Source organism: Brienomyrus brachyistius, unplaced genomic scaffold, assembly GCF_023856365.1.
Source record: "Brienomyrus brachyistius isolate T26 unplaced genomic scaffold, BBRACH_0.4 scaffold52, whole genome shotgun sequence".
In the NCBI taxonomy this organism is placed as follows: domain Eukaryota; kingdom Metazoa; phylum Chordata; class Actinopteri; order Osteoglossiformes; family Mormyridae; genus Brienomyrus; species Brienomyrus brachyistius.
In genome coordinates, this window is record NW_026042327.1 from 1738178 (window position 1) to 1958216 (window position 220039).

The window sequence follows — 220039 nt, forward strand, 5'->3', positions numbered from 1 at the left end:
ACCCCGTTCAACAGCAGGGCCATATTTAATCACCTCCTTAGCTTCTGCTTCTAAATGGTCAAAAAGAAAAAATGCTTGATCAGCAGACGACAGAAGCCAGGCCCGCATACAAACTCGCACCTCTTCCTCCCACTCCTCAAAGCTCACACCAGACCTGCCCCCAAACATTGGACACTTCCGGTCTCTAGAAATAAAAGTAAAACGTTCATTATAGACACGAGGCTCGACCGAAACAGGTGGAGGTGCGGGGGAGGATTGGGTGGCAGTAGAGGGACCTGGAACTTCTGCTCGTTCCTGGTGCAAACGATCATTATCAGGCTGGAGCTGCCCCAACAAATTCCTGAGCTGCTGCACTTCGTCGTCCATAATGACAATAGGACAATAAAACTAGACGGCACAAACGAAGCCCGGCAAACAAAATTTACTCAAAATAGTAGCGGCTCCTGGGAAACTAATGCTGCTGTTTTGCTTTGCCTTTCCACTATGACAAATTAAACACCAAAAAAATAAAAAACCAAAAAAAAATCTCACCTAACCTCCTCAGGGAGCGATCAGGGAGTCACATCTGCACCATGTACTGGTGAAATCCTGCCGACTACGCCCACTCCGATATAAAAGCACACAAATTCATAATCACCGCCTGGGGGACATGAAGACCATGAACACTGCCTTTATTATTCTGCGTTCAGTTAACACTCCAAAGGAAAAACCAAACAGCAAAGCAATTACTTTAAAAATTACCCACAAATGGTACAAATCAGATCATGTTAGAATAACACTCCAATCACACAAAGAAACCCAAACCCGGCAGCTATTACCTTGGGGTGGGGGGACACACTGTCAGAAGGTACTCCACAGGGTCACCACATCACATGGCGTAGATACACACACCAGGGGGGTGGGCTAAGAAGGCAGAGCGACCACACAGCGCTATATCGCCAGGACCTACCCCCCCCCCAAACCAGATCCTCACCACCCAACACCAAGCCTCCCCAACGGCGCCCCACGGTTTACGTACAACAAACTAAACAAAACACATAAATACTTAATACTAATTAAACAGGAAACCCGAAAACAAAATAAACGAAACAAAAGCAGAAAACAGCAGCAATTGTAGTGGCTCAGTATCCCGCCGGCTGCCTGGCTCACGCCGGTCCGGGAACACTCCACCAAATCGCCATCCACTGACTGATTACAAGCGGTATTAAAAGGGAACCTTAAAACGGGAACAACTGCAAGTGGCTAGGTTACCAAGCCCTCGCAAACTGCAGTGATGGAGATGCCCACAACTAGGCTAATTTAGTGAGGAACCTCCCTCAAAGGTACAACGGCGAACACCCGCCTGCTTCAGATCACAAGCCCATGTTCTGAATCACTATTCTACCAACACACAGGTAGAAGATGAAGAACTCTCCTCAAAGTAGTGCTGTCAGTTGGACCTTGTAACATGAATAATCGTAGTGGAGAGTTACAATTATTATTTTAATTTGAAGACGTGAGATTTTTATTGGGGGAGGGTCCCACCTTCAGAAACAGCCAGTGAGACTCGTTTACCTCAATCCTTCTGACCATGTGAGTCTCATTAATGAAACCGTATCTTAAGCCCAGCCGGAGCCCACCTCCCCAAGGGTACACTCTACTTTCCCAGAAAATGCCAAGATGGATTCAAATTCAACTCCCAAACCTACTGTCAGTTTTTAGAAGACACTTTCTTCAAGCAGCGGTACAGGATAAAGTCAGCATCTTTCAGGAGGACCATGATTTTTATGCAGGACAATGCTCCATCGCATGCATTGAAGTACTCCACTGCATGGCTAGCCAGTAAAGGCCTTAAGGATGACAGAATAATGACATAATCACCTGACATAATCCCTATTGAGAACTTGTGGGCCCTGCTTATATGGGAGATTTACAGTGAAAGAAAGCAGTACAGCTCTCTGAACAGTGTCTGGGAGGCTGTGGTTGCTGCTGCACAAAAAGTTAATCGTCAACAGAACAAGAAAATACCAGATTCCATGAATGGAAGACTTATTGCTGTTCAGCAGCCGGACTGCTTGGGGGAAGAAGCTATTGCACAGTCGTGCAGACCTGCTCCTGATGCTGCAGAATCTTCTTCCGGATGGAAGAGGGGTAGTAGACAGTTCGTGGGTTGGATGGTACCGGTCAGTCACAATGCTGGTGCCCTTACGGATGCAGTGGGAAGTGTAAGTGTCCTGCAGGCTGGGGAGGGAGCTGCCGATGATGTACTCAGCGGTCTGCACAGTCTTCTGAAGGGTCCGGACCGCTGAGCGCGTCATCAGAAGCTCTCCAGCCTGCAGGACACTCGCACTTCCCACTACATCCGTAAGGAGGTGGCTATATTGCTCACTAATTGATATTTCATGTCAGAATTGTTTATTTGGAAATTATGTGATGTTTGTTTATTAATCGCACTTTGAAAGATGATAATGAACAAGGGAGATGGGAAAATGTAGGTGTTCCATTTAGTTGCATAATAATTGTGCACACTAATAGTTGTGTAATAATTCTGCACACTAATAGTTGTGTAATAATTGTGCACACTAATAGTTGTGTAATAATTCTGCACACTAATAGTTGTGTAATAATTCTGCACACTAATAGTTGTGTAATAATTGTGCACAGACATGTATTCCCCTGATAATGTTCACACTCACATTTCTGGGAACATTGGGAGCAGCGTGTGGCTCTGTGGGCTAAGCCTATGTGCTTGTAATCAGAAGGTCGCAGGTTCAAACCCAGCCTCAGCCTGTGGGTCCTTGAACAAGGCCCTTAACCCCCAGCTCCCTGGGTGCCGCTACAGGTGGCAGCCCTTCGCAGACAACTTCCGACTTCAGACAAAAAAAGCAAGTTGTGGGAGGCGTAAAGACAATTTCCCTACAGGGACAATAAAAGTGTCGATTATTATTATTATTTCCCTTGCATAACATTCAGGCTTCAGGTTCATTAACATTTTGGACTGACTGATGACACTATATTTGTTTATTATTAAAATTAATCCCAAAAACACAACTCGCCTAATAATTGTGAACACAGTGTATTACATTGTGGGAACCAAACGTCCCCCACGATGAGATAAAAACCTTTTGCCATGTAAGGATATTTTTCACTCCCCACACCCCACAAACATAACCTCAATTTCATAAAAAAATCCGTGAATAGAATCACAAAACTGGAAATACCTAAAATCTTGTATTTTGTTTGCTTACTTATGGTTAAGGTTGGGGCTGGATAGACTGTCATTGTTGGGATTAGAGTTTTCACCATAGAAACAAATGGAGAGTCCCCACAAAGACATAATTACAAACCTCTGTGTGTGTGCGCGTGTGCGTGCGTGTTTGTGTGCGCATGTGCGTCTGTGTGTGTGTGCGCATTAGCGTGCATGTGTGCGCCTCTGTGTGTGTGCGTCTGTGTGTGTGCGTCTGTGTATACCTGGCTACAGAAGATGGATGGATGGACAGATGAATTTGCAACCTTACTAAAGAGTAGCAGAAGCACTTCTGACACTTGAACCCTGATGATAAGTACAATTATTTATGTAAAAGTGCATCAGTTTTGTACTTAGTGGCATTTGCCAAACATGCTTGTAAAGGTGAATTCTGCCAGAGGTCAGTGCTGTGGGTTGGCGTTTGGCTCAGTGGCTTATATCACTATGCTCCTGTGACTAAGGCCCTTAACCCCAAACGCACCGGTGACTGCCTGCGTCTGCCTTCTCAAAGAAACAATTTTAAATTGTTTGACTGTGGAATTTGAGCTTCATGGGTCCAAACCTGCTTAGTCACACCGCCTTAAGTTTGCTGCTCAACTCGCCGCTTTCTCAATTGTAAGTCGCTTTGCAAAAAAATATCTCCAAAATAAAAGTAAATGCTCTTTTTTGCAGGAGAAAAAATGATCAACATGTGTTTTAAACGGTACAAAAGTGGGTCTGACCTTCATGCAGTTTCAACAAAACGTGGGTGGGGACAAGGGACGTCGCGATATAATGTGATCATACGATTACGTTTGCAGCAAAATAAAAGGACAGCGATAATGGTTCCCAGCAGCACAAACCAAAGACAATTGGATGAAAGCAGAGTGGAATATGGGAGTATGGTAGACGATCCTTTCATAGCATCCAGATTTCTTAATGTTTGCTAGGCTGAGTTTGTTTATATGGCGAGGAGCCCAGCACCAAGTTACACAAGAAAATAAGCTGGAGGAAAGCAGCAGGCAAAAGCCTGACCCAGACGCAGCCCCGGTGCACGCCGGTTGGCGGCTGGGGAAACTTGCCGCGTATCGCCCCTACGGCGGCTGTTTCAGCTCACGGTAGGAAGCCGCCATCTAGTGGTCCGCTTTGGGAATTGCATGCAGCGATAAAGTTCCTCGAAATTGTTACAGTATCATGGACCTAAAGACTCATTGAGGTTTCACTCAAAACACAATATTGTGCAGTTTGGGGATTTGCGTTGGTGTTTTTGTGCTCATCATCACAGGTCCTGAGGGCCCATACATGCTGGTGCTGAGCTCTGTTACTGATATTCTTAAGTATTATTTTTAATAATTGTTGCACTTGGACTCGATCTTTTATACAATGTTTTGTCGCTTTTAATCTTTCCAAGCACTTTGCATACCGGGGCGACGCCCAGCACCGTACAGTGTCAATCTGCTTCCTCATTTGTATGTCGTTTTGATAAAAGCTTCTGATAAATAAGTAAAATGTAAGTCAGTATAAATGTATATACAACAGTAACTATGGTAGATTTCTCTCTGGTAGGTCTCTCTGACCTTACTGCACTGGGAGAAAAGCCCAGTGTAACATGGGCTAAAATGTAAATGTGTAGTTTTTTAGATCTTAATCTGAAAATCCGTTCTTCGTTTTCCCAGAAGGTGGCAGCACATGAACACTGCAAAACTGCAAGCTTGGCTTGTCGCTTTGTATACAATAGTGCGCTATCCGTATATTAAAAATACTACATAATTACATACATCAATCAATATCAAGAACAGAAAGATGCCCACACAATATACCAAAATCTTAAAATCCCCCTTGGCAGCATGTTACGCTGTAGTTTGGTTTGTCTAAGCTCCACACTTTCCCAGAATTACCCTGGACTGCTTCCAGTACGGAAGCCCAAAGAATCAGACACGAAGCTCACATAACTTGGCAAGAGGCCCCTGAATTACCTAAAGTGGATGGAGTTTTCACCTCGGCGCATGGGGATTCAGAGCAGACACAAATGAGCGTGAACCCATGTGTGATTTACAGTAAAAGGTGACTGAACACAATACACAGCCTCTGTAGTGTCTCCACTGTCCAGCAGGGGGTGCCACATGAAAGCTGCCCAGCAGGAGTAAACAGGTTTCCGGAGATGCTGCATTGCAGTCCCACAGTCCTCTAGTCTTAAGTGCTCAAATTTTGTGGTCCCTCTATACCTTAGTCTCATAGTCCATAGTGCCCAATTCCCCTTTGCCCCACTTCCATGATCCACAAGTCCCTAGTCTCCTTGTTTCTTAGCCCCATGGTCCCTAACACTGTAGCCCCTTTTCCCCTGGTCCCCTATTCCCTTAGTCCCATAGTCTCCTAGTCCTGTGGCCCCTAATCCCATAGTCCTTAGTCCCCTAGTTCCTACTCCCTATTCACCTTGTATTAAGCAGGGAGCAGGATTCTGAGGCCATCTGATATGCTTTACAATGAAGCTGTGCTAAAACCAGTATATGCATGAGGGTGTTTGCGCTGCCCTGCACTAGACTGGCTGTTCCTGTAAATCACTTATATGAAAGTGCCTGTGGAACACAGATAAAATCCACATGTCTGAGGTGGCTGGCATCTGGTCTTTCTCACGTGTCAGGCCTGCGATGCAGCATTCAAACACATGGTCTCCTTTTACAGCCAGCAGGTTACGCAAACGTACCGCTCAATCGGGGCCATGTGGACAGCTGTCTGCCATCTCTGATTGGCCGTCGAGTCCACGGACCCCAAAGGTTAAACTGGACACTGGCAAGCGTGTCTGATTCATCAGATTCCCGTCTGCTGGGTTGGGCAGCATCACATTGAGGAAGAACCTCATTGTGTTTTCAGCTACCTGGCATTAGGAGCTGATTACTTCAAGTCATTAGGACTTTTTTCATAGAGATTCTCTAGCTGAACAAGTAGAGTGTTGCATTTATGATGCATTGGTCATGGGTTCAAATCCCCCAAGAATATGCATAAAACATAACCCTTCCCACTGCTGTAAGTCACTTTGGATAAACAAGTCTGGTAAATGCAAAAGTGTTTCTACAAGTGGTACAACAGCATGCCCTACTGGTCAGATTAAAATGCTGTTTGGATATATTCCATTTCATAATGTGGCTTCTGATTATAACGTCAATGTGTAATAGGAATTGATTGGAAACGTATTCACTACTTCTTTTACAAATGTATTTATCTGGACGAATTGGTCCAATTGGGCTCTCTGACCTTAGACCCCTGGGAGAAAAGCTTAGTGTCCATGGGGTTAAATGTAAATGGATATTCTATGTGATGAGTAATATAATCTGGGTTAAGGACGACTCAGATGCAGTAGCTCTGGGAAAGACACAGGCTTTATTAAGGGAATACAGCAAACAACACTTGGAAGAATGATGACGGAGCTGAGGAACCATGAGAGCAGGAACATTTATACACAGTAATCAGCGACGGGAGAGAGGTGTAGGAGGATAACAGACCAGGGTGGAGAACGTCAACGATGGGATACAGCTGGGGAGGGTTAGGAGAGTTACGGAGTGTCAGCAGTGACCTCTGCTGGCTCAATTGGGAGGAGACGGGATAGATCACGTAAGTACTAAGATTAGACGCATCCATCTTCCAAACACTTATCACAAGGGTATCCCAGAGCCAATTACAGGAAACGCAGGGCAAAAAGCTGGGGTCCACCATGGATACAATGCCATTTAATCACAAGGCACACTCACAGTTATGGAGTCCGGACAATTTACAGATGCCTGTCAGAGTCGCTGCAGGAAGAAACCCATGTGGGATAAAGAGAGCAAACAAACGCCACACAGACAGCGTAGGAGAAGGATGGAAACATTCGACACTGCAGCTGCAAGGCAGCCCTGTTACCCACTGAGCCGCCCTTCACTGGATTCTCATGGTTAAAACAGGACATGATGCCCAATACATTCAAAATGCACATGTGGAGGATTTCAGCCATATGGTTTTGAGTAACTTTTACACCCACGTACCATGTGTGAGATGGAGCCGGCCAGTTCCTCTTATGGTCCAATTCTGCTCATGCGTTACTAAGATTATGGTACGTAGGTCCTCCATCCATCAGATCCTCTTCTCACTGTGGTCATGCTCATCCACTCTGGACACTGTATGCTTGGTAAAAGACTCTCATCTCTGTATCCTTGGTAGCAAAACAAAAAGGGGGTTTGCTGAACTAGATGGGCTGAGACTGGAAACAAAGAGGATCGTGAGGGATCACAAATGGGAGGACTGGCAACCGGGAAGGTCACAGGCAGCAGGAAGGTCTAACATCAATGGCCGAGACAAATAGATACTTAAATGCAAAGACTAACGAGGGGCAACAAGCAACACTCATGAGTTTTTTTTTTTATTAATTCTGTTGAAGCATGGTTAAAAATCAATGTCTGACTTTTATTAGTTAAATTTCATAGAATTTTTATTTATTATTACTTTTGTCAGATTAAAGTTATTTCTGTGACCATTGTGAGTTTTTCTTTCATTGACTGAAGGGTACCAACAATTTTGTCCACGTGTGTAGCTAATCAATACCTCAGTGACTTTTCAAAACTAGTTTCATGAATTAATTGAGCTGGTGGTGAAATTTAACAAATACATGAAATGGCCGAGGTGAACCTGAGGAGAGGTTTAGGAACCATATTGGTGTTCATCTAGCCATCCAACAAGATATCAGTAACTTTTTGGAGAACATAAGAAATTCCTTTTAGTTTTTTTTGTTTTACTCATAATTTGCACATGTTCTAATATTAAATTTTGTTTTTAATACTGAGAAAATATAAATTTACTACCCAGATAAATAGCTTTAAACATTTCCTATGACTCCCTAAGACTTTTGCACAGTACTGTATATATCTCAGGATTCCTAATGAAACAGGATTTATGTGATTTTTTTCTGGTAATTGGTAATCACCTACACTACTTCATTGATGATCAGGTGCCTTTCTGTTGTTGTTGTACTAACGTGACTTATTAAGATTTTATGTTATTTATGTTTACTTAGTTAATATATGATTAATTTGATTATGTTATTATCTTTACTAAGTTACCTCAGGACCGCTGTAGGTTTTGAGTTAATAAACTGTCTGCCGTCTGCCGCCCCCTGCTGGCCAAAGCGTCGCCGCTGCGATATCAGGCTGCTGCGCTCAGTGAGCAGAGAGCGCGGATTAAGTCTGTTACTCAGTTACGTTCTGGGCAGCGCGGAACCGGGACATTAATGGGATAGAATAGGAAGCCTTTATTGTCAGTGTACAGGTAGCAAATACAATATATAGACAGAAATATAAAATATACATATAGAGGGGAGGGGAAAAGCTCCCCCCACTCATCAGGCTTAGATTTCATTACATTTTATTTTTTTCAGAATCAGAATTCACTCCATTGGTACAACTGCATGTACTATGAATTTGTTTAGGCAGTTTTGGTGCATTTACAGACAACATAGAACATAAGTCAGAGAAAAACAGTCATTCTACATGTTTGTTCAGCTTACAGAACCCAATTATTAACATACGTCACACTTCAGACAGAGTAAAAAGGGTTATACTGCTTATAAAGCAGAGATTTTACCTTTTTGCCACGGAGAAGCAGCGACATGTGACACTCTGATACGGTAAAAATGATTCCTCCAGCACACAGTGAGCTATCCCAGCATGCACAGCGACACGGGGGAGTTTGGATAAACCCCAAACCCTGGATTGAGGGGTTCAGTGAATGAGGAGGTGAAGCTGTACAGGGGGGTCAGTCCATCAGAGGAGACTCTGTAGAAGGACAGAGCACCAGCCCCCCAGTCCAGATACACTCCTACTCTGCGGGGACCTGAGGGCTGTATGGGTATGAGAGTCTGTTTATTATTGTGCCGGACAGAGTAACTGTCAGTATTACAGCACAGACTCCATGACTTGTTATTGGCTCCAAGCCAACAGTCACTCCCTCCTTTCCTCCCGATCCCTTTATAAGTCACTCCTATTAAGGCTGCATCTCCATCCCACTCAGCCTCCCAGTAACAGCGACCAGTCAGACTCTCTCTGCACAGAACTTGGCTCCAGCTGTCAAATCTCTCTGGATGATCAGGATATGGCTGCTCTGCCCCCCCTGTCACCTTCCTGTCCCCCCCCCTGACAGAGACAGGCGGCTGTTTGCTGTGTTGGGGTCCAGCGTCAGCTGGCAGGAGTCTGTAGGCAGGAGGAAGAGCCATTAATCCCATGACGAAGCCCAGCATCTCCATCATTATCACTGTCACACCTCACACACTCACTCACACAGAACTCGCTCCAATACACACATTTTATTCCCAATATACTCATGTAGCCGCCCGAGTCTGCGGCGCTCCGGCTGCCCCCTGCGCTGTGAGACACGCCGCGCTGAGAGACTCGCTGGGGCCGAACTGCACTTTAGCCTGCGCTCTATTATTCTGTACGATACATAAAATATAAAAAGTCAAATATGTGAATTACCTCAGGAAATGTTGGTCGCCCGCGCGACGCCGGTGGGAAGACGCGCCGAAATGACGCGCATGTTAAACTAATAGGCTTAATTACAGGTAAATAAAATTACAAACAGCATTCATCAAACATATTAACCATAAAATTACACAACAAAGATTACCACTAAAAGTGAGTTTGTCTTTAGGTCACAATATGAACGTCTTTTAATCCACTTTGGACACACACCTCTCTCCAGCAGCGCGCCGACGCGACGCTCCCAACGCGGACGCATCTAGGCTGGTTCTCCGCAAACCGCAGCACTCGCGTATTACACCGCGTATGCGTACATGGAAACGTTCATATTTCTCTGGTCAAGCTGTGTACTTTGCACATGCGCACGTGTCCTATTTAAGTATTAGTATTAATTCTGATATTCCCTGCACACGTACCACAGCCGCGAGGTCTGTGTATGTTTCCCTACGTTTTACAAATTCAGAGCGGCAGTTCACGGGGCTGCCAGCTTTGATCAACTGGCTGGCGTGAGATTTTCAATTTGGGACAAGTCTGCACACATATGCATACGCATTTATATGTATGTAACAGTTTTATTACCTTGCAAATTGGCTGTAGGGTTTGCAAACTACCCCAATCCTCATCAAAATCATCTATGTTGGCGTTTAAAGACAAATTTGGAGTGCGGCAGGCGGTCGTCCGCGGAGGAGTAAAATGCATCATAAAAGTCTATACAAACACGTCCGCTTATACGTGCGCGGAGAGGTACCAGTTTGGCCGCCACGTGTTTTCTGTGTTGATTCCGGCTTCGTCTGCGCACTTACATGAGGATAACTTGACGCATGAGCGAGGTGCTGTACCACTAGAAATTGGGGTGGCAGTATGGTCACGTTTTGTCACGGAACATTGTTTTTACTAACGGTACAGATAGTATTAAAGTAGCATCTGATTTTTTTAAGAATGAGTGTCCAGAAGAGCTGTATATTTTCACAGACAAGAAAAAAATATTCCGAACACTATTGTGTCCTTCTTTGTACAGCGTCTTCAAAATTTAATGGCAGTATAAGTTTCTAAGAAAGCAGTGTCATGCGTACAAGGTACAATGAAATTCTAACCTGAAATTCTTACTTACCTACTTTCATAAGCAGCATTATTTTTCATACAGTTCCATCCATCCATCGATTTTTCTGCCACTTATCTAATATATAACATATAATCTATTTGTGTGTGTGCGGTTATATATATATATATATATATATATATATATAAATATATGTATATGTATATATAAATATATGTATATATATATGTATGTATATATATGTATGTATATATATATATATATATATATGTATATATATGTATGTATATATATGTAACTGGACAGCACCAGGTCCCGACATGATCCACGCCTACTGGCTAAAGAAGTTAACTGCACTCCATGAGCGCCTGGCAGCACAGATGAACCAGCTGCTAATGGATGGGACCCACCCGGAATGGCTGACCAAAGGTAGGACAGTCCTGATACCGAAGGACCCCCAGAAGGGACCGGTCCCATCCAACTACCGACCAATAACCTGCCTCTGCACAACATGGAAGCTCCTATCAGGCATCATAGCGGCTAAGATGAATAGGCACATGGATCAATACATGAGCGGGACCCAGAAAGGAATTGGTAGAGATACCAGAGGAGCAAAACACCAGCTACTGGTAGATAGAGCAGTCACTCAAGACTGTAAGACCAGACATACCAACCTGAGCACCGCCTGGATTGATTACAAGAAAGCCTATGACTCAATGCCTCACACATGGATCCTAGAATGCTTGGAACTGTACAAGATCAACAGGACTCTAAGAGCCTTCATCAGGAATTCAATGGGGCTGTGGAAAACAACTCTAGAGGCCAACTTCAAGCCAATAGCACAGGTTACCATTAAGTGCGGGATTTACCAAGGAGATGCCCTGTCCCCGCTGCTGTTCTGCATAGGCCTTAACCCTCTCAGCCAGATCATCAACAAGACTGGCTACGGATACCGACTACGGAATGGGGCGAACATCAGCCACCTCCTCTACATGGATGACATCAAGCTGTATGCCAAGAATGAACGAGACATCGATTCACTGATCCACACCACCAGGATCTACAGCAATGACATCGGAATGTCATTCGGGCTGGATAAGTGTAGTCGAATGGTAACAAAGAGGGGGAAAGTAGTCAGAACCGAGGGGATCGTACTGCCAGAGGGCAACATAGCAGACATTGAGGATAGCTACAAGTACCTTGGAATCCCGCAGGCAAACGGGAACCATGAAGAGGCCACAAGGAAAGCAGCAACAACCAAATACCTGCAACGAGTAAGGCAAGTCCTGAGAAGTCAGCTGAATGGGAGGAACAAGATCCGGGCAATCAATACCTACGCCCTACCAGTCATCAGATACCCCGCTGGCGTTATAAGCTGGCCAAAGGAGGAGATGGAAGCCACTGACATCAAGACAAGGAAGCTCCTCACAATGCATGGTGGGTTTCACCCCAAATCCAGCACACTGAGACTATACACTAAGCGGAAAGAAGGAGGCAGAGGACTAGTGAGCGTCAAAGCCACTATCCAGGATGAAACATCGAAGATCCATGATTACATCAGGAAGATGGCCCCGACTGATGACGTGCTCAGTGAATACCTCAGGCAACAGAAACCCAAGAAGGAAGAGGAGCAAGAACAGGAACCATCATGGAAAGATAAACCCCTGCACGGCATGTACCACCGGCAGATAGAGGAAGTGGCTGACATTGAAAAATCCTACCAGTGGCTGGACAAAGCTGGACTGAAAGACAGCACAGAGGCATTAATCATGGCAGCACAGGAACAAGCTCTAAGTACAAGATCAATAGAGGCTGGGGTCTACCACACCAGGCAGGACCCCAGGTGCAGGCTGTGCAAAGATGCCCCCGAGACGATCCAGCACATAACAGCAGGGTGCAAGATGCTAGCAGGCAAGGCGTACATGGAACGCCATAACCAAGTGGCTGGCATAGTGTACAGGAACATCTGCGGGGAGTATGGGCTGGAAGTCCCAGGGTCAAGATGGGAGACACCTCCAAAGGTGGCTGAGAATGATAAGGCTAAGATCCTGTGGGACTTCCAGATACAGACTGACAAACTGGTAATGGCTAACCAACCGGACATAGTAGTGGTGGACAAGCAGAGGAAGAAGGCCGTAGTGATAGACGTAGCAATCCCAAGCGATGGTAACATCAGGAAGAAGGAACATGAGAAGCTCGAGAAATACCAAGGGCTGAGAGAAGAGCTAGAAAAGATGTGGAAGGTGAAGGTAACAGTGGTCCCAGTGGTAATTGGAACACTCGGGGCAGTAACGCCCAAACTGGGAGAGTGGCTCCAACAGATTCCAGGAATGACATCTGAGATCTCTGTCCAGAAGAGCGCAATCCTAGGAACAGCTAAGATACTGCGCAGGACCCTCAAGCTCCCAGGCCTCTGGTAGAGGACCCGAGCTTGAAGGACAAAGACCGCCCACAGGAGGGCGAGTGGGGAATTTTTATATATTTTTTTTATATATATATACAGGGGGCGGCATGGTGGTGCAGTGGTTAGCACTGTTGCCTCACACCTCTGGGACCCGAATTTGAATCTCCACCTGGGTCACATGTGTGTGGAGTTTGCATGTTCTCCCCATGTCGTCGTACTCCGGTTTCCCCCCACAGCCCAAAAACATGCTGAGGCTAATTGGACTTGCTAAATTGCCCGGAGGAATGCATGTGTGAGTGAATGGTGTGTGAGTGTGCCCTGCGATGGGCTGGCCCCCCATCCTGGGTTGTTCCCAGTTTCGTGCCCATTGCTTCCGGGATAGGCTCCGGACCCCCCGCGACCCAGTAGGATAAGCGGTTTGGAAAATGGATGGATGGATATATATACAGTACAGGCCAAAAGTTTGGACACACCTTCTCATTCAATGTGTTTTCTTTATTTTCATGACCATTTACATTGGTAGATTCTCACTGAAGGCATCAAAACTATGAACAATGAACACATGTGGAGTTATGTACTTAACAAAAAAAGGTGACATAACTGAAAACATGTTTTATATTATAGTTTCTTCAGAATTGCCACCCTTTGTTCTGATTACTGCTTTGCACACTCTTGGCATGTAAACCAAATGTAGTAAACAACTGCTCATTTGATATCTGCTACCAGCAGACCGATCACACCACCACCAGGCCCTTGAGTAGGAACTTTAAACATGACTACCGGGGTGCCGAACACTGCCTGACCCTGTGATCTGATCCCAAATTTCACTTTCACCTGCGTCTCTCCAAAGAGGTGGTGTAACATATTTTCTGACATGGGAATTGATCAAGTACAATAATAATAATTATTATAGGATGTCTGCTAGCTGATTGGATAGCTATCGTTAGATTACTAAGTCAAACAAATTATGGCTGGATCCTTGGCCAGTCATTGCCCCTCGACAAACTGAATTTACTTGCATTTATGTGTTTGTCTTCATGTTTCCTTTATAGATCTTGGTAGAAATTGTGCCAGTTCAGATATTGACTCTTTGCTTTCCACACTTGCTTATTTTTGCAGTCTTACACAGAAACTCCTTGTTATTTATGTACGCAAACCACATAATTGCTGACTTGGCAAATCTGTTGAGGACGAGAGATTGTTCACATGTGGATTCAAGACTGAACCTGAGTACCACAATTCTGCCTTTTTTTGCACACTTCCTCTTTGCACAGTCCAAAAGCAGATGTAAAAGCATTTCACTGCATAGCAGTGCAGGGTATGTTTGTCTACACCCCATTATTCAAATCACGGTCCTCGAGGTCTGAGCACTGCTGGTTTTCCAGCCTTCCTTTACCTGTGAGCCAGGTGTGAAGCCTCCAGCCAACCAGAATCAGTAAGTATTAAACTAGCTACCTGGGAGAACTGAAAACAAGGCCTGGATTTTTTAAGAACTCTGGTCTATTCAATAAACAAAACTTGAAACCAACAAATGAGACCTCAGCTCTGGGCCGAAGAAGGAGGAACTGAAAGCCACGTAATGGGAGCAGTGAGCAGAGCAGGCAGAATTTCAGTGGCTGGAATGTAGAATAAGGTCCGCACTGCTAAGCCTAGTAGTTGCCTGACTGTAACGCATGCACTGCACGTATCCATGCCTTTCCAATCCGGTGTTACGCTTCCCACATTCCACACTTTCTCAAGCATTGCTTATCCCTAAAAGCCTCACTGTTGATTTAATTCAAAGACAGGCCACATTTTTTTTAAAGCATTATACATTTTTAATGGTAATGCTTTGCAGCAGGGCCATTGCTAGGATCTAAAATCATATGGGTCTTTGACCCACCTGACCCGATTCAAAGCACTGTTGTTAAAACATCTGAGCTACACTAATCATTTGAGCTCCTTCCCATTCATTTTGGGCTTCAGCGAAACCTCTTTTTTACAAAATCAATATGGCGTATCGAGGTGCCAGAGCTGGTAACACCAAGCCAAAATTTTGGTATCGATCCATTTGAAGAAGGAAAAAGCATTAGAGATCTTTAGGAAACAGTCCATTAATGTGCAACTCAACTGTGACACTGAGTTGTGGTTGCTGTTGACGTTGGTGGGGCAGGGACGTGTTTACTAAAGGTAATCGGTTCTGGGTACCACTTACAATTTAAGCAGGCACAAATACACGTTCAAGCGAACGCTTCACTCACCAGCTCACCTGCTGGGTTATCAAATGGCATATAATTGTTAAAAATCAAGATGGATTTCACAAGAGTTCAGAACATAAGCTTAAATCTTAGAGTTCTATAGTTCAGTAACATATTCAAGTTCAAGCAACTTGAAAAACTGAGCTTTTAAATTTAAATAATTTGAACGAATTTCCTTAAACTCAATCTAGGTGGGTTTTCACTGTAGGTGAGCTTTAACTTAATTTGTTTGAAATATTATATTTCCTAAAATTGCATATACTTGTCTAGAAAAAAAATTGTTTAAATATGCCCACAAAATAAACGAGTGCAAGAATACTGCTGTAATTGAGTAAATCCTACAATATCTTTTTCCGTGCGGCATTATAACAATCGCAGCCAAGTCCTCAGATCTCGTCACTGGATAGGACACAAGAGCAAGTCCTACAAGATCCAATTCTGTGGTTTTTGTTCTCTTGCCCTAGTCATCACAATCGCTGAGGATTATAAATAAAAGAAGTCAAAGACAGTATTGTGTCTTGTTATGCAGATATACATTCAGCACCATTGGTCTACAGGGGAGTGGGCGGTACCAGGAGCTGCACGGGACAGGGTGTCACAGCTCATCTAACACCTTTCGGCATAATTATAATATCAATCATCCAAGGGTCCATCCAATTTAACACTGGAACATTGGCTGTGTGGCTATGTGACCCTCCTTTAAGTTGGAATTAACCTTTATAAATGCTTTTGTGAAAATATATCGGCCGTCAGGAATAGCGTACAGTATGTATACTCATGTGTCATGCAGCGATATGCAGAGCAACCTTTCACTATAAATGCTTATAACATCCCATTTAAGGTTATTGTGCATCCAATCGTTTCTGAAATACAATTTAAATAATCCCTGTAATTTTGGCTACACTAAGAAAAAAAACTTAAGATTGCGTGTTAATGCACAAAATAATTCAGAATGTGCATTATGACAGCTTAAAGTTTTAAGAGCGTGTTCCGTTTCTCTTATTTTTACTTATTAAGTTGCATGGATAATATCCCCAAAAATCCTGCGTCATGCCATCGAGTCCGTGTCCATTTCTGCTTCGACTACGTCCACAGATAATTTACCGTCTGCAAACGAAAGTGAAAGATTTAAAACGGAAGATGCCACTTTTCATAAAACACGAAAAAGTTTTCGGAATAATATAAAGATATTTTATTATCAGGTAAGATTGCTGTTTACGAATTAATCTAATTATCGAACAAGGATGATTTGCACACTACGATACTAGAATTTAATAGTTTTCAGAATAATTAAATGTTAAGTATAATAGTATATAGTGCAACTAATTACAACGCAGGTACCGTTAGAGAAAATTTTGAATTTTAAAGCGAAATGACACATTTATATAGATAACAATCACAAGAACAATTACGGTTTCGCGTTATCTACAGTGTTGTCTAAACAAGGAGCGTGGGAAAGTAGATTATAGACATAATGTTTTATGGTACGTTAAGGTACGTTAAGCGGAAGAATGAAATATCTGCTGGCGTGATGAAGGATCCAGGATCACGGACTTTTTGATCAGAAGGTCGTTGGTTCCAATCCCAAACTAAACGCCTTATTAAATCAGTGATTTAGGCAGTAGTTAGTACAACAATAAATACATGTGGCACGAATTCCTCGCACTTAATCTCTTTATGAATGTGATACTGCATGTGAATCATGTTGCGGTAACGGGGTGCGTGAATTCAATGAAAAAGTGCCGAGTACTACAGTACATACTGTGTATGTATTTTCTAGTTACGCTTCGTGTTCAGCCCCATCCGGGGTTGTTCCCCGCCTGGTGCCCGTAGCCTCCGTGATGGGCTCCAGACGCCCCGCAATCCTGAACAGGACAAGTGGTTTCAGTAAATGGCTGAATTCGTTTTCACAGAAACCCCGTCAGGAGTTTTTTTTTTGATTGCTCTTCTTTAACTTAATACATTTCCTTGAGCCGTCAGCTTAAGAGGGAAAGATAGTTCATAACTACTATGTATTAAAATGCATTTGCTGCGTTCATTTAATTTTGGAAGTTGAATGCATTTCAAAACTACATTTTTTTGTATTATTTACCTTAACAAGACGCAAAAACATATATTTTATATGCATTTTAAAAGATTTCAAAATGCAGTATACAACATATGTCCATTATTTTCCTTACATAAAATGTTACTGTTAATAATGTAAAATAAACAGGAAATAGGCAACAACCTGTACTAGTCCGGCAATGAAGGCAGCAAGAGTTCTATTAAACCCTTTTTATTTATTTTCATATTATAAGGATTTCCTTTCCTCTCTCTGTCCACAGTGTCCTGATGGAGAGAGCAGACTCCCCTGTACCCAGCTGTGTTTCCCTGAAGAGTGACTGGTCAATGGGAGAACCACTCAACTTCAGAGAGGGACCTTTTCCCACAGATCAAAGGTAAATGTGCATTTAATCAGACACTGTTTAAAAGACTCAGACTCTCAGTCAACAGGCATACAGGTACATACAGGCCTTGAGGAAAACATTTTATAATGAATGCATCTTTTTAACTTTAGCAAATCCCTCATTTTTGAGAATTTAAACAGAAAGAGAGTCTGAATTCAAATTAAATTACATCTGCGGTAAAAAGATGAGGATTACAGTAAAGACTGATTTCCTTTGACCTGTAATTGAAAGTTAATTATTGAAAAGTGCATATTAAATTTCAGTCCTTAACATACAACTGTAAAAAAAGAGGTTTATCTGTACACTGCTGTATATGCATTAAGAACGACTGGACAATATATTTTATTCTTCTGCGGTGGACATTTCTGATTTAACAAATGAATGTCCTTTCAGTCACTCATTAGATCATGCTCAGACGAAGGCTTCATTTTGAACATGTTTAAAGAAAAAAAGGCCTGTTAATGATTGACTAGCGTATCCTGTCAAGACATCAGACAAACAACTCAACAAATAAGTAAATATAACTCATAGCTTTGCTTACATAGGCGATATTTAGAATGTTGCTAATACAGGTCAGAATGTGATTCTGCAGTGGTACTCATCCCATAAATATAAAATTAGACATATTTTTTTATCCCAAACAGCAAATGTGCCAATGTTAAATTAACACTGCATGGTGTTTGTATGTATCCACTCCAATCAGTGTCACCTTTAACACTTTACAGAGTGTCGTGAATGTTGTTTTTACTGTGTTAATCTTTATTAATATTTCTAGGGTTCAATCGACACCATGGACTGTTAAATCATTATGACTCCACCTCTTACCTGATTACAAACCAATATGGGTAACCCATATCAACCCCATTCTAATGTGCACACAAGAACTCATATGAGGATCAGAAGAGCCGTCCCAGATTTACCCACCCTCATGAGAAAGACTCTGACCAAAAAGGACCTTACAGCTTTTACATATTTTTGTTATTGAAGTCTTGTTCATTTAGTTCTGTTCTTGAAGATTGGAGAGCTGTGGTTTTGCAAGCTAAGCAAAACCCAGCTGTGGTTTTTTTTATAGCATATTGAATAAGACAAAAAGTCTCCATGAGGAAACAAGACAAGTTTCCAGACTTGTATTTAAAAGGTATCTGCTACACCTCATCCACTAAAAAGAACTTACTCTGGTTTGATTTGTTCTTCTATCCCAAGTTATGGTATGAAAACAATGAAACTACCACACATAATATCTCTTTTAGAAGGAAATGTACTCCTTTAGCCACTAAGATAACTCTCACCTTTTCTCCACCCTGCTAAATAATGATGCTATATCATCTAAGAAGCTTCATAATCTGTTTCAATGCCTTTACACTGACAGTCCTGCTGAGAGACTATAGTTTGTCTTGGCCTGGTCATTACGAGAATGTGTTAAATTGCATACAACTGTTTATCAGTAAATTCTTATTTACTCACTTTTATACCACAGGTCATAATTATGGGCTATATGTGTCCACACCATTCAGTGTTACCTTTAACACTTTACAGTGTGCAATGAGTGTTGTTTTTAGTGTTAATATTTATCAACTCTTATAAGTGTTCAATTTATAGCCTAGAGTGTTAAGTCAATGTGTCTCCACCTCCTCCCAGATTATAAGCCCATATGGTGGCACACAGGTACAACATGGGTGGCCCATATCTGCCCCATTTTAATGTCTCATTTAAACTCATTTTGGACATTCAGCTGCTGTGTTTTACTAACCCACCATAATAAGAGAGTCAGACCAACATGGGCTTTTCTCCTTTTATGCAAGTTTTACTTCAGCTCAGCTCTTAATAACCAAAGAACTGTGTTAGGGTTAGTTGAAGAACATTGGAACACTGTTCTTGAAATGAGATTTTGTTTAAGTAAGAATATGATGGTTTCTTCAATCAGTGTATAAAAAACCAGCCACGCTCCCCTGAGAACCGCCGGTGGTATAAAAGTGAGTGAAATGTATGGCACGAGTTAGAAAATACAGATTATGAAATTAGACTGCCTGACATATTTAGCAGTGCTGAAAAAAGGTGAGAACAATCTTAATGGTCGAAGGAGTGTATTTCTGCTAAAACAGATATAATGGGTGGTGGCCTCATTGCTTTTAGACCACTGCTAGGGATAGAAGAATTCAAATCAATTTTATTTATATAGTGCTTTTAACAACAGTCATTGTCACAAAGTACTTTACATTTAACTGGCCAGAACCCCACCAAGCAAGCCTGAGGCGACAGTGGCAAGGAAAAACTCCCTCTAGCAGGAAGAGGGTTTTCAGGGGATTTGGCGTCAAGCCAACCCGCCGTCCACAACTTAAGTGATCGGCGAGAGTGGCAGGGCGACAGCACCAATCCCCCCTTTCACCTTTAATCTCAAATGACTATGAATCTCCAGATTTCCCTTCACCTTAGAAAAGGGGATTTAACTAGCCAAAAGACTGGCTAAAGAGGTACGTCTTAACCCTTGACTTAAAAGCAGAAGTTGTGTCTGAGTTCCGAACACTGATAGGAAGTTTATTCCATAGCTGTGGTGCTTTATGAGCAAAAGCTCTTCCCCCAAAAGTAACGTTCTTTATTCTGGGTACGGATAGAAGACCTGCATTTTGTGATCTAAGCGTATGATTCAGAATGTAGTTGTATCACATATTGTGGTGCAAGACCATTTACAGCTTTATAGGTTAAGAGCAGCGTTTTGTAATCAACACAAAATCTAACTGGCAGCCAGTGCAGTGAAGATAAATTTGGGGTAATATGATCACATTGTTTAGTTTTGGTGAGGACTCTGGCTGCTGCATTCTGGACTAGCTGGAGTTTATTTAATGACCTCTTTGGACAGCCGGAGAATAAGACATTAAAGTAATCGAGCCTGGAGGTAATAAACGCATGAAGAGCGTGTTTCTTAACTTGGCAATATTACGCAGGTGAAAGTAGGCGGTACAGCTAATGTTAGAAGCATGTGCATCGAACAAAAGATCAGAGTCTAGAATAACACCAAGGTTTTTAACAACAGTACTTGGTGTAATAGGTAGTCCATCCAGATTAACTCTGATGTCAGATAGTTTACTTCTAGTGGCTTTAGTGCCAGTAAGAAGAACCTCAGTCTTGTCTAGGTTCAGCTGGAGGAAGTTGTCTGACATCCACTTTTTGATATGAATTAAACATTCTTCCATTCTCTGAAGTTGCTGTCTATCTTCTGGTTTGGCTGATATATATAATTGTATATCATCTGCAAAGCAATGAAAGCAGCACTAAGGTCAAGCAGCACTAGGAGCGAGGCACAGGCTTGGTCAGCAGACAGGAGAAGGTCATTTACTACCTTCAGTAGAACAGTCTCTGTGCTATGATGAGCACTAAGCCCAGACTGAAATCTCTCATAAATCTGATTATCCTTCAGAAATGATGTTAGTTGACTAGCTACAACTCTCTGTATTATTGTAGAGATAAATGGTAGATTGGAGATTGTTCTATAGTTTATCATTTCCAAGGGATCCAGGTTTGGCTTCTTCAATAGAGGTTTAATTACTGCTAGTTTAAGAGGTTTTGTTAGATGGCCGATGTTGATTGAGGAGTTACAGTAACTATTACTAGTAGCGGTTCAATCAATGCCGGGAGCATCTCTTTGAATAATTTTGTTGGAACAGGGTTCTAGCAAACAAGTAGATAAATTTGAAGATAAGATTAAGGACATCAGTTCTGACTGGTTAACCCTGGTAAATAGGGTGATTGCAGCATTAGCATATGTTGTGTCGAGGCCAGAGAATGAAGTTATCGGAGTATTCAAAGTGTTCTGTCTAATTGAGCATATTTTTTGGTCAAAAAATTTCATAAAGTCGTCACTGGAAAATAACACTTTGAGTAGTAGTCTGGTTATTAGTCAGCTTGGACACCATAGTAGATAGGAATCTAGGATTATTTTTGTTTATTTCAATTAGCTGTGATAGATACTCTGATTTAGCGTCACTAACAGCCTTTTTATAGCTACCCATAGCCTCTTTTCATGCTAGTTCGAACACCACTAGTTTAGTTTGACGCCACTTATGTTCTAATTTCCATGTCTCCTGTTTTAAAGTGCGCAAGTCGTCATTATACCAAGGAGCAGTTTTATTTACTATGGTCTTTTTTTTAATTTTACCTAGGGTGGAATCCAGCGTAGATGCTAAATCATTTGTAATGCTATGAAGTTCAGCAGGATTCGACATTAGTTTGGTTGAAAATAAAGTGCCTCGCTGTATTTGACATGATTGTACGTTTGGCATAGAAGCGAGTCGGGGGGCTAATATTTTGAGGAAGGTAAATATTGAACGTTATAAGGCGATGGTCAGAGATAATACTGGACAAAGGCAGAACAAATCAAATCACTTTGCTGATTTAATATTCAGATTTTCAGTAAACTTAATTTTTATAAACCCACCACGATTGAGGATGATATGGCACTGATATTAGTGTTTACCACATTTTGTGGGTCTTTCAGAATGCCTGTTAGTGTAGTACTAGTTATTTGTGGCTGGCTGTTTTCATTCAGAGCTTAACCTTAAAAGAGAAACAAGGCTTATAATTGATAATAATTTTCTTTCAGTCAATGTGTTTTTTTCTCGTTAAGCTGTGCTAACTAGACCATCTCATTTACTCACTGCCTAACATGCAGGAGCCATTTCTGTGGTTTTTGTTATCTTGCCCTGTTAATCATAATTGTGGTGGATTGAAAAACAAACTCTCTTACATCAAAAACAGTACTGTGTCATGTTATGCAAATATACATGCAGCACCATTGGTCTACAGGGGAGTGGGTGGTACCAGGAACTACACCGAAAAGGGTATCAACTGTCCCAACACCTTTCCGCTTATGTTAATCATCCAAAGGCAGGACTGGCAATCAAATACACCACCATACCATCAAAACATATACCACTCTGGAGACATGTCCTGTTCATCTCCAAGAGTTTTTCTCTGACTCAACATCAACATGCTATAAAATCATCTATCAGGAAAAGACCAACAGCACCACAGCTCTGCAATCTTCAAGACCACTAAGAAAGGAGCCCGCAAAGCTCATTTTCACTGTTCATAGATGTATTTTTTTAGAATAGTTTTATGTGCTTCGATGTTTCAGAAACTCATTACTTTTCTCTTTCACCCAAAGTCTGTAAATAATATCCCTGCATTATGCCGAGTTGTTTCAGTTGAGAGAACTTCATGCGTATTATAGCACTGCTCAAAACTAAAATGGAAAATACCAGGCATTTAATGATGATTTCTAAAACAAAGTATTGCTGGAAAGTGAAAAATAATCCAAAGATTAAGGCTGAAAGTGGTTTACATTGACTAGACTGAACACTGGTATGCTTGACTCTAGGCAAACTCTTTTGTTCTATTTAGGCTCAGTTGCCTACAGTGTCCAGTGGTTTCCAAGCTGTAGGTAGACCCATGAATGGACAAGCAGGCAGGCATGATACTCTCTTAAAAACAGAGAGTATTACAGTACAAAGCCTACAGTGACATGCAACCATAGCATTACAGCTTGTAATCTTAAATCCATCTCCACACTTGAACACTTGTAGTAGCTTCCTTAATGGTTTTACACATTACCACGAGTAATAATGCATTTCCACTCACAGAGCAGAACACAATGTCTTCTTGGTTATGAAACCCCTGGCCTCCGTTTTTGTGGTTGTTCCCATGACATGTGATCGCCTGTGTGTGCATGTGCCATGTGAAGGACTAGAATCCCCTCCAGAGTGACCCCATATCTCAGGCCTTTTCTGTTTGAAATAGACCCCCCACCCACCGCACCCCCAAACCTGGATAAGCAGTTGGAGGATGGCCTGATTAATTGATGGATATTTATGTTTTATTCACAGAGACACAGTGAAAAGATGTAATTCAGATCCCCATGAAGAAGAATTGTCATCCATTCTTAAGGTGCATTTATTACTGAAATGTGTTTTTTAAAATTTTATCTAAATTGCCATACATCTACAGATGTTCAATTAGTACTTCATCCTGTCAAAAGGAAAATATTACAGCTGTAATTCACAAGTAAAAATATTTCAAAGACATATAGTGCCAGGTGAGATAATATGTCAACTGTAATTTTATTTTAGTCACTAGAGGAAAATGCTGTAAAGTACCTAAAGAATGAGCTGAAGAAGGTGATGAGGTACCTACATCAGAATTACCCAGAATGCTCTGAGCCTCAGCTGGAGGAGGAAAATGACCTGGACAGTGATGGTCAGATGCAGAAGGCCTGTGGTAGAGAGGGAGCCCTATTGATCGCACTGCACATCTTGAAGACAATGGAGCAAAATGATATCGCAGACACTCTGCAGAAAAGTAAGAGCTGTATCTCAATCTCTATTTGTTTGTTTGGCCAGAGAAAAATAGTATGTGAAAAAACGTTTTAAATTTCAGTTTATCATTTAATTTCATTTAGGTTTGCTTCTATTAGTAATATCGTGTGATAACATTTACTTCTCTTTTAATCTCAGGGCATCTTCTGTCACAATGTCAGCACAGAATGAAACATACCCTGAGGAAGAAATGTCAGCCTGTATTTGAAGGGAAAGCTAAGGAAGGACAGCCAACACTTCTCAGTGAGATTTACACAGAACTCTACATAACTGAAGGTGGGACTGGAGCAGTCAATGATGAACATGAAGTGAGACAGATTGAAACAGCATCCAAGAAAAGGCGAACAGAAGATACTACAGTCAAGTGCAATGATATATTTAAACTCTTATGTGGGCATGAGACACCTATCAGAACTGTACTCACTAAAGGGGTGGCAGGTATCGGGAAAACAGTCTCTGTGCAGAAATTTATTCTCGACTGGGCAGAAGGAAAAGCAAACCAGGATGTTCACTTCATATTTGCTCTTCCTTTCCGGGACCTGAATTTGATTAAGGGTGAATACAGTCTGATTGAACTGCTTCACCACTTTATCCCAGAACTGAAATCATTTCAATCCACTGAGCTGTTTAGGTACAAAGTCTTGTTCATCTTTGATGGTCTCGATGAGTGTCGCCTTCCTCTGGATTTTCAGAACAATGAGAGCTGGTTTGATCTAACAAAGAAAACGTCACTGGATGTGCTGTTGACTAACCTCATTAAGGGGAATCTGCTCCCATCCGCTCTCCTCTGGATAACCTCTCGGCTAGCAGCAGCCAATCAGATACCTGCTAAGTGTGTCCACCAGGTGACAGAGATACGAGGGTTCAGTGATGCCCAGAAGGAGAAATATTTCAAAAAGAGATTTAATGATCAGACCTTGGCCAGCAGGATTATCACACATGTGAAATCATCAAGGAGCCTCTTCATCATGTGCCACATACCTGTTTTCTGCTGGGTTTCAGCCACTGTGCTTAAGAGGCTTTTTAGTGAGACTGACAGGGGAGAAATTCCAAGGACTCTGACTGAAATGTACACACACTTCCTGATCTTTCAGACAAGTTTAAAAAATGACAAGTATATGAAAAACCATGAAACTAAACTTAATGAATGCAGCAAGGAATTCCTTTTAAAACTTGGTAAACTGGCTTTTGACAACCTTGAGAAAGGCAATCTCATATTTTATGAACAAGATCTGTCAGAGAATGATATTGATGTCACTGAAGCTTCAGTTTACTCTGGAGTGTGCACAGAAGTCTTTAAAGAGGAGTATGGGTTGTACCAGGAGAAGGTGTACTGCTTTGTGCATCTGAGCATCCAGGAGTATCTCGCTGCTTTATATGTGTTTCTGTCAAACTCATCAACTGACCTGCTGAAGACTGCAGTGGATCAGGCATTAGAGAGCAAGAATGGACACTTGGACCTCTACCTCCGCTTCCTCCTGGGCCTCTCAACAGACTCCAGTAAGTCCTTGTTAAAAAAGCTACTGAGACAGACAAGAACCAGCTCACATAAAATTGAGGAAACAGCCCAATACATCAAGGAGAAAATACAGGAGAATTTATCTCCAGAAAGGACCATCAACCTGTTCCACTGTCTGAATGAACTGGGTGACAATTCTCTAGTAGAGGAGGTACAAAGATACCTGAATTCAGGAAACATTTCAGCAGATGACCTCTCACCTGCACAGTACTCAGCTCTGGCCTTTGTGATGCTGATGTCAGATGAGGAGCTGGATGTGTTTGACCTGAAGAAATACATCAGATCAGATGAAGGTCTTCAGAGGCTTCTGCCTGTGGTCAAGAAATCCAGGACAGCTCTGTAAGTGTTTTTGCATATGTCTGTTGCTAAAGAAGTACAGATGTTATTCATGGTTCTACTTTTATATCAATCGGGGTTTATTTGTATAGCGGGTCCATAAGTGGTTTGTAAGTGCTGTTGTCAGCAGTTGTGTTCATGAGGAGCCCAGAGTTTCCAGAAGACTACTATCGCTGGCTGCTCACTGGCGCCCTCTGCTGGCTTCAGCTGATCCTGGCTGAGGATGTGACATGTCTATCCTGGTAGTAGGAGCTTAACATTCTTTTTAAATATATGCTGATAATTACGGAAAGCTCACTGCACATCAACATTAACACAATACAAAAAAATTAACACAACGTAAAAACATAAAGATGACTGTTATGTTGCTCCCTTTTTGTATCCATCTGCACACTTGTATTACACACCGAGCTACACAGACAAAGGTCGGAGACAACTCTTTTTATGTTCTTCATTCGCGCGCTTCCTTTATTGAATAGCTACAACCAACACATGCAGACTTACTTGGCGCCATCTACTGGTAGAAACCTTTTAGAACATACGTTCAAAGTTCATATATAACAATGACACAATATAATCAAAACAAAAAATAAGCAAATTTCATTTTTAAATGTGTTGTCTTCTCTTAATCCGTTGTGTTTTTTCTAACAGAAGTGCTCTGTGCCAAAGGAGGCACTGTTTAACCCACTGACAAGGGTTGTACAGTATTCAGTTGGAGAATTAGCTACAAGAGAAATTGATCACAAAAAGGCCTACGATGTGATCTACTTAGATTTGCAGAAGGCCTTTGATGTTGTCCCCCACAAACGGCTCTCGCTTAAGCTCAAAGCTGCAGGGATTTTAGGAACTGTAGCAGCTTGGATCGAAAACTGGTTAACAGACAGGAAGCAGCGGGTAGTTATTAGAGGCACGAAGTGGGCCTGTGTTCATAGTGGGGTACCGCAGGTTTCAATTTTAGGACCACTATTGTTCCTAATTTACATGAACCCTCTGGAGTCGACAGCATACAGTAATCGGCTATGCCTCGTATCTTTCTCGTGTATTTCAATTCATAACTCGCTGAAATCTTATTGTAAGAACATGAAAAAATGCTGACTAAATCCGTAATCTGTCTTCTTTTCAAAACGTAAATTGTCGGAAGTATTAAAGTTTTTAAAATTAGGCTAAATCGGAAAAAAAGTAAACCATGTAACCTTTGTTTTACCTGCATCGGGGGCGTGCAGTGCTGCCCTCAGCTGAAGATTGCCATTCGCATTCTAAATAGCCGCATTTCTGTGTATTCAAATCGCATTCGCAGGGTAATTTGACGAACAACGCAGCAGTGAAACGCGATCCAGATACATCCCCATCAGCGCCATAAAGGGGGGGGTCTGGCCAGGTGTGAATGGCTCATTCATACACATGAAAGTCGCTACATGTTTCTTAGCCACCTTTGGACCAGATCTTAATTTAACTTTTGATTCTAGTGCAAACACGGGCCAGATTTGCTAATATTCAGACCAGTATTGGTCGTTTTGCAAAAAGACACCATGCAAGATCTGGTATTTTGCCCGGATTCGGTTCAGACTCATCTTGCTGTGTGAAGCATCACAAAAGTAAGAACAAAATAATATTAACAAGAAGAGGTGAAAAAGAAAGGAAAATGACTTTGACAGGCTTCAGTTTCTCAGCTTGCTGCTGGAGAGAAATCAGTGTGAGGTTCTCCACGGTACAGAGCGTAGAATGTCTGTGAAAATGTGGGATGGAGGGTCCTTAATGGGTTGTGTGGTGACTTAGTACTGTGTGGAATTATAATATAAGCTAAAATGACTTGACATACCTTTTATGAAAGTGTTGATTTTATATATTACTGTTCCTTCTAGTAACCACTTAAATCACACTGACTCACTCACTCTCTCACCCATTCTTCCATTATTTTTCTACCATCTGATACATTAACTTACATTACTTACAATACACAACTTACATTACATACACATCCCTGGTTTGTTATCCATGACTTACCTTGGTCTAAAAAAAGTTAAACTTCTGTAGCTGTATGTTTTCTCACTATTCTTCCGTCCTTTTAGGAGTGTGAAAAGCATGTTTATCTTGGTTCGTTATCCCTTACATGATATTTTTTCATTGCTCTATCGTCTCTTGTGTGTTAGCCTGAAACATTAGAATCCCTTTCATTTTACAGAGTACCGCTCTGTATAATAATGTACACGGTACTTTATCATTACTGTATTTAATGCCTGTAATGTTTTGCCGTGCTTAATTAACCAATTAAACTTTACCACATGAAAGTACAAGAAAATAACATTATATACCCACAGATGGGTCGCTATTATCCATGGTTTTAGCCAGTGGTTCTCAGTCCAGTCCTTGGTGCCCCCCCCCCCTGTTTTCATTCCATCCCTGCCATAATCAGGTTTATATTGTCCTCAGTAGGCTAATAATGAATGTGGCAGGTTGAAAGCAGTGTCAGCCGGAATGAAAACAGTCTGTAGTGCCAGGAACAGAATTGAGAACTACTAGTTCATCCTGTCAGCTGTACATCTTGGAACGTATCACCCGGGAATATGGACGGACTACTGTACTCATAACAGAGCAATCTTTTTGTATGCAATGCACATACAAAACGTGTCTTTCTTTTATACCATCTTATTCTATATAAATATTTTCTCTTTTAACATTGTCAACAAAACATTGCTTATTTCATCATACGTTTACGCAGATAGTGATAGACACAGAAAACAGTGTTGTGTTAATTATATTAATCATATCAAATATTTCGTATAACTGAATCTGTGGTAACCGAATCAGCAGATACGGGGCTTCCACTGTATTTCAAATTACTATATATCAATGTGTGTATTATACGGTTCCTTAGACTACATGGTACGAAACTCGTAAGAAGCAGACTTGAGTTGAAGACGTAACTTCTGGCTGGGGGTGACTATGATCATTTGAGTGTGATTCATTTGCAAAACAAAAGGTGTTAGTGGAGCTGAAGAGGGGGCGGGCAGCTTGCGTGGGGAGGAATGGAGGGGCTCCTTTTTTTCAGGGATTCTAATGCAAATTGTGTTTTAAGTATTTGTTGTGCCTCTTATTGTACTTAAAAACTAAAATGTTTATTTTGATATGTTATGTTACATGTGTGTGATATACCTGTATGTGTGGTCTATATATATATAGCTTGACACATTTCCTTTTCCAGGCTGGAAAGCTGTAAACTCACAGAGAAATGCTGTGAGTCACTATCTTCAGCTCTCAGATCAAACTCTTCCCCCCTGAGAGAGCTGGACCTGAGTGACAATGACCTGCAGGATTCAGGAGTGCAGCTGCTTTCTGCTGGGCTGGGAGATTCACACTTTAAACTGGAGATACTGAGGTCAGTATTACTGGGTATTCCACACTGTAAACTGGAGATACTGAGATATGGGTATATACAATTATTACTATTACTATATACAATACATTACATTTAAATACAATTACTCTCAATAGTTTTCAATTTCATGGACCATCCATCCATCCATCCATTTTCCAAACCGCTTATCCTATTGGGTCGCGGGGGGTCCGGAGCCTATCCCGGAATCAATGGGCACGAGGCAGGGAACAACCCAGGATGGGGGGCCAGCCCATCGCAGGGCACACTCACACACCATTCACTCACACATGCACACCTACGGGCAATTCAGCAACTCCAATTAGCCTCAGCATGTTTTTGGACTGCAGGGGGAAACCGGAGTACCCGGAGGAAACCCCACGACGACACGGGGAGAACATGCAAACTCCGCACACATGTGACCCAGGCGGAGACTCGAACCCGGGTCCCAGAGGTGTGAGGCAACAGTGCTAACCACTGCACCACCATGCCGCCCCCTTTCATGGACCAATGGATGTAAATTCATTTGAAGTGACTAAGTGCCCGATTGGTCCTAGGTATGATGCTAAACTGCATCTGACCCTACAAGCGGTCCTCCAACTTGTAGAGAAACAATTTCTTTGGGGGTTGGTGGAGGGATTGACATTCCAGTCGCCATAAAACAGCTCACAACTGCTCGATTTAAACAAGCACGATACTCTTCTGCTCTCCACGGGAGTAGCTCTGCTTCAGCCACCCGCAGGAAGGCTGCACACACCAGGGGTTAGGGGAAAGCCTTCGGGAGCCCCATCCCCGGACGAGTCGAAATCGTCTGAGAGCCAGTAGGTTCAGGCCTGCTGGGGATTGGGGCTGGTGTGGTGCTGAGATGTCACCTGCTGCATAGCGGCACTTTGGTCCCAGTTCAAGGCGACCCATTTTGGTAGGTGCGTGGAACACCTTGTCTCTCCGGCAAGATCTTCCATCTTCCTCTGCTATCAGGGGAACTTCGTAAACTCCACGTTTCGGTGGCAGCACCCTCTGAGGTACGCAGACAGGGGAGTGACAAGATCTCTATAGGTGGATATAGCTACTTTTGGTCTGATCAGTCTGATGGCTGCCATACTTGGGGAGTAGCTGTTGCTGTAGGGGATCTGCTCCTCCCAATGGTGTCTGATGTCACGGTTTGTGTGAGGAACTTTCAGACTTGGGTGTGACTGCTGACTGTAACGTGACGTGGGAGACCTTCCGTGATAAGACCCTGAAGGTTGCAGAGGGTTGTGTTGGTGTTGCCAGTGATCCCAGAAGGAGATGTTTCATCTCGCAGGGCACCCTGGATATTATCGAGAGGAGTCGCAGTGCCTGACTTGGTGGCAATTCCAGTCTGTACTGGGAACTGAGACATACAGCTCTGTGGGCAGATAAGGAGACGTTTGTTAGATGAATCTGTGAGCAGGTGACACCCCATCTGTGGTCTAGTGACCCACGTCCTGCTTACAGAGGAATCGAAGCATTACACACATCTGAATCTGTTCCTCAGAGACTTGCAGTCAGGGCGAGTGATGGAACGGTCCTTACGGGTGACACTGTAGCTGTGACCCACTAGGCTGGATACTTTGAGCTGTTGTTTAATGCTGACCCTCCAGCTAGGATGTTTAACATCTCTGGGTCCATAGTTCTCGCGGCTGATCCTCCGATTGGCTGTGAACCACCTAATCTCACTGTGATTGCACGGGTGGTGAATCAGCTGGGGGTAGGGAAGGCCGCAGGGATCTGGGGCGAACTTCTCCAGGCTGGTGGTATGGCTGTCCATAGGCAGTGATCTTGTGAATGGAGGCTCTGTTTGGGGCTCTCAAGACTGAACGAGAAGTCTGAGTGTCTGGGATTGCGGGTGTCCTGGATAAATACCAAGAACCAGGCATTCGATGACTTCTTAGGCACAGCTATCCGTGGTGCACCTGTCTGCAGGGGGAATGTCAACCTTGTCAAGAGCAACATTCAGCGGTTGCTAGAGAAGTCCCGAATGAGGCACATTACCTGCATTGTGAGGAAGTGTCAGTTATGGCACCATGGCCATGTGGCGCGTTTCCCGGAGGGTGATCCGGCTTGCAAGATCCTTACTGCTGAGGACCCAAGTGGCTGGACCAGGCCAAGGAAATGCTCATGTAACACCTAGCTGTGGCAGATGGATGGTTATTTCCGGAGTTTGGGACTGGACCTTGTATCTGCCAGGGAGGTCGCTGGCTGGTATCCCGAGGAGTGTCTCAGTGTGGGGGGTGCAGCAACGTGCTACATCAGCACATGCTCCCCAAACTAAACCTGAATCTGAAGTGCCTGGATTGAAGTTCATCCTGTTTGTTATCCCAGCTGCAGCGAACATAAAAGCTTATTAACCCAAATCCAAACTCCTGCTGAACTCCCGGGACAGAAATAAAGCAGAACATCCTATGATGTTATGCCCTTAGCATTCTGTTTCTGGGGCAGAAAATGCTGATGAATAACAGGGAACCTTTTATAATTAAAATGGCTTCAAAAATTATATCATGTCAATGATGTCCAGTACTCTGCACACTGTACTTCATCCTAAGCTACTCTGCTTTTTATATTTCAAATATAAGATTGTTTAATATTACTATCAGTGCCATGACTGGTGTATAATGTGTGTGTCTGAGTCTTGATGTGTTTTCTTTTCCAGGCTGGACAGCTGTAATCTCACAGAGAAATGCTGTGAGGCTCTGACTTCAGCTCTCAGATCAATCACCTCACACCTGATAGAGCTGGACCTGAGTAACAATGACCTGCAGGACTCAGGAGTGACACTCCTGTCTGCTGAACTGGGGAATTCCGACTGTAAAGTGCAAATACTGAGGTCAGTATTACTTGTCAGGTCAAATATTAAACTGGTACTTCACAATGATGCTGAAACTGGGACACAGATTTAACCACAGGCTGTGGATGTTTGACAATATAGGCAATGCCCAGGCTATGAACAAGAGCTGGTCATTAAGTTACAAATTTGTAGATTAGTAAGAAAAAAAATCATCCATTTATCCATCTATCCACCCATTTTCCATAGCTGCTTGTCGTTCTGGGTCATGGGGGGTCAGGAGCTTATCCCAGAGACTAAGGCAGCCCAGAGGAAAGGAAAATTCAGCTTAAGATCTCTTCTTTGTCCAGCATATTTCTGCTACATGTAACTGAGTTCAGTTTAATATCAATGTTAGATTTTGACCATTTTCCATACTTCTTAAATTTGGGCCCTGAGAAACAGCCATTTATCCTTTTAAAAAGTAGAATATACTCACGCATAATTGTCTGACGACCTCCAACGAGCTGCTTCACGTGCTGCTTCTCTTCACGGCCCAGTTTAAACCAGAAGTCCGCCAGATGAACTGTGCATGTGTGAGAACGTCCACCTCATGCCTGTATATTTAACTGAAGTTACTCTGAATTAAAGAGTGTGTGTCATCTACATTAAAGTATTATTCTTAATACAAATACGGTGAAATTGTAATTTGTATATTATTATAATTAATACACACTAAAAAGACAAATGCGTATATCAATATTGATTTCACCACTAAGCATAAATTGATTCAATGTTGCAGAACCCACCATGAATCAACGTTGATTGATCATCCCTGAGCATAAATTCATTCAATGTTGCAGAACCTGCCATGAATCAATGTCGATTGATCATCCCCGAGCATAAATTGATTCAATGTTGAGTATTTCCAGTAATATCGATGTGGATTCAACATCTTATTTTCAATGTTGAAAAAGTCACTTTATATCAACATTGAATCAAGGTTTTGCCACCATCAATTTTTCAATATTGAAAATCTGACCAAAAATCATTTCAGTTTCAATGTTGATAATATAACACTGACATCATCAAGACCAGAGTGTTTCGAGACCGAGACGAGACCAAGGCCAAGGCAGGGCGCGACTGAGACGAGACCAAGGCCAAGGCAGGGCGCGACTGAGACGAGACCAAGGCCAAGGCAGGGCGCGACTGAGACGAGGCCAAGGCAGGGAGAGACTGAGACGAGACCAAGGCCAAGGCAGGGCGCGACTGAGACGAGACCAAGGCAGGGCGCAACTGAGACGAGGCCAAGGCAGGGCGCGACTTAGACGAGGCCAAGGCCAAGGCAGGGCGCGACTGAGACGAGGCCAAGGCCAAGGCAGGGCGCGACTGAGACGAGGCCAAGGCAGGGCGCGACTGAGACGAGGCCAAGGCAGGGCGCGACTGAGACGAGGCCAAGGCCAAGGCAGGGCGCGACTGAGACGAGACCAAGGCCAAGGCAGGGTGAGACTGATATGAGACCAACGCTAAGGCAGGGCGAGACTGAGACGAGACCAAGGCCAAGGCAGGGCGAGACTGAGACGAGGCCAAGGCCAAGGCAGGGCGCGACTGAGACGAGGCCAAGGCCAAGGCAGGGCGCGACTGAGACGAGGCCAAGGCAGGGCGCGACTGAGACGAGGCCAAGGCCAAGGCAGGGCGCGACTGAGACGAGACCAAGGCCAAGGCAGGGTGCGACTTAGACGAGGCCAAGGCAGGGCGAGACTGAGACGAGGCCAAGGCCAAGGCAGGGCGAGACTGATACGAGACCAAGGCCAAGGCAGGGCGCGGCTGAGACGAGACCAAGGCCAAGGCAGGGCGCGGCTTAGACGAGGCCAAGGCCAAGGCAGGCCGCGACTGAGACGAGGCCAAGGCCAAGGCAGGGCGCGACTGAGACGAGGCCAAGGCCAAGGCAGGGCTCGACTGAGACAAGGCCAAGGCAGGGCGCGACTGAGACGAGGCCAAGGCAGGGCGAGACTGAGACGAGACCAAGGCCAAGGCAGGGCGCGACTGAGACGAGACCAAGGCCAAGGCAGGGCAAGACTGAGACGAGGCCAAGGCCAAGGCAGGGCGCGACTGAGACGAGGCCAAGGCCAAGGCAGGGCGCGACTGAGACGAGGCCAAGGCCAAGGCAGGGCGCGACTGAGACGAGGCCAAGGCCAAGGCAGGGCGCGACTTAGACGAGGCCAAGGCCAAGGCAGGGCGCGACTTAGACGAGGCCAAGGCCAAGGCAGGGCGAGACTGAGACAAGGCCAAGGCAGGGCGCGACTGAGACGAGGCCAAGGCAGGGCGCGACTGAGACGAGGCCAAGGCCAAGGCAGGGCGAGACTGAGACGAGGCCAAGGCCAAGGCAGGGCGAGACTGAGACGAGGCCAAGGCCAAGGTAGGGCGAGACTGAGACGAGGCCAAGGCCAAGGCAGGGTGAGACTGATATGAGACCAACGCTAAGGCAGGGCGAGACTGAGACGAGACCAAGGCCAAGGCAAGGCGAGACTGAGACGAGACCAAGGCCAAGGCAGGGCGCGACTTAGACGAGGCCAAGGCAGGGCGAGACTGAGACGAGGCCAAGGCCAAGGCAGGGCGCGACTGAGACGAGGCCAAGGCCAAGGCAGGGCGAGACTGAGACGAGGCCAAGGCCAAGGCAGGGCGAGACTGAGACGAGGCCAAGGCCAAGGCAGGGCGCGACTGAGACGAGGCCAAGGCCAAGGCAGGGCGAGACTGAGACGAGGCCAAGGCCAAGGCAGGGCGCGACTTAGACGAGGCCAAGGCAGGGCGCGACTGAGACGAGGCCAAGGCCAAGGCAGGGCGCGACTGAGACGAGGCCAAGGCCAAGGCAGGGCGAGACTGAGACGAGGCCAAGGCCAAGGCAGGGCGCGACTTAGACGAGGCCAAGGCCAAGGCAGGGCGAGACTGAGACAAGGCCAAGGCAGGGCGCGACTGAGACGAGGCCAAGGCCAAGGCAGGGCGCGACTGAGACGAGGCCAAGGCCAAGGCAGGGCGAGACTGAGACGAGGCCAAGGCCAAGGCAGGGCGAGACTGAGACGAGGCCAAGGCCAAGGCAGGGTGAGACTGATATGAGGCCAACGCTAAGGCAGGGCGAGACTGAGACGAGACCAAGGCCAAGGCAGGGTGCGACTTAGACGAGGCCAAGGCCAAGGCAGGGCGAGACTGAGACGAGGCCAAGGCCAAGGCAGGGCGCGACTGAGACGAGGCCAAGGCAGGGCGAGACTGAGACGAGGCCAAGGCCAAGGCAGGGCGCGACTGAGACGAGGCCAAGGCCAAGGCAGGGTGAGACTGATATGAGACCAACGCTAAGGCAGGGCGAGACTGAGACGAGACCAAGGCCAAGGCAAGGCGAGACTGAGACGAGACCAAGGCCAAGGCAGGGCGCGACTTAGACGAGGCCAAGGCAGGGCGAGACTGAGACGAGGCCAAGGCCAAGGCAGGGCGCGACTGAGACGAGGCCAAGGCCAAGGCAGGGCGAGACTGAGACGAGGCCAAGGCCACGGCAGGGCGAGACTGAGACGAGGCCAAGGCCAAGGCAGGGCGCGACTGAGACGAGGCCGAGGCCAAGGCCAAGGCAGGGCGAGACTGAGACGAGGCCAAGGCCAAGGCAGGGCGAGACTGAGACGAGGCCAAGTCCAAGGCAGGGCGCGACTTAGACGAGGCCAAGGCAGGGCGCGACTGAGACGAGGCCAAGGCCAAGGCAGGGCGCGACTGAGACGAGGCCAAGGCCAAGGCAGGGCGAGACTGAGACGAGGCCAAGGCCAAGGCAGGGCGCGACTTAGACGAGGCCAAGGCCAAGGCAGGGCGAGACTGAGACGAGGCCAAGGCAGGGCGCGACTGAGACGAGGCCAAGGCCAAGGCAGGGCGCGACTGAGACGAGGCCAAGGCCAAGGCAGGGCGCGACTGAGACGAGGCCAAGGCCAAGGCAGGGCGTGACTGAGACGAGGCCAAGGCCAAGGCAGGGCGCGACTGAGACGAGGCCAAGGCCAAGGCAGGGCGAGACTGAGACGAGGCCAAGGCCAAGGCAGGGCGAGACTGAGACGAGGCCAAGGCCAAGGCAGGGTGAGACTGATATGAGACCAACGCTAAGGCAGGGCGAGACTGAGACGAGACCAAGGCCAAGGCAGGGTGCGACTTAGACGAGGCCAAGGCCAAGGCAGGGCGAGACTGAGACGAGGCCAAGGCCAAGGCAGGGCGAGACTGAGACGAGGCCAAGGCCAAGGCAGGGCGCGACTGAGACGAGGCCAAGGCCAAGGCAGGGCGAGACTGATATGAGACCAACGCCAAGGCAGGGCGAGACTGAGACGAGACCAAGGCCAAGGCAGGGCGAGACTGAGACGAGACCAAGGCCAAGGCAGGGCGAGACTGAGACGAGACCAAGGCCAAGGCAGGGCGCGACTTAGACGAGGCCAAGGCAGGGCGAGACTGAGACGAGGCCAAGGCCAAGGCAGGGCGAGACTGAGACGAGGCCAAGGCCAAGGCAGGGCGAGACTGAGACGAGGCCAAGGCCAAGGCAGGGCGCGACTGAGACGAGGCCAAGGCCAAGGGAGGGCGCGACTGAGACGAGGCCAAGGCAGGGCGCGACTGAGACGAGGCCAAGGCCAAGGCAGGGCGCGACTGAGACGAGACCAAGGCCAAGGCAGGGCGAGACTGAGACGAGACCAAGGCCAAGGCAGGGCGAGACTGAGACGAGGCCAAGGCAGGGCGAGACTGAGACGAGGCCAAGGCCAAGGCAGGGCGCGACTTAGACGAGGCCAAGGCCAAGGCAGGGCGAGACTGAGACGAGGCCAAGGCCAAGGCAGGGCGAGACTGAGACGAGGCCAAGGCCAAGGCAGGGCGAGACTGAGACGAGACCAAGGCCAAGGCAGGGCGCGGCTGAGACGAGACCAAGGCCAAGGCAGGGCGCGGCTTAGACGAGGCCAAGGCCAAGGCAGGCCGCGACTGAGACGAGGCCAAGGCCAAGGCAGGGCGCGACTGAGACGAGGCCAAGGCCAAGGCAGGGCGCGACTGAGACGAGGCCAAGGCCAAGGCAGGGCGCGACTGAGACGAGGCCAAGGCCAAGGCAGGGCGCGACTGAGACGAGGCCAAGGCCAAGGCAGGGCGCGACTGAGACGAGGCCAAGGCCAAGGCAGGGCGAGACTGAGACGAGGCCAAGGCAGGGCGCAACTGAGACGAGGCCAAGGCCAAGGCAGGGCGCGACTGAGACGAGGCCAAGGCCAAGGCAGGGCGCGACTGAGACGAGGCCAAGGCCAAGCCAGGGCGCGACTTAGACGAGGCCAAGGCCAAGGCAGGGCGCGACTGAGACGAGGCCAAGGCCAAGGCAGGGCGCGACTGAGACGAGGCCAAGGCCAAGGCAGGGCGCGACTGAGACGAGGCCAAGGCAGGGCGCGACTGAGACGAGGCCAAGGCCAAGGCAGGGCGAGACTGAGACGAGGCCAAGGCAGGGCGAGACTGAGACGAGGCCAAGGCCAAGGTAGGGCGAGACTGAGACGAGGCCAAGGCCAAGGCAGGGTGAGACTGAGACGAGGCCAAGGCCAAGGCAGGGCGAGACTGAGACGAGACCAAGGCCAAGGCAGGGCGAGACTGAGACGAGACCAAGGCCAAGGCAGGGCGAGACTGAGACGAGACCAAGGCCAAGGCAGGGCGCGACTGAGACGAGGCCAAGGCCAAGGCAGGGCGCGACTGAGACGAGGCCAAGGCCAAGGCAGGGCGCGACTGAGACGAGACCAAGGCCAAGGCAGGGCGAGACTGAGACGAGGCCAAGGCCAAGGCAGGGCGAGACTGAGACGAGGCCAAGGCCAAGGCAGGGCGAGACTGAGACGAGGCCAAGGCCAAGGCAGGGCGAGACTGAGACGAGACCAAGGCCAAGGCAGGGCGCGGCTGAGACGAGGCCAAGGCCAAGGCAGGGCGCGGTTTAGACGAGGCCAAGGCCAAGGCAGGCCGCGACTGAGACGAGGCCAAGGCCAAGGCAGGGCGCGACTGAGACGAGGCCAAGGCAGGGCGCGACTGAGACGAGGCCAAGGCAGGGCGCGACTGAGACGAGGCCAAGGCCAAGGCAGGGCGCGACTGAGACGAGGCCAAGGCAGGGCGAGACTGAGACGAGACCAAGGCCAAGGCAGGGCGCGACTGAGACGAGACCAAGGCCAAGGCAGGGCGCGACTGAGACGAGACCAAGGCCAAGGCAGGGCGAGACTGAGACGAGGCCAAGGCCAAGGCAGGGCGCGACTGAGACGAGGCCAAGGCCAAGGCAGGGCGCGACTGAGACGAGGCCAAGGCCAAGGCAGGGCGAGACTGAGACGAGGCCAAGGCCAAGGCAGGGCGCGACTTAGACGAGGCCAAGGCAGGGCGCGACTGAGACGAGGCCAAGGCCAAGGCAGGGCGAGACTGAGACGAGGCCAAGGCCAAGGCAGGGCGAGACTGAGACGAGACCAAGGCCAAGGCAGGGCGCGACTGAGACGAGACCAAGGCCAAGGCAGGGCGCGACTTAGACGAGGCCAAGGCCAAGGCAGGCCGCGACTTAGACGAGGCCAAGGCCAAGGCAGGGCGCGACTGAGACGAGGCCAAGGCCAAGGCAGGGCGCGACTGAGACGAGGCCAAGGCCAAGGCAGGGCGCGACTGAGACGAGGCCAAGGCAGGGCGAGACTGAGACGAGGCCAAGGCAGGGCGCGACTGAGACGAGGCCAAGGCCAAGGCAGGGCGCGACTGAGACGAGGCCAAGGCCAAGGTAGGGCGCGACTGAGACGAGGCCAAGGCCAAGGCAGGGCTAGACTGAGACGAGACCAAGGCCAAGGCAGGGCGAGACTGAGACGAGACCAAGGCCAAGGCAGGGCGCGACTGAGACGAGGCCAAGGCCAAGGCAGGGCGAGACTGAGACGAGGCCAAGGCCAAGGCAGGGCGCGACTTAGACGAGGCCAAGGCCAAGGCAGGGCGAGACTGAGACAAGGCCAAGGCAGGGCGCGACTGAGACGAGGCCAAGGCCAAGGCAGGGCGCGACTGAGACGAGGCCAAGGCCAAGGCAGGGCTAGACTGAGACGAGACCAAGGCCAAGGCAGGGCGAGACTGAGACGAGACCAAGGCCAAGGCAGGGCGCGACTGAGACGAGGCCAAGGCCAAGGCAGGGCGCGACTGAGACGAGGCCAAGGCAGGGCGCGACTGAGACGAGGCCAAGGCCAAGGCAGGGCGAGACTGAGACGAGGCCAAGGCCAAGGCAGGGCGAGACTGAGATGAGGCCAAGGCCAAGGCAGAGCGAGACTGAGACGAGGCCAAGGCCAAGGCAGGGTGAGACTGATATGAGACCAACGCTAAGGCAGGGCGAGACTGAGACGAGACCAAGGCCAAGGCAAGGCGAGACTGAGACGAGACCAAGGCCAAGGCAGGGCGCGACTTAGACGAGGCCAAGGCAGGGCGAGACTGAGACGAGGCCAAGGCAGGGCGCGACTGAGACGAGGCCAAGGCAGGGCGAGACTGAGACGAGGCCAAGGCCAAGGCAGGGCGCGACTGAGACGAGGCCAAGGCCAAGGCAGGGCGAGACTGAGACGAGGCCAAGGCCAAGGCAGGGCGAGACTGAGACGAGGCCAAGGCCAAGGCAGGGCGCGACTGAGACGAGGCCAAGGCAGGGCGCGACTGAGACGAGGCCAAGGCCAAGGCAGGGCGCGACTGAGACGAGGCCAAGGCCAAGGCAGGGCGAGACTGAGACGAGGCCAAGGCAGGGCGCGACTTAGACGAGGCCAAGGCCAAGGCAGGGCGAGACTGAGACGAGGCCAAGGCAGGGCGCGACTGAGACGAGGCCAAGGCCAAGGCAGGGCGCGACTGAGACGAGGCCAAGGCCAAGGCAGGGCGCGACTGAGACGAGGCCAAGGCCAAGGCAGGGCGCGACTGAGACGAGGCCAAGGCCAAGGCAGGGCGAGACTGAGACGAGGCCAAGGCCAAGGCAGGGCGCGACTGAGACGAGACCAAGGCCAAGGCAGGGCGCGACTTAGACGAGGCCAAGGCCAAGGCAGGGCGCGACTGAGACGAGGCCAAGGCCAAGGCAGGGCGCGACTGAGACGAGGCCAAGGCCAAGTCAGGGCGCGACTGAGACGAGACCAAGGCCAAGGCAGGGCGAGACTGAGACGAGACCAAGGCCAAGGCAGGGCGAGACTGAGACGAGGCCAAGGCCAAGGCAGGGCGCGACTGAGACGAGGCCAAGGCCAAGTCAGGGCGCGACTGAGACGAGACCAAGGCCAAGGCAGGGCGAGACTGAGACGAGACCAAGGCCAAGGCAGGGCGAGACTGAGACGAGACCAAGGCCAAGGCAGGGCGAGACTGAGACGAGGCCAAGGCCAAGGCAGGGCGCGACTGAGACGAGGCCAAGGCCAAGGCAGGGCGCGACTGAGACGAGGCCAAGGCCAAGTCAGGGCGCGACTGAGACGAGACCAAGGCCAAGGCAGGGCGAGACTGAGACGAGACCAAGGCCAAGGCAGGGCGAGACTGAGACGAGGCCAAGGCAGGGCGCGACTTAGACGAGGCCAAGGCAGGGCGCGACTGAGACGAGGCCAAGGCCAAGGCAGGGCGAGACTGAGACGAGACCAAGGCCAAGGCAGGGCGCGACTGAGACGAGGCCAAGGCCAAGGCAGGGCGCGACTGAGACGAGGCCAATGCCAAGGCAGGGCGCGACTGAGACGAGGCCAAGGCCAAGGCAGGGCGCGACTGAGACGAGGCCAAGGCCAAGGCAGGGCGCGACTGAGACGAGGCCAAGGCCAAGGCAGGGCGCGACTGAGACGAGGCCAAGGCCAAGGCATGGCGCGACTGAGACGAGGCCAAGGCCAAGGTAGGGCGCGACTGAGACGAGACCAAGGCCAAGGCAGGGCGCGACTGAGACGAGACCAAGGCCAAGGCAGGGCGAGACTGAGACGAGGCCAAGGCCAAGGCAGGGCGAGACTGAGACGAGGCCAAGGCCAAGGCAGGGCGCGACTGAGACGAGGCCAAGGCAGGGCGCGACTGAGACGAGGCCAAGGCCAAGGCAGGGCGCGACTGAGACGAGGCCAAGGCCAAGGCAGGGCGCGACTGAGACGAGGCCGAGGCCAAGGCAGGGCGCGACTGAGACGAGACCTAGGCCAAGGCAGGGCGAGACTGAGACGAGGCCAAGGCAGGGCGCGACTTAGACGAGGCCAAGGCAGGGCGCGACTGAGACGAGGCCAAGGCCAAGGCAGGGCGAGACTGAGACGAGGCCAAGGCCAAGGCAGGGCGAGACTGAGACGAGGCCAAGGCCAAGGCAGGGCGCGACTGAGACGAGGCCAAGGCCAAGGCAGGGCGCGACTGAGACGAGGCCAAGGCCAAGGCAGGGCCCGACTGAGACGAGGCCAAGGCCAAGGTAGGGCGCGACTGAGACGAGGCCAAGGCCAAGGCAGGGCGCGACTGAGACGAGACCAAGGCCAAGGCAGGGCGAGACTGAGACGAGGCCAAGGCCAAGGCAGGGCGGGACTGAGACGAGGCCAAGGCCAAGGCAGGGCGCGACTGAGACGAGGCCAAGGCCAAGGCAGGGCGCGACTGAGACGAGGCCAAGGCCAAGGCAGGGCGCGACTGAGACGAGGCCAAGTCCAAGGCAGGGCGCGACTGAGACGAGGCCAAGGCCAAGGCAGGGCGCGACTGAGACGAGGCCAAGGCCAAGGCAGGGCGCGACTGAGAGGAGGCCAAGGCCAAGGCAGGGCGCGACTGAGACGAGGCCAAGGCCAAGGCAGGGCGAGACTGAGACGAGGCCAAGGCCAAGGCAGGGCGCGACTGAGACGAGGCCAAGGCCAAGGCAGGGCGCGACTGAGACGAGGCCAAGGCCAAGGCAGGGCGCGACTGAGACGAGGCCAAGGCAGGGCGCGACAGACGAGGCCAAGGCCAAGGCAGGGCGAGACTGAGACGAGGCCAAGGCCAAGGCAGGGCGAGACTGAGACGAGACCAAGGCCAAGGCAGGGCGCGACTGAGACGAGGCCAAGGCCAAGGCAGGGCGCGACTGAGACGAGGCCAAGGCCAAGGCAGGGCGAGACTGAGACGAGGCCAAGGCCAAGGCAGGGCGAGACTGAGACGAGACCAAGGCCAAGGCAGGGCGCGACTGAGACGAGACCAAGGCCAAGGCAGGGCGCGACTGAGACGAGGCCAAGGCCAAGGCAGGGCGCGACTGAGACGAGGCCAAGGCCAAGGCAGGGCGAGACTGAGACGAGACCAAGGCAGGGCGCGACTGAGACGAGGCCAAGGCCAAGGCAGGGGGCGACTGAGATGAGGCCAAGGCCAAGGCAGGGCGCGACTGAGACGAGGCCAAGGCCAAGGCAGGGCGCGACTGAGAGGAGGCCAAGGCCAAGGCAGGGCGCGACTGAGACGAGGCCAAGGCCAAGGCAGGGCGCGACTTAGACGAGGCCAAGGCCAAGGCAGGGCGCGACTTAGACGAGGCCAAGGCCAAGGCAGGGCGCGACTGAGACGAGACCAAGGCCAAGGCAGGGCGAGACTGAGACGAGGCCAAGGCCAAGGCAGGGCGAGACTGAGACGAGGCCAAGGCCAAGGCAGGGCGAGACTGAGACGAGACCAAGGCCAAGGCAGGGCGCGACTTAGACGAGTAAGGTACTCCATGTAGGGAGCAGAAATATAAAGTACAGGTATTTTATGGGTCCCACTGAAATAAAGGTAGCCGATCATGAAAAAGACCTTGGTGTGTATGTTGATGCTTCCATGTCCCATTATCGCCAGTGTGGGGAAGCAATAAAAAAGGCCAATAGGATGTTGGGGTATATCTCCAGGTGTGTAGTATAAGTCAAGGGAGGTAATGCTAAGATTATACAATTCCTTGGTGAGACCTCACCTAGAATATTGTGTGCAGGTTTGGTCACCATATCTTAAAAAGGACATTGTGGCCTTAGAAAAGGTGCAGCGTAGGGCGACAATAATGATTCCTGGTCTTAGAGGAATGTCATATGAGGAACGGTTACTTGAGCTAAATCTGTTCAGTCTCAAGCAAAGGAGACTGAGGGGGGACCTGATCCAGGTATATAAGATTCTAACAGGTTTGGATGCTGTTCAACCAAATAGTTACTTCAGCATTAGTTCAAATACACGAACTCGTGGCCATAGGTGGAAATTAGCAGGAGAACATTTCAAACTGGATTTAAGGAAGCACTTCTTTACGCAGCGCGTAGTTAGAGTATGGAATAGCCTTCCTGATAATGTAGTGCAAGCTGAATCCTTGGGTTCCTTTAAATCAGAGCTAGATAAGATTTTAACAACTCCGAGCTATTAGTTAAGTTCTCCCCAAGCGAGCTTGATGGGCCGAATGGCCTCCTCTCGTTTGTATAGTTCTTATGTTCTTATTTCGTGAGTTCTTTAGTCCATCTTGCACTAAGTGGTTACAATGTTCTATGCTTATAACGTACATGTTTTTGATATCCCGTCTTGTATGTAGTAACGCGGTTCGACTGTACTGCTAAAATATTAATGAGGCATTTTATGATGCCCGAAAGTTAGTAATCAGGGTAAACTTGCATATCTCTGTGTTTATTAAATTTGCTTAGCAGAGCACATCATATAATACTGTCTTGGTATGCTATGATTTGCTATACTTCAGTGTGACATGCACTGAAGTAGCGGTGAAGAAAGGAACAACTCAGCGGTCATATTAATGAGCACCTCAGCCCCCTTAATGTTTTAGCTGTACTACCTAATAAACTACTTACCAAACTGTGGGCGTAAATAACCATCCGCATAGTATCCAAAAGCTGGTGTCCGGCCAAATGTTTCACCCGTCATCTGAAGCCCCGCTTATTACTGCGTATCTGCGATATAATATCAATATGATATCGCCCAGCCCTACAAAAATATTAAATAACGGGGGGTTGTCCACCAGCTTGCCTCAAACCCACTACTAGAGGGTAGATGGTGCTGACTGAGGTTGGAAGCCAACTGGATTTTGTCCAAGATCTTGTTATTTTTTTATAGGCTGTCCAGCTGTAGAGTCACAGAAGAAGGCTGTTCTTCCCTGGCTTCAGCTTTGAGGTCAAACCCCTCACACCTGAGAGAGCTGGACCTGAGCTACAATCACCCAGGAGACTCAGGAGTGAACCTGCTCTCTGTTGTACTGAAGGATCCCAGCTGTAAACTGGAGAAGCTTCAGTGAGTACAGAATATGCATTTTACCTTCATCCATATGTCCACCTTCAAACTGCTTATCCTGGACAGGAGGCCTAGATCCTGTCCCATGCAGTATAGGGTAGAAGAGAGGATGACACCCAGGCTGGGATGCTGCTCTCTCACAGGACACACTGACACACAACTCAGGTAATTTAGTGACACCAATTAGCCAGACTGCATGTTTGTGTGAGGAAACTGCAGCATACAGAGAGAACACAAGGAACATAGAGAAAACTCGCCTCACGGCAGAGAAGCAGTAGGATTCAAACCCTGGAGGCAACTCACTCTGCTGTTTTGTGGGGCCCATATTATATTAAATACCTGTTAGTTTAGGCCTGTCAGTCTTAAACCCTGCCAGTTATGGGGTGTCAAAGTTTTTTTCCGGGTAAGTATTTGCTTGATTACATAATGAGGATGACTGTAACATAAAAGAAGCCGTACAATATCTGCACTGGAAAACTAACACAGCCTGACAGGCCTGCATTGGCTGCTGGGGATGTTCACATCTCCTCCATTCAGAGTAACTAGTCAGTTTGGGGACAGCTGGCGGAAAGATGGCTGACAACTGCAAAGGAAGCTGTTTCATTGGTCTGAATATGTTAATGGAGGATTCACATGTACATTGTATATGATTCTGTGGAATTATTTAGTTTTGTCTTTTAAATTAGTTTTATTTTTGTGCCGTTTGTGTATTTTGTGCCTAAAATTCTATACAGTGTGACCTGTGTTGCTGTACTTTGTCAGCTGAAACTGTACAGCAATGCTATAAAAAGTATAAGCATTTGAGGTAGGATCCACCAACAGTAAATAAACGTTCCCTCTCACCTCTCCTCTCATCTCACATTACCCAGAGACACAGATCTCTGCACACTTTGATTTATTTTGAAACGTAAGCTGTGCTGCTTGTTGTATTGAAAATAAAAGCTTGTTCTGCTGTTTCCTTTTGCAGGCTGAACAGTTGTAAATTGAGTTGGGAATCCTGTATAGTGCTGGCCTCTGCCCTCAGCTCAGATTCACACCTCAGAGAGCTGGACCTGAGAGAAAATGAGCTGCCAGATTTAATAGAGAAACAGCATCCAGGGTTTAAACAGCAGAGGCTACAACCAGCATTGCTGGGTTTTACACGCTGCAAACTGGACATACTGAGGTCAGTGTTACTGCGTATTCCACACTGTAAATACAATGCTAAGTACAGTCCTTTCAGACACTCCACATAATGGCTACATCACTGAATCAGCTGATTCTAAATGCAAGCTGGCCAAGCACGGCCTGTGTCAAAGCCTTAATACTATGGAGCATTTTCTGCTAAAGAAACCCAAATCAAGTGTTGGCTGTTTTAAAATAATTCAGCCAATAATACATCCTTTTATTTTGGGTACCTGCTGCATGGGCACCTTCCTGTGTCAAATCAACCGCCTGTCAGCTATGAGAGATGAATCTCTCCTGTAATCAGATCTCACTGTACTGTACTGATCTGTGTGGACCACAGGCTTTAAAATACCTGCCTGAATGGCCGAAAATTCATTTCCTGCCAGTTCTGTCCATGAATTTATTTCAGAATCCTCAGTGAATTAATAATTTGACATAATAATTTTTTGCACGAATGAGCCATGATCAGCTGTGTTGGAATGAGAATTAACACAGTCTGACAGGCTTGTATTAGCTTGTTCTCATCTCCTCCTTTCACAGTTACTAGTTAGATTGGGGACACCTGGCAGAAAAATGGCTGATGGCTTCTGATGATTTCATTGATCGTAATATGTTACGGGAGGATTCACATCCATATTGCATGTGTTTCTATGTTTATTGAACAGTTCTGTTCACCCACAATCGTACGGTCCAAATTAATTTGTGTTTCAGTTTCGAACCTGCCAGTTGGGTAACCTGATATAGTCAGTAGATTTCCCTTTATGAGAGTGACAGTGACACAGAACAGTTTCGGGGGATGGGGAGGGAGGAAGGTATATTATCAAAGGGGACAATTTTTCTCTTTTTTCCCTTGGGGGAGTATCTACATGCATCCCATAATGTTACATCTCAGGAAGGACAGAAACAAAGGCAGGCGTGGGGAAAACCAAAAGGGGCTTTATTTAAACAAAAACAACAAGCAAAGCACAAGGAAATGGACCACAAGGGGTCAAAAGAGGGTAGGGATAATCAAGAGAGACCAAGGACACAGGGAAAGTGGGGGGAGCACAAGCAGGCCACAACAAGCAGCTCAAGACAGGGAGGCACTACCGTATATACACCACTGATGAGGGAGCAGATGAGAGGCACCTGGGGTGATCCACACAAGGCTTTCAATGAGAGTCTGGATTAAACAGGTAACAGGCTTGGCTCATTAGAGCCACACAACGGAGAGAACGAGGGTAAAGGAATGCAGGGTGTGACATAATTCAAGCCATGCAGACAATGCAACTTTGGTAGCACTTTCTATGAATGCCATGTCTATAGGAATCTATGAACACACGGATAGCCCATCATAATGCATTCAAAAGGCATTATTATTATTATGCCTAAAAATATTTATAAAAAGGCATAACACATTATAGCCATGTTTATTATACATCATGAATGCATTATGAAGCTTCCCTCTGTACTTCACAGGAAATAATGCAGTACAAATCATCCTTAATTCTTATACCAACACTTACAATGCATTATGAAGGCATCTACAGTATAGTGCATTGTAGGCAACAGCTTCATTGGAGCTTATGAAGCATTATAATCATCGCTACATTGTGTGCATAATTATTAGGCAAGTACTATTTCCGGAAATATTTTTTAGCAAAAGTTGGGCAGACTTATAAAAAATAAATTCTTTAGTTTTCTTTTGCTCCAAGTAAATTTATATAGAGACAAAATGTTACATTAGACTTTAGCAAGCAAAAATAAAAGGAAAGCACTTGATTATCAGTCTGCAGAATTATTAGGCAATGAGGGACTAAGTGGATTTTGTCACTTCACCATCAACAGAAATAATAATGTTCATGTTGGAGAGACTTTTGTTGTACGAGATTCCCCTATGTTGTCATTTCGACATGGGGGCTTACATCCATCCATCCATTTTCCAAACCACTTATCCTATAGGGTTGTGGGGGATCTGGAGCCTATCCCGGAAGCAATGGGCACGAGGCAGGGAACAACCCAGGGTTGGGGAACAACCCATCGCAGGGCACACTCACACACCATTCACTCTCACACATGCACACCTATGGGCAATTTAGCAAGTCCAATTAGCCTCAGTATGTTTTTGGACTGTGGGGGGAAACCGGAGTACCCGGAAGAAACCCCACGACGACATGGGGAGAACATGCAAACTCCGCACACATGTAACCCAGGCGGAGACTTGAACCCGGGTCCCAGAGGTGTGAGGCAACAGTGCTAACCACTGCACCACCATGCCGCCCCTGGGGGCTTACAGTAAATAGTAATTCTATTTTATGAATATTTCAAAATGTTTATTTTGTTAAACATATTAATAGTTATAAATGTAATTGCACATGATCGATTTAGAGAATATTCTATCATGACCGTAAATAGTATACTGTACTAGCATGTAATATCAGATTTTTACCAGACTTTCCAGTGTTTTTTGTTTGTTGAGAATAGCACCATTGATTTATTAAAATATTATAAAGTTTTTAATGTGGTTGGATTTGTTTGTTTCTTGTTATTTTGTCTCTTGGGAAAAATAAATATCGCTCCTAATCTGCAAAAATATTATAAAACAACAACACAGAACAGCGTGTTCGTGGAGGAAGCTATGTATGTTTCAAGATGTGTAGATTGAACGGGAGATTGGTAGGATGTGATGTCACGCACCTAGAAATTTGCGACTTCGCCGAGATAATTGAATGCACCATAAACCTCTGTGCTTGTGATCAGAAGGTCAGTGGTTCAAGCCCAGCCTTGGTACATCTGTAGGTCCTTCAACAAGGCCCTCAGAGCCCCAGCTCCTTGGGTGCTGCAGCTGGCAGCTGACCTTCACAGCCAGCTTGTTCTTACCTACCAAGAGCAAGTTGTGGTGGAGCACAAAGAGTGTTTTCTCATGGGAATCAGTAACATATCTGTTATTACTATTTAGTTAATGTTTAATAGTAGTAAATAGTACTTAATCTCATATAAAATTCAAACAAAAACTTGAGTAATGTGAAATAAAACTACAAAAGTGTCATGAATATTGCTGAAGGTACGGCAGGGAGACAAGCGCAAGAGTCCAGGCGTGAGAGTAAGGATTTATTAAGGGTAACCACAGTCAGGACCATGGGAGGCACTAGCAAGGTTTAAGATGTCAATGACAGGACTGGGGAAAGATTAACTGGGAAGGACTTAAATACACAGACTCAATTAAACAAGACTAGGTACAGCTGGTAACCAAGAAGATTCTACATGAGGTTAATGAGGGGGCGTGGCACACAAGAGGAGCGGCACGATTGGGACGTGACAAAAAGTTTTTTTTAAAAAAAACAATATTTAGTATATTTAAAAATGTTAGGTAAATGTGTTTTTACGTACTACTTATATCTGTTTGTTGATTAACTTGAAAAAAATGTGGTAATGAGTTACCTCAAAAGTTTTGAGTTAACTTTATTCCAGCCTGAAATTAGTTGGGTTTACAGTGAAGTGGAGGAGGCACAGTGGCCGTTGCTGCTTGTTATACTGAAAACAGCAGCTTGGTTTAATGTTTTCTGTCAGTAGCATTAACAATGTGTAGGTTATGTATGTGTCTCTATTAAAATATTTTTTGTTTTCCAGGCTGAACAGCTGTAATCTCACAGAGAAATGCTATGAGGCATTGGGTTTAATTCTGAGATCAAACTCTTCACACCTGAGAGAGCTGGACCTGAGTTACAATGACCTGCAGGATTCAAGAGTGGAGCTGCTCTCTGCTGCACTGGGGGATTCACACTGTAAACTGGAGATACTGAGGTTAGTATTACTGGGTATTCCACACTGTAAACTGGAGATATTAAGGTCAGTCATGTTTGAGAGTTCAAATACTAAACTGGTACTTTAATATATAGTGTTTCTGTGATGGCTGCAAAGCAAGTTACACAAGTGAACTGCTTCACTCACATAATTTCATTTCGACTAACCAAGTATAGATTTCAAGTAAAAATTTTTTGATGTTTTTCAGAAATAAGGCCATTACAATCAGAAGCAGTTTATTCACAGCACGCACAGGATACACAGGAATTTGACCTGGTCATAAAGTGTAGTGCAGATTGAAAATGAGAATTAAAAAGTCATCAAAAAGATAAAAACAACAGATTTCCCTCAAATGGTATCTTTTTATCAGGAAGAAGGAAAACAGACATGGAGGAAAAGGGGGAGGTGCAGTTTGGTCTGTGGGGTCCAGGCCAGTCGCTGGTCCCAGTCAGGGTGTGACACAGCGCCACGTCACAGCGCCACGTCACAGCGCCACGTCACAGCGCCACGACACAGCGCCACGTCACAGCGCCACGACACAGCGCCACGTCACAGCGCCACGACACAGCGCCACGACACAGCGCCACGTCACAGCGCCACGACACAGCGCCACGACACAGCGCCACGTCACAGCGCCACGACACAGCGCCTCGACACAGCGCCACGTCACAGCGCCTCGTCACAGCGCCACGACACAGCGCCTCGACACAGCCCCACGTCACAGCCCCACGTCACAGCCCCACGTCACAGCCCCACGTCACAGCGACACGACACAGCGCCACGTCACACCGCCACGTCACAGCGCCTCGACACAGCGCCACGTCACAGCGCCTCGTCACAGCGCCACGACACAGCGCCTCGTCACAGCGCCTCGTCACAGCGCCACGACACAGGGCCTCGTCACAGCGCCACGACACAGGGCCTCGTCACAGGGCCTCGTCACAGCGCCACGACACAGGGCCTCGTCACAGGGCCTCGTCACAGCGCCACGACACAGCGCCTCGACACAGCCCCACGTCACAGCGCCACGTCACAGCGCCACGACACAGCGCCACGTCACACCGCCACGACACAGCGCCACGTCACACCGCCACGACACAGCGCCTCGTCACAGCGCCACGACACAGCGCCTCGTCACAGCCCCACGTCACAGCGCCTCGTCACAGCGCCACGACACAGGGCCTCGTCACAGCGCCACGACACAGGGCCTCGTCACAGCGCCACGTCACAGCGCCACGTCACAGCGCCACGACACAGCCCCACGTCACAGCGCCACGTCACAGCCCCACGACACAGCGCCACGTCACAGCCCCACGACACAGCCCCACGTCACAGCCCCACGACACAGCGCCACGTCACAGCCCCACGACACAGCCCCACGTCACAGCGCCACGACACAGCGCCACGACACAGCGCCACGTCACAGCCCCACGACACAGCCCCACGTCACAGCCCCACGACACAGCGCCACGTCACAGCCCCACGACACAGCCCCACGTCACAGCGCCACGACACAGCGCCACGTCACAGCCCCACGTCACAGCGCCACGTCACAGCCCCACGACACAGCCCCACGTCACAGCCCCACGTCACAGCCCCACGACACAGCCCCACGTCACAGCCCCACGACACAGCGCCACGGCACAGCGCCACGTCACAGCGCCACGTCACAGCACCACGGCCAGAATGGAGGCAGTGGCCACCTTCCTTTTAGCTCCTCAGGGAACCTTTCTGATGTGAACCACTGGGGCTCACTGGGTCCCGGGACTAAAATACAAGACTGCATTAGAGCAGCTGAGTAGCAGCTGGAAACAGTGTTTTTTGTCCTGTCTTCGTTAGTCAAACCTTCTTGTTTTGTCTGCCCTCTTGCCTTCCAGTGCTCCCAATTTGATCCCTCACAAGTTCATTTCCAGTCTTTGTTCTGCTGCATTCAATAAAACACCTTTTTGTTTCATCGCAGCACCTGCCCTTCAGTCATTTGTTCTCTGCATCATGACAATATTTATAGCACATGGAGAGACTTTTAGAATTTTGTGGGAGCTGGATGTGCAGGATAAGGGTGGAGGCAGCATTTGACAGCTGGTCTAAAACAAAAACCTTACAATTTAAACAGGTCACTGCTGTTCATGGTGCTGGCTGAGGTCAGCAGCCACCTGGATTTTGTCCAAGATCTTGTTATTTTTTTATAGGCTGTCCAACTGTAATATCAGAGAAGAAAGCTGTTCTTCCCTGGCTTCAGCTTTGAGGTCAAACCCATCACACCTGAGAGAGCTGGATCTGAGCTACAATCACCCAGGAGAGTCAGGAGTGCAGCTGCTCTCTGCTGTACTGGAGGATCCCAGCTGTAAACTGGAGAAGCTGCAGTGAGTACAGAATATGCATTTTACATTCATCCATATGTCCACCTTCAAACTGCTTATCCTGGACAGGAGGCCTAGATCCTGTCCCATGCAGTATAGGGTAGAAGAGAGGATGACACCCAGGCTGGGATGCTGCTCTCTCACAGGACACACTGACACACAACTCAGGTAATTTAGTGACACCAATTAGCCAGACTGCATGTTTGTGTGAGGAAACTGCAGCATACAGAGAGAACACAAGGAACATAGAGAAAACTCGCCTCACGGCAGAGAAGCAGTAGGATTCAAACCCTGGAGGCAACTCACTCTGCTGTTTTGTGGGGCCCATATTATATTAAATACCTGTTAGATTAGGCCTGTCAGACTTAAACCCTGCCAGTTATGGGAGAGTCAAAGTTTTTTTCCGGGTAAGTATTTGCTTGATTACATAATGAGGATGACTGTAACATAAAAGAAGCCGTACAATATCTGGGCTGGAAAACTAACACAGCCTGACAGGCCTGCATTGGCTGCTGGGGATGTTCACATCTCCTCCTTTCAGAGTAACTAGTCAGTTTGGGGACAGCTGGCAGAAAGGTGACTGACAACTGCAAAGGAAGTTATTTCATTGGTCTGAATATGTTATGGGAGGATTTACATGTACATTGTATATGATTCTGTGGAATTATTTTATTTTGTCTTTTAAATTAGTTTTATTTTTGTGCCGTTTGTGTATTTTGTGGCTAAAATTCTATACAGTGTGACCTGTGTTGCTGTACTTTGTCAGCTGAAACTGTACAGCAATGCAATAAAAAGTATAAGCATTTGAGGTAGGATCCACCAACAGTAAATAAACGTTCCCTCTCACCTCTCCTCTCATCTCAAATTACCCAAAGACACAGATCTCTGCACATTTTGATTTATTTTGAAACGTAAGCTGTGCTGCTTGTTGTATTGAAAATAAAAGCTTATTCTGCTGTTTCCTTTTGCAGGCTGAACAGCTGTAAATTGAGTTGGGAATCCTGTATAGTGCTGGCCTCTGCCCTCAGCTCAGATTCACACCTCAGAGAGCTGGACCTGAGAGACAATGAGCTGCCAGATTTAATAGAGAAACAGCATCCAGGGTTTAAACAGCAGAGGCTACAACCAGCATTGCTGGGTTTTACACGCTGCAAACTGGACATACTGAGGTCAGTGTTACTGCGTATTCCACACTGTAAATACAATGCTAAATACAGTCCTTTCAGACACTCCACATAATGGCTACATCTCTGAATCAGCTGATTCTAAATGCAAGCTGGCCAAGCAAGGCCTATGTCAAAGCCTTAATACTATGGAGCATTTTCTGCCAAAGAAACCCAAATCAAGTGTTGGCTGTTTTAAAATAATTCAGCCAATAATACATCCTTTTATTTTGGGTACCTGCTGCATGGGCACCTTCCTGTGTCAAATCAACCGCCTGTCAGCTATGAGAGATGAATCTCTCCTGTAATCAGATCTCACTGTACTGTACTGATCTGTGTGGACCACAGGCTTTAAAATCTCTACATGGTAAATGACTTAAAATATTTTCATTTCCAGGCTGATTAGCTGTAATCTCACAGCTGAATACTGTGAGGTGCTGGCTTTAATTCTCAGGTCAAACCCCTCACCCCTGAGTGAGCTGGACCTGAGTGACAATAACCTGCAGGATTCAGGAGTGATGCTGCTTTTTACTGGACTGGGGGATTCACACTGTAAACTGGAGATACTGAGGTTAGTATTACTGGCTATCCCACACTGTAAACTGGAGATATTAAGATCTGTCATGTTTGACGTTCAAATACTAAACTGCTACTTTAATATACTTTAATATTGATGTTCTTACACTGATGTCACAGCAGGTGGAAATCACTGCGTTCACACCCACTGAGTGGGAAATAAACTGAGTGGCATCATTACCGTTCAGCTTCAATGCTGCAAAAATGGTCACATATGGCTGATACCATATCCGTCTAATAAATATGAATCTGTGCTGATACCGATCCAAATATCGGACTTGTGCAAATTACTCCGACTTGGAGGACGCAGGAGCAGATATGAGGGCAACAAAAGGTTTACTGCCAGGGAACTGGCAAACAAAAGCATCACTGGGGATCAAAAGGGAAGGCCTGGAGAAACAGGAAATCACACAGCATGATGTCAATGACACAAATGACTAGCCCAGGACTGGGAGGCGCGAAAATTCAAGACTGACATAGGAGCAGCTGAGTTGCAGCTGGGAACAGTTTTGTTTGTCCCGTCTTCGTTAGTCAAACCTTCTTGTTTTGTCTGCCCTCTAGCCTTCCAGTGCTCCCAATTTGATCCCTCACAAGTTCATTTCCAGTCTTTGTTCTGTTGCATTCAATAAAACACCTTTTTGTTTCATCGCAGCACCTGCCCTTCAGTCATTTGTCCTCTGCATCATGACAATATTTATAGCACATGGGGAGAATTTTAGATTATTTTTGCAGGGGGGGGACACAATAAAAACTGCCTGGATTCAGCAGCATTAGCTGTGTAATTTTCATTGGAATCACGTTGTTGGCTACTGACACCTGGGTGCAAATAGCATCTGCCTTAATTTTGGACTGACCTGGTCCTTTATGTCTGTTACTAAACAGTCACTGAGGCTAAAAGATGACCTTCAGTGAACAGTGTGTGGCAGCTGCAGGAACAGAGGCACTCAGGCAAACCCAAGTGCAGAATATTACCCCCGAATGGCAGCTTTTTATCAGCAACAGGGAGACCTGGGATGGGGGAAAGGGGGGGGGGTGGGGGGGGGGGGTGCTGAAGGGCTGTCTGTTCTGGGTGGTCCAGGCCAATCGCTGGTCCCAGTCAGGCCGTGGCTTTGGTCATGGTGTCAGCACAGGTGTTACAGCACAGCCAGGTTGGAGGCAGTGGCCAGATGCTTGTTAAGAGGCTTCTGCGGGAACCTTCCTTTTAGCTCCTGGGGGAACCTTCCCAGATGTGAGCCAGTGGGGCTCATTCGTGGGATGCAGGTGTGCAAGATTAGGGTGGAAACAGCCTTTGTCAGCTGATCTGACAGGTCAACAGCCACCTGTACTTTGTCCATAATATTCTGATTTCCTTTCTATAGGCTGTCCAGCTGTAGTATCACAGAAGAAGGCTGTTCTTCCCTGGCTTTGGCTCTGAGGTCAAACCTCTCACACCTGAGAGAGCTGGATCTGAGCTACAATCACCCAGGAGACTCAGGAGTGAAGCTGCTCTCTGCTGTACTGGAGGATCCCAGCTGTAAACTGGAGAAGCTGCAGTGAGTACAGAATATGCATTTTACATTCATCCATATGTCCACCTTCAAACTGCTTATCCTGGACAGGAAGCCTAGATCCTGTCCCATGCAGTATAGGGTAGAAGAGAGGATGACACCCAGGCTGGGATGCTGCTCTCTCACAGGACACACACTGACACACAGCTCAGGTAATTTAGTGACACAAATTAGCCAAACTGCATGTTTGTGTAAGAAAATTGTAGCAAACAGAGAACAGTGCACACAGGAACATGAAGAAAACTCGCCACACAGCAGAGAAGCAGTAGGGGGGCGAACCCCAAACCTTGCAGGTCCTGCCCACTGTCTCATTGCACCATGTTATTTTAAATATATAAGTTTGAGCCAGTCAGACTTCATCCTTACCAGCAATGAGGTGTCACAACTTTTTTTCTGGTAAACAGTGGCTTGATTTCATAATTAGGATAATTGTGACATAAACAAAGTCATGCAATAGCTGGGCTGGAATGAAAAAATGTTGTCAGCAGCTATACCATCTGTAGTTCAGACCAGGCAATCCATCTGAACTCAAGCAGGATTGGGCCTGGCCAGTACTTTGAAGGGAGACCAATTAGGAAAGATGGGTTGTTGCTGGAAGAGGTGTTGGTGTGGCCAACAGGTTAGCCCATCCTGTGGTCATTGTGAATCCCAGTGCCCCAGTGCAGTGACGGGGACACTGTGGCCAACAGGTTAGCCCATCCTGTGGTCATTGTGAATCCCAGTGCCCCAGTGCAGTGACGGGGACACTGTGGCCAACAGGTTAGCCCATCCTGTGGTCATTGTGGATCCCAGTGCAGTGACAGGGACACTGTGGCCAACAGGTTAGCCCATCCTGTGGTCATTGTGAATCCCAGTGCCCCAGTGCAGTGACGGGGACACTGTGGCCAACAGGTTAGCCCATCCTGTGGTCATTGTGGATCCCAGTGCCCCAGTGCAGTGACGGGGACACTGAACTGTGAAAATGATGCTGTCCTTTGGATGAGACGTAAGAACAAGGTCCTGACTTTCTGTGAGCATAAAAGATCCCAGGGCATCTTTCAAAAGAGTAGGAGGGGTGTCCCAGTGTCCTGGCTGAAACTGCCCACTGTAGCCCTATCAGATCTGGCTTCCTAATCATCCCCTACATCCCCTACTCCTGCCCCTTCACCACCTTAGCTGCTTTGTATTGAGCATAGCTGGCTCCGATTGGCTGCCATCGCATCACCCAGATGGGTACTACACGGTGCTGGTGGTTGAAGTGGCTCCCCATTGGTCCTTAGAGCCCTTTGTGTGTCTTGAAAAGCACTATATTGATGTAATTCTCCATCAAACTAACACAGCCTGACTGGCCTGCATTGGCTGCTGGGGATGTTTACATGTCCTCCTTTCAGAGTAACTAGTCAGTTTGGGGAAAGCTGTCCGAAAGATGGCTGACGACCGCAGTGGGAGCTATTTCACTGGTGTGAATATGTTATGGGAGGATTTACATTGCATATGATGCTGTGTAAGTGGTTTTACTTCTTTTCAATAGGCTGTGTTTTTCTTTTTGTGCCATTTGTGGATTCCAAGCCTGTCCATAAAAATCCATACAGTGTGACCTGTTGCTGTACTTTGCTGAAATGCAATAAAATTAATAAGGATTTGAGGAAATATCTACAAACTCGTTCAATGATCAATTGACTTCAGTAAATAAAAGTTCCCTCTCACCTCTCCTCTCTATCAGGAGGCAGAGATCTCTGCACATTTTATTTTGAAACGTAAGCTGTGCTGATTGTTGTATTGAAAATAAAAGCTTGTTCTGCTGTGTCCTTTTGCAGGCTGAACAGCTGTAAATTGAGTTGGGAATCCTGTATGGTGCTGGCTTCTGCCCTCAGCTCAGATTCACACCTCAGAGAGCTGGACCTGAGAGACAATGAGCTGACAGAGAAACGGTGCCCAGGATATGAAAGGCAGATGCCCCAGTCAACATTGCTCAGTTTTACACGCTGCAAACTGGACATACTGAGGTCAGTGTTACTGCGTATTCCACACTGTAAATTCAATGCTAAATACAGTCCTTTCAGACACTCCACATAATGGCTACATCACTAAAACAGCTGATTCTAAATGCAAGCTGGCCAAGCAAGGCCTGTGTCAAAGCCTTAATACTATGGAGCATTTTCTGTCAAAGAAACCCAAATCAAGTGTTGCCTGTTTTAAAATAATTTTACATCCATTAAACATCCCAATTTTACATCCCATAATACATCCATTATTTTATGTATCTGCTACATGGGCACCTTCTCGTATCACATGATGTGGTAATGAGTTACCTCAAAAGTTTTGAGTTAACTTTATTCCAGCCTGAAATTAGTTGGGTTTACAGTGAAGTGGAGGAGGCACAGTGGCCGTTGCTGCTTGTTATACTGAAAACAGCAGCTTGGTTTAATGTTTTCTGTCAGTAGCATTAACAATGTGTAGGTTATGTATGTGTCTCTATTAAAATATTTTTTGTTTTCCAGGCTGAACAGCTGTAATCTCACAGAGAAATGCTATGAGGCATTGGGTTTAATTCTGAGATCAAACTCTTCACACCTGAGAGAGCTGGACCTGAGTTACAATGACCTGCAGGATTCAAGAGTGGAGCTGCTCTCTGCTGCACTGGGGGATTCACACTGTAAACTGGAGATACTGAGGTTAGTATTACTGGGTATTCCACACTGTAAACTGGAGATATTAAGGTCAGTCATGTTTGAGAGTTCAAATACTAAACTGGTACTTTAATATATAGTGTTTCTGTGATGGCTGCAAAGCAAGTTACACAAGTGAACTGCTTCACTCACATAATTTCATTTCGACTAACCAAGTATAGATTTCAAGTTAAAATTTTTTGATGTTTTTCAGAAATAAGGCCATTACAATCAGAAGCAGTTTATTCACAGCACGCACAGGATACACAGGAATTTGACCTGGTCATAAAGTGTAGTGCAGATTGAAAATGAGAATTAAAAAGTCATCAAAAAGATAAAAACAACAGATTTCCCTCAAATGGTATCTTTTTATCAGGAAGAAGGAAAACAGACATGGAGGAAAAGGGGGAGGTGCAGTTTGGTCTGTGGGGTCCAGGCCAGTCGCTGGTCCCAGTCAGGGTGTGACACAGCGCCACGTCACAGCGCCACGTCACAGCGCCACGTCACAGCGCCACGACACAGCGCCACGTCACAGCGCCACGACACAGCGCCACGTCACAGCGCCACGACACAGCGCCACGTCACAGCGCCACGACACAGCGCCACGACACAGCGCCACGTCACAGCGCCACGACACAGCGCCTCGACACAGCGCCACGTCACAGCCCCACGTCACAGCGCCACGTCACAGCCCCACGACACAGCGCCACGTCACAGCCCCACGACACAGCCCCACGTCACAGCCCCACGACACAGCGCCACGTCACAGCCCCACGACACAGCCCCACGTCACAGCGCCACGACACAGCGCCACGACACAGCCCCACGTCACAGCCCCACGACACAGCCCCACGTCACAGCCCCACGACACAGCGCCACGTCACAGCCCCACGACACAGCCCCACGTCACAGCGCCACGACACAGCGCCACGTCACAGCCCCACGTCACAGCGCCACGTCACAGCCCCACGACACAGCCCCACGTCACAGCCCCACGTCACAGCCCCACGACACAGCCCCACGTCACAGCCCCACGACACAGCGCCACGACACAGCGCCACGTCACAGCGCCACGTCACAGCACCACGGCCAGAATGGAGGCAGTGGCCACCTTCCTTTTAGCTCCTCAGGGAACCTTTCTGATGTGAACCACTGGGGCTCACTGGGTCCCGGGACTAAAATACAAGACTGCATTAGAGCAGCTGAGTAGCAGCTGGAAACAGTGTTTTTTGTCCTGTCTTCGTTAGTCAAACCTTCTTGTTTTGTCTGCCCTCTTGCCTTCCAGTGCTCCCAATTTGATCCCTCACAAGTTCATTTCCAGTCTTTGTTCTGCTGCATTCAATAAAACACCTTTTTGTTTCATCGCAGCACCTGCCCTTCAGTCATTTGTTCTCTGCATCATGACAATATTTATAGCACATGGAGAGACTTTTAGAATTTTGTGGGAGCTGGATGTGCAGGATAAGGGTGGAGGCAGCATTTGACAGCTGGTCTAAAACAAAAACCTTACAATTTAAACAGGTCACTGCTGTTCATGGTGCTGGCTGAGGTCAGCAGCCACCTGGATTTTGTCCAAGATCTTGTTATTTTTTTATAGGCTGTCCAACTGTAATATCAGAGAAGAAAGCTGTTCTTCCCTGGCTTCAGCTTTGAGGTCAAACCCATCACACCTGAGAGAGCTGGATCTGAGCTACAATCACCCAGGAGAGTCAGGAGTGCAGCTGCTCTCTGCTGTACTGGAGGATCCCAGCTGTAAACTGGAGAAGCTGCAGTGAGTACAGAATATGCATTTTACATTCATCCATATGTCCACCTTCAAACTGCTTATCCTGGACAGGAGGCCTAGATCCTGTCCCATGCAGTATAGGGTAGAAGAGAGGATGACACCCAGGCTGGGATGCTGCTCTCTCACAGGACACACTGACACACAACTCAGGTAATTTAGTGACACCAATTAGCCAGACTGCATGTTTGTGTGAGGAAACTGCAGCATACAGAGAGAACACAAGGAACATAGAGAAAACTCGCCTCACGGCAGAGAAGCAGTAGGATTCAAACCCTGGAGGCAACTCACTCTGCTGTTTTGTGGGGCCCATATTATATTAAATACCTGTTAGATTAGGCCTGTCAGACTTAAACCCTGCCAGTTATGGGAGAGTCAAAGTTTTTTTCCGGGTAAGTATTTGCTTGATTACATAATGAGGATGACTGTAACATAAAAGAAGCCGTACAATATCTGGGCTGGAAAACTAACACAGCCTGACAGGCCTGCATTGGCTGCTGGGGATGTTCACATCTCCTCCTTTCAGAGTAACTAGTCAGTTTGGGGACAGCTGGCAGAAAGGTGACTGACAACTGCAAAGGAAGTTATTTCATTGGTCTGAATATGTTATGGGAGGATTTACATGTACATTGTATATGATTCTGTGGAATTATTTTATTTTGTCTTTTAAATTAGTTTTATTTTTGTGCCGTTTGTGTATTTTGTGGCTAAAATTCTATACAGTGTGACCTGTGTTGCTGTACTTTGTCAGCTGAAACTGTACAGCAATGCAATAAAAAGTATAAGCATTTGAGGTAGGATCCACCAACAGTAAATAAACGTTCCCTCTCACCTCTCCTCTCATCTCAAATTACCCAAAGACACAGATCTCTGCACATTTTGATTTATTTTGAAACGTAAGCTGTGCTGCTTGTTGTATTGAAAATAAAAGCTTATTCTGCTGTTTCCTTTTGCAGGCTGAACAGCTGTAAATTGAGTTGGGAATCCTGTATAGTGCTGGCCTCTGCCCTCAGCTCAGATTCACACCTCAGAGAGCTGGACCTGAGAGACAATGAGCTGCCAGATTTAATAGAGAAACAGCATCCAGGGTTTAAACAGCAGAGGCTACAACCAGCATTGCTGGGTTTTACACGCTGCAAACTGGACATACTGAGGTCAGTGTTACTGCGTATTCCACACTGTAAATACAATGCTAAATACAGTCCTTTCAGACACTCCACATAATGGCTACATCTCTGAATCAGCTGATTCTAAATGCAAGCTGGCCAAGCAAGGCCTATGTCAAAGCCTTAATACTATGGAGCATTTTCTGCCAAAGAAACCCAAATCAAGTGTTGGCTGTTTTAAAATAATTCAGCCAATAATACATCCTTTTATTTTGGGTACCTGCTGCATGGGCACCTTCCTGTGTCAAATCAACCGCCTGTCAGCTATGAGAGATGAATCTCTCCTGTAATCAGATCTCACTGTACTGTACTGATCTGTGTGGACCACAGGCTTTAAAATCTCTACATGGTAAATGACTTAAAATATTTTCATTTCCAGGCTGATTAGCTGTAATCTCACAGCTGAATACTGTGAGGTGCTGGCTTTAATTCTCAGGTCAAACCCCTCACCCCTGAGTGAGCTGGACCTGAGTGACAATAACCTGCAGGATTCAGGAGTGATGCTGCTTTTTACTGGACTGGGGGATTCACACTGTAAACTGGAGATACTGAGGTTAGTATTACTGGCTATCCCACACTGTAAACTGGAGATATTAAGATCTGTCATGTTTGACGTTCAAATACTAAACTGCTACTTTAATATACTTTAATATTGATGTTCTTACACTGATGTCACAGCAGGTGGAAATCACTGCGTTCACACCCACTGAGTGGGAAATAAACTGAGTGGCATCATTACCGTTCAGCTTCAATGCTGCAAAAATGGTCACATATGGCTGATACCATATCCGTCTAATAAATATGAATCTGTGCTGATACCGATCCAAATATCGGACTTGTGCAAATTACTCCGACTTGGAGGACGCAGGAGCAGATATGAGGGCAACAAAAGGTTTACTGCCAGGGAACTGGCAAACAAAAGCATCACTGGGGATCAAAAGGGAAGGCCTGGAGAAACAGGAAATCACACAGCATGATGTCAATGACACAAATGACTAGCCCAGGACTGGGAGGCGCGAAAATTCAAGACTGACATAGGAGCAGCTGAGTTGCAGCTGGGAACAGTTTTGTTTGTCCCGTCTTCGTTAGTCAAACCTTCTTGTTTTGTCTGCCCTCTAGCCTTCCAGTGCTCCCAATTTGATCCCTCACAAGTTCATTTCCAGTCTTTGTTCTGTTGCATTCAATAAAACACCTTTTTGTTTCATCGCAGCACCTGCCCTTCAGTCATTTGTCCTCTGCATCATGACAATATTTATAGCACATGGGGAGAATTTTAGATTATTTTTGCAGGGGGGGGACACAATAAAAACTGCCTGGATTCAGCAGCATTAGCTGTGTAATTTTCATTGGAATCACGTTGTTGGCTACTGACACCTGGGTGCAAATAGCATCTGCCTTAATTTTGGACTGACCTGGTCCTTTATGTCTGTTACTAAACAGTCACTGAGGCTAAAAGATGACCTTCAGTGAACAGTGTGTGGCAGCTGCAGGAACAGAGGCACTCAGGCAAACCCAAGTGCAGAATATTACCCCCGAATGGCAGCTTTTTATCAGCAACAGGGAGACCTGGGATGGGGGAAAGGGGGGGGGTGGGGGGGGGGGGTGCTGAAGGGCTGTCTGTTCTGGGTGGTCCAGGCCAATCGCTGGTCCCAGTCAGGCCGTGGCTTTGGTCATGGTGTCAGCACAGGTGTTACAGCACAGCCAGGTTGGAGGCAGTGGCCAGATGCTTGTTAAGAGGCTTCTGCGGGAACCTTCCTTTTAGCTCCTGGGGGAACCTTCCCAGATGTGAGCCAGTGGGGCTCATTCGTGGGATGCAGGTGTGCAAGATTAGGGTGGAAACAGCCTTTGTCAGCTGATCTGACAGGTCAACAGCCACCTGTACTTTGTCCATAATATTCTGATTTCCTTTCTATAGGCTGTCCAGCTGTAGTATCACAGAAGAAGGCTGTTCTTCCCTGGCTTTGGCTCTGAGGTCAAACCTCTCACACCTGAGAGAGCTGGATCTGAGCTACAATCACCCAGGAGACTCAGGAGTGAAGCTGCTCTCTGCTGTACTGGAGGATCCCAGCTGTAAACTGGAGAAGCTGCAGTGAGTACAGAATATGCATTTTACATTCATCCATATGTCCACCTTCAAACTGCTTATCCTGGACAGGAAGCCTAGATCCTGTCCCATGCAGTATAGGGTAGAAGAGAGGATGACACCCAGGCTGGGATGCTGCTCTCTCACAGGACACACACTGACACACAGCTCAGGTAATTTAGTGACACAAATTAGCCAAACTGCATGTTTGTGTAAGAAAATTGTAGCAAACAGAGAACAGTGCACACAGGAACATGAAGAAAACTCGCCACACAGCAGAGAAGCAGTAGGGGGGCGAACCCCAAACCTTGCAGGTCCTGCCCACTGTCTCATTGCACCATGTTATTTTAAATATATAAGTTTGAGCCAGTCAGACTTCATCCTTACCAGCAATGAGGTGTCACAACTTTTTTTCTGGTAAACAGTGGCTTGATTTCATAATTAGGATAATTGTGACATAAACAAAGTCATGCAATAGCTGGGCTGGAATGAAAAAATGTTGTCAGCAGCTATACCATCTGTAGTTCAGACCAGGCAATCCATCTGAACTCAAGCAGGATTGGGCCTGGCCAGTACTTTGAAGGGAGACCAATTAGGAAAGATGGGTTGTTGCTGGAAGAGGTGTTGGTGTGGCCAACAGGTTAGCCCATCCTGTGGTCATTGTGAATCCCAGTGCCCCAGTGCAGTGACGGGGACACTGTGGCCAACAGGTTAGCCCATCCTGTGGTCATTGTGAATCCCAGTGCCCCAGTGCAGTGACGGGGACACTGTGGCCAACAGGTTAGCCCATCCTGTGGTCATTGTGGATCCCAGTGCAGTGACAGGGACACTGTGGCCAACAGGTTAGCCCATCCTGTGGTCATTGTGAATCCCAGTGCCCCAGTGCAGTGACGGGGACACTGTGGCCAACAGGTTAGCCCATCCTGTGGTCATTGTGGATCCCAGTGCCCCAGTGCAGTGACGGGGACACTGAACTGTGAAAATGATGCTGTCCTTTGGATGAGACGTAAGAACAAGGTCCTGACTTTCTGTGAGCATAAAAGATCCCAGGGCATCTTTCAAAAGAGTAGGAGGGGTGTCCCAGTGTCCTGGCTGAAACTGCCCACTGTAGCCCTATCAGATCTGGCTTCCTAATCATCCCCTACATCCCCTACTCCTGCCCCTTCACCACCTTAGCTGCTTTGTATTGAGCATAGCTGGCTCCGATTGGCTGCCATCGCATCACCCAGATGGGTACTACACGGTGCTGGTGGTTGAAGTGGCTCCCCATTGGTCCTTAGAGCCCTTTGTGTGTCTTGAAAAGCACTATATTGATGTAATTCTCCATCAAACTAACACAGCCTGACTGGCCTGCATTGGCTGCTGGGGATGTTTACATGTCCTCCTTTCAGAGTAACTAGTCAGTTTGGGGAAAGCTGTCCGAAAGATGGCTGACGACCGCAGTGGGAGCTATTTCACTGGTGTGAATATGTTATGGGAGGATTTACATTGCATATGATGCTGTGTAAGTGGTTTTACTTCTTTTCAATAGGCTGTGTTTTTCTTTTTGTGCCATTTGTGGATTCCAAGCCTGTCCATAAAAATCCATACAGTGTGACCTGTTGCTGTACTTTGCTGAAATGCAATAAAATTAATAAGGATTTGAGGAAATATCTACAAACTCGTTCAATGATCAATTGACTTCAGTAAATAAAAGTTCCCTCTCACCTCTCCTCTCTATCAGGAGGCAGAGATCTCTGCACATTTTATTTTGAAACGTAAGCTGTGCTGATTGTTGTATTGAAAATAAAAGCTTGTTCTGCTGTGTCCTTTTGCAGGCTGAACAGCTGTAAATTGAGTTGGGAATCCTGTATGGTGCTGGCTTCTGCCCTCAGCTCAGATTCACACCTCAGAGAGCTGGACCTGAGAGACAATGAGCTGACAGAGAAACGGTGCCCAGGATATGAAAGGCAGATGCCCCAGTCAACATTGCTCAGTTTTACACGCTGCAAACTGGACATACTGAGGTCAGTGTTACTGCGTATTCCACACTGTAAATTCAATGCTAAATACAGTCCTTTCAGACACTCCACATAATGGCTACATCACTAAAACAGCTGATTCTAAATGCAAGCTGGCCAAGCAAGGCCTGTGTCAAAGCCTTAATACTATGGAGCATTTTCTGTCAAAGAAACCCAAATCAAGTGTTGCCTGTTTTAAAATAATTTTACATCCATTAAACATCCCAATTTTACATCCCATAATACATCCATTATTTTATGTATCTGCTACATGGGCACCTTCTCGTATCACATGAGCCGCCTATCAGCTATGAGAAATGAATTTCTCCTGTACTGTTCTGCACACTTTACTGTACAGATCTCTGTGGACCACAGGGTTTAAAATGTCTGCATGCTAAGGGACTGAAAATTCTGTTCCCGCCAGTTCTGTTCTATCTGTAAAACTGATCTGACTGAGTGTCGGCTTGGTCCCTGGTGCAGATAAAGTCATCGCTTCACTGTTGCCTCAGTATCTGCTTCTGCTGCCCTAGCAGTCGAGGGGTTTCTCTGAACTGCAGCTAGGCCTATGTGAATGCATACTGTAAGGCCATTATGGTGGTCTTAAGCGTCAGTTAAGCATGTCGTCTGAGAGAGACCTTCTGTACTGTATCTCCAGACAAATATACTCACCAATCACGACCTCTCTCAGGTGAAGGGTGGCCAAAGAAGTCTTTCCATTAAAATGCAAGCTATCCAAAAGTATAGCCTATGGGGACTGGTGGCTTGGTCATTTGCCACGTGACCCAAAATTACAAGGTAGATGAACAAAACAGATTAGATTAGTAAATGAATGAAAGTTAGTTTATGTAAGTGGTTGTGGATGGAGTCTCTGGGAGTTTATTGGAGGTGACGAGAAGATTGAGAGATGGGCGGGGAGTTTGGTCTGGAGCAGCTCTCTGCGTCTGGCAGCTTCTTTGTAGTTTGTGGGTTTCACCCCCCTTCGGGCGCGACTGGTCTACATGCAGGTTCTTTTGGTTCTGCTCCACCCCCAGTATGTGAGTTTAAAGTCTAAAGTCCACAAATATTGATCATTGGGAACTGGACACTCAGATCGATGAACCGGGATCTCAGACTAGAGGCCTGACCTAGGGGTCTGTATAGTGCTCCGATGGATTTATGACAATATGCTGAAACAACTTTAGAGCTAATTTTAATTACAATTTTTAACTTTAGATATGTGCAATTAAGTTACAGTCCATGATCAGATTTAGGTTTATGAGAATTTCTCCGTCGATTTCATACCAAACATGATATCTCAATCTGGAAGTTTGCATATCATATCATCTGCATTAATTACTTTATAATTTAAATTACACCGAAGATGTTGGTTATTTGCATCAGTACACAGTACAAGCGGTTAAATTGTACATCACCAGGTAGCGACACTTTTAAATAAGTCTTACAGTACAGAAGTTCCATTCCAAATTACAAACAGCACATCTTAATTCTAGGTCAGTTTTATCAGTGGTCATTAGTTTCATAACACGTTAAACATTTGTGATTTTCAATTTTGTGCTTAACTCTGGCTTATTTCAGTAATGTGATAGCCGTGTTTAACAACACGCACATTAATTAATCCCTTCGATGTAAGGATGTGAAAAGGCACCATTTGGCTTATTTATGACTTGATCCCTCTGGAATGCAGAAGGGGGATGGGTGTCTGAATCAGTTCAAATGAAGAAAGTGCATGTGTGTGTGCGTGTGTGTGTGCGTGTGTGTGTGCGTGTGTGTGTGTATATAGAGGCAGGTGTGGGCAGTGGTGACCTAATGGTTAGGGAAGTGCACTTATAATTAAAAGACTGCTGGTTTGAATCCCTGCCCAGCGAAGCACCACTGAGGTACCCTGAGCCAGCACTGCTCCCTGGGCGCTGAATTAGCTGCCTCCTGCTGTATCACGATGTCCCATATGGGGTAGATACAGAGGACACATTTCATTATTGTGTGCTGTGGTGTGTCAGTACTGATCATCAAATGCTTAGATTTTGTTCAAAATATATATAATATATCAACATATATCAAGAAAGAAACAAATTGCAAAAAAAGAAAGAGACAGGATGACATATACAGACATGTACAGATTTGTTGGTACCCCTAAAGAGACATGTCATGTTTCAAACTAAGTATTTAACTTTAATTAGTATCACAGGTGCCTTCATGCTTGTCATCAGCCATTCAGCCTATTTAAAGGGAAAGAACAAGCTACTGTGTTTTTTGGTATAATTCTGTGCACCACACTGAACATGGACCAGAGAAAGCAAAGGAGAGAGCTGTCTGAGGAGATCAGAAAGGAGATTATAGATACCATGTTAAAGGTGAAGGCTATAAGACCATCTCCAAGCAGCTTCACGTTCCTGTGACCACAGCTGCCAATATTATTAAAAGGTATAAGGTTCATGGGACTGTAGCCAACCTCCCAGGACGTGGACGTAAGAGGAAATGCAACCCCAGGTTGATCAGAAGGAAAGTGCAGATGGCAGAAAGAGCGAAGGAATGCATAAAAAACACTCAAGCTGAGCTTCAGGGTCAAGGTACGTCATCACGCCATCTGTCGCATTTTTATCAGTAATGGATTCCATGGAAGAAGATCCAGGGGGGCTTCATTATTGACAGGAAAACATAAAAAAGCCAGAGTGGAATTCACCAAAAAGCATGATGACAAGCCCCAAGTTTCTGGGAGAATGTCCTTTGTCCTGTCTGGCCAGTCACATCAACTCTATGTTTACAGAAGGAAAATGAAGCTTTAAAAGAAAAGAACATCATACTTACTGTGAAACATGGAGGGGGTTCGGGTTTGTTTTGGGGCTGCTTTGCTACATCTGGGATGGGGAACCTTGAATCTGTGCAGGACACAATGAAGCATCAAGACAACCAAGGCATCCTGGAGCGAAGCATACTGCCCAGTCTCAGAAAGCTCAGCCCCAGTCGCAGGTCATGGGTCCTCAAACAAGATAATGACCCAAAACATACAGCTAAATGCACTCAAGAATGACATGGGAAAAAAACATTGGACTATTCTTAAATGGCCCTTGATTAACCCTGATCTTCATCCTATTGAACTTATATGGAAAATTCTCTAAAAGAGTGGAGACGCCACTCTTCAAACCTGAGACAGCTTGAGCAGTTGATCAGGAGGAGGGGGCCAAACTTCCTGTTGGCAAATGCAGACGCCTCATTGTGAAGTACAGAGATCGCTAATTGGCAGTAATTACTGCAGGAGTTGGTGCCACAATATATTAAATTAAGTTCTTTTCCTGCGATGGGCTGGTCCCCCATTCTGGGTTGTTCCCCGCCTCGTGCCCATTGATTCCGGGATAGGCTCCAGACCCCCCGCGACCCAGTAGGATAAGCGGTTTGGAAAATGGATGGATGGATGGATCTTTTTTCGTCTATGCCACTTTCGTTTGTTTAATTGTATAAAATTGTAAACTGAATCAATAATCAAAAGCAAAGTCTGATTTGTGGAATAAACAATAAGGGATGCCAGTAAACTTTTGTCGGTTAGTTAATATCGGCAAATTTATTTCAGAGATAGTTGTGTTTTTTTGTGGAAGGGTACCAACAAATTTGTCCAAATCTGTATATGTGAGGGGTGGCATGGTGGTGCCCGAAACTGCCTAGAGTTCTCTGCGATCTAGCTACCTTGATGAGCCACTAGACTGAATGCGGTAATAGTGAGAGGGAAGGCTAACAGGACTACCCTGCCTTGGCAGAGAAAGAAAACCATGGTTCTAAAGCAAAATGAAAATCATACAGACTCAGATGTCTCGCAGGGTAAAACGGTCCATGTCTGTAAAAATAGCCTACAGTCTCCCTTGGCCAACAGTGGGGAAAGCAGAACCAACCCAAGTATGGCTACTGCCCTGGCTGCTGAACTGAGCAGTGGGTCAAGACATCAGACCCAACCGTCTGAGGATGTTTCATGGGCTCATCAACTCATGAACCGAAATGGAAAGAAACGCCAGCACATGAAATGGGCTCTTTTATCGTATATATTTATTATTCTGTAACACAGCTAGAAGCACACAGAGCACTAATTGCGCACAGTATTCCTCCAGTATTCTTATGATCCTCCTCACTGTTCAAGGCGGAAAAATAAACTTGGGTCCTCTTCCACCCTGTCCTGCCCCGATCGTCCGCTCCTTCCATGTGCCGTAACCCTCTCTAATAAACTTGATTAACCTTCTCTTCCATAACCCTCTCGTTAGCCCCGTGTGGATTCCCGGTGTTCACCAGCTGTTTCCTGTTGCAGTCCTTAGTCCAATGTATTTAGTCCATGTTTCAGTTTGTTTCCTCAGTTCGGTCATTGTATTGTCAGTCTGCGTTTGCTTTGCTATTCATTAAAACCTCGTGTTTCCCCGACTTCTGCCATCCTGTGCTTCTGTCTGTGCTCCGGGCACCTTAGTGCACGACCCACCCAGGATTATAACAGTTCCAGTTGTTGTCCATTTTTTAATTATTCTGCTAAGAGTAGAAATGGGCATTTTAAGGTGAGTAGCTATTTTTTAATACCCATTCCCTGACTTATGCAGGTCAGCACACTTCTCCCTCATTTGGTCTGTGTGTCTCTTATCTTTCCCATGTTGATGGATGACTAAGGGAATTTGGCCTCTGTGTCTCCTCATGTTTGTACCCCAGTTACTCAGGAAGTCATGGATAACAGCTTAAAGGTTCCTATTCACTCCAATCAACTCAAAGATGTATAATTTACAGGGAAAATATGCTTCAGTTGCATTGTGTTCACTGTAATTTGCAGGGCTGCCAATAATTATGGTAAATGTGTTTTTGTTAAAAACAATTACTTCTTGATGAAGGATTTTTGTTTTTCTTGGAATTAATTTATTTCAATGAAAGGTTGGATTTTTCTAATTTTTTTCACTGTGAGATGAAGCTGCTTCACCAAAAGGTGGATTTTTTTCTAACCCTTTTACAAATATTTACAAGGGGGGCCAATAATTGTGGAGGGGGCTGTATGTGCTGTAGATCTTTTTGCAAAAAGCATGTCAGTGTCTAACTTTGTGAAATGACTAACAGCTTTGATTCTTTTACTCTGTGTGCAAAGACCACATACATGCCATGTGACTAATTTAATAGGCTGTGTAGCCATATTGTTATTACTTACATCTGAATATATGAATATTCTACATCTGTGATAAACGTCTCTGTGTGGGAAAGCTGGGGAGAGAAAATATGAAGACAAAATAAGAGTGTGCTTGTCATCTTGCTTCTCTTTGTGGAATCCATACAAAGTCTAAACACAAGATGGGAATGAATGACGTTAGAGAGAACGACGTAAAACACTAAAGACACAGAAAGAAGGCATGTTAACATTATGTGGAAGGCAGGTGATTATGGAGATTGAAGTTTATTAGAAAAGCCATGGTGGTGTTTTAGAGTCCCGGTAAAGATGACCATCCATGTATAATTTATCTATAATAAAGACGGCGTGTTTATTGTATTTCATGTTTTCTTTAACGAGAGGGTACAGTGTCTTCCATCGCTGGCTGTTTTCTTGGAGATACTGATCATTAAATCCATATTTCATTCCTTTCAGTCTTTTTCCTTTACTTTTAACAATTTCTTTGTGATTAAAATTTTCTAATTTGGCGATAATAGGCCTGTGCCTATTTTCCGATGAAGTGCTGAAAAATAAGATCGTCATGCATATTATGTGCCTGCAGATCAAGGATGGTTTCTTTCATATCTTTGTTTCCTTTAGTTACAATGCAATTCGTCCATTTAGCTTTTTACAGAGGTACTTCATTCATTGTTGCTTTTCTGCAGTGTTGTAATGTAATTATGAGAAAACTCAAGTCTGGTTTTAAGTTCTTTTATTTCTTGATGGAGTGCAGTAAGTCCAGTTTTTTGTTAATACTGATAAGAGTGCTGACGTCTCAAGTGCACTGTAATACAGGTCCTTAAGGACTGTAATCCAAATACTTAAGTAAAGGAAAAGGCAAATTTGGTAAAGTAGAGGTTTAGAGTAAGCAGTTACTTGTCATGGTGACCCGGGTGCTGCCTTGTTCGATCTCATCCTTGTATCCAGGTCTCTTATACCAGCCATTATAATGCATTATGAAGGTATCTATAATGTATTATAGATGACTGCTTCAAGTATTGTTGCAGCAATTTGGGAAATGAATGTAAGTGGGAGGCCTTTACTGCTTATTATTAAACCAAGCTATTGTTTTCAGTATGTTTTGAGTCAGTATGATTAACAATGTGTAGGCTGTGTATGTGTCTGTGTCTTAAAATATTTTCTTTTTCAGGCTTAACAGTTGTAATCTCACGGAGAAATGCTGTGAGGCACTGGCTTCAGCTCTCAGATCAAACTCCTCACACCTGATAGAGCTGGACCTGAGTGACAATTATCTGCAGGATTCAGGAGTGAAGCCACTCTTTGCTGAACTGAGGAATACACACTGTAAGCTGGAGATACTGCGGTCAGTATTACTGGGTATCCCACACTGTAAGCTAGAGATACTGAGGTCAGTATTACTGAGTATCCCACACTGCAAGCTGAAGATACTAAGGTGAGTATTACTGCATATCCCGCACTGTAAGATGGAGATACTGAGGTCAGTATTACTGGATATCCCACACTGTAAACTGGAGATACTGAGGTCAGTATTACTGAATATCCCACACTGTAAGCTGGAGATAATGAGGTCACTATTACTGGGTATCCCACACTGCAAGCTGAAGATACTGAGGTCAGTATTACTGGGTATCCCACACTGTAAGCTGGAGATACTGAGGTCAGTATTACTTGGTATCCCACACTGTAAGCTAGAGATACTGAGATCAGTATTACTGGGTATCCCACACTGTAAACTAGAGATACTGAGGTCAGTATTACTGGGTATCCCACACTGTAACACTAGATTTGCCGAGTTTTTATTCTCTGCTGAGAGTCCCAAGGTGTTTGTCACCCCTGCTGTGATTTTCGCAGGTCTTCAGCCCCATCCTCCTCCTTCTTTTGTTGTGCAAACACACCCATTACCTGTGAGGCCTGGGACATTTGCATTTTTTACTCAGAGTAGCTCAAATCCAAGGCAGGCTAAACCTCTGTGTGTGACATGGAAACCTTCACAAAAGTCTGGCATATCTATACCAAATATCCCACACGCTGACTGACCTGCAAATATGAAAGACGCACATTCACAAAATATATGGAAACACAAGTCTGTGTTATTTATAAAACAAATTGAGTGAAAATAGAATGAAAAGTTGCTAATAGAATGAAATGAATAAAATGAAAACATGCTAACACTTCAGTCTCCAATGCATGTTTGTATATAAATGTCATAAGCTGAGTGAAGTCATGGTCCATGGTTTTTGACATGCTCATACACATACAGAATAAAATGTCATTTCATTTTCATTGGCCATCACTGAATTATAACACCAAAATTGAATTTTGTTTTTGTGTGATCTCTCCAGCTTTGCATGTTTGGCTGTTCATGTAAAAATTGATGTATCTGTGCCTCAGTTCCAGGTTCATCTCTTCGTCATCTTTCTGCCTTTTGTCTCAGTGGTTACTGTCCCACACAGTCTGTCTATCTTTCAAAGTCTGTGTTTGCAGCGTTTGAAAACCCAGTGACCATCATCCCTGTATTTGGCAATGGAGTTCCTTGGCTAGAAGAATCGGAAACAATCTTCTTTTTCCTTTCCACCCTGTAGATGCTTTGTACAGAACGTAGGCATTCACCGCCACCAAATCCAGCATGTTGTAAAACACAGCTACTGGCCACTTGCTTGTTGCTGCTCGTACTGAATACATGCGCGCCATTCTAAACACTGACGTGGAGAATTCCTCTCCCTGTGCAGTGTCCTTTGCCAATGGAGGAAGTTCACGGCAAACGTTATTCACCATGCCCAGTAAAGTGAAGCAGTCTGTGTGACAGTGACAGTGAGGTGAAGAAATTGTCCGTTGTGACATTTCTCCCGTCATCCAGAAATGGCTCCATCAGACTCATGACAACGTTCTCTGCCAGCCTTCACCAAGAACTGTGCTGAAAGTTTCACTCCAGGAGAAATCATGAACATAGATGTACAGCTGTTCTCGACCAAGGTTCATTGTCCATGCAGTATATCGCATCCAAGCCGGACAAATTTGGGATCAAGTTCTGGATGGCCACTGATTTGGAGACCAAATACGTCTGCAACGTGTCCCCTAACTTGGGAAAGGACCCCAGTCACCAGAAAAGGGAGAGGCTGGCAGAGAACATGGTCATGAGTCTGATGGAGCCATTTCTGGATGACGGGAGAAATGTCACAACGGACAATTTCTTCACCTCACTGGCACTGTCACACAGACTGCTTCAGCGTAAAACAACACTACTGAGCACAGGGAATAAAGTTTGGTATGAACTTCCTCCAATTTCAAAGGACACTGCACAGCAAGAGGAATTCTCCGCGTCAGTGCTTAGAAGTGGCAGTGTCTCCTTGACAATTTATGCACCTAAAAAAACAAGATTGTGTGTGTTCTGAGTTCTTTGGACCAATATGTGGCGATCTGTGAAGGCAGAAAGAGGAAACCCAACACGATAACAGACTATAACCACATGAAGGTATGTGAATGTGTGTATAATTTTACATCAGTGCTACAATGTTTTCTGATATGTACTATACAGGCCTATATAGAAAGAAGGTAGAAAAAAAGCAAATACACTCATGACTCTCTCTCTCTCCGCTGTTATAGTGTGGTGTAAATGTGTTGGACCAAATGGCGCGCATGTATTCCGTAAGAGCAGCAACATGCAGGTGGCCAGTAGCTGTATTTTACAACATGCTGGACCTGGTGGTGGCAAATTCCTACGTTCTGTACAAGGCATGTACAGGGTGGGAAGGCAAAAGAAGATTATTTTTGAGTCATCTAGCCAAGGAACTCCATTGCCAATTGATGCCACAAAAGGCTATGGGGACAGAGGAAGGCTGCTGCTGTGCCAGGACTTGTATGGACAACTCAGTGTCAGGTACAGGAGAACTGCAACAGAAACTGCAGCAGGTTTACCAGTGCAAAGTGTTACAAATTCACTTGCGCCAAATGCAGGGATGATGGTCACTGGGTCTGCAAACACTGCAAAGTTTGAAACACTCAATTTTTTTTTTATAAATAAAACAGACTTGTGCTTCCATATATTTTGTGAATGTGTGTCTTTCATATTTGCAGGTCAGTCAGTGTGTGGGATATTTGGTATAGATATGGCAGACTTTTATGAAGGTTTCCATGTCACACACAGAGGTTTAGCCTGCCTTGGATTTTAGCTGCTCTGAGTAAAAAAAATGCAAATGTGCCAGGCCTCACAGGTAATAGGTGTGTTTGCACAACAAAAGCAGGAGGACAATGGCCCAAGAAACTCTCAGCAGGGATGCTAGTAGGTGTTAGGCCCAGGGAATTTACGAAAATACGCGTAGATTTGGCAGTTCTAGTGGTAAACTGGAGATACTGAGGTCAGTATTACTGGGTATCCCACACTGTAAGCTAGAGATACTGAGGTCAGTCCTGTTTGACAGAACAAATACTAAAATGGTACTTTAATATAAAGCAATGGCTGCAAGGCAAATCACACACACGAAGTGCTACACTTGCACCCTTTCACTTTTACTAAGGAGGTATACATATCAACTTTGTTTTTTAGGAATGAGGACATTGCACACATGTTTTGTTTTAATATTGTTATACTGTATAACTAGAGGGGGCGGCATGGTGGTGCAGTGGTTAGCACTGTTGCCTCACACCTCTGGGACCCGGGTTCAAGTCTCCGCCTGGGTCACATGTGTGTGGAGTTTGCATGTTCTCGTGGGGTTTCCTCCAGGTGCTCTGATTTCCCCCCACAGTCCAAAAACATGCTGAGGCTAATTGGAGTTGTTAATTGCCCATAGGTGTGCATGTGTGAGTGATTGGTGTGTGAGTGTGCCCTGCGATGGGCTGGCCCCCCGTCCTGGGTTGTTCCCTGCCTTGTGCCCATTGCTTCCGAGATAGGCTCCGGACCCCCCGCAACCCAGTAGGATTAGCAGTTTGGAAAATGGATGGATGGATGGATGGATGGATGGACGTAGCCCAGCAAACTATAGGCCAATCAGTATAACTTGCATAACTGGAAAAGTAATAGAAGTTATAATCCAAGTGAAAATGGTAGATTATCTGGATTCAAATAACATTCTGAGGGATAGCCAACATGGAGTTAGGAGAGGTAGATCTTGTTTAACTAATGTACTTTAGTTCTTTGAGGAAGTTACCAGAGAAATAGATCACAAAAAGGCCTACAGTGTACGACGTGATCTACTTAGATTTTCAGAATGTCTCTGACATCATCCCCCACAAAAGGCTCTTGCTTAAGCTCAAAGCTGCAGGGATTTTAGGAACTGTAGCAGCTTCGGATCGAAAACTGGTTAACAGACAGGAAGCAATGGCAGAATGTCACAGTGGGCCTGTGTTCATAGTGGGGTACCGCAGGGTTAAATTTTTGGACCATTACTTTTCCTAATTTACATTAATGATATTTACACCAATACATACAGTAAACTAGTTTAATTTTCAGACGAGGTGGGTGGTGTAGCAGATACTAATCTAGCAGCAAATGGGCTGATACCTGACACATGAAATTTAACATAGATAAATTTAAGGTTACCCATCCCCTCCCATTTGTGTCTGATTTCCACCAGATCGATCGCAATTGCTTGTGCCGTTAAAACTGTCCTTTGTGCTGCTTCAGTGCAGAGATATTGCTTATTTACATGGTCACGTGACTCCGCTGTTAAGTTGGCCCCGCATTTGCCTCCGAACCGGTCTAAATAGTTTGTGCTGTATAAAAATTGTCTGTACTGTTATTTTTCTGAGTTATACTTCTCAGTTTATGCCTTTACATAATCGCCGTATAGTGCTCAGGCTCGTGTTTCTCATGTTAACAGAAGGTGGAGCGTTTGATGACTCCGTGACAAAGCTGTACGTAGACTTAGTCAGCCCTGCCAGCCAGATACTGCATTTCAGGATCGAGCTAGATATTTTCACAAATGACTGACCATTACATACTGCCTCGTTACGTGCAGGCTTGACCCAGGTTATCATCAGTTCTATAAACTCATCACAGCACAGTTACGTTGAATTGTTGAGATGTAGGAGTGAAAAAGCAAAATGACAGTATGGGAAGTGACTCTTGCCACGTGAAAAGTGATTGTGTGCCATTTACAGTGGTAAAGCACATCACAGAACAGAGCGTTTTGCTTGCACTGTGCGTGGTGAAATCTTTACCTTTCCATGAACCCTCTGACTTGTTGCACGTTAAATAAGACTTCAGGCTGATGACGTCACAATGTAAACAAACATTTATATCTCAGAAACTAAAACAGCACTAACAAAAATTTGAACGGCTCAAAGTTGCATTTAGCAGTGTAGAGAGTAATGGTAAACAGGATTGGAGGAAAGACAGTGCCTTGTGGGACACCTGTGCTACTCACTAATTACCAGGTGAGGTAGTTCATGATCCAGGACACCAGGAAGTCATCCACCCATGCTGCCCTCAGCTTCTCAGAACAGTAGGGGTTCAGAGGTGTCAAAAGCACTAGAAAATTCAAAGATCATGACCCACACAGTTCACATCTTTTCCAGGTGAGAGTAAGCTCTGTGCAGCAGATAAATGACTGCAATAGGTCCAGTGATGTACCCACCATGATGATGCCACTCGAGGGTCTTTATCAGATGTGATGCCATTGCCACTGTTCTGAATGGGCATTCAGGTGTCCATCTTTGGCTCAGGCACTAGGCAGGATGTCTTACAGAGTTCTGATACACTTTGGAGTTGCAGACTCAGGTTGTAGATGCGATGCCATTGCCACTGTTCTGAATGGGCATTCAGGTGTCCATCTTGGGCTCAGGCACTGGGCAGGATGTCTTACAGAGTTCTGATACACTTTGGAGTTGCAGACTCAGGTTGTAGATGCGATGCCGCACTCTGCGGCAGGTCTGTGCAGACCTTGAGAACTCTGGAGCTGAATCCGTCAGGGCTGGCTGCCTTCCCCACATGGAGTCTCCTCCACTGCGTCTTTACCTGGTAAATCATGATGGAGAGGCTGGGAAGGGGTGGGGTAAGTGGTCAGGGACAAGTCTGGGCAAGAGATGTGGGTGGATCCTCTGCGATTATGGAGTGGAGAACTTTGCTGCAACTGAAGTTTGAATTTAAATGGAAAAGTTCTGCACTAAAATCATATGAGTGCACTAAATTCCCAGGATGCACAGTACAGTCTTCATTACATACTGTAATTCATTTTTAAATATGAGCCAGGCTGCTTGTTATCCTGAAAACAAGCACTTGATTTAATATTTTGTATTTTTCACAAATGGTGGATATGTCAGTATCTCTCCATGTTATATTTTTCAGCCTGAACAGCTGTAAACTAACAGAGAAATGCTGTGGGACACTGGCTTCAGCTCTAAGGTCAAACTCCTCACACCTGAGAGAGCTGGACCTGAGTGACAATGACCTGCAGGATTCAGGAGTGAAGCTGCTCTCTGCTGGACTGGGGGATTCACACTGTAAACTAGAGATACTGAGGTCAGTATTACTGGGTATTCCACTCTGCAAACTGGGGATTCTGAGGTCAGTATTACTGAGAATTCTACACTGTAAACTAGGGATACTAAGGTCAGTGTTACTGGGTAATCCACACTGTAAACTGGCCATACTGAGGTCAGTATTACTGGGTATTCGACTCTGAAAACTGGAGATACTGAGGTCAGTATTACTGAGAATTCTACACTGTAAACTAGGGATACTACGGTCAGTGTTACTGGGTAATCCACACTGTAAACTGGCCATACTGAGGTCAGAATTACTGGGTATTCTACTCTGCAAACTGGGGATACTGAGGTCAGTATTACTGAGAATTCTACACTGTAAACTAGGGATACTAAGGTCACTGTTACTGGGTAATCCACACTGCAAACTGGCTATACTGAGGTCAGTATTACTGGGTAGTGCATGCTGTAAACTGGACATACAGTAATGAGGTCAGTATTACTAGGTATTTAACATTGTAAACTGGGGATACTGTGGTCAGTATTACTGGTTATTCCACACTCTAAACTGGACATACTGAGGTCAGTATTACTGGGTATTACATTGCAAATTTAATGCTAAGGACAGTCCTTTGTGCATTAGTAATTCAGCTGATCTTAAATGATCTTGAATCTTCGTCTTGATTTGTAACTTCTGGATCTGAATTGCCCAAGGCTACTTTAGGGCAAGTCACTGATCTAACAGCATACTGTCATTCCTAACCTTCTTCAAGTGTTACCAACTGATCATATACCATACTGTCATGGATAACCTCCATCAAGCATTACCCACTGGTCTAACAGCATACTCTTATTGCTGAGAGTCGACCATTACTGCTAGTCTCTCTTTGATTTATACAACCAGTTTTCAAGAAAATAAATGTCCCTAGGAAACAATGTTTTGATTTCATTTCTGCAGGATGGCAAGTTGCAGAGTCGAAGGAGATGGGTGTTTCTCCCTGGCTTCAGCTCTGAGATCAAACCCTTCACACCTGAGAGAGCTGGATTTGAGCTGCAATCACCCAAGAGTTTCTGATGTGAAGCTGCTCTCTGATGTACTGGAGGATCCCAGCTGCAAACTGGAGAAGCTAATGTGAGTACAGAATGCTGTTATTATGCATTTCATTTTTCAAATTTTCTTTATTTCAAGATGGTGGTGCAGGAGGTAGTGCTATCGTTCAGCAACTGGAGGGTTGTAGGTTCGAGCCTTGGTTCCTCCTGACCCCATCAAAATGTCCTTGAGCAACACACTGAACCCCAAATTGCTCCCAGTGAGCAAATTGGCACCTTGCATGGCAGCCTCTGCCACCAATGTGTGAATGAGTGTGTGAATGGGTGAATGTGAGACATAAAATGTAAAGCACTTTGAGTACTCGTAGGAGTAGAAAAGCGCTATACAGTATAAATGCAGTCCATTTACCATTTACCTTTTTTTATCGTTTGAAATCTAGCTTAGCTTAGTTTTCATTGCTGGTTTATTATCTTTTTATTGTTTACATTTTTAAAGATATATTTTGCTTAAATTCTTATTTTAATGCAGCTCCAAGATAACAAAGGTTTATTAAATAACTGAGAAGAAACTCAAACAGGAAATAAAGGGACCGCAAGGGATGTGAACTAAACAGGAGAAAAAAAACAACTAAAAGGGAACCAGACACTAAAATATTAAGGGAACCAGGCAAAGAACTGGAACACAGGCAGAGTAACAACAGACAATAACATAACACAATGACTGACTACAGAACAGAGCAGTATTAGAAATACCCAATGTATACAAATACAGTCACTCGCAATCATCACTTGTAACCCACTGGAAGTGTCTGCCAGTGTCTGCAGTGCCTCTGCCTTCCTATTTTGCTCTGTTTGGAAATTTTCATTATCAGTCATTGGGCAGCAGGTGTGTAGCCTCCAGCCAATAAAAGCACGGAAGATGTGAGGTCAAGGCTCTATAAAAAGTAGTGACTGGGTTACATTCGTGTCCCCAACTCTCTTCCACAGGGTTGCGCAGAATTTTATTTAGATAGCACTGTTTGAAAAAGTCAGGATGTTCCATTATTAAATGCTTCAAATCTGCAGTCATGCTTAGTGTAAGACATGGATGAAATATGATGTTGATTTTATGCAGAAAAAGCAGCCAGTTTTGGTTTCCTTCTTGCACAGTGTCCCCAAAAAGCTAAGGACTGTTTCTTACAAGACAAAGCATCTGAATGGAATTGAGTCCTATGTTATTATTACTACTGTCCCAGTTAATTCTTGTAGGACATTCCCATAGTCAGAAGCATAAATCCAGGAGAACAGATCATGGCCCGTATTCCCAAAGCATTTTATCTTACCACTAAAAATACGCCTAAATGGCACTAAAAGGTTTTAAGTAATAGTTTTCCTAAAACCTATTCACCTAAAACCTAAAACCTATGCTGATGTCCGATCTCATGCATGAGCTGCCTGCAATAACCCTGGGGAATGGTGTTTGAGAGGCTAGTATGTGTTGGTGAAAATGTATGCACAACATCTCATAAACAGAAATACAGTGGATACTGCTTAAATTTCTCGTGGTTATTATTATGAACCACTTATATGAATCAAAATACTTAATCATTACTGTACAAACACTGTTTAAATAAATCGCTTATAGTAATCAAGTAGATCGCTTACAGTGTTTATTCTTAAATTTCTTTTTTTAACATGACAACATATGGAAAAAAAAAGAATAGTAATTTTCTCTCAGTGACAAATAGACTCATAAAAGAATATGATAAATTGCCAAAACCAAGCCAAATAGATGCAGCAGCAAAACTACAATGAAGTATACTTTATGTATAGTACTGTATCATAGCGTACTTGAATTATACACAGTTCACTGTCATGCCCGGCTCATCCGATCCTTGTGTGTGCCACGCCCCCTGAATATCCATATGTGCTTCCCTGATCTTGCCCAGCTGTGTCTGATTATTGTCGCCCAGTCTCGTCTATTTCAGTCCATGTCTTGCCTTAGTTTTTGTCCGTCATTGATGTTAGTTGTTGTCAGTGATGTCCCGTAATCTTCCTTCCCTTATTAAATCCCAGTTTTACCCCATATTTTGCCTCCTTGCCTGCTTCCTGCCCACTTGCCTGCCCATGCGCTTACCCCGCTTACCAGCGAACCTGACAGAATGACGGACCCACGAAAGAAAGCATCTTCCATGACCAGGGAGGATTACCTCGATCTTGTCGATCAGGTGCTAATTTGGATTGCCCAGCCCGGCATCCGGGAAGATCCCCTGGCGTTGGATCTCGTAAGCCAGAGCTGGGATATCTTGGACCGGCTGTCTCTCGAGGAGGACGTGCATCTCGCGGAGGAGGTACACAAGAACTTTCGTCAGCTGGCCGAGCTCCGGACGGTGCGGTGGGTCGCGCCACGCGTTACCGGGACTATCCTCCCGCCGTCCTCCCTGTCGGACATAACGCAGCCTCCAGCATGGCTGACCAACAAGGGAGCCAGCACAGTTTGGGACGCCATCCCTAGAGTACCCAGGACTCTTAAAGGGGCTACGCCCATCTCGCCTGCGCGGGACCTGCCAGTCCCGCCACCTGCTGCAGCCGCCCGGCCCAGGCTCTCCCTTCACCTCTACCTGCTGCAGCCGCTCAGCCCGAGGCTCTCCCTTCACTTCCACCTGCTGCAGCCGCTTGGCCCGAGGCTCTCCCTTCACCTCTACCTGCTGCAGCCGCTCGGCCCGAGGCTCTCCCTTCACTTCCACCTGCTGCAGCCGCCCGGCCCGAGGCTCTCCCTTCGCATCCACGTGCTGCAGCCGCTTGGCCCGAGGCTCTCCCTTCACCTCCGCCTGCTGCAGCCGCCCGGCCCGAGGCGCTCCCTTCACCTCTACCTGCTGCAGTCGCCCAGCCCGAGGCTCTCCCTTCGCATCCACGTGCTGCAGCCGCTTGGCCCGAGGCGCTCCCTTCACCTCTGCCTGCTGCAGCCGCCCGGCCCGAGGCGCTCCCTTCACCTCTGCCTGCTGCAGCCGCCCGGCCCGAGGCGCTCCCTTCACCTCTGCCTGCTGCAGCCGCCCGGCCCGAGGCTCTCCCTTCACCTCCGCCTGCTGCAGCCGCCCGGCCCGAGGCTCTCCCTTCACCTCCACCTGCTGCAGCCGCTCAGCCCAAGGCGCTCCCTTCACCTCCGCCTGCTGCAGCCGCTCGGCCCGAGGTGCTCTCTTTGCCTCCGCCCGTGACTATAACCCCTGTGACTCCTGTTCCTGACCCCTCTGCAGTCCCCCCAGCTCCTGTCCCTGAGGAGGTCCCGGACAATCGGACTATTGCTCCTTCCTCCTTGGCAGAGGAGGACCTCGAGTGGGACCCCTTGGGGACCATCCTACTGTCTCCTCTGCCCTCGCCCAGGCGAGATCGACCCCAGCCTAGACCCCGCATGTCAGTGTCCCGGAAGGGGAGAGGACACAGGCGCGGGGTTAGGGTCCCACCCGCCCTGCCCCCTGGCTTGCCCTCGCTCGCCTTGGCTGGGGCTAGGGGGGTGCCAATGGGTCCTGGGACTCCAGGTCGGCGGTAGCCTGCTGGTCCCCCTCCAATGCCTCGTAGCCCTGCCTTGGTCCCGCCTTCGACTCCTCGTCGGTCGCCTGCGGGTTCCCCCATTGCGGCTCCTCCATCACCTGCGGGTCCCCCTACTCCAGCGCGTCGGTGGACGTCGCCTGCTGCGGCCCCCCCCTCCCTCCTTGCCATCCCCGGTTTCCCCTTCAGCTCCCTTGGCACCTCCCCTGGTGCCCCCTCCGACTTCCTCCTCGTCCCCTCCATCTGGCCCTCGCCCTGCCTCCTCAGCCCCTCCAACGTCCCCTCCTGCTCCAGCCTCCCGGTCGCCTGCGGCCCCTCTGGCTGCTGCCCGTCGCCTGCTGTGGCTCCCTCGGCCTCCCCTTTATTCCCCCTCCTTCTCTCCCTGGTCTCCTTTCTCCGTCCCTCCTCTGTTTGTTCCCCATCCCTTTGTTCCTCCCGTTTCTGCTCCTCGTCCCCCAGTGTTCCCTCCATTCACTCCTGGCCCTTTCGTCCCTCCTGTTCCCTCCATGTCCCCATTCCTAATCTGTCTGCCTTCCCTGTTCTATGTCAGGTCTTGTCGTGGCTTTTGCCCCTGTGCCAGTTTTGTCTTTCTGTTCTGTTCCCTGTGCCCCGTCAATGTTTTTCGTCTTGTTTTCCGGGTCTCGTATCCCTCGTCCAGTCCGTCGCCTCCCCTGGAGAGCCTGGAGAGCGCTCTGGAGAGGGGGGGGTTCTGTCAACGAGTCAATAAAATTCAGTACATAGCGATACTATCCGTTTTATTGCCTTATACTCGTGTAATGAATATACAAATGTTGATTATATGATAATCTGCCTGAGACATAAAGAAAAAGAATATAAAGTTGGTTACAATGTTCACTATAAGTAGTTTCCACTGTATATGATTGGGTTGTTTCAGTTTGTTGCCGATGTTCTTGCATCCCTTTCAGGCTCCAAAACAATCATTAATCCCTCCCGACTGAGGTGGTGTCCCTTTAGTAATTCAGCGTTTGTTAAATGTTTCTAAGATATCGCAACATGGACTGACATGTAGCAATTGTGTGAATTGGTCTTAGTGACTGAGTCCTCTCCACTGCTTTTTATTTCTGCCAGACTTAGGTGCTACTTTTAGCACTAAGGGGCTTTGTGAATTGCTCTTAGTCAAAAAAATAAGGAGTCCTACATTTAGAACTGACACGCCTATTATTTTTTAAGAGTCAGGAGTTGCTTTTAGCCTTAATTTGCTTTGTGAATATGGACCCAGATTTTGACCATTTTTTTTCTGAGAAATACTCCAGCAGTAACTTTATTTCATATTAGGCTGCTCCTTAAAGATCGCCACGCATTATGTCAAAAGAAAAATTGTGGCAAACATAAAAGAACTGTAAGCTGTTAAGAATTGAATTCTGCTTTAAGCTAAATACCGATAACAGATGAGGTCGCAGTGTGTCTTCGTTTTCTAGCATCATTGGATTATCCCTGCAGTGGCTATAGTGGTATGATGATCTCAGAGCACAGGGAACAGAAAATTGCTGCTGAATGAGAGCAGCCGCAGCGAACGGGGACATAATTATGCTGGAGTGTTTTTTATACTTTAATTTCGGGTATCTAGTTCACAATTTGTAAATAAAAGTGCAATCTGTGTTAAAACACACAACCTACAGTTTTAAGGTGTTTTAAAATGCTCAGCTGATATTTTTCTACATCTCAAAATTTAGATTCCAGGCTACAGAGGATTCAACTCTTCTGCCAGATTACGCTGATTATTAAAAAACGTATTACTTGCCAACAGGGTTTTTTGAGTGAAAGTATTCATTGCCGGGTTCTACTGAACCAGTATTAAGATATATTCACTGATGAGACCTCTAAGCGCTGTAAATTAATCTGGCTAAGGCCATCTGCCAAATGCCTTAAATGTAAATGTAGTTAACCTTAGCAGCATCTTAGAAACACCCCAGCAGTAAATTGTTGCATCTTAGTAGTCCTGGAAGTGCTAATCCAAGTATTTCTGAAAGAGGTTGGTTTTTAGTCGTTGTTTGAAGGCACCCAATGACTGTTTGGACATCTAAGAGAAGTTCATTCCACTGCATAGTTGTCAAAACAGATAAGAGTCTCGATGCATGACTAGTCGAGCGGCGCATGGGGATCGGAGAGGGCGCAGTGAGGGGTGAGAAGTTCTTTTAGGTAGAAGGGTGCTGCTCCGTTTTTGGCTTTGTAGGCAAGCATCAGTGTTTTGAATCTGATGCGGACAGCTACAGGAAGCCAGTGGAGCGAGCATAACAATGGTGTGGTGTGGGAGACCTTGGGAAGGTTGAAGAGGAGTCGGGCAGCTGAATTCTGGATCAGTTTCAACGCAGAATTAAAAAACATCATACATGAGAATTAGTTTTCAGGATGTACTAGCTGGTGGCTTGCAGTCAGTGGTCGCTGGGTGGCTGTAGATGGGTGTAATTATTATTATTATTATTATTATTATTATTATTATTATTATAACACAGTATAGCGATGTTTATCAAGCATTATGATTGCCATATGAAGCGCTCATATATAATGCACAATTTTTACATTTTGCTTCACAATGTCATGCCCGGCTCGTACGATCCTCGTGTGTGCCACGCCCCCCTGATTATCCATGTGTGCTTCCCTAATTGTACCCTGTTGTTTTGCCATGTCTTGCCTATTTCAGTCCACGTCTTGCCCCGCTTTTTGTCCGTCATTAATGTTAGTTCTGTTGTTATGTCCCGTACTACCCGTAGCTTTAATAAATCCCCATTTTCCCCGACCTTCGCCTGCCTGCCTGGTCCTTCCCCGCTTCCTGCCTGGTCCTTCCCCGCTTCCTGCCTGGTCCTTCCCCGCTTCCTGCCTGGTCCTTCCCCGCTTCCTGCCTGGTCCTTCCCCGCTTCCTGCCTGGTCCTTCCCCGCTTCCTGCTCGCTTGTCCCCCCACGAACCTGACACTCAACTTCACTCCTTACATTTTTGCATTATTTATGTGAATTATGGAAGTATTTTTAGTGCTAAAGTTAATATTTTACGTAAAATATCTTATTTTCAGAAAATACAATCCATACTATTTTAAGGCATTTTATGACACTTATTTTGAGAAATGTAACAAATAAAATGACTGCTTTGTAGTCTTATGCTTGTAAAAAAGTCTCATAAAGGTACTGACAAAATGGTAAGAACAACCTAGTTTCCAACTCTTTGTATATATTTATAGAGTCAAATTTTTACAGTTGCAATCAAACTTAGAAAGCAAGTGATATTTTGTAATATAAAGAGTTATTGCTTATCAGAATTCACAGTTAGCATGAATTAAAGAGATGCATTTCTATTGTATTTCCTCAATGAAAACTCTCTCATATCAAACAATGCTAATAAATTGAATAAATAAATAGATTGGAGCTCCTAAGTCAATGTAAACAGACCCCATACACGCTCTTGTTTATGTGAGTTAAATAGGCCGTTTTCACTAGCGTTTCTTCACCCAATAATGTCAGATCATGGTATCTTTATTGCATAAACACTGCTCTTTGAAAATGGGTGGGCAATCAATACTGCTTTGTGACTCTTGTTCTTTTTACTCTCCTTACAAAGCTTTAAAATACAGATTTAGATTCTTCCTACATATATTTAAACATAGACCACTGACAGTTCTGGGGTCGTCTTTGGAGTGTTTTTTGTGGTTTGGCGAGATTTCTGCTTGATCCTGGGGGGGGGGGGAGAGGGGGGGAGGTTCGCCGACTCACAGGGTTAAGTTTAAGTAATGGTTTTTAGACACACCAGTAAAGTGGAGTAATGCACCTGATGTGAAATGCCCAAGTGTGGTTATACTCTGATAACAGCATTCATAGATCACCTCCATTATTCTACACTGTAAAATGAGGGTTCTGAGATCGTATTATGGGTACTCCTCACTGTAAACTTGTAAGTGTGAAGTGTGAAACTTTGAAGTGAGAAATGTAAGTGTCTTTGCATGTTTTTTATTAATATTAAACATTATACAAATTATTGTATTAATAATACCATTAATACTATTTTATGATTGTATTCATGCAGTTACGGTGATGTGTGTCTACATGCGTGTGTTTGTGTGTGTGTGTGTACATGCGTGTGTGTGTGTGTGTGTCTACATGCGTGTGTGTTTTGGCCTGCATGTAGATGGATTTCTGTGTTTTTGTTACAGTTTGCATCTGTGATTTTAGACACCATCCAAAGTTACAAAAAATACTTTTTTTTTAACAACCAAATGACTGGATCTTACATAAAAATGGTAGTTTGGGGACTTCTGGGCAGACAAATACTTTATAGCTGCACATAAAATTTATCTGAGATTATATATATATTATATATATATTCTGGTGTAGTTGCATCTTTGAATTCAAACACAAAAAAAAGCTTCACATTTGTTTTTTAATTTTTAAAAAACCGGCAAGTCTGCTTTTTAGAGATTTTAGTATTGTCCTAAGACAGCACCCGTAGCCTTCCTCAAACTGGCTCCAGATCACGTTACAGAACAGATTCTATTAAACTGTTCACTTAACCATCTGCAGTCGACGGCATCGTCGGTGATGTACCGATTTCTCGTGTAATTCAATTCATAACTCACTGAAATCTTATTGTAGAAACATGAAAACATGCTGATTAAATCTATATCTCTTCTTTTCAAAACGGAAATTGTTGGAAATATTAAAGTTTTGAAAATTAGGTTAAATCAGCAAAAAAGTAAAGCATGTCACCTTTCTTTGTTTTACCTGCATCGGGGGCGTGTAGTGCCACCCCCTGAAGATCGCTATTCGCATTATAAATAGCCACATTTCCGCGTATTCAAATCGCATTCGCATTGGTAATTAGATGAACAACGTTGAATTGTGATCCAGATACATCCTGCTATAAAAGGGGAGGAGGATGTGGCCAGGTGTGAATGGCTCATGCATACACAAGATAGTTGCTACATATTCAATGAAAGGAGCCCAGAAATAGTGACATGACTTAGGTTTTTCTTATTTATTTATCCAACTGAATGTTGCAACTACACCATTTAATCATCTTCATGTAGCCAAGACTTTGGTGATCAGATATCTGGGATCAAACAATCTGCCGCCATTGCTTACTATGTACTTATATAATGTTTCTGCAGGTGTTCCAAACTGCATTTTGCAATGTCTATACTTTGATGTCAAATTACAAACTTCATATAAATCTGACATATTTACAAAGTACTTTAAAATAAACATGAGTGCAATGGCAAATCAAATATATAAGAAATAATTTATTTGCCATGAACTAAGTTTATGATATTGAATGAAATGTGTGATCATGCCCCAGTCAGTGAAAGTGTGTTCCCTACCCCTAGACCCCAGAGGGTTAAAATGAATGCTGCTGCAAATCAGTCCGTTACCATTATTTGTAACTGTATGTGGATTAAAATTCATTAAAATTTTAATTAAAACTAAGTTTTTATTGAAATATTGTTCATTGCTGTCAGAGCCTTGTGAATATATACAGTATCAGATACATAACTGATCTTTACGTGTCACTATCCACTTTGTAGTTACTCAGCATGTGTGTGACATACTGGGGGTGTTTTCCATACATGGATTTACTCATTTAGCCGGATGTAATTGTTGACAGTTTGGCATGATCCTGGATCTGTCGGTTTTTCGAAACTCTTGCTGGATGTGTTGTGATAGCGGCACATCCAAATGCTCAAACCTGCTCAGAGCAGGTTTGTTCTGCGTAAACAAGGATTAGCTCACAGACTTAATCAGTGTCCGTGCATGGAAATCCGTTCAGTCATGGCCTCGCCATTCGTGGATGAGTAACCAATTGCAATCGGTGCATAAATAATAAGAAGGGAATTTTATACAGAGAGGGTTTGCATGATCGGCAAGATCCCTAATTGATCCCGGAGTAAATTCTTTTCGAAAGATACCGCTTTAGCCGAGGGGGAATATAGTACCTCAGAGGTTTGTGTGTGTGTGTGTGTGTGTGTGTGTGTGTGTGTGTGTGTATATATATATATATATATATATATATATATATATATATATATATATATATATATATATATATATATATAATGATTTTTTATATCAACAATTGTTTAAATAGTTATATACTGGTTATATATTTACCAGTTTGAAGTATATTCTTGTACTTTACCTTAACCTGCTCCCATGTTCTCATTGGGCTCATGTTTGATCTGGATTTATGACATACAGTAAAATCTCATTATAATGGACTCGCTTATAACGGAATATCGTCTATAACGGATGAGGGCCGCTGGCCGTGCGCCTTTAAGAACATGCAGAAACAGCATCGGATATAGCGGACTCGCATATAATGGAATTTCGTTTATAACAGACAATTTAGTCCCTGGGGCCGTTTTTAGCTGTAGTTTTGTTCAGCTATAACGGACATGCAGGCTCCGCCTACAAGGTGCGTGGCGTGTCAGTGACATCCAGCGCAGATACGTAGTCGGGATTATTAATTGTCACACATCTGGTCAGGTAAAGTTGGATTACTGCTTGTACAATATAATAATCTATACTAAGTAAGTGTCTGCAGGGGTGTGGCATGAGTAAATGGAGTCCTGTAGTTGTGTTCTGGGCAGACAGCAACTCTAGATATAACGGACTGTTTTGCCAGGTCCCTTGAAGTCCTTTATAACTGGATTGTACTGTATTGTGTGATAATTAATCTGACACATAGGAAATGAAAGGCTGCATTCAGTAAGTACAATGAACGCGACTTCCGCGTTTAATTAGTCGGCCACTTTTTGCCAGCCGCCTTTTCTGGTTTGGGCTGTTTCGCCGTGTTACCCCTTGTGCGTATTAAATCTTGAAATTCATCGTATCCCTCGTGTAAAAGGTCCTGCTCCGCTGGTGTGAAAAAATGCGCCTGTTCTTTTGTCATTTTCTACCAGCTTATCAAAGACTTGCCGATCATGTTTTCTAGACTCTATATATGGACTTTCCAAGAAGCGCGGGCACCCGCAGTCATCTCGGATGATTGGATCCAGCTCGACTAATCTACTACAGAGATGCGTTTGAAAAGCCGCCTTATCCCGGATGAGTCTCACTGGCATTAACTCATCCAAGATGAGGCATCTGATCTCGGATGATTTAAGCGACATACAGAAAATCCCCCCACTGTTGTAATGAGAACATCACATGTTTCCCTTGTGTGTTTGGTTTCAGGGTTCATTGTGGTGTTTTAGTGTATGGAGAGTTCTGCTGTAGCATGTCAATTGGACAAGAGTCTTTTTGAGGGCTGGTAATGAAAGAGTACATGTTGAGAATATGCTGGCTTTCCTCTTGGTTCTGGGTCTGCTAAGCATCATGGTATGTTTCAGTGACTAACATGCAGAATTCATGTCCTTTAGCTTTAATTTTATACCTGGTCTACCTACATCCACAGCAAAGTCTTAACTCTCTTTATACAGGTTTATATTGGTTACAGGTTTATATACAGGTCTCTTCATGGTGGTTCGACTTACGATATTTCACCTTTATAACTGTGTGACAGCGATGCACATTTAGCAGTCATCAGGCTTTGAATTTTTATCTGTTTCCGGGGTTACGGTATGTCGTACGATACTTTCTACTAATGCCAGGCGATGGCAGGATCCATACAGCCATGCTGCCAAGTCTCTGTAGTGATCGTGAGTGTAAACATCTCATACAGTGTTTTTTTCTGTGTGATTTAATAGCAATAACTTACTTACTGTGTTATAATGAGCATATGGGCTTTTTGCACATGTTAAATATCACTACTATAGGTGGTGATAATAATTTAATTTAATAATTTAAGTACTATGTAATGGGGAACATTGCACATGTGATTGTATATGATTTTATTGCATATGTTATATGTCTCTTTGGACTACTGGAGGGTTATAGTCTATTTGTCCTTTGGTTATATAGATGGGGGAGAATCCGTGTGGGGGCTTAAGGGGGGGGGGGAGCAGAGTTCAGCAGTCTTACAGCATCTGGAAAGAAGCTGTTACACATGGTGGCTGTCTTCAGGCAGCTTAGAGCAGCTGCCTGTGTGAGTGAGGCATTGGAGATGTCCGTCAGCACCTCAGAGGGCTGATGTGCACAGCTTGTAAGTACCTGCCCATGGATGTTATCTGGGCCTGCAGCCTTGCGTGGGTTAATCCTCTACAGGGCCCTACAGATCTCCGCTGTGGTCACGCTGAGGGGCACTTCTCCAGGTGATGGAGGGAGCCTGGTACTGGAGGAAGGGATGGTCTTGGTATCCTCGACGTGCGTAAAAGGTGTTTAGGGCATCAGGCATGGAAGGATCTCTGGGGCACTGTGCCTCACATGCTCCATGGGTCGCTGGAGGAGTTTTCCCTGACTGGTGAGTGCGATCCGCTCGGAAGAGTTGGAATCCGTCAATCTGGAAAGCTGAGTCCGGCATCTTGTCTTTTAGCCACGTTTCCGTAAGGCAGAGTACTACACAGTTCCTCATCTAACGGGAAGCTCCCAGCCTCAGACAAATTAGATCCACCTTGTTATCCAGAGAACGGACGTTGGCTAAGAAGAGTGACGGGATCGTTGGTCTGCTAGCCTTTAGCTTAGCTAGCAGGCCGCCCCGTTTACCCCTCTTCTGTTTCCGAGCGCACTGCTTCCGCTTGGCTCCTAGCCGCTGTGCTCTACCTCGCCAGTCCAATGTTCTCAGAAGCGGTAATCTGCCTAACATAGACATGACTACAGGGGGAACAGTCATGGTATATCCAGCCCTGATATCCATGAGTTCGACCGAACTGTAAGTCAGGCGCTTGTTCGCCTCAGAAACAGAAATACCAGTTAAATCGGGCTTAATTCCGAGAGCAGGAGAAGCCGCTGCACTGTGACACGTTGCCATCTTAATATTATTTATCCATCCATTTTCCAAACCGCTTATCCTACTGGGTCGCGGGGGGTCCGGAGCCTATCCCGGAAGCAATGGGCACGAGGCAGGGAACAACCCAGGATGGGGGGCCAGCCCATCGCAGGGCACACTCACACACCATTCACTCTCACATGCATTCCTACGGGCAATTTAGCAAGTCCAATTAGCCTCAGCATGTTTTTGGACTGTGGGAGGAAACCGGAGTACCCGGAGGAAACCCCACGACGACATGAGGAGAACATGCAAACTCCACACACATGTGACCCAGGCGGAGATTCAAACCCGGGTCCCAGAGGTGTGAGGCAACAGTGCTAACCACTGCACCACCATGCCACCTAATATTATTTATATTCACGTTATTTATTTTTGACTTGTATTTTCAATTTACGATGGGTTCATCAGAATGTCACCTCATTATAAGTTGAGGAGCATCAGTATTATGGTTTTGGTGAATGCCGTTTTCTTACTGGAGCAGAAGTGTCATGTGGCTGTTGATTATTTTCACGTAAACATGCAAGTAGTTCCAGTAGCCTAATAAAAGTTCTACATTAATGCATTTTAAAGGTGATGTTTTACTCATAATAAGCAGTGATTCTTATCAGCATAATCTTCCTTGGTGTTGAAAACACAAGCACCATCTCTTGTTTCTTTACGGTTTCTATGGTAACTTAATCGACTTCCAGCGAGTTGCCTGACCAGACATTCTGTTGTTATAGGGACTATATTTCTGGTAAATTAACTATGACTAGATTATTCTATTCGGTTCCCTGCCACACAATACAAAACATATGCATGAAACTAAAGGCAACATATCAAAATAAAATTCAGGTGCACGTTCAGTGTAAACTGATGTGGCATAGAAAAGTAAAGGTCGATTACTGCAAACAATGTACCGCCTTCCTTCTCCGACTCGAATAAATCAGAGAGCAGAACAAACATTTAAAAACACTAGAAACTTCTGTTTCCACATCCAAAGTTCTTGTGCAGCGAACAATACCGATTGGTCAGAGAGATGATCGTAAGTCCGGACATATCGGAGGCTGCTTAACCGAAAACGACACCACCTATGCAGCTGGACGTAGTGGAAAGCCCATTGGGCAACGCAGCACTGTCCGGCTGGACATAGCACATGACCCACTGGACAGTGCACTGCTTTCTAGCTGAGTGTAGGCTGTGACACCACCTATACAGCTGGACGTAGTGGAAAGCCCATTGGGCAACGCAGCACTGTCCGGCTGGACATAGCACATGACCCACTGGACAGTGCACTGCTTTCTAGCTGAGTGTAGGCTGTGACACCACCTATGCAGCTGGATGTAGTGGAAAACCCACTGGGCAATGCAGCACTGCCCGGCTGGACATAGCACATGACCCACTGGACAGTGCACTGCTTTCTAGCTGAGTGTCAGCTGTGACACCTGCTGGTACTGAGCTCTTAAAAAAATGTAAGTAGTGCTGTCAGACCTTATGTCATGTCCCCTTTACACCAAATGTAGCCTTTGCCCAGCATAGGCAAGTAGCAGAACAAGAGACACCAAAAGGCATGAGCACTGACATCTGAAAAACATGAAAGGCTTTTGTATTCATTGTTTTACTTTTACTATTGTACTGCACTGCCAATGACATGGCACGTTGCTTAGAGAAACTTACGGTGAAATGAATCCAACTGTTTAAAAGTGAACCAAGGTATTTAAAGTAACCCTACATAGGTAGCACTTTACTTGATGGGGCACAAATAATATAGTACTATGTTATTACTTATGTATTAATTTAGCACAACCTCAACTGAGTCGTGCAGCTGTGCAATGGATAGCGAATGGCAGCTGGAGGGGTGGTGTCTCTTGGCCCGGCTTATGAATTGTTTGACCCGCATTGAACAGGTAGATCATTAACTGAGGAGCGTCTATACAGGCTTAAGTGGAGTTCTGTCCCAAGCAAGTGTCTCAGTGTGGTCTATCTCACATACAGTGCAGGGGCAGCTGGAGCGCCGCAGAGTCAGGTGACTGGAAGAGTATATTGGGAGTAAAATGAGTGCATTGGAGTGAATTCTGTGTCAGTGAGTGTGTGAGGTGTGACTGTAATAACATGATTGAGATTCTGCCCTGCCTGATGGTATTATCTCCTCTTATTCTTGCCTACAGACTCCTGCCAGCTGACGCTGGACCCCAACACAGCACACAGAGACCTGTCTATGTCAGAAGGGAACAGGAAGGTGACAAATTGGGCAAAGGACCAACAATATCCTGATCATCTAGAGAGATTTGATTGCTGGCCCCAAGTTCTGTGCACAGAGAGTCTTACTGGTCGCTATTACTGGGAGGCTGAGTGGGATGGAGATGGAGCCCGGATAGGAGTGACTTATAAAGGAATTAGGAGGAAAGGAGGGAGTGCAGACTGTGTGCTTGGAAACAATGACAAGTCATGGAGTCTGTGCTGTGAAACTCACAGTTACTCTGTCCTGCACAATAATAAACGGACTTTCATACCCATACAGCCCTCAGATTCACACAAAGTAAGAGTGTATCTGGACTGGGTGGCTGGTACTCTGTCCTTCTACAGAGTCTCCTTTGATGGACTGACCCTCCTGTACAGCTTCACCTCCACATTCACGGAAGCCCTGCATCCAGCCTTTTATGTTAATCAGTACTCATCAGTGTCCTTTTGAATGCTGTAATAGCTCACTGTTTTGTTGGAGGAATCATTTTTACTTCATCAGAGGGTGAGATGTTGCTGGATGTCCAAGATATACTTCTGCTTTTTAACCTGTATAAACCTTTTTGCAACAAAATGTGATGAATGTTTGACAAAAATAAATGACTAGGTTCGGCGAGCATAACAAACATGCTATATACAGTGGTGCCTTGGAACACAAACTTAATTCGTTCCAGAAGGCTGGTTGATTTGCAATTTTTTCGAGGGCCAAGTTCAATTTTCCCATATGAAATAATGTAAATGACTTTAATCCGTTCCAGACCCCCAAATGATTGTCTATTTAAGCATATCTACCTACATAACTAATGATAAAAAGCATTAACAATCAATATAAAGCTAATGCACACATGAAAAAGCAATAAACATGAAATAAATGACAATCCCACACCCCGCAGTGAGAGCAGACACATGTGCACCACCTTCAGTATGGAAAATGCTATTAAAAAATGCAGGGAGTCATAAATTTGCTTGGACTTTTATTTATTGCAGACACTTTTAACTAAAGATATTTCATGTTTTGTCTGGTCAACTTTATTTCATTTGTTAATATACATCCGTTCCTGCATTTCAGGCCTGCAGCACGTTCCAGAAAAAGTTGACATGGAGGTAATTTAGCGCTAGAACTGACGTAAAAAAATTACAATAATGCTGTGATTTCAAACATATGATGTCAACGGATGATTGTGATTATGATTTAGTATAATAGCAGTATCCACTAAAGGCTGTTCATCAATACCACGTGGGTAAGGGATTACTTTAGCAAGCCTTTGTCAAGCACTACAATATGGAGTTACATTGATAAATGCCTGTAATTTGGGAGGGTGATCCCTTTGTCAAGCACTACAATATGGAGTTACATTCATAAATGCCAGTTAAAACTCTGCTGTGCAAAAAAATAAGCCCTATGTAAGGCAAGTCCAGAAGCAGCATCAGCTTCTCTGTGCTCAGAGACATTTCTGATAGACCATCTCACAGTGGAAACGTGTATTGCAATCAGACAAATCAGTATTCCAGATCTTTTTTGTAAGAAATGGACGCTGGGAGCTCTGGACCAAAGACAAAAAGGACCATCTAGACTGTTATTAGCAAGTCCAAAAGCCAGGGTCTGTCGTGGTCTGGGGTCATGTCAGCGCCCCTGGCAAAGGTCATTTATACTTCTGTGATGGCACCAGGAAAATACATTGAGATTTTAGAACAACATACAGTATGTTGCCATCTAGACAATATCTTTTCCAGGGATATCCATGCATTATTTAACAGAACAATGCAAAACCACATTCTGCACGTATTACAAATGCATGGCTCCAGAAAAAGAGGGTACGGGAACTGTCGAATTGTTGAATGCAGTGTTAATTTAACGTGTTGAATTTTTCGTTGGACCACCTTAACTTTGATTATGGTGCACTGTTTCCACAAGCTTATGCAACATCTCACCCTTTCTTTTCATCCAGATTTGCATAAATTTTTCACCAAGATCCTGTATTGATAAGTCAGTTGAACCACTCTGTAAAGCCTCTTTCAGCACATCCCAAAGACCTTAAGTCAGGTTAAGGTCACAACTCTGTGGTGACCAAGTCATAATGTGAAAATGATTCTTCATGCTCCCTGAACCACTTTGGCAATTCGAGCCCAATGCATCTTGGCATTCTTGCCCTGGAATATACCCAGGCCAACTGTCATGCCCAGGAGGAACAGAGTAAGCTGGACCCAGATGGAAGAGACCCAGATGTTTATTGGGACACTGAACAGTCAAATCCAAAGGGGCAGGCAATGAGCAGTGCTCGATAAGGCAGGCAGAGGGTCGGGAGCAAGAGAGATCAATCCTACGAGGAGGCACAGGAAGGGAAGACAGGAACACCAGGGCACACAGATGAAGCAGGACAGGAATCAGGAAGACGAGCTGGACAGGCAGGACAAGCAGGACAGGCAGGGCAGGAATCAGGAAGACGAGGCGGACAGGCAGGACAGGCAAGGCAAGCAGGGCAGGAATCAGGAGGACGAGGCGGACAGGCAGGACAGGCAAGGCAAGCAGGGCAGGAATCAGGAAGACGAGGCGGACAGGCAGGACAGGCAAGGCAAGCAGGGCAGGAATCAGGAGGACGAGGCGGACAGGCAGGACAGGCAAGGCAAGCAGGGCAGGAATCAGGAAGACGAGGCGGACAGGCAGGACAGGCAAGGCAAGCAGGGCAGGAATCAGGAAGACGAGGCGGACAGGCAGGACAGGCAAGGCAAGCAGGGCAGGAATCAGGAAGACGAGGCGGACAGGCAGGACAGGCAAGGTAAGCAGAGCAGGAATCAGTAAGACGAGGCGGGCATGCAGGACAGGCAAGGCAAGCAGAGCAGGAATCAGGAAGATGAGGCGGACAGGCAAGGCAAGCAGAGCAGGAATCAGGAAGATGAGGCGGACAGGCAAGGCAAGCAGAGCAGGAATCAGGAAGACGAGGCGGGCATGCAGGACAGGCAAGGCAAGCAGAGCAGGAATCAGGAAGATGAGGCGGACAGGCAGGACAGGCAAGGCAAGCATGGCAGGAATCAGTAAGACGAGGCGGGTAGGCAGGACAGGCAAGGCAAGCAGAGCAGGAATCAGGAAGACGAGGCGGACAGGCTAGGCAGGCAGGGCAGGAATCAGGAAGACGAGGTGGACAGGCAGGACAGGCAAGGCAAGCATGGCAGGAATCAGTAAGACGAGGCGGGCAGGCAAGGCAATGCAAGCAGGGCAGGAATCAGGAAGACGAGGCAGGCAGGACAGGCAAGGCAAGCAGGGCAGGAATCAGGAAGACGAGGCAGGCAGGCAGGACAGGCAAGGCAAGCAGGGCAGGAATCAGGAAGACGAGGCGGACAAGCAGGACAGGCAAGGCAAGCAGGGCAGGAATCAGGAAGACGAGGCGGACAGGCAAGGCAAGCAGGGCAGGAATCAGGAAGACGAGGCGGACAGGCAGGACAGGCAAGGCAAGCAGGGCAGGAATCAGGAAGATGAGGCGGACAGGCAGGACAGGCAAGGCAAGCAGGGCAGGAATCAGGAAGACGAGGTGGACAGGCAGGACAGGCAAGGCAAGCAGGGCAGGAATCAGGAAGACGAGGTGGACAGGCAGGACAGGCAAGGCAAGCAAGGCAGGAATCAGGAAGACGAGGCGGACAGGCAGGACAGGCAAGGCAAGCAGGGCAGGAATCAGGAAGACAAGGCGGACAGGCAAGGCAAGCAGGGCAGGAATCAGGAAGACGAGGTGGACAGGCAGGACAGGCAAGGCAGGCAGGGCAGGAATCAGGAAGACGAGGCGGGCAGGCAGGACAGGCAAGGGAAGCAGGGCAGGCAAGGCAAGCAGGACAGGCAAGGCAAGCAGGGCAGGCAAGGCAGGCTGAAGGATTAGGATGTGGCACAAAGGACAAGAGAGAGAGAATGCTTAGTAGGGCGCAAGAGAGCAACAATACTTCACAACTGTTGTTTTGCCGTAGTGCCAGTTAAATAGGCGATTAGAACGAGGCTTAGTTGTGCGGCCCCGCCCACTGAGGCGTGACACCAACAGGGAAGAAAAAAATCCATTGATGATGGATGGAGGTGTAATCTACATTCAGCAGAATCAGGCAGTCAGCTGACCTTACATTATTTTTATTTTCTTGTTTTATCATTTTTCTTTATTTTTTTGTTTTTAATAATAGAAAAAAGAAAGAAAAAGAAAGGAAAAAAATATCTAAAGAACAGCGGTTGTATCTGTAGTAGAGGACAGCATCGCACCATCTGAAAAACAAAACCCAAATACACACAAAAACACAAACCAACAGCCACACCATGGCAACAAAAAAACAGTCTGTCTAAGGTCTGAATAGTTTTGTGTATGCATGTGCATGCGAATGCGTGCGTTGGTTTTTATGATTTATCAGGACCTTTCACCTGATTATGTACCAACACTATGGGGACATTTGGGATTCTGAGGACATGGATACTCATACTTCCTGTAATACAGATGCACTTATCTAAGTTAGAGAACCCCCCCTGCAAACTTTGGCGCCAAGTCCTCTTACACCACAAAAATCAGTTCACACAGTGTAAACTCTGTATTCAGCATCGCGCCCTCTGTAGGCTGGTGCCAGAGAAACACCAGAATAACACTTGTGTTAAGAATTACGGCTGCTGATTGGCTAGGTCTGGACTAGCTATCTAAGGTTGTGATTGGCTGAGAGCTATTTCATTCACTGCGGATCCTCATTTCTATTGGTGGACTTCAGCAGGAGACTAAGAGGACACTACAATATCCCATAATATCCAACTCGTGGAACGGACTGTAAAATCAGGTAAGAAATTTCTTTTTATAATAGAATAATAATAAAAAAGTTGTCTTTTCACATTGCAGGAGTTTTAAATGCAAATTCCAAGGGGTGTACCCATAGGCAAAATGCACAGTTCGATACAAACTTCGGTTTTGGATTCATGGTTCGGTGCAATTTCTTTACAGCAGGGAAAACAGAATTTGTTTCGTCTCCTACTGCTGAGTATGGCCGCATATCTGTAGCGATAATTATTCTGGATGGTTAGAATTTTCTGGCAAAGTGGCTTAAATGCCATACAGATAATAACTGGCACAGCTTGTTTCTGCCTTTCTCCGGTCGCACATACACTTGGTTGATGTCGTCTCAAATCAGTTAGCATGTCGGAAATGTTTCTAGCAACCGAGTTGGGTATAACGGAGCCAAGAGACTGTCTTGGTCTCGCAGATTATGCTCTCTCCAGTGCTGATGTACTGAAGTGATGTACCTACTCTATGTCATGAACACGTGCACTGACACTGCCTACAAATTCCTAATTACTGTTAATACGGAAGTATTACCTACATTGCTTTGACATTTACAATAAATACCAGATTGTGGATTGTATTCTGTTTCAGAGGTGAACACAATGTAGTCATTAAGTGCAGATATGGCGATTTCATTGTGTAAATATTGCACCGAGGATGATTCGGTGTCGTGCGATAAGTATAAGTCCTTAGGATAGTATGGCTGTATCTGTGCTCTTTAGGTTAGCTCATATCCAGAATTCATTTGGTAAATTCAATTTCCCAACAAACTTTATTAGATACTCGTTCTTACTGAATAAAATGTGCAGAATAAAAGGGATGCCAGGCATTAAATATCTGCTTAAAATGTAAACTAAACAATACAAACTGAATATATGAATAAACATCGATGATTTTTCACAGGAGGAGATGGCTTCTTCGAAGCTGAGAAGTAGAAAGCTTTCTCCGAAACAAGAGGCTGCATATTTTATATCTGCATGTAAAGACAAAGATGGACTTTATGTGAAATATATAAATTCATATAAAGGCAAATTTAAAGTTTATGTATGAATATTTGATTTTATCCAGGGTTTTTTAGTGTATTAATGTTATGGTGCTTATTGTTAACAGGGATCATCGTGCAGGAGCATTCGAGGCTAATCGTAATCTAGTGTTTGCTTTCTCTTGTAGGCCGTGGGATATTTAATAGATTCCATTTTCTTCTAGAATACAGAGGGCAACTCATCAGCAGGCATGAATGTGAAAGTAGACCGAAAATATATCATGATGCCCTCAAAGTGTTCATGTTTGAATTTTATTTCAACGGAAAATTGTTGTAGTGCGTATGGCATCGCATGTTCTTTAACATAAATATAAGCCTTTGGTGTCTTCTGACATACTCATTTTTTAATGTCTTTAGTGCTCTGATATTTACTAGAAAGGGTAGTTTTTCTGACTAATCACTTTATGTGATATAGCATTGATGCTGCCCGAGACGATGGCTCCCTTGGGAGACTGGTGAATGATGACCATGTTAGCTGAAACAGCAAAATGAAAAAAATCACCATATCAGGAAAGCCCCATCCATGTATATTCACAACCAGAAGCATTAGTCCTGGAGAAGAAATTACATATAACTACGGTGACTCTGACTGGCCATGGAGATGCAAGGTATTTAGACATGAAAGAATCATCTAGAAATAATCACCCTTCTGCAAAAGAAGGGTAAAATCCAGATATGATACTTAAGGGATTAAAAGGTATTTTCATCAGTTTATATTCTTTTTCTGAAGCCTTTCTTATTGATAATGATTATCATATATCATAATATATAACTAATATTTATAGATGGCTACTGAAAAAGACCAACTGCACCAAAAAGAGCAGAGCACATCAAGTGAGGTAGGGAGGACAGGGAAAGTAATTGTGTGAAACACAAACCTGGTTTGGCGGTACACTGGGTTTTAAGAGGACCCTGCAAATGTGTTTTGGCGTATAGTTTTATCAGCTGTGTGTGTATATAGTGTTTGACGGAAACATGGTCTCGGGGGTGGGGGTGGCATGGTGGTGCAGTGGTTAGCACTGTTGCCTCACACCTCTGGGACCCGGGTTCGAGTCTCTGCCTGGGTTACATGTGTGTGGAGTTTGCATGTTCTCCCCATGTCATCGTGGGGTTTCCTCTGGGTTCTCCGGTTTCCCCCCACAGTCCAAAAACATGCTGAGGCTAATTGGAGTTGTTAAATTAAAGGTGTGAATGGTGTGTGAGTGTGCCCTGTGATGGGCTGGCCCCCCACCCTGGGTTGTTCCCTGCCTCATGCCCATAGCTTCCAGGATAGGCTCCGGACCCCCCACGACCCAGTAGCATAAGCAGTTTGGAAAATGGATGGATGGATGGTATCGAGGGACTTCTTTACCTGAAGCTCTAGTTTATGTCATAGATGGCCTTTTGCTGTGTTTTTCAGCAGGTTCACCACACTGGAAAATAGACTGCTTATACAAAGCATTAGTTTGCATGTACACTAGGTTTTAAGACGACCGTGCAAATGTTTCAGCATGTTATAAATGGTTTTGTACAGAGATTTTAAATTAGTTCACAACAATAATGTCATAAAGATGCACTGGATGGTCATGGAGAGTAGTAGATTATTGATGAATGATTTATTAATTCCACTAGTTGCTGCTTAGAATATATATAATATTCCTTAGTCTTCTGTAATAAAAATAGCTTTTGATGAGTGGCAAATTTAAAAACAGGAATAAGTGGGTGTAGTGCAGGACTGTTCTACGACTTGTTCTTTGAAATATAAAAGTGTATGGTGTGGATGTGGCCATATCAGCCAAATAAAGTTAGTTTTCGGCTACTTGCCTCCTTATTTCCATAACGGGAACATTACAATACATTTTTTGCCTACATTTATCTGTTATTCCCTTTTAAACTAATTTTTCCTGCAGTAAAGAGGATACCATTTTCTGCGTGAACAAAGTGAGTTTTTTTCTCTATTCAAATACTACTAATTAGAAACTGTTGGAACTTTTGTGGTTTGAAATGTGCATTGGGATGTATGTAAATCTGAGGTTGTCTTAAGTGAATAGTGAGCATTTAATAATTGCAGAAATTGTGTTTTTAGAGTAACTCTCTACTTGTGTTTTCTATACATAAAGTTCTGCAAGTAATGTAGAATTCAAATGATTTCAGTGTAGCTTTGAAAAAGTAAATGTCTACTTTTAGCATTTTTTTTTGCACTGCTGGTTTAGTTTAAAGCCCCATTAAAATGCCGTATATACACACAACATGGAAGACACCTATACATGAAAACACACACAATGGCTCTAACAGCTTGTTTACAGAACCACTCTGAGAAACTTTTAAATAAATATGATTCATGTGTATTTCAGTTAACCAAAGCCTCACTGTAGGTATCAAAGGAGAGACATTTTACACCCTCACAGACGAAAAACAATGGGTTTATTTGCTGAGCTCAATATGCGACAACTACCGTAATTTCCGGACTATTACGCGCACATAAATATAAGCCGCACCCAATGAATTTTAAAAAAATATTTATTTTGAACATAAATATGCCGCACATGTCTATAAGCCGCAGGTGACTACATTGAAACAAAAGAACTTTACATCAGCTTTAACGAAAGACAGTGCCTGTAACACAGCTTGTAACAAAACAGTAGCCTACCAAGAAAGTCATCGGTCACTGTCTTCCTCCTCTTGTGCACTGAAACCACTGAAGTCATCTCCTTCGGTGTCGGAGTTGAACAGCCTCAGAATTGCTTCATCCGATGTTTTCTCAGGATCGTTGTCATTGTCGCTCTCGTCATTTTCATCTGGAGGCAAATTCCCCGCTGAGCTCGTGCTGCCCTCTTCAACACGCAGCAGTCCAGCCTTTCGAAACCCGTTGATTATCGTGGATTTTTTGACAGTGCTCCACGCTTTCAGGATCCACTGGCAGACTTGACCATAAGTTGCTCTTTGCATGCGACCCGTTTTAGTAAAGGATTTCTCCCCACTTGTCATCCAAGCCTCCCACTGTACACGGAGCGCCACCTTAAATGGACGATTTGAAACTTTTTCCTTGTAGTCGGGAGGGAGCTGCTGACACAGAGCCGTCCGTGCCCTGATGGACAGGCTTTTATGTCGCATAAATCTGAGACACCATGATGGTCCACCTCTAAAATCGTCAAACTTCAGTGTTTTGGCTTTCAGTCGGATCTGCACTGTTGAAACACCTCGGCCTTCTGCTCTCTGTGCATTGACCCAGTCTTCAAGCTCGTTTTCTAGTTCGGGCCATCTGCGTTTCTTCCCTCTGAAAGCTTTTGTTGTCTTTTTGCTCTGAGTCAGTTTCTCACGCTGCTGTTTCCAACGTCTTATCATTGACTCATTAAGGCCAAGCTCCCGAGCAGCAGCTCTATTTCCTTTTTCAGCAGCCAGATCGATCGCCTTCAACTTGAAAGCTGCATCATATGCATTTCGCCATGTCTTTCCCATGATAAGGCTGTGTATTTGGCAAAATGACAACCTTAATCAGAATGATTCAGGGGGAGCGCGCTCGATTTAATGTAAAGAGTTTCATTGGTTCATCTGTTCAGCAATTTCATTGGTGTAATGTTACGGGGCTCAGTTTTTTGCAGGCATGAAACTGGTAAAATCGGGAAAAACCCGGGAAAAATCCATAAATTAGCCGCTTCATTGTTAAAGCCGCGAGGTTCAAAGCGTGGGAAAAAAGTAGCGGCTTATAGTCCGGAAATTACGGTACACAGTAATGACTGGCTAAGATGTTTCTGTGACTAATATAAACTCACCATGTGTAGGGCAAGTGCAGCATTGTGCATAATGCATCAGGACTTAGACTAAAATTCAGTATATTTACCTTGTAAATAGTCTTTAGGGTTTGCAAACTGCCCCAATGCTTTTTTAGCTAATTTGAGGTTTAAAACTGATTAATAGAGATTCGCCGTAAGAGTTCTTGCTGTGAACCTTTGAATCTGAAAGCCCGAGTCTCGCGGCAGATGTGTCAGAGTTGGCAACCTGCTTACGGCCAAATCGGACCTACGACCGGTCAGTCGGAGCCGAACGCGGCCGAAAGTCGCCGACGAGCTGCATAGGATCGCATTGTCTGTTATGGTACCAATAGGCGTCCGTGACAACAGCTTGAATACTTTTGAATCACATGTACTTATCTTCTCAAACTTCTTACGATTATCCGAGGGAAAGCTTGTATTTTGAAGAGAGTCTTCACAATGGAGAACAACGAAAGCAAAATAGTTAAGATTAAAATCAAAATAACAATTAAAGTCAAAATATCAACGAAGGAAGGTGTGATAAAGAAGGGAGAGACGAAAAAGCCTCGATCGACATGGAGGGTGCCTGACATACCGAAGGTAAAGCCCTGGCTTAAGAGACCTTATTAGAACACATTAATTAGAGCATAAAATGTGTTATATCAATAATCATTCCTTGTTTTAACAACCGGCTGTCCAGACTGGAAGAGAAGAAAATCACCGGGGCCAGAGGGTTCGTCTGTCGAGTGGGAGGGACAGGCCACCCCCCCTGAAGGAGGCAGAAGCGACGAGGAAGAGGCCCCAGCTGAAGTTCCTCCGTTGTATGGACAACAACGGCTCCTGCGATCTTCGAGCAGAGAGAGGCCAGGGGCAGCATCAGCATTCGGCGGAACAGCAACTCATGCAGCGGATTCACGGACTTATGGGTTATGGTGGGAGACGGAGGACTGACAGAGACATTGTTCCTGACGGACTTGTGGGTTATGGCCGGGGACGGAGGGATATTAGAGATACGGTTTAAGTGTTAATGTAGATATAAGATAGGATAAGATAAGCTAAGTTAAAATATAATAAGATAGGTTAAGTTAACATATGAAAAGATAAGCTAAGTTAAATTATAATAAGGTAGGTTAAGTTAAAATATCATAAGAAAGGCTAAGTTAAGAGCTTTATAATAAAACATAAACTTAATATTCAAACTGTGTCTTTCTCATCTCTTCAGTGTTGTGTCTGTCTTGGTTTGATAATTTTGAATCGTTAATTTATATCTGACACTCTCCTAAATGTCAATAAGCAGAGACGGAGGAATGGGAGGAAGGTACGGTTAAGTATAAATGATAAAGTATCAAAATCACAGTGTTACCTTATTTTGACGCAGAAAAAGTAATTTCAGTGTTACTACCACATATGAGTTAATGGCTGCAAATGTTGGTGTTAGAAGTGCCTGTAAATAACGCGGCGTAAGTTTAACTCCGGTGTGTTTCTGAAAAACGCACCGCCTTCTGCCTGCTGTCATTCGGCGAACGTGTAGGAGGCTATTCTGGTAACAGGTAAAGTTGTCATTTAACGTAATGCTAACGTGCATTACCTGTTAGTAAGTGTTTTACTATATCACACACCTTACGTCCTTTATAGTTGTAGTCCGGTGCACTCTGTATCCATGCTAACTAGCTAGCTAATGTTAACATGACGCAGTACAGTCTTCCAGCTTGGGGATTCTCACCCTGGTCTGCGGCCAGTATTCCGCTGGGGGGGGGGGGGGCTTTGCGGAGGGGTTGGTTACAAATGAAAACCATATATTTCCATTCGTCTACGACCCTTTCATGTTCGTGCGTTGTGTTCAGATCAGAAAGAAAAACTGTTAATGGGAAAATCGCCGATCGATCCGCTGGTACCAAGGATCGATCGGCCTGTCCCTACAAGGACAAACGTATCCGTAGCAAAATGTTTGGTTTTGAGGGGAAAATTGTTACATATAAAAATAGCATTTTTATCATAATTTGTCATGGTGATGAACCGTGCCGCGGACATATAATATATATATATATATATATATATATATATATATATATATATATATATATATATATATATATATATATATATATATACCGCGTGAAATATAAAACCTAATCCCTCATCTCATTTGTAAATATCTGTAACCAAATTTTTTGTTGTAGTAATTTCATTTTAGAATAATTTTATAAGGGTAATGCTTTGTTGTACATTAAATAATGATTGTATATATTTCCTGTATCTGTTGTGTTGCAGTGGGGACAGTAATTGAGGGGACGCGGTGTCTCACATCCCGTGACCGGCGGGAAACCGGCGGGAGTTATGCCCTCTGAAGTCAAACCCAATTTTTTGTTTTAAGTAAACAGGGCTACATTTAAAAAATTAATTCCTTTTTTGGCATTAATTTATGTAATAATGATTTTTTTTTTAATCCATTTTTTCGTATTTTAATAGGGGTGAGGGAGACGGTGGCCATTGGCTAATCAGCCTGTTCACTTTCAGGTATGGCACTTGTCATGTCCTACCTGCCACACCCCTCCTGTTCTTTCTCTCTAGCTCAGCTCAGCTTAGCAAGCTACCCCTAGTGCCCATTTGGTGTTACCTTTCATTCCTGCCCTCTTGTTAATGGGTCACAGCTGCCTCCTGTTTCCAGATGTTCTATATGTCCTCCCCAGTCCTGAGTGTCCCCCGTTCTGTCATTGTCACCTGTTGCTGTTGCAGTACCTTCTTTGGCCCCTTAATAAAGTTCCTTGTGAGGGATTGCCTGTGGCACAGGCTGCATCTGGGTCCTGCCTCCTGTTTACAGATGTTCTATATGTCCTCCCCAGTCCTGAGTTTCCCCCATTCTGTCATTGTCACCTGTTGCTGTTGCAGTACCCTGTTTGGCCCCTTAATAAAGTTCCTTGTGAGGGATTGCCTGTGGTACAGCCTGCATCTGGGTCCTGCTTCCTTGTTAAACTTGACAGCAGTTCACGGTTCTATTTAGGATTTTTTTTCCCTCTTGTATTTTGCTCATTGAATCTAATGTGTGTTACTAATGTGATTTTTTTTTTTGCTTTTGCATGTATGGCTCCTGTTAAACAGTTATTATATATGCTGATTTAGTCTAATTGTGTTAGTTATGTTGTATTTCTTTAATGTAATTCACCAGAGTGAGTGTTTTAATGATGTTACCCAGTTATGCTTTGGGCACCACTGAACCAGGACATTAATAGGACAGAATATAAAGCGTTTATTATCATTGTACAGGTAGCAAATACAATATACAGGCATAAATATACAAAATGTACAAAAAGCCCCACACACTCATCAGGCTCACATTTAGTTATTTTAGTCAGAGAGAAAAACAGTTTGCATGTTTGTTCAGCTTGCAGACCCCAGTTATTTATTTTTCAAATAACATCAGTCCCATTTCAGAGTGAAAAGTATTATACAGGTTGAAAAGCAGAGATTTGCCGTGGAGAAGCAGCAACATGTCACACTATGATACAGTAAACATGAATATTCCAGCATAGTGAACTATCCCAGCATGCACAGCGACACTGAGGATAATAAAGGAACATAAAACCCTGTACAGATCGGTTGAGTGAATGAGGAGGTGTCCCTGTACAGGAGAGTCAGTCCATCAGAGGAGACTCTGTAGAATGACAGAGTACCAGCCTCCCAGTCCAGATACACTCCTACTCTGTGGCAACCTGAGGGCTGTGTTGGTATGTCAGTCTGATTATCATTGTGCCAGACATAGTAATTTTCAGGATCACAGGACAGACTCCATGACTTGTCATTAGTTCCCAGCCGACAGTAACTCACGCCTTTTCTCCCGATTCCTTTATAAGTGACCCCTATCCAGGCTCCTTCTCCACTCCACTCAGCCTCCCAGTAACAGCGACCAGTCAGACTCTCTCTACACAGAACTTGGTACCAGCAGTCAAATCTCTCTGGATGATCAGGATATGGCTGCTTCTCTGCCCCCCATGTCACCTTCCTGTTCCCCTCTGACAGAGACAGGCGTCTGTGTGCTGTGTTTGGGTCCAGTGTCAGCTGGCAGGAGTCTGTAGGCAGGAGGTACAGTAGAGCCACTAATACCATCAGGCAGAGCAGCATCTCATCATTTCATCAGTGTCACACCTCACACACCCACTAACTCAGAGCTCCAATACACACATTTTATTCCCAATATACTCTGGCTTCCCCTGCGCCGTGTGTGAAAGACGCCACACTGACAGACTCACATGGGACCAAACTGCACTTTAGCCGGTATTTTATTTTTCTGTCCAATATAAAAACAGCACAGCTTCCCTTAACGAAATCAGGTATGTGAAATATATCATGGAATATCGGATGCCGGTGGCAAGAACCACTAAAATTCTGCACATGATAAAAAAGCTTAATTACAGGTAAATTAAATTACAAAGCATTGACATTTATCAAACATATTCATCACAAGCATATTTACCACAGAATTCGACACCCAAGACTAATACTAAAAGTAAGTGTCTTTAAAATATGAACTTCCTTCAAACCGCATTGGACACGAGCCTCCTTATGAAGAGAGAGTCTGGTATCTCTGCATGTTTGGGGAAGACTACAGGTGCTGTCTTAGGACAATACTAACCAAGTAAGTACACAAACATGAAGGATTTTTTTTTTTTGTGAGATTAAAGACGCACCACTATATCAGAATTTTAAGCCTGTTATACTCTCACAGAAACACAAAGAGGATATGAGCAGCTATAAGGTATTTGTTTATGCAGAGGTTCCCAGATACTATTTTTATTGAAGAAATCAGTGGTTTTTATGATAAATGAACTAATAGTGTTTTTGGGGATGACTTTTGTTTTTTGGATATTGAATGTTGCCTAAAACAACAAAGAAACTCACCTAAAGACAAACATGGAAATCCTACTACACACAGTGCAAAAAGCCACACTCATCACAACAATTGTGTGAATACAACCATAACAGTATTAATGGTATTATTAATAAAAACATACAAAGACACTTACATTTCTGTAAGCCTGGTCTGGTCCTGCACTCTCCACCGTGATCCACACTATAGGAGAAGCAGAATGACATAGTACTGCTGTATCCATTTATTTATTGGTGCCTCTTCTTCACATACATGCATAAGTATCTGTAGCGTGTCAGACACACACTCTGTACTCACTTCAGCTTCCCCAGTTTACAGCTGGGATCCTCCAGTACAGCAGAGAGCAGCTTCACTCCTGAGTCTCCTGGGTGATTGTAGCTCAGATCCAGCTCTCTCAGGTGTGAGGGGTTTGACCTCAGAGCTGAAGCCAGGGAAGAACAGCCTTCTTCTGTGACTCTACAGCCTGACAGTCTGCAGAAAGATGGAAAAAAAATCCACAATAAATAAGATCACCTGACCATTACAAGTATTACTTTTAAGTAAAAGTAACTACTTTCCTATTGACAATGTGTTTTCTTTCAATAAATACAGTTTACTGTGTGGAAGGAATACCCAGTAATACTGACCTCAGTTTCTCCAGTTTATAGTGTGGAATACCCAGTCCAGCAGAGAGCAGCTTCACTCCTGAATCCTGCAGGTCATTGTCACTCAGGTCCAGCTCTCTCAGATGTGAGTGGTTTGATCTGAGAGCTGAAGCCAGCGCCTCACAGCATTCCTCTGTGAGTTCACACCAGTTCACCCTTAGGAAAATGAAAGACTTTTAAGATTCAAGATTCTTTATTTGTCACATGCATAGTTATACAGGTACAACATGCAGTGAAATGTATCCTGAACCGCTCTTTTGACTGTGCAACATTAGAATAATTTAATAATTACATTTTTAAACCACTTTTTGCATCGGTGCACTGTATATTACATCACAGTGAGCCGTTACATTCATCGTAGAAGAGATTTTTTTAAACAATGGATTTATTGTACAGCATTTACGAAGCACATTAACACTCACCTCAATTTTGACTGGAATATTATATTTTGCTAAACTCAGCATATTTAAATTTAAAATTGCAACACAACCATCACTTTTCTTTGTCTATTAGCTGCTAACCAACACAGTGCTAACCATGACAGTGTGGTGTGAGATCAGTGGGTAATGCTTGTGGGAGGTTATCCATGACAGTATGGTATTAGATCAGTAGGTAATGCTTGACGGAGGTTATCCATGAGAGTATGGTATTAGATCAGTGGGTAAGACCTGAGTGAGGTTCTCCATGACAGTGTGGTGTAAGATCAGTGGGTTACGCTTGAAGGAGGTTATCCATGACAGTATGGTATTAGATCAGTTGGTAATGCTTGTGGGAGGTTATCCATGACAGTATGTTATTAGATCAGGGGGTAAGACCTGAGTGAGGTTCTCCATGACAGTATGGTATTAGATCAGTGGGTAACGTTTGAGGGAGAATATCCATGACAGTATGGTATTAGATCAGTAGGTAATGCTTGACGGAGGTTATCCATGAGAGTATGGTATTAGATCAGTGGGTAACGCTTGAGGGAGGATATCCATGACAGTATGGTATTAGATCAGTGGGTAATGCTTGTGGGAGGTTATCCATGACAGTATGGTATTAGATCAGTGGGTAACGCTTGAGGGAGGTTATCCATGACAGTAAGGTATTAGATCAGTGGGTAACGCTTGAGGGAGGATATCCATGACAGTATGGTATTAGATCAGTAGGTAACGCTTGACAGAGGTCATCCATGACAGTATGGTATTAGATCAGTGGGTAACGCTTGAGGGAGGTCAGCCAGAACAGTATGTTGGTAGATCGGGGGTGACATCTGGGCCCTTCCATTGAAAGCTTTCAGGAAAGCCAGCCCAGTTTGGTAACACCAGGCAGAATGATGGCTGACGACCGCAGTGGAAGCTGTTTCATTCAAAAAATTTTGTTTGCAGCGTGAATGACTAACGTTAGTCATAAACAAGCTTGATTTATTTTCTGAGACAACAAGCACAAGCAATATTTTCCTGAGGGTAAAAACGCTGGATACATATTACTAAACATATATGGGGTATGAATATATTTTAGGTCCAAGCAGAGTCAGGTACTTCACCTCAAATGGATCATGGGTTTTCACATAGAAAATAAAAATCTTCAGCCCCACTGTGAGGAATTATAGCAGGAGGCAGCTTGGTTATATGAAACATCCTCACTACTATAAATCCATGATTCTGCAAAAGTGTGTTTTCTAAATTTGAACTTGGCTTCTAAGTGTCCCGGTTACAAGGAAATCAAGGGAAAGACAAACCTTGATCACATTCTCGTCTTTGATAAGATGTACATCCTGGTTCAGAAAAATATGCCACACTAGCATCAAAGAATTTTGTGGAATTCATCCCACCTCAGCCTCGTTTTCATTTTGAAAATGGTGACCTCTGCGAAATAAGCTAATAGCCCCCCAATTCAGTGCCAGAACGTTGGAGTTCACCCCAGTGAGCGAGAGGGTTACCTCCCTTCCAGTTCGAGTTGGGGGAGGGGGTCTGACTGTTTATGCGTATGCACCGAACACCAGCTCAGAGTACCTGGCCTGCTTGGAGACCTGGGAGGGGGGCTGGGAGGTGCCCCCCGTGGGGACTGCATCGTCCTGCTGGGCGACAATAACGCTGATGTGCGTAGCGACAGTGAAACCTGGAAAGGTGTGACTGGGAGGAACGGCCTGGCCGATCTGAATCCCTGTGCTGCCCACAGTGTGTCCATAACGAACAGCATGGTGGAACATAAGTGCTCCTGTGACCGGAGCACCCTGGGCCGCAGGTCGATGACCGATGGCAGTCTGATGGGACTGGTAATTTGCCACTTTTAATATCTCTCCTTATACAGTACAGGCCAAAAGTTTGGACACACTTTCTCATTCAATGTGTTGTCTTTATTTTCATGACCATTTACATTGGTAGATTCTCACTGAAGGCATCAAAACTATGAATGAACACGTGTGGAGTTATGTACTTAACTTTGCTCTGTTTCATGTTCTTTTAATTTCATTTTTTATTTTCATATTTAGTCCTACGATTTTACTTTGTACATTATGCATTTTATTTCTCATCTTTTCTGGAAAGCACTTTGAACGACCTTCTTGTATGAAGATGTGCTATACAAATAAACTTGACTTAAACGACATAAAATATTCATTCTCTACTCACGTCAGCTTCTCCAGTTTACAGCTGGAATCCTCCAGTACAGCAGAGAGCAGCTTCACTCCTGAGTCTCCTGGGTGATTGTAGCTCAGGTCCAGCTCTCTGAGGTTTGACTTCAGAGCTGAAGCCAGGGAAGAACAGCCTCTCTCTGTGACTCTACAGCCTGACAGCCTATAGAAAGGAAACCACAAAATTTCAGACAAAATACAGGCAGCAGCGACCTGTCAAATCACCAGTGCTGACGTTGCCAGTGACTGGCCTGGACCCACCAGAGCAAACAGCCCTTCAGCCCCCCCCTTTCTCCCATCCCAGTTCTCCCTGTTGCTGTTGCATCGTGGGCAGGAGGGGGAGAGAGTGACTGGTGAGCAATCTGGTGAAAATTATATGTGAATCCTCCTATAACATATTCAGACCAATGAAACAGCTTCCACTGCAGTCGTCAGCCATCATTCTGCCTGGTGGCACCAAACTGGGCTGGCTTTCCTGAAAACTTTCAAACGGTAAGTAGTTTGTTAACTACCACTTAAGTTTGACCGTTAATTAGCAAGCATTTCCCGAAACCCTTCATAACAAAAGTAGATGGTTATCTTGCTGGTAGAGTAACCAGTTCTCCCCCCCACTCCTTATTTTCTACATCCTTCTTCCTTTGAATTTTTGCCTGCTGTCGTGTCACAGAGACACAGAGTTTGGCCAAAACACACTGATGCCCTTTCTTGGGCAATGTAACAGTGCTGCTGATATAAGACCCATACAGAGTATCAGACATATGAGTGTCCCAGTTTACCTTTGTCCCACTTAACATTCTCCCAGCCCAAAAGGTCTCACAGTACATTCCATACCTGTTGGCAATATGAATAAAATGATTGATTTCACTGATCAAATTCGCCTTGTACTGCAAAGGCAGAACTGCAATCAACTGCATTCCCTGGCACAACAACCGCCCTCTGTACCAATCGACGCGTCTGGAGGGCTAAGAGCTGCCAGCCATCGCTGTGATCGGGTCCCTCATCCTATATGAAGCCGCTCAGTCCCCACAAGCCGTAGTGAGGAATTGTGTCTATGAAAAATGACCCTTTTCTTTCCCGAGTGCTTGCAGCTCCCTCTGTGTTGTCCTGTGTGTGTGACGCAGCTCCTGACCCCCTGCCCAGTCAGCATGATCCCCAGTCCCCATTTATCCCCAGTTATCACTTTGCGAGGCTGCAGAAGTCCTGCCATTTCCTGCAGACTTCAGTCCCAGATCACTGCTGGCCACAGTAGCCTTTCATCCTGGCAGTGATTCCCTCCATTGTTCCCCCACCTCCTCCATTAGTTGTATCGCCGCCTTGCAGAGCTGATGTTTCCTCTTTCTCTGGCTGCTGTCCATGGTTTCTTTGTACAAAAGAGCCCCATCACGTTTTCAACCTATTGGTATATTTGCAACTGATAATTTAATTTGTTATTCCATCTGTGTGTTTTCACACGTTTAGATTTGGATTATATGTTAGAATTGCTCATGTTTACATGTGTCATGTAGCAATGATTTGACTCGCATTTTGCTATTAACATACTTGGAATCGATTTTCCTCTTATTGACAGTTTGTGCTTTTCTCACGTGGAGGCTGGGAAGAGCCAACAAAGTCCTACTTAATGTTTGTCTGTTAATTCTGGAATAATGAAGGCTTTTGGGAAACGCACATAGACCACACTCATTCTTTACTTACATTGTTTGTAATTTTGTTCATTATTCGCTAAGACTGATCGCCTTAGGGAAAGCCCTCCCTGACTAGTAACTCTGAAAGGAGGAGATGTGAACATCCTCAGCAACTACTGCAGGCCTGTCAGTCTTTAAATTATGCAAATTATAAAAATAAGTTAGTTGCAAAAAACTTTATGGATGGAACAGTATTTTCAGAAATTCTGTTTGAGAGCCCTTAGCACATAAACATTTTAAAGCCTGTGGTCCACACAGATCTGTACAGTACAGTGAGAGCTGATTATAGGAGAGATTCATCTCTCATAGCTGACAGGCGGCTGATGTGACTCAGAATTGTGGCCATGCAGCAGATTTCTAAAATAATAGAGTATTTTATTTGATGTAATTCCACCTGAGGAAATGTGATTTAGCTTCTTCTATGGGACTGTGAATAGTCCAGCGCATGCGTTTACTCTAGTGTACAGCAGAGCAATATTACAGGTTTTCTTGGTCGCTTTGGTACATTTCTCAGATCAGAAATGAAATTCTCATAACTACTTGTACAACCTCCACATCATCGAGTCCCTTTTGCACATCATACATGCAAAGTCTCATTCTTTTGGTCAAATTGCAAATGCTTTGGCTCAGTAGTGCGAGTAATTATGTACAATCATCTGCTGATTCCTACATGTTCATGACATGTTGGTCAAAATATATTATACTGGTTCTCTGTTGAAAAGTCCGACCCCCCAAAACATCTGGTGTTAGTTCATTGTATAAGTCATTACATGCAAAATGGTCGTCATAATCGCTCAAGCATGTTCTCTGTACAATTGTATAACTGTGCATGTATATATATATATACAGCACTGTGCAAAAGTCTTAGGCAGTCCAAAGAAATGTTTAAAGCTGTTTATCTGGATAGCAAGTGTACTTTGGCTTAGAACAAAAAACACAATTTAACATTAGAACGTCAGCAAATTAAGAGTAACACAATAAAAACTAGTAATAATTTCTTCTGTTTTCTAAAAAGTTACTGATATCTAGTTGGATGGCTAGATGAACACCGCTTCAGTTCCCAAACTTCTCCTCAGGGGCACCTCAGCCGTTTTGATTTTGTTAAATTTCACCAACAGCTCAATTAAATAATTAAATATATTGGTTTAAAAAGTCAGTGAGAGATTGACTAGCTGTATGAGGTGCCTGCCTTCTTTGCCTTCCTAAGACTTTTGCACAGTACTGTATATATATATTTAGGTCCTCAATCATGGCCTTACAATGGCTGAGGCTGATCGGCCGAATGATGGGAGAACAACCATGTCCTCAACCATTTCATAGAGCCAACAGGTATGTAATCCAACAATGTGCCCTGTACTGTAATATTGTCCTCATACTGCATCCATCCATCCATCCATTTTCCAAACCGCTTATCCTACTGGGTCACAGGGGCTCCGGAGCCTATCCCGGAAGCAATGGGCACGAGGCAGGGAACAACCCAGGATGGGGGGCCAGCCCATCACAAGGCACACTCACACACCATTCACTCACACATGCACACCAATGGGCAATATAGCAAGTCCAATTAGCCTCAGCATGTCTTTGGACTGTGTGGGGAAACCGGAGTACCCGGAGGAAACCCCACGACGACATGGGGAGAACATGCAAACTCTGCACACATGTGACCCAGGCGGAGACTCGAACCCAGGTCCCAGAGGTGTGAGGCAACAGTGCTAACCACTGCACCACCATGCCGCCCCCGAAATACAACACAATGAAATAAAATTAAATAAAAAGCTGACATCTGTACCTGCTTAGTGGGAATAAAATGGTGTGAGTGCATTGGGTCGCTTGTCTTTAATACACTTTGTATTAAAGTAGCAATTTAGCATTTGAACTGTCAAATAGGACTGACTTCAATATCTCCAGTTTACAGTGTGGGATACCCAGTAATACTGACCTCAGTATCTCCAGTTTACAGTGTGAATCCCCCAGTGCAGCAGAGAGCAGCTTCACTCCTGAGTCCTGCAGGTCATTGTCACTCAGGTCCAGCTCTCTCAGGGGTGAGGAGTTTGATCTGAGAACTGAAGCCAGTGCCTCACAGCATTTCTCTGTGAGTTTACAGCTGCCTAATCTGGAAAAGAAAACATTTTAAGACACAACAAAATTAAAACATAACCGTGACTAAATTTATGGATGCAACAGAACTTTGAGCAATTCTGAACAAGAGACCATAGCACATGATTATTTTAAACACTGTGCTCCACATAGATCTGTACAGTACAGTGAGAGCTGATTATCGGAATAATTCTTCTCTTACAGCTGACAGGCAGCTAATGTGACAAAGGAAGGTGCCCATGCAGCATGTATCCAAAATAAAAGAGTTTTTTATTTTGTGTAATTTTATTTTCAAACTGCAGCATAACTGACAACTACCAGTTCAGCATTTGGGCTGTCAAATAAGACTGTCTGCAATATCTCCAGTTTACAGTGTGGAATACCCAGTAATACTGACCTCAGTATCTCCAGTTTACAGTGTAAGTCCCCCAGTCCAGCAGAGAGCAGCTTCACTCCTGAGTCCTGCAGGTCATTGTCACTCAGGTCCAGTTCTCTCAGGTGTGAGGAGTTTGATCTGAGAGCTGAAGCCAGTGCCTCACAGCATTCTTCTGTAAGATTACAGCTGTCCAGCCTGGAAAATAAAACATTTTAAGACACAACCACACACAACCTACACATCGTTAATAGTACTGAATACTATTAACAATGTATGTGAAAATTATATGTCCATCCTCCCTTAACATAGTCAGACCAATGAAATAGCTTCCTTTGCAGTTGTCAGTCACCTTTCTGCAAGGTGTCCCCAAATTGACTAGTTACTCTGAAAGGAGGAGATGTGAACATCCCCAGCAGCCAATGCAGGCCTGCCAGGCTGTATTAGTTCTCGTTCCAGCCATAACAGCACTGAGTCTCCTATAACATTTTATAAGGTTGGAGAATACAGAGCAGGGCATCTGAGACCATTCCTCTTTACAGAATCTCTCCTGATCACCCAGGGTCCTCGGCCCTCTCTTGTACACTCTCCTCTTCAGCTCAGCCCACAGGTTTTCAGTGGGGTTCAGGTCAGGGGACTGAGATGGCCATGGCAGAAGCTTGATTCTGCGGTCAGCTGACCATTTTAATGTTTATTTGGACATGTGCTTAGGATCACCGTCCTGCTGGAAGATCCAATGAAGGCCCAGTTTTTGTTTCCTGGCAGCAGCAGCCAAATTTTGATATAAAATGTCCTGGTATTTCATGGAGCCCATAGTGCCATGTACCCTAACGAGGTTTCCAGGGTTTTTGGAGGAAAATCAGCTCCACAACATCACAGAACCTCCACCATATCTTACAGTTGGGATAAGGTTCATTTCATTATAGCCATCCTTCTTTTTACGCTAAACCCAGCTTGAATGTTTATTGACAAAAAGCTCCATTTTTGTTTCATCAGACCATTGAATTGGATTCCAGTTAAAGTTGTATAATGTTTTGCAAACTCCTGGCTCTAACATTTTAATTAACCGACAGAAAAAGCTTCTTTCTGTCATAACTTTCAAAACGTCTGTTAGCATGAAGGGGGCGTCTGATGGTTTTTTGGAGACGTGGTAACACCAAGGTTTTACTTTGTCTGGTAACTGACTAACAGTCATCCTTGGGGATTTTTTGTCTCTCTTACGATCCTCCTCACTGTATGTGGGGGCAAAATTAACTTGGGTCCTCTTTCAGGCAGGTTTCTAACAGTTCCAGTTGATGTCCACTTTTTAATTATTGCCCTAACAGTAGAAATGGGCATTTTAAGGCGAGTAGCTATTTTAATACCCATTCCCTGACTTATGAAGGTCAGCACACTTCTCCCTCATTTGGTCTGTGTGTCTCTTATCTTTCCCATGTTGATGGATGACTAAGGGAATTTGGCCTCTGTGTCTCCTCATGTTTGTACCCCAGTTACTCAGGAAGTCATGGATTACAGCTTGAAGGTTCCTTTTCACTCAACTCAAAGATGTATAATTTACATGGGAAAAATGCTTCAGTTACATGGTGTTCACTATAATTCCCAGGGATGCCAATAATTTGTGACACACGAATTTCTGTTAAAAAATAATTATTTCTTGATGAAGAATTTGTTTTTCTTTTAATAAATTTATTTCAAAGAAAGGTTGGATTTTTCTATTTTTTTCGGTGTGAGATGAAGCTACTTCACTGAAAGGTAGATTTTTTCTATCCCTTTTTACAAATTTTTACAAGGGGTGCCAATAATTGTGGAGGGAGCTGCATATAGATACACAATAAAGTGCTGGTAAGTAAAATTCACAGAGGTAGAGTTTTCAAGTGATCTAAATGCACATAAATATGGGTATTGCACATGTGGGGTATTGCTTCAGAATGTTAGCGATTAGTGATGTGAGTTCAGAAGTGTGATGGATGTGGCGTAAAAACTGTTCCTCAGCTGGGTTGTGCGTACATACAGGGTTCTGTATCCTCTACCAGATGGCAGAGTTGTAAAGAGTTTGTGTCCAGGATGGGTTGGGTTCTTGGTTATTTTTACATTTCTGTGGCTGCACAGGATACAGTGGATTTCTTCCAGTGATGGAAGTTGGGTGCCAGTGATCCGCTGGGCTGTCCTAATGATGCACTGCAGGGTCTTCCTGTTCTCCAAGGTGCATCCAGAGTACTAGGCAGCGATGCATATGTGATCACTGACTCTATGGTGCACTTGTAGAAGTTCACCAGGAGCTGCTGTGGAAGACGTGCTGTCTTCAGGCTCCACAGGAAGTGGAGTCTCTGAAGTCCTTTTTTGGCAATGGCTGAAGTGTTTGTGGTCCATGACAGATCACAGCTGATCTGAACCCCGAGGAATCGAAAGCTCTGAACCACCTCCATCTTCTCACCACCAATGCTGATGGGGTGGTGGCCCCCATGCTTCTGTCTCCTGAAGTCCAGGATTAGTTCTTTTGTCTTTTTGGAGTTCAGGGCGAGGTTGTTGTCCTGGCTCCAGCACTCTAGGTTCTTGACCTCTTCCTTGAAGGCTGACTCATTGTTTTTCGAGACCTGTCACAGTTGTAACGTCTGCAAACTTAACTATGATGTTAGAATCATGGGTGGGTTTGCAGTTGTGTGTGAAGAGGGAGTAGAGGAGGGGGCTGAGCACCCAGCCCTGAGGTGCCCCAGTGTTGAGAGTGATGGAGGTGGAGGTGTGGTTACCCATACACACTGTCTGTGGTCTGTTCGTGAGAAAATCCAAGACCCAGTTGTATAGTCCAAGGTTGTGCAGTTTGATGGCCAGCTTGGTGGGGGGATGGTGTTAAAGGCGGAGCTGTAGTCAGTAAACAGCATCCGCTCGTAGCTGTCCTGCTGCTCCAGGTGTGATAGGGCAGTGTGGAGGGCCAATGTAATGGCATCCTCTGCTGACCCGTTTGACCGGTAGGCAAACTGTTGTTGGTCCAGGGAGGGAGGGATGTTCTTCTTGAGGTGTGCTATGACCAGCCGCTGAAAGCACTTCATAACAATGGGGGTCAGGGCCACTGGACAGTAGTCGTTCAAGTTCCTGACCACTGCCTGTTTAGGGACGGGGATGATGGTGACAGACTTGAGGCAGGTGGGGATGGTGGTCTGTTCTAGGGAGATGCTGAACAGGCTGGTGAAGACTGCAGTCAGCTGACCTGTACAGTGTTTCAGGACTCGTCCAGAGACACCGTCAGGCCCTGCCGCTTTGTTGGTGTTGATGTGCCTGAGGGCTCTTCTGACCTCATGTGGGCTGAACACCAGGGTATTCAGGGGAGCCTCCTGCACAGTCAACCTGGTATGGTGGTGGCTGGTGTCCTTGTCAAACCGTGCGAAGAACTGGTTCAGATCGTCAAACATACAGCAAGCACCAGGATAATAATAATAATAATAATAATAATAATAATAATAATAAAATATATGGATGCAACACAACTTACAGGAATTCTGTTTGAGAAATCTTAGCATACAGACATTTAAACAATGTGGTCCACATAAATCTCGGCAGTACAGTGAGAGCTGATTACAGGAGTGATTAATCTCTCATAGCTGACAGGTAGCAGATGTAACACAGGAAGCTGTCAATGCAGCAGTTACCTAAAATGAAATGTGCTTGGGTACATAATTTTCCACCAGACATTCACATGCCTCAAAGATGACAAATTTTATGATACTGGAGACATTGACATAGTTCAGGTTTGAACCACTTGCATTTGGGATCAGCGGTTTTACTGGTTTTGAATGTGAAGCACATTTATGTGAAATATCAAAAGAAACTGACTTTAGTACCTCCAGTTTACAGTGTGGAACACCCAATAATACTGACCTCAGTATCTTCAGTTTACAGTGTGAATCCCCCAGTCCAGCTGAAAGCAGCTCCACTCCTGAGTCCTGCAGGTCATTGTCACTCAGGTCCAGCTCTCTCAGGGGTGAGGAGTTTGATCTGAGAACTGAAGCTAGTGCCTCACAGCATTTCTCTGTGAGATTACAGCAGTTCAGCCTGAAAAAGGAGCCGCATTATTATATGCAGACTTGCATATACTATATAGACAATCATTTTGGGACATCTGACTGTTATACCTAGAGCGTAGGTGTCAAACTCAAGTCCCACAAACACATCCGGCCTACAGTACACATGTATGCGGCCCACGTGATAACATCTTATGTCTAGCAGAACTGTCCCATCTGTATATAGCGTGCACATCACTGGCATTACAAATCCCAGATTGCACAACGATAGCTGTCACGTTGACACATCAATCAAGGCCTTCAAGCTGGCTCACCCTCCTGCCTCTTCATGGTGATTTTCACCACACCGGGTACTGTGACCTTCAAGCACTTTACTTCAAGAAAGTACCAAAAGTATGGTACTTCAAGATGTTAGTTTTCCACTCCCATAAAAACTGATACCGGAGCTGAATGACATCAGGGGCTATTTTTAGTGAATTCAAAAAAAGGGTAATAGTATATTATTGTCACGCCCAGCTCGTACGATCCCCATGTGTGCCACGCCACCCTGATTATCCACATGTGCTTCCCCGATCGTACCCAGCTGTGCCTAGTTATTTTGATCTGTCCTGTCTATTTCAGTCCATGTTTTGCCTTCGTTTCTTGTCCGTCATTGATGTTAGTAGATGTCCGTGCTCCTGTTCTTTCCTGCCCGTCCCGCTCCTTTTAATAAACCCCTAGTTTACCCCGAATTCCGCCTGTCTGCCTGCTTACTGCCTGCTCGCCTGCCCGTTCGCCTCACCCGTTTTCACAGATCGTGACAATTATAGGGCTGGATGATGTGAGATATTGATATCAACATCTCATGGTATGCACATGCAGTTCTTACATACACTAGTTAGCTAGATTAATTCCAGTCTTTTTTTTACCTTCAATTTGGTACAGAACAGGGAATTTAAGTTTCACTAAAACATTTTTGCTTTGTCACAGGAACAAGAATTTTAGCACATTTTTGGAATTTTAATGATTATTCCTAAATTACCTAGTATACGTGGTTCTAAGACGTGCTGCAAAATGGGCTTTAAGCATTAAACTGTGGGGGACAATGCACAGCATGCAACTTTAATATTATGTGTTTTTTATGTTTTATATGTGTTTATTAATAATGGCACTGTGTCCAGTCACCGCCAGTGACAGCTGGGCTACTAAGTGTGAAGTGCACACATACAAACAATGAAAAATATTACAGCCCTGGTACACAGCTCCTGGTACCACCCACTCCCCTGTTGACCAATGATGATGGATGTATTTTTGCATAGCATGACACAGTACAGTTTTTTTTTTATCTGCCGCGATTGTGATGAATAAGGCAAGAGAATAAAAACCACAGTAATGGGTCTTGTGGGTCGTGTTCTTGTGTGTTAGTCAGTGACTAGGTGAGAGGGCTTGGCCTCTATGGTTTAACTAGAGAAGGCAATAATTGGGAGGAAAATGTTATGGAAAACCAATTACTCAGTTTTTTTGTCAAGTCACCTTTACAGTAATTCCAGAAATACCAATCCTTTCAGATATGCCTTTAAAAGAAATATCTATAGTGAAACTTCATATATCCCCATGGGGAAATTGTCTCTTTGCTTATCCCATTTTGCCCTCCATGAGACACACAGACGTATATACAGATAGGAGGAAGTTTGGGGCTCACGGCACAGCATCCAGCACCCCTGCAGCAATTGGCATTAAGGGCCTTGCTCAAGGGCTGAATGATGAAATCACTGTGTTGGCTTGGAGATCTGAATCAGCGGCTGCCTTCTCACAGGCACGAGTCAGAACCCGCAGAGCCACGTACCACACCCAGTATTTACAGATATACTTCCTACAGTGTCGAGAACCAAAAAGAATTTCTGAGTGGGTTTCCCAGTATGAAGGCAGACTGGAACAGTCTGAAATTCTGATCCTTTGTTGTTTGTCACACAAAGGATGGTGATGTATTTCATAATGACATCACTACCTTCACTCAATACAAAATCTGGGTTCCAAAAAAATCCAGCCTAGTTATTAACCCAGGAGAGAAAAATAAATTATATATTTATATAGCTCCTTATAATATTTTCTCATTATATATTTATTAAAACAATGTTAATCTATTACTGCCAGAGTAGATGTGATTTCACATCCTCAGCCAGGTGCAGCTGAGGCCAGCAGAGGGCGCCAGTGAGCAGCCAGAGACAGCAGTCATATGGAAGCTCCCAGCTCTGGGCTCCATCACATGAACACGCCTGCTGACAATAACACTCACATACCACTTATACACCCTGTGGATAAAGAGCCCTCACTGTTTCTATAGCAGGTTAGGATGCTGTGCTGTGATCAGAAGGCAGACTGGATGGGAATGGAAACGTAGTAACAAACAAAAAGTGACATCACTACCTTCAGTCATTATAAAGTCTGTGGTCAAGATTAGCTACTGCTATACAAACAGCTATAGCTGTGATTATCAAAATAAAACTCACTTATTAATCCATGAGGAGAAATATATAATATATATTACACATTTCAAACAATATTCATGTATCACTGCCAGACCAGACATGATTTCCCATCCCCACGTCACTTACAGAGCCGTCCTGGAGTTCTTGACCACAGGCAGCAGCCTGCAGTGCTGTTTATCTGATCTGATGTATTTCTTCAGGTCAAACACATCCAGCTCCTCATCTGACATCAGCATCACAAAGGCCAGAGCTGAGTACTGTGCAGGTGAGAGGTCATCTGATGAAATGTTTCCTGAATTCAGGTATCTTTGTACTTCCTCTACTAGAGAATTGTCACCCAGTTCAGTCAGACAGTGGAACAGATTGATGGTCCTTTCTGGAGATAAATTCTCCTTTATTTTCCCCTTGATGTACTGGGCTGTATCCTTAATGGTATGTGAGCTGGTTTCTGTTGGCCCCAGTAGCTTTTGTAACAGAGTCTTACTGGAGTCTGTTGAGAGGCCCAGGAGGAAGCGGAGGTAGAGGTCCAAGTGTCCATTCTTGCTCTTTAATGCCTGATCCACTGCAGTCTTCAGCAGGTCAGCTGATGAGTTTGACAGAAACACATATAAAGCAGCGAGATACTCCTGGATGCTCAGATGCACAAAGCAGTACACCTTCTCCTGGTACAACCCATACTCCTCTTTAAAGACTTCTGTGCACACCCCAGAGTAAACTGAAGCTTCAGTGATATCAATGCCATTCTCTGTCAGATCTTGCTCATAAAATATGAGACGGCCTTTCTCAAGATTGTCAAAAGCAAGTTTATCAAGTTTCATCAGGGATTCCTCACTAGATTCAATGCATTTATCAAGCTTGTTTTCACTGTTTTTCATGTACTTGTCATTTTTTAATCTTGTCTGAAAGATCAGGAAGTGTGTGTACATTTCAGTCAGAGTTCTTGGAATTTCTCCGCTGTCAGTCTCACTAAAAAACGTCTTGAGCACAGTGGCTGAAATCCAGCAGAACACAGGTATGTGGCACATGATGAAGAGGCTCCTTGATGATTTCACATGTGTGATAATCCTGCTGGCCAGGCTCTGATCATTAAATCTCTTCTTGAAATACTCCTCTTTCTGGGCATCACTGAACCCTCGTATCTCTGTCACCTGGTGGACACACTTAGCAGGTATCTGATTGGCTGCTGCTGGCCGGGAGGTTATCCAGAGGAGAGCGGATGGGAGCAGATTCCCCTTAATGAGGTTAGTCAACAGTCCATCCAGTGACGTTTTCTTTGTTACATCAAACCAGCTCTCATTGTTCTGAAAATCCAGAGGAAGGCGACACTCATCCAGACCATCAAAGATGAACAAGACTTTGTACCTAAACAGCTCAGGGGATTGAAATGATTTCAGTTCTGGGACAAAGTGGTGAAGCAGTTCAATCAGACTGCATTCACCCTTAATCAAATTCAGGTCCCGGAAAGGAAGAGCAAATATGAAGTGAACATCCTGGTTTGCTTTTCCTTCTGCCCAGTCGAGAATAAATTTCTGCACAGAGATTGTTTTCCCGATACCTGCCACCCCTTTAGTGAGTACAGTTCTGATAGGTGTCTCACGCCCACATAAGGGTTTAAATATATCATTGCACTTGACTGTAATATCTTCTGTTCGCCTTTTCTTGGATGCTGTTTCAATCTGTCTCACTTCATGTTCATCATTGACTGCTCCAGTCCCACCTTCAGTTATGTAGAGTTCTGTGTAAATGTCACTGAGAAGTGTTGGCTGTCCTTCCTTAGCTTTCCCGTCAAATACACACTCATATTGCTTCTTTAGGGTACATTTGATTCTGCGCTGACACTGTGACAGAAGATACCCTGAAATGAAATGAGAAGTAAATGTACAGACATTTCAAATCCACATCTCTTTTTAGTCATACAAGACAAATTAAATCAAACTAAATAAAATTAGAAATTGAAATTTAAAACGAGTTTTTTTTTTTTCAAATACTATTTATCTGGCAAAACAAACATACAGCGAATTAGATACAGGTCTTACTCTTCTCCAGTAAGTTAGCGAGATCATTTTGCTCCATGGTCTTCAGGATGTACAGTGTGATCTTCAGAGCTCCCTCTCTACCACAGGCCTTCTGTATCTGACCATCACAGTCCAGGTCATTGTCCTCCTCCAGCTGAGGCTCAGAGCATTCTGGGTAATTCTGATATAGGTACTTTATGATCTTCTTCAGCTCATCCTTCAGGAACCTTAGAGCATTTTCCTCTAGTGACTAAAATACACCGTCACAGTTGATTACTGCTACTTGCACCAAACCTTTTCATAGTCTCATTTGTGAATCATAAGTTTCTTTCCTTTAACATTAGTATTTTATTGTACAGCTATATAAAACATAAGCAATTCACACAACACTTCAGAAAATATATATCAGCAATAAATACAAACCTTCAATATGGGACATAAACCTGGTTTATCCTGTAGATCTGACCAGCATTCTTCCATTTGGTCTCTGTGAATCAGGCAGAAATATAAAGACTTCAAATCATCTAAAGAAGTGCAACAGAAAGTCTGTAATGGTCCCATTAAAAGTGCTCTTGCTGCTGACAAAGAATAATCTAGTTGTGTATTTTAAAGTGTAAAGATGTAAGATGCCATTTTAAGCTTTATTCATTAAGGCGGCTTCAGAACATCAACCTTCTCCTAACAGTAGAAGAGAACCAGTGACATCCTGCTCCATCACGGAGAGACACACAGCAGGCAGGACAAAGAGTTTGCTATTCAGCCCTTTTGACCAAGTGACATTTAGGCAGATTAACATAATTTTGAAACAGATTTCAGCTTAATTAGCAGAGCTAACTAACAGCATTTGACTCACTATCCCTAGTTAACAAACTCTGTAAACAGCCTAAGAATTTATTATGATCTTTGACAGGAAGCTTAACATCAGCATTTTCACAAACACATTTTGACAATAAGGTAGCACTAGCATTAAGAATAAAAGCAGCTGTAACAGACCTTAAAAAGATGTAAAATAGTGAAATCTTTCTGTTCATGCTTAAACTGTTGATGAGGTGGAAAAATATGTACTCCATTCAATTAAAAACTCTTAAAAAATAGCACTTTATATTTATTTATTTATATTTATATATTTTAACTATATGTACTGTTTCTCCAGTTTGTCTCTGTTTTGCTCTATACATCTGCATCTGTGCACATTCTGCACTTTGCTGCTGTAAGCGACAGATTGTTTTTCCCCTGGGATCAAAAAAGTACATCTTATTTTATACACAGGGAATGAGAACCACTACAGTATCACATTTATTCTGATCTGAATCAGCAATTATATAAATATCACCTTTAGGAAAGTAAGCAAATCTCTGATTTCTTTTTGTCCGATGACATGCTAGATATACTAGTTAAACATTAACAGGCACCATTCCGTTAAACATGTTCAAACCCAAGCCTTAGTCTGAGCATGATCTAATGAGTCCATAAGAATGTATTTATTTTTATTGAAACATTAACATGCATCCTAGAATAAGACAATCTGTACCTTTGATCTGTCAAGTCCATTGACCAGTCACTCGTCATGGAAATATAGCTGGGTGCAGGTGAGCCTGCATTCTCCATCAGGACACTGTGGACAGAGAGAGGAAACAAACCCTCATATAATGTGGGCAACATCACATAGAATCTTACGAGGTTTGTACCTGCCGTGAAGCTCTTCATACGAACGGGCTTGTTTACAAACATGTTCAAACCGAAGCCTTAGTCTGAATATATAGCAATACAAAGACCAGCCTGCTTTTTTCAGGTGTATGCTGAGAATCGAAATTTTACATGCAATTTTCAATTAACTAACCTTGAATTCCAGCTCGCAGGAAGAATTGGCAGTATCACTTCCTCAAAAGAGCACTACAAAACCGTCAGCACAGCAACTACACACACCTGCACATAACATTTGTCACGATCGGCAAACAAGAATCATGGATGACCCTAATTTTCAGGAAAACAGGAGCTATATTTAAAAGCCTAGGCAACCAGAGCCAAAGGGACAGACCAAAGTTGTAATCAGTGGGAAAAAGCCAATCAGGTCCGCAGCCAAGGGGGAATCTGTCCAATGATAAGGCACAGGACAGCAACAGCAGAAGAAGGCAAAGTCAAAGTGAATTTTATTGTCATCTCAACAATATAAACTTATACAGTGGGACAAAATGGCGAAGCTGGAGGTCTGCAGTGTACAGATACTAGTGCAAATAAGTACAATATTAGGTAGTAGTAAAATTGACCTTCAAGCTTACCAAAATAACAATTTTGATATTGATATTAATAGCAATGAGAATCAATAAACACAGTACAAGACGATGATGACTGTTTAAATTGCAACCATGACAACGTACCAAACAACATGCCAAAATACTTTAATTTCCAGTCCTTTTGGTGTGTGTATGGGAAAGTGGCTGTGCATGTGTATGAGTTCTCGTGTGTAGTTTAAGAGGTGAATGGGGCAGTTTTGAGGATCCCAAAGGGCAGTGTGGTGTAAAGGTGCCTGGCAGCCTGGGGGTCCATGTGAGGAGTGTGAGGGGGTCTGCACAATGTTACAAGCCTTGTGAACACTGCGCTTGTGAAATGTGTCCTGGAGTGAGGGGAGAGTCACCAAGATAATGTTCTCAGCTGCCTTCACTATTCGCTGCAGGCACTTGTGGTCAGATGTGTTGCAGTTTCCATATCAGGTAGTGATGCAGCGGGTCAGAACACTCTCGATAGTGCCTCTGTAAAAGTTGCTGAGGATGGGAGTGGGGAGGCTCGCCCACATCAGCCACCACAGGAAGTGGAGTCTCTGCCGGGCTTTCCTGGTTAAGGAGGTGGTGTTGTTCATCCATGGAAGTTCCTTAGTTATGGGCACACTGAGGAACTTCGTACTCCTTACGATCTCCACAACTGACCCATTGATACTGAGTGGGATGTGGGCAGAACGTGTCTTCCTGAAGTCCACAATAATCTCTTTAGTCTTGTTGACGATTTTTTATTCAGCAAATTAAGTGGCACCTGGACTGGCTAACCATATAGTAGCTCGAGACATTGAATTTCTCTAACAGGGCTTCTCTTAGGTTGGGATAGTTGAGGGACCTCTCCTTGTCCATCACTACCTATGCCTCCAAGGCCCGTCCAGTAAGCAACGGCACCAAATAACATGCCCAGTCCTCATCCAGCCCTTGCCATGCTCAAGCAATAGGTTGGAAGCATAGCAAATGGTTCTCGATGTCCTTGCCTGTTTGGTATGACAGCATCCTCGGCTCTGCTCTCCAGCTTCTTTCGCTGGGTCTCTAATCGAACGATGCTCTCAAACCTTTGAGTAGTCTTTCTTCTCAGGACAGCTGGTAAATCACAAAGGACCGTAGCAACACCACCACCACTGACTCTCCGTTACCTTCTTCTGACTCCTCCACAGTGTCCCAGACGGGTTCGGTCGCATCCTCCGGCTCCTTCTTCTTCCTTGGCCTCGGACCAGGATGACGCTGGGACACTGCTGGTTTCTTTGAGCTGACCAAAACCCACCGCTGCCACCAAATATGTCACGGAGGTTTATACTGAGGGGTATAATAACGAGAACATACTCTCCATGGCTCAGCAGTGGACAGTGTCTCCAACTGCGGTGTCCAGAACGATTAACTATTTTACTGCCTGATATTTTACAGGCTTGCAGGAAGAATTGGCAGTATCATTTCCTCTGAAAACCACTACAAAACCATCAGTAGAGCAACTATGCCTCGCACTTAACATGGCAAACTGAACAATCGCTGTCCAATGACCACAGTTCGCTACACCCTTGGAACATACAATTTTAGAAAGACGTTTTTTAAGAAACAAAACATGCATTAACCCTCTGGGGTCGAGTGCAACGCCGGCGAAGCAGCATATTTTTCGCGTCTATTTCAGTTTATATCTCACTTATTGAAGAATCATGAAAAAATCTGTCTAAAAATCTGGCTAAATCTGTCATCTGTCTTCTTTACAAAACGTCAATTGTCAGAAGTATTAAAGTTTTTGTAATTAGGTTAAATCGGCAAAAGAGCGTGTCACCTTACTTTGTTTTACCTGCTTCGGGGGCGTGTAGTGCCGCCCTCACCTGAAGGTCACTATTCACATTATAAATAGCCACATTTCCGTGTATTTAGATCACATTCGCGTGGTAATTTGATGAACAACGCAATGGTGAAACGCGATCCAGATACATCCTGATCAGTGCTATAAAAGGGGAGGAGGATGTGGCCAGGTGTGAATGGCTCATGCATACACATGAAAGTTGCTACATAGTCAGTGAAAAGAGCCCAGAAATAGTGACATGAGTTTGGTTTTTCTTATTTATTTATCAAACTGAATGTTGCAACTACACCATTTAGTCATCTTCATGTAGCCAAGACTTTGGTGATCAGATATCTGGGATCAAAACAAACTTCCACCATTGCTTACTATGTACTTTTATAATGTTTCTGCAGGTGTTCCAAACTGCATCTTGCAACGTCTATACTTTGATGTCAAATTACAAACTACACATAAATCTGACATTTTTGCAAAGTACACTGAGATTAAGATGAGTTTAATGCCAAAATAATTATATAAGAAATAATTTATTTGCCAAGAATTAAGTTTATGATATTGAATTAAATGTGTGACCATGCCCCAGTCAGTGAAAGTGTGTTCCCTACCTCTAGACCGCAGAGGGTTAACAAACCAGCAATGCAAACATTTAAATTGCTACAAACACCCCAAATTACCATTCCGCATCATACATTAATACCTGGAATTAGTAACATCGTTACATACATGTACACCCCATTCCTGCATGCACAGTGTTTGTTTAAATGCACATTTACCTTAGATCTGTAGGAAAAGGTCCCACTCTGAAGTTGATTGGTTGCTCCATCGACTTGTCACTCTTCATGGAAACACAGCTGGGTGCAGGTGACCCTGCTCTCTCCATCAGGACACTGTGGATAGTGAGACAAATCCTCATAATATAAATAATATAAATTTTGTTCTTATAATGTGGGGAACATCACATTGTATCTTCCAAGGTTTGGCCTTCTGCTCTACCTACTGAGAAGCTCTTCATGGTAACAGGCTTTAATACAAAAACATGTTCAAACCAAAACCTTATTCTGAGCATGATCTAATGAGTCCATGGGAATGTATTTATTTATTACTTAAACAGAAACATCTGTCCCAGTAGAAGACAGTCTATAGTCCAGTGATTCTTAATGGATACACAGCAGTGTACAGGTCGGCCTGCTTTTTTCAGCTGTATGCTGAGAATAAAAAATTTTAAATGCAATTTTCATTTCATTCAAATGCAATTAATTAATCTTGAATTCTATGTCGCAGGAAGAACTGGCAGTATCACTTCTTCTAAGGAGCACTACAAAACCATCAGCACAGCAACTACACACAGTATAGAGTTTAAATGCAGATTTACCTTTGATCTGTAGGAAAAGGTCCCTCTCTGAAGGTCATTGGGGGCTCCATTGACCAGTCACTCTTCAGGGAAACACAGCTGGGTACAGGGGAGTCTGCTCTCTTCATCGGGACACTGTGGGCAGCCAGAGGGAACAAGATCCTTATAATATAAAAATAAATAGGTTCAATATTATAGCCTCCATAATTAGACTTGTTTCCCTGTTTATTTTAGATTATTAACCACAAAATTCTATCAAAGGACAAAAATGACCATATATTTCCTGAGGCATTTGAAAAAAATTTTTATGTATATAAAATGTAAATCATTTTAATAATAAAATGCAAATACATGCTAGTAAAAATGCTGTTATTTTTGTTAGATAATCCATCCATCCATCCATTTTCCAAACCGCTTATCCTACTGGGTTGTGGGGGGTCCGGAGCCTATCCCGGAAGCAATGGGCACAAGGCAAGGAACAACCCAGGATGGGGGGCCAGCCCATCGCAGGGCACAATCACACACCATTCGCTCTTACACATGCACACCTATGGGCAATTTAGCAAGTCCAATTAGCCTCAGCATGTCTTTGGACTGTGGGGGGAAACCGGAGTACCCAGAGGAAACCCCACGACGACATGGGGAGAACATGCAAACTCCACACATGCGACCCAGGCAGAGACTCAAACCCGGGTCCCAGAGGTGTGAGGCAACAGTGCTAACCACTGCACCACCATGCCGCCCCCTTGTTAGATAATGTAGTTTCGAAATGTATTAGACTTACAAGTTTAAACTCTCCTTACACTCCACAGAGGGATTTATTTCAGAAACAGCTCCTCTCTCCTTACACTCCACAGAGGGATTCATTTCAGAAACAGCTCCTCTCTCCTTATACTCCACAGAGGGATTCATTTCAGAAACAGCTCCTCTCTCCTTATACTCCACAAGGGGATTCATTTCAGAAACAGCTCCTCTCTCCTTATACTCCACAAGGGGATTCATTTCAGAAACAGCTCCTCTCTCCTTACACTCCACAGAGGGATTCATTTCAGAAAAAGCTCCTCTCTCCTTACACTCCACAGAGGGATTCATTTCAGAAACAGCTCCTCTCTCCTTATACTCCACAAGGGGATTCATTTCAGAAACAGCTCCTCTCTCCTTATACTCCACAAGGGGATTCATTTCAGAAACAGCTCCTCTCCTCTTACACTCCACAGAGGGATTCATTTCAGAAGCAGCTCTTCTCTTCTTACGCTTTATAGATGGATTATTTTCAGAACCATCTCCCTCCATTTTTGTGGCCGAGATCTGCTGGAACCACTGTGAACACAAAGTGTAAATAGAAATTACATACACAATATCTAGTATGCAACACTTTTACACTGAATTTACACACTCGGGTCTCCACTCTGTTGCTGTGACACATTTCACAGGCAGTATTACATTTATAAAATTGATCTAGTGCCAAATTCCAAGGAGTCTGTGCCCCGTGTACGCCGTTATTGTTGTATTGTGTGAACTATAACATGTTACTTATTCAATAAGGAGTTTAACCCGGGAATTTAACTGGCAACGTTGCAATCAAAAATACACACAAGCAGTCATTTCCACATTAGTATAGTGGTGAGTATCCCTGTCTGTCATGTGGGAGACTGGGGTTCAATTCCCAGATGGGGAGAATGCAAATCCTTTGTGGGCAGTGGTAGTTTAATGTTTAGGGAAGCATACTTGTAATTGAAAGATTGCAGGTTTGAATCCCTGACCTACAAAGCACCACTGCCCACAGAAAATACCACTGAGTACCCTGAGCAAGGTACTATTCCCTGGGCACTGAATGAGCTGCCCCCTGCTACAGTATGTTACATATGGGCTAAACACAGAGGACACATTTCACTGTGGGGTGTGAACAATGATCACAGATCTCTAAATTCAAAGCTATAAAAAAATTTAATATAGCTTCAAAACACCAGGCCTAGTTTATTACTATAGTTTCCCATGCTCCATGTTTAAACAACACTGTATACCTGAGGCAAAATCATAATTGTAATAAGTGGTTAAATATTATTGCATATAATTGTGCTAATTTGCTTTATATTCAAAAATTCTAAATATTCTTTGACGTTAACTCCTTTCAATAACAGTTCATTGAATTATATTTAATGTGTAATTATGTTGAGGACTATTAAATCTTAGTGTGAAAGTGGGCAGATCACATTTGTTTTATAATTAGTTTTATTTGTAGACTATAATTTTACTGGGCAAGAAAAACATCTTCACATCATTCCAGAATCTATGGCAGTGTACTGCATTCATCAAATAAAAAAATGCTGTTTTTCTTAATTAATGACATAATCATCCCATTTTTCTGAGCAATATATTTCTGTTTTTCTGAATTAATGACAGAACTACTCTATTTTTCAGGATGCATAGTCTGTGTAGTTTAATCTGCTTTTATATCCATCTTGTTTTGAGACATTGGGAAACATTAATGTTTTTAAGTAGTGTTGATATATTTTCATTAGATTGTCAACTTTGCACAGACACTTCAGGACCTTGGGTTTGTTTAGGCATAAAGCTCATTCTGACACATTGCAGTGTTTCTCCCGGATCAGTTGAAAGAGAATTTTGATGTATGTAAAATTCGGGCCAGCTTTGCTGTGCTTCAACCAGGGGTCTCCATCTCCGGTCCTAGGGAGCTACTATTCAGTAGGTTTTCTATCCTACCTGGTTTGTGATTATCCACATCTGTTCCTGGTATGTAACTGAGAACAGGTGTGGCTCATCAGAAGCCAGGTAGAAAAGAAAACTTACTGGACAGTAACTCGATCTCTAGGACCGGAGTTCGAGACCCTTGCTCAAGACCATAGCAGACAATCGCTACAAATACTGGATCCTCACGGAGCGCAACTCAGGCGCCAGAATCGTATTCGGAGGTGTTTGTATCAGAATCCAGGCCCAGGTCATTAATTGAGAAAAACAGAAAAATATTACTCATAAAAATGGAACAATTATGTCATTAATTCCGAAAAACAGCCTTTTTCTCTGATGCATGCAATACAGAATAATGTAATGATATGCTTTTTGAGGTAAGATTACAGTTTACAATTAAAACTAAGTATACGATGAATGCGATGCGCTTCTGTAAGAATCTTAGTCGTGTTTTTTATTGACAAAATGGCGACTCCATCTTTTCATCTCTTTCACTTTCCTTTACAGACAGGAAATTATCTGCGGAAGCAGTCTAAGCAGAAATGGACACGGACTCAGTGGGACGGCACAGGATTTTTGTGGATCTTATCCATGTGACTTAATAATAAACAACAGTAACTTGAGTAAGAGGACAACAGTAAGAGGACAACAGTAAGAGGACAAGTTCCCGCCGGCGCTTAATTCACTCATAACGCACATTCTTAATTATATATGTGCACATGAATAGCGCGGCTGCAGTAACACTTAATACATTAACACACGATCTTAATCATTACAGTTTAAAAGCATTAAGGGGTTTAATATCCCAGAACAATATCTACGGAAAACCTTAAATTTCTCTCACTTCACCGGTCTTAAAAGCATTCAGTTGTCAAATGCGCGGGACAATAATCCAATTCCCTCACCCTCTCCTGATCTCTGTCCTCCTTCCCAGGTTAGTCTGATCTTGCTTAGTGATGGGACATACGATACTGAGATTTCAGAGCTCGTCTCGTCAGAGTGAAGCTCAGGGACTCAAAGCAGCGAGTCGGAGCTTGCTTCGTTTATGCAATATCACGTAACCGATGACGTCCTCATAGGTTTCGAATCCTGTCGGCTCTATATGCAAGCTTCGGGCATCATGAGGTTCCTTTGCAGTTGGAGCGATTGATTGCTAAACAGTTTGTATTACATGCAAAACTTCATGATTCATTATGGAAAGTGGCTCTGGAAATGGCAAGAGGTGATCATCGGATGTTTGTAAGTAGTTTGAGCTGATGTCTCCCCATAAGGTGAATTAATATTGATATGGCATAAAACTAAATTAGTTATTATTATTACTTCCATTGATTGCGTGTCCAATTGGCCAGTTGTCGCCTGCAACCTGGGTGGCTGACGCAGATTGTGTTCTGGCTTTCTTTAATTTCTTTCCTTCCTTTTTCCCATTATGTATTACCCTCTAATGAGGTTTAATGTATCACAACACATCCATGTAAAGCTATATAAAAATTAATTGAATAGCAAAATTATGCTGGCTATGATATGGCCCACATATTGTAGTTTTCTCTGCCCGCTATTCGCCTGGGTCCTCAGCCCAGAATTGGTGTTTGTACTGCATCCCGGCTTAATTTTCAAAAGGTGGCCCAATCTGGTCCACAAACTGCACAATGATCAGAATGGGGGTGTGGCCCAAGTGTGCCGCAGGTGCTACAGAATGGCTTATTCTTAAAGGTACGGCCCAGATCTGGCCCACATACTGCACACCAGTCAGAATGGGGGTGTGGCCCAGACACTACAGAATGGCTTATTCTTAAAGGTACAATGCAGATCTGGACCTTACGTGAGATAGCATATTATAAAGCAGCGTGGTCCAGGTCTGACCCACTGATTATGCTATTTAATAATTCGAGCTGGCTGAAGTAATGGACAAACTACAAATTCCAGTACTTCAAATTACATAAAATACACTTAGCATTACAGTGAAGAAAACACAATACATATTTCCAGATGCTTTTATTTTTTAAAAAATGTCATTTTTTAAAGATTCTGAAAACAATTCAGAACAAAGCACATGGTTTGGAATATTTGCACGAAATTGAAAATTTTGCATTTGTTCATCCTAAAAACATTTCAGTAAATATTAGAAACAAAATGAAGGACTAATGTTTGCATATTTGTATATACACAGTATACCAACTATACATATTGGTGAGTGAAAGTGGGTGGGTGGGTGAATGAGTGAGTGTATGGCTACATGAGTTAGAGTGAACAAGAGAGAAGACATGGGTCAGTTTTGTGTCTCTCTTTTCTGCCGCCGTTTTCTGCCGCCCTCTCGATCTAAAGCAAACTGGAGCCACATCTCTTCATGACAGATTCCACATCATGATCTGTTGCTTTGGACATCAGTGGATTTTTTCGAACTGCAGCAAAAATCAGCAGATAGTAACAGATATGTGTCAAAATACATTGAGATTTTAAAACAAATTCATGCCACAGAATTTATGAACAGACATTGGTTTTAAGAAGCTTTTTGGTTTTAAGAATACCAGTAATGAAAATACGTAAATGTAGCTTTTCCAACATATCTAAAAATCCACTTAGTATTCAGCTTTTATTTATTTAAAGATTTTTTGGTATAAATGTTATTAGCAATGTTAAGTCATGTTAATTTTATCCTTCCCAACAACCACCTTCTCCAGCTCATAACCCATATGATATGTTTGTATATACATTTACCATTCATCACATCCTTCAGTCGCAGTCGTGCAAATGATGTTTTCACATCCAGCCCACTCCAAGTCATGTTTCTTGCAAGGCTACTGGAAATTGTTTGCCCCATAAGCCATCAGACTGCCTCCTTTATGTCACGCCATCCAATAAGACTTAAATGATTCATCTGTGAGTCTGCAATCACACACACAAAATTTGGTCACAAATTATCACTAAGACGGATGGAACAAGATACATTCACTTTGTATATATTTTTTTAAGTTTATGATAAAGTTCAAAAGTGGCCATTAAACTTTAAGATAGTGACCACAGAAAATGCTATTCCCTCCTATATATATATATATATATATATAAAATAAAAACACCTTATCAGTCTCTCAGTTCTCCATTTTCAAGTTGTGTTTCCAGGTTTTGTAGCCCTTGTTTATCATATGACAGCAGAAGCCCTTCTTCAGTTTCATAATCCGGAGTGTTTTGCCGTGCTTGAAAACGCTATTGCTGAAGGATCATTTCTTGCTTTGTTAGGACTTCTCAAATTGGTGTTGAAACACATAAAGCAACAATTGTGATATTATTGTCAGAACAGAAACATTCGCAGAGACAGGGGAGTTATTTTTTTTCCCTGAACGAGGGGTATTTACTCAAGCCCAGGGAAAGAAGGAGAGCAAAACAGGCGAACTGTCTGGCTTTAGCTTATCTTCCATGGGTGGGACTGCCTTCAGTGTTTTAGCTGCGAAACTTCCCACAAAGCCCCTGGGACCAAACCACCATCCATCCCCCTCTTTAGGCACAACGTAAAAGCATATCTCCTTATTGGTCATTTACTTCCCATACCTGATCTGTTGGTGTTGCAGTTTTTCTTTCATTTTTCGTTCAGTTTTTTACTTTATGGCATATATTCTGCATCCATATGTTCCTATGTTCTTATATTTCTACTTTCTGTAATGTTGTATTACTGTGCATATTACTTATTTGCAAAGTGATTTTGGTAACATCTTATTTAAAGTCATTTATAGATGAATTAAAGATGTTTTGTACTGCATTATGAAGGTATTTATAGTGCATTATAGACGAGAGCTTCATAAAGCATAATAAACATGACAATAATCTCATGTCTTTTTATAAATATTTATAGCAGTGTTTATAATACTCTATGAATGCATTATAATGCATCATGAAGGTATTTATAATGCATTATAAATGACTACTTTAAATAAGATGTTACAATGACCGTTGGTTTGATACAGGCACTGTATAAAATCCCTCCATCCATCCATTTTCTGTAACCATTAATCCCATTCAGGGTCGGGGTTGGGGTCCAGAGCCTATCCTGGGGGCTATGGGTACAAGGCAGGGAACAACCCAGGATGGGGCACCATCCCATCCCAGGCTATATAAAATATACATGTCACAGTTTGACACAAGCATTCCCTGTGTCTTGGTCAGTCCTTGCGTATCCTTATTTATTGTGCCTGCCACTTTGTGTTTTAAAATGATGTGAGAGGGTTATAGGGCTCGCGAAGGAACAAACAGGCACGCTTAGGTTCACTCAAAATGATATTAAATGTGATACAAAATGATAATACATGCATATACATTGGGAATAGAAAAGAATCTACCCCTTCGAAATATTCCCATTTTTTTTTGCTTTACAGCCTTAAATGAAAACACACAAACCAATATTTTTTCCAGCTTTATTTACTCAATGCAACCTATAACATCAAAGTGAAAGACATCACAGATATCACAGAGATCACAGACATCACAGATATCACAGAGATCACAGACATCACAGATATTACAGACATCACAGACATCAAAGATATCACAGACATCACAGATATCACAGCTACAGTTCTGAAGAATTGTAAAAAATAAAAAACAAGGAATACTGAGATTAATCAAGGATCACCCCCCTACTAAACAATATTTGTAAACTCAACCACACACCGATCATTAGGTATGGTTTTAATCAGAAATAATAAGACAAGAGTCCTTGGTCAACACGTGGCAGAAAAAGAAAGTAAGCATCCTTATACAAAGTGAGCATCCCGTAAATCATAAATAACAAGACAAGCATCCTTGAACAGAATAAATATCCCAGGACAAGAATTTTTAGGATGAGATAAGCATCCTGGCTCTTTTAATGAGAAACAAGGAATTTTGTGAAAAACAAGTTATACAAGTGATCAGTATGAAAAAAAACATGTTTATGCAGTTCAACCTTGGCACAATATTATGGGTGAGTCATGGACGACGTATTTGAATCCCGGGGTGTTTAGTCCATACACGATCAGAATCAATTCATACCTCAATCCCCTCATAGAGGCCGGATGTGGTACTGTGGTCTGGAGAGGCAAAAATGATCATCGTCATAGAACTTACGGTCCCATGGGAAGAGGGGTGTGAACAGGGGCCTCATGTATAAACAGTGCATACGCACAAAAATGTTGCGTACGTCCGTTTCCACGCTCACTTCAAAATGTATAAAAACTAAACTTGGCATACCGCTACGCACATTCTCACAGCGGCTCCACACATGGCGTACGCACGTTTCTGCTCGGTTTTGTAAACGGACGGCTCCCAGTGGTAAGTCATTGCTACTGTGGTTTCCCTTTTTAAACTCACAATCATGACGCTGACTTTATCCAATACACCAACATTAATTGTATGTTGCTTACAAATGTACGGAACCTGATTTTTATTCTATTTGTAACAATAAAACGCTGCAGAAAATGACTGAACTATTATAACTACTGTACCATCGCAACTCTTGCATTATTGGAAGACGTAGCTTATGGAGGAATTAGAAGAGACCACGTATTCAGGGATCATAGTGATTTAGTCAACACCAAGTCGCACCATGCCAGCTGTATGGGACGGCATAATCCGTTTGTCACCCAGATATATAAAATTTCCTTACACTGTGGTTGAACAGGCAAACATTAAAGCGCAATTTGCAGCGATGTCAGGTTTTCCCAATGTAATCGGAGCCATCGACTACACTCACATTGCTATAAAAGAACCTTCAGAGAACGAACTTGCTTATGTAAATAGAAAGCACTTTCACTCTATCAATGTACAAATTATGTGCGATTCGAACATGCGTCTCAGTAATGCAGGTGCATCTCCGCCATTAAATCTGAGGGGGCCATGTCCCCTTTACGTTTCATCATTATTCGTTTGGATCCTCCCACATTTAACATAAAATATTATTCTTATGCCAATGTGTCCCCCCCCCCCACAATTAAAATGCTTCTGACGCCCCTGCATTAATGTTGTGGCTAGATGGCCTGGCTCAACCTATGATTCGTTTATTCTCAGAAACAGTAGTGATGGAAACAAATGTGAAAATGGGGTGGTACTTGATGGCTGGCTGATCGGTAAGAAGATAGGCTATTTCTCATTTTATAATGTGGTCCAATATTGTAAGCTTTGTTTGATTTAACCATTTGACAGTTCCTTAGGGGACAGTGGGTGCCCACTGAAGTCGTGGCTTCTCACGCCGCTTGCAAACCCTCAGAATGAACGTTATAATGATGCCCCCCTTTGTCAGGCTTGGGCAGTGGCAGAGCGCACTGTATGGCAGCTTGAAGGCCGCTGGCGCTGCCTGGACAAGACCAGTGGGGTGCTACTATACAGTCCACAAGAAGTGTCGCATTGTACACGCATGTAGCGTGCAGCATAATCTAGCACAAAATCGTGGCTTGCCGGTATCTGAAGAGTTTAGGCAAGATGAACCGGAGCCACCAAATATCCCGCCAAATGGAACAACAACAACAACAACAAATTTATTTTTATATAGCGCATTATCACAACATTACATTGTCTCAAAGCGCTTTACAGTATCCTCACCCAAAGCCCCCAGTGAGTAAGCCATAGGCGACAGTGGCAAGGAAAAACTCCCTAGAAGGAAGAAACCTTGAGAGGGACCAGACTCAAAGGGGGAGCCCATCCTCCAGGGGCCGGCAGGGATAGTCAAATAGAGAGAGGAGAGCAAGGAAGATGATAAGCCAATGCCGAAGCCGAGTCTTCTTCCAATTGCCAGGCAACCAGAGGTAAGGCAGCGGGTAATACATGGAAGATCAGAACGGCGAGCTGGATGCAGGGACGTCACTGGTGGTGGCGACGTCACATGTGGCCGGGTGTGCTGGATATCTTGATAGATTGAGGTCTCCAGGCATCACCCCCCAGGAGGAGTAGGGGAAATAAAATGTACAATTAGGCATAGTAGAGGAGGCTATTGGCAGTGCTAAAAGCTAGGTGAGTACAATATGAAGTGCAATCTACAAGCTCCGGCAGTTATGGCTATGGCAGCATCAGTAGGAGGGAGAGGCAAGTGGGAATGCCGGCATGGGGAGTCCCTGAAATGTCAGCACTCCAGTTCCACAAGAGATTGCAAAGCTAGAGTGACAGCACTGACAATCCAGTTCATCCAAAGCCAATGGCACCGATCCCCACCCAGCTGTACACCTCACACTACAGGTCTGACTGGGAGTGAAGAGTTAGCTAGGGCTAGAACTAGTGTCCCTATACGCTAAACTAAACAGGTGTGTTTTTAGTCTGGACTTGAATATTGAGAGTGAACCTGAAACCCACACATCCGGTGGAAGACCATTCCACAGCTGAGGAGCTTTGTAGGAGAAAGCTCTGCAGCCTGCCGTAGCTCTTTCTACCCTAGGCACTAACAGATATCCCATGGCTTGAGAGCGAAGCAAGCGTGGAGGGTTGTATGTGGTCAGCAGTTCACTAAGGTATTCTGGTGCAAGGCCATTTAGTGCTTTATAAGTTAATAGCAGTATTTTATAGTCAATTCGAGACTTAACTGGCAGCCAATGAAGAGAGGATAAGACCGGTGTAATATGATCAAATTTTTTTGTGTTTGTTAGAACTCTGGCTGCAGCATTCTGTACCATCTGAAGTTTATGCAAGGATCCAGACGGGCAACCCGATAGGAGGGCATTACAGTAATCCAGTCTGGAACAGCATTACAACTTCGTTTGAATGTAATAGCAAGAATGTAAAGCAGGTAACCAAACACCGCATGTATCTTTTTAACTAATTCTTTTAATGTGCTGTTAATATCACACAGCGTATCATTTAGATGTTTTAATTCATTGGCAACATCTCTTACAGCATAGACTATTGCATTTTGTGACTGCAGCACAGCTTCAGTCAGCACACGGCCGGACGGTCGCCCCCCGGTTTCCGAGGCACAGGAATGTGTGCAGCCAGCACCCAAAGATGTGCTCGGCACAGCAGCACCATCGCCGCCTGTGTCGTCCTCGGCACTGGGGGCACCTCTTGTACTATTGTCTGTAAGAATAAACAAACAGAATGAACAAAAGTAACACAGCATCTGCACCCTACTTGTTATTCATAAACATGCAAGTAATTCAAACAAGTATGATACGAGAAAAACTTACCCGCGCTGACATCGGCGTCCCCCTCACCCGATAAAGTGAGAGACCGGGGATTCCGCTCCCTCCGCCCGCGCTGACATCGGCGTCCCCCTCACCCGATAAAGTGAGAGACCGGGGATTCCGCTCCCTCCGCCTGCGCTGACATCGGCGTCCCCCTCACCCGATAAAGTGAGAGACCGGGGATTCCGCTCCCTCCGCCCGCGCTGACATCGGCGTCCCCCTCACCCGATAAAGTGAGAGACCGGGGATTCCGCTCCCTCCGCCCGCGCTGACACCGGCGTCCCCCTCACCCGATAAAGTGAGAGACCGGGGATTCCGCTCCCTCCGCCCGCGCTGACATCGGCGTCCCCCTCACCCGATAAAGTGAGAGACCGGGGATTCCGCTCCCTCCGCCCGCGCTGACATCGGCGTCCCCCTCACCCGATAAAGTGAGAGACCGGGGATTCCGCTCCCTCCGCCCGCGCTGACATCGGCATCCCCCTCACCCGATAAAGTGAGAGACCGGGGATTCCGCTCCCTCCGCCCGCGCTGACATCGGCGTCCCCCTCACCCGATAAAGTGAGAGACCGGGGATTCCGCTCCCTCCGCCCGCGCTGACATCGGCGTCCCCCTCACCCGATAAAGTGAGAGACCGGGGATTCCGTTCCCTCCGCCCGCGCTGACATCGGCGTCCCCCTCACCCGATAAAGTGAGAGACCGGGGATTCCGTTCCCTCCGCCCGCGCTGACATCGGCGTCCCCCTCACCCGATAAAGTGAGAGACCGGGGATTCCGCTCCCTCCGCCTGGGCTGACATCGGCGTCCCCCTCACCCGATAAAGTGAGAGACCGGGGATTCCGCTCCCTCCGCCTGCGCTGACATCGGCGTCCCCCTCACCCGATAAAGTGAGAGACCGGGGATTCCGCTCCCTCTGCCCGCGCTGACACCGGCGTCCCCCTCACTCGATAAAGTGAGAGACTGGGGATTCCGCTCCCTCCGCCCGCGCTGACACCGGCGTCCCCCTCACCCGATAAAGTGAGAGACCGGGGATTCCGCTCCCTCCGCCCGCGCTGAGATCGGCGTCCCCCTCACCCGATAACGTGAGAGACCGGGGATTCCGCTCCCTCCGCCTACGCTGACATCGGCGTCCCCCTCACCCGATAAAGTGAGAGACCGGGGATTCCGTTCCCTCCGCCTGCGCTGACATCGGCGTCCCCCTCACTCGATAAAGTGAGAGACCGGGGATTCCGCTCCCTCCGCCCGCGCTGACACCGGCGTCCCCCTCACCCGATAAAGTGAGAGACCGGGGATTCCGCTCCCTCCGCCCGCGATGACACCGGCGTCCCCCTCACCCGATAAAGTGAGAGACCGGGGATTCCGCTCCCTCCGCCCGCGCTGACATCGGCGTCCCCCTCACCCGATAAAGTGAGAGACCGGGGATTCCGTTCCCTCCGCCTGTACTGACATCGGCGTCCCCCTCACCCGATAAAGTGAGAGACCGGGGATTCCGCTCCCTCCGCCCGCGCTGACATCGGCGTCCCCCTCACCCGATAAAGTGAGAGACCGGGGATTCCGCTCCCTCCGCCTGTGCTGACATCGGCGTCCCCCTCACCCGATAAAGTGGGAGACCGGGGATTCCGCTCCCTCCGCCTGCTCTGACATCGGCGTCCCACTCACCCGATAAAGTGGGAGACCGGGGATTCCGCTCCCTCCGCCTGCTCTGACATCGGCGTCCCCCTCACCCGATAAAGTGAGAGACCGGGGATTCCACTCCCTCCGCCCGCGCTGACATCGGCGTCCCCCTCACCCGATAGAGTGAGAGACCGGGGATTCCGTTCCCTCCGCCTGTACTGACATCGGCGTCCCCCTCACCCGATAAAGTGAGAGACCGGGGATTCCGCTCCCTCCGCCCGCGCTGACATCGGCGTCCCCCTCACCCGATAGAGTGAGAGACCGGGGATACCGCTCCCTCCGCCTGTGCTGTTAAAACTCTTACGATGAGCAGCCACTCGTTTTTTCATGTCGACTTTAATGTCGGACCACTTCTTTTTAATTTCGGTCACCATGAAAATAGATAAAAACACTTTTTTAAAGAAAAAACTGACTCTGCCACGTTCTGCCGCTCCGTCAACTTTAGTGCTGATGCCACTAATTAAACCACCAAATAATATCACTTTTCTTTTCACAATTTCTGTTAACATGACCTCCACTTCAAACTCGCTGAAATACTTATTTTTCCCACGTGGTTTATCCATTGTTGTTTAAGAAAAACAGAACAAAGCAGGTATTTATACAGATTTACATATGCAAATATGCATAATTATGGGTGGGTCGGGAGGGTGGCTGTGGGCTCGTTCGCGTACGTAAAATATCACGTTCACTGGGATTTATACAGGGAATGTGCGTCGATCTGTGCTTACGCACAGTTTTATGCATCTGGATTTTTTGTAGCTTACGCACATTCCTAGTTTTGTCCGTACGCCATGTTTTAGTGTGAATTCTACGCACGTCGTTATACATGAGGCACCAGGCCTTTGAAAGGAAGAGTGATAAATACCAAGACCTTCTGCAGAGGGAAGGGATGACAGGCATAGCTGTTCCCCATTGAGGTCAGCTGTAGAGGATTCCCAGCATAGTCAATATGGAGAATGCTAACAGCCATAGGGATGGCAGGCATAGCTGTTCCCCATTGAGGTCAGCTGTAGAGGATTCACTGCACAGTCAGAATGGAGAATGCTAACAGCCATAGGGATGATAAGCATAGCTGTTCCCCATTGAAGTCGGCTGTAGAGGATTCCCTGCGCCGTCAGTATGGAGAATGCTCACAGCCATAGGGATGACAGGGATGGCTGTTCCCCATTGAGGTCGGCTGTAGAGGATTCCCAGCATAGTCAATATGGAGAATGCTAACAGACATAGGGATGACAGGGATTGCTGTTCCCCGTTGAGGTCGGCTGTAGAGGATTCCCTGCACAGTCAGTATGGAGAATGCTAACAGACATAGGGATGACAGGGATTGCTGTTCCCCGTTGAGGTCGGCTGTAGAGGATTCCCTGCACAGTCAGTATGGAGAATGCTCACAGACATAGGGATGACAGGGATTGCTGTTCCCCGTTGAGGTCGGCTGTAGAGGATTCCCTGCACAGTCAGTATGGAGAATGCTCACAGACATAGGGATGACAGGGATTGCTGTTCCCCGTTGAGGTCGGCTGTAGAGGATTCCCTGCACAGTCAGTATAGAGAATGCTAACAGACATAGGGATGACAGGGATTGCTGTTCCCCGTTGAGGTTGGCTGTAGAGGATTCCCTGCACAGTCAGTATGGAGAATGCTAACAGACATAGGGATGACAGGGATTGCTGTTCCCCGTTGAGGTTGGCTGTAGAGGATTCCCTGCACAGTCAGTATAGAGAATGCTCACAGCCATAGGGATGGCAGGGAAGGACAGAAAGGCAGCAGCTCACAGAATGGGGGAGGCAGCAGAAAGGGCTTCTTGCTGGTTATGGAGCAGGAGAGAGGAGGTAAGCTGGAAGCCAGGAGGGGAAGATGGGCAGTGACTTGGCCACCACTGCTGACCCACCATCAGGAGGGTGTTGTGGATAAGGGTCGAAACACCCAATGAACGATGGGTACTACCTGATGACATCAAACCCTCCTGGCCAAGGCTACATTCATTCAAGGTGAATGAAGGCAAGAAGCATCCTAGGATGTATATGCAATCTGCTAGGTGGATTTGAACAATCACAATTTCCCAGAATATCACAGGAACAGGGGTGGCACTTTCAATTACAAGTGTGTTTCCCAAACCATTAAGCAAGATTCTTTCTGAAAGTACTGCCGTCATTATATTATTCTGTGTTGTATTAATTTTACAACAAAAAAAAATCATCTCTCAGATGGGAGCTGTCCCCATTCTTCATGTAAGGGGCTCAAAGAGCTGTTTCATTCACAACTAACACTAGTCTGCGTGAGAGACAGAGAATGTGGAACTGATGCTTCATGATACATGATTCCACATCAAAACCTACCTGTTACACATGCACAATTTAAAGAGTCACCAGATCTTCAGAGTCGCTACTGAAGTTTTTTGTAAGGACTTTCCTTAGACCTGGCTAGTTTTTCGGTGGCATTTCACACTTCCTTCAGTGTAGATAACCCTGCCTGCCCTGCAACTTTTGCAGCTTCCTTGGCTGCACGGTTGGTATCAATGCATGTTTCTCCAGCTTTGACTCCTGCCATCCCAACTCTTACTGCTCCTGCTATGACATAAACTCTATAGTTGTCAGCAGCTGTTTAATCTGAAAGCTGTTACTCCTGTACTCTTCTTCATCCAGGTTTTCATCAAAGCATTAAGGTCTTTCTGACCCTTGGCCTGGTTCCTGATCAGAGGGTCTTTGCTGTAATACCTGGTTCTTCAAGTCTTCAAGTATCTGAACAGCTTGTGATTCCCCAGCTTCTCTCTTCTCTATCATCATTTTATTTAGTTGTTCCAGGAGATCTGCAGACTGAGCATTTTTATCTTTGTTTTTGTTCCACCACTTACCGTCAATGACATGGACTCGGTCTTCACACTTATCAAACAGTTCCTTCAGATCCTTGTTCTTCTCTACAAACTCTTTAATGCTCTTGTTTTTGTCAAGCTCATCACCATATGTGAAGAGGACAACCATGTGCTTCAGGGTTTCCTCCCCAAAGTACTGCAGTATCATCTTCACAGACTCTTCCTCCTCTTTGGTGAATCTTCCCACTCTCAGCACTAAGGCGTGTGGACCAGGAGCACACTCAGTGAGACAGGATATTATGGAATACTTCAGATCTTTCTCATCCCTGTCTGGGTCAAAGATCCTTGGTGTGTCAGTTACTGTAAATTTCCAGCCATTTATGTTTCCTTCTTCTGTTTGACAATCTTTTGTTACACTGTTAGGATCAGAGGAAACTCCAAACTTCTCTTCCCCCAGGATAACATTTCCTGTGCTGATCTTCCCAGATCCTGTTTTTCCCAAAAGCACAATTCTTATTTCAGAAGGTGCTTTGGGAGAGAAACACAATATCAGTTACCATGAATGTTATAGATTTGTGTCAGTTTGACTGAAGACTCACAGCAATGTGCTACGATCAAGCCTGTCAGCAGGTGGCTGTATGTGGTTATAATGAACACAAACATGTGATATTGCTGTGGAAATTCTCTAGCACAGGGGTGACCAATCTTATCCGCCGGTGTGGGTGCAGGTTTTTGGGATAACCTGTAAGTCAGCTGTTCAAACCCAGGTGTGAGGACTCTTCAGCCAATCACTCCTCTAATCAATAATATATTTAGGGAGTTGCAGCAAAAACCTGCACACACACACACCGGCCCTTTGCGGATAAGATTGGACACCCCTGCTCTAGCATGTCTTTAGCATCTCTTGCAATTACTTTGTGCTGTCAGCAGATGACAGTGCAGAGCCACACAAAGCATGAGCGCATGGGGAAGACAGAGTGAGAGGTACATATTTGCAATAACTCCTTTCATCACTGAACACAGGTTTCCTTATTCTGTTTAGCCAATGAAAAACCTAATTTCTGTATTTGTTTTTACCTGGGGGCGGCACGGAGCTGCAGTGGTTAGCACTGTTGCCTCACACCTCTGGGACCCGGTTTCGAATCTCCGCCTGGGTCACATGTGTGTGGAGTTTGCATGTTCTCCCCATGTCGTCGTGGGGTTTCCTCCGGGTACTCCGGTTTCCCCCCACAGTCCAAAAAATGCTGAGGCTAATTGGACTTGCTACATTGCCCATAGGAATGCATGTGAGAGTGCATGGTGTGTGAGTGTGCCCTGCGATGGGCTGGCCCCCCATCCTGGGTTGTTCCCTGCTTCGTGCCCATTGCTTCCAGGATAGGCTCCGGACCCCCCGCGACCCAGTAGGATAAGCGATTTGGAAAATGGATGGATGGATGGATGTTTTTACCTGAACAGAAAGGCACAGAAGCTCGGCTAAAATAATTGCAATTATCAGGTGGGATTCAGCTCTGCTGTTTCAGGGCAGGAAGTCATGCAGGAAGCCAGTGTGCAGGAAGTCATGCAGAAAGCAGCATGTCTATACCACCAACAATCACAGAGAAACAGAGAAACAGGATGTGCTGCAACTACACACAGCAAAGGCCTATATGGCTGTATGACTGAAGACCTATGATTTCAGTTTAGCTTACCCACAAGTTAGCACTTAACACCGTAATTATGGCTGCTGATGCTGCTGTATGTGCCATTTTTACCTACCGTGCCTGTCCATTAATGTATCAGTGCACTCTGACACCTGCACTCACTGCCTTCCTTCCCACATGTCTGGAGGGTGCCCGAGGGGGCACCTTCTGAGCTGCCATCAGGGTCTACAGAAGGGTGCCATCACAGATGTGACCTGCGATCTATGACAATGTCGGTGCAGCTTCCATCCTGCCACCCGACACAGGCCTATGTGGAGGACTGTCTCACTGATGGACTTTAACTAGGACCGGATCACAGTTTACACTTTGCTCTTAGCAAACAATCCGGCTACTTCTCTACCCTCATCCAGTAATGTTAGCATGGCCAGGGGGGTGGGGCTGCCAGTTGACCTTGGACCCCCCAGAGGTTTTTTTTCTCCCCACTTGGGAGTTTTTGGTTCCTCTCCTCCGCTGTCATCTGACTTTCTCTTTCATTTTTCCATTTTCACTGTTTCTGTGTTCTGTCGTTATCTCTGTTAAGGATGTTCCGCAACACACTCCTGTAAAGCGCATTGGGGCAACTTTGTTGTGAAAAGCGCTATATAAAAATAAATTGAATTGAATTGAAAAGTGTCCTTTACAGCCAGCAGAGCCCTTCAGAATAAGACCCTCAGTCACACCTCCGCCTCAGAGATTCATCAGCTGGTCTGAGTCCGGCTCACTGGATGTCAGTGTAGCTGATGCCCCAGTTACAGAATCTCTGACCATCAGAGTAAGACCCTCAGTCATACCTCCACCTCAGAGATTCATCAGCTGGTCTGAGTCCGGCTCAGTGGATGTCAGTGTAGCTGATGCCCCAGTTACAGAATCTCTGACCATCAGAGTAAGACCCTCAGTCACACCTCCACCTCAGAGGTTCATCAGCTGGTCTGAGTCCCGCTCACTGGATGTCAGTGTAGCTGATGCCCCAGTTACAGAATCTCTGACCATCAGAGTAAGACCCTCAGTCACACCTCCACCTCAGAGGTTCATCAGCTGGTCTGAGTCCCGCTCACTGGATGTCAGTGTAGCTGATGCCCCAGTTACAGAATCTCTGATCATCAGAGTAAGACCCTCAGTCACACCTCCACCTCAGAGATTCATCAGCTGGTCTGAGTCCCGCTCACTGGATGTCAGTGTAGTTGATGCCCCAGTTACAGAATCTCTGACCATCAGAGTAAGACCCTCAGTCACACCTCCACCTCAGAGGTTCATCAGCTGGTCTGAGTCCCGCTCACTGGATGTCAGTGTAGCTGATGCCCCAGTTACAGAATCTCTGACCATCAGTCACCGTGCTTCAGAGAGAGACAGACGGAGCACAGCTGGGAGGCCCAGACAGCAGAGCAGAAAAGCCAGTGTGGTAACTGACTCACCAGCCATGCTTTCCTATAGGTTGGAGTCCGAAGCTGCTTTGCACTGAGCGCCTATAACTGCAAGTGAATAAACCTGAAGGTTATGGTCTGTTTAAGACAAAAAGTCAGAGAACAAATAGGACAATTTGACTGGGCTGATTCACATAGAGCCTCACAATAGCAAAAACCTAGTAATGATTGTGGTAAATTTCATATATGTCAAACTTCTTCAAAAATTGTGCTGCAATATGTTAAAAATAATTTTAACTAAAATACTGTGTAATTTACAGATTATGTGAGCTCACTGCAAATATTTATACAACACAAAAACATTACAGTTTTTCTCAATTGCTTTGGCACATTTTTCGAAACAGTCTTAACATTCTCTAAACTGTGAGTGCAAATGTCACAACTGTTTGCAGGAACTTCAAAACTTTATAGCATGTCTGCAAAATGTAGTTACTCACCCAAAACATTTAATTCATGCTTCAAAACCTAGTTATTGTGTCAATAATTTGGCCAAGGCCACCAAAATCTAAAGTATTTTTGTCATTGTGTGAGCCACACTGGTCAAAATGTTTAGTTGTTTTTTCACCACAACAGTCAACCATGAAAATTAAGGGTTTAAACAAAAATCTCATATTTGTTGAGAAAAGTCAATAGTATGTAGAAAAGAAAAGAAAAAATCTATGAACATTTGTATTTGTACAGTGTTTATTTTTGTATTTCACGTGTATATACACAATACAAGTTTATTACTGTACATGTAAAGTAACTGACAAGAGTAACAAGATTTCACTTTACATTTCATATTTGTGTATTACCACAAATACACAAAAACAACAAATAACATTCATGGGGAAAAAAAAAACAAATTATTCTTGGTGGACATCTTGTCGCTCACGTTGGTCAGGCCAAAGATTTTCATCAACATCACATCTGATGTTTTCCATTGCCACACACCGTGGAAAAAATCTCCTTGAATGCCGCACCCATCCCCTGCAATGGTCAGCTGTGATGTCCTCACATGCAGCATTCATGGCATCCAACAAAGACATCTGATTTTGTGGTCTATGATCATACACTTTCCACCTCCATGCTGAAAACTTATCTATCTGAACTGATCTGAAAACTGCTGAAAACTCTTCTATTGGATTTAGGAACAGAGAGTATGGTGGAAGGAATTCCACTGTTATCCTTTCATGTGCAGCAAACCAGTCACTAACACTGTTGGTTCGGTGGAAACTGACATTATCCCAGACAACAACATAATTAGGCAAATGTGGTCTAACCAAACCACTTTCTTGTTCTGGAATCAGGTCTCTGTAAAGTGCATTTAGGAAGGCCAGGAGAAGTTGGGTATTATAGGGCCCAATGTGTGGAATATGTGTGCTCACACCGTTCTCTGAAATGGCAGCACACATTGTAATATTGGCCCCACGTTGGCCTGGTGTGTCAATTGTGGCTCGGTGTCCAATGAGATTGCGACCATGTCTCCGGCCTTTGGACAGATTAAACCCAGCCTCGTCCACAAAAACAAGAATGTGGGTCGTTTCACGTAGTTCTAACTCCATGATTCTCTATGAAGGAACACAGGAAAAAATGTAACAGTAAATGTATTTTCTTATGGGTTTCTGAAACTTACAGTAAAGTAATACAGGCATCTTAGAAATACAGGAAAACTCACTAAGTGCACACCAATGGTTTACCTGGACATACTGGTAGCGCGATGCCTTGACTCTTTCACTGTTCCTCTCAAATGGCACCTTATAGAGCTGTTTCATAGTCATCTGATGTCTTTCTAAAACTCTGTCTATGGTGGAAATGCTGACAGAATTAATATTTGCAAAGACCTCATTGTCATTTATGATTGCACTTTGGATCTCTCTTAGCCTGATGGAATTGTTGGCTATGACCATGTTGCAAATTTCTTGTTCTTGCAGTTGGTTAAATACTGCTGCTCTGCCACCAGCGCGAGGTTGTCGTGCAGTTCTATAGAATGAACAAATAGACTTGCATTTACCTTTACAATATTGTTGTTTATACTGTAAAAATACTTTACATACTGTAAAACAAAAAAATACATATGTACCTGTTTTCCCTACGAAAGGTTTGCACAATTGATGACACTGTGGACCTGTTTACATTAGGCTGTACTCTTCGACCAGCCTCTTCCATTGTAAAACCATGATTTATGACATGATCCACAAGTGTGGCTCTGATTTCATCAGAGACTCTGACTCTTCTATTTCCACCTCTTCCTCGATTATTTCTTCCTCTACCACCACCACGTATTCTTACACGCCTTCCAATTGCTCTTCCACGAGCATGTTGCTGCAGTTCAGCGTTGTGAACGTCCTCCATTCTCAAAACATTCTACAGCAGTGATTGTGCTGTGGGCAATCTACATATATATACTCCCAAAGTTGATTGGTTAAATGGTTAAATGGTTGAGTCATATTAGAGGTACTTTGCAATTAGATTGCGATTGCAATTACAGGGCATGTGCCAATGTAGCAGACATTACAAACAATGTCAATGTTAGATATATTTTAGAATATACATTCATGTATACTAATTATGATAATTGAATAGATCATTTTGAATGTGATGGCTTACACAATAAAAAATGTCTGAGAAGTTCTGAAGTGTTTGACAGTGTAAGTGAGAATCGACTCATCAGTTTTGATCAACAAGCCATATGCAATTATTTGTTGTCCAAACTGCAGACAGTTGTATGTACTCTTTGCACACATGTGCCAAAGCATTTGCAATTTGCTCAAATCAATAAGAAATTCCAATCTGATGTGAAAAAGATGCGAATTGTTCAGAGATCTGAACTTAATGTTTTGGGAAATAAAAAAATTATTTGAGAACTGAGCCAAAGCAATTGAGAAAAACTGTAACGAAGGAGGAGTTTCCCACATCTCAGATCACCAACCAAACCGTATGTTTAGTTACCTGACTGGTGTTGTCTATGGTTGTGAATGCGGCCACACATGTATATATAGAGCTTGGCCAGGGCTAGTACCATTGCAGTATGAACATGGAGGTACCTCGCCAAGTAAATGAACAAGGGCAACTTCCTGCTCAAGAAAGAGGAGGAGGAAGAAGAAGAGGAGGAGGAGTGAGGATGCGTGGTGGTGGAATAGGGGGAAGAGGCCGAGGAGCACGAAGACACCATGCTGTCCCCGATGAAATTCAGGCCACAATTATAGACCATGTTGTCAACCATCACCTCACAATGGCAGAGGCAGGTCGCCGAGTGCAGCCTAATGTGCCTCATTCTACAGTCTCCCCCATCATCCATACCTTTCGCAAGAAAAACAGGTATGTACTCAGTGGCCGTAATGTCATTGACCAGCGAGCCACGGTGGATGTCCCAGGCCAACGAGGGGGCAATTTACCAATGTGTGCTGCCATATCTGAGAATGGTGTGGCCACACACATCCCCAGTATAGGCCCATACAACACTGAAAAGCTCCTCATTTTCCGTCTTTATACTGATCTGGTCCCAGAAAATGAGAGAGGTCTCGAAGGGTCTCACCTACCACACTATGTGATCGTGTGGGACAATGTGAATTTCCACTGTGGCCTGCTTATCAGGGCCTGGTTCACTACCCATCCAAGAATGCTCATGGAGCTACAACCACCATACTCTCCTTTCCTCAATCGGATTGAGGAGTTTTTCTTCCGCTTGGAGGTGGAGAGTGTATGAACATTGGGCTCAAGACCAGAGGTCCCTGCTCCATACAATGGATGCTGCGTGCGAGGACATCACAGGGGATCAGTGTAGGGGATGGTTTAGACATTCGCACGGTTTCTTCCCTCGCTGCATCGCAAGGGAAAATATCCACTGCGATGTGGATGAAAATCTATGGCCAGACAGAAAGCAGTGTGTGGATGGTCAGGAGGATGAGGATGGTGGCCAGGAGGATGAGGATGGTGGCCAGGAGGATGAGGATGGTGGCCAGGAGAGGGAGGGTGGTGGCCAGGAGGATGAGGATGGTGGCCAGGAGAGGGAGGGTGGTGGCCAGGAGGATGAGGATGGTGGCCAGGAGGATGAGGATGGTGGCCAGGAGGATGAGGATGGTGGCCAGGAGAGGGAGGGTGGCGACAGCGAGCAGTGAAAGTCTTACTGTAGTTGTGAAACTTTATTTATAGCACTGTAGGCTAGATATACTTTTTCTTGTTTTTTGTTTGTGTTTATTTTTCATTCATGTACAGAATACTGTATACATCTTCTTTTTATGTACTCTAATGTATGGAAGTTACTTTATGTGTCTGAATAAAAATTGTTACAATTTCCTTGGCAGTATGAGTGCAGCGTGTGTGATGTCAAACTTTGGAGGCTGCTCTTACTGTAAAATCCTTTTTTTCAGTTTTATACATAATTGTACTCTGTTAGCTAGACCTCTGCCATAGTGACAAAACATCTAGGCATTTTGACTTGCAGTGCTCACACCATGCCAAAGGGACGATGCATTTTGGGGGCACTGACTCCTTATATGAGTAAGGAATTTAGTTTTGACACTGGGTAAACTGTTTTGGGAGAGATATGAGCTGTTGCAGCTGATCCATGGTGTTGTGCTGAACCATCCAGGTTATTTTGGCAAAAGCACTAAGTGAATGCAAAGGAGCCAAAGCAATTGAGAAAGATCTTTGAAATTTTGATGGTACTGACTCTTTATATGGGAAAGGAATCTAGTTTTGAAGCATGTGTGAACAGTTTTGGGAGAGATATGAACTTTTGCTAATGAGCTGTAATGTTGCGCAGAACTGTAAGACCGTTTGGCTAAATGATCTTATAGTTTTAAGAATGTAATTTCTGTTTCAAGAAATGAGCCAAACAAACTTAGAAAAACTGTAAAAAGTCAGTGAGGGATTGACTAGCTGTATGAGGTGTGCTAGTGGCCAAGTCAAAAAATACATGGCTGCACTGGACGGTCACTGCAAATACTAGGATGATTTTAGCAGAGGTTCCAAAATGGCGAAGCTGACACAGTTTGACAGGCATCATATCATAGTTTTACACCAACACGAGGATAATCTAGACATCATTTTCTTTGCCTGCCTAGACTTTTGCACAGTTTTATACATTTCAGAGTAAAAAGGATTATAAAGGTTAAAAAGCAGAGATTTTACCCTTTTGCCAGGAGAACCAGCAACACGTCAGAGTGACACTGAGGAGTCACTATAAATCCGAAACCCTGGATAGAGGGACTCAGTGAACGAGGAGGTGAATCTGTGCAGGGGGGTCAGTCCATCAGAGGAGACTCTGTAGAAGGACAGAGCACCAGCCCCCCAGTCCAGATACACTCCTACTCTGCGGGAGCCTGAGGGCTCTATGGGTATGAGAGTCTGTTTCTTATTGTGCCAGACAGAGTAACTGTTAGTATTACAGCACAGACTCCATGACTTGTCACTGTATCCAAGCCCACAGTCATAACTCCATCCTTTCCTCCTGATACCTTTATAAGTCACTCCTATCAGGACTGCATCTCCATCCCACTCAGCCTCCCAGTAACAACGGCCAGTCTGGCTCTCTCTGCACAGAACTTGGGGGCGGCTGTCAAATCTCTCTGGATGATCAGGATATGGCTGCTCTGCCCCCTCTGTCACATTCCTGTTCCCCCCTGACAGAGACAGGAATCTGTTTGCTGTTTTGGGGTCCAGCGTCAGCTGGCAGGAGTCTGTAGGCAGGAGGAAGAATTATTAATCCCATCAGGCAGCCTGTACTTTATGCTTCTGTTCGATATAAAAACAGCACAGCTTCCCCAAACGAAGCGGGAACTGAAGTTTATGAAACATAAGGAGGATGCGCAATAGCGGCGGGAATAGCCGCCAAAATGGGCACGAGCTAAACTAACAGCTTAATTAATTTAATTTAAAAATGACAAAGCAGCGACATTCATCAGACATATTCATCACAAGCATATTTACCACAAAACGGCACCAGAGATCAATACTAAAGTCAGCGTCATTCCTTCTAACCACTAAAGCCGACGCGTGCGACATGGTCTTTAATCACAGCAAAGCCGGTCTGAATGCATTTCACATGCATCGGCTTATTTCCGTGAAGCATGTCAGACTGTATCTACTGATCCGGAAGAAACACTGCAGTGTCAAGCGGGGCGGAATAGGTGCCGCGCAAAGCCGGCAAACTAATGATAATACCGTCTACAACCCATCAATAAAAGCGTATTAAACTACACAGATCGTGCTTCATGAAAAACAGGAAGGTTTTCATTAATTCAGAAAAATATTGCTCAAAAAGACGGGATTATTATCTCATTAACTCGGAAAAACAGAATTGATTTTTTTCAGATGAATGCAATACGCTTCCATAGAGAACCGCTTACCGCGCGCGTGACTGTAGATGCTGTGCCGCTGCCGCGAGGTGTGAGCCCCGCATCTCGCGCACGCGGCCGCTCTAATCTGTTAACATGGGCGCCGCAATGAAATTTGATATTTTCCGCCGCACATCCAATGTATCCAGGGTGCAAATTTCTTTTAACGCCGTGGATCAGGAGAACTTTTTAATATTCATGAACGAAGCCCTACATGATTGGCTGGCTGATTAATATTCATGAGGGGGCACTACCTGATTGATTAACATCGACATGTGCTGCCTGTTTCTCCTGCCAAAGGGGTGTCCAAATCCAGTCCTGGGGGGCCGGAGCCCTCTGTAGCTTAGTTCTTTCCCTGATCCACCATAAATGATTCAGCTCAAGAGCTGTGTGGTTATTAGCACAAGGAGATGAATCAGGTGTGTTAAATGAGGGGAAACCCAAAAATGTGCAGGACTCTGACCCTCCAGGACTGGATTTTGGCTCCCCTGGTTTAAGGGATTCAGTGACCAATCAGTAATATTCTCTCATGAATTTTAAGGAATGTTCCAGAACCACCCTGTAAAAATGCAAATTCAGATTTTGCACTTGAGGAGAGAGTCCGGTCTCACTGCCTACAGATGCCTCCTTAGGACAATACTAACGAATCTCACACAGAAAACACACTCACGGCATCCGCAAAAAGAACAAATGCAAAGGATTCTTTTTTTGTGAAATTAAATATGTATAACTAATTCAGAATATATTTAACCATCCTACACTCCCACACAAACACGAAGATAATACAAGCAGCTATAAAGCATTTGTAAAAAACATTTTTTAAAATGATTAAATGAACTGATAGTGTTTTTGGTGATGATTCTGATATTTTGTTTCTCGTTTGGATGTTGTCTAAAATGACATGAAACTCACCTAAACACAAACATGGAAAGCCATCTACACACAGTGCAAAAAGCCACACTCATCACAACAATTGTGTGAATACAACCATAATTAATATTATGTTTTAGTATTAATAGTATTAATGGTATTATTAATAAAAACATGCAAACACACTTACATTTCTGTAAGCCTGGTCTGGTCCTGCACTCTCCACCGTGATCCACGCTATAGGAGAAGCAGAATGACATAGTACTGCTGTATCCATTTATTAATTGGTGCCTCTTCTTCACATACATGCATAAGTATCTGTAGCGTGTCAGACACACACTCTGTACTCACTTCAGCTTCTCCAGTTTACAGCTGGGATCCTCCAGTACAGCAGAGAGCAGCTTCACTCCTGAGTCTCCTGGGTGATTGTAGCTCAGGTCCAGCTCTCTCAGGTGTGAGGAGTTTGACCTCAGAGCTGAAGCCAGGGAAGAACAGCCTTCTTCTGTGAATCTACAGCCTGACAGCCTGCAGAGAGACAGACAAAAATCCCCAATAAATAAGATCACCTCACCATTACAAGCATTACTTTTAAGCAAAAGTGACTCCTCTAATAAATATTTCAATAATCACGCAAAATTAACATCTTTTGAACGTTTTATAAGAACCTATACTTCTCAGAACAAGAACCAGATCCAGTTGATATAGAATCATTTTAAAATAATCTAGACTTACCCATATTAACCAATGAAACAGCAAATGCCCTTGATGCCAGAGGTGGAGATTTCAGGTCCAGAGAGTACAAATCCAGACCATGATTTTGTTTCAATCAAGCAGTTGAATATAAAGAGCCACAGTCACAGAGTACTTCACTCTGACACCCATTGTATCTCCTGACCTGTTGGTCCTACAGTCGAATTTCCCCCCCCCCCCACATTCAGGCAGCCTTGTCCTACCAACTTGCCAATTGGACTATGAAGCTCCGCCTCCTTAGATTTTTTTACTAATTTGCAAATCCTACTTTTTCCTTAAAGTCCTACCTTGTCCTACCAAATCAGACAAATGAGGTGTCAAATGAATCAGAACTCTCAACTGATCAATAATTAGTGAAAAAATTTGGACATTTGCCTATCCTACGGCTATTAGCCACACCCAAACAATGTCCAAATTTGGCCCGTTTTGGTCTGACTGCTATATCTTGGCCCAGCCTTATCCTACCTCTACCAAATTTGAAATCCTACCTTCCTACCCCATTCTGGGGACACGCTCCAAGGCGGGCCGTATTTCATCAATAGGGGGCGCTACAACTAAAAACTGCCGATATCTCCTGACTGCCTTGGCCAGTCTAAGTGAAATTTGGCAGATATGTACTAGGACCCAGCCTGAGGTCAGACAAGTACAATGGCAGTCATAAGTCCTAAAAGTTTGGCCGCCATCAGCCAATCAAAACCAAGCAGCCATTTGACAAGCTTAACAATGACCAATCCAGCCCAAATTTGCCTCGTACATTTGTCCTCCGACCATCAGCCCACCTTGTAAAGGACACCTCATTTGGCCAGATTGGGGTGTGACAGCATTTCTGCCTATTTCTCCAGAACTGCAGAGCCAAAAGTTGAAATTTATGGCCAGTCCAATTCACTATCTCATGACAAATCAACCAACATATAGAACTTGATTCTCCATCTTTGCATTTTTCCATGATTTATATAGGTCTGAAAACAGGTTTTTTCGTTAACCTTCTAGGATTTTCGCCCAACCTACATACATCTGGTACCATTCAAATCAGGAGACAGTCCTTTTAAAGATTTAGAAAAAAAACGGAAACTTTCCTTAAGGTACGGCCAGAAGACACACCCGTACTCTACTGGTGCCACGCCCATTTCAACCAGACAGCTATATCTCAGGCATGCTTCACCCAATAATTAGCAAATTTCTCTCACTAATGTAGGGCTGTACCCCAGACATAACCTCCAAATTTTTTGACTATCGGTCAAACAGGAGCGCTACGGCCACTGTTTATATATGTTTATACTACGGGACCGTTGAATGCTTGAATCTGATTGGCTGACGAACGTTCTGAGGTGTGCAATTATTTTCAGATAAACGCACGGCGAACGTAGTTCCAGGCAGCTCTCTTGACCGCATTACAGTTCCATATCACTTCGCATAGTTAACTGTAATAACGGAAATTAGCATACAGTACCTATACAGCACACAGGACTAACAAAAACAACAACATGACAGACGATTTTCCGAAAGTAAATTTTTATATTTACGGTGAATATGAAACTTTCAACAACTGGGCTGCAGCAGTATTAGTTAGCCTAGTGTACCAACTTAAAGGCTACACATGACATTTCTCACTAGCGAGGTAATAACAGCGCTGCATCTTAAAGCAGACTTACAGTTTAGAGATGGTGCTTCAGAACACTGTTGAGGGACACACAGAGGTAGCCTAATTCATACAAGCTCTCTCTCTCTCTGTTTCTCTTTCTCTGTGTCTCTGTCTCTCTCGCTCTCTTTCTAATAACTTCATTATTAACTGCATTAGTCTGCTATCAACGGCTCAAGCCTCCATTGCCAGCTTTAAAATGACGTTTTGGAACTAGCAAAAGAGTCGTTGGATGAGATGCGGAAGAAATAATCCTACTCACAATAGCGATTTAAGTAGAAAAACTGGACGAATCCCTTGAAATATATCATCTGATCGATGTCTTGAGGTGTGGCAACCGTAGTATAAGTGGAATAATTGACTCCGGACCGTTGAATTATTAGAAAATAATGCACACCCGAGGTGGTAATGCGGCCACGACGCGAAGCCCGTCGTCAATTATTCCTTACTTAAGACCCAGCTAGGGTAATTTAGCTAAAATGAGTTACCAGATCAGGTAGGAAGCTCTTTCCCTATCTCACCTCTCTTACCCAAAGCAGCATGTGGCTCAGTGGGCTAAACCTGTATGCTTGCAGTCAGAGGGTGGCCGATTCGAATCCAGCTTTGGTGGGTACTTGAGCTAGGTGTCCTGACAGGTGCCTGCTGGTGTCAGTCAGTCCTACAGTTCTCTGTTGTGCCTCTTCTCTTACCTGTCCGATCGTCCTGCACTTTGCACCATTCAGTCACTGCCTGCAGTTACTACTTTTTATTAATTATTATTATTACTGTTTGATTCATGTATTGTATGTTTCAATCTTTGCAGATATGTATGAAAGTGTGTCTGTGCATGGCCATCTCAGTCCCCTGACCTGAACCCCACTGAAAACCTGTGGGCTGAGCTGAAGAGGAGAGTGCACAAGAGAGGGCCGAGGACCCTGGGTGATCTGGAGAGATTCTGTAAAGAGGAATGGTCTCAGATGCCCTGCTCTGTATTCTCCAACCTTATAAAATGTTATAGGAGACTCAGTGCTGTTATACTGGCAAAGGGAGGCTGTACAGAGTATTAAAAGCAGGGCTGCCAATAATCGTGGCACATGTGTGTTTGTTGAAAATAATTATTTCTTAATTAAGGTTTTTTTTTGAATAAGTTAATTCCAATGAAAGGTTGGATTTTTCTCATTTTTTCAGTGTGAGATGAAGCTGCTTCGCCAAAAGGTGGATTTTTTTCTAACCATTTTTACAAATCTTTACAAGGGGCCAATAATTGTGGAGGGACTGTATATTGTTTATATACGACACTGTATTTGTACTAAATGGTGGTAAGTTAATCATGTCCTCTCTTCCTTTCAACATTCCACTTAGCGAGTCTAATGTTATTTTTTAAGTCAACCCCTAGACTTAGATACTCCTGCTTTATTTTGAAATCATTAGTTATTTTCTACCTTAGTATTTCCAGCGTACAGTGTGAAATACCCAGTAATACTCACCTCACTACCCCCAGTTTACAGTGTGGAATACCCAGTAAGACTGACCTCAGTATCTCCAGTTTGCAGTGTAAATCCCCCAGTCCAGCAGAGAGCAGCTTCACTCCTGAGTCCTGTAGGTCATTGTCACTCAGATCCAGCTCTCTCAGGGGTGAGGAGTTTGATCTGAGAGCTGAAGCCAGTGCCTCACAGCATTTCTCTGTGAGTTCACACTGACCCACCCTTAAAAAAATTAAACACTTTTAAATCCACTTTTTACACTGCAGCACTGTATTCAAATGAGGAGAATAGGGACCATAACATAATGGATTTTCAGAAAACAATTAAATTACTAAAAATCATTTTAACAATCATTCCGATTCAGTTTTGTGTCTATTATTTTTTTGTCTATAACACGTTAAAGTCAGCATATTTAACTGTAACAGCCTTCTTCTGCAACTCTACAGCCTGACAACCTGCAGGGAGAGAGACAGAAACTCCCCAGTAAATAATATCACCTAACCATTACAATTATTAAATAAATGTGACTGTTTTAATACAAGGGTGGCATGGTGGTGCAGTGGTTAGCACTGTTGCCTCACACCTCTGGGACCTGGGTTCTACGCCTGGGTCACATGTGTGTGGAGTTTGCATGTTCTCCCCATGTCGTCGTGGGGTTTCCTCCAGGTACTCCGGTTTCCCCGCCACAGTCCAAAAACATGCTGAGGCTAATTGGAGTTGCTAAATTGCCCGTAGTTGTGCATGCGTGAGTGAATGGTGTGTGAGTGTGCCCTGCGATGGGCTGGCCCCCCATCCTGGGTTATTTCATGCCTCGTGCCCATTGCTTCCGGGATAGGCAACCCAGTAGGATAAGCGGTTTGGAAAATGGATGGATGGATGCTCTAATAAATATTTCAAGAATTACAGTTTAGTGTCTAAGACAAGGCAGGCCCCCTCCTCCCTTTCCCTTAGCTAATTGCTCACTATCTCCTCTTTATAGTGTGGAATACCCAGTAATACTGACCTCAGTATCTGCAGTTCAGAGTGTAGAATACCCAGTATTACTGACCTCAATATCTCCAGTTTACAGTGTAAATCCCCCAGTGCAGCAGAGAGCAGCTTCACTCCTGAATCCTTCAGGTTATTGTCACTCAGGTCCAGCTCTCTCAGGGGGGAAGAGTTTGATCTGAGAGCTGAAGACAGCACTTCACAGTGTTTATCTATGAGATCACAGCTGTTCAGCCTGAAACAGAAAACACTTTAAGACACAGACATATACACATCCTACACATTAGTAAAATTCAAAGCATTACAATAAGCATTTGTTTTCAGTATAATTAGCAGCACAGCTTACACTTCAAAATGAACTATAGTCTGCAGAGTGTTCTGTGTGTCCTGACAATCTGCTGCAGTCATTTTCCTTTTTCCATTTCCTTTTTCTCCCTGTATTGTTATACCTGAGAACATGTCAAATCACCAATTACATCTGGGTGATATGACGATATTATAGGTAAGAATTTCACAAGCATTGTCCCTTGCAATAACCATACGTTCGCCATTCTTGTAAGTTCAGTATTGTCACATCACCAACTTCTATCTCTGAGTCAGCAGCCAGAATGTCAGCCATTCAAGTGCAGCTTTCTGGTGGGAATTTCGAGGTACACACGATCCTCGTGTGTGCCACACCCCCTCATCATCCACGTGTGCTTCTTCGATTGTCCTCAGCTGTTTCCTGTTATTTTTGGCTTGTCTTGTGTATTTAGTCCGCGTCTGAGTCCGTCTTCCCCATACTTGTCATTAATGTTAGTTAATGTTAGTTACTCTTGGTTTGTAGCCGTCTGCCCTGTCTCGCCCGTTCCCTAATAAACCCCGAATTCCCTGCCTGTTTGCCTGCCTGCCTTGTCTTTCCCCGCTTCCTGCTCGCCCGTCCAACCTGAACCTGACATTATTTATATAGCCTGTTTTAACCACAGCGTTCATAAAATGTTTTGCAAACATTTAAAAAGAATAAAAAGAAATTTAAATAAGCACAGAATAAATAACAATTAGTGCAAAAGAAATAAAAATAGAGTAAAAATGTTTTAAAACATAAAATAAAAAATAAACGCAGCATCCGCAAAGCCACCAGCATTGTGGATGACCCCACACACCCCTCACACACACTCTTCTCCCTCCTCCCGTCTGGCAAAAGGATCCGTAGCATACGGGCCTCCACTGGCAGAACGGGGAACAGCTTCTTCCCTCAGGCCATCAGACTCCTGATCAGTGCTCTGATAAGTATTGCCAACTATTTTCAATGGAAAGTAGCTAAAATCTGCTCGAAAAGTCGCCAAATGTCACTAGATGACGTCATGCGTATATTTGCATATTGATGACGTAATTATGTCGTATTTGCATTCTGCGTGTTTTCCCTAATCCTTCCTCACGTGTCCAATATAAAACTGTCATCAATTACGTTACATATTTTCTGTCAGACAACACAACGGAACTGATTAACCAGCAGTTACATCCTCTGCAATGAAATGATAAGAAAAAATAAATAAATAAGAAAAAATAAGAAGAAACGGTCAAATTAAATAGTTTTATTTCAAGCAAAGGAGAAGCAGGTAAGTGATTGATCCGTGGCAACACCATTTGCACATGCGCAGCTCATTCACATCTATGTCAGCTGCCGTGCGTCACGGGAATATGCTGCTCCTTTCAGCCGGAGCTAGTGCTCACAGACTGCTGTGAGCATCACTCTGTAGGCCAAGAGATCTGAACCAGCGACCTTCCACTCATGGACACAGAGTCCGAACCCAAAGAGTCACGCACCACACCCAGTATTTACAGAAATGCTTCCTACAGCATCCAGAACTGAAAGGAATATGAGTGGTTTTTCCACTATTAGTGAAAACCGGACCATTCTGTATGATGCAGTATCTTTGGTTATTTGTTACACAAAGGATGCTCGTGGAAATCTTGTCTTTTTGTTTTTACTACATCACTACCTTCAGTTAATATAAACTAGATTAAAAAGGAACATTGCTGATAAAAGAGGGGAAATAAATTACATATATACATATTCATTTTATATTTTAAACAATGTTTATCTATGTCTGCCGGACTAGATGTGTCCTCACATCCTCAGCCAGGTGCAGCTGAGGCCAGCAGAGGGCGCCAGTGAGCAGCCAGAGACAGCAGTCATACGGAAGCTCCCAGCTCTGGGCTCCATCACATGAACACGCCTGCTGACAATAACACTCACATACCACTTATACACCCTGTGGATAAAGAGCCCTCACTGTTTCCATAGCAGGTTAGGATGCTGTGCCTGTGATCAGAAGGCAGACTGGATGGGAATGGAAACGTAGTAACAAACAAAAAGTGACATCACTACCTTCAGTCATTATAAAGTCTGTGGTCAAGATTAGCTACTGCAATACAAACAGCTATAGCTGTGATTATCAAAATAAAACCCACTTATTAATCCATGAGGAGAAATACTGTGTATAATATATATTACACATTTCAAACAATAATCATGTATTACTGCTAGACCAGACATGATTTCCCATCCCCACGTCACTTACAGAGCCGTCCTGGAGTTCTTGACCACAGGCAGCAGCCTGCAGTGCTCTTCATCTGATCTGATGTATTTCTTCAGGTCAAACACATCCAGCTCCTCATCTGACATCAGCAACACAAAGGCCAGAGCTGAGTACTGTGCAGGTGAGAGGTCATCTGATGAAATGTTTCCTGAATTCAGGTATCTTTGTACTTCCTCTACTAGAGAATTGTCACCCAGTTCAGTCAGACAGTGGAACAGGTTGATGGTCCTTTCTGGAGATAAATTCTCCTGTATTTTCTCCTTGATGTATTGGGCTGTTTCCTTAATGTTATGTGAGCTGATTCTTGTCTGTTCCAGTAGTTTTTGTAACAGAGTCTTACTGGAGTCTGTTGAGAGGCCCAGGAGGAGGCGGAGGTAGAGGTCCAAGTGTCCATTCTTGCTCTCTAATGCCTGATCCACTGCAGTCTTCAGCAGGTCAGCTGATGAGTTTGACAGGAACACATATAAAGCAGCGAGATACTCCTGGATGCTCAGATGCACAAAGCAGTACACCTTCTCCTGGTACAATCCATACTCCTCTTTAAAGACTTCTGTGCACACTCCAGAGTAAACTGAAGTTTCAGCGATATCAATGCCATTCTCTGTCAGATCCTGCTCATAAAATATGAGATTTCCTTTCTCAAGGTTGTCAAAAGCCAGTTTACCAAGTTTTAAAAGGAATTCCTTGCTGTATTCCTTAAGCTTAGTTTCATGGTCTTTCATATACTTGTCATTTTTTAAACTTGTCTGAAAGATCAGAAAGTGTGTGTACATTTCAGTCAGAGTCTTCGGAATTTCTCCCCTGTCAGTCTCACTAAAAAGCCTCTTAAGCACAGTGGCTGAAATCCAGCAGAACACAGGTATGTGGCACATGATGAAGAGGCTCCTTGATGATTTCACATGTGTAATAATCCTGCTGGTCAGGCTCTGATCATTAAATCTCTTCTTGAAATATTCCTCCTTCTGGGCATCACTGAACCCTCGTATCTCTGTCACCTGGTGGACACACTTAGCAGGTATCTGATTGGCTGCTGCTGGCCGGGAGGTTATCCAGAGGAGAGCGGATGGGAGCAGATTCCCCTTAATGAGGTTAGTCAACAGCACATCCAGTGACGTTTTCTTTGTTACATCAAACCAGCTCTCATTGTTCTGAAAATCGAGAGGAAGGCGACACTCATCGAGACCATCAAAGATGAACAAGACTTTGTACCTAAACAGCTCAGTGGATTGAAATGATTTCAGTTCTGGGACAAAGTGGTGAAGAAGTTTAATCAGACTGTATTCACCCTTAATCAAATTCAGGTCCCGGAAAGGAAGAGCAAATATGAAGTGAACATCCTGGTTTGCTTTTCCTTCTGCCCAGTCGAGAATGAATTTCTGCACAGAGACTGTTTTCCCGATACCTGCCACCCCTTTAGTGAGTACAGTTCTGATAGGAGTCACACGCCCACATAAGGGTTTAAATATATCATTGCACTTGACTGTAGTATCTTCTGTTCGCCTTTTCTTGGATGCTGTTTCAATCTGTCTCACTTCATGTTCATCATTGACTGCTCCAGTCCCACCTTCAGTTATGTAGAGTTCTGTGTAAATCTCACTGAGAAGTGTTGGCTGTCCTTCCTTAGCTTTCCCTTCAAATACACACTCACATTGCTTCTTAAGTTTACATTTCATTTCCTGTTGATGTTGCAGCATGAGCTGTCCTGAAAAGAAATGAGAGGAAAATGCACTAATTCTGACCGTGATCCTGACCAGTATGAGAGGAAGAATATTTTCCAAAAACACACTTTTCACACATACATATCCAGATATTTCCCTGTGACTGTGAATGTGAAACTGAAAGTTTTATCATGCGTATTTTACTGGAACACCGCATACAGGACCGTGAATAAGCCTTAGGCAGCCAAAGGAAATGTTTAAAGCCATTTATCTGGGTAGTAAGTGTATATCTGCTCAGACCCCAAAAAAACACAAAACCCCTTTTCATTTCCCAAACCTCTCCTCAGCGGCACCACAGCCAGTCCATGTATTTGTTAAATTTCACCACCAACTCACTTCATAAGTTAATTAAATTAGTTTAGAAACTCAATGAGATATTGATCAGCCACATGAGGTGTGTTAGTGGTCAAGTATAAAAATACGTGGATATACTGCACGATTTCTGCAAATATTAAGGTGATTTTGGGAGAGGTTCTGAAATGGCAAACACACTTTGACATACATATTATAGTAGTTCTACACCAACATGAAGACCATTTAAACATCCTTTTCTCTGCCTGCCTAAGGCTTTTGCACAATATTGTACATGTACATAATGTTATAAAGCTCTTACTCTTGTCCAGCAGGTCAGCGAGATCATTTTGCTTCATGGTCCTCAGGATGTACAGAGTGATCTTCAGAGCTACCTCTCTAACACTGGTCTTCTGCATCTGACCATCACAGTCCAGGTCATTGTCCTCCTCCAGCTGAGGCTCAGAGCATTCTGGGTAATTCTGATCTAAATGCCTCACAAACGTCTTCAGCTCGTCCTTTAGGAACTTCATGGCTTTTTCCTCTAGTGACTAAAATAAACAGTCAGAGTTAATTATTGCTACTTACACCAAACCTTTTCAGAGTTTCACTTGTGAATCATAGTTTAAAACATATTTCCTTTAACATGATGAGTTTCTTACTATACAGCTGTATAAAATATAAGCTAATTCACATAACAGCCAAGAAAATATGTATCAGCAATAAATACAAACCTTCAATATGGATGATAAACCCGATTTATCATGTAGATCTGAACTGCAATCTTCCATTTGATCTCTGTGAATTAGGCAGAAACATAAAGTCCTCAATTCATCTACACAAATGTAACAGAAAGACTGAAAAGTTTCCCATTAAAATTGCTGTTACTGCAGATAAAGAATAACATTGTGGTATATTACAACACCAATTCCACACATTGTGCAAATTGTAAATAAAAACAGAATGCAATGATATGGAAATCTCATAAACCTGTATTTTATTTATAACAAATCATAGGAAACATATCAAATGTTTAAACTGAGACATTTTACTATTTCATGAAAAATATTGGCTCATTTTGAATTTCATGACAGCAACACATCTCAAAAAAGTTGGGACGGGGGCAATAGGAGGCTGGAAAAGTTAGTGGTACAAAAACCCAACAGCTGGAGGAACAATTTGCAAATAATTATGTCAATTGGCAACAGGTGAGTAACATGACTGGGTATAAAAAGAGCATCTTAGAGTTGCAGTGTCTCTCTGAAGTAAAGATGATCAGAGGGTCACAATCCCCCTAATACTGCACTGACAAATAGTGGAGCAATTTCAGAAAGAAGTTCCTCAGTATAAAACTGCAAAGAGGTTGAATATTTCACCATCTACAGCACATAATGCAATCAAATGATTCTGAGAATCTGGAGAAATCTCTGTGAAAAACCAGACTAGATGCCTGTGATATTTTGGCCCTTAGGCAGCACTGCATCACAAACAGGCATGATTCTGTAATGGTATCACTAAATAGGCTCAGGAATATTTACCAAAAACATTGTCAGTGAACACAATTCGCGCTGCCATGCACAGATGTCAGTTAAAACTCTATCATTCAAAGAAGAAGCCATATATGAAGATGATCCAGAATCACCGACGTCGTCTCTGGGCCAAAGCTCATTTAAAATGGACTGCGGCTGAGTGGAAAGCTGTTCTGTGGTCAGTCGGATCTAAATTTGAGATTCTTTTTGGAAACCAGAGACACCATGTCATCCGGACTAAAGAGGAGAAGGACCACCCAGCGTGTTATCAGCACTCAGTTCAAAAGCCAGCATCTCTGATGGTGTGGGGGTGCATTAGTACATATGGCAGGGGCAGCCTGCATATCTGGAAAGGCACCATCAGTGCTGAAAGGTATATCAAGGTTCTAGAGCAACAGATGCTCCCATCCAGACGACGTCTCTTTCAGGGAAGACCTTGCATTTTCCCACATGACAATGCCAAACCACACACTGCATCAATTACAACATGATGGATTCGTAGAAGAAGGGTCCGGGTACTGAACTGGCCTGCCAGCGGTCCAGATCTTCCAGCCACTGAGAACATTTGGTGCATCATAAAATGAAGAATATGACACAGAAGATCTAGGACAGTTGAGCAACTAGAATCCTGTATCAGACAAGAATGGGACAACATTCCTCTCCCAAAACTCAAACAACTGATCTCCTCAGTCCCCAGACATTTACAGACTGTTGTTAAAAGAAGAGGAGATGCCACACTGTGGTAAACATGGCCTTGTTCCAACTTTTTTCAGATGTGTTGCTGCTGCGACATTCAAAATTTTTCCTTACAATGATGCCTTTTCTCAGTTTAAACATTTGATATGTTTTCTGTTATGAATAAAATATAGGTTTATGAGATTTCCATATCATTGCATTGTTTTTATTTACAATTTCCAGAACATCCCAACATTTTTGGAATTGGGGTTGTAGTTTGGAAAGATGTATCTGCCATGTTAAGCTTTATTCACTGGGGCAGCTTCCTAATTTTCTCATGACAGCAGAAGAGAACCAGTGACATCAGGCTCCACCACACAGAGACACAGCAGGCAGGAAGGACAGTTTTCTATGCAGCCCTTTGTACCCAGTGACATTTAGAGTGATTAGCAGAGCTAAATACCTTTAAATACATTTGATTCACAATCCTTAGTCAAGAAACTGGTTAAATAGCTTGTTGGTCAAATTCAGCACCTACAGGGCTAATGGGCCAAATCTGTCCTTCAGCACCTACAGGGTTACCCCCCCCCAGAGTGATCACACAGCTTCCTATGCAACCGACAAACAGTGGACCCCCCCCGCTACCCCACCCCACGATAAGGCTCTGCTTTGCTTATCAATGGAGCCGCCTGCTCTGTGAGCGACTGGCCCACGGCCGTGCCGGCCTTGAACTCGCGGGTGAGCAAGGAGCTGTATTACAGAATAGTAACCGCTTCAGGGATCACCTTTTGTCTGTCAGCCAGCAGCAGTGAAGTAAAACATACACACAGCTGTCCATGAACTCAAGTGCTGGTGATGCTGCCTCAAACCTTCAGAACGTTCTTATCCCATTAGGATGTGATGGGGATGTGCTGACCGGGGACAGGGGGAAGCGTGAGAGTGGGTGGGAAGGGGAGCGAGCAGTATGAGCGGAGGCAGGCCTCTCAGCTTACACCACCCAGCTGTCAGGGCCCAGTGCCCCCCGGTGTCCATTACCACAGGCGCAACCCAAGACAAACACAGTATCTGCCGGTGCTATAGCGCCCCCCGGTGTCCGTTACCACAGGCGCAGCCCAAGACAAACACAGTATCTGCCGGTGCTATAGCGCCCCCCGGTGTCCGTTACCACAGGCGCAGCCCAAGACAAACACAGTATCTGCCGGTGCTATAGCGCCCCCCGGTGTCCGTTACCACAGGCGCAACCCAAGACAAACACAGTATCTGCCCGTGCTATAGCGCCCCCCGGTGTCCGTTACCACAGGCGCAGCCCAAGACAAACACAGTATCTGCCGGTGCTATAGCGCCCCCCGGTGTCCGTTACCACAGGCGCAGCCCAAGACAAACACAGTATCTGCCGGTGCTATAGCGCCCCCCGGTGTCCGTTACCACAGGCGCAACCCAAGACAAACACAGTATCTGCCGGTGCTATAGCGCCCCCCGGTGTCCGTTACCACAGGCGCAGCCCAAGACAAACACAGTATCTGCCGGTGCTATAGCGCCCCCCGGTGTCCGTTACCACAGGCGTACCCCAAGACAAACACAGTATCTGCCGGTGCTATAGAGAGATCAGCACAAGTCATACACACTGTGACGAGCTACAACACAGGCTGTAACTCTGCCAGGGGCTGATCTGGGCAGCTAGAGGTCCACCGAGGAGGAGCAAAGGATGGGGAGGCAGTTCGACTTCCTCCTGACCCGGCAAGGCAGAGTCTGGCAGAGGAACACACCTGACCTCTTATCTGCAGCCACATAACTGGCCCAGCTGCGCATGCAGGGCAGACAGCCTGAGAGCTGACAGGGCCTGGTGGGGCAGAGTCTGACAGAGGAACACACCTGACCTCTTATCTGCAGCCGCATAACTGGACCAGCTGTGCATGCATGGACCGGATGCTAGTGAGGGGCAGCACAGCCTCAGTCGGAACACTCTGGGTCGCCCTCAGGGACGGATTATGGGTTGTGTGGCCCCTGGGCAAAACGTTCGCGAGGCCCCCCCCCACCACCACTAGCAGCACCACCACTAGCACCACCACCACAACCACCACAATTCAAGGGCCCTTGGCAGGCAAATGCCCTCCCTATAGGGTCAGGGGCCCTGGTAGGCAGAGGATCAAAGAATGTAGGCCCTCTAAAATAGACAAACGAAAATGCATTGTTGATAAGCGTTGCAAATTCTTTTGGGCTAGGGGCCCCACAGGCCCCCTGCACCCCAAGGGCCCCTGGGCAGCGGCCCCGCTGGCCCAGTCCGTAATCCGTCCCTGGTTGCCCTCCGCGTCCGTAACACACATTCTTTTTTATTTATATTTATTTCTTGAAAAATATTCTATTTTCTAATTATTCTGTTTTTTGTATACTGTGTACTTCTTAAACTTGTTTACCTACAGAAATTTTGTTTACTTCTATAAATGTTTACTTACTTGCACTATAGCTGCTGTTTTTGCACGTTGTCTTTGTTTTACATTGTATGTTTGTATCTGTGCACTTTGCTGCTGAACGCAAGAGAATTTAAACCCTGGGATCAACAAATCATCTTATTTTATACTCAGGGGATGAGAACCACTACAGTGTCACATTAATTATGATCTGAATCAGCAAGTATTTAAACGTCACCTTTGGCAAAGAAACCAGTAGTCTTTCTCTTTTTTTGTCTGATAATAGTAGTTTATTGTTTAAGCCACACAGTTTGATTAAACATGTTAAACTGAAGCCTTCATCTGAGTATGATCTAATGAATTCATGAGAGTGAAATTATTTGTTATCAAAACAGAAACATCCGTCTCATGAGAAAACAATCTATTGTCGAGTCATTCTTTAATGGACATGTGGGGGGGGGGGGGGGGGGGGGGGGGAACAGGCAAACCAGTTTATTTCCAGCTCTGAGGACTGAAATTTAAAATCCACTTTGCGATTAAATAACTTCCAATTCCGGCTCGCAGAAAGTCAGGATTTACAGTAATCCTCATCCATTTACCTCAGATGTTATTTATATAGAATACGGACAAAACTTTTGTTTAAATTCTCAAGGTGATGGAATCTGTTAAAGGTGCATTCATTAAAAATATATTATTTCCTCATAGCTTGTATGTGTCTCTGTGCCATTTGACTGAGAGTCTGAATGTCATTGACAGTGTTTGTTTAAATGTACATTTACCTTTGATCTGTAGGAAAAGGTCCCTCTCTGAAGTCGAGTGGATTTCCCATTGACCAGTCACTCTTCATGGAAACACAGCTGGGTACAGGGGAGTCTGCTCTCTTCATCAGGACACTGTGGGCAGTGAGGGGAAACAAACCTTCATGGTATAAATATAATTCATACAATGCGGACGGCATCACACTGCTGTTTAGACTTCTGCTCTGCCTTCATGTACTTTGATATGCTGTGAAGCTCTTTATGTAAACAGACTTATTTACAGTCGGCTGTTAAGGAAATTGTCTCATCTAAAATTGAGATATTAGATGAAACTTTTCGTATCACCGTTAAAAACCTCCACAACTAGACTTGACTGATGTTCATTTTTATTTGTTTATATATGTTTTTCTTTGTTTTTTTTAGTTTTGTTATGTGGCCATTTTGTATAGGAGGGATGGTCTGTTACTCGCCTCTAGTATAAAAGAACTGGCTGATTGTGGAAGAAGACGGTGAAGACAGAAGATGGCGAGGTCTTTTTATTAAGCTACACATATTAAAGTGCTGCCCACTGACCAGCCCTAGCTAGGAGCCCAGTTTACTTTTATGTTATGGCCTGACTATAGACCCAGAGAGACATGCATGCTAGTGGGCTGTAACACTGTTACCTCTCAGGGATCTTTCTCTTACGCCCCACAGGGGGGCCCATTTCAGAAGCAGCTCTTCTTTTTCCTCTCTCCGCCATTATTGTGCCGATCCAGACCAGTTGATTCCTGCTGGGACCTCTGTGAACATGAAGGGTTAATAGATACATCCTACGTATAATCTTTAAATGGTATTTCATAATACCATTGTGATTCTCATTAGTCATTATTATGAAATGTTATTTCACGTAATGCAAACGTGACTACTTCAAAAATTCTAACTGTACTGCAGAATAAAGTTTCCACACTGATATTGTATTGCCAAATAAAATTTTTGCCCGTGTTCGGTTGAACCACGGAACCGTCGGTGTGCATTACGGTAGCACGTTTCGACAAGGGAGCACAACCCGTCCAAACATCGGATCCTGCTCTTCCACTCCCACCTTGTCTGCACTCCATGTGCGCATCTATGTAATAATGTTCTTGCAGCGATCACGTGTAACTTATTTTGGAATTTACCCCAAAAAAACAGATGCTATTTTCTGATTGGCTGGTGTCATGCCCGGCTCGTACGATCCTCGTGTGTACCACGCCCCCCTGATTATCCACGTGTGCTTCCCTGATCGTACTCAGCTGTATCCAATTACTTGGTTAGTCCTGTCCTATTTTAAGTCCTGGTCTTACCTGTTTCCCTTGGCTGTCATTGATGTTTGTCTAAGCCTGTAATCCGTCCTACCCTTGCCCTAAGTAAACCCCCGTTTTCCCCCTATTTCGCTTGCCTTGCCTGTTTCCTGCTCGCTCGCTTGCCCGCTCGCCTTACCCCTGGTCAGCGATCGTGACAGAATGACAGACCCAAACAAAGAGGCACCGCGGCAGACCAAGGACCAACGTCTCGGTCTGCTGCAGGAGGTGTATTACTGGCTCCTCCAGCCCGATGTCCAGGAGGACCCCGTCTCGCTGAGGTTGGCCACCGACAGCTGCGAACTCCTGATGGCGATGTCCCTACGGGAGGACGGGTATCACTTGGGAGTGGTGCGCGCCAACCTCTACCAGCTGGTTAGGCGCATGACCACGCAGATACTGGAGCTGGACGAGCCATACGTCGCGGAGGTCGTTCCCCAGCCGTCCGTCCCAGCGGACGTGGAGCAGCCACCTGCGACCTCCGTGACGACTAAGAAGAGGAGAAAGAAGAAGCACACGATCGCTCTGACGATTGTTTTGGGGGCGTGCGCGCTCGTCCCCGCTTCCCTCCCAGCCGGGGAACTGGAGGACTCCCCGGCCGACCTGAACGTCACCAGCGCTGCTACCCATGAGTGGTATTGCTTCCAGCCCGAGTGGCTGGCCAACAAGGGGATGCCATCCCGCGTGTGCCCCGGAGACTTAAAGGGGCCACGACCGTCCTGCCCGCACGGGACCTACCAGTCCCGCCGCCTGCGCCTCCGCTGCATCCTGCGCAGCCCGAGCAGCCGCCTCCGCTGCATCCTGCACAGCCAGTACAGCCACCTTCCCTGCTGAACGCGCCCGGAGAGGCGCGCCTTGGGGAGGGGGCTCCCGTGACTCCCGTGAGCAAACAGCCGCCTGCAGCTGTTCCCGAGCAGGCGCTCTCTCTGCCACCTGCAGCTCCAGCGCCCACGCCCGAGGCGTTCCCCCTGCCTGCAGCTCCAGCGCCCACGCCCGAGACGCTCCCCCTGCCTGCAGCTCCAGCGCCCACGCCCGAGACGCTCCCCCTGCCTGCAGCTCCAGCTCCCACGCCCGAGGCGTTCCCCCTGCCTGCAGCTCCAGCTCCCACGCCCGAGGCGTTCCCCCTGCCTGCAGCTCCAGCTCCCACGCCCGAGGCGCTCCCCCTGCAGCCTGCAGCTCCCGGGCAGGCGCCCCCTCTGCAGCCTGCAGCTCCAGTCCCTGGCCCCACTCCAGTCCCTTCTCCCCCTGTGACTCCTACGCCCTCACCCCGGCAAACTCGACCCCGACCAAGGGATATAAAGTCTGTGTCCTGTAAGGGGCGGGGACACAGACGCAGGGCTGGGGTCCCGCCCGCCCTGCCCCCTGGCTCGCCCTCCCTCGCCTGCGCTAGGGCTTGGTCGGCGCCTGTGGGTCTTGGCCCTCCGGGTCGGCTGTCGCCTGAGGGTCCTTCTCCACAGCCTCGTCGCCCTGCCTTACTCCCTCCTCCGGCGTCGCGCCTTTCCTTTGTTTAATAAGTGAATTTGTTTCTTGTTTTTGAATAGGTGATGCAATTACATCACCTTTATCTACAGATTTCAAAGAAGATTTAATCTTGATATTTTGATATTTTTTAATAAAGAATAAAATATTTCATGGGGTGTCCTAATTTTTTCACACGACTGTGCGTATCCACACCTGGAGAACACCAAAATCAAACTCCATACTTTTCCGTACTGCACAGAAACCCTGTAAATACATTTATCTATCTAATTTCATACCATTTTAAATAATTTATTTATCCTAAACGACGCATCGTCTTACCTAATCCGTCCGGCGCTAAGCCTGTCTTTACGTAAAAATACCAAACTGTGTATGAACTAAGAATAAAAATACAGCAATGCCGTGGTTTAGCCATGTTTCATAAAATATTAAGCCTTGAGTTTAACCCGGGTTCTTCGGCCCGCTAGCAGTTATCCCCAACATCTTAAAACAAGCTTAATATAACTTCAAAGTATTATAACCTAGCCCCATTTACCTGTTCAAGCGACTCCGTATATTAGGTGAAATCAGGATTGAGCGTAAATAATTAAATATTATTATTGTTGTTAATTTGCTTTACATTCGAAAGTTTAAAATATTCTGTCACAGTTACTGTGATGCACGGATGTATATTTAATGACTAATTATGTTGAGAACTATTAAATGCCAATATTTAAGTAAGTAAACCATGTATATTTTACTATGTGGTTTAATCTGTTGAGTATAATCTTACCTGGCAATAAAAATATCTTTTTATATTTCCAGACTCATATTCGTGTTTCCTGACAAAATGGCGACTCCAGGTTTAAATCGCTTTCACTTTCATTTACAGACAGGAAGTCGTTATATCAGCTTCATATCAAACGCGGAAGCTGTCAAAGCGGAAATGGACGTGGATTCCATGTCGCGCCATAGGATCTTAGCCCCGCCCCACGCAGCATCCAAATGAGCCCCCCCCCCCGCGGGAGATCCGATCTGGATGTGGAGGGCCGTCTCCCCTTAATCTCCCACTACATGATTCTTCTTTCATCTGCAATTTCTGCACACCCCCCCCCCCCCCCCCCCCACAAGAGCCAGAGACAAGCTGCTCACACAAGTATTATGCTTTATGTTTCCCCATGACTGTCTGCTGTTTCACATGGAGTGTAGAACCGTGGAACCGTTGTCTCGACTCAGCCGACTTCGGAGGAGCGCTTCTCTCGCAGTTCCTTTTATTAAGCACTTCCATTTGCATAGCAGTAGAGGTGTCACATGATGCAGTAATACCATATATTGTCGATAACACATGAGCGTTTCTAATAATGCCTGCTGTTGCTACGCGGAGCAAAACGATTAGACGTACAAGCATATGCGATTTCGCAACATCTATTTCGAAATGGCTTTAACTGAACTGAAACTCTGTGGTTAGCATCTATCAGCAAGAAAACATGTTTGTGCACTTTGACCTGCACTCTTTCCTGAGCGGCCTAAGTGTCGCCCTGCAGACTTACAGACGATACATAAAAGGCAACAAGGATAATTTCCACAGTCCACAGCAGCCAAATAAAGTTAGTTTTCGGCCACTTGCCTCCTTATTCCCATAACGGGAACTTTACAGTATCTTTATGGGGATCCGCTCATTCATTTCCATGGGAAAAATGCTAATGCTAACTATGACATCCTTTTAATTACATTGAGTTTTCAGGTAACTGGTCCCCATAAGGGAAAAAGCCGGCATTCTGTTCACCTTCTCAGTCAGCTGCCAGCTGCAGCCACTGCATTATTGATGCCTCAGTATCTGCTTCTGCTGCACTGGCAGTGAAGGGGATTCTCCGTACTGCAGCCAGGTATAAATGAATACGCACTGTAAGGCCATTATGGTCTTAAGCATCAGTTAAGCATGTCGTCTGAGAGAGACCTTCTGTACTGTATGTCCAGACAAATATACTCACCAATCACAACCTCTCTCAGGTGAAGGGTGGCCAAAGAAGTCTTTCCATTAACCCCCCTCTAGTTGAGCTTCTTTGCCAGCGTGTTTCATAGCGCCTTCTTTAATAACGCCAAGTGCAGTCACGCACATCAGCCCCACCAATAAGCCCCAAAAAGTTTACCTGACACAGATTTGAAAGGAAAATACAATGGATTCAATTATTTATCATCAACTGTGTGAGAAAAGTAGCATTAATACTGTGATGCACTGTGACTGCCATGCCAGTGAGCCTGGCTTATCGCTCCTGTCAGCAAAGTGTTTCTCTCCGGTCATGGGCAGGGTTGGGACCCGAAACTCTGTTACAAATTAAAACTGAAGACAATATGCTAAGTACCAGGTACCCATAAAAAAAAAATAAAACAGCAAAGTTATATTGCATATACACAAGCTATGCAAAAGTGGAGCCTATGGCACAAGAAGAGGGGACTGGTGGCTTGGCCATTTTCTCAGGGCTGCAGGGCTCCCAATGGCACCTGGGGGGGGGTTTCGAAATAAAAGCCCCTGTGGAGACTCATTAGTCATTCTTTAGTGTTAATTTAAAGTGATGTGTGTGTCTCATCATTAAAAGTGGTACCTTAACTGAAAGTCAGTTTATCATCTAAACATTCGCCATTTTTTTACATTTTAGAATCAAAACTGTGAATCAATAAGATCTGGAATCTACAAGTAAGATTGGAACCTGAACTGATCAGCCATATTCAATCCTATTCTTGAGGCCAGAGGCAGGTGGGACGCCTGACTTAAGGGTGATTCCATGGAATCTAACATATTTTACCAAATTTTCCCAACTGGCCGTATTGGGTTTGCTTTATACTTTACGTAGATAATGTTACTGTTCCCAGCAACTAATGTGCAAACATTTTGGTTTCTGTAAGTAGCATAAACAATTCAAAGGTAATGACTTATGGAACTTTGAAATTTTTTTGTAAGCAACACTTATTTATTAGGGCAATTACTCCATTTTTAAAGCCTCCACACATTTTTCACAGTAGTGGTTGGACACAATGGCAGTATTTACATCAAGTATGAAGCACATCCAAGATGGTCAGTAGGAGGCCTCTGTTGGTCTTACATGGAATGACCCTTAAATTTACAGACTGTCAGTGCTACTCAAAGCTCCTGCAGTAACCCTGCCCTACACATCTCCCACCTTCTCATTTGTACCACACATTATACTCAAAGCAGCTCCTGCAGTAACCCTGCCCTACACATCTCCCATCTTCTCCTCTGTACTACAGATTAAATCATCATTCTCCCAAAATTGTCATATCGCATGTTTTGGATTTGCGTATATTATTTTCAGAAAAAATAAAAGCCTATCACTTCCAGTTTCAGAAGCTCTGTCAGCAAGAGTGCAGTTAGTTTCTTATATAAAAAAACCCCAAGAAATGCTCACCATGTTTAGCTGAAGTTCTGGATCCTGCTGCATCATCTGCTCAGCAGACCTTCGTCAATGCCTAGGTTCAACAACTTAGCCTCACAAAGTTACAGAAGACCAATAATGGTCTTTTGTTGGTCAAGCACCATCTGAAGTTTCGTAAGGACTTCCCTAAGCAATGCTATGAAAAAGAAGTTTAATATATTAAAATGAAACGCATAGACACAGCAGAATGCCCTACGATAGCAGTCATCTTAAAATACAGTGAACCCAGCAATGTCTAGGCAAGTAAAATCCATTTAGTGTATTGAATACATGCTTAAGCCATGTGTCCCCTGGCCAGTGGGTATGTAAAACGGGGGGGATAACAAAAAATCTGGCCAAGATGACAGAAGCTAAAGGCTTGGCAACATGCAGCATGAAAACATCTATAGTACATGATGGAAAGCTATCTGGGAGACCAAGTTTGTCTACTTTGGAAAAATACCAGTAAGGTAGCTGAGTGGAAATTAGTATTGGCCTTCCCTGGTTCTGATGACTGCTGAGGAGCCCAGCTGAAGTTCTGGTAACGTGCCAGTGCTACAAGAGTATACAGTGTTAAATGCATGATAGCAAATGTTCCATGAAATGTATCCATACATACACAGTCAGTCAGAAAGCTAAAGGACACACTCACATGGAATATCATCTCCTGGCTCCCAGCTCTCTAGCATGTCTGTAAGGGGCCCGTGTGATGCTGGGGGTTCTGCTGCTGGTAACCTGGTGATGGGGGCAGGGGGTAAATTGGGGTGTGGGGTGACTGTGACAACATGGTAGGTGTAGGAGGAAGGTTTGTTTTGGGTGGCGGGGAACAGTCCTCTTCTGAACCCATGGATGAGAGCTCCTGACCCCCGAGGGAACCAAGCTTGACATCCTTCCTGTTTTGATGAATCGATACAACTCATCAACATTGAATGGAACGTTGTGTAAAATAAAAGGCAAACCTCTACCTGTACCAATTCAATTCAGTGAAGTTTAATGGAAAACAAGATTTTAAACAGGGTGTTAACGGGAAAAGTAATAATGATGTGAAGAAACTGACACCTTTTTCACCTCGGTGGCCTTTGCCCAGACACCTCTGCTTCAAACTGGAGGTCAGACCGGGTCTCCGCCTCTTAGGCCCTCAGACTGGAGATCAGACCGCGTCTCCGCCTCTTAGGCCCTCAGACTGGAGGTCAGACCGCGTCTCCGCCTCTTAGGCCTTCAGACTGGAGGTCAGAACGCGTCTCCGCCTCTTAGGCCTTCAGACTGGAGGTCAGGCCGGGTCTCCGCCTCTTAGGCCCTCAGACTGGAGGTCAGAACGCGTCTCCGCCTCTTAGGCCCTCAGACTGGAGGTCAGACCGCGTCTCCGCCTCTTAGGCCTTCAGACTGGAGGTCAGAACGCGTCTCCGCCTCTTAGGCCCTCAGACTGGAGGTCAGGCCGGGTCTCCGCCTCTTAGGCCCTCAGACTGGAGGTCAGGCCGGGTCTCCGCCTCTTAGGCCCTCAGACTGGAGGTCAGGCCGGGTCTCCGCCTCTTAGGCCCTCAGACTGGAGGTCAGGCCGGGTCTCCGCCTCTTAGGCCCTCAGACTGGAGGTCAGGCCGGGTCTCCGCCTCTTAGGCCCTCAGACTGGAGGTCAGGCCGCGTCTCCGCCTCTTAGGCCCTCAGACTGGAGGTCAGGCCGCGTCTCCGCCTCTTAGGCCCTCAGACTGGAGGTCAGGCCGGGTCTCCGCCTCTTAGGCCCTCAGACTGGAGGTCAGACCGCGTCTCCGCCTCTTAGGCCCTCAGACTGGAGGTCAGGCCGGGTCTCCGCCTCTTAGGCCCTCAGACTGGAGGTCAGGCCGGGTCTCCGCCTCTTAGGCCCTCAGACTGGAGGTCAGGCCGGGTCTCCGCCTCTTAGGCCCTCAGACTGGAGGTCAGACCGCGTCTCCGCCTCTTAGGCCCTCAGACTGGAGGTCAGGCCGGGTCTCCGCCTCTTAGGCCCTCAGACTGGAGGTCAGGTCGGGTCTCCGCCTCTTAGGCCCTCAGACTGGAGGTCAGGCCGGGTCTCCGCCTCTTAGGCCCTCAGACTGGAGGTCAGGCCGGGCCTCCGCCTCTTAGGCCCTCAGACTGGAGGTCAGGCCGCATCTCCGCCTCTTAGGCCCTCAGACTGGAGGTCAGGCCGCATCTCCGACTCTTAGGCCCTCAGACTGGAGGTCAGGCCGGGCCTCCGCCTCTTAGGCCCTCAGACTGGAGGTCAGGCCGGGCCTCCGCCTCTTAGGCCCTCAGACTGGAGGTCAGGCCGGGCCTCCGCCTCTTAGGCCCTCAGACTGTAGGTCAGGCCGCGTCTCCGACTCTTAGGCCCTCCGACTGGAGGTCAGGCCGCGTCTCCGCCTCTTAAGCCCTCAGACTGGAGGTCAGGCCGGGACTCCGCCTCTTAGGCCCTCAGACTGGAGGTCAGGCCGGGTCTCCGCCTCTTAGGCCCTCAGACTGGAGGTCAGGCCGGGTCTCTGCCTCTTAGGCCTTCAGACTGGAGGTCAGACCGGGTCTCTGCCTCTTAGGCCTTCAGACTGGAGGTCAGGCCGGGTCTCCGCCTCTTAGGCCCTCAGACTGGAGGTCAGACCGGGTCTCTGCCTCTTAGGCCTTCCTCCTGCCCTCTTCATAGCCGTCTGTAAAATACAGACGCAATAAACACTCTGTTGATTTACTGAAACTGAGGACTACTAACATTATAAAATCCATATTTTTCTTAAGGCTTCATTTGACTAAAGTTAGCTAAGACTGACATTTCTAATTAAACTCATAATCTATGTGTAACATCTACTGCATTGTTGGCTAAAGTATGAGACTATAATAGCTAAAATAAATATGAACATAACTAATATTAAATATATAATTGATAATTATATAATAATTATATAATTATCCACCCATGGGAGGGGCCATTGGGGTCGGGTGCGAAGTGATCTGGGCGGCGGCCAAAGGCAGGGACCTTGGCGGTCCGATCCTCGGCTGCAGAAGCTAGCTCTAGGGACATGGAATATCACCTCTCTGATGGGGAAGGAGCCTGAGCTGGTGCGCGAGGTTGTGAAGTTCCGGCTAGATATAGTCGGACTCACCTCGACGCACGGCTTGGGCTCTGGAACCAGTCTCCTTGAGGGGGGTTGGACCCTTTTCCACTCTGGAGTTGCCCGCAGGGAGAGGCGCCGAGCAGGCGTGGGCATACTTATTGCCCCCAGGCTGGGTGCCTGTACATTGGGGTTTACCGCAGTGGACGAGAGGGTAGCCTCCCTTCGCCTTCGGGTGGGGGGACGGGTTCTGACTGTTGTTTGCGCTTATGCGCCAAACAGCAGTTCGGAATACCCACCCTTTTTGGAGTCCTTGCACTGAAAAAAATGACTTGTAGGATTTACTTAATAAAATCCTCGTAACAATTTGCACTAGCACTTCTAAGTAGATTTTACTGCTGTAAAATGAAGTACAACTCACATGCCAGTATCAATGTAAATTTACTTAGTACTGAACATAACATTTATGAAAATAAATAAATGTTACATAATTATACTTAAGTGGCAAGTTTTTATTAATTTAATTAATTAAGTAAAATCAATTAAAAAATCAAGTAAAGTCAGTTTATGGAGAAGAATATTACTATGAAAATAGTAAGTAAATCTTACTTAAACTAATATAATAAATATTACTTACTGTTATGATATAAATAAATATTTTTTATTATGTTTTCACTGGGGGCGGCATGGTGGTGCAGTGGTTAGCACTGTTGCCTCACACCTCTGGGACCCGGGTTCGAGTCTCCACCTGGGTCACATGTGTGTGGAGTTTGCATGTTCTCCCCATGTCGTCGTGGGGTTTCCTCCGGGTACTCTGGTTTCCCCCCACAATCCAAAAACATGCTGAGGCTAATTGGAGTCGCTAAATTGCCCATAGGTGTGCATGTGTGAGTGAATGATGTGTGAGTGTGCCCTGCGATGGGCTGGCCCCCCATCCTGGGTTGTTCCCTGCCTCGTGCCCATTGCTTCCGGGATAGGCTCCGGACCCCCCGCGACCCAATAGGATAAGCGGTTTGGAAAATGGATGGATGGATGTTTTCACTGTTGGACTCTTTCAGTTACTTAATTGTATTAAGTTAAATTACTCAATATAATTATGAAAATCTTACAAATTCTGTCCTGATAAATGTTACCAAATTAATGATTTTTTTTCTCTGCATTGAACACAATTTTATATCAGACCACACAACTAAAATGCATTACAGTTACAGTTTATTGTCAAACATTATCAATACAGTTATCACAAATCAGTGTAAAACATTTCAAACTAAAACATACAACCACACTCTCACTCTCTCTGTCACACACATGTATTAACAATGTAAAAAAGCATTTCAACACTTCATAAAAACAGCTCATATATCCCTGGGGAGCACCAGTCTTATTTTAAACAAATAATACATCTCTCTGACAAAGCAATCGCAACATTCAAACCACTAATTTTCAACACACAGTACGTCACGCTCACACACACAGACACACAGAGAAATTAAGCATGTAACAATTAAAAAAACTTCTTAAATTTCTCTCAGGACTAAAACCCTTATTTTACACAAAATGTCAACAGCCAGAATTAAAACCTTAAAACTCTGTTACCTCGTACAGTACAAGTACAACATTTAGACATTCCTGCAATTTAACATTTAAACCATCTTACAAACAGGAAAATAGTTTTCAAAGCCAACAATTAGATATTTAACTTCTAAATGTGTAGCGCAGTTTTGGAGGGGATGCAAGGTTGAGGCCATAAATGAGCCCTATAAGCAGCATGCAGGCTTTCGCAGTACTGCCACATCCAGACATCATCTCCTTGCCTTTAAGAAGGATGGACACATCCACTGGCTCCTCTCCATCAGTACCATGGACGACCAGGATCTTGAGGACGTGTTGAGTGGCATCACTGCGACTGTCCTCCTGGTCATTTAACAAAGATCAGCTTAAATTAAATCGAGTCAGCATTAATAAAACATTTGTTGCAAGATGTCTGCACTCCACAGTATCCTCTGAGCGACAGCTGCTTTAATATTTCTCTCAGCCTCTGCTGTGACCAGTCAAAGGCTCCATACTTTACAGTGGCAGAAAACCCTGTGACCTTGTAACCCCCGAGCAGGTTTATTTTTGTCATTATGCTTGTCAATCATTGACAAATCTCTCTAGTTTGTTCTTCCAGATGATATATTTTGTTGGCTTTTCCATTGTCTTATTTGGTTGAGCAGAATACTTCCATCCCCTCATCTTCTTTCCTTTCTTATTTAAAAAGTGACTTACTTTATTTATAATACATTAAGTTTTGAAATTGTATCATAAAACAATTAAATTATGATTTACCAGGCAATCTTCAAGAAGCTCCTCCCCAAGGTACATGATGATGTTACAGATAACAGCTTCACGTCTGATCTCAAGTCTTTGGTTCTGTGAACAATTTATGATGTCAACACTAAACAACTATTTACATACAATGAACAGTCAATTGAGAGCAGACATGTGCAAAGAGCAGTGATTTCTGCATGTGAAAAGCTAAAGTTACAGAGTGTAAGGGCTTGTGCTATGCATGTGGACATACTGCATATAAAGCATGAATCTTTGCGCTCTATAGCTTCTCTGCCCCTGCACCTCATCTTTTCAAACATGGCTCTTGCTCCATGTGTGTTTGAGAGAGAGACAACAGATTCTTCTCTGTTCATAAAAATATAAACAGCCAAATTTTGAACAAACTTACCTGGCTCAGTTTGTCCAGGATGGGCCTCAGCTTGGTACCCATGACACCTCCCTTGGCCTTCATTAGGGCAGTAAGTTTTGGTGTGTAGTGCTCAAGTTTAAACATGAACCTCTCCTCCAGGGAAACTGTTGTTATTCTTCTAAATTCCTCCTTTACCTGAATTGACAAAAGATTCAAAAGTACAAAATTAAGAACCAGGTCAAATACACACTCATCACTTTCTCTCTCACACACACTCACTCGCTCTCACACACTTGCAGTCTCTCTCTCACACACACATTAGGAACCAGGCCAAATAGTCTGATGCGAAGTAAAGGAAGGGTAAATTCTGCATAAAGGTGCACATATGATGCTCAAAAGAGTAATTTGGTCTACAGTTGTAACTGGGAAACAAGTACATTTCCAGTATATATTATATAACGGTAGTTCATAATATCCATCCATCCATTTTCCAAACCGCTTATCCTACTGGGTCGCGGGGGGTTCCGGAGCCTATCCCGGAAGCAATGGGCACAAGGCAGGGAACAACCCAGGATGGGGGGCCAGCCCATCGCAGGGCACACTCACACACCATTCACGCACACATGCACACCTACGAGCAATTTTAGCAACTCCAATTAGCCTCAGCATGTTTTTGGACTATGGGGGGAAACCGGAGTACCCAGAGGAAACCCCACGACGACATGGGAAGAACATGCAAACTCCACACACATGTGACCCAGGCGGAGACTCGAACCCGGGTCCCAGAGGTGTAAGGCAACAGTGCTAACCACTGCACCACCATGCCACCCCTAGTTCATAATATATCATTCTAAAATTGTAACTGGCCTACACAACTTTAAGGATTTAAAAATGTATTTACCTCAGCTTCACAAAAAAAGCAGGCCATCTCTCTTTGCAGTCATCGGCTCCTGGACTATCACTCACAACCTCAAGCCTTCGATAGGAGAATGTTTTGGCCATTTTTTGTTGAATCACCCTACGGTTGTTCTTTACCTCGTTAAGAAGCTCCTGTCTCTCCATTTCCAATGTGTCATTAGTTTCACCACTTGGATGTGGTGGAAGATCGTTAACCCTGCGAAAGTTGAATATACATTAGTACTGTAGTCACAATCTTTAAAAACACAATGAACAGTTTCATACTTTTTCAGATAAGCTCCAAGATGTTCAAAATATTGCGCCTCTGTGTGAAAACTACACGAATTACATACATGACATGAAAAGGAAACAATCTGCCCTGTCTGTTCAGTCTGTGTATGATCTCTAGACAAATGGGTGCAAAGTGCACCCCAACTTTTAAATGAACAAGGACAGTCTGTGTACAAACAGGGTAGTGCCCGCCCTGACCAGCATGTAAATGTTCCAATGTATAATGCCTTAATAGCTCTAAACACTTTGATGTCCTAAAATTGCTATTTTTGTGCTTTTCCCTGATGACACGTGCCTAGAAACCTGTCCTCTCTAGACCTGTCCTGTCCAATGAGTAGGGCCACCATGTAAATGAAAATGAATTTGTGATATTAAAACCACAAAACATTTAACCACAATTATATGCTATGTTATGCAGTTAAGAATAAGGAAACACATAAGCGATACAATATTCTGCAAATCTACATATAGATTCATACGTACCTAAATGAAGCTAATGTTGAACGTTGGACAAATCAAATTACACACCACTGGCTTATCCTGCAGCCTATCCTGGCTTGACACAATAACAACCCGCTGCTGTGCTGTTCTGGTTCCTGTTGATAAAACCATATGCTTTATTTTAATAACGTTTATTAAAAAAAAAACACTTATTGAGTAATAAAAGTGACTGATTTGACTTGCATTAGGGGCTTTCCATTTGGTTGACTGCTCAATTAAGTTAAATGTAATATCAAAAGCAGCAAAATAAAGTAAATACTGAGTAGAATATTGTATACTGTAAATAGTTGTGCTTTAGGTGGCATATTAGGTTAGCAAAATTAATTTTACTTAGACATTTCATTTAAACCCATCAATAGTTGTTTTATACTGCTGTAGGAACATGGTGGACTTTGTGTAACAGGACTCGCTCGTTATGAGGATATGAAAGGCTCATTCTAAACTTAAAAAAGACACACGATTCTTAATTCCAAGTTATTGTACAGTACGGTATATTCTAATTATGAAATTTAGATTCGTTTTCTGATAAATCCTCTTAAATTCCACACGCTGGATATTTAAAGAAAATTATTTTCATGACGCCATTCATAACAGCAGGATGGACTGCACTGCTATCTTTACACTACGACGTGGTTTTAAAACGTTGACTTTATGCATAGGTTATGTCCAACTGTTAGACCTACTCGCTGCACCGATTGGTTTTAACAAAAGCATGAACGGCCGCACTGTGTTTAATAGTTGGCATACACCAGCCTAGCAATTACGGTATGTTTAGCAGCACATATTAAAACCATCACGAGCTAAATTACCGGACTATCAAAATGCACACGGGCACAATTATCATTCTAAAATAAACGGTAATAACTTAAGCAGGGGATAGTCCAGGCACGCTGCTTCTTCCAACAGGTTCGAACGCCAAACTTCAGATTTGTGATGAAAACGCGGGTATCTAAAACGCATACTGCGTATGAATCCACGCATGCGTATTTGGATGTCAAAAGTGCGCATATGCCAATTCAAATGCGGTATTAATTTTTAAATTACAATTTACTTAGTATTTCTGTGTTTATTTACAGTGACAATTAAATAAGTAAACAGTACGAAAAAATATATAGTAAAGCTAATTATTTGCATACAGTCCACTTACTAAGTGAATAAAATGTGTAAATATTCAAAATTTTACTTCAGAAATTCTAGATCCCACTGAATCTTAATTTTACAATGTAGAAGTTAAACAGTTAATTTAATAAATTTTACTACACCAGAAAGTTCTTTTTTTCAGTGTGTGTTATCCTAGCCAAATAGGAATTTAGGATTGGTTTTGTTCATGTCTATTAATCTGGAGAGATACACAGACCGAGCAGTCACTAGTGCTTGTCTGTACTTAGAGAGGCTCCTTCCAGGTAGATCTGAAAACTTCTAGTTTAGTTGAGCCCCATTTGCGCTCTAGCTTGCGTGAAGCCTGTTTAAGTTACATGTATGATCAGAGCACCAGGGGACAGGTTTCTTATCTCTATGCTTTATCTTCTTCAGTGGAGCTACAAGATCTAGGTGCTGCGAAGCGATTTCTCCATGTGCACAGTTACCCGTTCAAGTTCATTTTCACACGGGGCTTCAGATGTAAGGCTGAAGGACTGTGGAAGTTGTTCCATAAATGTTGTTGTAGTTAGTGCGGTAATGGAACGTCTAATTCTATACTTTGGAGTGGTGGTCAACGGGAGACTATACTGGATTTCAAATGTTAACAGGTAATGATCTGAGAGCAGAGGATTCTGAGGTATAATAGATATGTGATCCACCAGGACACCATGGCTAAGAATCAAACCCAGGGTGTGGTTACAGACATGAGTAGCCCGACTACATTCTGACAAACACCTACAGAGTCTAGGATAGCAGAAAACGTTGTTGTTAAAGAATCACTATCTTTCTCCATATGAATGTTAAAATCACCCACAATAACGGCTTTGTTAGTACTGACCACCAGGTTTGTTAAAAAAATCAGCAAATTCCTTAAGAAAATCACTGTACGGCCCAGGCGGTCTATGCAAAATAACCATGGTGATTTGGGGTGACGAACTAGAAAGAGATGAGCCAGCAAGGCTAAGAACAAGAGTTTCAAATGTGCTGAAACTCACACCACATTTCTCAGACACTCCTAAGTTGGACTGAAAAATTGCAGCAACACCACTACCTTTGCGATTTGGTCGCGGGTTATGCTTATAACTGTATTCCGCTGGAGTAGATTCATTTAGTGCTATGAATTCATCTGGTTTAAGCCAGGTCTCAGTAAGGCACAGGGCACCAAGACTAAAATCAGTAATTATTTCATTTATTAATAGTGCTTTAGGAGCCAGTTGCCATGCCTAGCTCGTACGATCCTCGTGTGTGCCACGCCCCCTGATTATCCACAAATGCTTCCCGGATCTAGCCCAGCTGTGGCTGATTATTTTCGCCCAGTCCTGTCTATTTCAGTCCGTGTCTTGCCTTAGTTCTTGGTCCGTCATTGATGTTCGTCGATGTTCTGTTCTGCTCGTAGCCTAATTCCCCGAATAAACCCCGTTTACCCCGACTTACGGCTACCTGCTTCCTCCTTGCCTGTCTGCCTGTCCGTGCGATCACCCGTTTACCCAGCGATCGTGACACCAGTGATCTTATATTCTGAAGTCCAACTGTTTTCTAGTAATGGATTCATCCATCCATCCATTTTCCAAACCGCTTATCCTATTGGGTCGCGGGGGGTCCGGAGCCTATCCCGGAATCAATGGGCACGAGGCAGGGAACAACCCAGGATGGGGGGCCAGCCCATCGCAGGGCACACTCACACACCATTCACTCACACATGCACACCTATGGGCAATTCAGCAACTCCAATTAGCCTCAGCATGTTTTTGGACTGTGGGGGGAAACCGGAGTACCCGGAGGAAACCCCACGACGACACGGGGAGAACATGCAAACTCCGCACACATGTGACCCAGGCGGAGACTCGAACCCGGGTCCCAGAGGTGTGAGGCGACAGTGCTAACCACTGCACCACCATGCCGCCCCCCGTAATGGATTCATTGTGATTTTTATTACGTTATTATGGCACACTCTACGGTGGAATAATCTTCCATGATTAAAGACACAGGGAACAGACACCAATAAAATGAACCCTAGGTGACGACTCTAAGCGACTTGCAGGCGGTCGGTTATGCCGGGTTGCCTGACGCCTGGACTTGGCTCTGGCTAGTCAGCGATCTGCCTGGAGACTATGAGCTATGCTTTTGGACAGGAGATCGGCACCAGCCCGAGAGGGGTGAATACCGTCCCTCTTCAAAAGCCCAGGCAAACCCCAGAACATCCGCCAGTTGTCTATATAACCTACACCATGTATCGGGCACCATTCCGACAGCCAGCGATGTAGCGACGATAATCTGCTGTACATTTCATCGCCACGCCTAGCAGGGATGGGGCCAGAGTGCATTACTGACACACACATCTTCTTCGGAAGGCTGCACACATCTTTAAAATTTGCCTTAGTGATCTCCGATTGCCTCAATCGGACATCATTAGTGCCGACGTGGATAACAATCTGAGAGTATTTACTTTTACTTTTAGCCAGGACTTTTAACTTTGCCGAGATGTCGGTCGCTCTGGCACCAGGGAGACAATTTACTATGGTCGCTGGAGTCGCTACTCTCATGTTTCTTAGAATAGAATCACCAATTACTAGAGCACTTTCAACAGGCGTCTCAGCGGGAGTTTCACTGAGTGGGGAGAACCTGTTAGAAACGCGAATAGGCGAATGGCACCGGTGTGAGTTCGGTTTGGATTTACGGCTGTGCCGCCGGGTCGTCACCCACTTGCCTTGCAGCGAAGGCCCTGTTGCCAGAGCAGGGGGAGACTGACCAGCTATCGCAGACATATCCGGAGCCGCTAACACTGAATCGATAAAACTCTCATTCTCCTGGATGTTATGTAACGTCCGGATACGTCCCTCTAACACTACAATCTTCTCCGTCAGCCTAGCGACTAACTGACACTTCTCACATGTACAGTATAAGTCCCGCTAATGACTGGAGAAGAATAGCTAAACATATTGCACTCAGAACACAGAATAGGAGACACGTCTTTGTACTTACAGTAAATGGGAAAACTGAGGCTCTAAGGCTTGAAGCACCTTCTTGATTGAACGGAGACGGATCAGGGAGAATAGGGAGACGGAGACGGGGGTGTCTCGGGGACAGACAGTGCCTCCCGGTAAGGGCACTCACCGATTAAAAGAACTAAAGATAAGAGAGCTGTTTGTGCAGTGTCCAGTGGGCCCAGTGTGTGTGTGATGTGAGAGAAATCCCTAAAGGAAGGGTCACGTGTGGATATTCCCTCAGAGATAAGCGCCTTGAAGGAGGGGAAAGTTGACCCTGAGGGCTTGATATACTGTTGCGAGGCGTAGAGGCCTTGAAGGTTTAATAAGTGATGTAAAGGTACTGCCCTGAGAGAGGGCCAGTGTTTGTGCTGCAGGTTCTTTAATTAGTGTGAGTCAGAGACATCGCCCTAAGAGAGGGGGGTCTCCCTGATCTGATAAAGTAAAGGTTGGGTTGCCCTAAGGGAGGGGCCTGTGTGTTTTAAGTTGTGGGGGAAAAGTGCTGTTATGTCATGATGCAAAGATATTGTTAAGTTGCAAAGGAATTGTTTTAAGCAAAGGTTATGTCGTGTTGCAATTAAAAATATTGGTAAAGTAATAAGGCCAGAGAGAGCCTAAGCATTAGAAGTTGTGGGGATTTTAAAGGTCTGCTGGATCAGACTGGTTTTGTTATGTAGAAGAGGGGAAAATGGTCATATACTGTATGCAATTTTGGGTTGAACCAGAGGAAAAGCACATATATTTTTGACGGATAAGTTGAGTGTTAAGGTGCATAAAGCAGAAATAAGTACCCCAGAGGTAAAAACACTAAAATTAAAAAGGGATCAATCTAGCAGGGGAACTGGATAGAGCATTTGTGCATTTCTATAGAAAATCATTTATAGTAGTGGAAGTGCGGGTAGGTGAGTTTAGAATTTTGACAAATCATAAAATAATGTTTTTGAATAAAATGTGATTAGAAGATTCTATGGACAATAGAGACTAAGTTTAGAGATAAAGGGTATTAAAGCACATCTTTGTGAGAGAACAACAGGTCACAGACAAGGGGTTTTGTGACTTTCCATGGAATTAGGGAATTAACAGAGAAAGTGTGAGGAGGCTCGTGTGCACGGTGGACAGACAAACGCAAATCAGGCTGATAAAAAAGAGAGAAGGGAAGTTTTTGAGGATCTAGCACAAGGGAAGCTTTGGTATATGTGTGCCCGTAGATAATTGGGTGCAACGTTAGGAGTAAGTAGAAAATAATATAGAGTCAGTGACACTTTAAGGTGAAGTAGGTTCAGTCAGGGAGAGAATTCTTATTAAGGAAAAGAAAGGAAAACAATAGAACACGGGTTGGCTGTGAGGAAATTTGCTAATTTTTATATCAGACAGGAAAACAGCCCAAGTGACAGTAGAGTGGAGGAAAACAGTAAAATGAAGGGCCCAGTAAAGGCAGCAGACACACCAGTACAGCAGCTGGGGAGGGAGCACCCCCTGCTTAAAACAAAGATAGAAAAGATGTCTAAAAAGTGGGAGAATAGAACAAAGGCTCTGGTAACTAAGTGGCCTAAAGGGGGCACATGGGATGTAGCAGTGTGTGAGGAGATGGAGACTCTGATAAAGTATCATAAGGCTAATAAGAACACAGAAAGGCGTAAAAAGAAAAGGCGTAAGGAACTGGAAGTTTTGAGGTTGTTTAAAGTAAAGGGAGAGACCTGGAGAAGGGACCAGAAAGCAATGAGAAAGGCAGTAAGTGAGAAAGAAGAAATGAGGCAGGAGGAAATGTGGCCACCGTCTTATCAAAGTCAGTACCCGTTAGTGGAAGTCCCACCTCCTTCATACAAGGGTCAGTTTCCAGTAATAGAGGGGAAGGTAGAATTCAAAGGTGAGGTGACACAGACGGAGGAAGCAGGAAGGGAGCAGAAAGGAGCGGCAGGTTGTTTAGATGGATACAGGGAAGTGAGTGCATTGCTGCGGCAGGCTGTGGAGGAAGGACTGCGAGGGAGTGAGCTAATAACAGAAGGTCAGGTATGTGGATCTGAGAAAAAGGGAAGTGCTAAAAAGGTGGGGTACGGAGTAAGTGGTAGTGATGCAGAAGGGCTGATGCACCTGCTGGACACCCCTAACCCTCCATCTAAAGGATGGAGTCAGTTTCAGGAGAAGGAGACAGAAACAGAAAGTGAGGAAGGAGTAGAGGATAGAGTAGTGAGAAGCAGGAGGGCTGTAAGGCCCCCCACCAGGTACACTCCGATGCTTCCGTTAATGGTGAAAGGAGCACAGACACAGTATGTGCCGTGGGCAGGACAGGATCTGGAGGGCCTGCTTCTCAGACTCCCAGCTCTGGCAGAAGGGGCTGGAAAGTGTATAAAAGCATTTGAGGAGGAAACTATGGGTCGGCTCCTGGCGATAGGTGACATAAAGGCAGTTATGACTCACGCTTTGGGGGTGGACGCAATGGAGAGACTGCTGCGAAGCAGTGGCCTGGCAGCGGCGACAGGGACTCCTTTGAATGATGCATGTCCCTTTGACAGTTACCGTGCTAACCTCTGGCACCAGCTGCGATTAATGTTTCCTCCACGGCTGAGTGTGACTGAAATGAAGGTGGAGCCCATAAAGGAGGGGGAGAGCCCAGCTGCCTATCTGCAAGCTCAAGAAAAGCGGTGGCGCACTGAGACAGAGCAGGACCTGCAGAATCCGGCATTCAGAGGTCTGTACCGGAGGGCACTGCAGGACACGCTCCCTAAGTTCAGCCTTTGTGTTCCCTATATATTGATTTACTCATGACTACTAGTCTCGATACCCAGATAGGTTATGTTTGTGTGTCCTTAGACAATCTTAGTGTTCAGCTACCCCTGCATACATGCTCTCATGATTATCCCAGAGGAATCTTGAAACTTAAATAATGTAACCAGGTATCTTAGTGTGGCTCCTAACTATCAGAGGTTCTTTCTTTCTTTGTTTAACAACCCCCCCTTTTCCACATTCCTCTGTGGCCCTCATCTGATCTTTGTGGTCCATTAGCACGTCTTTGTCCTCTACTGTTCTGCAGTAAAAGACTGAATTAATGTGTATATTATCGATTCTGGAGAGTATATAATTAGGATAAGCCACACCAACCAAAATATGTTGTTCCCAGATGTGCAATTTAAATTGGTATTACCACAAACTAACGGCCACATCTATCTAAGGGTAAGATGTACTGTTTAAATGTGAATATGTAATGTAATGTCTGTACGAATGATCCAAAGTAGCAACCTCTGTTGATGTATATGGATGGGATTTATTAACATTCATAATATCAGAAATTATTAATTAATTAATACAGATTGTATGAGGTGTGACCCGCCAGACTGGTATGGCATGTTTGCTGACAAACTGATGGAAAATCACTCCTGATTCCAAATATGCTCAGTGGTTGCCATGAAACTGTATGTATCAAAGGTTACACCAGTTTAATGAAAATCATCGGTAACGTGGTACCAGTCTAGTCATAAATCCCAAAATGACTGCCAGACACCCCTCCGAAAGCCTGCCAAATACTGTACATGATCAGCCATTGCTTCAGGTGTTGAAATCCTGTTCATCCCTATTTATAAACTTTAGATCATAAAACATGGCACCTCAGGACAGAGCAGGGAGAAGAAGAGAGAGGAGCAGAGGAGAACATCAGCCCCGCAGAGGGAGGAGAAGAGAAGCCCCGGGAGAAGAGCAGCCCATGAGAAGCCCTCCTGAAGCCTGCCGGTGAAGGCCTGCTACCCAACAGAGAACTGCAACCAAGACAGAGCCTTTCACCTTAAAGCTTCACAAGGAGAGAGAATCCAAGGGGCTCCACTCCAACAACCGCTCCAAACGCCGCGTCTTCTTGGGTGCTACCATTCCCTCAGCTCATCACCTCTGCGACCTACTGCCAAGACCCCCTCCACTCTGCAAACAAGTAAACCAGCTTCCTTTCATTCTAACAACCTAAGCGGTTCTGTTAGCCTGCTTTATGACTTTAGGGTCATGTTTCCACAAACTGTGCTTGCTTTGCAGAACAGTATTTCCCTTTTAAGGTTACTCATTTAAATCTGGTCACTGCATTTTCATGTTACACTCTGTTTGGTTCTATTCCGTTATTTTGTGTTTGTTGTTTGTGTTAAGTGTAATGTCTGTCTTATGTTAGTTGTAGTGTTAGCATGTCTTTTACACAACTTCAGCCTCCATTCATTGAGTGCTCACAATAGTCCCTACCTATGTGCGATTTGGCTACTAAGCTCTGAAACCTAAAACTCGCCGGAAATATCATGAGACTCTCTCTCATCGGCCATGAGGGGAGCTTCCGCTACCGATCATTTACATTACCTGGTGAGGCAGCTCGCTGGACGAGCCTACTAACCCAGGTTTCTAAGCGATACTGGTAACTAGTGAATCCCTTGTAAGTCTCACATTAACCCACTCATGGGGATTCGCAATTGAGTTTGTAGGAACCAACCATTCGGCATAACAATTAGTTAATAAACATCATTAAATAATAATTCATTAAAATGTAATTAATTTCCAAACATATTGGTGTCACACCCAGCTCGTACGATCCTCATGTGTGCCACGCCCCCCTGATTATCCACGTGTGCTTCCCTGATCGTACCCAGCTGTGTCTGATTATTTTCAACCAGTTCTGTCTTTTTAAGTCCATGTCTTGCCTGAGTTCTTTGTCTATCATTGATGTTAGTCATCATCAGATGTTTCCCAGTCCCCGTAACCCAAATAAATCCCTGTTTTCCCTGCTTTTGCCTGATCGCCTGCTTCTCTGCCCGTCGCCCTGTCTGTGCACCTTATCCGCTATCGCCGATCACAACAATTGGTGGAGATATTAAAACTTACCTTAGCTAAATATTCCTACAATGGTGTCCCACAGGGATCAGTGCTGGGCCCACTACTGTACACTGTATATATTGGTCACATTATCAGAAATCATGGTGTTGGGTTTCATTGTTTTGCTGATGATACAAAGTTATATATATCTGTTAAACCGGATGATGCATCACAGCTCTCGGTTAGAAGACTGTCGACTAGATATCCGGTGCTGGATGGCAAATAATTTCTTTGTGTTAAACACAGAAAAACAGACAGAAAAAGACTGTTAACTGGTCTGAAAGCGGCTCGAAATAAGTTTGACAACCTCAACCTTGGTGGTCACTGTGGTCAGAGATCTTGGTCTTCTTTTTGATTCAGATCTATGTTTCGATGCTCACATAAAAAGCATCACTAAAGCTGTGTTCTATCATGTACGGAACCTAGCCAAGCTTCGGAAGATGCTCTCCTTTCATGAAGCGGAAACACTAACACCTTTATAACTTCCAGGCTGGATACTGTAATGCCTTCCTTTCTGGGTGCCCATCTGGATCCTTACATAAACTTCAGCTGGAACAAAATGCAGCAGCCAGAGTTCTTACAAACACTAAAAAATGTGATTATATTAGCCCTGTTCTATGCTCCCTTCACTGGCTTCCAGTTAAGTCTCGGATTAACTACAAAATACTGCTATTGACTTATCAAACATTGAATGGCCTTAAACCAGAATACGTTAGTAATCTGCTCGCCTTATACAACCCTCCTCGCTTTCTTCGATCTCAAGGAGCAGGATATCTGTTAGTACCCAGGGTAGAAAGAGCTACGGCAGGCTGCAGAGCTTTCTCTTATAGAGCTCTTTAGCTGTGGAATGGTCTTCCAGCGGATGTGCGGGATTCAGGCTGACTCTCAATATTCAAGTCTATACTAAAAACACTCCTGTTTAGTTGAGCTTATAGGGACTCTAGTTCTAGCTCTAGCTAACTGCTCACTCCCAGTCAGACCTATAGTGTGAGGTGTAGAGCTGGGTGGGGATCGGTGCCATTGGCTTTGGATAAACTGAACTGTCAGTCTGTCACTTTAGCTTCACACCCCCTTGTGGAATTGGAGTGCTGACATTCAGGGACTCCCCATGTCTGTGTTCCCACCTGCCTCTCCCTCCTGCTTATGCTGCCATAGCCATATCTGCCAGAGCTTACATACTGCACTCACCTAACTGTTTGCACTGCCTCTAGTCTCCCCTACTTTGGCTAACTGCACATTTTATTTCTCCTACTCACCCTGGGCTGTGCTGCCTGGAGACCCCAAATTATCAAGATGTCCTGCCTATCTTGCTGCCTGCGACGTCTCCACTACCTGTTAGTACTTCCGGCCTGCTCACCCTTCTGCCTGTGACATCTTCCCTGTTTACCCTGCTGCTGTACTACTGTTCATCCTGCCATCTGAAGCAGCTCCAGCACTTGCCTGTCATCACCTCCCTGCCCCCCACTTTGTGACTGAAATGTTAAGATTGGAATAATGTGAATTAGGACTTTGCCATCTTGATCATTTGACTTCCTCTGCTGCCCCCTGGAGGATGGGCTCCCCCTTTCAGTCTGGTTAGGGTTAGGGCTTCCTCTGCTGCCCCCTGGAGGATGGGCTCCCCCTTTGAGTCTGGTTAGGGTTAGGGCTTCCTCTGCTGCCCCCTGGAGGATGGGCTCCCCCTTTCAATCTGGTTAGGGTTAGGGCTTCCTCTGCTGCCCCCTGGAGGATGGACTCCCCCTTTGAGTCTGGTTAGGGTTAGGGCTTCCTCTGCTGCCCCCTGGAGGATGGGCTCCCCCTTTCAATCTGGTTAGGGTTAGGGCTTCCTCTGCTGCCCCCTGGAGGATGGACTCCCCCTTTGAGTCTGGTTAGGGTTAGGGCTTCCTCTGCTGCCCCCTGGAGGATGGGCTCCCCCTTTCAGTCTGGTTAGGGTTAGGGCTTCCTCTGCTGCCCCCTGGAGGATGGACTCCCCCTTTGAGTCTGGTTAGGGTTAGGGCTTCCTCTGCTGCCCCCTGGAGGATGGGCTCCCCCTTTCAGTCTGGTTAGGGTTAGGGCTTCCTCTGCTGCCCCCTGGAGGATGGACTCCCCCTTTGAGTCTGGTTAGGGTTAGGGCTTCCTCTACTGCCCCCTGGAGGATGGGCTCCCCCTTTCAGTCTGGTTAGGGTTAGGGCTTCCTCTGCTGCCCCCTGGAGGATGGGCTCCCCCTTTCAGTCTGGTTAGGGTTAGGGCTTCCTCTGCTGCCCCCTGGAGGATGGGCTCCCCCTTTGAGTCTGGCTATGGTTAGGGCTTCCTCTGCTGCCCCCTGGAGGATGGGCTCCCCCTTTGACTATGGTCCCTCCGAAGGATTCTTCCTTCTAGGGAGTTTTTCCTTGCCACTGTCCCCTCTGACTTGCTCACTGGGGGCTTTGGGCAGGGATGCTGTAAAGTGCTTTGTGATGATGTAATGTTGTGCAAACACGCTATACAAATAAAACTGAACTGAACTGAAATTGCATTCAGTGTATGGTGGGGGGGGGACTCAAGATGAGATCTGAACCAGCAACCTTCCGCTCATGGACACAGAATCCGAACCCAAAGAGTCACGCACCACACCCAGTATTTACAGAAACGCTTCCTACAGCATCCAGAACTGAAACGAATATGAGTGGTTTTCCCACTATTAATGAAAACTGGACCATTCTGAATGATGCTATATCTTTGGTTATTTGTTACACAAAGGAAGGTCGTGGAAATCTTGTCTTTTTTGTTTTTACTGCATCACTATCTTCAGTTAATATAAACTAGATGAAAAGAAACCTTGTTGATAAAAGAGAGGAAATAAATTACATATATACATATTCATTTTATATTTTAAACAATGTCTTAAACTATGTCTGCCGGACAAGATGTGTCGTCACATCCTCAGCCAGGTGCAGCTGAGGCCAGCAGAGGGCGCCAGTGAGCAGCCAGAGACAGCAGTCATACGGAAGCTCCCAGCTCTGGGCTCCATCACATGAACACGCTTGCTGACAATAACACTCACATTCCACTTATACACCCTGTGGATAAAGAGCCCTCACTGTTTCTATAGCAGGTTAGGATGCTGTGCCTGTGGTCAGAAGGCAGACTGGATGGGAATGGAAACGTAGTAACAAACAAAAAGTGACATCACTACCTTCAGTCATTATAAAGTCTGTGGTCAAGATTAGCTACTGCTATACAAACAGCTATAGCTGTGATTATCAAAATAAAACCCACTTATTAATCCATGAGGAGAAATATATAATATATATTACACATTTCAAACAATATTCATGTATTACTGCCAGACCAGACATGATTTCCCATCCCCACGTCACTTACAGAGCCATCCTGGAGTTCTTGACCACAGGCAGCAGCCTGCAGTGCTCTTCATCTGACCTGATGTATTTCTTCTGATCAAACACATCCACCTCCTCATCTGACATCAGCATTACAAAGGCCAGAGCTGAGTACTGTGCTTGTGAGAGGTCATCTGCTGAAATGTTTCCTGAATTCAGGTATCTTTGTACTGACTTTACTAGAGAATTGTCACCCAGTTCAGTCAGACAGTGGAACAAGTTGATGGTCCTTTCTGGAGATAAATTATCCTGTATTTTCTCCTTGATGTATTGGGCTGTTTCCTTAATGGTATGTGAGCTTATTCTAGTTGGCCCCAGTAGCCTTTGTAACAGAGTCTTACTGGAGTCTGTTGAGAGGCCCAGGAAGAAGCGGAGGTAGAGGTCCAAGTGTCCATTCTTGCTCTCTAATGCCTGATCCACTGCAGTCTTCAGCAGGTCAGCTGATAAGTTTGACAGAAACACATATAAAGCAGCGAGATACTCCTGGATGCTCAGATGCACAAAGCAGTACACCTTCTCCTGGTACAACCCATACTCCTCTTTAAAGACTTCTGTGCACACTCCAGAGTAAACTGAAGTTTCTGTGACATCAATGCCATTCTCTGTCAGATCTTGCTCATAAAATATGAGATTGCCTTTCTCAAGGTTGTCAACAGCCAGTTTACCAAGTTTTGAAAGGAACTCCTTGCTGTATTCCTTAAGCTTAGTTTCATGGTTTTTCATATACTTGTCATTTTTTAAACTTGTCTGAAAGATCAGGAAGTGTGTGTACATTTCAGTCAGAGTCCTTGGAATTTCTCCCCTGTCAGTCTCACTAAAAAACCTCTTAAGCACAGTGGCTGAAATCCAGCAGAACACAGGTATGTGGCACATGATGAAGAGGCTCCTTGATGATTTCACGTGTGTGATAATCCTGCTGGCCAGGCTCTGGTCATTAAATCTCTTGAAGAAATACTCCTCCTTCTGGGCATCACTGAACCCTCGTATCTCTGTCACCTGGTGGACACACTTAGCAGGTATCTGATTGGCTGCTGCTGGCCGGGAGGTTATCCAGAGGAGAGCAGATGGGAGCAGATTCCCCTTAATGAGGTTAGTCAACAGCACATCCAGTGATGTTTTCTTTGTTACATCAAACCAGCTCTCATTGTTCTGAAAATCCAGAGGAAGGCGACACTCATCCAGGCCATCAAAGATGAACAAGATTTTGTACCTAAACAGCTCAGTGGACTGAAATGATTTCAGTTCTGGGACAAAGCGGTGAAGCAGTTTAATCAGACTGTATTCACCCTTAATCAAATTCAGGTCCCGGAAAGGAAGAGCAAATATGGAGTGAACATCCTGGTTTGCTTTTCCTTCTGCCCAGTCGAGAATAAATTTCTGCACAGAGACTGTTTTCCCGATACCTGCCACCCCTTTAGTGAGTACAGTTCTGATAGGTGTCTCACGCCCACATAAGGGTTTAAATATATCATTGCACTTGACTGTAGTATCTTCTGTTCGCATTTTCTTGGATGCTGTTTCAATCTGTCTCACTTCATGTTCATCATTGACTGCTCCAGTCCCACCTTCAGTTATGTAGAGTTCCGTGTAATTCTCACTGAGAAGTGTTGGCTGTCCTTCCTTAGCTTTCCCTTCAAATACACACTCAAATTTCTTCTTAAGTTTACCTTTGATTTCCTGTAGCATGAGCTGTCCTGAAAAGAAATGATAGGAAAATGCACTAATTCTCATCGTGATCCTGACCAGTATGAGAGGAAGAATATTTTCCAAAAACACACTTTTTTACATATCCATACTTTACATAATTTATACATATCCAGATATTTCCCTGTGACTGTGAATGTGAAACTGAAAAGTTTTATCATGCGTATTTTACTGGAACACCGCATACAGGACCGTGAATAAGCCTTAGGCAGCCATAGGAAATGTTTAAAGCCATTTATCTGGGTAGTAAGTGTATATCTGCTCAGAACCAAAAACACACAAAACCCCTTTTCATTTCCCAAACCTCTCATCAGAGGCACCACAGCCAGTCCATGTATTTGTTAAATTTCACCACCTGCTCACTTCATGAATTAATTACATTAGTTTAAAAATGAGATATTGATCAGCCACATGAGGTGTGTTAGTGGTCAAGTAAAAAAATATGTGAATATACTGCACGATTTCTGCAAATATTAGGGTGATTTTGGGAGAGGTTCTGAAATGGCAAACACACTTTGACATACATATTATAGTAGTTCTACACCAACATGAAGACCATTTAAACATCCTTTTCTCTGCCTGCCTAAGGCTTTTGCACAATATTGTACATGTACATAATGTTATAAAGCTCTTATTCTTCTACAGCATGTCAGCAAGATCATCTTGCTTCATGGTCCTCAGGATGTACAGTGTGATCTTCAGAGCTACCTCTCTACCACAGGTCTTCTGCATCTGACCATCACTGTCCAGGTCATTGTCCTCCTCCAGCTGAGGCTCAGAGCATTCTGGGTAATTCTGATCTAGGTACCTCACAAACGTCTTCAGCTCGTCCTTTAGGAACTTCATGGCTTTTTCCTCTAGTGACTAAAATAAACAGTCAGAGTTAATTATTGCTACTTACACCAAACCTTTTCAGAGTTTCACTTGTGAATCATAGATTAAAACATATTTCCTTTAACATGATGAATTTCTTATTATACAGCTGTATAAAATATAAACTAATTCACATAACAGCCAAGAAAATATTGTGGCGTTGGTAAGCCAAGCGCCATCTGGTCGATTTGCACATATCCCAACATGCCCTGCCTGCAAGGTGTAAATAGCCCTTGTGTTGTTGTTGTTATTATCAGTTATGTTCTTTATTGTTGCGCGTGCGGTTGCCCGTATCTTGAGTGTATCCTGTCTGATCCTCATGTGTAATTAGCTTTCATAAGTCTCCCATCGTGTGTTTATCTTAGAGTTCAGTATCTAACAACCCTGTGTTTCATATACTGTATGTAATCAGTTTGGTGCTCGTTGGGTGCCTGATGTAGATCTTTTCAGGGCTGCTAAATAAAAGAGCTTTAAATCTATCTATATTCTCAGTGTGGTATTATGGCTGGAATCAACAGATACCACAATATATATCAGCAATAAATACAAACCTTCAACATGGATGATAAACCCGATTTATCATGTAGATCTGAACTGCATTCTTCCATTTGGTCTCTGTGAATTAGGCAGAAACATTAAGACCTCAATTCATCTACACAAATGTAACAGAAAGACTGAAAAGTTCCCCATTAAAACTGCTGTTACTGCAAATAAAGAATTACATTGTGGTATATTACAACACCAATTCCAAAAAGTTGGGACATTGTGAAAATTGTAAATAAAAACAGAATGCAATGATATGGAAATCTCATAAACCCATATTTTATTCATGACAAAGCATAGAAAACATATCAAATGTTTTTGAAAAACATTTTGTTATTTCATGAAAAATATTGGCTGATTTTTAATTTCATGACAGTAGCATGTCTCAAAAACGTTGAAATGGAGGCAATAGGAGGCTGGAAAAGTTAGTGGTACAAAAACCCAACAGCTGGAGGAAAAATTTGCAAATAATTATGTCAATTGGCAACAGGTGAGTAACATGACTGGGTATAAAAAGAGCATCTTAGAGTTGCAGTGTCTCTCTGAAGTAAAGATGGGCAGAGGGTCACAATCCCCCTAATACTGCACTGACAAATAGTGGAGCAATTTCAGAAAGAAGTTCCTCAGTATAAAACTGCAAAGAGGTTGAATATTTCACCATCTACAGCACATAATGTAATCAAACAATTCTGAGAATCTGGAGAAATCTCTGTGAAAAACCAGACTAGATGCCTGTGATATTTTGGCCCTTAGGCAGCACTGCATCACAAACAGGCATGATTCTGTAATGGAATCACTAAATAGGCTCAGGAATATTTCCCACAAACATTGTCAGTGAACACAATTCGCGCTGCCATGCACAGATGCCAGTTAAAACTCTATCATTCAAAGAAGAAGCCGAATATGAAGATGATCCAGAATCACCGACGTCGTCTCTGGGCCAAAGCTCATTTAAAATGGACTGCGGCTGAGTGGAAAACTGTTCTGTGGTCAGTCGAATCTAAATTTGAAATTCTTTTTGGGAACCAGGGACACCATGTCATCCGGACTAAAGAGGAGAAGGACCACCCAGCGTGTTATCAGCACTCAGTTCAAAAGCCAGCATCTCTGATGGTGTGGGGGTGCATTAGTACATATGGCAGGGGCAGCCTGCATATCTGGAAAGGCACCATCAATGCTGAAAGGTATATCCAGGTTCTAGAGCAACAGATGCTCCCGACGTCTCGTTCAGTGACAAAAACAACTGATCTCCTCAGTCCCCAGACATTTACAGACTGTTGTTAAAAGAAGAGGAGATGCCACACAGTGGTAAACATGGCCTTGTCCCGACTTTTTTGAGATGTGTTGTTGCTGCGACATTCCTTATTTTTTTCCTATACTACGGGACCGTTGAATGCTTGAATCTGATTGGCTGACGAACGCTCTGAGGTGTGCAATTATTTTCAGGGAAAAGCACGGCGAACGTAGTTCCAGGTAGCTCTCTTGACCGCATTACAGTTCCATATCACTTCGCATAGCTAACTGTAATAATATTGCAATAAATAGAAAAATGCAACGAATGAATAAATAATTAAATGAATAAATATATATGCACAAGCTTTTCTGTCTCATTACTGCAATCACACGTCCTTGCACACGCACACTACGGTTACACACTCACACAAAAACGTGTTGTCAGCGCTGCCCTGACGATTTTATCAGTTAGCCTAGTGTAGCAACTTAAAGGCCACACATGACATTTCTCACTAGCGAGGTAATAACAGCGCTGCATCTTAAAGCAGACTTACAGTTTAGAGACGGTGCTTCAGAACACTGTTGAGGGACACACAGAGGTAGCCTAATTTATAAAAGCTCTCTCTCTCTCCCTGTTTCTCTTTCTCTGTGTGTCTCTCTCGCTCTCTTTCTAATAACTTCATTATTAACTGCATTAGTCTGCTATCAACAGCTCAAGCCTCCATTGCCAGCTTTAAAATGACGTTTTGGAACTAGCAAAAGAGTCGTTGGATGAGATGCGGAAGAAATAATCCTACTCACAATAGCGATTTAAGTAGAAAAACCGGACGAATCCCTTGAAATATATCATCTGATCGATGTCTTCAGGTGTGGCAACCGTAGTATAAGCGGAATAATTGACTCCGGACCGTTGAATTATTAAAAAATAATGCACACCCGAGGTGGTGATGTGGCCGCGACGCGAAGCCCATCGTCAATTATTCCTTACTTAAAATGATGCATTTTCTCAGTTTGAACATTTGATATGTTTTCTGTTCTGTTATGAGTAAAATACAGGTTTATGAGATTTTCATATCATTGCATTCTGATTTTATTTACAATTTGCAGAACTTCCCAACTTTTTTGGAATTGGGGTTGTAGTTTGGAAAGATGTATCTGCCATGTTAAGCTTTATTCACTGGGGCGGCTTCCTGATTCTCTCATGACAGCAGAAGAGAACCAGTGACATCAGGCTCCAGCACACAGAGACACAGCAGGCAGGAAGGACAGTTTTCTATGCAGCCCTTTGTACCCAGTGACATTTAGAGTCATTCACTCGATTAGCAGAGCTAAATACCAGCATTTGATTCACAATCCTCAGTCAAGAAACTGGTTAAATAGCTTGTTGGATAAATCCAGCACCTACAGGGCTAATGGGCCGAATCTGTGCTTCAGCACCTACAGGGTTACCCCTGCCCCCCCCCCCCCCCAGAGTGATCACACAGCTTCCTATGCAACCAGCAAACAGTGAATCCCCCCCGCTACCCCACCCCTCCATAAGGCTCTGCTCTGCTTATAAATGGAGCTGCCTGCTCTGTGAGCGACTGGCCCACGGCCGCACCAACCTGGGACTCGCAGGTGAGCAGGGAACGTCAGACGGGGGGGCGCCTATCAGTTTGTTGCCCGCATCCCTGCCCCCCCGCTTCTGTACCAGCTGGTCCTTGGACCCCCACTAGCCAGGACGATACTGCTGCCTAAATATGATGTAACATCAAACGTGTCATCATCCTGCACCTGTTCTCCATCCCAGTGGACATAATGTGCATGATGTCATCAGCGTGACAGCATTCTCATTAAGTACAAATCTTCCCTGTCTTGTAATATATGACGAGCCATGGGGATTTAATTCTACATGCCACTTCCAAGTTTCAATCTGATCAATTTCAACAGATGCTTTACAATTTCCCTTTTCTTTAATTTCTTTTGTGTATTAATTCTAAAAAAATGGCTTGTATAGTGGCAGCCAATGAGACGTTTATATAAGAGTGTAGATATTTCACACGAGTGCTTGCAATAATGCAGATTATGCTTGACCAGAGAACGCTCAACAGATAATATACAGATCATTTTCAATTAAAAAAAAAATCAACAATAAAATATATGTTAACATTAACAACAATACGGATTTTGGACAACCATATTGCACTCTGTAGTATGGCTAACAAAATTACACTTGTCACGGCTGTCATGCCCGGCTCGTCCGCTCCTCGTGTGTGCCACGCCCCCTGATTACCCACGTGTGCTTCCCTGATCGTCTCCTTTGGTCTGACCTGTTCCCCGTGTCTGTCATTGTAGTTAGTTGTGGCTAGGTGTCTGTATCTCCCGTCTAGTGTTTCCTGCTCCCTGATCCCATTAAAACCCTGAGTTTTGCCCCGACTTTCACCGGTTTGCCTGTTCCTTGCTCGCCTACCCTCACGATCGCTGCTTTGATCGTGCTTGATCGTGACAACGGCCAGCTCATATTAGGTTTTCATATTATGGGTGTTATGTGACTGACACAATAAATTGATGATATATATACATGTATATGATTATTATATATTTAGATGATATTACACAGTTCACAAGTTTTTGTACGTGACCTGCTGTGAAAATTGATATTATAAAGTTTAGTTTTAGTATAACGTCTCACCGGGAGTCAGACCAATCAGCGCTGGAACCACTGTAGTTTGAACTACGGAAGTCCCAACTAACTAACATGGTTCAAACTACTGTGGTACGACGGTTTTGGGAAACAGTCGTACTTCGGATGTTGGTTAGTTTGAACTACCATAGTACGATGCATCTTTAATGCTAACTTCCGTCGTTGTTTAGGAAACGCACCCCTGAGTTGTTCCCTGCCTTGCGCCCATAGTGTCTGGGTTTGGCTCTGGACCCCCCTCCACCCTTAATAGAACAAGCGGTTGGATGGATGGATGGATGGATGGATGGACTTTAAACATCATATTACCTTAAGAACAGCAATATTGTATGTTAGGTTGTCTACAGAGCCCATATGGAACTCTCTGCCTGTCTTTTTCAAATTGACTGGCAGAGTGGCCCTTAGACACCTTGATGCCGTGTGATTCTTTAAATTAGGACCCATGGCAAACTTTTACTGAATAAATAGTTCAGTTTATCAGAACTGCATATGCGGAATTGGGCGCTTTTGACTGGGGTCACCGGGGACCCAAAACATTTGTATTTTAAAAAAATACTCATCAAAACAGCAATAGAAAATATGATGGTGATTGATTGACAAATTCATAAATAACTGGAATTTTAAAAAGCACCTGTGAGATCTGACAAAAACACCTCTTTGCAGCCCCCAGTTGGTTGGATGAGAGTTAACATCTCTGTAGATAGAGACAAGATGTTTCAGACAAGGCTGGAGAAAGTCAGGCAAAATCTTTCACTTTTACCATTTTATTTAGCATTTTTTACCATTTAATTCATCCTAAAGCTCTTGATTGGATAGATTATTTAGATTATTTTCTACAGATTAGGCCACTTAAAAAAAAAATAATTGGTTCTCGTCCTTTTTTTTTGGAGGGGGTGGGTAGGGGGGGGAGGGATTTTTTTTTATTATTATTTTTTTTACAAATTTTTATTGACTGTTTGGACTTTCAAATATATAAGAAAATACATATTTGAAAGTACATACCAAAGAGAGCAGACCTACTTAGTACGCCTCCTCAGTTGCGTTTCAAATATATTAAATGTAAGAAAATACAATAATGTAAATTCCTTGATCCATGTGTATCTCATAAATGCCTTCCCAACTATTGATTTGGATACTTTATGCTGATGTTTCATTCGTGAATATAAAAATGATACTATTTGAAACCAATATTCTGTTTGTCATTCCCATTCTAAATGAACAACCAAGATTTTAAAATATATATCTAGAAAGAAAGTGTATTAAAACATGTTAAAATACGAGGAATTTACAAAATACAGGAACCTGAATGGTTGAACAAGGAAATGCAACTCTACAAACAAGTACTTAAGAACATGTACCACATCACTTCCCCAGATTTAAATCTTTGCACCAGCCCATCTCAGGTAGAGACAAATTTAGGTTCATGAAACCATTCCACGACTAGGATTACACAATTTTGAGAAAACTAAGGGTTCCTGAGTGGTTCCGAATCGACGTCGATGTGGAATGCGCGGGAAATTCAAATTTCGTCATTCTTGGGCATTTTCCATGCGATTTTTACAAAATAAAAAATAATTCGGGTCGGAGGCATTTCGGCGGGTCGGGAGGGGACGAGAACCTTTTTTTTTTTTAAGTGGCCTTAGTATGAAGTCTCTCCTGTATTGAATATGGTACATCCGAGTGACCAAGGATAAACCCTCCTGTTTAATATAATAATATTAAATATTAAGTTGTAAGTGATATGGTCGGGTTACTGACACAGGGCCAGTTTCTTTGCTAAATCTAACATGACAAGTGGAACATTCTGTCTTTCTCTCTCTCACTGTTTTCTCTCTCGATTCAAGTCTTCTCTCTAAACCAGCAAACTTACAATCATTTAACCGTAATTTCCCAACTCGACTCCATCTTCTCGTAGTGTTTTGCTCTGTCAGTATGTCATTTACCTTCATCTTCACATAGTTTAAAGTAACACTATCTGACGCTACAATATGCTTTTTTAAATCACTATCAGAAAGGTTCGCTGATTGATGATTAGCAAACAGGTATATTTCTGTGCAGATACCAGATAACTGAGATACTAACTCATTCATCTTATAGCCAAAGTGTAACACAAGCTCCTGGAAGAACAATCTCACCCATGCAGACAACAGGAAGTGCAGTAGCAATGCTGGACTGATGACTGTAACTGCCGGTTTCTCTGGCTCCATTAAGAAGTTTTCTCTTAATTACTGCTTGACTTGAAACATGTTTTTCTCTGAAGAAGGACAGTCGCACAACAAGCAGGTGCAAATGCAAGTCACACGTGTGAGTCCATATTTACACTCTGAGCTGAAGTCTGACACATGGCACCCAGACCTGCATTAGAAGGACAGGCCCTCACACATGCTGTACACCGTCGCTATCACAAGGGGGCGACCACCTCTGTTTACAAAAATCCATCATGTGACGTATTCACCAAGTAATGGAAGACTGGACTACAGGGAACTGCAAAGATTTCTCAGCCCAAACCCAGAGGTGATCCATCTACTGTATGATAGGCTCTATATATTGTATTATACTGAACAAAAATATAAACGCAACACTCTTGTTTCTGCTCCCATTTTTCATGAGATGGACTTAAAGACCTACAATTCATTCCAGATACACAATATTACCATTTCTCTCAAACATTTCTCACAAATCAGTCTAAATGTGTGATAGTGAGCACTTCTGCTTTGCTGAGATAATCCATCCCACCTCACAGGTGTGCCACATCAAGATGCTGATCTGACATCATGGGTAGTGCACAGGTGTACCTTATACTGCCCACAATAAAAGGCCACCCTGGAATGTGCAGTTTTTTGCTTTATTGGGGGTCTGGGGACTCAGAACCGGTCAGTATCTGGTGTGACCACCATTTGCCTCATGCAATGCAACACATCTTCTTCGCATAGAGTTTATCAGATTGTCAATTGTGGCCTGTGGAATGTTGGTCCACTCCTCTTCAATGGCTGTGCGAAGTTGTTGGATATTAGTGGGAACTGGTACACGCTGTCGTATACGCCGGTCAAGCACATCCCAAACATGCTCAACGGGTGACATGTCCGGTGAGTATGCTGGCCATGCAAGAACTGGGACATTTTCAGCTTCCAAGAACTGTGTACAGATCCTTGCAACATGGGGCCGTGCATTATCTGTCTGAGTGGCTGGTCTCAGACGATCTTGGAGGTGAACCTGCTGGATGTGGAGGTCCTGGGCTGGTGTGGTTACACGTGGTCTGCGGTTGTGAGGCCGGTTGGATGTACTGCCATATTCTCTGAAACGCCTTTGGAGACGGCTTATGGTTGAGAAATGAACATTCAATGCACGAGCAACAGATCTGGTTGACATTCCTGCTGTCAGCATGCCAATTGCACGCTCCCTCAATGCTTGTGGCATCTGTGGCATTTTGCTGTGAGACAAAACTGCACATTCCAGGGTGGCCTTTTATTGTGGGCAGTATAAGGTACACCTGTGCACTACCCATGATGTCAGATCAGCATCTTGATGTGGCACACCTGTGAGGTGGGATGGATTATCTCAGCAAAGCAGAAGTGCTCACTATCACACATTTAGACTGATTTGTGAGAAATGTTTGAGAGAAATGGTAATATTGTGTATCTGGAATGAATTGTAGATCTTTAAGTCCATCTCATGAAAAATGGGAGCAAAAACAAAAGTGTTGCGTTTATATTTTTGTTCAGTGTATATATATATTGTACTATATATTGATAGGCTCATCACTTTCTGGCTATATCAGAATAATCGAGAAGGCTTTTGGCTGCTGCTTCGCTCCTGTGATGAGTTGATGGACCTTGTTGTCGTGACCCGGCTCGTCGGCTCCTCATGTGTGCCACGCCCCCTGATTACCCACGTGTATTTCCCGGATCGTACCCAGCTGTGTCTGTTTACTTTCAATCAGTCCTGTGTATTTAAATCCTGGTCTCCCCAGTTTTCCTTGTCTGTCATTGATGTTTGTACGCGTGAGCTGTTTCCCGGTCCCCATCTACTCATTAAACCCTTGTTTGATCCCGTACTCTGCCTGCCTGCTTCCTGCTTGCACGCTCACCCAGCGATCGCGAGCGTTTGCGTGACACTTGTCATCATAATTGACATAATTCACTGTTGCTGCATCTTTATGTACAATAAAATGTTGCATATGATATTCCCAAAAATGAAGAAATAAAATAAAAAGGTATTACACATGTACATTTGTATATTTTTATTATGGCCCACTGGCAGACAAACTGAAATACAGTAATCAGTACAGTAATCAGTACAGTTTTATTTGCCTGTTGCTGTGCTTGTTTGCAAACAAATCTGCAAATCATCAAGATTTATTATTTCATTATTTATTGACTCCACACTTAGCCCCCCCAAATTACTCAATCACTCATCAGTCATAGTACTTCTCACGGATGTTCTGATCAATTTTAGCACAGAAAAACTGCGCTCACATGATGCAATGCTCACTGGTAATGCAAGTGCAATTTTGCACAGTTTAAACACCTGATGGAAGACCTCCCTATATGACTCCAGGAAGACAGTCAGCTCCATTAAACTGTTTGGTGTTTCCAGACCACTAGTTTGCTTCCTCTCAGGAATTCTCTTAAGCTGGGGGATCTCGTGTTGTAGGCCTTCAGTGCTGCAGTTGTACCGTGAGGCGAATGGAAACACTCCATCTTTCTCACAAAATGTGGGACTGCAGAGATTTAAGGCTTGTATCCCTTGGAATATGACACAGTTTTCTTTAGAAAATCTTCTCTTCACCTCAGAGAGAAGCATATCTATAACTGGGATGAATAACCCTGCCTGAAAAGACTCCTCCTCTGTGTTGACCTGTCTTTGACCTATCGGGGTGGATATGTAATGCCCTTCAAGCCTAGAGTCTGGTGAGACCTGACGGCCTGGAGGTGTAGCACTGATGTCACATTGCTTGGCAAGGGTCACAGTATTGTCCCAAATGTCATTAAAGACAAGGCCTTCTCTGTAACTGTCCAATGTCTCAACAAGAGAGTTAACAAGTGTAAGAGCTGTGCCCAAATTGCATTGTGGGGACTGTAGAATATCTGAGAGATATTCTATCTTGCCAAAAACACTGGTGAATGTAGCAAGGAGACCTGCAAACTTGAGATCTATTTGGAATAATAAACCTCTTGCCTCTACAGCTCTGTCACCACTGGGCTCCTCTGATATTCCTTTTAGTCGACGTATGATGGCTGGCAGTCTGTCCCTCACTGTCATGCAAGCATTGTACCGACATGCCCACTTTGTCTCAATCATCCTTCATAACTCCCTTGGGGCTCCCTGAAACATCTCCCTCTGTCCCTCAAGCCGTCTTTGGTGCACATATGACCCTGACACAAAGACATACAGTTTCTGCAAAAGAGAGAAGAAGCAATAGGCTCCAAGGATGCATTTCACACTGGCAGCTAAAACTAAATTTAAACAATGTGCATTGCAGTGAACATAAAAAGCTAAGGGTGACTCTGCTTTAATACATGCCTGCACACCTCTGTTCTTTCTGCTCATGACTGAGGCACCATCATATGTTTGCCCTACTAGGTGCTTTTTGTAGTCAAGCCCATAGTTCTGCAATATTTGCTGTGAAAGTGCTGCAGCATCCAGGCGCTCTGCTGCTTCAAAGGCAAGGAAGCTTCATACAAGGTCACATACTGACCCATTGTAATAGTACCTAATTACAAAGGACACCTGCTCCTTCTTACGAAGGTCTTAAGTCTCGTCACCCAAAATGCCGGAAGCTTCACTTTGCAAGACCTCACTAATTACTGAGGTGTGGAACATTTCGGGGGCAGCATGGTGGTGCAGTGGTTAGCACGGTTGCCTCACACCTCTGGGACATGGGTTCGAGTCTCCGCCTGGGTCACATGTGTGTGGAGTTTGCATGTTCTCCCCATGTCATCGTGGGGTTTCCTCCGGGTACTCCGGTTTCCCCCCACAGTCCAAAAACATGCTGAGGTTAATTGGAGTTGCTAAATTGCCCGTAGGTGTGCATGTGAGCATGAATGGTGTGTGAGTGTGCCCTGTGATGGGCTGGCCCCCCATCCTGGGTTGTTCCCTGCCTCGTGCCCATTGCTTCTGGGATAGGCTCCGGACCCCCCGCGGCCCAGTAGGATAAGCGGTTTGGAAAATGGATGGATGAATGGACCATTTCGGCGAGACAATCACTGATTTCGTTTTGTGCCACATGCCCAAGGTATGTTGCATTTCTTTGGCTGGTCGTTCTTCTTTTGACAATGGGATCATGCTTAGCAAGGAGTTCCATAATACAAAGAAAATTTCCTTTGTTGTCACTTTCTGACTCTCTGTGTGCTCGCTGGGTAATGTTGTGTGTAGCTGTGAAAAGCAGGATGTCTACAGCAGTTTTAATGTCATGTCTATTTTCCCTGACTAATTTGTCATACTCGCATTTAAGGAGGCTGAGAGGGAGGATGTGGTTGCACTTGACTTCTCATTCTCTGCCCATGCTAACGTTGCATTTGTATGAGCTTCAGATTTTGCATGGCCTATAAGTCCCCCGTCTTTGTAGGTCGCCGCCTTCCAATTTTTCAACCCCTCCTCAGATGTAAATACTGAATCACCTGAGGAGGGGAGACTGAATGTCGGCAGGCATAACAGATGGCAGAGTCTTTCCTCTGAGAGAGTTCCAGCCATTTATGTGTGTTATACCAGCCTGTAGTGAAGCACCGTCTTCTGTCCCCTTCATAGTGTAACGCTGACTTTGGGAACTTCAGCGTTAGACACGTTTCAGGCCGTGGGCACAGAGGAGACACCAGACCGTGCTAAACGTGGAAGCCTGACTGCTCCTTTATTTTTCGCGCCCATATAGACAAATAGTCCCGGGTCCTAACAACAAGAACTATATCACTCCGCTCCCAAAGCGTCATATAGTTCCCTTATCTTTAGGTAATATATAAAAGGATCAATACTAAAATAAACATGAAAGTATAAAGTAATTAATCTTAATGAAAATAAATATCCTCTTACAATAGCACACAGCTCTTACTTTTCTTTGATATGTCACCTAGCTCACTTCCTGCTTGGTTACCTAAAATAAGAAAAAATTTTATATTCATTTCTATCTTCGACATCGGTATGTAACACACTCTTCATCATTTATATTCCATTATAATGTTATTTAATATATTTATTTTTCAAGACCTAAAAGAGATGACGTTTTATATGAAAAACTAGAAAGGTTAAAAATATGATTACACTTCTGCAGGACTTCCTTCAGTATCTGAGCAAGATCATTCGGGTTCATCTAATTCCGGATTTCAAGCATGGCATTGAGAGCTTACCTTGTTAATTTGTTTCACGGGATGCTCACCCCGTTCAAGGACGCTTACCTTGTTAATTTGTTTCACGGGATGCTCACCCCGTTCAAGGACGCTTACCTTGTTAATTTGTTTCACGGGATGCTCACCCCGTTCAAGGACGCTTACCTTGTTAATTTGTTTCACGGGATGCTCACCCCGTTCAAGGACGCTTACCTTGTTAATTTGTTTCACGGGATGCTCACCCCGTTCAAGGACGCTTACCTTGTTAATTTGTTTCACAGGATGCTCACCCCGTTCAAGGACGCTTACCTTGTTAATTTGTTTCACGGGATGCTCACCCTGTTCAAGGATACTTACCTTGTTAAGTTGCTTCACGGGATGCTTGCCCTGTTCAAGGATACTTACCTTGTTTATCTGAGGGGTTTTCCTATGGACAAGAGAAAGTGTTGTGCAATATGTTTCGTAAGCCACTGATCGGTTCACAGGACACTTATCTTGTCTTCAGGAAAGAGGGAAAGCGTTGCTCAAGGACACTTGTCTTATCATTTCTGATTGAAAACGCAAGCAGCAGCACCCAGACAAAATTGGAGAATTAAGAGCGCATTGGCTGAGGGGAGGGGTGAGCCTGGCCAGCTTGACCCCGGCCCACATCCAGCGCCAAAATTAGTATAAAGGAAGGGGGAGATCCCGGTGTTGACCGGAGATCAGCCGTGGGATAGAGCGCGCATCGCCCGGCACTTCTCAGGAATCACGTGTTAGTCTCCTGCCAGGACTGAAAGGGGCTCCCCAGTCCATGTGTGAAGGTGGGTGATTATAGCACATCTGAGTGTAGATGGCTCTGCAACTGCTTATGCCTTTCATTCATTCTTGGGAATAATTATCACTGCTCGTGATAATAATTCTTATATTTCATTGCTTCTTTTCTATATATATATTTATTTTCCTACTGTATCTTTGCATCTTTTCTTATTAGCTATATATATAATAATTCGATATTCATGGTAGTACGGATTATTTTGCATTTGCTTTTGATACGATATCTTGGTATTGCTGTTAAATGCGAGGTTATTTTGTGTTATTTATTAAAGTGTATTTGAGTGAACCTAAGCGTGCCTGTTTGTTCCTTCGAGATGCTGGAACAATGTAAAACGGTCTTACCCTGCTGCCAAGTTTGCATTTCAGCTGGCAAGAAGCACATTGTGGCTGGACCATATGGAAAGCACAAGTGAGCGATTTCAATGGCTGGAGACTTAAAATTCAACGTTTTGAAATGTTCAATTTTATTTTTAAGGTTTTTCCTAAGAAAGGTTGTGAGAGTATTGAGGTTAATACTATTAAAGGTATTAGCTAAAATGTTGCCTGAGATGTCTTCAGTACCAATGGTACACACATTTAAAATGGTACAGCACATTTTAATAACATTGAAGCATTCATATTGACTAAATATTTTGTTCATATGAAAATGTGTGTGTGTGTGTGTGTATGTGTGTGTGTGAGAGAGAGAGAGAGAGAGAGAGAGCGGGCATACTTATCCTTATGGGGACACAATGTCCCCATAACATGATAAATATCTGTTTTTTTCCCTTATGGGGACCAGGAAACTCTATTTTATAAAGATCAGTGACTGCTATGAAAAAACTAAAAATGCAAAAACTCTTGTATTTTGCTTGGTTACTTGTGGTTATGGTTAGGGCAGGGTGGGGGTTAAGGTTGTCACAGTTAGCGTTAGCATTTTTCCCATAGAAGTGAATGAGCGGGCCCCATAAGGATAGGTATACCCTACATGTACATGTGTGTGTGCGTGTGCGTGCACGAGTGTAGCATGCTGGGACACAAAAGCTGGTAGAGTACGTGTAGTACAGATAAGCTATGTTGTGAAAAAATAGCGTCGCTGCTGTAAAGAAAAGTAAAAACTAAAATAAATTTCCTATCCACAGCTGCCACTGGGAAAGAAAAAAAAATCCCTACCAACCCATGACTGACAACCAACAGGAACCAAACCTTTTTTTTTCATTGATACTTCTGCACTTCTAAATGAAGAAGACAGTTTTGAATTCCAGCTGCAAAAACACTAGCGCTGTGCTTGTAATCTACTAAACCTAGTAGCTAGAGAAGATGGCATAAATGCAACACCCAGTGAAGTATACAGGAAATTGTACCATTCTACATTTAGCAAGTGTAATGGTCTGCAGAACAAATGTGGAAGGTCCACTGTTCCCTCCAGCTTCTCCGACCGAATAAGACAAGGTGGAATTCCTTGTTCCTGGCAGTGGAAAGACTATGTAGGATAATCGAAGACAAGGGTGAGGGGGCAGTAGGAGTAATGTGCACTGGCCTAAAGGTCCCAATGTAAGTAAGAAATATGTGTAACCCACTTAAAGTGAGCAGGACCAAGGTTGTCGTGGTTCTCCAGTCCCATAGATGGCACTGTCTTTAATTCGGTTGAGCTCTTTTATCACGATCGCCCGGGTTAACTGAGTTGTCTCTCGGATCGCGGGAAAAAAGAAAAGGAGAGGGAGAGAAGCGGCTGCAGGTGAAAAAGCTTATTTATGCATCAGGTGAGAGAAGAGAAAGAAAGAAAGAAAAAAAGGGTTTATGTTTAAAAGTAAATTTTAATTATTGTCATTGATAAGTGCACCAGAAGCGCTCGTGTTGCATTATCTAGTTGGGTTAACTTTCGAGCGATTCTCCGATTGGATTTCTTTTCTTTTCTTTGTTATATTCTGCGACATGTGATGGCGAGCCACCGATTCTACGTATTAGAGCTGTGAAGTGCCCAGCTACGTTCGAAACCAGTCAGCCTACCTCCCAGTCGGCGGATGCAGTTTTCTCCTGGGCGCAGATAAGATAGATGAGATCTCCAGTCTAATACATTTCTTTGTTTTTTTAGTAAACTACTTGGTTAGTATTATTATATATGTATACCAGAGAATTTAAAGTGAACTGAACTGCATATGTTCTGACGGACTATTGTAGGGAGGGAGGAATTGTTTATTCTTATTTCATTCTTATTTCATTGTTCCGAACGTGATTCTCATTCTCGTGGAATATTGTTAATAAAAAATTGTTACTGTTTTTCCCTGTCGACTAGTGGTTGTGACCAATTCACTCCGAGAGTTGAACCTAGACATAATTACTGACCCAGATATTAAAAGCCCACATTACGGCAACGTTAAAGTGTGGGGGTGATATTAACCTTGGTTACATAGAACACTTTGTGGCGAGCCAGCCAGGAGTGTTTTGGGCACAATCAAGCTAGTCATTCCCATTTCAATGTGTTGTAATAGATATTGATACGTAAGTGAATTTATTTTATTGTTTTAATTGATATATTTTTCTTTTTTTTGCAAAATAATTTATCTATACTGGGTAAATTGATTCCTGTTTCAGACATGGATATTCAACGGGTGTATGGTATTAGTACAGAGCAGTCAATTGCTTTGGTTGGCACCTCCCAAACTGATAAAGAAGATGACATCGCTGCAACTTTACAAAGCTCAGGCAACAGTAGTAGTGCTGATGACGGTGTCGATTCTGATCATAGTGTGACACCCCTGATTCAAAGATCTAAAAAGACACTTGGCTATAGAGAGCCCCTCCCACCCCGGAAGGCTTTTCCACCAGCGAAGACGGGATTAAAACCTGTAGCGAAGGAGAGTGTTGCTCCCATCAGAGCTGAAACGTTAGACGAGGAGGTGATAAACCCGCCAGAAGTGAGGCGTATTATTGTCGAACATGTAATAAAAACTGATGTCCCTACTCAAAATCAATCCAAATGGCTACGCCCCTTCTCTGGTAGATCACCTAAGCCGCCGGGCGAGGTTGATTTTGAAACATGGCTGCTCCATATAGAGTTGATGTTCCAAGACCCCGTCCCTATAGAAGTACAGCGGAGGAAAATACTAGAGAGTTTACTTCCCCCAGCCTCAGATGTTGTGAGGCAGTTAGGCTCCTCTGCTCACCCCAGGGACTACATGAGGCTATTGGAGTCTGCTTATGGTCTCGTGGAGGATGGTGAAGAGATATTTGCCAAATTCCTGAACACAAACCAGGACCCAGGTGAGAAAGGATCTAGTTTTCTGCAGAGGTTGCAAGTATTACTCAATACTGCAGTGAAAAGGAATGGAGTAAGACCATCAGAAGTCAACCGTCACCTGATAAAGCAGTTCAAGCGTGGCTGTTGGGACCATGATCTTGTCCTTCGGCTAGAGCTGAAAACGGACGAGTCTCTTGACTTTGCTGAACTTTTGATGCAGCTGAGGACAGAGGAAGACAAAAGAGCTACTAAACTGGATCGTATGCGCCACCATTTGGGGGTTTCCAAAGCAAAGTCCTCAGTGAATACGCAATCTGTAGCTGATTTCTCGTGCCTCTCTGACCGCAATGCAGGTATACTACAAGCATACATCTCTGAGACCGAGAGCTTAAGGAAACAGGTTGCAGAGCTGAAAATTCAGCTCAATGCCAAGGTATCCAAGAGAGAGAGGAGGCGTGAAGCAATAGCCCCTGAAGCCAGCAAGGATACATGCACACCCAGAGCTGAAGCACAGACTCACCAAGTGACTCCCCAGGCTACACCTAGAGCTCAGCCCAAGGCCTGGTTCTGTTTTAGGTGTGGAGAAGATGGCCATATTGCCAGAACATGCGAAAACTCCATCAATAAGGTTGCTGTTGATCGTAAATATAAGGAACTGAAAGCCAAGCAAGGTGAGTGGAAGGCAAGGCAGGACTCCCCTTTAAACTGGACCAGGCTCCGGTAGAGGGACATACTGGGGCCTATGAGGGGAAGAATAGTCCCAGAGGTGAGTGGAAGAACCGGAAATTCAACTGTCATTCCATCAGGCCTTATAAAGATGAATTCATGAGTGGGTTAGTTGGATCTAAATCATCGGTTAATATTACTGTTGGAGGAGTCCAATGTGAGTGTCTCATTGACACGGGCTCACAAGTGACCACAATTTCCAAGTCATTTCATGACACCCATTTAGCCTCTTATCCAGTTGGCCCCTTGGGTAACCTCCTTGAAATAGAGGGAGCAGCAGGACAGAGAGTGCCCTATCTGGGCTATATTGAAATTGACATTCTTTTTCCCGAAGATTTTACAGGAAAGCCGGAGGTAGTCAGCACGCTGGCTCTCATCGTTCCTGATTCCAGAGCCACCATTCAGTTCCCTGTTCTGATTGGCACTAATGCACTGGATGTTTTGTATGAAGGTTTCGATGAAGGGACAAGTGAGTCGGTCCTTGAGAACTGCACATATGCTGTGTTGATCCAGCACCTGCGTAGCCTGTATAAGAACAAAAGTCGGGGAAATGGCAAGGTGGGTAAGGTCAAACTTCAATGCAAAAGAAGCATAGTTATCCCAGCAGGTCAGAAAATGGTGTTGGATGGATATACGAGGAATGTCAATAGTCTTCCCGGTGTTCCCTTATTGGTTGATCTCTCCACTCATTCATGCTTACCAAATGGGTTGACCTTTTACAGTTATATCATGTCAAGCCCCAGATGGACCTCATTTAAAGTACCCATTTTACTCAAGAATGAAACGACACGTGATGTGACAGTGCCAGCACAGGGTACCTTAGCAGAACTCATAGTTCCGTTCTCTGTTTGTCCACTTACCCCCTTGATGAGTGGAGATCAAGCTGAAAATCGGGCAGCACAGTCCACTAGCGCAACTACATGTTACACAGTACACTCAGCGGCTCTAGGAGACGCCATCACTTTTGATTTCAGTGAATCCCCCCTCTCACCGGAGTGGAAGCAGAGAGTTACAAGAAGGTTGAACTCAATTCCTGAAGTCTTTGCAAAGGATGACCTTGACTATGGCCATACGACTGCAGTCAAGCACAAGATCCGCCTTTCAGATCCAACTCCCTTTAAGCAGAGGGCAAGACCTATCCACCCATCTGATTATGAAGCTGTGCGGCTCCACTTGAAAGAGCTGTATGATGCTAACATCATAAGGGAATCTGAAAGCCCATTTGCTTCACCAGTTGTAGTAGTGAAAAAGAAAAATGGCAAGATTCGACTTTGCATTGATTACAGGAAATTGAACGCTCAGACAATCAGGGATGCCTACGCCTTACCAAACATTGAGGAAACCTTTACAGCTCTGACAGGATCGAGGTGGTTTTCTGTCATGGACTTGAAATCGGGGTTTTATCAGGTAGAGATGGAAGAGGAGGACAAACCCAAAACAGCCTTTGTCACTCCCATGGGATTTTGGGAATTTAATAGGATGCCGCAAGGGGTAACTAATGCTCCAAGCACATTTCAGAGGGTTATGGAAAAATGTATGGGCTCCTCAAATTTCAAGGAAGTTTTAGTTTTCCTAGATGACCTCATTGTGTTCTCTGCTACCCTTGAGGAACATGAGGAGAGGCTCATGCGAGTCCTGAACCGACTAAAAGAGTTTGGTCTCAAGTTGTCACCTGAAAAATGTCATTTCTTTATGAAGTCAGTAAGATACTTGGGACATGTTGTCTCGGAAAATGGTGTAGAAACTGACCCTGACAAGATTTCTGCGCTCACCACTTGGCCCAGGCCCAACAACATCAAGGAGCTGAAGTCCTTCCTTGGGTTTGCAGGGTATTATCGAAGATTTATCAGGGACTTCTCTAAAATTGTGAGGCCTCTTAATGATCTAACTGCTTGTTATATTCCTGCAAGAAGAAAATGCAAAACTAAGTCTTTCCTTAACACTGACCTTAAGTCACCATTTGCTGAGAGGTGGACAGCTGAGTGCGAGCAGGCATTCAGAATTCTCATTGAGAAGCTCACAACTGCTCCAATCCTCGGTTTTGCCAATCCTAAGCTGCCATATATTTTACATACAGATGCCAGTCTTAGTGGCCTTGGGGCGGCTCTGTATCAGCAACAAGATGGGAAGATGAGGGTCATTGCTTATGCCAGTAGGGGGTTATCAAATTGTGAGAGGAGGTACCCTACTCACAAGCTGGAGTTTCTTGCCCTTAAGTGGGCAATTACTGACAAATTATCTGACTATCTTTATGGGGCTGAGTTTGTTGTCATTACTGATAACAACCCCTTGACCTACGTGTTAACATCTGCCAAACTTGATGCTGCAGGCCATCGGTGGCTAGCAGCCCTGTCCAATTTCAATTTCAGCATCCAGTATAGGGCTGGTAAAAGAAATCAAGATGCAGATGGCTTATCTAGGCGCCCGCATGACTTGGATGAGACAGACTACAGTGTTAAAGCTGAAGATGACAGGGTGCTCCAGTTCTTGTCAAAGTTCCTACAGGAGGAGAGTGGGGCCACTTTTCCAAAAGAAGCGATCAATGCTGTTTGCCAGAGACACGAGGTAGACAAGGCTTTCAGTACAGAGGACAAGAATAATCACTCATCCGTTATTGTCGAATCCCTTGCTATGGATGTAAGTGCCATCCCAGCTGAGTTTACCCATGCTGATTTACTTTCAGGGTCCAGTACCCTTCCCAGAATTTCACAGCAGGAGTGGGCTGTTGAACAGAGAGCTGATCCAGCAATCAGCAGGGTCATTGACATTATCACTACAGGAAAACGTCTGTCCTACCGTACTAGACAGAATGAAGAAAGGGAAGTCCAACTCATGCTTCGAGTCCAGGATCAACTTGTAATTGAAAATGCTGTTCTTTACAGGAGGAGGATGAATAGGGGTGAAACAATTTTCCAGCTAGTTCTCCCCAGGAAGTATCGTGAGAGAGCTTTGGAAGGTCTCCATGATCTAGTAGGACACATGGGGTTTGAGAGGACTATAGATCTTGTCCGTGCGCGTTTCTATTGGCCAAAGATGTCCAAGGATGTGGATGAGAAGTTGAGGACTTGTGAAAGATGTGTACGACGTAAGGCTAAGGCTGAGAGAACTGCTCGTCTTGTAAATATTAGGACCAGCAGACCACTTGAGCTGGTCTGCATGGACTACCTGACTTTGGAACCTGATAGTCATGGCACAAAGAACATCCTGGTCATAACCGACCATTTTACTAAATATGCTATCGCAGTTCCCACCTCAGACCAGAAGGCCAAGACGGTAGCTAAGACATTATGGAACAGCTTCTTTATTCACTATGGCATACCCGAACGACTACATAGTGACCAAGGACGAGATTTTGAGTCGGCTGTAATCAAAGACCTGTGTCAGTTGTTGGGAATTAAGAAAACGAGGACTACTCCTTACCACCCACGTGGCAATCCTGTGGAGAGGTTTAACCGAACACTCTTGGAAATGCTTGGGACTCTTGAGGAGGAGAATAAAGTCAGGTGGCGGGACTACGTACAACCTTTGGTTCACGCTTATAATTGCACCAAAAATGATACTACAGGCTTTTCTCCTTATCAATTAATGTTTGGGAGACAGCCAAGCCTTCCTATCGATGTGGCTTTCGGACTCAACCCAGAAAGACAGAGTAGGGTTACTCACACTGATTTTGTGAAGAGGCTCAAGGAAAGTCTACGTGAGAGCTACAAGCTTGCAGTAGAGCATAGTGATAGAACCGCTCAGAAAAACAAGGAGAGGTATGACCTGAAGGTAAGAGAGACTATCCTGGATGAGGGAGACCGTGTCCTTGTCAAAAATGTTGGGGTACGGGGTAAACACAAGATAGCTGATCGTTGGAGTCGAACTGTGTACAGAATAGTTAAACGTATCAATGATTCTCCTGTCTATGTCATCACTCCTGTTAATGCTGATGGCCCTATTAGGACATTGCATCGTGACCTGCTCTTGCCTTGTGGCTTCTTAACTTCATCCACTGAAGCTGAAGTAGCTCAGCCAAAGCAGAAGAGAGAGATGGTGAAACCTGCTCAGAGTTCAACACCTGAGGGGAATGAAGAGCTAGAACATCCACGTGAGAGTGAGGAAGATGATTACTACTGTCCAGGGGACGTGCGGAAGGAGATGACGTTCCCGACAGTTACTGTTGTACATGAAATCCCTCAAACGTACTCCACATCCTCTTCACGTGGACAGTGGACCACACTGAGCCATGGGGACTCCAGATTGAGCCCGGAAGCTGAGGTGTTCCAACCCTCAAGGGACTGGCAATTGGAATGTCGTGAGGGCAAAGTTCCTAACTCCTCTGGAGGGAAGCCAGAAGGAGGTGGCATTCCATCGGTTAATCAAGAGGATTCACCCGCCAGGATGAGCTCTGGAGTAGAGGATAATGCTGTGACTCAAGTCATACCTGAAGGCGAGATCACAAAAGTTTATGTGCATGGAGACGGAAATGAGCTGGTGGGAGAAGGACTTAATGACCTACTTAAAGGACATGAGCCTGAAGATACCAGAGGGAGCTTTACTGAAGAGCAGGGAGCAACGACAGTGAGGAGATCAACCAGATGTAGGGTAGAACCCGATCGACTTACTTACCAATCACTAGGAAATCCCTTGACCTTAGTCATGCACTCCATATTGAATGGTCTTGACCAGGCCTTTGCAAAGGTTTTAGACCTACCACAGACATTTCAGTTTTCGCCGCCTTTAGAGGTTGGTCGAGTGACTACTGTGTAAGTGGATAATGAGTACATGCCGGGACGCATGCACATTTAGAGGGGGTGGATGTAACCCACTTAAAGTGAGCAGGACCAAGGTTGTCGTGGTTCTCCAGTCCCATAGATGGCACTGTCTTTAATTCGGTTGAGCTCTTTTATCACGATCGCCCGGGTTAACTGAGTTGTCTCTCGGATCGCGGGAAAAAAGAAAAGGAGAGGGAGAGAAGCGGCTGCAGGTGAAAAAGCTTATTTATGCATCAGGTGAGAGAAGAGAAAGAAAGAAAGAAAAAAAGGGTTTATGTTTAAAAGTAAATTTTAATTATTGTCATTGATAAGTGCACCAGAAGCGCTCGTGTTGCATTATCTAGTTGGGTTAACTTTCGAGCGATTCTCCGATTGGATTTCTTTTCTTTTCTTTGTTATATTCTGCGACATGTGATGGCGAGCCACCGATTCTACGTATTAGAGCTGTGAAGTGCCCAGCTACGTTCGAAACCAGTCAGCCTACCTCCCAGTCGGCGGATGCAGTTTTCTCCTGGGCGCAGATAAGATAGATGAGATCTCCAGTCTAATACATTTCTTTGTTTTTTTAGTAAACTACTTGGTTAGTATTATTATATATGTATACCAGAGAATTTAAAGTGAACTGAACTGCATATGTTCTGACGGACTATTGTAGGGAGGGAGGAATTGTTTATTCTTATTTCATTCTTATTTCATTGTTCCGAACGTGATTCTCATTCTCGTGGAATATTGTTAATAAAAAATTGTTACTGTTTTTCCCTGTCGACTAGTGGTTGTGACCAATTCACTCCGAGAGTTGAACCTAGACATAATTACTGACCCAGATATTAAAAGCCCACATTACGGCAACGTTAAAGTGTGGGGGTGATATTAACCTTGGTTACATATGCTATGTGTTTTATTAGTTAATTAAAATGAATGTGTTCACTTTTCTTTTTTGTATAATATTCTGATTTAATTCAATGTAAAGGTAGACTTAAAATTGCGGTGCTGTTTGTTTTGTTTTCATTACAGGTTCAACCCAGCCGACTTGCATTCCTTACTGAGTATGCTGCTGTAATGATCCCTGTCGCCCGGGCAACCAACATTCTGCAAGCGGAATCTAATGCCCAAATGGGGTGGCTACTTCTGACAA

General features: G+C 44.8%; 3 protein-coding genes and 2 long non-coding RNA genes across 23 annotated transcripts; 2 read left to right on the plus strand and 3 right to left on the minus strand.

Moving 5' to 3' along the window:
- Positions 1–8463: 8463 nt before the first annotated feature.
- On the minus strand, positions 8464–198295 carry LOC125723828 (NACHT, LRR and PYD domains-containing protein 12-like). 19 transcript variants are annotated; one of them, XM_049000632.1, is made up of 18 exons: positions 172673–172769; positions 170659–170911; positions 169765–169881; positions 169121–169234; positions 128711–128824; positions 128112–128225; positions 124787–124870; positions 123679–123742; positions 123277–123505; positions 121367–123095; positions 118630–118803; positions 114781–114954; positions 114226–114399; positions 110603–110767; positions 107970–108143; positions 107641–107814; positions 107480–107526; positions 105689–106525 (listed from the first exon to the last, which is right to left on the minus strand). In XM_049000632.1, the coding sequence occupies exons 3-18, from the start codon at positions 169839–169841 to the stop codon at positions 105993–105995; spliced, it is 4140 nt and encodes a 1379-aa protein (XP_048856589.1). In that variant the 5' UTR covers positions 169842–169881; positions 170659–170911; positions 172673–172769; the 3' UTR covers positions 105689–105992. The 19 variants fall into 19 exon arrangements, 18 of the variants coding, with proteins under 18 accessions (XP_048856591.1, XP_048856598.1, XP_048856589.1 ...); XM_049000631.1 differs by lacking the exon at positions 170659–170911 and having other exon boundaries at positions 172673–172791; XM_049000634.1 differs by lacking the exons at positions 105689–106525; positions 169121–169234; positions 169765–169881; positions 170659–170911; positions 172673–172769 and adding exons at positions 8464–9420; positions 129474–130009; positions 132304–132449 and having other exon boundaries at positions 128711–128851.
- LOC125723900 (NACHT, LRR and PYD domains-containing protein 12-like) lies at positions 11086–78386 on the plus strand. Its single transcript, XM_049000727.1, has 21 exons — positions 11086–11194; positions 24363–26082; positions 29282–29455; positions 32124–32297; positions 44229–44402; positions 45370–45567; positions 49179–49352; positions 51542–51715; positions 52684–52881; positions 53273–53446; positions 54810–54983; positions 56795–56983; positions 57479–57652; positions 59244–59417; positions 60386–60583; positions 60975–61148; positions 62511–62684; positions 64496–64684; positions 70984–71157; positions 77098–77271; positions 78193–78386. The coding sequence occupies exons 1-21, from the start codon at positions 11086–11088 to the stop codon at positions 78368–78370; spliced, it is 5241 nt and encodes a 1746-aa protein (XP_048856684.1). The 3' UTR covers positions 78371–78386.
- LOC125723886 (uncharacterized) lies at positions 137883–140433 on the minus strand. Its single transcript, XR_007387016.1, has 2 exons — positions 139534–140433; positions 137883–139423 (listed from the first exon to the last, which is right to left on the minus strand). It is a non-coding gene; the product is annotated as an uncharacterized LOC125723886 (long non-coding RNA).
- LOC125723884 (uncharacterized) lies at positions 142131–142950 on the plus strand. Its single transcript, XR_007387013.1, has 3 exons — positions 142131–142542; positions 142713–142797; positions 142883–142950. It is a non-coding gene; the product is annotated as an uncharacterized LOC125723884 (long non-coding RNA).
- LOC125723858 (GTPase IMAP family member 5-like) lies at positions 142490–147137 on the minus strand. Its single transcript, XM_049000701.1, has 2 exons — positions 147101–147137; positions 142490–144537 (listed from the first exon to the last, which is right to left on the minus strand). Exons 1-2 carry the CDS (start codon positions 147105–147107, stop codon positions 143858–143860), a joined length of 687 nt encoding a protein of 228 aa, XP_048856658.1. The 5' UTR covers positions 147108–147137; the 3' UTR covers positions 142490–143857.
- Positions 198296–220039: the final 21744 nt, after the last annotated feature.

Coding starts and splice junctions, on each gene's coding strand:
- LOC125723900 (XM_049000727.1), top strand. CDS start 11,086: ATGATCCACGCCTACTGGCTAAAGAAGTTAACTGCACTCCATGAGCGC. Junction 26,083..29,281: donor AAGAAATCCAGGACAGCTCT/GTAAGTGTTTTT, acceptor TTCCTTTTCCAG/GCTGGAAAGCTGTAAACTCA. Junction 60,584..60,974: donor TGCAAACTGGACATACTGAG/GTCAGTGTTACT, acceptor TTTCATTTCCAG/GCTGATTAGCTGTAATCTCA.
- LOC125723828 (XM_049000627.1), bottom strand. CDS start 129,982: ATGGAGGGAGATGGTTCTGAAAATAATCCATCTATAAAGCGTAAGAAG. Junction 128,226..128,710: donor CCTTTTCCTACAGATCAAAG/GTAAATCTGCAT, acceptor CACTATCCACAG/TGTCCTGATGGAGAGAGCAG. Junction 114,400..114,780: donor TGTAAACTGGAGATACTGAG/GTCAGTATTACT, acceptor TTTCTTTTCCAG/ATTAGGCAGCTGTAAACTCA.